General features: G+C 47.7%; 6 protein-coding genes, 1 long non-coding RNA gene, 1 other non-coding gene and 1 pseudogene across 27 annotated transcripts; 3 read left to right on the plus strand and 6 right to left on the minus strand.

Annotated features, from left to right (window-relative positions):
- Positions 1-19,156: 19,156 nt before the first annotated feature.
- On the minus strand, positions 19,157-82,629 carry CEP164 (centrosomal protein 164). 10 transcript variants are annotated; one of them, XM_038536020.1, is made up of 34 exons: positions 82,500-82,629; positions 76,754-76,873; positions 70,820-70,931; positions 64,289-64,493; positions 60,364-62,025; positions 57,150-57,305; positions 56,599-56,724; positions 55,875-55,952; positions 47,770-48,141; positions 46,355-46,435; positions 44,415-44,498; positions 40,116-40,201; positions 39,015-39,188; positions 37,982-38,128; positions 36,280-36,417; positions 32,948-33,148; positions 30,877-31,008; positions 30,574-30,790; positions 29,520-29,597; positions 29,150-29,281; positions 28,706-28,828; positions 27,549-27,692; positions 27,014-27,097; positions 26,797-26,865; positions 26,281-26,456; positions 25,818-25,944; positions 25,471-25,538; positions 24,822-25,029; positions 23,951-24,058; positions 23,256-23,370; positions 22,475-22,822; positions 21,705-21,771; positions 20,746-20,868; positions 19,157-20,556 (listed from the first exon to the last, which is right to left on the minus strand). In XM_038536020.1, exons 2-34 carry the CDS (start codon positions 76,833-76,835, stop codon positions 20,460-20,462), a joined length of 6,120 nt encoding a protein of 2,039 aa, XP_038391948.1. In that variant the 5' UTR covers positions 76,836-76,873; positions 82,500-82,629; the 3' UTR covers positions 19,157-20,459. The 10 variants fall into 10 exon arrangements, with proteins under 10 accessions (XP_038391948.1, XP_038391949.1, XP_038391945.1 ...); XM_038536021.1 differs by having other exon boundaries at positions 19,157-20,552; positions 56,599-56,733; XM_038536017.1 differs by having other exon boundaries at positions 56,599-56,733.
- A 4,799-nt stretch (positions 82,630-87,428) lies between these two features.
- LOC106558755 lies at positions 87,429-88,227 on the minus strand (annotated as a pseudogene).
- Positions 88,228-90,573: 2,346 nt separating this feature from the next.
- Positions 90,574-114,073, plus strand: BACE1 (beta-secretase 1). Its single transcript, NM_001284472.1, is given in 10 exon segments — positions 90,574-90,660; positions 90,706-90,834; positions 104,485-104,573; positions 106,016-106,100; positions 106,797-106,859; positions 107,559-107,693; positions 108,665-108,766; positions 109,121-109,270; positions 109,514-109,685; positions 110,304-114,073. Coding segments are annotated over 10 exon segments (1,254 nt in total). The 3' UTR covers positions 110,546-114,073.
- RNF214 (ring finger protein 214) lies at positions 113,111-160,381 on the minus strand. Of its 3 annotated transcripts, none has more exons than XM_038536041.1 (15): positions 160,276-160,381; positions 158,653-158,771; positions 156,307-156,352; positions 155,083-155,142; positions 150,752-150,892; positions 146,939-147,078; positions 119,229-119,325; positions 118,956-119,044; positions 117,879-117,969; positions 117,583-117,681; positions 116,972-117,348; positions 116,706-116,838; positions 116,389-116,493; positions 115,964-116,059; positions 113,111-115,061 (listed from the first exon to the last, which is right to left on the minus strand). In XM_038536041.1, the coding sequence occupies exons 2-15, from the start codon at positions 158,766-158,768 to the stop codon at positions 114,996-114,998; spliced, it is 1,656 nt and encodes a 551-aa protein (XP_038391969.1). In that variant the 5' UTR covers positions 158,769-158,771; positions 160,276-160,381; the 3' UTR covers positions 113,111-114,995. The 3 variants fall into 3 exon arrangements, with proteins under 3 accessions (XP_038391969.1, XP_038391967.1, XP_038391968.1); XM_038536039.1 differs by having other exon boundaries at positions 155,842-156,352; XM_038536040.1 differs by having other exon boundaries at positions 155,842-156,352; positions 160,230-160,312.
- Positions 159,362-184,635, plus strand: PCSK7 (proprotein convertase subtilisin/kexin type 7). Of its 9 annotated transcripts, none has more exons than XM_038536032.1 (18): positions 160,462-160,600; positions 162,498-162,617; positions 162,752-162,896; positions 163,101-163,580; positions 164,134-164,268; positions 164,853-165,018; positions 166,134-166,224; positions 167,327-167,381; positions 167,789-167,927; positions 168,692-168,792; positions 171,264-171,431; positions 172,167-172,274; positions 172,711-172,813; positions 180,922-181,078; positions 181,634-181,728; positions 182,529-182,622; positions 182,845-182,962; positions 183,216-183,581. In XM_038536032.1, exons 4-18 carry the CDS (start codon positions 163,113-163,115, stop codon positions 183,579-183,581), a joined length of 2,364 nt encoding a protein of 787 aa, XP_038391960.1. In that variant the 5' UTR covers positions 160,462-160,600; positions 162,498-162,617; positions 162,752-162,896; positions 163,101-163,112. The 9 variants fall into 9 exon arrangements, with proteins under 9 accessions (XP_038391958.1, XP_038391957.1, XP_038391960.1 ...); XM_038536031.1 differs by lacking the exon at positions 160,462-160,600 and adding an exon at positions 160,733-160,843; XM_038536036.1 differs by lacking the exon at positions 160,462-160,600 and adding an exon at positions 160,733-160,843 and having other exon boundaries at positions 162,752-162,853.
- A 267-nt stretch (positions 184,636-184,902) lies between these two features.
- On the minus strand, positions 184,903-190,110 carry TAGLN (transgelin). Its single transcript, XM_038536042.1, has 5 exons — positions 189,957-190,110; positions 186,452-186,641; positions 186,175-186,352; positions 185,785-185,887; positions 184,903-185,471 (listed from the first exon to the last, which is right to left on the minus strand). Exons 2-5 carry the CDS (start codon positions 186,629-186,631, stop codon positions 185,327-185,329), a joined length of 606 nt encoding a protein of 201 aa, XP_038391970.1. The 5' UTR covers positions 186,632-186,641; positions 189,957-190,110; the 3' UTR covers positions 184,903-185,326.
- A 1,970-nt stretch (positions 190,111-192,080) lies between these two features.
- On the minus strand, positions 192,081-207,099 carry SIDT2 (SID1 transmembrane family member 2). Its single transcript, XM_038536043.1, is given in 28 exon segments — positions 192,081-193,485; positions 193,574-193,687; positions 194,895-195,005; positions 195,629-195,734; positions 196,005-196,051; positions 196,231-196,307; positions 196,557-196,665; positions 196,889-197,025; positions 197,547-197,664; positions 197,833-197,956; positions 198,084-198,157; positions 198,719-198,785; positions 198,886-198,959; positions 199,301-199,419; positions 200,487-200,558; positions 200,696-200,714; positions 200,716-200,768; positions 201,122-201,133; positions 201,476-201,528; positions 201,861-201,954; positions 202,910-202,975; positions 203,168-203,267; positions 203,962-204,045; positions 204,152-204,253; positions 204,659-204,704; positions 204,794-204,958; positions 205,257-205,378; positions 206,882-207,099. Coding segments are annotated over 28 exon segments (2,511 nt in total). The 5' UTR covers positions 207,065-207,099; the 3' UTR covers positions 192,081-193,422.
- LOC119871805 lies at positions 206,837-208,831 on the plus strand. The gene is made up of 2 exons (XR_005359206.1): positions 206,837-206,951; positions 207,801-208,831. It is a non-coding gene; the product is annotated as an uncharacterized LOC119871805 (long non-coding RNA).
- A 6,372-nt stretch (positions 208,832-215,203) lies between these two features.
- Positions 215,204-215,348, minus strand: MIR8871 (microRNA mir-8871). Its single transcript, NR_128824.1, is given in 1 exon segment — positions 215,204-215,348. It is a non-coding gene; the product is annotated as a microRNA mir-8871 (primary transcript).
- Between the last annotated feature and the right edge of the window lie 24,565 nt (positions 215,349-239,913).

A 239,913-nucleotide genomic window follows, 5' to 3' on the forward strand; every position in this document is an offset into this window, starting at 1 on the left:
AGAAGAATGTGTATTCTGCTGTTGGATAGAATGTTATGTGTATGTCTGCTAGATCCATTTGGTATATAGTGTTCAATCTGCTGACTCTTTATTGATTCTCTGTCTGGATGATTTATCCATTGTTTAGAGTGGGGCATCAAGGTCCCCATTTATTATTGTGCCACTCCTTATTTCTCCTTATAGCTCTTAGTTTTTGCTTTATGTATTTAGATGCTCTGATGCTGAGCACATCTATTGTGTCTTCTTGATATATTGACTCCTTTGTCAATATATGATGATCTTGTCATCTTGACCATTTTTGTATCTATTTCATCCAATATACATATAGCTACCCTTGCCTATTGGGGGGTTACAATTTCTTGAAATATTTTTTCCATCCATTCACTCTCAGTTTGTGTACCTTTAAAGCCAAAATGAGTTTCTTGTAGGCAGCATATCATTGGACCTTGTTTTTTTTTGTCTATTTATCTAGTCATCCATTCTCTGACTTTTGACTGCAGAGTTTTATCTGTTTTCATTTAAAGTAATCATTGACAGTAAGGACTTACTAATGCCATTTTGTTCAACGTTTCTTATTTTTTTTTACCCTGCTTTTTAGTTGTTTTGAAGTTTTTTACGTCTTGTATTAATATGCTTTGACTTCTTTGTCATGATCTTTTGTGTAATTATAGCTCTTCTCTTGGGGATATCATAGGCTTACATAAAATATCTTAAAAGTATAATATCATATTTTTAAAAAAGATTTTATTCATTTATTCATGAGAGACACTGAGAGAGAGAGGCACAGACACAGGCAGAGGGAGAAGCAGGCTCCATGCAGGGAGTCCGACATGGGACTCGATCTCGGGTCCCCAGAATCAGGCCTTGGGCTGAAGGCAGCGCTAAACTGCTGAGCCACCCAGGCTTCCCTATAATATCCTATTTTAAACTAATGACAACTTCAATAGAATTTCTAAGCTTTACATTTTTCTCTCCTCCTCACATTTTAGGTCATTCATGTTACAAGTTATATATTCTTTATATCATGTAACTAATAACAGATTATCATTATAGTTATTTTTGCTAATTTGTTTCTTTTTATTTTTTATTGAAGAACACTTGATGCACAATATTACATTAGTTTAGGTGTACAACATCATGATTCAACAAGTCTATATATTATGCTATGCTCACCACAAGTGAAGCTACTGTCTATCACCATACAACACTACTACAATAACACTATTCCCTAGGATATACCTTTTATCCTTGTGACATATTCCATAAATGGAAGTCTTTATCTCCCATTCCCCTTCACCTATTTTCCCCACCACCACCCTCCCCTCTGGCAACCATCAGTGTGTTCTCTGTATTTATGGGTCTTTTTCTGCTTTTTGTTTGTTTATTCATTTGTTTTGTTGCTTAGATTCCACAAATGAAATCATATGGTATTTGTCTTTCTCTGACTTATTCCATTTAGCATAATACCCTCTAAGTCTACCGATGTTGCAAATGGCAAGATTTCATTCTTTTTTATGGCTAATATTTCATTATATATAATACCACACATTCATTACCCATACTTCTATTGATGGGCACTTGGGTTGCTCCTATATCTTGGCTATTGTAAATACTGCTGTAAATAAACAGAGGGGTGCACATATCTTTTTGAATTAGTGTTTTGTTTTCTTTGAAGAAATATCCAATAGTGGAAGTACTAGATTACATGGCATTTCCATTTTTAATTTTTTGAGGAAACTCCATACTGTTTTACACAGTGACTGCACCAATTTACCTTCCCATCAACAGTACACAGGTTTTCCTTTTTCCACATCCTTGCCAACACTTGTTATTTCTTATCTTTTTGATTTAAGCTATTCTGATGGGTGTAAGGTAATATCTTATAGCATTTTCCTGATGATTAGTGATGCTAAACATTTTTTTTCATGTGTCTGTTGGCCATTTGTATGTCATCTTTCAGAAAATGTCTATTCAGATCCTCTGCCCACTTTTTTTAAGATTTTATTTATTTATTCATGAGAGACACAGACACAGACACAGACACAGAGGCAAAGAGAGAAGCAGGCTGCCTGAGGGGAGATCGATGCGGGACCCAATCCTGGGACCGTGGGATCACGCCCTGACCTGAAGGCAGATGCCCAACCACTGAAGCATCCAGGCATCCCCTCTGCCCACTTTTTGATTGTAATATTCAGGGGGAGTTGGTGTTGAGTTGTATAAGTTTTTTATGTATTTTGGATATTAATCCCTATTGGATATATCATTTGCAAAATTTCTTAGCCCATTTAGTTGGTTATCTTTTCATTTTGTTGATGGTTTCCTATGCGATGCAAAAGATTTTTTATTTTGGTGTATCCCAATTGTTTCTTTTTGCTTTTCTTTCCCCTGCCTGAGGAGATATATCTACAGAAATGTTTCTTAGTCAAAAAAAATTACCGTCTGTTTTCTTCAAGGAGTTTTATGATTTCCTGTCTCATAGTTAGGTCTTTACTCCATTTGAGTTTATTTTTCTGTATGGTGTAAGAAAGTGGTCCAGTATCATTCTTTTGTAGCTGTCCAGCTCTCCACCATTTATTGAAAAGACTGTCTTTTTTCCATTGTATATTCTTGCATTCTTTGTTGTAGATTAATTGACCACATAATTGTGGGTTTATTTCCAAATTCTATTTGTTCCATTGATCTATGTGTCTATTTTTGTCAGCACCATAGTGTTTTGATTTCTACAGCTTTGTAATATAGTTCAAAATCTGGGAATGTGATACCTTCAGCTTCTTCTTCTTAAGATTGCTTTGGCTATTTGGGGTCTTTTGTGGCTCCATATACATCTTAGTATTATCTATTCTAGTATTGTTAAAAATGCTGTTGGTATTTTGATAGGGATGGCATTAAATCTATAGATGGCTTTGGGTAGTATGGACATTTTAACAGTATTCTTCCAATTCATAAGTGTATAATATCTTTGCATTTGTGTCATCTTTGATTTCTTCCATCAATGTATCATAGTTTTCAGAATATAGGTCTTCTACCCCCCACACACACACCTTGGTTACATTTATTCCTAAGTATTTTATTCTTTCTGGTGCAGTTATATAAGTGGAATTGTTTTTTCTTTTTCTTTTTTTATTTTTTATTGGTGTTCAATTTACTAACATACAGAATAACCCCCAGTGCCCGTCACCCATTCACTCCCACCCCCCGCCCTCCTCCCCTTCCAACACCCCTAGTTCGTTTCCCAGAGTTAGCAGTCTTTACGTTCTGTCTCCCTTTCTGATATTTCCCACACATTTCTTCCCCCTTCCCTTATATTCCCTTTCACTATTATTTATATTCCCCAAATGAATGAGAACATATAATATTTGTTCTTCTCCGACTGGCTTACTTCACTCAGCATAATACCCTCCAGTTCCATCCACGTTGAAGCAAATGGTGGGTATTTGTCATTTCTAATAGCTGAGTAATATTTCATTGTATACATAAACCACATCTTCTTTATCCATTCACCTTTCGTTGGACACCGAGGCTCCTTCCACAGTTTGGCTATCGTGGCCATTGCTGCTATAAACATCGGGGTGCAGGTGTCCCGGCGTTTCACTGCATCTGTATCTTTGGGGTAAATCCCCAGCAGTGCAATTGCTGGGTCGTAGGGCAGGTCTATTTTTAACTCTTTGAGGAACCTCCACACAGTTTTCCAGAGTGGCTGCACCAGTTCACATTCCCACCAACAGTGTAAGAGGGTTCCCTTTTCTCCGCATCCTCTCCAACATTTGTTGTTTCCTGCCTTGTTAATTTTCCCCATTCTCAGTGGTGTGAGGTGGTATCTCATTGTGGTTTTGATTTGTATTTCCCTGATGGCAAGTGATGCAGAGCATTTTCTCATGTGCATGTTGGCCATGTCTATGTCTTCCTCTGTGAGATTTCTGTTCCTGTCTTTTGCCCATTTCATGATTGGATTGTTTGTTTCTTTGGTGTTGAGTTTAATAAGTTCTTTATAGATCTTGGAAACTAGCCCTTTATCTGATACGTCATTTGCAAATATCTTCTCCCATTCTGTAGGTTGTCTTTGAGTTTTGTTGACTGTATCCTTTGCTGTGCAAAAGCTTCTTATCTTGATGAAGTCCCAATAGTTCATTTTTGCTTTTGTTTCTTTTGCCTTCGTGGATGTATCTTGCAAGAAGTTACTATGGCCGAGTTCAAAAAGGGTGTTGCCTGTGTTCTTCTCTAGGATTTTGATGGAATCTTGTCTCACATTTAGATCTTTCGTCCATTTTGAGTTTATCTTTGTGTATGGTGAAAGAGAGTGGTCTAGTTTCATTCTTCTGCATGTGGATGTCCAATTTTCCCAGCACCATTTATTGAAGAGACTGTCTTTCTTCCAATGGATAGTCTTTCCTCCTTTATCGAATATTAGTTGCCCATAAAGTTCAGGGTCCACTTCTGGATTCTCTATTCTGTTCCACTGATCTATGTGTCTGTTTTTGTGCCAGTACCACACTGTCTTGATGACCACAGCTTTGTAGTACAACCTGAAATCTGGCATTGTGATGCCCCCAGATATGGTTTTCTTTTTTAAAATTCCCCTGGCTATTCGGGGTCTTCTCTGATTCCACACAAATCTTAAAAAAATTTGTTCTAACTCTCTGAAGAAAGTCCATGGTATTTTGATAGGGATTGCATTAAACGTGTATATTGCCCTGGGTAACATTGACATTTTCACAGTATTAATTCTGCCAATCCATGAGCATGGAATATTTTTCCATCTCTTTGTGTCTTCCTCAATTTCTTTCAGAAGTGTTCTATAGTTTTGAGGGTATAGATCCTTTACATCTTTGGTTAGGTTTATTCCTAGGTATCTTATGCTTTTGGGTGCAATTGTAAATGGGATTGACTCCTTAATTTCTCTTTCTTCAGTCTCATTGTTAGTGTATAGAAATGCCACTGACTTCTGGGCATTGATTTTGTATCCTGCCACGCTACCGAATTGCTGTATGAGTTCTAGCAATCTTGGGGTGGAGACTTTTGGGTTTTCTATGTAGAGTATCATGTCATCGGCAAAGAGGGAGAGTTTGACTTCTTCTTTGCCAATTTGAATGCCTTTAATGTCTTTTTGTTGTCTGATTGCTGAGGCTAGGACTTCCAGTACTATGTTGAACAGCAGTGGTGAGAGTGGACATCCCTGTCTTGTTCCTGATCTTAGGGGAAAGGCTCCCAGTGCTTCCCCATTGAGAATGATATTTGCTGTGGGCTTTTCATAGATGGCTTTTAAGATGTCGAGGAATGTTCCCTCTATCCCTACACTCTGAAGAGTTTTGATCAGGAATGGATGCTGTATTTTGTCAAATGCTTTCTCTGCATCCAATGAGAGGATCATATGGTTCTTGGTTTTTCTCTTGCTGATATGATGAATCACATTGATTGTTTTACGGGTGTTGAACCAGCCTTGTGTCCCAGGGATAAATCCTACTTGGTCATGGTGAATAATTTTTTTAATGTACTGTTGGATCCTATTGGCCAGTATCTTGTTGAGAATTTTTGCATCCATGTTCATCAGGGATATTGGTCTGTAATTCTCCTTTTTGGTGGGGTCTTTGTCTGGTTTTGGAATTAAGGTGATGCTGGCCTCATAGAACGAATTTGGAAGTACTCCATCTCTTTCTATCTTTCCAAACAGCTTTAGGAGAATAGGTATGATTTCTTCTTTAAACGTTTGATAGAATTCCCCTGGGAAGCCATCTGGCCCTGGACTCTTGTGTCTTGGGAGGTTTTTGATGACTGCTTCAATTTCCTCCCTGGTTATTGGCCTGTTCAGGTTTTCTATTTCTTCCTGTTCCAGTTTTGGTAGTTTGTGGCTTTCCAGGAATGCGTCCATTTCTTCTAGATTGCCTAATTTATTGGCGTATAGCTGTTCATAATATGTTTTTTAAATCGTTTGTATTTCCTTGGTGTTGGTAGTGACCTCTCCTTTCTCATTCATGATTTTATTAATTTGGGTCTTCTCTCTCTTCTTTTTAATAAGGCTGGCTAATGGTTTATCTATCTTGTTAATTCTTTCAAAGAACCAACTCCTGGTTTTGTTGATCTGTTCCACAGTTCTTCTGGTCTCGATTTCATTGAGTTCTGCTCGAATCTTTATTAACTCCCTTCTTCTCTTGGGTGTAGTATCTATTTGCTGTTTTTTCTCTAGCTCCTTTATGTGTAAGGTTAGCTTTTGTATTTGAGTTCTTTCCAGTTTTTGAATGGATGCTTGTATTGCGATGTATTTCCCCCTTAGGACTGCTTTTGCTGCATCCCAAAGATTTTGAACGGTTGTATCTTCATTCTCATTAGTTTCCATGAATCTTTTTAATTCTTCCTTAATTTCCTGGTTGACCCTTTTATCTTTTAGCAGGATGGTCCTTAACCTCCATGTGTTTGAGGTCCTTCCAAACTTCTTGTTGTGATTTAGTTCTAATTTCAAGGCATTATGGTCTGAGAATATGCAGGGGACAATCCCAATCTTTTGGTATCGGTTCAGACCCGATTTGTGACCCAATATGTGGTCTATTCTGGAGAAAGTTCCATGTGTGCTTGAGAAGAATGTGTATTCAGTTGAGTTTGGATGTAAAGTTCTGTAGATATCTGTGAAATCCATCTGGTCCAGTGTATCATTTAAAGCTCTCGTTTCTTTGGAGATGTTGTGCTTAGAAGACCTATCGAGTATAGAAAGAGCTAGATTGAAGTCACCAAGTATAAGTGTATTATTATCTAAGTATTTCTTCACTTTGGTTAATAATTGATTTATATATTTGGCAGCTCCCACATTCGGGGCATATATATTGAGGATTGTTAAGTCCTCTTGTTGAATAGATCCTTTAAGTATGAGATAGTGTCCCTCTTCATCTCTCACTACAGTCTTTGGGGTAAATTTTAGTTTATCTGATATAAGGATGGCTACCCCTGCTTTCTTTTGAGGACCATTCAAATGGTAAATGGTTCTCCAACCTTTTATTTTCAGGCTGTAGGTGTCCTTCTGTCTAAAATGAGTCTCTTGTAGACAGCAAATAGATGGGTCCTGCTTTTTTATCCAGTCTGAAACCCTGCGCCTTTTGATGGGGTCATTAAGCCCGTTCACATTCAGAGTTACTATTGAGAGATATGAGTTTAGTGTCATCATGTTATCTATTCAGTCCTTGTTTTTGTGGACTGTTCCACTGAACTTCTTCTTAAAGGGGAATTTTAAGAGTCCCCCTTAAAATTTCTTGCAGAGCTGGTTTGGAGGTCACATATTCTTTTAGTTGCTGCCTGTCTTGGAAGCTCTTTATCTCTCCTTCCATTTTGAATGAGAGCCTTGCTGGATAAAGTATTCTTGGTTGCATGTTCTTTTCATTTAGGACCCTGAATATATCCTGCCAGCCCTTTCTGGCCTGCCAGGTCTCTGTGGAGAGGTCTGCTGTTACCCTAATACTCCTCCCCATAAAAGTCAGGGATTTCTTGTCTCTTGCTGCTTTAAGGATCATCTCTTTATCTTTGGAATTTGCAAGCTTCACTATTAAATGTTGAGGTGTTGAACGGTTTTTATTGATTTTAGGGGGGGATCTCTCTATTTCCTGGATCTGAATGCCTGTTTCCCTTCCCAGATTGAACAAATTCTAGCTGAAAACTTTCCTAAATACATATTCTGGCCCTCTGTCCCTTTCGGCGCCCTCGGGAACCCCAATTAAACGTAGGTTTTTCTTTCTCAGGCTGTCGTTTATTTCCCTTAATCTATCCTCATGGTCTTTTAATTTTTTGTCTCTTTTTTTCCTCAGTTTCCCTCTTTGCTATCAACTTGTCTTCTATGTCACTCACTCGTTCTTCCACCTCGTTAACCCTCGTCGTTAGGACTTCTAGTTTGGATTGCATCTCATTCAATTGATTTTTAATTTCTGCCTGATTAGCTCTAAATTCTGCAGTCATGAAGTCTCTTGAGTCCTTTATACTTTTTTCTAGAGCCACCAGTAGCTGTATAATAGTGCTTCTGAATTGGCTTTCTGACATTGAATTGTAATCCAGATTTTGTAACTCTGTGGGAGAGAGGACTGTTTCTGATTCTTTCTTTTGAGGTGAGGTGTTCCTTCTAGTCATTTTGCTCAGTGCAGAGTGGCCAAAAGCAAGTTGTATTGGGAAAAAGAGAAAAAGAGAGGAGAGAAAGAAGGAAAGAAAAGAGAAAGAGAAAAAAGGAAGAAAAAAAAAACGAAAAAAAAAAAACGAAAAAAAAAGAAGAAAAAGAGAAAGAAAAAGAAAGGAGAAAAAAAGGGGGTGGAGGAAGGAAACAAATCAAAAAGCAAAACAAAAAAAAAAAAAAAGAAAAGAACCACAGGGTAGTATCTTCTGATTCTGTGTTCTTTAAGTCCCTTGGCTTCTCCTGGAAGTTGTCAGTCTAGCTGGTGTTCTGGGGGAGGGGCCTGTTGTGCTGATTTTCAGGTGTTAGCAGTTGGGGGAGCTGCTGTGCCCCTGCCTGGTGCAGGGCTCAGTGGGGGTTGTTTATCCCGTGAGGCCACAGGAGGAATAGCCCCAGTGGCGGGGCCAGCTCTGGAAACCTGGATTCAGCCCCCGCAGGAACTCTGGAGCTCTCCGTCTGCAGGGCCTGGAGGCTCCGGGGCGGGGCCGCTGATCTGCTCAGCTCGGGGCAGGAGCGTCCTGGCTGTCCTGGGCCCTCCCGGCCTCTGCCTGTCCCGGGGGAGGCGGGATCCTGGGCTGTGTCCCGGCGCCCTGTGCTCCGGAGCCTGCGCTGTTGGATTCGCGCTCCCGGGCCGCGCAACCCCCTCCGCCGAGCTGCTCCTGGAACCGCGCAGCCCCCTCCGCACGGAGCCTCTTCCTCTGCCCGAGCCCCTCCGAGCTGCTCCCGGGGCCGCGCAGCCCCCTCCGCGGAGCCGCCACCCGAACCCCTCCGAGCTGCTCCGGGTCCCGCCGGGTCCCGCCGTGCGCGCTGCAGCCCTTAGGGAGCTCGGCGCACTCTCCTGGGCGCGCAGTTGCTCTGTTACTGTCCCCGGGAGCCCGAGGGCATCCCCGCCCTCCTGGGTCCTGCTCCAACTCCCTGCGAGCCCCTTTCCGCCCGGGAAGGTCGGTGCAGCTCCTGCTTCTCCGGGACGGGGCTCTCCTGTCCTGGGGACACTCGCCCCGGCCTCAGCCCGGCTCCTCGCGGGGCCCCTCCCCCTTGGACGCCTTTGTTTCTTTACTTCTTTTTCCCGGTCTTCCTACCTTGATAGAAGCTCGAACTGTTCTCACTGTAGCATTCCAGCTGGTCTCTCTTTAATTCTCAGGCCGAATTCATAGATTTTCAGGATGATTGGAAGGTTTTCTAGGTAATTTGGTGGAGACAGGTGATTTGGAGACCCTACTCTTCCGCCATCTTGCTCCTCCCCCCCCAAAGAACAATTTTCAAGACCATTAATGGATGGATCTTCAGTCAAGGAGTATCCATTGGACTCCTAATGTGTACTGGGCATTGGAGATTCGGAATTGTTTTTTCTTAATCTCTCTTTCTGCTGCTTCATTTCTAGTGTATAGAAATTCAACCCATTTGTGTGTATTACTGTGTATTATTACTTCTAATAGTATTTTGGTGGAGTTTTAGGGTTTTCTATGTATAGTACTATATCATGTGCAAATAGTGAAATTTTAACTTCTTCCTTAACAATTTAGATGCCTCTATTTCTTTTTTCTTGTCTGATTGCTGTGGCTAGGACTTCTAGTATTATATTGAATGAAAGTGCCTAGAGAGCACATCCTTGTCTTTTTCCTGATCTTAAAGGGAAAACTGTCCGTTTTTCCCCATTGAGTATGATATTAACTGTGGATTCTCATATATGGCCTTTATTATGTTGAGGTATGTTCCCTCTAAACCTACTTTGTTGAGAGTTTTGATCATGAAAGAATGTTGAACTTTGCTAAATGCTTTTTATGCATCTATTGAGATTATATGATTTTTATGCTTCATTTTGTTAATGTGGCATATCACATTGGTAGATTTGCAAACATTGAGCTGTCTTTGCATTCCCAATAAATCTTACTTGATGATGGTGAATGATCCCTTTAATGTATTGAGGATGTGGTTTTCTAACTTTTGTTGTGGGAATTTTGCATCTGCGTTTATCAGAAATATTGGCCTGTAGTTTTCCTTCTTTCTTCCTTTCTTTTCTTTCATTGCTTCAGTATTTTTGTCTGGTTTTGGTATCAAGGAAATGCTAGCATTGTAGGATGTACTTGGAAGCTTCCTTTCCTCTTCTATTTTTTGGAATAGTTTGAGAAGAATAGGTATTAACTCTTCTTTAAATATTTGATAGAATTCACCTGTGTATCCAATCTGTTCCTGAACTTTTGTTTGCTGGGAGTTTTTTATTATTATTATTATTACAAATTCAATCTCATTACTAGTAATTGATCCATTCTGTTTTTTTCTATTCCTTCCTGGTTCAGTTTTGGGAAGTTATAGGTTTCTAAGAATTTATTCATTTCTTCTATGTTGTCCAAATTGTTGACACATAATTTCCTATAGTTGTTTCTTATAATCCATTGGGTTTCTGTGGCGTTAGTTGTTACTTCTCCTCTTCCTTTTCTGATTTTATTTATCAGGGTCCTCTCTTGTTTTCTTGATGACTCTTTCTAAAGGTTCATCAATTTTGGTTATCTTGTCAAAGAACCAAATCTTGGTTTCTTTTATCTTTTTTTAAAACTATTGTATTTCTTTCTACTCTGATTTTTATTTTCTTCCTTCTACTAATATTAGGCCTTGATTGTTCTTCTTTTTCTAGATCCTTTAGATGTAAGGTTAGATTATTTGTGATTTTCCTTGTGGTTGTTATTTTTGTGGTAGGCATGTATTGCTATAAATTTCCTTCTTAAAACTAATTTCTCTGTGTCTCAAAGATTTTGGACCATTATATTTTCATTTGTCTCCATGTATTTTTTAAGTTTCCTCTTTCTTTGACACATTGGTTGCTTAGCAGTATCTTGTTTAGCCTCCATTTTTTTTCTGTTTTTCCAATTGTTTTCTTATTATTGATTTCTAATTTCATATCCTCGTGGTCAGAAAAGATGCATGACATGATTTGAACTTTTTGAAATGTATTGAGACTTGTTTCATGGCCTAACATGTGATCTATCCTGGAGAATGTTCCATATGGACTTGACTGTGTATTTTGTTGTTTTTAGATGGAATGTTCTGCATGTATCTGTTAAATCCATCTGGTCCATTGTGTCAAAGATACTGTTTCTTTATTGGTTCTCTGCATGGTTGATCTAGCAATTGATGTATGTGGGGTGTTAAAGTTTCCTATTATTGTATTAGTGTCAATTTCTCCCTTTTTGTCTATGAACATTTATTTTATGTATTTAGGTACTCCAATTTGGGGTATATACATGTTTACAATTTTAATATCTTGTTGGACTGACCCTTTCTCTTTATGCAGTGCCCTTCTGTGTCTCTCATTACAGTCTTTGTTTTAAAGACTATTTTGTCTGATATAAGAATGCTACCCAGCTTTATTTTTTTCCCTCATTTCCATTTGCATGGAATATCTTTTTCCATACTTTTGCTTTCAGTGTGTGTGTGTGTGTGTGTGTGTGTATACATATATATAAAATGACTTTTTAAATCCATTCTGCCACCCTATGTCTTTTTATTGGAACACTTGGACCATTTACATTTAAAGTAATTATTGAGGGATCCCTGGGTGGCGCAGCAGTTTGGTGCCTGCCTTTGACCCAGGGCGCAATCCTGGAGACCCGGGATCGAATCCCACGTTGGGCTCCCGTTGCATGGAGCCTGCTTCTCCCTCTGCCTGTGTCTCTGCCCCTCTCTCTCTCTCTCTCTCTGTGACTATCATAAATAAATAAAAGAAATAAAGTAATTATTGATATGTAGGTACTTATTGTCATCTTGTTAACTGCTTCTTGTTTTTGCAGTTTTTCTCTGTTCCTTTCTTCTTGCTCTCTCTCTCCTTGTGATTATTTTCTTTGGTGTTATGCTTGAATTCCTTTCTCTTTCTTTTTTACTATACTTTTTGGGTTGTGGTTACCATGACATGCATATATAACATCCTAAGTTTATAGCAGTCTGCATTAAGTTGATGGTCACTTAAGTTTGAACACATTCTTAAAAAAAAAACTTTATTCAATCCCTCCATATTTTATGCATTTATTGTCATATTTTATATCTTTTTATTCATGATTTTTTTCTAAGTATGGCCTTTTCTTTTCCACTTAAAGTCCCTTTAACATTTCTTGCAAGTCCAGTTTAGTGATGATGAACTCCTTTAACTTTTATCTGGTAAACTCTCTCTCCTTCAATTCTAAATGACAGCCTTGCTAAGTGTATTCTTGGTTTTAGGTTTTTTTCCTTTCAGCACTTTGAAATATCATGCTACTCCCTTCTGGTCTGCAAACTTTCTGCTATAAACCCCAGCTGATAGCCTTATGGGGTTTCCCTTACATGTAAGTTGTTGCTTCTCTTTTGCTTTTAAATTTTTTCTTCTTTAACCTTTTACATTTTAATTATTATATATCATGCACTGAATCTCCTTGGGTTTTTCTTGTCTGGAACTATGTTTTTCCATAGTTCCTTCAGAACAAGGGAGATGTCTCTTTCCTTCCCCAGGTTAGGGAATTTTTCATCTATTATTTCTTCAAATAAGTTTTCTGCCCCTTTCTTTTTCTGGGACCCTAATAGAGAAAGTGTTTGTTTACTTGTTGCTGTCCAAGACATCCCTTAACCTATCCTCATTTTTTTTCTTTGTGCTGTTCAGCTTGGGTGCTTTCCACTATCCTGTCTTCCAGATCACTGATCCATCCTTGTGCCCCCACTAATCTAATGTTGATTCTGCCTGGTGTACTTTTTATTTGTGATTGTATTTTTCAATTCTGATTGGTTCTTTATACTGCCTGTCTCATTGTCGTAGGTCTCACAGAGTTATTTCACTCTTCTCTCCAATCTGATATGCATCTTTATGATCATTACTTTAAACTCTTTATCAATCATATTGCTTACCTCTGTTTCATTTAGGGTTTTTTTTCCCCCCAAGGTTTTGTCTTAATCTTTCATGTGGAACATATTCCTGTCCCCTCATTTTGCTTTTCTGTTCTTCTTTCTGAATTAGGTGGAATAGCCACTTCTCCTAAACTTGAATGGTCTTGTTGTATGGTCATCCCTGTGTATACTGCACATAGTGACTTTGGTTGGCTGGAACTGTGGCTGGTACAGCTTGAGAATCCTGGGCACTTGTTCTGGGACTCCACTAATGGGATGTCCAAAGCTGAAGTGGGCATAGGCTGGGGGAGTCCCAAGGCTGTCTGTGCAAGAAAAGCTCTGACAGGACATCTGAAGTAGTTGGAGTAGGTATAGGCCAGGGAGGTCCTGGGCGCTATGCATAGAGGAGACCCTGGGAGGACAGCTGAAGCTAAAATAGGTGCAAGGCAGGATGTCCCAAAGTGCTCAGCACAGGACATAACATGACAGGGAAAATGGAGCCAAAATGGTATAGGCCTGGAGTGTTCTGGGGTGCTTTGTGTCTATATAACCTAGGTGCAATGACTAGAGCTATAGTGAACACTGACTAGAGGTGTCCTGGTGTGTGCTGCACTGGGGCCACCTTGGTGGGATGGCTGGAGCTGGTGCAGGCGAGAGCCCTGGTGCTTGCTGAGGTGGTAGGCCAGCTAGGGTGCCCAGATCTTGCTCCTGTTCATGCTATCAAGACTGAGAGGGAACGCAGACAGTGGTGTTCATAAGCCACCCCCTCCCTCCCAGAGAGAGCTTCAATAGCTTCTCAGCCATTTGGCAAGGTCCCAGGGGTGATTCCTTTATTCTAGTTGCTCTTTTAAACTGTGGCTTTTTTCTTGTGCCCCAGGGCAGACGAATCTGCTCTAGGTCATTCAACCTATCCCTCCTCATTGCAGTTCACAACATAGGGCATGGGGGCTCCCTTTGTAACTCTAACTCTCTCTCTCTCTCTCTCTCTCTCTCTCTCTCTCTCGCCATTCTCTATATGGTCTATCTTTTGTTGTGCAGAAGCTGTTCTATCACTCCATCATTCTTTGAAAGGAATTGCTTTATAAATAGGCATAGATTGGGTGTGTCCATGGAGGAAGTGAATTCAAGGTCTTCCAACATTGCTGTCCTAGACCAGAACTCTGTTGGCAACTTTTAAACCTTGGTTGTAAGTGAATTATTCACCATCTTTATCGTATTACAGAATCTAATTTTATATATACCATTATCACTGGATTTTACACTGGTTTATGTTTTTATGTTAATTAGTGTCCTTTTATGTCCACTCAGAGAACTCCATTATTTCTTGTAAGGCATGTCTATTGGTGATGAGTCTTTATCCCTATTTCATTTGTAAGAACAGCTTCACTGGGTATAATATTTTTGGTTGACAGTTTTTTCCTTTCAATATTTTAAATATGCACCCTGTTCTCTTCTGGCCTAAAAGTTTTCTGTTGAGCAGTCTGACAAAAAGTCCTATGGAGGGTCACTTGTGTATACTTTTCTCTTGCTGCTTTTAAAATTCTGTGTTTACAGGCACCTGGGTGGCCCAGTCAACTGAGCACCTGACTCTTGGTTTTGACTCAGGTAATGATCTCAGGTTGGGCTCTGCACTTGGCAGGGAATCTGCTTAGGATTCTCTCTCCCCCTCCGCCCCTCCCCTTACAGGAGGAAGCTGCATGGTACAGGAGCACATATGCATGTGCGCACACTCTCTCACTCTCTTAAATAAATAAATCTTTAAAAATGAATAAAATTCTGTGTTTAGCTTTTAATAATTTAATGTGTCTCAGTGTAGCCCTATTTCAGTTCCTATTTGGGGTCCTTTGGGTCTCTTAGAGCTGAATGTCTATTTCCCCAGGTTTAGGAACTTTTCAGCTATTATTGCTTTAAATATATTTTCTGTCCTTTTTTTTCTTCCTCTGGAATTCCCATAATGAATATCATTTCCTTTCATTGTATCCTCTAAACTCCACTGGCTTTCTTCAGTCTTTTTTCTTTCTGCTCCCCTGACTGGATAATTTCAAATGTCCTATCTTCCAGGTCGCTGATTCTTCTGCCTGGTTGGGTCTATTTTTGCAGCTTTGGCTGAATTCTTCAATATGGTTATTGTATTTTTTCAGCCTTAAGATTTGTTTGGGCTTTTTGATGGTTTCTGTTTCTTTGTTGAACTTCTTTTGTTCATGAATAGTTTTCCTAATTTTATTTAGTTGTGTGTTCATTTGTGGATCCTTAAAAGGATTCTTCTGAATTTTCTGACTGTTCCTAGATTACATTTCTTTAAAGTAACTTATTAAGCTTTGTTTCCTTTTGTTGTATCACATTTGTCTGATTTTTTTTTCATAATCCTTTACTCCTTATGTTGGTATCTGCATTTGACTAAGTGGTCTTCTCTTCCAGGCTTTGCAGGTTTGCTTTGGCAGAGACAGTATTTCACCAGTCAGCTAAGCTTGGGCTTCTGGACAAGTCTTCTGATAATGCCTTAGGCAGGTGAAGCTTGCTAGTAGGGTCTATTTTTGGACAAGGCAACTGTTTAAGCTCAGAGATCATGGGGGTTGGGGGATAGCACTGGCTGAAAACAGCTGGATAAGACTGCTGGCTTGCTTCCAAATGAAGCTGTAGGTTGAGTTCCATGGTTACCTAAATTCTCTGGTCAGGCTTCCTAGGGACCAAGTGCTATATTTAGCAGCAGGTGAAGCTATGCATTAGCTTCCCTGCCCTGGTGGGGCAGCAGGACAGAACCCAGGGTCATGGTTCACAGTTTGGGGACCCAAATCAGGCAAGAGTGTGCATTGAATATCTTGGTCGGATGAGGCCACCAATTTTGCTCTGCAGACAGGAAAGCCAAGGGCTATGCTCTGTTCAAATGCCATTGTAAATAGGGCTGTTGGGTGGACCATGCAGCTTCCTCTGTGCTCTGGTAAAGCTCCTTAGTCAGGTGGGCTAAAGCCATATTCAGCTATAAGTGGGACTATGAACTTAGTTTCCCTGCTGAGGTGCAGTGGGAAAAGCAGCTCCAAGGCTATTAAGGTTCTTTGTGGTCCTGACTCAAGCTGACCCATGCCCAACTTCCCTGACCAAACAGGGCCACTAGCTTTGCTCTAGGGGTGGTCAGTTCTGCACACTTCCCTCTCAGCTCAAGTGTTGCTGGGTTATGCGAAGATTCCAGGTGTTCTTAGCAGCCTTTCCTATCAGATGGGGCCAAGGACCATGTTCCATAGTGAGTGTAGCCATGATTCAGTTATCCTGCCTCGGTGGGACTTGGAGAAGCCTCCTTCAGGCAACTCTCAAATTTTCCCAAACGGGCTTTCTGGTCAGGAGGGGTTGGGAGCCACACCCCACAGCTGGTGTGGCTATCACCCAGCTCTTCTGCCCAGGCATGGGGGAGGCTTCTGCTACAGAGCCTGAGGAGGAAGACCTGAATCAAGCAGACCCACAGCTTGCCTGGTCAGACTGTACCACTAACCTGATTTTGCCGGTAAGTAAAGCCACTGGTTGGGATTACTACCTGGGCCCTACAAGTATGAACCTGGTTGGCCAAGATCCATGTGCTGTTTGCTGGAAGTCCTTCCCCATTGATGTCACAGATTCCCCTGCAATCCCCATGGGGTGAAACCATAGTAGGGGCTCCGACAAAGTGACCCACAGTGCTGGAGGAACTGGATGTCTCACCTAAACTCCTCTTTCTTGGAGGAACTGCAGGTTCAGGGGAACTCTCAGTGTGGGGGAGGGGCAGCAAAGTGGGCTTGTAGCCCCTTCTCTTCTCTGTCTAGTCTCTGCAAGGCATGCTTCAGCCTCACCCCAGGTTCTAGGATTCTCTCCGTCGTGTCTCATCCGTGGATAGCTGCTAGTATTCTTATGAAGGGGAGTGGTCAGGAATGGCCTCTGTTGCTACCTTGGTGGTGTCCCTGCCCTTACTATGTGTTGAACATTGTTTTGAGGACTTTATATGGATTAACTTCTTTAATCCTCCCAACCACTTTATGGGATAAGTCACCCCATTTCACAGATATGAAGATTGAGGCACAGAGAGGATAAAGTGGGAACTCTTGCTTGACTCACGTCCCCTTTGCTTTTAAATGTGAGTGGAACTCATCCCACTGTCCCTCTGTTCCCTAGCTCCCAAGGGCAGGCATCCCTCCCCTCCATCATGCAAACAGTGCTCTTCTGCCCTTCGCTGGGCCCTCTGTGGAACGTATCTGCTAGAGACGGCAGATTCAATCAGCAAGGCAGGAGATGTGAGAAGAAAGGAGGAAAAGACTTTCCCATTCTATCCAGGACACTGGTGATGTCAGGGGATCCATTTTTTAATCATCATCCCCTCACCTAACCTGCAAAAAGCTGGTGGTGGGATTGGAAACCCCACCAGTCACCCTCCCCCACCAGAGTCTAATTTAGACCACTGGAGACTTTCCAGCCTCCCTCTGGGTTAGAGCAACGTTCCACCCAAGGCAGCCGCCCTGCTTCATTCCTGGAATAGGGTTTAGGCTTTGAGATTTTAACTGGCAGGGCTGGGGGGGGAGGTGGGGGGGGCACAGGCCTGGAAAGGACTTGTTCAGGTCACAGAGCTTGCAGGTGTCAGAGCCAAAGGTAGACCCAGGTGTCCTACGGCCAAGATTATCTCCCCCTCCCCAAGCTGCCATTTTGTGTGGAAGTCTTCATGGCGGTGGGGGTGGGGGCTGCCATTGACAACTTTGTACCTTTCTGAAAATACTCAATGAACATCTCACAGAAGAGCTTTGGGAGACTGTCTGATCCTAGGTTAGACCAGTAAAAGGGAAGATAATCAGAAAACCGCCCTTTCTTTTCTTGTATTTGCATAAAATCTCCAGAAGGAACCTTCGAAGAGAAGACTGGCCCAAGGACGGATAGACTTTTGTTCACATGGCTCAGTACTCAAATGATACATGTAGCCTGTTCAAAGTAAGTATCTTTTTAAAAACACTCTTTCCTGAAACCCCTGGCTGGGTGTCAGAGCTCCTCAGTTCTGGTCCCGCTTCTTCCACACCCTGACTGTAACTTTGGTTAACTCTCATAATCTCTCTAGGCCATTTCTGCCACTGCAAACATGAGGGGACCAGTCATCTGCAAGGTTCCCTTCAGCTACAAAGGGCTATGAGTCTAGACTCCCCAGCTAGACTCTATCATCTCAAAGGGGAGAGACGGGACCGTTTAGTCTTTAGTTTTACAAATCTGCCTTGTAAAGCTTGAACCTGGGGCAGTGGCGGGGAAGGGGGGGTTGCTCACCCAGCTAGAAGGCCCTCCCTCTCTGGGACCCAGCTCTTCAGACCAAGTGGGCCAGGACTATTGTGTGATTAGGACAGAAGGTGCTGACATAGGGGAGCAGGCTCAGTATAACTCGGCTTTTGGAGATGTGTAGATCTAGGTTCAAATCTTGGGTGGCCCTGAGCTGTGGTCATTTAATCTCTCTGAGCCTGAAGCTCCCCATCTATAAAACATACCAACTTCACAGGTTAAGTGGGTTAAATTAGGTAATATTTGAAATGTACCTGCACACAGAAGGTTTGACCAATGTTAGCATCTCTCCTCCCTCCCTTCATCAGAGCAGGTAGGACACTGGGACACAGAGGAGGCTCCATTAAGCTGTATGTTTGAAGTGGTTTTCTCATGCAAATCTGTGAAACACAGCCACCTGGGTTGGTTCTCCTAACAATTCTGTTGCTATAAATCCAAAACTATGTTGGCTGCTCACACCACTGGAGCAGAAAACAAAACCCACCTAACTTTGCCAGCTTAGGGCTTAGGGGGCTTGGCTTTCATTTGTGTACATGCAGAAAACGATGCCGAGTAGTCTCTGGGAGATGGCACAGTGAGTCTCCAGCTGGTAGGTGGCAGAGTGGGGCGGGGAATGAAGAATATCAGTGCTTCCTGAGGTTTCCACGCAGCAGGGACAGGCAGCTCTGAGGGCACAGATGAGAGGCCAAGGGCTCTCATGTGGCAGAAACTAGGCTACTTCCTTCGGGACCTGCAGGTCTCTGAGCCCCTGGGTTTTCCTCCCCACACCTGTATTACAGGCTTGTTGTGAGTAGATTAGACCACCTAGGAAGGGGTCTGAGAATGTTAATTTTTCCTTCCTTTATTCTTAAGAGGAAGGAGGCCAGGGCCTTCAAAGAGGAGGAGACACATTCACACGGCTGCCTTGTGGCAAATGGACCTGCAGGGATTTAATTGCTGTAGAAAACACAGGATTGTCACCAGAGTTGGTTGTAACACATGAGCTAGCCCCGAAGCACACAGAATGAGCCAAATAACAAAATGGACTTTTTTCTCTATGGTAGACTGATGCCTAAGGGGTGGGGGTGGAGGGGGAGGGAGGTAAAAAGTTTCTTAGTCCCAGAAAAAGAACTGAATGAGAGGCTGGCAGAGACTTGGTTTGTATGCAGTGGAGAGGCGAGGGCAACCCATAGCTTTTGAGACAAATACGGGGACATTTTATCTAAACAATGGGACAGATGTCCGAGAACATGGCCTGCAGCCCCTCGAGGAGCCCTCTGATGGGAAGCGGGACCGCGGGGAGCCGTGCCAGAATGGCAGCGGCTCGACCTGGCACAAGATCCCCACTGCCAGTGCCAGGTGCTGCCTTCAGAACTGGCCTACCAGCTCTGAGGACGGATGCTAGAGGGGTGGAAACAAGAACCCCCCCCCCTCTCTCCGTGGCAGCCCAGAAAGACAAAACCAAGATGAGGACCCAAAGCCATCCCAGGGTTTTCCTAGGGCTTGTTGGCTTCTTGAAAGTTGTATGCTTGCAACCTGAGACTTGGGGGTCGGGAGGAGGCTCCAGGGAGGAGCCCGAGGGAAGGGAAGGGGGTGCCCCTGAGGAAAGCACAGAGTCAGCAGAGGGAGGAGAGGCAGCAGAGCTTCTGGGGGCCAACTACCAGCAACCTCTGTATGAGCTCTGGGCCCAATCCTGAGATAGAATGCTCAGTAAGGAGACTTGAAAAAAGAAAGAAAAGGGTCTGTCTGAGGCTGAGGTATTAAAGCCTGGTCCCCCAGGGTACAGACATGCTGGGGGGCTTTGTTCTACTGAATTAAGGACCATATGCATATCACTGCAGGGAGCACTAAGCATGGAGCCCCCTGCAGGTCCAGGGGATCGACTCCGCTCCAACGGGAGGCCCTTGGCCTCGGGAGGCAACTCCTAATACCATGTCCTCCCTCCTGAAGGCTCCCGGGTCTCCATCACCCCATGTCAATGCTGCCTCATCCAGGTGGGAGTTCCCAGAAGTCCACATTCTTCAGCGTGATACATGTGGGCTCAGAGGGGCAGCTTACAGTGTTCAGTGGCACCATCCTTTCCACCCAGCCCTGGCCTCCATGGTTCCTCTGACTGGGGCAGGCAGCAAATAGGGCACCCGGGGCAGGAGAACGCTCGCTCAGAAGGAACAGAGCGCAGGCAGCTCCTCAGGCACTTGGTCTGGGCGCGGGAGAGGTGGGGGCCCTAGTAGTGATACACCTTCAGTGTGTTGTGCTCATCCAGGCCCAGCTGCAGGAGTCTGGAGCCAGCCGCTGGCTTGGGCACTGAAGAGAACAGCTGTCTGGCCATTAAGTGAAGGAAATCTCTGCAGTGGAGTCCACTAAGCACATCCATGGAGGGGCCAAAGGCCACACGCGGTCCTCCTTGGACCCACCCGGGGTACAAACACAAGCCCCGAAGCCCAACTCAGCCATCCCAGCACTGACCGCAGGAAGGGCCCACGGTCTGGGGAGCAGCAGTCAAAGGATACAGCTTGGGGTCATTCCTGTAATGTTCTAGCCACTTGCGGTTGGCCTCAATCATGCTCTGAAAGTCAGGGCTGCCCACCCCGGGGCCGTGGGCCTGGGACCGCTGCAGGAGGCGCAGCTGCTCACTGGAAAGGAGGTGAAAGAACTGGAAGGGGCCGTGCGATGTGGGCCACAGGCCGGTACATCTCCCTCCTCCTCTATGCACACCAGCCAGGGGCTGTGAGGGGTTGCTTCAGCAACTCAAAGCTTCCTTTACTGGCAGGAATGCTCTTCTGGAAGGATGGGCATCTGTTCCCCAAGGACAAGGTGGTGGACCCCTCTGCCCCTCCCTTGGGTGGACACTCCTGGCATCAGCCCTCCCACATCTGCCTGGTCCCAGCCCAGCCGATTAGCGAAAGCTTTCCCCTCTGTTGACTCAAATACCTGCCTAGCATCAGCTCCCCAGTGGGTCAAAGGGTAAGTGGGGGTGCTTATGGCAGGGGGCCTGTGAGGGAGTGGGGGTAGGCAGGGGATAATATGGCAAGGAAGAAGATGAATGGGAAATTAATAACAGGTTTAAATAATTGCCCATCTGTCTCTCCCACAGGGTGCCCCTCTCACTCCAGATGTTGCTCAGCAGGACCTGGAGAAGAAGGGAACCTACAAAGCAGACAATGAGCTTAATGGCAAAGACAAAAGCCATGCTCAAGGGCAGGAGGGGTCCATCTCTCCCTGCAGGTGCTACCAGGCACCTTCCCCATACAGGTAGGCCAGGTGAGACCAGCTGCCACTGGGGTCGCGGTGGACTGGGTTTTGATCACAGAGGCACCTCAGACCCAGGCAACTTTGTGGCCAGGGAGCCTATCCCAGCTCTCTGGGCAACGTGACCAGAGTTCTCCCCTGGGAGGTGCCACCTGTCCAGGAGGTGCAGGAAAGTGACAGGGCTGTGTGGTTCCCACCCTGAGCCCACAGTGAGGCTTACCTGGCAGACACATAACCCAGCCTGTTCTCCAGTGGGGCAGGGTTGCTGCTGAGGAGTGGAACTCCAGCTGGAAAAGTGGGAGGCAATTGTCCAGAAACGGGCGGTGGAAGCCAGCCCAAACCCATCTGCGCCCCTCCCACCTCCCGGAGATACCAGCAACAGGGAATGTTTCAGTGGTTGGATGTGAGACACAAATGAGAGACAGGAATTTGTCCTATTTACTTCTAAAATTGAAGCTACTTTTCTTTTAGGATTCACAAAAAAGATATGTAAATTTTCCCCCCAAATAACTATGTTTTTATGGCTTTTTGCATTCTTCAGCAGGACTTAAGAGACCAGGTGAGGCCTTCTCGCCCAGAGGCAGGGCAAAGCTATATGGCCGAGGGGTTATAAGCAGAATCTTGAAGTCACGGAGACAGGGAGCTCAGAACCCAGTGTGTTACTTATTCTCTGGAAACCCTGGGGCATATCTCTTAACCTCTCTGAGTCAGTTTTCTCGTCTGTAGGGTGGGGATAAATGTCACTACCTCAGAGGCTTATTAGAAGGACTCATGCCTGGCCCCTCACACAAAGCACAAGATGGTAGTGATGACAGGGATGACCTTTCAGGTTCTGCTAAGCTCTGGATCACATCAGAAAGGCTCCAATCAGCCCAAGCTCCAGGTAAACTGTAGACCCACGGAGCCCATGGTTACAGGGAAACCAGCAAGTCGTCTTCCCATAATGGGATGGACCTTGCCCAAGCCAGGGGCAATAAGAGGGAGGCTTACTTGGAAAATACTTGCGCCACTTCTCCACCAGGAAGTCGTCCACTGTCTGAGTCACAGAGGAGGAGAGCCTGGGGCCCAACCTGGGGTCCCAGGCCCACTGGGTGGATGTAGGCCTACCCAGTGGTGAGGCTGAGACCCGGGCCAGGGAGGGGCAGGTGGGCGTGGGGGCACTCCTGGGGTCCCGGGCCAGGGTGTGCACCGGTGTAGCAGTGAAGAGCGGTGGTGGCAGCTGCGGGTTGAGACTGCCCAGCATGCTGAGGACACCATTCAGTTGGCTGCTGATCTGATGCAGGGAATTGCTCAAATAGTGGAACTCGTTGGGGAAGGTGGCACTGGTGGTCAGGTTGACTGAAAGGAAAGGACTAGGCTTCAGGGCCCCGGGCACCCTACTGGTTGCCCCTCCCTGGTCTGCAGGACCACAGCCCCTCAGCTGACGGAAGTCACAGGGATGGCAGGGCTTCTGAATTCCAGATAGCGCAGACCAGAAGCTGGCCCAGGGAAAAAGCCTCTCCAGAGAGCAGCAAGGAAGGAGGAGGAGACGTCCTCTGCAGACCAGAGCGGCAGAGGGAGAACATGTCCCAGAAGGCACTGGAAGGTCTGTGCACATTCATGTGGTCCCTGTGTGCTGGGTCACTCCTTCCGAGCATTACTGAGTACCTGCTCCAGATGCTGGCTCCCAGAGGCGTACCCATGCAGGGCTGAAGAAGGGGGGCTGCCCCTCCCCACACTCCTCCCTCTCGGTGGGTACTGTGGCCCACCCCCTGCAGCCACTGACACTCACTGTGAGGCAGGGAGCAGGCCTCAGAGCTGGTGCTACTCATGTCTTCCATGTCGCTGAGGTCAAAAGTCACCACCTTCTTGGTGGGGGCTCCTCTCAGAATGTCCTCTTCTGAAGCCTGAGGGGTACAAGCAGCAGTCAGTACTGGTGCCTGCCCAGTGCGTTCTCCCCGCAGTCCTTGCAATGGGTGGGCACTCTCTGGGACCCAAAGTTCAGGAAGAGGGACACCATACTGGCTGCCTTACGGCATGGGGGAAGGGAGGCAGGGCTAGGGGGCACCATAGGCCCAAAACACAGGCAGCAGGGCCCCAGAACCAGGGCCCCTTCCCCGCTGCAGGGTCTCTCCACCTGGGCTTTCCTCCAACCACACCCACACCTCCGGCATCAGGGGACAAGGCCCCAGGGAAGCCTAGGTCTGTCCATTCCAAACCCCCCAGGCACAGCTCTCCTCAGGGGCCAGGCAGGGGCTGGGCAGGGGCCAGCGCCTCTCAAGAACCCACAGCAAGAGGCTCCAGGTCTGCTCAACCACTTCGCACAGATATGCAAACCCACAGATGTAGTCAGAAACTTCAAGGCCAAAGCCACTGCCACATCACCAGCCCAGGAGCCCCAGAGGCCCAGCTCCCCACTCCATGGGACCAAAGAACCCAACTGCATCCCAGGAATAGAAGCGGGGGGCCGGAGCCACCACGTCGCACCTCTTCCTGAAGAGAGGACTCCAGCTGAATGAGCTTCTCCTCCTTCTTCCTCAGCAGGTCGTGGCCTTTCTGCATGGCTGACCTCATCTCGTCCAGATGCCTGGTCTCCTGCAGCCAGAGAGATGGGAGGGGGGGTGCTAAGCACAGATCCTGGAGCCCCAGCGCTGCATGTCATTAGCCAGGTGAGTCTGTGCAAATGACCTCTCAGTCTAGACTGTCATCTGCAGAAAAGAAATACTAGTCTTCTAGGGTCGTACGGATTGGAGGAGGTAGAGAGATGCTCCGCCCGGGCCTGTACCTAACACTCTCCACGGGTTGCTCTCAGTGCAGGGTTATCATGTCAGTGCTCCCGCTCCCTGCACTCTCAGCATTCAGCAAAGCAGGGAGGGCCTGAGGGTGGCAGGCCGATGCCTCTGGGAAGCCTCCCCTGTGCCAGCTCTGAGCGCCAACAGAATTCTAAGGGAGCAGGCTCCACCAAGACCCTCAGAAGGCAGCACTAGGTCTCTGCCTTTTCACTGGAAATCAGGTGATCAGAAAAGCATGTCAGCCTGGCGCCCAGTGTGCTCAGAGGATTCACTTATGAACCAAGTCTTCAGTGTGATGGAAAGGACATGCAAAACACTGGATGGGAAATTTTTAAATCCTCCCTTGTACTTCTCTCCTAGAAAGCCAGAGTAACACCCCTGCCTTGTACATCATCCGTGGTTATCATGAGGATCAAATGATCAAGCGCTGAAGAAAGCGCTCTGCACCTGTGCCTGACTCGTAAGGCACTTTCATCCTCACGGACACAGATAACCCGCGTCACCTGCCCAGCATCCCCCAGGTCCCCCCACCGTGAGGGAGGCAGGCTCTCCTCCAGGCTCCTGACCTCCTCCAGGTCCTTGCGCACATCTTCCAGGGCCTTGGCGCTTGGGGGATCCTGGGTGGCCTCCTGAGCACTGGCCAGCTCCTGGCGCCAGTGCTCCTGGGCGGCCTTCAGGGCCGTCTGCCGCCTCTGCATGGAGTGTGTCTGCTGCACCAGGAACTCCTTGGCACTACGGAGCGCTATGCCCTCAGCAGAGAGGTAGTGTCGGACACTGTGGGTGGCCAGGGCAGGAGGGGTGGGAAGGGAAAAGACACTCTGAGAACCTCCTGCTGTGGGTCCCCTGAGCGCTGCCCTGACCGAGGCCCATCCTGAGCACACACAACGATGCTGGGCTGAATATTGCTGGTGTTCACACTCTACTGCGCGGCACCCTGCACAGTCCTCCCACCCTGCCTCTAAAGGGCTTCCAGACAGAGGGCCACACACTCCCACCAGCCTGATCCTCAACCAGAGGGTAGCAGATCCCAGCATGCTGGATCAGTGGTCATAACGGGCACCTTCTTGGCTTGCCAAAGAAATTCTCTGTGTCCCTCAGGTCCTCGTCCCCAAACCAAGCCCCACTGGCGATCGCAGTCAACTCATTTCACTTCACCCTGAAGGGAACTCACCCCTCCATGGAACCCTGGATCCAAACTAAGGTATCAGAACTCACCTGTCCAAGGACAAGTTGGTCTCCTCCTTGCTCTGGGAGAGAATAGAGGATACCTCTTTGGTCTGGTTCTAAGGACATACAGTAGAAAAGACCCACTGAATATCAGATACACTGCAGGTTCAAAGGACCCCCCAAAGCTCCTACCAGGGGCCTAAACAGGTAATGGCTCTGGGGGCTGCTGGGCGCTATTCACTCACCAGTATTTTTTGACTGACGGAGATGGAAGACTGGGAATATTAAGGACAGGAAGCTAAGGTCAAGGTCATAGATAAAGCAGAGCTGGGACCCCTCCTAGAGCCCTGCCCCAGACCCACCAAACTGTCCCTTCCAAGGCACAGAAAACTCACTATCCCAAAGGATTTCCTCAGGTCCTCAATGTGAAGATCCAGCTCACACTGTGCAGAAGCGTTACTCTCCTTAGCTGCCAGCTCTTTCAGTATGTCCTGCTTCCTCTGGGCTTCAGCCTCCAGGTCGCTGTGATTGGAAATGGGAGTGGGGGATGGGGTGGGGGAGGCAGGGTCATATGATGCAGCAGGGCAGGCAGCAGTCATGACTGCTGGGTGGGGGGGCCTTCAAGTCCTGGTCTTAGGGAGACAGCAGGCCCACCTCCATCCCTTCACATCCATCAAAGCCGCTGGGGCAGGGCTGAGGCATGACCAGTAGAACCAGGGACCCCTAGGTGTTCACAGCCTCTTACCCCTTACTCCCTACAAAATGCAGCAAGGCCCCTCTGCCTAGTTCCACCTCTGCCCACCCGAGTGTGTCAGACAGCAGGCAGGAGGCAGCAGGAGAGTCCAAGTGCTCACATACCTGACTTGCTTCTGCAGCCTCTGACTCTGGGTCTGCAGCGCATCTACCTGGGACTCCAGCTCCAATTTGTGGGCCCGAAGTTCATCAAGAAGTTTCCGGAGCTGTTGGTTAGACTCCAACAGGTGGGTGTGCTCCTTCTTTGCCTCATCCAAGTGCTGATGGTTGGCCGTGGCCTCCTGGTGGGAGAGAAGCACCCGGAGACATGTGGGACAAAGGCGGGAAGTAGGACAGGGAAGCCTGAACAGCCGAGGAAAGAGGGTGGACCTCAACGACACTGCAGTCCCTGCGCCGAGGTCAGGAAGCATGCAGGCTCTGCCTACCCTCCACAGCCCCACCCCCTGGGGATCTCAGCTGGGCTCCAGCCAGAGGGCCCTGCTACCCGTGGGATACCGCCAATGTAGTTGGGAACCCTAGTGCTCGCAGCAGATCAGGTGAGCCAAAGGCGGGATGCTATGGGGAGAGGGGCAGGGAGGGTGACAGGAATGAGGAAAGATAGCACAGGGGAGGCCGGCACACCTGGCTCTTCAGCGCAACCTGCCTCTGCACATCAAGGAGCTGCTGCTGCTCCCTTCGGGCAGTCTCCTCCTGTGGGCAGGTGGGGGATAGAAGTGGGGCCCTTGGCCATCTCCAGGCGCCCCGGGTCTAAAGGGCAGGAGGACCTGTGCTCCCCTAGGGAGCTGCGACTCCAAGGTCAACGGCACCTGGAGATCCCACCCTCCACGTCCACTCTCACCTGGAGATCCAGCTGAGCCAATTTGGCCTTGACATCTTTGGTTCTGGTTTCAAGTTCCACCTCCAAATCTTGGAGTTTCCTTTCCTGCACAGAAATAGGCAGCGCGAGAGATATAAGTGTGGAAAGAGTGCAAGGCGTCAGCTAAGGGCATGGTGGGGCGGGGGTCCTGACCCACCCTACCCACCCTACCCTTCCATACCACACACCCCCATGCAAGGCTCAGGCCTTCTTCCACTTGCCCTTGCAGGCTCCCTGGAAAGTATCACACCTTGTGTCTTCCCCTCAGGGCAAAGAGAGGCAAAGGTGCTAACCCCAGGGCCCTGGGCAGGGCGGGGGGACTGCGCTCCTCTAATCTGGGGGATGCTCCCTGGCCCAGAAAACAAAGGAGCACATGTGTCCTGGCTGGGGGATGGCCAGCGAGCGACACCCCACACCTGCAGCTATCAAGGCTCCAATCTGCTGCTGCCACGGCTGCCGGCCCCCAACACCTGTCCATTCCTCCTCCCTGGGCCCCCCGATCGCCCGGAGCCCTGACCTGCTCCCGGTGCCGACGCCGCAAGTCCTCAAGCTGCCTGTCCTGTGTCTGCCTCACAGCCTCCAATTCTCGCTCGTGTGACTTTCGCAGGCGCTCCAGCTCCCTGGTCAGGTGGCCCAGGAGTTCTGTCCGCTGCTTCCTCTCCTGCCCAGAAGGGGAGGCCGCTGGTGGGAAACTGCAGAGGCCTTCAGGCCTGTGGCTCCGGGTCAGTAAGGCAGGGGACCCCAGCGGCTCCGTAGGGCCAGCCCTTCGAGAAGAGGAGCTTTCTAGGCCCTAGAAAACTTGCGCCCCTCTCTGCCACTGACACAGGCACTGGTCGGATGCCATGAGAAACCCCCTGTGGGATCGGCCCCTCCTGCTGTCTACTGGGTCCAGCTTCCTTCCTCCAGGGAAGAGCACTCATTAAAAAATTATCACTTGCTCTTCAGCGAGGTCAGATTCGGTTTGGGAAGGGAACTACATTTTATCATGGGTCAGCTATTTCTGCATGGGAAAGACCATATGGAGAGGTTGGGTTACGGGGTCCAGTTACAGAAACAGCAGCCTCGAAATCCCAGGCAGAGGCCCAGCTGTAAGCCAACCTCAGGCCCCACCGCCACCCCTGTTCACCTGCAGTGGGAGCCAGCCACACCGGCGTGGGTAGACCTTCACCTATGGGTGAAGGGGGAACATGGGCAGATCAGCTCTAAGTAGTGTGTGGCTCTTGCCAGGCTATTTCTTGGTGTCCTAGAATTCTGATTAACCCCAATGGCATGGTGTTGGGTGGTTAAAGCTAAAGGCCTTGGAAGGAGACCGTCAGGGCTTGAATCTCAGCTCCTCGACTTACTAGCCTGGTGCATTTGGGAAAGGGGCTCACACTGCTAGGTCTGTTTCCTTTTCAAGCTGGAGGTCACTCTAGCCCTCACCTTCTCGGGGTGCTGAGGGCACTAAACAAGTTCGTGAACATCAGGGCTGAGAAGAACGTGGGCACAGGGTACAAGCTCAGTATCTGTAAGCCGCCGCCGCTCGGGGAGGGAAGGAGCCTGCCTGCTATGGGGGAGACACTCCTCCGCTGCAGCAGTAAGCAGGTGATTGGGACAGCATCACTGCCAGGCGCCAGTCAGCTGCCAGGGACTGCGGGATGGGTGCGTTTGTGCACCGGGGAAGGGGCAAGTCACCTCAGCTTCGTACTGCTCTCTGGCTTCAGCCACCACCTGCTGGTGCTCCTCCTTCATCTTGTCCAGCTTCCTCTCGTGTTCCCTCTCCACCTCCTGGCGCTTCTCCCGCAGGAGGCCACTGAGCTGCAGGGTAGGCGGCAGGGATGTGACACACCGGCCTAAGGGGGGACCAGCCCCTGAAGGCAGAGTACACACCCGCCCTGGTGCCCCCCCACCCGCACACATCACATGAGCATGACAAGTGACAGACGCACACCACACCCCACTCATGCACAGGGGTGCCAGGATGGAGAAGCACCTGGCCCCAAGGGAATGGAGGCATAAAAATGCAACGAGAAGTTCTAGCCCCAGCTGAGCCATGCAAAGCAAAGCAGGGACCCCTGGGCTAGGATGGAGTGCCCAGGACAGGGATACAGGAAGCTGCAAGAGTCCACCAGCATTTACCTCTTGCTCATACTGGAGGACCTGGTGAACCTTCTGCTGAGCCCTCTGCTCTGCCCAACTGAGACTCTCCTGCAGCTGGGTCTCCTCTTTCTGCTGAGCTTCCTCTATCTTCTTCTGGAGGCTGGAGACAACCTGAGGAGGCCCCAGCACAGGGGATGTGACTCGGCGCTGCAGAGCCACCTTGGAGGCTCACCTCCCAGGGGCCCAGTGCCCACCCTCATGGGGCTGCAGGGGGAGGAAGGCTCCTGCCCCAGGGGCAGGCATGGGGTCAAGCTCTTTTGCCTGGTAGCAGTGAAGGGGCCTTGAGGCTCAGACTCAAACACCAGGATGGCGGGCCCTGCCTTACAGGCCAGGGCCGGCTGCCTCTCACCTCTCTGTGCTTGGCCTCCAGCGAGGAAGAGAGCCGGTCCAGCTCGGCTCTGTGCTCCCTCTCCAGGGCTGCCACCGCCTGAGGAACAACAAGGAGCCTGTGAGGGATGCAGGGCAGGGAAAGCTGGCCGGGCATGGGCCCCTAGGGAAGGAAGACCATGTAGACTCTCTCCCAACTAAAGGGCCAAGGGAAACCACAGGCACATCTTTGTCCCCCCAGAATAACTCAGTCCCTAAAGTCTGCAACTAGCAAATGAACAAGTTGAGGCCAGAGTGGAGGGGCATTTCATAAGTCTCAGGTCACCGCACCCATCCCCCTGCCCCTAGGCTAGGCCATGGGTACCAGGTCACACTCATGCCCATGACTAGGGCCCAAGGCTGTGAGGGCTGGAGGTCCAGTGCCATCTGTTTGAGCCCCTGGGTGCCCTCCCCAACCTTGTGGAATCTCTCCTTCTCTAAGCACTGAAGCTCACCATTACCCAGAGAAAAATCTCCATGTGGCCTGTTCCTTACTTCCGCCTCTTATCTAGAGACAGGACCGTCAGGAAACAGGATTGGAGGCACAGGGTTTAAAGGCAAAGGAGAAAACTTCCCTCTAAGGGTGCAATCTCTCTATAGCAGGAGAGAGATGAGAGGTCATTGTAGCTACCCCTCAGGGCCCAGGATGGGGACAGGGCACCTTTTTTTGCAGGACATCCGGTCTGGTCTAAGTTCTTTCAGTGGCAAAAGCTTCCCAAATCCACAGGCCATTTCCCCTCCAACCTCTTCCCTGCCACTGACAGCTCCCAGCCACTGCTGGCCCTGGTCAGTGCCCTGGACACCTGCCACACCCTCCACTGTGCCATGCAGACAGGCTAGCACCTGCCCTGGACAGCAAGGCCCACGCAGAGCAGTGGGCCCAGACGGTCGGCCCACCCACTGTCTACCATCTCCTGTGCCAGCCATGTAGACACCTCCTCTGTGCCTGGTCCCCCACCCCACACAGCCTGGCACCCAGCCCCTCCACACTTAGCCCAGGGGCATGTCAGACGGGAGGCCCCACACTGCTGGCTCACTTCTTTCCTCTCCCCCTGCAGCTGCTCCCTGAGCTGCCGCAAAGCTGCCTCCTTCTCCGCGTTCAAGGCAGCCTGCTCTCTCTTCTCCGAGGCCTCCATCTCTTCCTTGAGCTGCTCCAGCATCTGTCTGCTCCTCTGTTCCAAGCTGGCCCTCTCGGCCTTCTGGAGAGACTCCAATTCTTCTCTCAGCTTCTGCAAGGAAGCCTCCTGCTCGGCCCTGATGGACAGACGGACAGAATGGGACAGACCCGTGCACTCCAGTGGCATCGCCACGGGGCAGGCTGGCTCACAGTGCGTGCTCACCTGAGTCGGCCCTCATCTGCCTCCGCACTGGACTGCACCTGGGCCCGGAGCTGGGACAGCCTCTGGCTCTCCTCCTCCCTCATCTGACTCTCCTCTTCCTCGGTGGCTTTCTGCAGCTGCTCCTTCAGGGAACTGGGACGGAAAAGAAAGGGAACTTTGTCAGAGAAACCACTCTTGTCTCTGACTCTGGGCCTCCAAAAACCTGTAGCTCGCCTGCGGAGCTTCCTAAATCTGGGTCCTTCCGCCTCCCTACAATACCTTCCAGGGTAAAGAGCGGACCATGAACACTATCTGCTCTCTGCCGCAGCAAGAGGATGGCAGGCTGCTTGATCCCAGAACAACTTTTCTGCCAGAGGCTCCCCTCAGCCTATAGCTGCACCTCGGCATGGCATTCACTCAAGGACAGATCCAGTCTGACTCCAACCTGGCTCTGGTGCTGTGTCCTCTCATTCCCCACCTAACCAACCATTCCAGCCACATCAGAGGAGCCACCGCCTCTCAGTCCCACCACACACCTCCTTGTGCCTCGGCCCTCGTTTGTGCTGGAGCCTCTCCCTAGAATTCCGTTTTTGACTTGACAAAACGATATTCACCACTCAACACCCAGCTCCTTCCTCTCAGAGAAGTCTTCCCAAGACCTGCAGGGTTCACTGATCAACATGTTCCCTTTGCCCTTCCTTATCCCGTGCCACTCTGTACCATACATCACAATTCATCTTTCACGTGTCTCCCTTCCTTACAAGTCTGGGAGCTCCTCCAGAGAAAGAATCATGTCTTAAAGCCTGTTATATCCGAGGTGTTGAACACAGTAGCTGACATGAACTAAGTGCTCCATAAATATTTGGGAAATCTCAACATCACCCAGCCCCAAACTATGAGCAAGAGCTGACAATCCATGAAGGACATCTTATTTACAGGCAAACGACAGTAACCATTTCATCTGAGGCAGACACCCCCCTGCCCATGCAGCCCCTACATGACTGGGGGCCATGTGCTGTGCAGTCAGGGAATTCAAGCCTGAGAAAAACATGATCCAGAAGACAATGTCTTTGAAAAGCTGCCTAGTGAATTCCAAAGCCGAAAAAGAATTAGGGTCATTTTCTTGTTTCAAGTCACCTACACCACTGCTCTCCTCCATTATAATAGAAAATTTGAGTTAAATAAAAATCCTCCCTCCTGGATTCCCCAGAAATCCTTTCTCCTTGTCCAACGGCTCCATGTTCCACACGGCACCACAGGATGTCAGAGCTAGAAGGGTCCTGAGAGGTTAAGTCCTTCATTCTTACCACAGTCTCTTTTTCATCTCACAAATAATTCAATCTCTTCTTCTTTAAAGAAACTAAGGGTGGCCCTGCCTGCCTTCCCGTTCAAGAAGTACCTGCTATGAGTTCAACTGTGGCTTCCAGAAATTTCTACCAAGTGGAAGTTTCACAGTAGAGATGGCCATAGCCGTCATGTACACACAATCTCATCCACACAGACCAGCCTAGCCTTAAGTGTCTTACTTATCAAGGGCCACCCAGTCAGCTATGCAAAGAGCAGGAACCCAGATGGAAACCTCTGTGTCCCGGGAAACAGCACCTCACATTAGATTGTGTGGTTCCTACCAATCTCGCTGGGTCCCAAAAGGGCCCTGACTCCCAAGAAAACAACACAGTGGTTAGGAAAATGGGCTCCAGGAACCAAGTGCCTAAGCTAATCAGACTCTGCTGCTTATGAACTTCGACACCTCAGGACAGGTCACTTAGCCATTCTGAGCCTCAGTCCTCTTCATCTGTATTATAGACCCTATAAGATGGGGTTGGTAGCAACACCGCATAGGAGCCACTCTCAGGACTAAACCAATTAACAAATATAAAGCACAGGGACTTTAATCTCTCAAAAACTTCGCTACCTCCACTATTATGCCTCCCAACTCCCAAAAACACAAACCAGGGAGCCCATTTCCCCCGCACAGACCACCAAGGAGGAGTCTCAGTGAGGCCACAGGGCCCTGGGGTAAGGGTAGGGTGCCCCCTGCTCCCCATGTCACTGCAAGGCCCGACCGCTTGCCTAAGGGGAAGGGTAGGACCTGAGAGCCTTCTCTTTCTGCTGGTGAAGCTGGAGGATCTCCTCTTCCTCCTCCTGCCACAGCTTCTCCCGCAACTGCTGCATCTTCTCTTGCTTCGATTCCAGAAGCCGCCTCCAGTCTTGCTCCAGTTCTTGGGCCATGGCCTCTTCCATGGCCTTCAGCGAAGCCTGCTCTGGGGGAGCTGCAGGCTCTGTAGATTGTCTACCGAGGGTGGGGGACAGCGTTTCATTAGACTTAATATCTCATCTTTTATGTAGATACAGAAAAACACACACGAATCCTAAAGGAGGGCCCACGGTCAGGAATCACATATGCAAATCAGGCCACCCAAGGGCCAGTAGGAGGGTTACCCCTTCAAAGATACAGGGAGCATTGGTTCCTAGGGCAAGCCCCACTGTGGTTAAAGCCCCAAGAGCCGCAGGAGAAGGGTACCCCATATTAGGCTCGGTGGACCTGGGTAGGCTGTAGAGCAATGTAAAAACCTGAAGATGTGGCTCACGAGCTGGCAATAACAGGGAGATTAAAGCTCTGTCCTTAAAGGATTCCTCCCCAGGATGGTTCATGGCCCTGTTCCCGTCTCCCCACTAGGGCTCTGCCTGCTACTTGAGGCTCACACCAGCAGCTCAGGGCATCCCCAGAGGCTCTGCCTCCCGAACTGAACACAGGCCAAGGTTTAGGAGCCAGCAGGAGAAGCAGCATGTGTGTCTCCTACCCTGACACCCAAAATGGTCCATGGAGGTCCAGAACAGTAAGGTCAAGGGAGTAGTCACCTGCCTGGCTCCCTTGGCCAAAGACAGTACCAAGAGCGCAACAATGTACCGCTCCATCTCTCCCTGATGATGCCATGTTTGCATCTGCTTAGAGTTAACTCAATGTTAACAGATAAAAGAAATTCATTGCTAACTTAGATCCATAAGGTGGGTGGTGAGATAAGGAATAATGATACTGTTACAAATATGTCTATAGGGATCCCTGCGTGGCCCAGTGGTTTAGTGCCGCCTTCAGCCCAGGGCGTGATCCTGGAGTCCCAGGATCGAGTCCCACATCAGGTTCCCTGCATGGAGCCTGCTTCCTCCTCTGCCTGTGTCTCTGCCTCTCTCTCTTTCTGTCTCTCATGACTAAATAAAATCTTAAAAAAAAAATATGTCTATAAAGTCATGAAGGATGTTATGTTCCTTGTATTCTCATTCTTCTTTTTTTTTTTTTAATTAATTATTCATTCCTGAGAGATATAGGCAGAGGGAGAAGCAGGCTCCTCGCAGGGAGCCCAATGTGGGACTCTATCCCAGGACCCCAACCTGAGCTGAAAGCAGACGCTCAACTGCTGAGCTACCCAGGTATCCCTGTATTCTCATTCTTGAAGGAAAGGCCCAGAGAAAAACCAAGAACATTTGGAGGCGTGAGAACATAAGCGGGATGAAGTACTTGGCCTCCCGGGGCAACTCTCCTAAGGCCAGCGCATGTTTGCATTCCTAGGTCAGGTCCTTTGATCTTACATTAGAAATGAGAGATGGCCACACAACCACCACCCTTCCCCGACGATGCCTGGGTGCAGGAGGCCAGGCACACTGGCCCCGTCAGCCTCTGCAGCATGTGGATACAGTCCCCATCAAGGAGCACTGGGGCAAGAGTCAAAGAAGGGAGCCAGTGCTCCTGCTGGGGACGCAGGACCCCCTTTCCTTCACCGCAGCAGATGGAAGGCAGGAGGCAGGATCAGATTAGAAGAAAAGAAGGGCTTTGGAATTCCATTTTGGCCCCTTGAGACCAGCGAGAGAAGGAAGACACAAAAGGCTCCTGATGTCTCTGAAATACCATTAAGATTTCTCCCTTCCCTCTTTCCTAAAATCATTAACCCCAATCGGACACAGCCATGAGCTAGGCCTTCAGTTCTCTTCTGCTCTCAGCCCATTTTCTGCCCCCCTCCCAGGCCAGCTCTGCCTCAGGTCCCCTGGCACAGCCCCAACTGATGCAGATGTAAGAGATGAGGCCGCCACCTCCTCTGAGAGTCCCGCTCCCCGAAAGAGCCTCCCCTCGTAGCTCTCCGCCTCATCAACCCTCCAACTCATTTCCAGCCTTGGCTGAAAACATCTTTTTTTCCCTGAGATGGTACCTTTTAATGTCTCTCTCCCCTGTGGGCTGCGTAGCTATGTGGAGCCCGGGGGACAGATGCTGCAGAAAGACGGGGCCTTGGGCAGCATGGCAGCATGTGCCCAGGCGACACGCACCGGTGAGCGTGCCCATACACCTGGCACACAGGCAGGAGGGGCTGGTTTCTAGCAGGCCTCCTCTTCTCCGTGTCCCTGTTTTAGAGCTCCAGCATCCCAAATGCCCTGATTAGGTCCCAGGCCGTCAATGATGCCCCAGCTGATTGAGGAGACAACGGGGAGGATGAGGCCTCCAGAGGAAGAAGCAGGTCTGATTTCGAGGCCACTCCTCAGGTGTCAGCATCAGAGAGACCCAGTTTCCAACAGTCGGCGGCCAAGAGGACGCTCTATAGAGGCATCACCATTTCAGGCTGGCCATCAAGGAGTTTCAAGGAAGCGAAGGAGCAGGGAGGGCGGACAGTGCAGAGGGAGGCGGTGGCATTCAGGACATTCTCAACTGGCTGCACCACCACTAGGATTGCAATCAAAGAGATCCTGTCCACTCTCACATTTGGCCTGGTGGTTTTAATTTTTTTTTAAAGATTTATGTATTTATTCATGAGAGACACAGAGAAAAAGAGACAGAGACACAGGCAGAGGGAGAGGCAGGCTCCATGCAGGGAGCCCTATGCAGGACTCCATCCCAGATCCCAGGATCATACCCCAAGCTGAAGGCAGATGCTCAACCCCTGAGCCACCCAGGCATCCCTGATTATTTTTTTTTAGATTTTATGTATTTATTCATGAGAGACACAGAGAGAGAGAGAGAGAGAGACAGAGACAGAGACAGAGAGTCAGAGACACAGGCAGAGGGAGAAGCAGGCTCCATGCAGGGAGCCCGATGTGGGAATTGATCCTGGGACTCCAGGATCATGCCCTGGGCCAAAGGCAGGTGCTAAACCGCTGAGCCACCCAGGGATCCCCTGTTTTGACATCTTTAAAAGTTTGCTGGTGGAGGAGAGACTGCCAGTCCCAGGACTGGCCAGCCCTTACTGACCACAGAGAATGTGTCTTTTGTATGCAAACCAGCCAGTCTTCCAGGGAGGCCACACCAGAACCATGTCCTTCTAAAACTCACACAGAATCACATAGGGCCGGGTACCAGGCAACTGGAGGGCCACCCCCACAGCCCAAAGCCCACCGAAATTATTCCAACTATCCAATCCCACACTCACTCAAGGCACTTACCCTGCCTCATCCATTCCTTCCCACGGAAACCCCAATAAAGGCTCTGTGCCATGCTCTCCCTTCTTGACTCTTCTGTCTCCTGACACACCCTGGTCCTTCCCCAAGTGGCCTGCCATGGCTGGGCATGCCCTCTTCTCTCTGGAAATGTAGGTAATAAATTCTTCCTGAATGGCACTGGCCTGTGTTGTCACTCAGTCACCTCCATAAATTAAAATCCCACGGATACAAATAAGACACACAGAGCTACTCCTCCTGACACACAGAAACATAGCTGTGAAGATGAGTAACAGGAAGTTAGGGGGCCCAAAAAGACTCAGGAAAGGAACAGAAGATATTCCCCTAAGTGCGCTTGTAAAGTGAGAGCGTATGGTTGAAGAACGTGTCTCTGAGACCCAGCAGGGGCAGCCTCACTGGTTTGGGAGAAGAAACACAAAGTCAGGGGGCTCACCAGCCAAGAGAGATGGGGAGGAGCCTCACGGCCCCACTTCTATCCCTGAGGTGCCAGGACAAAGCCCTCTCACCTCTGCCCAGAGGCTCCAGTCTCTGAAACCAGAGGCCTCCCATCCTCATAGAAAGTACCCTGACCCAGTGTCCACAGTCACCAAGGAGACTTGGGAAGGCCATGTCATTCCTCAGCATCAGAGCTGCCTCAACATGGGGCTGCGCCGTCCCCACTTCACTCTGCAGGGCGACGATGAGCACCAGAGTCAGGAGCCCAAGCACCCTGCCAGCTCTGGGGGGCGCCGCCTGTAAGTAACCAGGGTGCGAACCTGTCTCTCCTGTCTCTACAGGTTCCCTCGAATCCCATGGACTTGTAATCCTTCTGTGGCACTAGGTTCACAGGCAGGAAAAACTGCTTCACCCTGGCTCCTGTCTCTCCACGCAGAGAAAAGGAACAGGGGTTCCAGGCTGAGCAGGAAGTCTAGGGCTCCAGTGACCAGAGTCTCGTGCTGGTTATGCAACCGACCAGCGATGTGACCTTGGGCAAACCCCTTCACTGTGAGCCTCAGTCTCATCGTCTGTAAAAGGGGGAGAGGGAAGGGAACAGTGGGAGGAGGAAAGCTCAGTGATCTCTAAGTGTTAATAGTGCTGCTATAACAACGCACATGAGCTCTGGACCCAGGCCCAAGATAGAGACACCAGAGACTATATAATTCCATTTATGTCACGTTGGAGAACTAGAAAATGAATCTATGAGACAGAAGAGTGGTGACCTGGGGCAGGTGACTGGGAGGAGAACAGCATGAGGAAACTTCCTGAAGGGACAGAAATGTTCTATATCTGACCTGAGCGTAAATGTGCACCAATTCGTACAGTTCAGATTTATGTACTCTCGTGTAAATACCTCAAAAAAAAAAAAATGTTTCTAAGAAAGCAAAAAATAGTGCTTCGTAGAAGGGGAAACATGATTACCAGGTTTCTGCTAGCCCAGGGAGGTACCCTGTCACCTCCACCCTTATACCTCAGGGCCTGACCAGGAGCTCCAGGGACCTAGCCAGCCCCACCCTCAATCTGTGACCACACCACTTGGGACCCACTTGGGGATCTCAAAGCGGCACACCGAATGAAGGGCACGCTTGGTCTCCCCCCACTCCAACCCCTGGGCAGGGGCCAGAGCATCCCCCGGCCCCCCAAGAGTGGTGGGCCCTAAAGCAATGCACACACCACGGAGGACAGGGACCCACATATAATTGGCCCTTACAGCTCTGGAGAGACTGGTGGGGCAGGGCTGGCTGCCACCTGCTCCTCAAGCTCCTGGGCCTCTTCCTGCCCAGGGCCCAGCTCCGTGGCCCCAGAGCGCTGTTCCTTGCCCCTCTCCTGGGCAGCAGGTGGGCTTGGAGTCTCCTCCCTTGAGAGCAGGAAGGAAGCAACTGTGTGAAGGCCAGGTAAGCAGGCAAGAGGCTCCAGGTGCACCCATCAGAGAATGGTGATGAGGGCAAGGGAATCAGCCCCAACCAAACATCCCTATCTCAGGCCTCACTCTCCCCGCCTGCCTCTTCCCTAGCTGTTCACACTGAAAACCCCCACACCCACACACCCCCACACACACATGTCCATGTGGACCAAACGAGGGTCATGGCACCCAAGGAGAAGCTCTGCACGCAACAGGTCATCAGCAGAAGCTGTTGACTGAACGTCGCTGCTGCTTGGCTGCCCCCAGTGACTCATTCCAACTGGATGTGCTCTCAAACCAGCTCTGACACCAGCACCTTCCTCTCACCAGGGAAGCACAAGAACTAGCAGATGCAAGCCTGGCTCTGGGCCAGGCTGGGGCACAGAGGTCCCCTCGGCTGGCCTAGGGAAGCCTAGGACTCTGCACTTCCCTCCCGCAGGGGCCCGGCACACCACGGGGCTCTACCTGGGTCTGCTACAGGACTGGAAGTGGGATGACTACTGGGGTGGGGGGAGCACTGGCAGGTGGGGACTGGGACAAATGCCCCTGACAGCACAGCCCAGGGGGGAAGACAGTCTCTGTGCCAGCCCCTGGGCAGGAAGACAGCTGGGTCACATGATATGCTTCCTTGTTTAATAGTTTCTAGGCTCCCCAAATCAGATGGTGCACCCCAAATTTAGCTGTAGATGAAGGACTAGAAAGAAGGTTTCCTCATCACCCGGCTCACGTAAGGCACTAAGTGGAAACCTGTGAACCCAGCCCAGCTCCTCCACCTCTCCAGGCACCCCCAACAGTCACTCTCAGTCCCTGCACACACAACTAGATGCCAGCTCCCCCTTACCTCTGAAGGGAACTGAGCAGGACCGGGCTGCCTGCAGAGTCCTCCCCAGGCTCCTCTGCCCGCTTCTGCTCCTGCTCAGGCTGTCCCTCAGAGGCTTGAGGAGGCCCTTCTTCGGTGGCCTGGCTGTGAAGGGGACTCTGGAGCCACCTCCCAGGCAAAAGTGGAGGAGACAACCTGGTCGGACCAGCCAGAGCAGCAGGGTAAGACCCGCCATTTAGAGAGCAGGGAGAGAACAGAGAGAACTAGTATGTGGACCCAGGTCCCTTCCTCTTCCCAGGCAGGGCTGTAGACCTGGCCCTATACCCACGGGGAGCCAAGGAGGGCAAAGCAGCCAGCAAAGCGGGAAGGGGAAATCCCCACTGAGCACTCCCTTTGCCTGGATCAGACTCAGCCCTCCTGGGCCCCTGTGCTGCACCTGTTTGGCCCAGGGGTGAAAGCTGGGCCCTCTCACGAGTGTGTCCACACCCAGTGCTCACCATCTCTGAGGTCAGGCAGGGATGGAAGAACTGAGCAGAAAACAGGGAGAAAAACAGAAGCCAGACTCGAATGGTCAAACTACAGAAAATGCATGAAGCTGTAGTTTTCAGCTGGTAGGAACAGATAGCTCTTCAGGGTCTGAAAAGCAGAACAACTGCCCCATTTCCTCTTCCCAGGGTGGTAGGAAGTACCTCTCATTGTAGTTTGGGCCTCAGAAGCTGGAAGGCCCTATCTCTCCCTCCCAGTCTCTCTGCTCTCCCTCCATGTGTACACACACACACACACACACACACACACACACAGCTGCAGCCATTTCTGATGTAGCAGAGCATCAGCTCCAAGCTGCAGTACTGAGCTTCTGGCAGATTCCTCCAGCCCTGGCCCACAGTGGTGTACAAAGTCCCACCAAACATACCCGCATTCCTGTCTTGGTGCAGAATCAGAGGGCGCACTCATGGACACGCGTGCATGCGCGAGCACACACAGACTCTGCAAGGCCATCCAGTCAGCTCACCATCTGCCTTCAGGCAGGAGCACGCTGAGCCTTGCACACCAAAGCCAGGAATTCTGCCCAAGTTCACACATCCCAAAGGTCCCTGAAGGGCGGCCTCCCATATACTGTACCTCTCTGAGGCTCTGGACTGCTTGTTCTGCAGCTCATCTTGGCTGGACTGGCTGCCATCCTTGTCTTCTCTCCCCAGCCTCTGGGCCTGTAGGCAAGCAGCAGTGCAAAGTGTATATTGGAGAGGTCTGCTTTTGGGTCCCTTAATCCTCCAACCAACTCTTGTGCCTAAGAGGAAGTACTGAGAGGTGGCTCTTGAGTAGGATGAGGACCACTTGGGACACAGAAGAGAAGGCCTATCGACTGTATAATGTATAATGGAGCTTCCGGGGGCTTTGGCTAAGCCCCCAGGCTCGCAGCTGCTCCTTGGGCTGGCCTGGCTGACCTAGGGAGGATGAGCCAGATGCCACAACCACTGCATGCAGAGCCAGAAGCCAGAGGCTAAGGGAGAATGCACACAAAGAAGAAAATCCTGCCTCCTGCCACTAGAAGCCTTCACTGGCAGTTGCAAAGAAAAAGCTGAGACATCTGTGAATGCCTCAAATCCACAGAGGCCCCAGACCTTCAGTACCAGTGATGCAAAGGGATGCTGAAATTAAGTGGGCAAAAGTTACTGAAGCAGCAGCCCAGCACACTGAAGACAAAGGTCCCTGGAGAGATGGGGACAGTGAAATGAGAGACAGCTATATTTCAGACAGAAAGGGTATCGTTTGGGCACCCGAAGGGAGGAAACAGTGCTCCACCACTCCACTCCAGCTCCCCCAAGCACCCGGGTCCCATCAGTAGTCAATGATGCCTCCTTCCCAGTGAGGGAATGATTACACCGTCTATCAGAAAAAAAAAAAAAAAATCTCATTGTGTATGTGTGTGGGGCGGGGGGAGATCAGGGATAGGAGGGTGGAAGGGCAGAGGGACAGAGAATCTCAAGCTAACTCCACACCCAGCGTGCATCCCGACATGGGGCTCCATCTCATGACTCTGAGAGTATGATCTGAGACAAAATCAAGTGTTGGACACTTAGCCAACTGAGCCACTCAGGTGTCCCCCCTAAAAATCTCATTTTAAAGCCTGGGTGTCTAGGCAAATCTAGCAAGCTGGTGAAAAAGAGGGCTAGCCTTGATAAGTTCAAGTATTTCCTGCAGGGGCGGGGTGGCAGGGGGATAGCAGTGTGGCTGGCCTGGACTCAAGCTCTCATTCTATCACTTCCTAGCTGGGAAGTCTGTCTCCTCCACTACAAAATAGGACAGTAAACCGCAGCTCACAGGGCTCATGGTGAGGATTAAATTAGATCATGTACGTGAAGCCCAACTCCTGGCCCAGAGAAGGCAGGCCACAAATGCCAGCTCCCCTGTTCTGCTCCTCCCCTCTCCCCAGCCTAAGGCACAAAAACCCAGCTCTGCCAGCGTCCGTCCCCATCCGAGGACCCACACTCCTTCTGTCATGTTCACAGGAGCCCCGTCTGTTCTGGGACACAAGGGTTAACAGCAGAGGCAGGGAAGGAGACAACGAACTCCATCTTCCCCCGGTGGGGGGCCGGCCCGGCTGGCATACTGCAGTGTCCCCAGCCCGGTGCCCACAGCCTCCCACGCCGCTCCACTGGCAGCCAGAGCCCGAGCAGCTGGGGCCGACTCTCCCATCTGGATGGGCGAGGAAGGGCAGGGCCGACTCACAGCCAGCTCCCCCAAATTACATTAAAAATAGAAATGCTGCCTGTGAATACCTCCCGGTGCCTGCAGCAGAAGGCTCCCTGCCAGTGCTGCCACTCCTCATCGCATCAGCCTGGGCAGAGCCTGTACATAACAGCCCCCACGCCCCCCTCATCCCTCCCAGTGTTCAACTCACTACTGTCTTCCCCTACAAATCACACCAAGCTCAGCAGATACCTCCCTCTCTCACTTTCAAGGAAAAAAAAAATCACACAAGCCAATCTATATAACAAACTAAAATGTAAAATGGATAACAAAGCGGGGTGATCATAATAAAAATTGAGGGTGGGGGTCGAGCCCTGAGTTGGAAAGGATGAGAGGCACAGTCTGTGTGTTTCCTTCTTGTTTCGTCTTCAATGTTCCTCCTAGAAACTGCACTGGCACACCTACTAGATAGAAGGGGACACCCTGGGACCGTGCCCGGACAGAGGTCCTTGGAGCAGAGTGGTAGTTGACCACCAGACTCTTCAGAATGGGGGTACAGGGAGCACACTCGAGGCCTCTGGCCCAAGGTTGCTTGAGACCCCACATTCCGATCTTTAACTCAGCTCCAGGGTTGTATTTTAACGACCTGGCCCTCAGCTAAATACATCATGGAACCTTCGTAAAGCAGAATGGGTAGGCAACTAGTCCAAAGAGCAAGGTATGGAGCTGAAATAACTCAGAAATAAGTCACGGGTCTATTCCCTAACTATTCTCTCATTTAAAGAGCATCTTGCCAAGTGGTGTTTGTGGCACGGTCCCAATTGTTGTGAGGAGAGGAAAGAGAAATAGAAAACAGACATAGATAACTGTGCACACTGAAAATTTCCTGGAATAGGCCATGAGGAATGTTCATGGCAACTGTTTCTCAACCCCCACCTGTGCGGGAAGTGGACATTGATCTTCCACATCATTTGAAATAACTTTATGGTCACTTTTGTCGTGTATCATAAAGCTCACACTTATAATTCATTACAATCATGACCTTGACTATGGTGATGGTTTGGAACATATATACGTATAGTAAAACTCATCAAATGGTACACTTTAAATATGTCTGGCTTAAAATATGTCCACTGCATCTTGGTCAAGCTGCATAAATATTTTTTTAAAGTGAACAGAAACTAGTTTAGTTCAGTTTCAAACCCTAAGGGGCCAGAGACTCTCGGAAATGGCCAGAGCCCACAGGAAAGACAACGGGGACCATACATACACTTCCGTCTGACCCACAAAGGGCCGATTCTGGTTCTTCCAGCTCCACCTCCCCGCTCAACCCGTCCATGCCCTGAAGACAGGAGAGGGCTGAGGACTCAGGCCCACGGGGCAGGGGAGGTGTCTGTACGGCCTGCCAGCCAGAGCGCCTGGCACTGCTCTGTGCCCCAGGATGTGGGCACGAGCTACAGCTTCGGGCTTCCTCTGCTAGGGCTGTCCACATTCGAGCCAGGCCCCGCTGCTCCTTTATACTAAGTGACACAATTCCTCCCACCTCTTCAAAAAACGCTGCAGGCCTCATTGGGTTTTAGGTAGGACCTAGCAATTGGTCCTCCTTTTCTTTTTTTTTTTTCTTAAGTAGGTTTCACACTCAACGTGGAGCCCAATGCAGGACTTGAACTCACAACCCTGAGCTCAAGACCTGAGCTGAGATCAAGTGTTGGGCACCCAACCAATTTGGCCACCCTGGTGCCCCAGAAATCTTTTTTAAAGCCCTCATTGATGCTGACATTGGCCAGATTTTGGGGGCAGAGCAATGGAAATCTACCCCACCCGCCAACTCAGTAACTTCCCCACTTACTTACTGGGAAGGGTGCCTACAACCTCCCTGCTCCGGACCCCTCCTGACCAATCCCGCTGGCTCTGTTTGCACCTTTCCATCCCTCCAGTGCTACCAACAGGGGTGATCAAGGTCCAGCCTGAATAGCTTGTTTGTTCCAGCCAACAAATTTCCATTTCACCCAAACCAAATATTCCCTTAAATGTGCAGGGACAATGTGCCAGAATCTTCTCTTAAATAAGCCCACAGAGGAGGAAAAACACCACCTTCTTGGCTTCAAGCTCCTTAAGGACAGGATCTGTGTGTGAGTCACCTTTGTACCCTTCTGGGTGCCAGACGTCCCACGTGCCCACACAGAGCTTATGCCTAATGGGGAGACAAACCCAAGAACCATAAAACAAAAGCAGCAGCAATGAGGGGAGCCAAGAAACAGAACAATCCATTCTACTTGAAGGAGGTGACATCAGAGGTGGGCCTCCAAGATCAAGAAAGAGTTCGGACAAAAGAGGAAGCAGAACAGCAGGTGGAGCAGTGAAGGAGGTGGCTGGGGTGCCCCAGGAATGGTGAGTGGTGGGCACAGCCAGGGCATGGCCTGTGGGCTGAGGGTGAGCCTGCAGAGGCTGGATGGGCCAAGTTGGGAAATGCCTTGAAATCCACAGTGCTTTGCACATAAGCAAGTGGTCAGCCCTCAGTTGCTAAATAAACCAATAAACTGATGTATGTTGCAGGGACAGGAAGGATGGCTTAATTCAGAGCAGCCAAGAGCAGAAATGATTGGAAGCCCATCACAGGCACAGTCAGGGGCCATACCTTATTGAATTAGAAGGGAGGGAGCTCCCAGAAATGTACCTAGGAATGGGCAGGGCTCAGCTGGGGGTTATCCACAACCCCAAGAGACTCACCTCCCAGCAGGCTCCATCCAGGACTGGGGAAAGCACATCAACATCCAGCAGGTGCTCCGATATCCGGCTGCGGAAACCAAAGTCCTAGAGACAGTGGAAGGGCAGGTCAACGCTGCCCCTGTCCCAGCATCCACCGGGGCCTCTCCTCCACCCCGCTCCACCTTCCAGACAGCTGCCTACTACAGGCCAGGCACTGTGCGAAACATTTCCATTTCTACTAGTTATTCTCGTCTTCAAAATAACACTGGGAGTAGTCTAGAAAGATATGTGCTACATATCATACAGCAAGTATAGTTAAAATGTTCACTGTAGACTCTAGGTGGTCAGGATGTATGGATTCACTTAAAAATCCTTTTAATTTTTCTGTATGTCTGAAATTTTTCATAATAAAACCATGGGGGAAACATAAGCCCGTGAGACTGATACTCTCGCAGCCTCTCACAGACTGGGAAGCAGGTCTGAGAGCACACGTAATTTGCCCAAGGTCATAGAGCTGATTAGCAATGGGGCTGGTGGTCAGATGTACCCTGGGCTGACTTCAAAGCCCAAGCTCTTTGCATGATACATGCTGTAAAGCATGTCACTCTGCAGCTGTTTCGCCCTCCTAGTACCCAATCTGGGTACCCAAAAAGTGCCCAGAAGACCTGTGGGCAGCCTGGAAGCGAGGGATGGTGGGCTGTTCACAGCTTGCTTTCTCCAGACAATGGGGATTCATTAGCAGCGCTTCCTCTGCAGGCTTCTCTTTGGGGGCAGCCAGCAAGTGCCCACACAAGTGCCAGTTCCCTGCTGCCCTCTGACTGCCACAGGACCATGATCCTGCCCCCTCTGAGCCTAAGAGCCCTGCTGGGCTAAGTGAAGGATTGCTACCTGACAGCGTGCTAATAGGGATAGCTCTGTCATCAACCCTGATAAATGGCAGGATGCCCGGGCCAAGGTCTGGTCCTGCTGTCCATGGCTTCCTCCACCCACTCCCGTAGAGAAGAAAAATGCTGATGGGCACACTGCTTCATGGGCGACTCCCTTAGGAGGGACGGAGCCCTTGCACCAGAGAGTCCTATGACATGGCTATTCTTCACGCTGGTTTTTGCCAACAATGACTTTCTGCCTTCCTGTCCTAGCTTGTGCATTTTCTTTTTTGGTGACATTTTCCTTTTAGTTTGAGTTCTACTCCACTTAATGCAGCTGCCATCTGCCTCCTAAGCCCATGGCTCAGTGAGGGGCCAGAGCACACAGCCTCCTAATTCCTCCGCACCCCCTCCTATCATTACTGTTCATCCCTGACCCTCCCGCTAATCCCTTCCCTTTGATCTGCCTCCTCCAGACAGATGGAGCATGGTTTCCAGAGGTGATGTTCTGCCAAAAAGCACCCTCAACTACTCCCCGTAGATACAGACCTGGCAAATGAAGCCAGGAGACAGCAGGCTGGGTGGAAGGCCTAGGACAAAGCAACCATCCATACATGTTGACATTCCAGGACACTGTCTTCTCTTTGTAAATGTAACCATGGCTTCCCTCCTAGCTACAGCCTGAGAACTGGTCCTTGCCATCATTTGGTGATCCCATAGACATACACGCATACACACACACACCACCCCAGTCTCTAACTTCCTAGATTCATGTAATGCTTCTGCTACAGTCCAGAGGCTCTAGATCACATATCTCCCAGACAGTCTATACTGCAGAAACGAAAAAGAGTAACAATCGCTTATAGTTATGGGATGTTTCTAATGTTTTACATTCTTCACCTCACCATCTTCTCACAATAAACCTATGAAGTACGTAGTGTTAGCTGATGGGCTGCAAACCCAAAGTTAGACAAGACCCAAAACCAAATTCTACCTTCCCCGCTTACAAGCTGTGTGACACCAGGCAAATGAACCACAGGGACTCACAAACCCACACTCTCCATCCCTCTCTGCTGCCCCCCACCTTGGACTCACCAGGCCCAGGAAGGGCTTGGGGTCAGAAGCAGCGGAGTCTGAAAGCTGCAGCTCCTTCATGTGCTCACTAATCTCCGACTCCTAGGGAAACAGACACACAGAGAAGTCAGCCAAGGGCAGAGGACAGAGAGTTGCTATCACCACCCAGGGAATTCCATTCGGGCCATGGTGCCAACACAGGGCTGAGCCTTAACCAAAATCCACATCTGGAAAACCTGAAAGAGGGCTGTGGACCCTCCCATTCCTTCCAGACACGTGCACCAGCCCCCACCCCACCTCGCCAAAGCTGAACAGCCCAGTTGAGGCCACACTGACTCAGGTCAACAGTATTTATACATGTAAGGAGAGCCAAGTGAAGTGAAGTGGAGGCAGCTAGGGAGTTGGCAGTAGGGAAGTTTCATGCTGTCCTTAAAAAGCAGAATGAGGGACGCCTGGGTGGCTCAGTGGTTGAGCATCTTTCTTTGACTCAGGTCGTGATCCTGAGGTCCTGGGATCAAGTTCCATAACAGGCTCCCAGTGGGAGCCTGCTTCTCCCTCTGCTTATGTCTCTGCCTCTTTCCCCGTGTCTCTCAGGAATAAATAAATAAGATCTTTTTAAAAATTAAAATTAGGGCAGCCCGGGTGGCTTAGCAGTTTAGTGCTGCCTTCAGCCCAGGGCCTGATTCTGGAGCCTGCTTCTCCCTCTGCCTGTGTCTCTGCCTCTTTCTCTCTGTGTCTCTCATGAATATATAAATAGAATATTTTTTAAAAATTAAAATTAAAAATAAATAAAAAACAGAATGAGAGTATCTTTTCCAGGAAGTGGCTTAAAACTCTTTAAATTAACTCTCTCACCATCTACCAGGAAGAGGAATAGGCCTAAGGGATGGAAAACTGAAAGTGCCAAAGGCCTTGGGAAGTACTTCTGTGCGTTTGGATCATTGGCCCAGTCTTGCCAAAGCTCGACTCCCATGCCATCTGTGAGAGGGGTCTGCTGGTAACCTAATTCACTAACTTACTACTGCTGGGGCTAAGAACTCCCGGTGGTCCCCACCCCCTCAACATCCTCTCCTCTCTACAGGGAAACGAAATACAGACCACAGACCCCAGCAATCTTGACTAGCTGATGTCAAGAAGTAGGAGCGAGAGGCTAAAAGAGAAAGCAGGTATAACAGAAGAACACGAATGTCACAGGAGGGTGCCAATGGAAAGGCAAATTTCTACTCTGAATTTCTAATGCTAGCAGGTTTGGAGTTTCATTCAGGCTTTGGCTGCCTGCTGGGTCTGGGCACATCTATCACCATGAAGGGTTCTGGGTGCTGCTGACAGCCCATAGCAGGGCCTACAAATGAAGGTGTGGGACAGAGATCTGCACAGGGTTTGAAAGAGCAGCAGAGTGAGGAAGCCCCAACTCCCCAGGGCACAGGGAGACTTACCTGGCTCGCCTGTGATTGGCTCTCTTTCCAAACAGAAGCCTCCTCCTTGGGCTCCTCTGCCTCTCTGTTCTTGGAACCTTCCTCTCCTGCATCCACTGGGTTCTCTGGTACCTCCTTTTTGTTGGCTTTGGCAGGCTGACCACCCCCAGGGTCCACCCCACTCCTGGACATCCCAGGATCACTCTTCTCATCCTTTTCTTTGTCCAGATGCCAAGCACTCGCCCCTCTTCCCTGCTGCCCTGTGCCATCAGTGCTGCTCAGACTGTTGTCTGCACCCTGGCTGAAGAGCTTGCCGGGAGTGGGGGGCCTGGCAGCATCTGAATCCAGAGAAGTGTCCTTCTTCTCCTCTGGTTGGCTTGTTCTTGGAGACTCCTAGACAGCAGCAGACCATGTCAGACAAGGAGATGTCAAGAATTAATAAAATAATTTCAGAGACTTGCAACAAGATGGAATGGTCATTCATTGACTCGTTTGGGCCAGTGCTCCAGTTCTGACACCAATGGTTATCAAATACCCTAAGAGCTATTTAAAACACAGATTCCTCGTTCCACTCCACATCTGCTGCATCTAAATGTCTATGGTGACTTAAATACATCAACTGCCCCATTCACTGACAGGTGTGGAAACCAGTGCACTGAACTCCATCACCACCACCATGTTCTCAAGTAATAAATGTCTCATTCCAGCCCTGGTAACCAATTCATAAGATTGCAGACTTGGAAACCAGTATTTATTTTTTTTAGAAAGTCAGTAGGTATTTACAATGACGATGACCATGGAAAATCACATAAGAGAGAAGTACTAAAGTCTAAAATTTCATTTTCATTTTTTTTCATTTTTAAAAGGCAGTGAGGAAAAAAACAGGAGAGTGCCCTTCATCAGTGGCGATGAGGGTGGCTCTCTCCCTAGGGCCACCCCTGTACACATGCCCCTGGAGCACTGTGAGCTGTGTGCTCTGAAAAGCAGAAGCCAAGACAAGACTTATTGGGGGAAATGGTTCTGAAGGATAAAGAGGTCAGGAGGCCTTCAGAACACAGGTCTGACCTGTGGTGGGGGAGTAGGGAAAGGGCAGCTGACACAGGCAGGGCTTCAGGCCATGGCACCGTTCTGAGAAAGTCTTGGCCTGCACCGCAGAGTCCCATGTCTGGCAGAAATGATCCTGCTCCAGGGCCTGTTGTTCTCGGTCAACAGCGTGGCCTTGGCATGAGCCAGGGTGGATCAAAGGTGCCACAGCTGAAGGCTACTGTCGCTAAGGTCCCCTGGGTAGGGTCTCTCAAAAGGAGCACCCTCTCCAGCTGCTACATCCTGCTTCTTATGCTGAAACCTTACTTTAAAGACTAGGAAAAACCTTTAAAGCCAGCCAAAGTAGAAAAAAGAAATCCCTTCCTTGAAATCCAGCTAGCGCTCTATCCCGGGCTAAGAGAAACCTTCCTCCCAGAAAACATCACTTGGGCTGCCAGCATGAATGGCTTCTGAGCAGAGATTTTTTGATACTTCCTGGGTTCCAGATCCTGGAGACTCATGCAAGGAACATGGTGACTAGAGTCCAAAGGCCACTGGAGAACATGGCATTCATAAGTACTGCTAAAACCAAGACATGACCATCCGCCTGCAGGTCTGGAAGCCTACTAACAAGCCAACCCAAACTTTCCAAGGATGGTGAAGAGAGGCAGGAGAGTAGAGCAATTCAGAGCTTAGCTTCAGAGATACACTACTTGGGTTCAGATCCTGGCCCCACTTACAGGGGCCAATTATTTAACTGAAATCGATTAAATTAATCTGAAACCAATTATTTAACTTCTGTGTGCCTTAGTTTCTTCCTCTAAAATATGGGGACACAGGAGGGTCTACCTCACTGGGTGTGGGGGTAGAGTAAATGAGTTAACACTCACTACGTGAGCTAAAGAAGTGAGATCAGTGCCTGGCGGACCATTTGCGTCCCATAATGTTGACTAACGTTTTATTGTGAAATGCACATGGTCGTTCACTGCGTGCCTTCTATGTGCCAAGCACTGCCCTGGGGACCCATATATGAACTAGACATAGATCCTGCCTTCAAGGAACTCAGTTGAATCTGAGACAAAAGAAATGTCCCAGGTAGCCTTGGTCATGAGCCTTTGCTGCCCAAAGCAGAGGGCACTGGACACAGTGGTGGTACATACTGTCCTCAGCCCCAGGCCTATCCCAGGAGAAAAGCAGAAGGTGAAAGAGAGAACGGGTGGCTTCCCTCATTCCTTGGCAGCACAAAGGCAGAGTACCCTCCAGTGCCAGCCATCCTCTCAACATCCGTAGCCTGGAGCAAGGGAGAAATCCACTGTGACCATTGGGCTAACAGAAAGGGGGAGATGAGCCCCTCCTCTTCGAGAGCAGCATGAGCAAGGTGAGACCAGGCCTGCTCTTCTCAATCCCTGCAACAGTGCCCAGCACGCAGCAGGAGTTCAGTACTCAGTCTGCGGGGCTCCACAGACCCTGGGGGGTGGGAGTCTCTCGGGGTGATGGAGGGGCATCTGGCCAGCCACACTCCCTCACGCGGCAAGCAGAGCCAATCCACCCTGGCCCTGTTCATCTCATGAAAAGAGCAACAGAGCTTGGGTTAGGAGACAGAGGAGGGTCAGACCACAGACAGCACCATGGCCTTCCACATAAAGTCCACATTTCCTCACACGGCCCAGAGCCTTTCCCGCCCAGCCCTGCCTGCCTCTCAAGGACTGTGGGCAGCCACACCCCATATGCATCCTCCAGGTTATGGATGAACATTGTGCCATTTCGCTACCTGGGCATGCACGATCCTTTTTTTCCCTTAAGGTTGATTATTTCACTTCATTTAGCAAACGATCACACTCTGAGCCCCACCAAACTGCTCCTCCAGCCTTACTCGAGGGTCTGCCTCAGGAAGAAGCTCAGAGGGCAACCAGGAAGGCCCAGGTTCCCCAGGCAGCCTCCTCCTCTACCAACACACACCGCACAGCACAGAACAAAATCACAGCTTGCATCCTCAGGCACCTTTCCCAAGGTGGTTGCGGGGGGACCCTCCAGTGTTCAAGAGCTGCCTGCCGAGGCCACTCCACACAGACTCCTCACCGCTCCTGAGAAGCCATGAGCATCACACGCACACATGCATGCATGCACGCACGCAAGTTGGCGATCTACCCTGACAAACCCCTACTGGCCCTCACAGTATCACATCTTCCAGGAAGCCCTCCTGGATCCCCGGGACAGCTGTCCTGAGATGAGCCTTCCCGACCCATCACAACAACTACTATAACATCACTGCTGATTTCCTGTTTCCCTCACTAGATCAGCTCCCTGCCCTCAGTGTCTAATTTCTGACACATAATAAGTGCCTAGCAAACACTTTTCGATTGATTTTTTTTAAATGAGTGTATCATGCAGATATAGGAGCTCCTGCTCTGTAAAATGGAGATGAACTATTTATTTCACAAGGGTTACACAGAGATTAGACTCCATTTGTCACAGGGCTTATTAAATGGAAAATGCTGGGATCCCTGGGTGGTGCAGCAGTTTGGCGCCTGCCTTTGGCTCAGGGCGCGATCCTGGAGACCCGGGATTGAATTCCACGTGGGGCTCCTGGTGCATGGAGCCTGCTTCTCCCTCTGCCTATGTCTCTGCCTCTCTCTCTCTTTCTCTTTGACTATCATAAAAAAATAATAATAATAAATAAATAAATGAAAAATGCTAAACAAATGTTAACTATTAATATTCAAGATGAGGGAAAAACAAGTAACCTGTCAAAAATCAGAGGACATCAGACATAGGAAGAGACTCCCATTCTTCTTCATGACAAAATGTAGTCAGGCTACAAGAATGTCAGGCCGAGTCTGTGCCATCCTCAAGCTTAAATTCTTCAAAGGAAGATTTTCCCATTATGGAGCTTGTCCTATTCTATCTACCTAAATATTAAGATATGAAAACACAGCTAATATGAAAATAAAGGAGCTTGCATTCTCCGAGCCCGTGTCAACCAAGTGCAACAACTTGATGGCCAGACGTACATCTTGCTGGTCAGGATAGCAGAGAGAGACTAGACATTTGTCCCAGATTACCCACATGGCATGAATGAGAGTATGGGAAAACCCCCTCCATGGCCCTCTCCCTGCACTTGGCCCTGCTCCTCCTCACAGTGTGAGCTGAGGCCTCCCCAGGACGTACACTCCAGGCCCTCGAGTATTGTCTCCTGCATCGGTGTTCTGGGAGGCACATGGGCCAGGGCGGGGGCTGCGCCCTCGGCACCACTTTACCCTCCGCTCCTCCGTGCTCAGACTCCTGTCTCCTCCTGTCGGGGCCCCAGACCCCTAAGTATCCGGAGGCAAGTATCTGTTCAAAAACAACCTTGTCATCTGCACAAGGAAAGCGATGCCGCAGAGTCCCTTTAAGAGCATGTCATGAATATTTAATACACACCCCAAAAGCTATGTGAGGTCTCCAGTGCTGCAGCTCCCTCCTCCCAGAGCACAAAGGCTGAGGCTTCTATACTCCACGTGGCTTGGGAGGGAGAGCATGGAGGACAGGGATGCTGAAGGCCCCAAGGCAACCGTGGGTCAGGTTATTCACCGTGTCTCATTCCCACCCAGCTGGTCTCAATTCTTTGCACTGCCCCGCACCCTATGTTGTTAGCATTTCCCAATCACACTGACATCATCCTGTGATGTCTAAGCCCAGCTCCCTCCATCTCCCTTCATCCAGTGATGGGTTCTTGCCAGCGCCACCAGGTCACACAGTGCCTGCTCACCCACCCTGCTGCCTCCCCTCCTCACTCACACCCACTCTCAGCGTCTGGTCCATGAACCTATCCCCTGTGATTCCGTAATACACTAGAATTGGGTTTACACTGAAGGCAGGAGAGGAGGGGGAAGGAGAGAGAGGAGAGGCATTTCTGCCATCCTACTGCCCTCTCATGGAATCATGAGCAAAGTGACTGTGGACAGCACAGAGAAAGGGTAGAACAAACCATGGCAGGAGACCTCCATCTAGGGCTACCTAGATGCCCAGAAGTGGGAAGAAATGGGCAGCTCAGAGGATCCAAGGTCTATAAACAGGGACAGGAGCCATTTTCAAAGGGTGTGGTCCAAGCAGCGGCAGCTGTGTCTATCCTAAAACTGCTGTTCATCCCCAACACTGACCTTCCCCACCAGGGAAAGCCCTAGTTCCTACCGGGGGTTAGAACACAGGAACCCAACACTCCATGTGACAAAAAGAATGAGATCTACTGGGATGCTAGAGACATGGGTGGGAGGTGTATTTAACACCTCCCACTCTAGACATTTCCCCCCATCACACTGGGTTGTCTATTTATACTAAAGAGGTTATAAAAAAAAATTGTTTAAAAGCTCCCACTCCCCCAAAGAAGCACATAATCCTCAGAATGGAAGCTTTTGGAAATCCAGGACAGGTCAAAGAAGTTCCCTTTTTTGTTGACATTTGTAATCCATTATGAAGTAAAAATTAACTCAGAGTCGGAGTGCATCATGATTGATCCACGGTGGGATCTTCAACCCCCAAGCTGACAGCAGGGGTAAGTATCCATCCTACCCAGGACCTGGAACAGCACAACACAACCCGCAGGGACGCCCCCTTGTCCCAGAAGGGCTCACTCTCCTTCATTCTCTCAACTGCTCAGCAAAACACACCTCATCCTTCCTAGGCTCCAGGCAGTGGCAAGTACAGAACATATACACATGAATAGGGCCGAATCTCTACTCTTAGTTTGTTCTCACTTTCTCCTTTCTCTGAGAGCCAGGTAAGTCCTCCTGATGCCCCATTCTTGCTCATGGTCATCCCTCTAGGCTCCAAACCCTAGCTGCTGATCACATTGGCAGGATAAGGGCTTAATGGCAGATGAGAAGAAACAGAGTTGTCATTTCAGGGACCCAAGCACACTGAAGGCTTTGCAGACGGTGCAAATAGACCAGGCCCTGCTCACAAGGAACAGTTTCAAAGTAGACACAGATCAGGTTGATGATAAAAATGGGGGATTCAGGAAAACAGTGTCACATTTCGCAGAAAGTGTTAAAGTCACGACCAAAGCATATCTGATCATGCACCGCCAAAAATGTGGACAGTTTCTGGGGTAATGGACGAAGTACAACAGTAAAACTTAGTCTGCCCACTGGCGAGAGCTGGACCACCTACAACTCAGGGGCTGTGTTGGCCGGGATCTGCGACCCCCGCCCGATGAGACATTTAACCCTAGCTCTTGGGGTGAGCAGAAGACCAAGAAGAGTCAAGAAACAACACGCGGATCATAAGAGATAATAAGAACACAGGAAGAGATAATAAGGAAACAAACTTAAATCTATGATACAGGAACTAGAGTTTTACTGGTCAGCTTCGAGATCATTCTAATAAAACATAAGTGACAGGTTTCAGTTCGAAGTGTTTCTTTTTTTTTTTTTTTTAAGATTTTATTTATTTATCCATGAGAGACAGACAGAGAGAGAGAGAGAGAGGGAGAGGCAGAGACACACAAGCAGGGGGAAAAGCAGGCTCCACGCAGGGAGCCCGATGTGGGACTCGATCCCGGGACTCCAGGATCATGCCCTGGGCCGAAGGCAGGCGCCAAACCGCTGAGCCACCCAGGCGTCCCAGTTTGAAGAGTTTCAAGTGTGTGAAAGAATTTTATATTCGAATAGACTTATGGAAAGTTTAATTCAGCTTGCAATCAGTATTTAAAAGTCTGTGGAAATCTGAGTGGCTGATGTCATGATTCACTAGTGGTATGAATACCATGGGAATATTGAGAGAAATCTTAATTGCTAGAAACTAATAAACTGGACGTTAGACAAAGGACACACTGTAAGGGAATGTTCCTTTTCAAGTAGAAAGCCACACTGAGGGTTTGTAGGTATTACAACACCACGATGAGTTCTGGATTTTGTTTGTTTTAAGAACATTCTGGTGGTGATGAAGGACAGACGGGGTGGGGGGGGGTAGACAGAGATTAGAAGTGACAGGACTACCGTGGGGAGAGTCTGGAAGCTATTCCCATCCACAGTCTGCACTTCCCAGGCCCTGCGCCTTTGCTCAAGCTGTTCACTTACCTAAAATATCCTTCACACCCCCATGCCTAAAACTTACCTACTCTTTAAGAGCCAGGTCAAATGTCATCTCTTTTGAGTTTTTCCTGATCTCCAGGCAAGTAATTTCCTCCCCCTCAGAGCTCCCCTAGGCCAGGCACCTGTGCCAGAGTCTTTGCACAAACTGCCCTGCTTTACAGTTTCCTAGGGAGTCATTTACTCCACACTGAGCACTCACCAAACACCAAGTACCTGGCGTCTCTCTCCAGCTGTAAACTCTGTGAGGCCAGCCTAAAGCCGTCTTACCAAAATCTGTATCTCTACACATGGCCCACCATTCGACAACTGGTAAGACTCTGGATGTCACACCTCAGTTAAAAACCTCTGATGGCTCCCAGTGCCTGGGTACCCCTAATGCAGACTCCTCAGCTGGCACCAAGGGCGTTTGGGATCCAGCCCAAGCTACCTCCACAGACCGTCCCCCACTCATCTCCCACATGTGCTCTGCGCTCCAGCCAAAGGGGATGCCGTCACCTTCCCCAAACTCACCCTGCACCCTCTGCCTCTGCCTGTGCGGGGCCCCGCATATGAGCTTCTCTCCCCCCACTCACCTCTGCCGGGCCAGTCCTGCCCACCGTCCTTCCTGGGTCCCCTCACATGGCAGTTTCTCAACAGAACCCTGCCTGGTCGATCTGCATAGCTTGGAGGCCCCATATTCTCTCTGCGGTGCTCCAGCTCACCTCCCTCACAGCCTCACTGCATTCTATTGTTTTCCAGGAAGGTAAGCCTTTCTTCTGTGAGGCCACAAACCCTCAGGGGGCAGTAATCACATCTCACTCCGGCTTGCATGACCTAGAGCTAAGCGCCTCACGTAGAAACGTCCAATTACTGGTGGCCGTCTGGCAGATGAGCAGATGAACAGATTCCTAGTCCCCTTTTGTGTTTCCCCAAACCCCAGAAATCCCATCTAGACAGCACTGGGGCAAGACAGTTCTCTTCCCAAATCTGCATCCCACAAGTAGAAAAGCTTAAAAAGGAAGGATAGAGCAGGATAGAGGCGTATGCTCTTACCTCATACTCAAAGTCAGCCCCCAGTGCCCCAATGTCCAGGTGTAGGTTCTTAAGAAGTTCGCTTGAACTGCGGACACTCTGAAAACAAACATGATTACAGGTACTCAGCCCAAGAGGGCCAAGAAGCTCCCTCCTGGTTATGCTTTCTGGGACAGACCTAGAAAGCACATAGATTAGGCAAGAAATGAAGCTGTGGGCTAGAAAACCATTCTACTCATTTTTAAAGCGGCACAGAGGTTGGCCAAAAGGAGGCAACAACCCAAGTGTCCATCTACAGACGAATAGCTAAATAAAATGTGGTATATTCATATAATGGATTATTCAGCCATACATGTACAACATGATGATCTCGGAAAACATGCTATGTAAAAGAAAGTACATGTAAAATGCCAAATATTGTATGATTCCACTTATATGAAATATCCAGAATAGGCATATTCAAAGACAGAACATAGAATAGAAGAGACTAGAGACTGGGGAGAGGGGTGACTGGGGGAGTTACTGTTTAATGGGTACAGAATTTCTATTTGGGATTACGACCAAGTTCTGGAGACCGATAGTGGTGATGACTGTACAACACTGTAAAGTTAATAAGGTCACCAAATTGCATGCTTAAAAGTAGTTAAAATGGTAGCTTGCACATTATATATATTTGGCCACAATAAAATAATTCTTTTTAAATAACACAAAGGGTTTCCAGGCCAGGAAGAGGATTCATCATTACCTGATTGTCACTCTCTGCCTCATCCTCCTCATTGGTCTCCTCCCCTAAAGCCAAGAGGCTGAGAGCATTCTTGTCCTCATTGATGGAGCCCAAGAGACCCTTTGAATAAGCAGAAGTCTTGAGACCCTGTGAAGGCTCCAAAGTAGAGAAGGAAAGTCAAGGGACGTGCTAGAAAGACCTACAGAATGCTTTCCCCACTCTCTTTGGATGTCTCCCAGTGCAAGTCTCCCACAACCAAGAAGCTGACCCCAGCAACCCCAGCTCACAGCGATCCCTCCCTTCCTGACTTTGACTGCCCCAGTTGCAAGGACTGGGAAATTAATACTGCAGCACCCCTCTCCCCCAGCATGGGTCTAACCTCCACAGCCCAGAGTCCACATTTGCACCACACAAGTGTGATTTGCTTTCCCAACTTCCCAATTAGCCTATGAACTCTGAGGACTCGGCCCATGGTCTCTCTTTCTTATCTATGGGCCTCAGTTCCTAGCATGGCACAGTCTCTGTAGATCCCATAGTAACTAAATACACAGACCGCAAGAGAAACCATTTACCAGTGTGACTTCTCTGAGCTGACCAGACTCCACTGAGCTCTCCAGGTTCACATTTTGAGATCCTCGAAGAGCAGAGGCTGGGACATCCACAAGGCCTCGTAAGGGAGCCAGGCCCCCAGGAGGGACGTGGCCTGCAGCTAATGAGGAGCCCAGGACCTGGGCAACACAAAACATCTTGTTACAAACCCAAGAAACCACATGGCTCTCAGAGTGCCAGAGACAGATATAAAAATAAAACATCTAAATCCTGCCCGCTCAAATTTAAACCACCTCCGTTCGGAGGCTGCTAATGAAACACAACATCCAGAAATTACCATTGTGCCAACTGTGTGAGAAATCACAGGCAGGCTTGCTGATTCTCCTAACTCCGCTGCTAGTGCACAGCCAATGGTTCCCTCACATCTGGCAGATGCTGCAGAGGGTTCTGCTCCCCTTTCAGAAGCCACATAGGAAGTAGGGGGGCAGAGGGAGGGCAGAGACAAAAGCCTCATCTACCAGAATGAGAAGTCTCAATAGATGAAGTTAAAACTGATGAACCAAGAAAAAGCAGTCTAAGCATATTATTTACAAATATGGAAGCACACCAGAAGAAAGCAGTTGCCTCTGGGGAGGGGTACACACACCAGAGACCTTCTGTATTTCATTATACGCCCTTTGGTACTATTTGACTTTGTTCAATATGGGCATGTACTACTTTAATCAAAATACATATCAACTCTGAAAAAAGTACATGGGGGTGCCTGGGTAGCTCGGTTAAGTGTTGGCTTATGTTATGATCTCAGGATCCTCAGATCAAGCCCCTTGTCCAGCTCTATGCTCAGTGGGGAGCCTGCTTCTCCTTCTCCCTCAGCCCCTCTCCCTGGCTCATGCTCTCTCTCTCTCCCTCTCTCAAATAAATACATAAGTAAGATCTTTAAAAAAAAAATACATGAACGACAAAAGAACTCTCTTTCCCTTCCTCTGCTGACAAGAAAGGTAGCTGAATGGAGCCTTGCCCAGAGGACTGACCAGCTTCCCTGTTCTGTTCTCACGCTGGCCAGATGAAGGCTGCGGGCTAGGGAGCACGGGAAAAGAAATCAGGATGGGAGTCAGAATTTGTGAAACTCTGGCTCATTCACAGACACCCTGGATTCTCAGTTTACTCCAAAACGGAGATGATGGGTGCCTTGCCACTTCAGAAGGCTTGTTGGGAAGTTCAAAAGAGACAATAAACGTGAGGAGTCCGGGGCTACAACAGGAGGGGTCCAGGGCTACAGTGACATGGAGCGGCCCTTAGAGAGATTTACGTTCCTATGGTCTGGGCCGAGCAGCAGGGGCAAGGAAAATATTCTGGGGACAATTTACAATAAACTCTTTAAAATTCATTCCTCAAACTTACAATGTATAAAATAACACGAAACCATTCCTCTCCAATCCCAAGGGGACTGGAGAGAGAATAGGGGACCTGGAGGAGGTGGGGCTGAGGACGTCCAGGCAGCCCACCGTCTGTCTCATCTACAGCCTGGGCTAAAGAGCCCAAACCACTAGGTGTTTTTTAAGATTTTATTTATTTATTCATGAGAGACACAGAGAGAGAGGCAGAGACATAGGCAAAGGGAGAAGCAGGCTCCCTGTGAGGAGCCTAATGCAGGACTCGGTCCCAAGACCCCAGGATCACGACCTGAGCCAAAAGCAGACACTCAGCCACTGAGCCACTCAGGCATCCCTATTGGGCAGATTCTGACCAGCGGGAGCAGGTAGGAGCAGGAAGGCAGAAAGGAGCAGGTAACCATCAGGGCTGAGCCTCTTCCGTGCCATCTCTCATTCTGCTCTTACAACCCCAGGCAACAGTCTCTACCGATGGAGATGGTGGAGATCAAGACCACAGCCCACAGTCACAGGGCCGCTAAGGGCAGGGGCACAGATATGGGACTGGACCCCAGGGCGATCTCAAAGCCAGTATTTTATGCCACCTCTTTGTACCTTACAGCTTCTTTAAGGTAAACTGGGGGTATAATGGGAGCAAATGGTCTGCTTCCTCCTGACTTCAGCCCTTCCCACCAGGCCCAGCCTATGGGCAACTGAAACTCCTCCCACACTGTATTTATGGAAAAGTATGGACTCCTGATGTGGCTAATTTGCAGACGTGCTAGGGGCTGGAGGGAGGGAGGGAGGCAGACATGCTGGGGGCCCTGCTCTCCCAGACCTTTACCAAATCAGCGGTTGGCAGGGAAATGACACATTCCCAGCTCCTAGCTGATCATCTTCTCTGGCTGGCCATTAATTCTGACTACAAGCTGTGCGTAGCCTTGTCCTTCCAAGGGGATAAACTTGCTGCCATTGGGCTAATTAAAACTTTCAGGATCATTGGCAGCTTATCCGATATTTATCATGCTATAGTAGTTATTAAAGCCAACAGAGAACCAGGACACGCCAGCAATTAGAAACCAGAGGAACAGCTGGGTAAAGACACAGCTGGGCGACAGCAAAAGAATAGCTAGGGAAATTCAGATTGACCCCTGTGGTCTCTGATCCAACTTGACTTCTTGTGAATGAATTGATGTGACTCTTTACAAGGGACAAAGAGGATCAGAATGACAAGGAAAGCACGATCTGCTGGCAAATCCCCATAGCAGAGGAAGTGAAGGTACAAACAAGCCTGACACAGTTTGGTCACGTGGCTTCTGGGAACCCCGGGAAGCAAGGAGCAGAAGTAGCTCACTGGATGGTAGAGAGATTCTGGGCTTCAGCCCCCCAGTGACTGTATTAGCTTTCCCCTTCTGTGTGATTCCAAGAAGGGGCTAAATTCAGAGCTCGTGAGGAGTGTGTCTACTTGGGAAGCCTCTGTCATTGGCTGATGGGAAAGGCTTCCCAAATCCTAGGAGAGTACCCAGATCCTGCAGGAGCACCAGGATAGTACCACCTTGCTCACCCTCAAAACTGACCATCTGCAAAGCCTGTGACCCACCACCCCCACCCCACTCTTGTGAACTAAGTCAGCTCCAGGGAAGGGAAGGCTAGATACCCTCACCTTGCAGGTGACAGTCACAAGAAACACAAAATACAGGTCAGCCCACAAGACAGCCAGCCTGGGTAGGTAAGGGATCAGCCGTTATCAGGGGAGAGCAAATAACAGGAAAGCAGGCCTGAGGGCCAAGTGAAGACCTCAGCTCACCCTGCTCCCTCCCTGCCAAGTCCAGTGAGGCCTGCAGGCCCTACTCGCTAGGAAGCCTACCTGGTTGAGAAGCTGCAGCATGCCTGGCTCTGGAGCAAGCCCTCTGCTGGAACTCAGCTCGACTAGCCTCTGCCTGAAGGGACTGCTGCTTGGCTGGAAACAGGCTTGCTGAGAGGCCTCCTGCCCAGCAGAGGCAAGAGCCATCTCCTGAGGATGCTCCAGCACGTCCAGCCCCCACGCCAGAAACCTGGAGTCCCTCTCCATGGCTCTGACAGCCTCGTGCTCACCCTCACTAGACATCCTGGAAGATTCGGCCGCCATGCAACAGACCCTGCCGGCGATATCTTTACATGGTGTTTCCTGCATGCTCTCGGACAGCCCCAGACCCTCCAGCCGCCTGGAGATCTTGGCCATCTGCAGGATGTGCCCATAGAACCTCTTGCCCTCAGAGGAGTCTTCACTCTCGGACTGCTTATCAGCAGAGTTCTGCATGGGGAACAACTGGAGGCCTAGGAAGGGGCTGGAGCGCTGATCTCTGCGCCTGGCACCTGACTCAGCCACGCCCTGCTCGGAGCCCTGAGAGCTCTGAAGGTCCCAAGGGAAGTTGTTCACCTCACCCAGGATCTGAGAGCCACGGTGGGAAGACAAACTGTTGCTCTCTAAGTCGGGCTCAGACCCACTAGGCTTCCTGTCTCCTTCAGAGGGCTCTAGAGACCCCCGGGGGCATCTCTGCTCACTGGCAGGGAAGTCTCCAGGGGCACTCCCTGAAGGGGCATTCTGGGCTGGCTCTAATGCCAGCACATCCAGCGGTCTTAGGAAGCACTCCTGAGGTGGATCCTTAGCTGAGGCCCTGGGAGCCTCAGGGTCACTGGGTCCTGTCTCCTTGCAGCTCCCAGGGGGGTCCTTGTTGACAAGCTTAGAGACCTGTCTCATCCACAGTCCTGGGGACTCTTTCCTCCTCCTCCCCCTGCCCACACTCCCACCTTCCCCAGAAACGCCCTGCCAGCTCTGATCTTCAGCTGGGCCGCTATCTAACAAGAGCAGCTGGCTCTTCCTGGGAGCTGGCATGTGGTCAGAGGAACACGAGGACCGGGAGGGGTTCTCCTCGTGGAATGAGGAGGGGAGGGGGCTCTGGCTCTTGTCTCCCTTGGGGCCAGTGGAGCCCCGTTTGGCCACACGGTGGCCGTGCTGCTCCCCTTCTAGCTGTAAGCCCCTGATGGTTTCAGAAAGCTTTGAGTGGACAGAGGCCTGGCCTTCCAACATCTCCTGCCCATTCTGGAGGGGCCTGGTGTTCTCAGGGCCCAGCGTGCTAGGCTTCTGCTGTCTGGTCCTCAGCTCCAGCTCTTCTATTTCAGGGTCTGAAAACCCCAGGTAGATTTTCTCTGTTGGCTTCTGGGGTTTCCCCAGACCCTGCAGATCACACATTTCTGTCCTGCACTGGGCCAGGGCATTGCCTAAGGTTTTCTCCACGTCAGCAAAGATATGGTGGTATTGAGAAGCTTGGCCTTTGGAGAGTGGCTGTAGCTTGCTGGGCAGGGTGCCCATGAAAGGCCAGGGGGTGTCACCCAGCTTGCAGGGGCTCTCTCCTTTCTTAAAGGAGCCCTCGTTTCTAGCCTGCATCTCTTGGTCTAGGTCCAGATCAGCAAGCCCAGGTGCTAGGAGAAGGGATGGGCGGCAGAGAAAGGAGGAAGAATGCAGAAGTCCCTGTTCAGGCTGTGTTTCCTAGACAGGTATATAAACATGCAGAGAAAACTAAGCCAAAGCACTTCTAATTTATACTTGCTACCTCAGCCCTTGGCAAGCCCTTAACAGAAACCCACCCTCCCTTTAAAGTAAAACACAAACCAAGAGGGGAAAACAAAAAAAGGCTAAAAAACTCCCTTGGGCTTCATTGTTTCTGGGCCCTAGTTTCCTTATCTTTAAAGAGGAGGCTGGACTTGATCAAGGGCTTACCCCCCTGCTTCATGGAACCCTCAGGTCAGTCCCCACATGGGACCCCAGAGGCCACTGTAGTGTACATGTAGTGGGAAAAAGGGTACCACAGAGACCTATACCCTGAGGCTGACTTTTCCTTGATATGCTAGACATCCACAGAGGAAGGAACTAATTGGCAGACAGGGCTTCACTACTAACAAAGATCTGAATCACCAACCAGGTCATCCCTAAGATATCATCAGGCTCTCAGTTCTGTGATTGGCTAATCTTATAAAATCCAAAGCCTTACCAAAGACCACCAGAAACTAAGAAGGGAGAGAGGGGAAACATGGCCAGTGAGCTAAGCTCTGGGAATTCCATCTAGGTCTTCTAGCAAAAACGCGAAATGGTATTGCTCAAGAGAGGTCCACACAGTCAGAGGATATTGGGTCTAGAAGAAACCCTAAAAGATAAACCTCAGCCTGCAAACATTCACGCTAAGTTCCAGCTGGTCTATGCATGCACACCTCCAGAGATTCCAAGCCACCTGAGCCCAGGTCACCCACCTGGCTCAGATCTGCCTTCTAGACAAAGCCGGTTCTGAGGCACTGTCCTGAGCCCTGACATCCAGACTGGCAGCCCAAGGCTATCCAATCATCCTCAGCTCCTGAAACTATAAAAGAATCCTTTTAACAGGGAGCTCTGTGCTCTTGATCACACAGTCCAGGACTCTGTCACCCAACCATCCACCCTAGAACCCTTGCTTCTTTCCCTCTCTCACCTTTAAGTCATGCCAGAGCCTGCCCAGACACTTGTTACTATTTAAAGTAGTCTAGTAGTGAAAAGCCCATTATCCACCTTTGGCCTTCCAAACATGTAATGTTAGAAAATTCAACGAAATGTTAGAAAATTCAACCGATTTGCAAATTACCCATCCTCTTTTTCTCTATCTGCAAGGATGGGTTTGTTATCTTGTTTCTTGGGATCATGAGTACTCAGTAATCAGTGGGAGAGGGGGAGGGAGGGAAGACTATCTATAGAGCTGGTAAATGTGGAAAAAGATAAATTCACCAGCAACCATCCGATGCCAGAACTGGCGCCTTGGGAAGGAAGGAAGGAAGGTGGAGGAAATCTTCACTGAGAAACAAGCACTAGACACTGGTGGGAAACGCTATAGAGAGAAAACACAACAACTGGACAAATGAGAGGTTTGAAAAGACGTTCTTGGCACACACACCCTCCCCCCACCCCGGCAACTGGCCTGCATTCCCACGGGGTCTCCTCCTCCCAGCATGCCCCAATGCCCCCCAACCCAGGTGAAGGATTCCCTGCCCTAGCAAAGCACTTGGGGAGAGCCTGGGCCTCACGTCGGTATGGCTCCAAGTCTTAGCTTCTCTACCTATACATTCAGGGCAATAATTCCATCTCTTAAGTTCAGACACACTGAAGGGACAAATAAAACAGTAAGGGGAAAGAGCGCTTTCAACCCTGAGTAAAAAAGCTACCCAAGATCAAGGTGATCACGCTGCCATCAAATTTCAATTACGCATCACCAGCCAAGGATACCAGCAAAAAAGACAATCCACGGGAGTGGATAAAGCCCAAAGCTTTCCTCTTTGGATTTGGAAGGCACTGGCATTCTGACAACTGAATTAGGGCTACATCTGACATCTACAAATTTGCACCACACTGGGAAGGCCTGGCTCTGAAAGGAAAGACGCTCTGCTCATCTGGGTTCTCTGTCAACTGTTCTCCGTCCCCCACTCTCCAGAGGGGCAGATGGACTGCCGCGCAGCACCATGCTCAGCAGAGCGCTTTCACTCACTAATCCTACTACACGATATATGCTTCCCAAGGAAGAAAAAAGGAATTGTTTAGGGGCAGTCAAAACTTCAAGAAGCTCAAAGGAAAATTTGCCAGAAGACAGGCATAACTAAGGTGACGTACTATGAAGAAATCACCGTGGTATTGGTGCTGTCCTTAACTTCTAGCTAGAAACACCTAGAGGCTCCTAACATCCCCCTCAGGTTTCAGCCCTGACCTCTCTGGGAGCTGGTATCCATGGACTCACCAGTGGGCTTTTGGAGGTCTCTTTGTCCTTCTTGTCTTTCTTTTCCTTTTTCTTTTTCTTGTCTTTCTTCTTGATGGCTGCAGGAGTTGACAGCTTCCCCCGCTCTTGAATCACCAAGTTCCGATAATGCTCATCACATGGATGGTCCCACATGGACTGCCCGTTGGCAAAGTTGAAATAGTAAATATCACCTGTGATGTCCTGGCTGCGGAGAGCAGAGGTCAGGCATTAGTCCCTGATCAGGTCCACAGCTACTTAGGGAAAAAAGAGCAGAGAAATGGCCGAGAGATGGACAAGAAGGAAGAACAGCGTGAGAGGGGCAGAAGGAGAGAGAAGGAAGATCAGGAGGACACAGGGAGGATTAACCCAGAACGGAAGGGTACCGTGTGGCTAAGATAGGAGTTAACTTAGAACAAAGGATTGGGATACCGAAGGACTTCTCAAGAAAAATTCCTGGGAATTCATGCTAGACTGGAGTACAAATAAATTTGGTTTCAGATGGATAAATACAGATGCTGTGGGATCTTGGAGATAGATTCTAGGATTGACCTTGCTTAATATTTTTATAAAGGGTGTAAGGAGGAAAGACGCATTGTGAAAGCTCTGGTTTTGCAGAAGATATTTGTATCCCCATGTTCACAGTGGCATTAATCAGAACAGCCAAAGGGTGCTAACAGGCCAAATGTACATTGACAAACAGATAAATAAACAAAATGTAGCAGAAACATACACTAGGATTCTATTCCACCTTGAAAAGCAATGAGGTACTCACACAGGCTACAACACAGATGAACCCTACAGACATTATACTAAGTAAAAATAAGCCAGACACAAAAGGATGAATACTATGAGTCCATTGATAACAATCTAGAATAGGTTAATTACAGAGGCAGAAAGTAGGTCAGAGGTTACCCCAAGCTCGGGGGAAGGGAGAGGAGGGGGCACAGACTTTCAGTTTAGGAAGCTGAACAAGTTCTGGAACTGGGTGGTGGGGATACTTGAACAACACTGTGAATGTGCTTCATGCTGCTGAACTATATTTCCCAAAATGGTTACAACAGCACATTTTATGTTATGTATGTTTTAGTGGAAAAAAAAAAAAAACCTTACAAAAAATGTTTAATTTCAGTGTGATAAAAGAAAGTGTATAGAAAATGAAAAGAGAGGAGACTGGGAGAAAATAGTAGAAACAGTAGTATAAGATTAATATACAGACAAAAATCAGAGTTCTCAACAAAAATAAAAAGATAAGTCCCCAGCAGACAAAACGGCAAAGGATATAAGCAAGCAAATGGCCAACAGATGGCCGGCTCAACTCAATGTAAAGATTTGAGAAATGCAAATTCAAACAATCAGGTATAATTTCCTGCCCTTGGATTGACAATTTTCTTGATTTTGATCCTTTCCAGGGAGTTGATAATATTTTAAATGATAATATTTTTAAATGAACAACCACATGTACTATTACTGGAGGGACTGTTAAACTGTAATGGAAAGCAATTTGTGATTAACAATATTTAAAATCTGCACCTCTTTTAACACATTGATTCAAATTCTAGAAATTTTTTCTCAAGACACACATACAAAATCTCAGGCAATGTGCTTAACCAAACTGAAGGAAACATTGGACCTCTCCTCACCTACTGCCAAATTCTCAGATGCCAGAAACAGAAAGAAAACGTTTAGTAAGTGTGAGAACTGACAGGTCAAGGTTGGTGTCTGACCTGGATGGAGCCCCTCCAAACCTGGGTTTTAATGCCAATTGACAGACACAAAAGATGGCCTTAGGCCTTCACGCATCTGGAAACTAGGAACAAGGGATGCCTAGATGGCGGTTGAGCATCTGTCTTTGGCCCAGGGCGTGATCCTGGAGTCCGGGGATCAAGTCCCACGTCGGGTTTCCTGTATGAAGCCTGCTTCTCCCTCTGACTGTGTCTCTGCCTCTCTCTCTCTCTCTCTCTCTCTTTCATGAATAAATAAAACCTTAAAAAAAAAAAGGAAAAGAAAGTAGGAATGAGACCCGTGTCTATCACTTGGGCCTTAAGGCTGCTCACCCCATGAATGGAAAAACCTAGTGGGACGAGGAAACATGTCACCCAGTCTAGGCAGGCAAAATCAAATTTCATGAAAAATTAAAACACCAAGACACACGTAGACATAGAGTCCAAATTATGGTAAGGAAGTCCCACCCCATAAAATTAATGTAAAAATTTAGTACTTAAACCCACTGAAAAATCCTTGGCACAAGTTACTGTAAAGTCACTCAACAACCTAGGAATAAAACATAGAAAATAACTCTACAGAAGATGGATTCACAAAACTCACAATAAATAATTAACAAACCCCATGGGGAAACAATTCACCGTGAAAGGAAATCAGTGCCAGTGAAGAGAAGCATTAGCACACAAGGAAACTTGGCATAGCAGAATAATCAAAAGAAGACTAAAATTAACTACATCTAAAATTACTGTAGGGATAAAAAGAGTAGAATCCATAATGACAGAACAGAACTCAAAAAAAAAAAACAGACATATTGAAAAGAACATAACAGAACTTGCTGGAATTGGTACAATCATTAAATTAGGGGAGGTAAGGGGAATGAAGAGAGAGGAGTCTTCAAAGTAAGAAAGCACCCCAAATCCTGAACTTAGGAAATAAAAATAAATACATACCTGATATGCTATAATGAAATTACAGAATACCAAAAATAAAAGTAAAATAAGAAAAACAGGGATGCCTGGGTGGCTCAGTGGTTGAGCCTTTGGCTCAGGATGTGATCCCAGATCCTGAGATCGAGTTCCACCTGGGGCTCCCCGCAGGGAGCCTGCTTCTCCCTCTGCCTATGTCTCTGCCTCTCTCTGTGTGTCTCTCATGAATAAATAAATAAAATCTTTTAAAAAATAAAATAAAATAAAATAATAAAAACAATCAGAGGGAGGAAAGATTTACTTCCCACAAAGGAACAACAAACGAAACCAAGAAAACATATCTTATTAAGGAAAACCCGAAGTCAGAAGATAACAACAGTATATAATATTGGCCAAAGGCTATTCAAAGTCAACAGACAATTCTGTACTAAACTAACCTGTTGTTCAGAGTGAGACCAGACAAACGTGCCTAGAGACAAAGACATAAACACATCTAGCATGCTTGATATAAAGAACATTTGTAGAACCCTATACCCCAAAATTAGACTACATCCTTATCAAGAACATCCAGAACATTCATATAAACAGAATCACTTACTGAGCCAGAAACGAGGTCTCAGCTTGTAACAAAAATGTGAAGAGAATGGGAAATCAGTAATCAAAAAATACCTATCTACCTCATCCCCTTCAAACTTTAACTTTAGAACAAAGATACTTAACAAAATTTTAGAAAATCATAACTGATAATATATAATTATGACCAAGAATGTAAGGCCGGTTTAACATTTGAAAATCAATCAATACAATTCACCATATTAAGACCAAAATAGAAAAAAAAAAAAAAATCACATGATCTATCAATAGATCCAAAAAAACATTTGGTAAAATCCAAAACCCTTTCTGATTTAGACTCTCAGCAAGCCAGGAATTGAAGGGGACTTCCTCACCCTGACCAAGGACATTTACAAAAACCTACAGCTAACATCATACTCAATCCCTTAAGATCAGGAACAAAACAAAACGTCCATTGTCACCATTTCTATTATTGGTGACAGTCAGTGCAGTAAGGAAAGAAATAAAAGTAAAAGGTATCCAGATTGGAAAAGAAGAGGTAAAAATGTCTCTTTTTGCAGAAGATGTAATCACATATGTAGGATATCCTATGAAATCTACAAAACTATTAGAACTAACATACGTGGGTAACCTGGGTGGCTCAGGTGATTGAGTATCTGACTCTTGATTTCAGCTCAGGTCATGATCTTGGGGTCCTGGGATTGAGCCCTGCCCCCCACCCCCAGCGCTTTGGGATCCTGATCAGCAGGCAGTCTGTTTCTCTCCTTTCCCTCTTCTAACTCCTCCAGCTCACCTGTACGCCCAACAGCACACTCTCTCTCAAAGTGAATAAATCTTTAAAAAGAACTGAAACATGAGTTTAGCAAGGTTGCCAGCTACAAGATCAATATACAAAAGCCAATTTTATTTCTATATAAAAGCAACAAGCAATAGGAAATTGAAATTTTAAAATATACCATTTACAGACACGTCAAAAATATCCACTACTTAGGAATAATTCTAACAAAATATGGGCAAAACATGTGCAGTAAAAACTCCAAAACATTTCTTTGATATAGTAAAGAACCACATAAGTAAATGGAGACAGACTCCACTCAGGGGTTGGAAGACTCCATATAGTTATAAAGGTCAATCCTCCCCAAACTGATTTATAGATTTGGTGTAATCCCAATCAAAATCTTAACAGGATTTTTCTTTTGTAGAAAATGACAAGCTGATTCTAAAATCTACATGGAAATGCAGAGGACCTACCATGCAACTTTGGAAGTGGAGAACAAAGTTGGAGGATTTACCCTAAATGATTTCAAGGCTTATAATAAAGGTACGGTAATCAAGACAGTATATACAGTATTGGTGTTAATTAAGGTAGACAAACAGATCAATGGAAGAGAGCAGAGAAACCAGAACAGACCCACACATAGGGTCAATTTGGAAAAAGATCTAAACACCCTTCAATTTTAAGAGTGGTTAAATAAATCTGGATTTTTTAAAATTTTGGCACATCTATACAGGAAAAGTGTGTAGCTGATAAAAGGCTAATGTAGACCACAAGCTGACAGAGAAGAGCAACAAGTATATAGTAAGTACTTATGCTTAACAAACAAAACCATGTCTGTGGGGTGTGGTCTGTTTTAAAGGCCAGGAATTCACCAATTAATAGTAATTACTCTTACTATTTACTCTTGTAAATAGTGATTAAAAGGTGATTAAAAGGGTAAAAGACGGGGCACCTGAGTGGCTCAGTGGTTGAGCATCTGCCTTTGGTTCAGGTTGTGATCCTGGGGTCCCAGGATCAGTCCCACATCAGACTCCCTGCAGGGAGCCTGCTTCTCCCTCTGCCTATGTCTCTGCCTCTCTGTGTCTCTCATGAATAAAGAAAAATAAAGACTTTAAAAAAAAAATGTATCCAAAAGCCAAACAGCACAGATAGGTACAAACTTAAAAACAAAGGCAAAGATGATAGAGGTTAATGGATGAGGCAAATGTCGGGGTGCCTGGGTGGCTCCATCAGTTAAAGCAGCCAACTGGGTTTTGGCTCAGGTCATGATCTCATGGATCCTAGGATCGAGCCCTGAGTCAGGCTCTATCCTGGATGTGGAATCTGCTTAAAGATTTCCTTCCTCTGCTCTTCCCCCTACTTGTTCTCTCTTTCTCTCTCTCTCAAATTAAATAAACTAACTTTTGAAAAACATAGATAAGGCAAACGTGGGTATCAGGCTGGATACTGGAAACAAAACAGAAACCACTATCCCATGAACCAATCCTACAAACACAACTGTTGAGTCCTCAGCACCCGAACGCCGTGTACAGTGCTGATGGATTTCTTATAAGAGAGATGTCATGAAACTGGAGGAGATCCAAGGAAACACAGCTGAAAAGATCAAGCGAACAGGGAGCCTGCCATGTGAGGAGAAGCTAAAAGGATTACGTTCAGCAGGGATGAGAAAGGCCACAGTTGCAGTCACTCTGAAGTGCGGCCAACGCACCAAATGGTATGGATAAGTGCAGAATAATGACACCTGGCACCCAAAACCATACAATGCCAGCCAAAGAGAGGACCCTGGAAGGCCCCTGGGCCCTAGCTGAGGACAGGCGTACAGAAACGGCCCACTCTGATAGGAAGTAAACTTACAGCACGCACTGCGCCTATAACAGAGCAGGTGTGCAGAACGGAGAACACGCATCACCATCTCCAGAGGGGGGACAGGGTGCAGTCCTCAGGTGGACGGGCTGGCAAGAGCTGTTGAGACCCCGGTAGGCTCCTCAGCATCCACCTGGTTCCCTGACACAACCTGAGCGAGTCCACTCCTCTCAATGAGAAGCGCTCAGGGCAAAGCTGAAATATGAATGAACCCACACCTGTGAACCTATTCATGAACAGACAATGCAAAGTCAGGGACGGGCTGCCAAGGGAGACGAAACCCTTGCCAATCTGTGTGGCCCCACTACAATCCTCCTTAGCACTGGCATTGACCATGGACATGCAAAGGGGGTCTCAATATTGTCACTCTCAATAGCAGTCTGCAAAGAGTAACAATGACACCTCCCCGGTGCTGGTGTTGCGGGACCTGACCAAGGCAACAGCTCCTGGCAGCCTGGATCTAAGTGCTGAACGTCTCACAGGGACCAGGAAGTTGGCCTCAGCTCAGGCCCAAAGCATCAGGCAGCCTGGCAGACGGATGGCGCACTCCTGGCCCCAGCTCTGTGTGGGACAGGCTTCAAAAGGTGGCAAGTGAAAGCTGACCTCGAGGGCCAGGCTTCTCCTGCACGTGACGGGCCACATCAGTAGGCCACGTGCGTGCTGACTCACCAGGGCTTCCACTCCATGGGCAGCGGGGCCACGATGCCCTCCCGCGCCAGCCACATCAGTTCTGGTTCCTTGATGGGATCAATACCAATCTCTCTGGCAAATTCAAGAATTTCTGCAAGAAGAGGCAGGAGCATGAGAAAGGAAGAAAGTTGAGGATGTGGATGGAAAAAAGAGAAATCACAATCAACCTTGTGAAATAGTAAGAAATATACACATTGGTCTCTCCCCCCACTTCCTATTACTATTTGGTCTTTAACCCCAGTTCCTCACCCAGAGCTCCTAAAACCCCTGGAATTTCCTGTGTAACAAAAGCATTTTTTCTTCCAACGAGGTGCCTCTGGTGCGCTCTGGTGGACTCTGGGGGTTGGTCACCAGAAAGACAGAGCCATGATTGGAACCTTCAGTGGTGTCTGGCTGGCTCAGCTGGTAGAGTATGCAACTCTTGATCTTGGGGTAGTGAGTTCAAGCCCCCATTGGGTGTAGAGATTACTTAAAAATAAAATCTTGGGACGCCTGGGTGGCTCCGTGGTTGAGTATCTGCGTTTGGATCAGGTAGTGATCCCAGGGCCCTGGGAACTATCTAGTCCTACATTGGGCTCCCCAGAGGGAGCCTGCTTCTCCCTCTACCTATGTCTCTGCCTCTCTGTGTGTCTCTCATGAATAAATAAATAAAATCTTTTTTTTTTTTTAGTAATAATAAAATAAAACCTTTAAAAAGGGTGGGGCAGGAGAGGGTGGAGGGGTGGCTCAGTCAGTTAAGCATATACCTTCGACTCAGGTCATATCTCTGGGTCCTGGGATTGAGCCCCACATCAGGTTCCCTGCTCAGCAGAGAGCTGACTTCTCCCTCTCCCTTTGCCCCTGCTCATGCTCGCTCACTCTTTTTTTTTCAAATAAATAAATAAAATCTTAAAAAAAAAAAAAAAAAACCAAGCAGCAGCAGCTTAGAACTTTCAGCCTCACCTCCATTCTCTGGAGAGGGAGCTGAAAAAGGAGTTCCATAAATGATTATGACTTGGTGAAGAAGCCTCCAGAAAAATCCCTAAACTCTGGCATCTCAGAGAGCTTCTGCGTTGGTGAACTCAACCATGTGCCAGGGGGATAGTGCATTCCGACGCCACAGAGACAGAAGCTCCTGCTCTTGGGACCCTGTCCGACCTCACCCTACGGATCTCTTCATCTGGCTACTCATCTGTGTTCTTTATAATATCCTTCATCATATAATAAACTGGTAAAAACAGTTTTTGGCCTGTTGAGTTGTTTGACCTGTTCTAGCAAATTATCGAACCCAAGGAGGGAGGCATGGGACTCTGGTGTATAGCTTCTTGGCCAGAAGTACCAGGGACAGGGGTGCCTGGGGGGCTCAGACGGTAAGCATCTGCCTTCGCCTCAAGTTATGATCTCCAGGTCCTGGAATCAAGCCCCATGTCAGGCTCCCTGCTCAGTGAGGAGTCTGCTTCTCCCTGTCTTCCCTTGCCCCTTCCCACTGCTAGTTCTCTCTCTCTCTCTCTCTCTCTCCCAAATAAATAAATAAAATCTTAAAAAAAAAAAAAAATGTACCAGGGACAGCCTGGGACTTGCAACAGATGTCTGAGGTAGGGCCAGTCTTGTGTGACTGAGCCTTAACCTCTGGATCTGATGCTCTCTCCAGGAGGACAGTATCAGAACTGAACCAAATTGTAGGACATGCAGCTGGAGTCAGGAAAAAAAACCCACACACCTGGTGCCAGTATTTTGACTGTAAGAGTAAAAGAAAAGCAGACTTTCTTCCTAGACAACTTCTTTTCTACTTTCACCTTTACTTTCTAAATTTTCTTAAGTGAACAGGTGTTAAGTCTCTAAATATAAATAATAAACATACATAATTCTGTATTCTTAAATTACAAATGGTACACCTCAATCAAGGTATGCTATTGCCATACTCCAAGAATGTAATCTAAAGCCAAGTATAACAAAGGCAAAAATATAAGACCAAGACATCAGCATGGCAAGGGCCTGGGAAAGAAGCCCAGCAGCCATAGCCAGAACCATCCTGAATGAGGGCAGCCTTACTGGGACACAAGCTCTCCCAAGATTTTCAAAATCTTAGAGCAAAAGTTCCTCGTCACTCAACCAGCTAGCATGGACTAAACAACTGGAGAAGACTAAGCCCCTTGAGGGCCTTACCAACGACATGAACAGAGTCTAAACCATGGGATACATGCTTTTTTGTGTGTGTGTGTGTGGTTTGGGGGATACATGTTTTAATGGAGTGGTGCACTGTGTGCCATGGGAGCAGTGACTTATTCTGCACAGGGCCAGGGAGTTATCTGAGCTGAGAAAGTGGGATGATACTGGAGCAGCCTTGTTCTGCACTCTGAATCCTCTCTTCCATGAAGGCAGTTGTTTCTTTTCCAATTATGCTAAATTTTATGGACTTGGTTATATTTTTTTTTGGAAAGCATTTAGAAAGTTCTTTCACCAGAGATCTGGAGAACAGGGGAGATAGAAGGTACTGAGCTCAGAGCTCTCTCACCTACAGGAAAAAAAGAGATGAGCTAACCACTGGAATATTTTACCAGAGCCCCCAGGAATGATAAATACCCCAGGGGCATCGATGCTTCCGCTGATAAGAGCCCAAGCCAAAAAGACATCACCAGTTTGGGTCACCAGTGCAAAATGTAAAGGTTGACACATGTGGGGGAGAAAAAGCCCTTTTTCAAAGGACCAGCTTGAACTGGGTTAGCCAGAGACTGACTTATTCACTGATCTCGCAAATATTTTTTGGGTTTTTTTTTCGCAAATATTTTTTTGAATGCTTCCTATGTGCTATGAATAAAAGAAATGGTCTCTGCCCTTATGGAGTCTATATTCTAGCAGAAGAAACCACCAATAAAGAAGTAAACAGGGCAGCCGGGGTGGCTCAGGGGTTTAGCGCCGCCTTTAGCCCAGGGCCTGATCCTGGAGACCTGGGATCGAGTCCCACGTCAGGCTCCCTACATGGAGCCTGCTTCTCCCTCTGCCTGGGTCTCTGCCTCTTTCTCTCTCTGCTCTCTGCTGTGTTGCTCATGAATAAATAAATAAAATCTTTAAAAAAAAAAAAAGAAGTAAACAGATAAATATACAAAGAATTAAAGCTTCTGATAAAGGGAAGGAAGTAAATGAGGTCTGAGATATAGAAAGTCAAGGTGGAGGTGGCTCTCCTTAGGAAGGGTCAAGGGAAACCTCTCAGAATGGAAAACAACTAAAACCTGTAGGAAACAAGGGAGCTAGCCATGCAGAGTACTCGGTCAGAAAGAGCAGGTACAAAGGGCCTGTGGCAAGCAACAGCTCAGCCCATCTAGGAACTGTCAGAAGGGCCATGTGACTGGCAGGGTGAGCAAGAGAGTGGCACCAAGGTGAGCCACCCCAGGTGGCAAGGTAGGGTCATGCAGAGTCTCGCATACCCCACTAAAGGTGTTATGCTAAGTATAATAGAATATTACTAAAAGCAGAGCCCTGATCTGATCTGCTTTACACTATAAGAAGAACAGTGTGGTACAAGGTGGAGCACATGCTGCGAAGGGTATGACACAAATAAGGAGGCTAATCAGGAAGCCACTGACAGCCCAGGAAGAGAAATGGTGTCTTGAGCCTAGACTGTCTAAACTTGGGACTGAGCAGAAGGAAGTTTTCATAAACACCCTCAGAACATCCTTAGGTCTCCATTCACAAGAGCAAACAAAAAAGAAAGAATATTTAGGAAACATGCTGAGCAAGAAATCTATAAAACCTACATGAAGAAAACTTTAAGTCACTCCTAAAAAACACAAACAAGACACAAATGGGAAGGAACAGCACCTTCTTAGGTAGGAAGGCGAAACTTTGGGAAGATGTCAATTCTCTCTAGGTTCATTCATAAATTGAACACAATGTTCTCCAAAATACCAACAGTTCTCCCATATAGAGCCCTTCCCAGAACCGGACAAGGTGATTCTAAAGTTCAAGGGGAGATAAGACGAACAAGATAAGCAAGGAAAGTGTGTGGGGAGGAGGAGCCACGAGGGCACTTCAGTCCTGCTGGAGCCTCAGTAAGGAAGAGTGTGGTGCCGGCGTGTGAACAGTCCAGGGTAACATGTAGGTGGCACCCTACATGTAGGGTAACATGTAGGTGGCAGCAGGGGGAGGCCGGGGTAGCCGTGATCATGATCGGCATGGGGACAAACCCAGAGGAACAAGTGAGAGAAGTGTGTGTCCTTGCAGTAGGGAACACTTTTCTGACCACAACACAAAACGCTGAGGCCACAGGAGAATGGACTGATGATACATTTAAGGCAAAAATGAAAACCTTCCACATGGCAAACAAATCAAAATCCCATGCAGTGTGCAGAGTCCAGGGTTTATGTGGGATCCACGGGCTCTTGGGAGTGCAAGACCTCCCCCCGCCATCTCTAGCAGGCCTGCAAGTCGCCTGAATGGTGTGCCCAGGGCTCCAGAGCCTGAGAAGTTCAGAGGCCTCTCCATCCCCCAGAGTAGCACAACGCTTCCAGGGCAGGCCCTTTTGTGAGGATGCCTGGCTGCATGGCTGCAGGTCTGGCTACACAGCTCAGCAGATCTGTGACTGGGGGGAAGTTAGTTCTCTGTGCCTCGGTCCCTCATCTGTAAAATGGGAATGGTAACAGCACTCAACACATGGAGCTACTGCGGGGGCTGAAAAGGAAATACACATGGGGCACCTGGCTGGTTCAGCTGGAAGAGCAAGCCACTCCTGATCCCAGGGTTCAAGCCCCATGTCAGGTATAGATATCACTCAGTAAGTTCAAAAAAAAAAAGAAGGAAATTGATGTAAACTGAGCACAGAGCCAGGCACATAGGAGCACTCAGTAAATACTATTACCATATTACTGTTTCAAAACAAAAACACTGCTTTAGTTTTTTTCTTAAGAAATTGAGTCACTCCTGGCCTCAGGACACACTGTTTATCATGGTATCCCCTCCTATGTTTTCATTTTTTTTTTTAAAAGATGGACTTCTTTTTAAAAATATTTATTTATTTACTTATTTTTTAAGATTTTATTTTTAGGGACGCCTGGGTGGCTCAGCGGTTTGGTGCCTGCCTTCAGCCCAGGTCATGATCCTGGAGATCCAGGATCGAGTCCCACATCAGGCAACCTGTGTGGAGCCTGCTTTTTCCTCTGCCTATCTCTCTGCCTCTCTATCTCTCTGTGTGTGTCTCTCATGAATAAATAAATGAAATCTTAAAAAAAAAAAAAAAAGATTTTATTTTTAAGTAATCTCTACGCCCAACATGGGGCTCCAATTCATGACCCCAAGATCAAGAGTCACATGCTCTACTGAGTCAACCAGGCGCCCCTATATTATCATTTAAAATTAACCATTGGGGATGCCTCGGTAGCTCAGTGGTTAAGCGACTGTCTCAGGTCATGATCCCAAGGTCCTGGGATCGAGCCCCACGTTGGGCTTCCTGTTCAGTGAGGAGTCTGCTTCTCCCTCTCCCTCTACTGTCCCCCCACCCCTGCCACCTCCCTGCTTGTGCTCTCTGGCTTTCTCTCTCTGTCAAAGAAAGAAATAAAACCTTTTCTAAAAAGTTAAATTAACCATTGATCCAACCCAAGTTCAGCAAACTTTTTTTTTTGTAAAGGGCCAAAGAGCAAATATTTTAGGCTTTGTGGGTGATACTGTTTGTCACAACTGCTCAGTACTTCCCTTGTGCCATGAAAGCAGCCACAGACAATATATCTACAAATAAGCATGGCTATTTTATGGTAAAACCTTATTTACAAGAAGGCAACAGCACAGGTTAGGCCCATGGACTATCGTATTCCAACCTCTGATCTAACCAAATATACGGAGCAGCCCTGCAAAGGCAGCATACTTTGTATTGGAAGGATAAAAGTCAATCACAGATCATTCCTGCCCTCAGAGAACTATTACATTGCACCCCAGGCCTCTTACCTTGCTCACTAGGGATATAGGTCTCGTCATAATCTTCCTCCAGAATCAGCTGGTCGCCGATGCGGACGGGTCTTCCGGCCATGATTGGTCTGGGCTCGAACACCTAGGTCCCAAAGACCCCTACCCAAAGAGAAAATCAGTGACCCAGCATAACAGGGGAAAACCTGCAGCTGGGTCACGGAGCACCTGGGTGAGACCAGACCCTGAGAGCCAGCTTAGCCAGGGATTTTCCAGACTCCAGGTATAGTGAAGAGTGGGACCAACAGCTCAGAACTCAGACCTTCTAGGCTCTGCACTTGGGAAAGTTCACTGAGACACACTTCCCAAAGGCTTGCTGAACACTCACTGGGCCACAAAAGTTCTGGAAACCCAGCCCCCTCAAGAGTTTGACTCCCCAACCCAGGAGCAATCAATCATAGTATAGGGGCCCCAGCTAGAAAACCCTAGTGAGACAACAAAGGAATTAGTGGTGCGTGTACACACACACACACACACACCCATACATCAACACATCCCAGTGCAGTCACACTGTCCCAACACACATCCGTATTTGCACTCAACTATGCCCTCAGGGAGCTGCCGATCTAGTGACTAGCACACACAACTTCAACAGGGGAAGGGGGAAAACCATCCTGCTGCGGCAGCACTGAGAGAAGGAACATTCCCACTGAAGGGCAGAAGGCAGGCTTCTCAGGGAGCTGACACCAAGGGCAGACAAGAGTCGTGTTAGTGGAGAGAGGTATTCTAGGCAAGGGGATGTCGGGTGCAGACGAGGTGTTCTGGAACACTGGGCGGCGGCATGTGTGGCAGGGGCTGGGCTGGAAAGCCAGGTCACCGAGAGCCGTGGCGACCAGGCGACTCTCCCCTGTGGCACAGGGGAGCCACTGAGGGCTTCGCTGAAAGAAGTGGCACAGAGTGGCCTTTTTTTAGGATGAGAACTCTGGCAGGAGTGGCATGGCAGGACCGGGGGAACGGACCCGTGTCAGGAGGACCACTGAGGAGGCTGCCCTCCCGGGGAAAGACGATGAAGGCCTAAAGTAGGGCAGAAGCAGAGAGAAGGCAGGGGCAGCTGCTGGGATGGCAGCTTTCACAGGACCAGGAAGGGGGGTGGGGGGGGGTCCCACCTGAAACAGAGGTTTGTAGCTCCAGGGATGGGACAGCATCAGATTCTTCAACTGACAAGAGCCACTCCTCCAATCCCTCCCCCTGTAACTACCTCTGGATCCCGGGTCACAACTCTCCCCCCTGGAGCTCCCGCCCTGAGGCTCCCGAATGATGCAGAGACAAGTCACAGAGAAAAGGGGCATCCGAGTAAAGGAGTGCGTCCCCCGACTGAGCAGGTGCTGCCAGCCTGGTGTGACCAATAGGAGTCTAGGAAAGCAGGGCCTGACCTCTTCAGAAGCTGCACTGTCCCACCTGGAGCAGCAGGCACAGCACAGCCCCCTTACAGCAGGAGAAGTGGGTAGAAAGACCCTGTCATCCCAGAGAAGGTCAGGGTGCGGCCTGTAATGAGTACTCAGGAAATGGCTGGATCTGGTGGTTCTGAATCTGTTCCAAGACCCCCCAGAGAGGGACCCCTGATAAACAGGATATATGAGGACCGTTCCTGCAGCCCTCTCAGTACCCTGACAGTCCCCAGATGGGCAAGGAAGGTATCTTGCCTTAGGACTCACCAGAGATGACTCCCTCTACCAACCCACTGGAGCCAAGGGAGTCAGGCTCTGCTCCCTCTCATTGCCAGCACGACACCTCCATACAGGAACGTTGTGCCTTAGGAAGACCGGCTAATGGAAGAAGCATTCTACTCTACAGTACATAGATCCAAGTGGGGGTCTGCTCCCTATCCTAAGAACCTGTAACACCTCGAGAAAGTACTATTCCCTCTGCACACACAGTCAGAGGTAAGTGGGGCCCCTGACTGAAAAAAGCAAAGCAGAAAGGTACCAGGACAGTTGATGCATCTTAAGGAGCCACAAGAATCTTGAATTCTCTGAGTTAGGGAGGAGAGGGAGAAGAAAAGAGAAAGAATCCCCGGCGACATCAGGCTAACCATTATTCAATCCAACAGGGGAGTGACTTATCACAAGGCATTGTATCAACCATCTCAGAGCATTTGAGAAATCCCGCATTTGAGAGATGTGACCTATCCCTAGACATATCCAACTCCAGAAAGCACGGGGCAGGTGAAATCTCTTTGCAACAGAATGCCTAATTAGCTATATTTAAAAGTCAAGAAGAAGCTGGAAAATCTAAATTCATGGATCATTCCAATATTAGATGTCTTCTGCCAGAAAAAAAAAAAAAAAAAACTAAGATGTGGTGGGCTATATTTTACCTCCTTTCTCTGCCTTGCTTGGTTTAAGAAAAGATGAGGGTAGTAAGGGAAGGACCAAAAGGACAGGAAGTGGTAGGACTGAGGAAGATGGTGAGAAGGGAAGTCATATGTGTTTAATGGCTACTAGAGATCATTTATTCATTTGAGAAATATTTATTGAGCACCTACTGAGTTTACTTTTTGCCGGCAGTAGAGATGCGATGAGTAAAAACAGCTGTGTGCTAACAGAGCACACATGCACACCGCGTGCATGAGAGTTCCCTGTGTTTTTATTTCTCCCACTCTGCTTGAACAATTATGAAGAAAGTGCAGAGAAAAGCAAAGACTTACTGGCGAAGGCACTGGGGAGAAGGCAGGAGATAGGAGAGGTAATTATACAGTGGTGATTAAGTGCAAGTCTGGGAACATTGTTGGCTTTGAATCCCAGTTCTGCCACCTACCAGCAGGGGAAGCTGCCTCAGTTTTCTCATCTGTAAAACGGAAATAACAAGGTCTATCCCCAAGGAGTGTGAGAATCAAATTATTCAACACATGGGGGCGCCTGGGTAGCTCAGTAATTGACTCAATTGACTCTTGATTTTGGCTCAGGTCATGATCTCAATGTCATGAGATCAAGCCCCACAGGCTCAGCAGGGAGTCAGCTTGAGATTCTCTCTTTCTCTCCCTCTCTCTCTCTGCTCCTAGCCTGCTCGCACTTGCTCTTGGGCGCATATGCTCTCTCTCTCTAAAAAAAAAATAAATAAATCTTTAAAAAATAAAAATAAAAACAAATTATTCAATACATGTAAAATACTTAAAACATAGTAAGATCTCGGGGATCCCTGGGTGGCGCAGCGGTTTAGCGCCTGCCTTTGGCCCAGGGCGCGATCCTGGAGACCCGGGATCGAATCCCACATCGGGCTCCCGGTGCATGGAGCCTGCTTCTCCCTCTGCCTGTGTCTCTGCCTCTCTCTCTCTCTGTGACTATCATAAATTTAAAAAAAAAGAAAAAAAATATAGTAAGATCTCAATAAATGTGAGCTGTTGTTATTACTATTTACATATTTGAAAGGCCCATTCTATGTTGTTCAGAGGACAGATCTAATACCAGGGAATTGGAAGGGAAGGCCATTCCAACAGAGTGACCACTTACTGAACACCTACCATGGGTTGGCTGTGCTGTTAGGGCTACAAGTCTGATTACATATGGCCCTGAACGCCAGATGAGCCTCGCTGAGAAGCCAAACATACAAAGACATGGTTGTAGAATGTAAGAAGCACATTAAGGGAAGTAACAGGAGCTACAATGGGAAACTAATAAGGTAAGGACCACTAATCTTGTTTTGGAAGATGAGGAAAAGCATCACAGGATAGAGGACCAATGAGATGGCTCTTTAAGAATAAGTAGGGGCTCACCAGGAAAAGGGAGTAGGGGAATAGAAGGCAGAAGAAACAGCATGCACAAAGGCAAAAAGGCAGAAGAACACCATGGGTACAGAGAATTCATTTTGACACCAAAAGCTTATATTCACTGAACACTTCCTATGTTCCAGGAACAGGATTAATGCTGCATATACATCATCTCACCTCATCCTCTTAAAGAAGTAGAAAACATTTTCCCAGGGGCGCCAAGGTGGCTTAGTCGGTTAAGCCAGGTCATGACCTCAAAGTCCTGGGGTTGAGTCTGGCACCAGGCTCCCTGCCCAGTGGGCAGTCTGCTTCTCCCTTTCCCTCTGTTCCTACCCCCTGCTTGTATGCTCATGCTCACTCTCTCTGTCTCTCTCTCTCAAATAAATTAATATTAAAACGTATTTTCCGGGCAGCCTGGGTGGCGCAGCGGTTTAGCGCTGCCTGCAGCCCAGGGCGTGATCCTGGAGACCCTGGATCGAGTCCCACGTCAGGCTCTCTACATGGTGCCTGCTTCTCCTTCTGCCTGTGTCTCTGCCTCTCTCTCTCTCTGTGTGTCTCTATGAATAAATAAAATCTTTAATAAAATACAGCATATTTTCCCTAATTTTCAAACAAGCGAGGCTCAGCCAGTTTAAATAAAAAAGAATAAGTTGCCCAAGGCTTTGCAGGTAGCAAAAGGGCATAGCATAACATGCACGCCACCCCCATGTCTCTCTGACCCCAAAGCCTGAGCTCTTAACCACTCTGGCACCAGAATGCAAGGGCCAACGGGAGGAGAGAGATCTATAGCGGAAGCAAGGAGCACACTATAAAGGGCTGGGGAGGATTTAGGTTGTATCCCGTATGCAACGAGGAACCAGCACAGGATTTCACAAAGCAGACTGGCATCATCAGATCCGCAGTTTAGCAAGATACTGTGACAGCCGTCATAAGAACTGATTTGAGGAGGCCAAGAACAGAAGCAGAGGGGCCACTTGGGAGGCTTTCCTAAAAGCACAGGCAAGAAGTTATGAACTAAGTCAGTGGCGGTGAGAATAGAAAGGAAGGACCAGATGCTCAGGGTATTAGGAGGCAGAAAATAACAGGACTTGAAGTCTGCAGCAAGTGAGGGACAGGGAGGTGGGAAATCAGGGCACTTAGGCCGGTATGCGGTTATCTGTTCACTTCTATGCCTTGGCCAACAGCCCCACCTAGCACACTCCCTAGAATATAGGAAATGCCCAGCAAACGTTTGCTGCGTGTGTCACACGAATGAATTCCATGCAGACCTGGCTGAGTGGACCCCTGGAGTCCTTCATTGACACAGGAATTGCAAGAGAAGGCACAGATGGGGGGTGGGGGGGCGGCCAGGATGGTGGGGGAGGCATGCAGCTGGAGATGATCGTTGGCGAGGTCGGAGCTCAGCAAAGAGGTCTGAGTGCAGCTCACCGTGGTTGCACAGACGGGTGCCTGAACTTGCAGGGGCGAAATCACCCAGCCCAGGCCTGCGGAGCGCGCGGAGGGGCCCGCCGGGACAGCCGAACGAGGAGTCCCGGAAGCCGAGTGAGGGCTGCGGTTCCGGCAGGACGATGTAGATTTTTTTTTTTTTCCAATCAGTGCAAGGAGGGGAAAAATAAACCTCGGAAACTTGCTGACTTCTCCAGCCTGGCCCACAGAGGGCAGAAGGTCGGGCCAGCCCTGAACCCGGGTACGGGGGAGCCTCCCCACGAGACAGGCATCAGAGCGAGGGTCGGAGGCCGGGCAGGACGGGTAAACGCGCGCCCCTGCAAGCTCACAAGCCTCACTCGGGCTCGGGCTCGGGCTCGGGCTCGGGCTCGGGCTCGGGCTCGCCCCCGCCGGCCCCCCGGCTCAGCCCGGGATTCGGGATGGATGCGCCCTAGTGCGGACGCGCCTTCGCGACTGCTCCCTCCAGTTCCCGCCCACACTCGTGCTCCTCCCGCTCGCGGGCACACGAGTGTGCGCCAACTCTCCCGCTCGCCTCCTTCCCTCGCTGCCCGACCCCTCCCTGGAGGACGGCCTCACCTGCCCCCCGCCCCGGGACGCACCGGGCCGCGGCTCCCGGCTCTGCGCAGCTCCCCCCAGCACCACCCCGGCTCCCCGCTTCCAGGGACGCCGGGGTGTTGCCCTGCAGCGGCCTACAACCACTTCCGGAAAGTCCACAACCTAGCAACGGAGAGTCCCGCCTCTGCACGGAGCCTATAGGTCGCTGAACGAGAGCTCTGGCTCTGGATTGGTTAGAGGTCCCGTCGAGTCACGGAGGAGTGATGCACGTTTCCCGTTGCACGATAGGAGATGTAGTCCAAGATAGTTGATGCGGAGCCACAAGGGGTCATAGGAGAGCTCTGAATTTGGTGAGGAGGGGAGGATTTCTTCCCGGGCAGGAAAGGGTCATTCACAGTATTTATTGTGAGGTGAATTAACTAATGCAATCTATTCGTCATGATATTTTAAATAGTTTGATTAATATCAGGTGAATGAGACACACTGATCATCCATAACTCCTTGAGGCTCTAATAAACAAAAAAAATGTGAATGGAAGGTAAGGGGGGAACACCTCCCCCACAGAAAACTGGCTTCCCCGTGTTCTGATTAAATCAGTGAGAACCTAAACAGGACTTCAGAGCTGTGGTTTCCTTTGTTTATCTTTTCACCCAGAACACAGGGCTCACTTTGCAGATCTCCAACATTGGGGATGATAACATCTCTCAGAACTATTTCAAAGAGTCTATTTAAGAAGAAAATAGTGATGGGGGCCTGGCAAGCTCAGTGGAGGGGAGCCTATGACTCTTGATCCTGGAGTCGTGAGTTGGGGCCCCACATTGGGTGTAGATTACTTAAATAAATTTTGAAGGAGAATAAGAAGAAAGTGACACAATGTGTAGTACCCTCCACATGCTTTGTCTGGCAGGAAGGTTGCTATTAATATAATTCCAACGAGCTTAATTTTGCTTATGTGGAGGACAAATCTTTTCTCTCAAATGCCCTCAGTGTCCTAGAGAAGTTAATGGAGGTGAAGAAGTTAAGAGGGCTATTACACCAATGGGGTGGGGACAGAAAAGTGAATTTACCAATTGGAGAGAATGAAGCACCTAGAGCAGCTCCTGACAGGTTCTGTTGTGGAGATGCATCTGGCTCTTTCCAACCCCTGAAACTAGTCCCAGTGCTGCTAGGCCCGCATCCCAGAATGCAGAACTTAGGTAGTTGTCCCTGTAGATCCCAAACCATATATCCAGAAGGTATCCCTCTTTTTTTTTTTTTAAGATTTTATTTATATATTCATGAGAGACACACACAGAGAGGCAAAGACATAGGCAGAGTGAGAAGCAGGCACCCTGCAGGGAGCCTGAAGTGGGACTTGATCCTTAGACCCCGGGATCACGACCTGAGCTGAAAGCAAATGCTCAACCACTGAGTTACACCCAGGTGCCCCAAGACTGTATTCCTCTTGTCTAACTTTTGCTCTTTCTGTGGCAGCTCTGCCTGCGGATGACAAATCATTGTTCCCTTTCCTTTCCACACTCCTTAAAATTCTCACAGAGGGGCTAGAAGGACAGACTGGGATGGGACTCTAAGGGCTCACCAACTCATCCACTACAGACCTTATACAAAACAGCCAAAAAAAAAAAAAAATTGGTAGATTTGGTCTCTGTTTCCAAGAATTTAAATTTTTTTTTAATTTTTATTTATGATAGTCACAGAGAGAGAGAGAGAGGCAGAGACATAGGCAGAGGGAGAAGCAGGCTCCATGCACCGGGAGCCTAATGTGGGATTCGATCCTGGGTCTCCAGGATCACGCCCTGGGCCAAAGGCAGGCGCCAAACCGCTGCGCCACCCAGGGATCCCCATTTCTAAGAATTTATAACCAATCCAGTTAACTTTAATAGCCATCAAAACCCTTAAGTTATGGGCAGCCCGGGTGGCTCAGTGGTTTAGCGCCGCCTTCAGCCCAGGGTGTGATCCTGGAGACCTGGTATTGAGTCCCATGTCGGGCTCCCTACATGGAACCTGCTTCTCGTTCTGCGCCCCCCCTTATGAATAGATAAATAAAATATTTTAAAAAATCTTAAGTTTTATTCCTTAGCATGGGTTCCTTTCTATCTCATGGGGAGACCTAATAAAATCCGGGTCACCAAGGATTAATAGGATTATCCCACACTGATAAACAATTTGCATTTTGTCAGGTTTCCCTGTAGATTTGTTCTTCGAAATGCAAACCAATTTATAAAATGCCCTTAGGCAAACTTAATTAAGAAAGCAGATCTTTGGGGGGAAATAACAAAAATGACACACCAATTGATAAGCCAATAATATACCAAATGAGTGAGGGAGATTGAGAATTTCATACATTGTAGGTTAGCATCTGCACTCAAAGATGTGGAAGGAAGAAAACTAAATTGGTCCCCATAATTTATGCCATACCCCCAAGTCAGAAATTTCGCCATTAGAAATTTTTCTTCTCTTTCCATGCTATTTGCTTGTAATATACAGAAAATCATTCACATAATAAGAAAAACACTTGCTAATCCTACCATTTTTAAGATGTGAAATGTTCTCTCTACTCTTTCAATCCAACATGTTTAAAATTACAAGCTGCCCTTCTTTGCTCTATTTTCCCCCATAGTGTATCTCACCATCAGAAACACTGTATATTTTATTTCTTTACTATCTGTCTGCCTATAGAAAATGTAAATTGCACGAGGACAGGAATTCTGGAGGATGCCTGGGTGGCTCAGCAGTTGAGGGTGTGCATTTGGCTCCGGTCGTGATCCCGGGGTCCTGGGATCGAGTCCAGTATCGGGCTCCCCATGGGGAGCCTGCTTCTCCCTCTGCCTATGTCTCTGCCTCTCTTCTATGTCTCTTATGAATTAAAAAAAAAAAAAAAAAAGACAGGAATTCTGTCCATTTTATTTACTGCTGTATCCATAGTGCCTAAAACAGGGCTTAGCAGGTTCTCAATACACATTTGCTGAATGAATAAATAAGCCAATTGAAGGAAGGAATTTCACACTTCAGAGGAAATCACTGTTGGCATTTTGGTTGCTATCTTTCAGACTTTTTAATGTTTATGCAGATGTAAAGTTATATGCATACATATATATGCACATACACATCCTTTTTAATTTTTGCAGAAATGAGATCATAATGTACTTATTGTTCTACAATGTGCTTTTTCTCACTTAACATCTTTCAAGATGAGTTCATAATGACTTACTCCATTCTTATAACAGTGAAGTAGGATTCCATTAAATGTCTCCTTCTCCTACTGGTAATCATTTTGTTTCCAAAGTTTTGGTATTACATACATGCTGAATACAGTTTTATTTGTTGGATAGAATCCTAGAAGTGACATTGCTCAAAGAGTTTGTATTTTTTACATTTTAATAGACATTGCCTAATTTCTCTCTAAAAGTGGAATAATTTTAGTCCAACCAACACTTTCACCAACACCAAATATTTCCAATGTGAGAGACAATAAATTAATTAATTAATTAATTAATAGTGATGGTATCTATTGTGACTGCATTCTTTCAATATCAATGAAGTTGAACTTTTCCCCACATTGTTTATTGACCATTTGAATTTCTTCTGTTAATTATCTATTCACAATCTTTGTTCATTTCTCTATCAGGTTTGTTTGGGGTTTTATTGACTTGTAGATGCTCTTTGTTTGTTTTTAAAGATTGTATTTATTTATTCATGAGAGACACTGAGAGAGAGAGAGAGAGAGAGGCAGAGACACAGGCAGAGGGAGAAACAGGCTCCACTCAGGAAGCCCGATGTGGGACTTGATCCCGGATCTCCAGGATCACACCCTGAGCCGAAGGCGGCTCCAAACCGCCGAGCCACCTGGGCCGCCCGCTCTTTGTATATATAGACATCAACCTTTTGTCTCTTTATTATGTGACAAATGTCTCCTAGTCTGTGACTTATCTTTTAACTTTATAAATGTCATTTTTCATTTTGTAAATGTTGTGGTAATAATAACGCTAATAGCTAAATTTTACTGAGCATTTATAATATGGCAGACACAATTTTAAGTGCTTTATATGGATTATCTCATTTAAATCTTACGTTACAAGGTATGTACTACTGTTATCCCCATTTTGTAGATGAGAAAATTGAGACTACAAAGGATAAGGAACTAGCCCGGAGTCTCCCAGGTTCTAAGTGGCAAAACCAGACTTAGAATACCACAAGTCTGATTCTACAGAAGTTTTAAAAATTCAAATAGTCAAGTCTGCCCTTTAAGAAAAACAAAACCAAAAACAAAACTCTGAGTTTTGTTAGAGAGACCTTCTTTAACGTAAGATTATTAAATAATCCTCTATTTTTTTCTGTAGTTTTATTTTTCATGTTAAGCCCTTTGATCTATCTGAAGTATGTTTTACATGAAGTAGAGATTTAGTTTTATTTCCTTCCAAATGGATAGCCAATTGTCCCCAAAACAGTTATTGAAGGTGTGGCAATTTCCTTTTAATATGAATGTCATCTTTATCATATACAGAATCTCCACGCTTATATTGAGCTATTGATTTTTTAAACTTGATTTTTATTTTTTTTAAAGATTTTATTTATTCATGAGAAAGAGAGAGAGAGAAAGAGAGAGAGAGACAGGCAGGCTCCATGCAGTGAGCCTGAGGTGGGATTTGATCCTGGGTCTCCAGGATCACACCCTGGGCCAAAGGCATGCACTTAACCGCTGAGCCACCCAGGAATCCCTGATTTTTATTTTTAAACTTGTGTCTAATCACCTTGTTGGTTAGGATTTTCTACTCGGATAACATGCAAATAAGCATTCCTTTGCTTTCTGATAAACTTTTTAATTGCTCTGTGCATTTATTAGCTAATATTAATGTCGCAAAGAGGGAACACAAGCTCACAAACACACTCTACACAGTTTCACAAGACACACTGCAGGGGGAAAAGTGACTTAGAAGGGTCAACAGTATCCTAGGGTCTTGGTGGATGCATTCCTGGAGGAAGTGGACCTCTAATTCCTGGTGGAGAGGGTCTCATTACTGAAGGGGCGTGCCTAATGGTGTCCTTCAAGCAGGGGGAACACAATTAGTGGCCTCATGGGTGGTCTCATAGCAGGGGGAGGAGCCACATCACCTGGAGGTGGTGTTGCTAGGCCCTCAGAAGTGGGTGGGGCCCCCATTTAGATGGGTATTGGGTTGGGAGTCCAGCACTGTTGGCAGGAGCTGCAACTGCACAGCTGCTATAGTACCTCTTCCCTGTGGAGTCATTTCTTGTTGGGATAGGTCCCCAACCCCTCTGACAGGACCTGCTAATCTAACAGGAGCCTAGGGAATTGGAACACCAGCTGGCACTCCTCTGCCAGCTGCCCTACCAACCCCAGGGGCTCCTGCAGTTCCAACAAGTGGTATCCGAGCAATGCCAGTATCCCACAGTCATGAAAACCAAGTTCTCCCCATGTAGCAACACCAGACCCAAAATCCACTTTTCTTCACGGTCTGGTTGCTTCACATTCTGTGGGCTTGATCTTCCTGAATTCATCACAATCACAGAGAATCGGGTTCATATGCTTGCCAAAGCCTTAAAGGTACCAATGAATGTACCAATGGCTCAGTCGAACTTGTGACTCTTGATCTTGGAGTTGTAAGTTCAAGTCCGATGTTGACTGTAGAGATTACTTAACAAACAAAATCATGCCAATGAAGATTTGCCCATCTTGCAGGATACATCTCATTCTGTGGTCAACGTACTGCGGCACCTCTTGGCCCTTTCCCAGTCATGGTTGTGTTCCACCAAATCCAGTGTCTGCAGGAAGGTTTCAGATCCTTAAGACCCAAGGGAAGGCTCCAGGTAAAGGTATGATGCAGGTTCTCTTTCAATCACTGCAGACTTGGGGCAGAGGCTCCAAACAGTAAATGGAGCCTGGTTTTTCACTGGGAAGTCAGCTCCCTGGATGTTCCAGTCCTGCTTTAACCACCTCTTGGTGTCTCAGCTAAGAATGCCTGTCTCTGTTCCAGCTGGAAATCCACCCCAGGTACTTGCTGCTGCTGACATCACCTTGGGTATAGCTGACTCCCCCCTCTGGTGCATGCTGTTGTTCTGTAGTCCCTCTCAGGTATAAGTGGTTCCTGGCCTGCTGTATCACTCTGCTGGCCACACCTCAGAACAGACCGTCCGGCATCGCTGGCGACCACTCACTGCACTCTGCCTGCTTTCTAATATTTATAGCACTTGTTTCATGTTCTCATCCTACTGAATTAGCTAGGCTGATCTAAACTACACGGGAGGGGCGCCTAGCTGGCTCAGTCGGGGGAGCATGTGACTCTTGATCTCAGGGTCATCAGTTCAAACCTCATGTTGGGTGTGGAGCCTGCTAATAAAAATAAATAAATAAAATATTTATAAACTGTGTGGGAGAAGAGTGGTGATAATGACCTCCCTTTTGCTAAGCCTGACTTTAATGGGAATAAGGTCAGCCTGTTTTCTGTGATTTTGTTATGCCATTTAAGAAGTTCCCCCTTAGGCATGCCTGGGTGGCCCAGTGGTTGAGCATCTGCCTTTGGCTCAGGGTGTGATCCTGGGGTCCTGGGATGGAGTTCCACATTAGGGCTTCCTGCAGGGAGCCTGCTTCTTCCTCTAGTCTCCCTCTGCCTATGTCTCTGCTGCTCTCTGTGTGTCTCTCATGAATAAATAATTTTGTTAAGAAAGAAGTTCCCCCTAGTTTTTATCAGAACTACTGAATTTTAACACCAGCTTTCCACATTTGTTAAATAACACGTTGCTATAATCATACGGCTTTTCTCCCTTAAGCGATTAGAGCTCTGAAGCTTTTTGTTTTAAGCTCTTACCAGTTAATAGACAGACACTTCTCAAAGCGGTGACACTTTGAAGCTGACAGTAGCCATTTACCCTAAGTCTGACTGGCAGCCCAGAAATGAGGATCTTGGGGATGCACAGCATCCGGGGTGGAGGTGAGGACAAGTAGAGAATCAAAGGCATGAAAAGATTCAGGTGAGGGAAGACCCCACCGGCTCTCACCTGCCCACAGATGGCAGGCAGGCTCCAGTGGAGACAAAGGGCTCGCCCCTTTGCACCTCCCTTCCGCAGTAGGCTGCCTACACTACCCTTCTACTCCCCGTACTCTCGCTCCCCCACTCTCTGCCCGGCGGAAATCCCGCCCATTCCTTACAGCTCAAATTAAATACCTCCTCCTCCCCTGAGTCGTTCCAGATCCCCCAGATGGCCCCCTAAGTCCCCACTCGGTGAGGCCACACGGCCCCGTAGGGCGCACGTGCATGCATTCTGCTCCCGTGCGTGGCCCCCGCGCCGGGAAGACTGCCCGGCATACAGTAGGCGCTCCGTAAGTGCAGCCTGACGGACCCGCGCCGCCCCGCGCGGCCGGCCCCCCCCCGGGCGGCCAGGGTCCTGCAGGGCGGACTCCGCCTCGGCAGAGGGCATCCCAGACCCCTCGCCAGCCCCGGAAGCTGGGCTGCCGGCCGTGGGAAGACTACACTTCCCAGCGATCCCAGGGAGGAGCGAAAACCCTTTGGCTTTGACAGCCGCCGCCACAAGCCTTTCCGCCTCCCCGGCCTGCCTGCGAGCCGCGAGCCGGAGCGGGAGCGGGAGCGGGGGCGGGGGCGGGGGCGGGAGCGGGAGCCGGAGCAGGCGGGGGCGGGAGCGGGAGCGGGAGCGGGAGCGGGGGCCGGGAGCCGGGCCTGGCCAGCACGCGCAGCCGGGGGCGCCCGGGCCCCTGCGCCTGGCCCCGCCGCCCGGCCCGCGGGGCGCCGAGAAGCCCGCGGCCGCCGACGCGCCATGCCCGCCGCTCCCCGCCGCCCGGGGGGCCCGCGCCGTGCGCTCCCGGACCGGCGCTGAGGCTGGGCGCCGCTGGCCAGATGTAGCGGCGTCGGGGCCGTCTCCTCCGCCGCCCGCCTCCGCGTCGCTCTGCGGCTTCTCCCGCCCGACCCCCACCGCCTGCGCCGGGGCGGCCGGCGAGGGGCCTGCGGGCTCCGGAGCCCCGATGCCTCGCAGCTCGCGCTCCTGAGCGTCCAGAGTCGGGGGCAGCGACAGGGCCGGCCGTGGTCCCGGAGGGAGCCCCGAGGGCCCCAAGGCCAGGCGCGCCATGGCCCGAGCACTGCCCTGGCTCCTGCTGTGGATGGGCTCCGGAGTGCTGCCCGCCCGCTGCACCCCGCCCGGCATCCGGCTGCCCCTGCGCAGCGGGCTGGGGGCGCCCCCCCTGGGGCTGCGGCTGCCGCGGGAGACCGTCGAGGAGCCCGACGAGCCGGGCCGGAGGGGCAGCTTTGTGGAGATGGTGGACAACCTGAGAGGCAAGTCCGGTCAGGGCTACTACGTGGAGATGACCGTGGGCAGCCCCCCGCAGACGGTAAGGTGGCCGGGCCAGCCCGACCCTCCTTCCTGCACAAGCAGGGGGGAGTGGGGAGGAGGGGGGTGCAGCATGCTGGCCCCCTGCTGAAATGGGCTGGTTGGCGCGGGCAGGAGGGACCGGCGCCCAGGTGTTTCCTCTGGGACCAGGTTGGCAGCCCCAAAGTTCCCGTTTCCCCCTTGCCTTGCACGCAGGGGCTTCCCCACCTCCCTCATCTGACTGCCCTCAGCCCACCCCCAACCTCACCCACACACCCCTTCCATAAGGATTTGGGGCAAGAAACCCTCCAGTGCGGGAGCCCTGCCTGGGGAAGGGTCCAAGCAATAGGGGCCCGGTGAACAGGTGTCAGCCCTGCCAAGCCTGAGTCTCCCAACCCCAGCACTGTGGATCTTGGTCACCCAACCCTCTCCCCTCCTCCGGTGTTCCGGGAACCTGGGCTTCTGACCATCGTTCCCAGCATTTTGAGAACCCAGGAATCCTGGCACGAGTTGGATCAGCCTCCTTCTCCCACTGTCTGGGCTGCCACAGGGACTGCAAAGCGGGGCTTCCCAGCTCCTCCTGACCTCCAGTCCAGCCCTGAAGCCCGGGGCAGACTCGGGCTCCCCCAGCGCCTCCCCTCGCCTCCCCCTCCTCCCCCCCCCCCCCCCCCAGCATTCTGCACTCCAGCCCCTCCTCCTCCCGGGGCCCCAGAGCACCAGCCAGAGGGGACTAAATTGAGCCTGGGGAAAGGACTAGCCTCAGCCCAGGAGCCAGAGCCCCCTTCTAAGAATGAATGAGACTCCTTCTAAGAGCCAGGAGGCGATAGGCGCTGAGGGAAGGGAGCCTGGCAGCGGTGGAGGAAACACTGCCAGCCCTCTTCATCCTGCCTGTCCTCCGCGGTACCTCCAAGGTGGCTGGTGGAGGTAGCACCCCTGTGCTCCTGTGAGGGGGGGGTGCTGTAGCTGCCCTCCGTGCACATCTGCCACTCTGTGGGTGGGCCTGGGCACGGGTGGTGGGGTGGTTCTGTATGTGCTTGTGTGTCACCTTGAATCGGAGCCTGCACTTTTCTGTGAGCCACCCCCCCCCCCACCCTGCCCTCAGATCTGTGGGATCTGTGTCCGGGAGGCCTGTCCTTGGGAGGGTCCGTGAAGGTGGGAGTGTGTTTACAAGTAGAGGGAAGAGCCACACTTCTCTGAACTTCTCAGACAGCTCTTAACACCGGATTTGGGAGAAACACCAATCTCCAGCCCCCAGTTACCTTACAGAAGCAGATCTTCCTAGGGCCCTGGCACCCAGACCTACCTCCCACCTCCCAGCTGATCCAAGGCTCTGGTCTGCCCTACTTACCCTTTCTCGTTCCTGTATACCATAACATCCTCCCAGAAAGTCTCAAATCAGTGTGAGGATAGGCCCCTTGCAGCGTGGGGGTGGGGGTGGGGTGGGGGGTTGGTGCTGGGTATTATCAGATAGCCGGGGGACATGGAGACCTCCAACCTTCTCCCCTGTGGTGTGTGTCTGCTACTGATAAGCTGAGCAAGCCCGACTTACACCCTGGGGCATGGACACACAAAGGGGCTGTGGAGCCAGCAGAGAGACCAGGAATTCCAACTCTGCAACTCACAGCTTTTCCTTTTCTTAGTTGTGTGTCCTGGGGGCAAATTAGGCAACCACTCTGAGCCTATTGCCTTGTCTTTAAACTGGGTGAAATCAGATCTCCTTTGCAAGGTTCTTGTGAGGTTTCAATGGGACTGTGTAGGGGAAATCACCCCGACACACAATTGACCTCTAGTAAATGTGAGGTCAGTCTCTGCCAGTTTCTCCGGCCCTGTCTGCCTCTTCAGTGCTATGCAATGAAGCATGAGAGCTTGATGCTCTGGGCCACCACGTTTGATACATATAGAACTAGGGGAACAGGTACTGCCCTTCTCTGGACACCTGAGATAGTATGCACATTCCCCGGCCCGGAAATTGGCAGAGAGTAGTTGCCCAACAAATGTCAGCCCCCTCCCCTTCCTTCCTAGAAAGGGAAAGTGGGCCTATAGTTCAACACTGGCCCAAGGAACCACTGCCAGGGAGCCCACAATTAGAATGACTCTGGGTCACCCTTTTGACTGTGAACCGGAACCAACGCCAGCCAGTCTATACTCTGTAGTGACTTTGATTCTCTCCCCAGCAGTCTCGAGAAGGAGGCCCCTTCTTGCCTGGTGGGGCTGTCGTGAGCACCAGGTGAGAACGAGGTTGGCAGAGTGCTCTCAACAAATAGGAGTAAAACTTGGGGAGCACTTTTTATATGCCAGGTGACTAGGTGCGGGGTTTGAGAGCTGTCCACAAAGAGACAGGAGATAGAGGTTTTTTGCCCATAAGGAGTGTAGAGCATGAAAGTGTGAGTGCCAGTACAAGGTAATCCAGAGCAGTGCTTGAAGGCAGGCCCCCAGACCCTTGCCACCAGAGCCTATTAAAACATAACTTCTCTGGTCCCATCCCAGACCTACTAAGTTAGAATTTCAGGGGTCATGGCTCAAGTTTGAGAAGCACTGATCTGCAGTAGTACAAAGAGTGAGTACTATAAGTGTTCTGGGAGGTAAAATCAGGGAAGGCTTCCTGGGGTAGGTGTGCTGTGAGCATGGTCTTGAAGGCTGGCTAGGAGAGGGGAGGCCGTTCCCAGCAGGGAAATGGCACCTGTCCCACTAAACCATCATTGCACTTAACTCGAATGTCCGCTGCTTCCTTAACCTGGGTCCCTGGGACCAGAAAAAGCCACAACAAATGAGAGAATGAGTCATGTGTGTTTGTTTAGGAGACAGTGAGAAACTCAGTCCAGTTAATGCTACAGGTTTGGGTAAATAGGATAGAGCCAAATTGCCAAAAGCCTTAAATATGAAGCTTTAAGTTTTAGACTTTGGTCGGCAGATATAGGGGGAAGCTTGAATTTATTTGTACAAGGGAATGTCATAGAGAAAGCAATCTTTTAGGAAGAAACGTGAATTTTAGGAAGAATGGAAGTGAGAGGTGCAGCGGCAGCAGTCTCTGTCACCACAGTCCAGGTGTGAGGCACTATGACGAGGACAGCGTATGGCTGTGCTAAGAGGAAAGGGAAGACCAGGAGTCAGGAACGTCACGAGGCAACCAGACAGGACTCGGTGACACTGGTGTGAAGACTGAGGAAGAAGCATCAGAGATGATTGCACGATCTTGATCTGGGGTGAACTGCAGGGTAATAAGACCATTTGCAGGACCAGGAAAGCTGGCAAGAGGCATTGGTTTATCGGTAATAGTATACAAATAAATACTTGTATTTATGGTTGCAGCTTATGGAAAGTTTTCAAATATATTCTACCTAATTTTCCTCTTTACAGTAATTCCTGCAATATACACAAATGGTCTTATCACTCGTGACTTCTAGCAAAAGAAGTGGGGAGTGAAAGTTTAAACAGTTGGCCAGGAGACAGGCCTGTAAGCTGAGATGCTTTGTCACCTGGATCTTTCTACTCTGCCGGCCACCTGCCCATGTGTCTTAGGGGAGAAGAGAGGGTTTATCATGAGCATTCCTTCTCATTCTCCCATGACACCTGCTCATGTGTCCCTTACTACACCTAAGTAGTATTAAAGGACATATTATAACTGTTTTTATATTCGTTTCCTTCCCAGAACATGAAGCTCTTGAGGACAATGTCTTTTAAAAAGATTTTTTTTGGCAGTGTCTTATTTCTCTTTAATATCTCTGATAGCACCAGATTCAGAACACGCACCTAAAAAATGTTGAGTGAGTAGATAAATAAAATGTAAGACATCTAAATAGAACTCTCAATGGGCAATTCTAAGTGCAGTATTGGAACTCTTGGAGGAAGAAGCACTTTCATCCTTTTCCACTTAAATGAAAGGATATCACCTCATTATAATGGGATGAGCATCAGTCTCCAAACCCAGGATACTAATTGTTAGGATTGAAATCTGGTTGTTAGTCAATGCAGTTCAGCAAATGCTTGTTGAGCACCTACTCTGTACAGAAGAGGAAAATCATGTCATCGTCCCAGGGCCTGGAGAGCTCACAGTTTGGTGTGAGACATAGACATAGAAACAGCTAAATATCATACGAGACCAAAAGCATTTGGTACAAAGAGAAGAACAGTAAGTCTTAGAAGTGCAAAAAAAGAAGCAGTTACTACTGACAGGGTGTTAGGATAGGCTTGCTGGAAAAGGTAGCATTTGAGTATGGCCTAGAAAGATGAGAAAGCTTTGCTATTTGGAGAGTGGGGGGAGAAACACTTCATGAAGAGAGACATGAGCTGGGCCGAGAAGCTGGGAGTTGTGGCAAGGATGCTGTGAGGTGGAATGGAGGAGGTTGGGTTGCATTCTGCAGGCAGGTGAGAGTCCCTGTGAGTGTTAAGAAGGGGAAGGGTCTAGTGTAGTTCTGGTTCCAGGGTGGAATGTAGCTGGATAGTCTGGAGCCCGAGGCTAGGACCTCAGTGAGGATACAAGGGCTTGAAAGACGCTGGTGGCAGTGAAGACAGAGAGGAGAGGTCCTCAGAGATCCAGCATTCACATGTCAATTCAACCAGGTGTTCTCTGCTCCTGGGGAGGGAGAGGGAAGAGAAGAGGTTCCCCTCCTCTACAACATCTCTGTTGTATTGGAACACTAAAGGAGCAGACTTTTAAAGCACAATATAGGTCATCAAAATTCTGTGCTTAGGATTCTGCTTTAATTGCAAGGGATAAATACTAGCATGTCCATTTGAGGGGTGAGGAAACCAAGCCTCAGAGAGAATTAAGTGCTTTGCCCAAAGAGACTCACCTAAGGAAAACAGAGCCAGGATTCAAATTCAGGTCTTGGATTTTAAGTCCAAATACTGGGTTCTTTCCAGTGTTCTCCAGTCTGGGAGATTCAGTTGCCTTTGAGGTGCCAGTGGACCATTCTTATTGATGGATGCAGCAACCAGCTGGGCATGGGGATCTGGAAACCAGGAGAGAAGTTAGGACTAGACAGGTAGTCACCTGCAGAGAGGTGGTTTGGAAGCCACTTTAGCAAATGGGCTTGTTCTTTGAGAGAATGGAGGAAAAACAGGGGGAGGGGGCAATGATTAAGGAAATAATATTGAACGTAGACTGAGGCTCAAGGGAGCAAGAGAAAATGATCAGAGAAATAGAAAACTATGAGGATTCAGGGTCTCAGAAACCAAGAAGGGCCAAGTGGTTTTCCACCCTACCATCCGCAAATGGTTTTCACACTGATTTGTGGGATTCTATAAAGGGACCTCAAGGATAAAGGAGGTTAGAAGAAAGGTAAGAGGCAAGACTTGGGACCTTTCACACCTCCCATCACCAAGCCCTCGCCCTTCTCCCTGCCCCCAAATCAGCTTTTATTGTCTTCATATAGTGGAATTCAAGATCCTTCCTTCCTTCCTTCCTTCCTTCCTTCCTTCCTTCCTTCCTTTCCTTCCTTTCCTTCCTTTCCTTCCTTTCCTTCCTTTCCTTCCTTTCCTTCCTTTCCTTCCTCTCTTTTGGTACTAAAAAGGTTGGAAACCATTGACCTCAAAGAGCCACCATCCAAATTAGACAAAGCAAGATTGGATAAGATCTCACTTCTAAGTTGCCCACCCAGTCCCTGAGACCACAGCTGGCTCCAGGTTGCACAGGGGGCTTTGCTAGAAGTGTCATGCTGTCATTTCACACACTTCTCCTCTGCTTCCACAGGTCAGGAAAGAAAGAGTTCAGCGTCAAGGGTGGCGGGGTCGGGGAAGACTGAGACCTCCCACTAAGGTAGAAGGTCAGGAACCCTTCTTGGTTGAAAATCCAGAAAAAGAACTGTCAGGGAAACTCCCATACCTGACAACAAACTTCCCTTCCCGGAACATCTCTCCTGAGGGCCTGGCCAGTGGAGTTTTGGGCAGGAGCCAGACTATTTCCCCGTCCTTGAGCTGCCCTGAGCTGCCCCTGGCAGGATGGGCCCTAAGGCCTGGGAAGCATTCACTGATGCTCTCCTGCCACATCCTCAGGTGCAATAGCCAGTGGTTGCCAAGAGGGAGGAGGTGCTCCGAGGGGAATGATGAATCAATAGTCTTAGGGGCTGAAGGGGAGCCAGGACTCCTTGGTCTTTTTTTTTTTTTTTTTTTTTTTTTTTTAAGATTTTATTTATTTATTTGAGAGAGAGTGAGTGAGTGAGTGAACATGAGCAGGGGAAGGAGCAGAGGGAGAGGGAGAAACAGGTTCCCTGCCAAGCAGGGAGTCCCATGCAGGGCTCAATCCCAGGACCTTGGGATCATGACCTGAGCTGAAGGTAGACACTCAACCAATTGAGCCCCCCAGGTACCCCACCCTGGTCTTTTTTCCCAAAGACTCTGACAAAGGTACAGAGCAAACTGGCCAAGCTCCCTGCCTCTGCCACCACAGCCTGTCCTCTTTCAGCAGGTCTCCTGGACTGCTACCAACCTGTGACTAGTCCCCCAGCTGCCCGCTGTACCCACCCTGTGTCCAGGCTGCACTGGCCTCTCGAGGCTTCTAGTGCCTATAGAGTCTGCCAAATAGCACAAGAAATGAGGTGATGGCATCTCCCAGTGGCTCAAACAAGCCTGCATGGAGCATGACCTGGGTGCCCTGGAGGAAACTGGGCCTCTGCCGGAGATCGGCTATCTTTTCAACTGAGGACAGGCCAAGAGAAGATGAAAGCCACTGCAACCTGTGGGTAGGACACAGTTAGACAGTAGGAAGGACTTCTTGTCTGCCAATGAAAACAGGTAGCTGATGGCTGCTGTGAGACCTCACAGACTGGGAGTTCTCAGGGGGTGGGGGAGTCCTGTGGATGCTGCAGAGCAGCCCCAAGAGCCACCACGAGGAGGGGACAGAGACCGAGGAAGTAAAATGTTTCCCTCCTAAAGAACAACTCTTGTTTGTTTTTTTCCTTGGGTATGTTGGAATCCTGCATAAGGCTGATAAAGAGTTCTGCTGCTTTAAAAAAAAGTTTGAAAAACCATTGTCTTAGATCCATTCTTTATGAACAGACATAGACATTTTTTGACCATTTGTATCTATCATCTCATTTGAATAGGAAGCCTTGATAAATTTTAGTTGAGCTGGGTTAGATGCTGAGGAACATGGAGCATCCTGTCTAAAGAGAGGAAGGTACAGCATGCCTGGGTGGCTCAGTGGTTGAGTGCCTTCGGTTCAGGTCATGATCCTGGGGTTCTGGGATCCAGTCCCACATAGGGCTCCCTGCAGGGAACCTGCTTCTCCCTCTGCCTATGTCCTTGCCTCTCTCTGTGTGTCTCTCATGAATAAATAAATAAAATCTTTTAAAAAAACAAAGGGAGAAAGGTGCATCAGATAAGGTTGGGGGTGACCCCGCTGCCTTACAATTCCTTAAAAAAAAACAAAAACAAAAACAAAAAACCCACAGTCCAAAGTAGGGTAAGTGGCACCAGAGAGCCTGCATGTTTCCAGGTATTGATTGTCAGCTTTAGCCTGGAGAGAGAAGTGGAAGGCAGAGATACGTCTAGGGAAGGGATTTCCAGTGGGTCAGCCAATTTGGTCAAGGTGCAGGACCCAATCCCTGGAACAGTAGGAGGCAGGAGCTGTGTACTCTGTTAGCTCCCAGCCACTCCCAGCTGCTGACCTTAGGCTCCTTTTGTCTTTCTTTGCTTCTTTCTCTTGGCCTTGGGCAAGCTCAGTTCTGCAAATATCTACTTAGGAAAGCAGATGAAGCTGCCTCAAGGTTCTGAGACCAAGGAAGAAGTCCCAAATTATTACCAAGAGTAGCATGGTTCTAAGAACCTAGGTGCATAATCCAGTCAATGGCATGGCTGTGGTGGGCATCAGTTATCATCGTCACCATACACAGCCCCAGACTGAAACCAACCATGTGAGACCTTTGGGGCTAAGAATGAGTAGTGAGATTCTGTGGGGTCGCAGGGAACTACAGGTAATAAGGCAATTACTATGAATGCGGCGGTGTTGGGGGGCGTGGGGAGATCATAATGGAGCCCCTGCTGAGGGCTAGGGAAGAATAAGATGATGATGGCACAAACGTGCTCCTTACCCTTGTGGATCTCATAGTGTCAGGGGCAGACAGTACATGAATGAACAAAGTGATCATTTGATAAGTGATATACAAAGAAGCACAGGTGTTACTGACTTGCAGGAGAAGGATCCTTATCTTGGCTGGGGGCATCAAGGCAAGACCTTTGGGAGAAAGGATATTTATCCTGTGACTTGAAAGATGAGTAGAGGTTAGACAAAACAGGGAGAGAATATTCCAGGCATAGACAACAGCATATGCAGAGGTACAGAGATCATCGTGCTTTTGAGAAGCATGAGAAGCATGGTGGGGTCGGAGGGAAAGGGATGAGAAATGTTCACTGGAGTTGACCTATGTTTGGTGAGACACCCCCAAGGACAAGGATTTCAGGATTTAATTCAGATAGCATATCTGTTATCTGATGCTGTGTAACAAACTACTCTGAAACTTAGTGGCTGGGAACAAGAGCCATTCTGTTTTTCAGGATTCTGTGCATTCGCTGTGGCCCTCCCCCAGGTCTTACCTGGGCTCACTCATAGGGCTGCATTCAGCTGGTGGGTCACCGGGGGGAGTGAGACAAAGCTGGGGCTGCTTGACCTCTTTCTCCATGAAGTCTTTCATCCTCAAGGAGGCAGATGGAGCTTCTTCACATACAGTCTCAGGGCAGCATTCCAAGAGGAATCCCCAGTGCACAGGCTCTCATCAAGCCTTTGCTTTCCTCCTTTGCTGGTGTCCCTTTGGCCAGAGCAGTCACATGACCGAGCCTAGAGTTGATCTCAGAGGGGATCACACAGGGGCCTGGATACAGGGGAGTGTGATTCCTTAGAGTAGCAATCTACCATATAATACTTCCTCTCCAAGTGAGAGATGGGAAGGTCAAGGAAATGAAAGGCTAGATGTGGTGTTGGTCAGAGCCAGTGGATTCTTGTCCAGCTGTGTGGCTTATTGTGGAAAATGGATCAAGTTGCCCACTCATTCCAGATGTCAGTTTCTTTCTCTGTAAAATGGAAGAGAGCCTTCCATATCTCAGCTTCAGCTAAAAGGCTTGCTAGATAAGAGTATAAGAGCTCTTCCGCCATTAATTGGGAGGCCCACACAGAAGGAAAGAGACTTCCTCTTTGACAGGAAGAATTAGTTAAAGCCCCTCTCCTAGGGCCCTGGGATAGGCTACCAAGAAAGGTTGGAATCTCAGTAACTAGAGATATTTAAGAGTTGATCTTTCAGAATCTCCCTAGGTTAGTGGACAGATGACTCCTGAAGGCTCTTTTCATTCAGAATAATCTGAGCTATACCTGTCTGCTAGTGAGAGCTGGAGCCAAGACATGTGAGACTTGGGGAACAAAGAGCATACCCAGAACTCACCGTTTCCACATCTATCTCATCACCCAAGATCTGTTGCTGAAAACTCCCAGAGAGCCTGCAGAGTGAAATGGACAGGTGTGCCTTTCCCTGTGGGGCTTGTTAGCACTTCCCACAAAGCCACCTTCCCTCAGAGGACCCCAGAAGCACATTTGTTTATTAAGTGATTGGCTGTGACCTAGCCCCGACCCCAGGTTGTGATCTCTTGGGTATCTAAATACAATAGCTAACAGAGACTCCTGAGACTCCAAGGGATGGAGAAGGAGGTGGCTCCAGGACCCCAATCTACCTGAAGACCAGAATGCCTGGTGAGGGGAAGGCAGGTCTGAGCTAGAGCCACACCTAAAAACACCCACGGCTGGGGAGCCACTGAGGGATCTCTCCTTCACCCAACCAACAGGATAGAGTAGCTCTTTCCCCTTTTCTTTCCTTTAACCGTTAATTTGAGTGATACTAATTGCCAGGCACTGTGATACCCATTAGGGATACAATGGAGATTTTTAAGAAATTAGATACAAAGGAGGTGAGATTCAATGTGAAGTTATAGAGTGACACGTTCTATGGAAGCATTTTAATAAGAGAAAATGCCTGGTCTTTCCCCCTTAGGAAGTAGTCCCTTCTGAGCTTGGACTGCAGGATGATGGGAGATAAGTAGACAGACTTGCCCGCGGAAAGGAAGATGTCTGGGCAGAGCAAATGGCCTAAGGCGCTGTCCTCTGGGGGTTGGACCACAGCTGGTCTGAGGACCTGTGAAGAGGCCTGTATAGCCGGCGGGTAGGGGGCTGTGGCGTACAGGACAAACTAGGCTGGGTGTGCTGGCAAGGCCGGACAGTGAAGGGCCCTGGAGAAAATGGTAAGGCTTTACATTTTTTATTTTATTTTTAAGATTTTATTTATTTATTCATGAGAGACACACAAAGAAAGGCAGAGACCTAGGTAGAGGGAGAAACAGACTCCCTTTGGGGAGCCTGATGCAGGACCCTGGGATCATGACCTGAGCCAAAGGCAGACGCTCAACCACTGAGCCACCAGGCATCCCTAAATTTTTATTTTAATAGCAAAGGAAAACAATTGACACAGGAGGACAACATGGTCAAATTTGAAAAGACCACCATGGCCACAGTGCAGAGAGAGGTTGGAGTGGTCAAGGGTGGACAGACATGCCAAGGCCAGTTGAGAAGCTATTGTGATATTGTGTTGAGCTATTGTGATATTGCCAGTTGAGAAGATATTGTGAACGTGGCCCAGGGGTGGCAAGGGAGATGGTATGAGATGAGTAAATTAAAGAGACTTCTGAGAAGGTTAATTGGACAGGGCTTGATGCGTCGGGTAGAGAGGTGAAGAAGAGGAAGGTGTTAGGAAGTCCCCCGGTTGCTGACTTACAGCACAGATGGATGGTGACGCCATCCACTGATGCAGGGCATGGGGGAAAAGGCACTTGGGCGGGGCCATGGAAGGTCAGCTTTGGACATCCTGGATTTGAGGTATCTGAGAGGAAGTTTGCTCTGTGCTTCTGGAGCTCCAAGGAGAGGAAAGGGCTTGGGGCTTTGGGCTAGGAGTGCTGGGTGACAGGGGTGATATTTGGAGCTGCGGCCGCAGGGGAGGTGATGAGGGAGAGCAGTGTCTGCGAGGAAGAGGCCTGCAGCCAGGCCAGAAAAGATCTGGCCAGAGATGTGGGAGGACAACCATGGGATGGGGGGAGGCAGGGAAAGGCGTCTCTAGGAGGAAGGAGTCCTCACAGTCAGAGGAGAGCTGATCTGAAAAATGTCTTGTTATTTGGTGACATGGAGTCTGGGGTAGCTGTAGTAAGGGCTGTTGTATTGTGGAGGGAGGGGCAGCAGAGAACTGGGTGGGAATGGGTGGAGGAATGAGTGGGAGGTGAAGAAGTGAAGAAACGAAGACAGCTTGGCTGAGAACTTTGGTTGTGAAGGAACTGGAGGTGGAGGTGAGATTAAAGAAGGTTTTTTTTTTTTTTTTTAATGGAGACACACGAGTATTTGTAAAATGCCAATAGGAAGAACCCAGATCAGGGTGGGGAGCAGTCCGAATGGTGGTGGATCTACCTGAGGGCCAGGGGTGGTTCCCAGGGTTGGGTACCCACCCAGGCTGGGGAGGGCCATCTGAGGGAAAGGATGGGCCAATGGGCAGCAAGGACTGGCTGCGGAGATGACAATGACGAGGTCCCATCTGACAGCCTTTGTTCGGAGCTGTAAGAGGCCAGGCTCCCTCCCTAAGGAGGTTTGGCTGTTTCACCACCAGACTCGCCTCTTCCAGGCTGCCCTTACCTGCCCTGTGTCGTGATGGGTGGTGGCCCAGCCGCTTACAGCCCCCGCCCTCTGACAGGCCTCCACGGGGAGCAGGAAGGGGAGAAAACCTGCCTGGAACTTGAGTAAGAAATGTTGGAAGGATGGACCAGGAATCCCTTCTCCCAGGAGCCAGGAGCACTTTGCGAAGAGCAAACAAGACAGTTGGCCATTTGCTCAGGAGGGAATCTCAGCTGTTTATTTGGTTTCCCATTTTTTTGTGGTGGGTAGAGGGGGTGGCAGGCAGACAGGCCTGAATTCCGGGTTGGGAGGGTACTCTGGGGTGGGGGTCATGAGGCCCTGGGCATGATCTGCTTAGAGGTGGAAGGGGGAGGCCTTCCCCAGCTGGCTGGGGAGAGGCTGGGCCACCTGCTAGGGAAGGAGTGTTTGCAGGAGGGGAAAACAGTGGGGAGGCCTGGACCAGCTGGGACCTCGGCAACAAAGCCCTGCACCAGAGCAAAAGGTGGTCATGTTTCCGTGAAGCCAGCGAGGCACACATCTCAGGGATCCCTCCGTCGCATAGCTCTGGGGACCCTCTTTGGGGTCCAGTGATAGTACGGACCCCTGTAAGAATGAGGCCAACCCCAGTGCTGGGAGCAGAGTCCCTGGCACGTGGGGGAGGGGGGTGGGGAGGAGGTGGGGAGAAGCCTTTTTAATCATTAACCTGGTTGAAACCTGAACTGCTGTGCCTCCAGCTCTATTGATTGTGAAAGCACAGAATCTGGAGCTAGTGGCTGCTCAGAGACCCTGGAGAGGGCCAGGGGAGAGGTAGGGGAAGGGCAGGGAGGGTGATGGGCACCAGGCTGAGAGGGGGTGCTGGGAAGGAGGGGGGGCAGGGTCAGAGGGCTGGGGCTCTCGTGAAGAGGTATTGTCTTGGGGGGGGACCCAGGAGGAGGCCAGGAGGAGGTGCAGTCCGCAGAGCCACATGGACCACTGAGAGCAGGAAGGAGCGGAGGATCTGGCAGGGAGGAGGAAACTGAAGCCCAGGGGAGCACAGTGACTTGCCCAAGGTGACAAGGTCAGAGCCTGCACCAAAACTGAAGTCAGCTGACTTCACTGCATGGAGGACAGAGGACACAGGGGAGCATCTGAGCTGATGGGCACGACAAGTCAGCAAGAGGGGGTTGAATGAGGGTACGGAGCTTCTGAGGACACGGGCATTTCCTCTTCTTGCCTGTGAGGATACTACTGGCATTCAAAAAGTGGCTCTGGACTGAGGGAGGGGGATCAGGCCATCAAAGGAGAAAGGAGGGTCAAGAAAGAAGAAATGCTAGAAGGAGCTGCACAGCAAGGAACATGGGGATGACACCTGTCCGTACTCATTTAGCCCAAACCCAGGCCCTGACAAGATGGGTTTTCACTGCGACATCAGAGTGGGCTCCTGGCTCCCAACTATTCTGACAGTAGAACTCATAGGCCCAGGTCACCTCTGAGACCGAAGGGGAGCCTTTCGTGGGGAGCAACATTCTGGCAGGCAGGGTCAGAAACGTGTGGGCGCCAACACGCCATCCTGGTCCCCGCAGCGTCCCTCGCCAGTGCCAGCTCCTAGAATAGCATTTCTGAGCTGGACGAGGATGCGAGCCCAGCTGCCCGCTGGGTGATATGCTTCCAAGGAGGACCAGAGAAGGAGGGAAAGGGCAAGCTCTGCAGACAGAATTGGACAGGTACCTGAAGTGAGTTAAGGGCAGTCTGATGGTAGAGAGAAAGAGGAATGAAAACAACACACACACACAGATAATGTGGCTCTGACGGCACAGAAAATGCTAGGATTCCAGAGAAGACAGGAGCAGACACAACACCATGCTGAGGATGTCCTAGGACGCTACATTCTGTCTGTGGTCATGGTCATAGCAGGTGCCAGGCTGTCCAGTCCTGCACCCTAGAAGCTTCACCCTGGACATTCCAAGGGGAGACTGTGTTGCCGGTGGCGTGAAGAACAATAAAGGTAGTGGGCCCAGAGCCTCGTGTCGATAACATCTTTTTCTTCCCTTTCTCTGACAGCTCAACATCCTGGTGGACACAGGCAGCAGTAACTTTGCAGTGGGGGCTGCCCCCCACCCTTTCCTGCATCGCTACTACCAGAGGCAGCTGTGAGTCCTGGGCAGAGCTAGAGGGAAGAACTCTTCCCAAGGATCCAGGGCCCAGAAGAGTCAAGGGAGGGCTTCGGGGAGAAAGACTAGCTTCTCGGATCCTTTCCAAGACAGAAAAGTAGAGAGGGGGGATTTGAGGAGGTAGATTATGGGAAAGGGTAGGCTGAGGGGCCACCAGGGAGTTCTTGAGTACTGAGACAGGGCAGCTTCCTTGGAGAGGGAAAGGAAGAGAGGAGCCCCAAAGCTCCCAGAGCAATCCTAATGAATTGCAAGGCATGGAGACAGCATCCCAATCCTCTCCCCCACACAGTGGCTCTCAGGTTTCTGGTGAGACCAGTGAAGTCTAGGTGGAGCAGACTGTGTGACCCTGCCTTTGCTGTGCTCTCACCCAGGGGCTGCTCCTGGTGGCATTTCACAGTTCAAGGGAGTAGAGGAAGAGCCTTCCATACGCCCCACTGCCTGGACCATACCAGGGACCAAAAGCTAAAATGTCTCCCCGTACCACCCAGAGTTTCAGCAGCGGGATTTAGCAAACTGGTAGAAGGCAGGGTTGAAGTGGGTTTTTAAAAGGTAAGAGGCAGAGAAAGATGATGTGGGAGCCTCCTTAGCATAAAAAACATCTAATGTGTGAGGTGTCTGTGTGTGGAAAGCTGTGAATAGAGGCTTCAATGGCATTCTTGGACTTCTAGGCAGATGCCAAAGCCACCTGCCACCATCTTCTGTCGTCCCTATCTGAAGAGAGCAGGCAGGGAGTGGGGTGTGGTGAGGACCCGTGAAAGGGATTTGTTCCAGCTCCCCCCCCCCCGCCCCCGTCCCCATCCCATCACTGCCCCCTCCCTGGCACACACACAAATAGGCCTGGTTAGTGGTGCAATGAGACACAGGCAAAGGTGTCATGTGCTGATGGGCATGTTCCATACAAGTGGTGTGTGATACTTACCTGCTGTGCTGAGATGCTGTGCCAGTTCTTTCTTTGGAAGAACTTGCTGTCGAGGTTCCACATTTACCCCGCCTGGCACTTTCTCTACCACTCAGATGGTACCACCGGGTCCCAAGGCAGCGAGAGTCAAAGGCTCCTTTTCTCTGGAAGCCTGACGGAGCCGGGGGGAGGAAGAGATGCCCACTAGCTGTCCCTCGGTGGCAGTGGGCACAATACACAAAGCCTAGGCTTGTTCCCCTCAGGCCCTGAGCTCAAGATCAAGGGATAGAAGCTGTGGAGACAGGAGAGGGAGCCCCAGCAACAGCTCCCCTCAGCTGTTTGCAAGGTTACTTTACATTCTATTCTGGGTGATTGATCTGGGATGTTCTGCTGAGCAGCCTAGAAGCATCTTATGTGGGATGCCCCTGAGATAAGGTGAGGCATTGGAAGTAGGTTAGATGCTAGGGTTCCCCTGCCAGTTCTTGCGGTCACGCCTCCACAGACCTCTGCCTCCTCTTCACAGGTCCAGTACATACCGGGACCTCCGAAAGGGCGTGTATGTGCCCTACACCCAGGGCAAGTGGGAGGGGGAGCTGGGCACCGACCTGGTGAGCATCCCCCATGGCCCCAACGTCACTGTGCGTGCCAACATCGCTGCCATCACCGAATCAGACAAGTTCTTCATCAATGGCTCCAACTGGGAGGGCATCCTGGGTCTGGCCTATGCTGAGATTGCAAGGGTAAGAGGGGCAAGGCCTGGCCCTGGACCGTGTGTCTGCACAATGCATACTGCGTGTTCCTGAGAGACAGGCTTGGAGAGAAAGGGAATGGACTAAGGGAGGGAAATAGAGCAGCTTAAAGGATTTGTTAACGGGGGTAGCATGGCAGTCTCTCATCCCTGCAGAGGGCAGGACTATAGTGAGGGACGCTGTGAAAGATACAGGATTAGGCTCTGGTTTCTACCTAGATCTTAGGAATAAGGGAGCCCACTCACCACCCCCAAACCCCAAACAGGTTAAGTATACGGGGGATCGAAGATTCTGCAGATCTTTCCTGTTTGCACTGCCAATGTCTCTTGCTAACCCTCTCTCTGCCAAATCTCAGTACTTTAAGTCTTTCCCAAAAACATCGCCCAAGGTTTTGCTTTTGCCTTCCAGTTAGGCAGGAAGCTGGCCTCTTTCCACTGGAGCCCTCTGTGAGGATTCACTCCTTGTCTCTTTCTGCTACAGCCCGATGACTCCCTGGAGCCATTCTTTGACTCCCTGGTAAAGCAGACCCACGTTCCCAACCTCTTCTCCCTACAGCTCTGTGGCGCTGGCTTCCCCCTCAACCAGTCAGAAGTGCTGGCCTCGGTTGGAGGGAGCATGGTGAGTAGGTCCTAGGAGTGGGGAGGTTCTAATACTGGACAGAGGGATGGGTACCATCTGCCTCCCCTCCAAGGCTACACTACAGTCTTGGGCTGCACTACTTAGAATCAAGAGAAACCTCTTTAGGCTCCCCACTTGCACTTTTCTTTTTTCCATCCTTTTCTTGCATTATTCCAGAAAGGATTCCAGGTACCTATGGTAAACTTGGAAAGGATGAGATTAGGGAACTTTAAAGGAAATGAAAATAAGACCTTTCAAGTTAAGATGATTCAGTTTGATGAGCAGAAGGCAGAGATGTAAGGAGTTTAAAAGTCTATTTATTAATTAATTAGGACAACTGGTGAATGGTTCTCCATCTCCAACACGCAGAGAAAATGAAACTTGTAATAGAAGCAAATAATCATTCACTTAACATTTATTGTGCCAGTTTAGTTTAAATAACTTTAGATTGAGGGCTGTGAGACTCTGAAACAAATAATTTAAAATCCTGTAAAGTCTTCCCCTGACATATTCTTAAGACATTTAAGAAACTACAAATCACTCTGGGACAGGATATGATTAGAAGCAGGAAGATGAGAAAGGTGGCCTGTAAAGGGCCTTGCCACCAACCCAGAAATCTCTGATCCCATTGCTTGCTCTCTGGGTGACTTGCTGTCCCACTGTGCTGGGATACTGGTACCTGCCTCCTTTTGTCCCTAGATCATCGGGGGTATCGACCACTCACTGTACACGGGCAGCCTCTGGTACACACCCATCCGGCGGGAGTGGTACTACGAGGTGATCATTGTAAGGGTGGAGATCAACGGGCAGGACCTGAAAATGGACTGCAAGGAGGTAATGACACCAAGGGGGACCAGGGAGAGGTAAGGGGGAGGCAACATAGCATGAGGCGAGACCCTGAGTTATGAGGTTGGGAGGACGAGGCCAGAGGAGCAGGACCTGCAGAAAGGGTTGGGAGCTGAACCTAGAACAATCAGGAGCTTAAAGGTAACATAGCGGGACCTGAAGTTTGGGGGCTAGGGACAGGCAGGGCATGTACACAAGGACCTTGTGGCTTATGGTCTAGTAAGGGAAAAAAAGCATGTCTGGACTCTAGTCACTGCCTTGCTTGATGGCCTTGGGCAAGTCATATGCGAGGCAGTGTGCTATGGTGTAACGGAAGAGTCCAGCTTGGGACTTGGAGAGACCATGATTTCTAGCTCTGCCATTTACTAGCTATGTACCCTCAGGCAAGTTACTAGGTTGTGTTTCAGTTTCCTCATCTGCAAAACAGAGGGAAAAACAGCTTTTCCAGAGATTGTGGTGAAGACAGCGAAAATAAATAGTTCTTCTAGTGCCTGGCACACAGCAGTACCCAATAAATGGCAGCTCAACCATCTGGGTCTTCCTCACCTGGATTCTTAATGTATGTTACATGAGAATAGATATAAAAGTACTATGAAAAGTTAAAAGCACTATACAAGGTATTTTATGTTCAAGATTTGGAGAATGACTGCCCAAGCGAAGATACTAAGAGTTAGCATTTACTGAATGCTTCCTACGTGCCGGGCACCATTCTAAGCACTTCACATGTATTCATTTAATCCTTATAACTTTTTGAGGTAGGTGCTAGTATTATCCTCATTTTAAAGATGAGGAAACTGAGGCACAGAGGCTGAACAACTTGCCCAAGGGTAAACTCCTAAGAGAAGTGCCAAGCCAGGATGCCACCCCAAGCAGTCAGATCCACCCTTCTGATTCCAGCCAGAGCCTGGCATCAAAAAAGGCTTTTGACTCTTCTCTGTCTTCTCCATTCTCCGTCCTAGTACAACTATGACAAGAGCATTGTGGACAGTGGCACCACCAACCTTCGTTTGCCCAAGAAAGTGTTTGAAGCTGCTGTCAAATCCATCAAGGCAGCCTCTTCGGTCAGTGGGACTCGGGGCAGGAGTGTAAGAATGATACAGTGTCAGAGGAAGTCTGTGAAGGTCACAGCCCTCAATGAGACCCAACTTATCTACCCTTAGATCCTTCTACTTAAATGTCTTCAGAGCGAGTCTCTTTGATGAGCCTTGGCTTGCTCATCACACAATTCCCCTGGTGCAGAGTTTTGGTCTCACTCTCCAGCTCTCTTTCCCTAATTCTTGGGTTTCCGTGTGCCCTTCCCCAGTTTGGATATTCCACGGAAAAGCAAAAAGGGCCCAGGAAGTGTTACCTGAGGCAGGAGAAGTGAGACGGTGGAGAGGCGGTTTCCTCACTGTTACCCTTTGTTGCTCACACAGACGGAGAAGTTCCCGGATGGGTTCTGGCTGGGGGAGCAGCTGGTGTGCTGGCAGGCAGGCACCACCCCTTGGAACATTTTCCCGGTCATCTCCCTCTACCTGATGGGCGAGGTCACCAATCAGTCCTTCCGCATTACCATCCTTCCTCAGGTATGTCTCGAGCCAGAGTCGGTGGGATCCCAGGAAGACAACACAGTGTGCATGGGGAGACAGGGCCCAGACGTGGCTTCCCACAGTGTGGAAGACAAGAAAGGAGTGTCCCATAGCAAAAGGCATCCCTGCAGGCCTCAGGGATGGCAAAGGAAGAGGGGCCTGAGCGCATAGATACCTAGAAGGCAGAAGTGAGGTGAGAGCTGGAGCAATGAGGACATTTCCTTCTCTGCTTGTCCTCAGCAATACCTGCGGCCAGTGGAAGACGTGGCCACATCCCAAGACGACTGCTACAAATTCGCCATTTCACAGTCATCCACGGGCACCGTAATGGGAGCTGTTATCATGGAGGGCTTCTACGTTGTCTTTGACCGGGCCCGAAAACGAATTGGCTTTGCCGTCAGTGCTTGTCATGGTAAGAGAGCCAGGGAGGAGGGTGTGGGTTCAGTCTATCCGTGTTCTCACTGCCCAGCAGTTAGGACACCTGGGCCCCTGGCAGGCTAGGAGGTAGTCAGAGTTGCCTTGAGGCAGAATCAACACATTGTGTAGAAGCTAGTGTCCATGCTCATGCTGTGCCCATGTTGCCAGGCATGCTGAGACCTGTGTGAGTGGGTAACCTCTGCTGGAGACCCAGAGCAGCAAGAGCTGCCTCGGCTGCTTGGGAAGCTCTAGATCCACAGGCAGCAGGCTGAGCCTGCAGTGACCCTGTCAGCTACTACATGAGGGTGGCGGGGTCTTCCAAGTAGTATTGGCAGAAGCACGTGAGTGTATTGGGTATCCACGGGGCTTTTTTGGTCAACTCAGAAGACTGACCTTTAGGTATCATTCCATAACCACATGGTTATACAGGAAAGGGTTGTTGCTGGGAGGAGAGACATGCTTCTACCTAGCAAGGCTTTTCTGGCCTGCTCCTAAATCTCTTCAAGGAAAGAGATGCTTGGCTAATTGCAAGGCCTATCAGGAAGTTCTTTTTGTTGCGTGACCCAAACTGGTGACGATGAGAGCTGCCCAATCTCGTTTGCCCTTTCTCCAGTGCACGATGAGTTCAGGACGGCAGCAGTGGAAGGCCCGTTTATCACCCTGGACATGGAAGACTGTGGCTACAACATTCCACAGACAGATGAGTCAACCCTCATGACCATAGCCTACGTCATGGCTGCCATTTGCGCCCTCTTCATGCTGCCGCTCTGCCTCATGGTGTGCCAGTGGCGCTGCCTCCGCTGCCTGCGCCATCAACATGATGACTTTGCCGATGACATCTCCCTGCTGAAGTGAGGAGGCCCATGGGCAGAAGACAGATTCCCCTGGACCACCTTTGGTGGTTCACTTTGGTTACAAGTAGGAGATACTGATGGCACTGATGGCCAGAGCACCTCAAGACCCTCGCCTACCCACCAAATGCCTCTGCCTTGACAAAAGAGAAGGGAAAGCTGGCAAGGTGGGTGACAGGAATGGCACCTGTAGGAACCAGGAGAGGGAAGAAAGAAGCATTCTGGTGGCAGGAATATTCTTGGTCACCTCAAGCCTGAGTTGGGAAATTCTGCTGCTTGACACTTCAGCCTTGAACCTTTGCCCACCATCCCTTTGGGTTGGAGAATCCAACCATTCTATTCTTCTTTTCTTAGTTCCAGAAATAGTGGCACCACAGCCAAGTCACCCCAGTGTGCGTCTCTCTGCGGTACCCTGGCAGAGAAAGGGCCAATGTTGTTTCCCTGCTGGCCAAAGTCAGTAGGAGCAGATGCACAGTTTGCTATTTGCTTTAGTGATAGGGGCTGTATAAACAAGCCTAACATTGGTACAAAGATTGCCTCTTGAATTAAACAAAAAATAATGAGACTGAATATTTGTACAAACGGGGGCGGTTGGAAAAGGAGAGGAGAGGGAGTGCAAAGACAGGGAACAGCTGGGATCAGAGCTAGAAAAGGCAGAACCATGACCACTTGCCAGTCCCAGTTTCAGACTGCATCTCCAAGATAGAAGCACATCTTGTAAGATGGGTGTTGCTTCCCGATGTTTTCTTTTCTGTGGTTGTAGCCTGACCAAAAGTGAGTTGGGAAGGAGGGCTTACCTAGCCAAAAGCTCTTTTTAACTCTCTTAAATGAAACGTGCTCACTAAGAAGTTCCATCTAACAAATGACTTTCTACCTTAATGATTCCACTTGTCTCTACCTGAACCCTTTACTCCACAAATGATAAGGTAACATTGACATTTCCCACCCCCACCCCAGCCCCAGGTGCCCTATGAAAAAGCAACTGGAATACAGCAAAGATCGCAGGGCCGGGCTTGGTCTTCCTGCTTCCATGTCCACCCCTGCCCCCCAAACCCTATTCCTCTGGAGCGCTGCAGCTGAGGTGCTAGGAGGGCTAGACAGGAGACCCCCCTCCCTTACTTGACCCTTAAAGGCAGAACCCTCAAGATTCACTCAACAGGTATCGGTTGATGCCTTGTGCCTCTGCCTGGATTTCTTCCTGTTCAGCTCTAAGTAGTAGTAAGATCTCCTTGCAATACAGAGCAGTGTCATCGCCTCCTCACCCTCTCTAACGTCCCCTCCATTAACCTGGCTGAGGCACCCCACAGTGGCACTAGTATTATACCCAGTGTCAGAAATGCAGGGCTTTCTGGCTCTAACATCAGTTGCCTTCAGTAACAAGGCTGCTGGAGCAAGGCTGGCAGCCTCAGGGCTTCCGTACTTCCTTCACCACCAGAGTCCCTCAGGGGAGGCCATCCTTCTCCCCTATCCTGCTCTCTCCTCCCCACTCCCAATAGTATTTGGTACCCAGGCTGGTTCTTGGGCTAGGTAGTAGGGACCAGGTTTGTTTCCTCCCTATCAGTTCTAACACAATCAACTCTGATACCAGTGTTAGTGGAAGACCTGATTCTCCTAGTAGACCCACCAGGTCCTATCACTATCTTATCACCACACTGCTTCCAGGTATGGGACCTGCCGAGTGTGGAAATACCTGATGAGGGAAGGGAAGGGAAGAGACGAGGAGGGCCTCTGGAGATCCTGGCCTTGGCCAGCTGCCCACAAGCCATAAACCAATAAAATAAGAATATTGAATCACAGTTCTTTATCTGGGTTCTCTTCATTCCCCTTGCACTTGGTGCTGCTCTGGCTGACTGGGAACACCCCCAACCACAAAGACTGTCAGAAGACTGGAGACTCCGTTTTCAGCTCAGAACTTACTGTGTAAATAAACTTCCAGAATTGCTACCATGTAATGAAAACGCCACAATCTGCTTTATAATTTCTATCCACGTTTGGGAAAACTGGCTTTTTCCCAGCTCTTTCCAGGGCATAAAACTCAACCCCTTCATTAGAAAGTCCCACTGTCCCTTTTTCTTTTTTTAACTTGTACTTATTTTTCTTTTTGCAGTTACTTCCTTTCTACCCCGAAACTATTAACTCTAAGTGTAAAAAAAAAATCTTGACAACAGCTTCTTGCTTGTAAAAATACGTATTATATATCTCTATTTTTAAAGTCAACTCCTGAAAAGTGACTGTCCCATCTCTACTCACTGCATCAGAGGCCTTTCCTGTCGGTCTGCATGGCTTCTACCCCTGCAGGCCAGAGGCAGAGGGAAGAGGGAGAACAAGGGTGGCCAAAACTTAAATGTTGCTTTCTGACTGATCCTGAACAAGACAGAGAAAAGAGCAACAGTGAGGCCCCAACTCCCACTCCCACCCACTGCTCCCCAAAACATCTGTCCTCTTGCTTTAGTTGGCTTTCAAGGGGGCTTTTACTAGGAACCCATTAAGCCCCCCTCCCACTTCTTCCTTTCTTCTATTCTCCTTTGGCTTCAAAGATGTGTGGAAAAGAAAGAAATCAGCCTTTATATCCATTCCTAATTTCTATATATTGAGGGGATACTGAAAAAAATTGCTGGTTGTCTAAAGGCTACTGCCAAGCTGATGAGAGAGAAAATCTTTTGGTTACAAGAGAAAAACTGATTCCCCTGAATGAAAAGAACAAAGGAGCTGATCTTCCATTTTGCCACATTTCCATTCATGATAGCTACCAAACTGGAGACATTAGTATTTCATTAACCAAAGAAAGTGGGTCACCTGACCTCTACAGAGGGGAGAACTCAGGCCATTTCAATCACCCTTCCAGATGCCAAGGAGCTCCTGGGAAGTCCAGCTCCTGAAAATGATGCTAGTCAACAAACCTGGGCAAGTAAGGAAGGCAAGAGAAGGGATGGACTACATCTAAGAGGGTGATAGGCAAGGAGGAAGGACAAAGAGGGAAAAGAACAAAAACAGAGCAGAGAACTTAATTGGATCTGAAAGGGAACAGTACTGCTAATGCTAGTAAGCATTTCCAGGTCCCAGAATGGGCAAAATTCAGCAGTTGGTAATAGAATGATGTCCTTCTCCTGAAACTAATTTTTTTAATTAACACTTCGTTTTTCCTTGTTTAATTCCAAAAGAGAAGGAAGCTGAAGCCATTTCCTATAGGAGTAAAGATAAAAAGATAGGAAAAGATTCAAAGCTCCCATAGATTCACAGCTTTCACAAGTATAAACCTAAAAACCAGAATGCTCAATAAGCAGAAGTGGGAAGACGTTCTCATTCTAGATAGCTATCTATAGAACAAATGACTTCTAAATTTGAAGTTCAACCTCCCCTCCTTTCACTTTGGCCTTCATTTTTCCCAGGACAGAAACAAGCCCCCCCCCCGCCCCATCATTTTCTTGCTTCAAAGTTAAAATCCGGCATCCCAAGATCACTCTGCAATTAATTTTGCACAGACATCTCCTCACCCCAGTGCCTGCCTGGAGCTCACCCAAGGTCACCAAACAACTTGGTTGTGAACCAACTGCCTTAACCTTCAGTAGGGAGGGAGACTAGCTGACCAGGAGACTAGAAGTGAAGGGGAAGAGGTAAGGCCTTCATGAGGTTGGTCTGTCAGAGCTTAATCGGAAGCCAAGTCAGTGGCAGCAAGGGATGGCCTGGCCCAGGAAAGATCTGTGGGCTGTGCTAGTTTCTAAAGAGAGGACTATCCAGAAAGTCAGATGGACAGAAGTTTGCAGGGGGCCTGGGGAAAATGGGACCCAGTCATATTGTTATTCTTGGACTGTGAATTTTGCTGATGTAAAACAGAATATTCTGTAAACCTAATGTCTATGTGCAAATAATGAGCGTTAACACAGTAAAATATTCAATGAAAATTCCAACTATTAGGGTTACATTTTTTTTTTCCTCAATCAGTCTCATTTCATCCATTTAGAGTCAAATGGCTAGAACAACACTGAGGCTTCCATAGGCTTTCAATAAGCAAGGCATCTGGCTGGACAGCAGGTGAGCACCAGGGTTCAAATCTGCACACAGGAGCCTTAAGAAAATGAACTAGAGGCTGAGCCAAATCAAAGCAGGATGGCCTTAGAGCAACAGCAGCTTCCTAGATGGTTTTTATATTGTACTTGAAAACAGCCCTAGGTAAGAATATCATAATTTCAAGGGCAAACGCAACATCATCTTACCTACAATCTGCATCCCCCAAAGGAATTGCAAGGTGAGGGGGAGAGACCATTTCTGCATAATATACATACTTTCATTTACGAACATTTGGATACAGACTTTCTATACACACATTACCTATATAATAAAAATGTACATAGCATGAGTATAGGTCACTGTATAAATATAGAGTTTTAGAAATCTTGAACCCGCGCTTCCTGTTCACATCAGCTTCTCCTCTTCTTCCTCCCCAGTCAGGTCCGTCATTTAAGAGTTGGACAAAAGGGACAAGTGTCATTTGTGTTGGTCTGGGCCCAGAATTTGATACACTGGAAAGGAAGAAAGACACATCTCAGGTTTATCTGGAAAGATGGAGGGAAGGAGGGGAGAGCGAGCCACTGAGTTCACTAGGTCTGAGGAATGAATGTATACTAAGTCAGAAGGGCTCTCACCATGGGGTCCAGATGGGCTATTTCATCAGCTCTTACCCCCAAATGAATCTTCAGAGCAGGAGAACCTGTTCTTTTTACAGGGAACATTAACAATCACCTAAAAATGGTGTGAAGCTGCTTTGTGTTGGATACCTATGGTGGCCTTCCCCTTCTCATGATCCGTTTAGGCTGAGATCCGCTCCCATCTCCAAATACCCAACTACTCTCAAATCTTATTCAGGATTTTCCTTTACTAAGACTTTAGACGTAAATTCAATTTCTACCTCTTGGAAAATGAAAATGAACAAAACAAAATAATAAAGAAGGAATCATCCCTGCTGCTGAGAGACTTAACCCTGTCTGGTAAAATAGCCGGGGACAGGACTAACCTGTCAGTTTTTGAAAATAATCTCTAATAGGCAGACATCCAAGCTATTCTGTTAATGGATTTACTAACCTCATATTCAGGTTCCCTATTCCATTCTTCTCATCTAAGCAAAGTCTCCTGACAATGCTATATTTGAAACAATGGTTAAATATGTCTGTCTTACTGGCAGTGTTCCAAGAAAGTGACCTACCAGTGCTCTAGGATGAACTGCTTATCCAGTCCCTTAAAGGGAAGGGGGTAAAAGGAAGCTGGGAGATCTTAGCTGCTGGGATTCCGAATTCTGCTGATTGTTTCAGCCACAGTTTTCTGAAAACCTCATGTTGAGATAGTCATGATGAGTGTCAACACAGCAACACATTTGAGAAAAACCCAGAGAAGAAAGAGTGGAAGGGAAGAAGTATGCAGCACCTACCTCCTTGTGCAGCACATGGGTACATGCCATGGGATGCAGCTCACTGGGCTGGACAAGCTTCTGGCACATCAGACACAGCTTACAGGTGGCCGGAGCCTGCAGGACAGAGGGATGGCCAAAGAGTAAGGAACCTCTGGGTCTCTTGGCCTCTTATGTCCATGATTCCATTTACTATTTCCGTGTAGCAAAAAAGATTTTACAGCAGAAGAAAGAAATGTTCAAATACATTTATTCTTGAAGTACTTGCATTTTCTCAGTTGGAGCTGCAAACAAGTCAGCTGAGGAAAGGGTGGTTTTTTCCCCGCATTCCACCTATAAACCTGTTTCTTCCCCCATTACCACCACACCTACCCCCACCCCTCCGACACACACACAGCCCACCCCCACTTCTCCACATCTCAGTTTTCAAAGGAAAAGAGACTTACATGGGAAGACCTTCCAGGATATGACACTTGAGCAGAAGGCAGGAACATTGGGGTACTGATTTGGGTCAGTGGAGCAGGGAACAGGGCTCGGATCCGACCAAGTGGCTGTGGGCAGAAACATTGTCAAGAGTAAGGAAAGAGAGTCTGTGTGACAGAGCAGGTTAAAAAAAAAGAATAATTTCTTTCCCAGGCCAACAAAGAAGAGAGCAGGCTAGATGTCCCTGGCCACAGTGCTGTTCGCCACCTGCAATTCTGCTATCTGCCCTTTCCCCAGCAGCTCAGCAGGTCTCAGTTCTCCCCCAGGTAGCCCTTCTCACCTGAGTACTGGCTGCCACCCGCTCGTGTTCAGCCAGTCGGGCAGCTACCAACTGGATCAGTTCCTCCATGGTCAGGCCTGCCATGGTGGTCCGTGCTGTCTTGATTTGCTGAAGAATGTTAGTCATCTGGGCCCTAAGAAACCACATGTTAAGGGAGAGAGATTCTATGCTGTACTTGAGGAAAATCTCCAAGAAATCTCCCCTATTTTGACCTACAAACATTTCTCTGACACATTTTTTTTTAATTAGTCCTGAAAGATACTTACTTATTGCATTGTGGGAAGCGAGTCAGTAGCTTCTCCAGGATCTTCTCCAGTTTGTCTACTGGTTGGGGCCGGGGAGTCTCAGTAGAAGCCTTAACACCACCCAAGCCTGGGGGAGGTGGGATGGAGGCAGCAGGGGGCATGTGTGGACCGTGGGGGCCAACGAGGGAACCCAAGCCGGGGCTGTTTCTCCCATGGGAGCCAGGAAGGGGCGGGGAAGGCTGGCTGGGCTGGGAAAGGGCAGGGTTTAGGATTGGGAAAGACAAGGAGCGGGGATCTGCGCTGGGCATAACCATGGGCACTGTGACCTGCCCAATGGAGAAGGGCATCCGAGGAGGCAGAGAGGGATTCGGCTGAAACACTTGAAGCATGAAGTCTGTCTGTAGGGCGGCAGAGGTGGAGGACAAAAGAGGAAGAAAATAAAAGTTTGGGAATCTGGGGCAGAAACCAGTGAGCAATTCTTATGCCAATTAATTCCAATAATAATAATTACCAATAATAAGGTTATAATAATACCAGTAATAAAACTAATCTCTTCATAAAAGGAACAAGTAGAAGATTCTGGCTGTGTGACCAGCACAGAAAGGTACACTCCCCCATGCCAGTCCTCTCACCTCTGATGGAGGGGGAGGCAAAGTGGGAGTAGGGATTTGAGGAAGGCTGCTCAGCTTGGCTCCGTTCCTCACCAACTGGATGTGATTGTTAAATTGGTCCTAGAAAAGAGAGAAAGGAACGAATTATCCTTTCTGCTGAGCTGAGTAAAACTTTCAAGAAAGAGAGCACCATTGAGGACCGAGAGAGCAAAGGCAGGGGTGGAGCTGGGTGAGGATGTGCAAGGTCCCTCCCGGTCAACAGAAAGTTTAAGCACAGGTTAAATGCCGACTCAAAGACCACCCAAGACAACACTTACCCGAACATTCTTTTTCATCATCCGAACTCCATTCAGCCTTGTCTCCCACTCCTGTTTGGAACGAACTGTCTCTAGTGTTGGGGGGGTTGACCTTTCAAGAAACCAACAGGAATTCACAGGATTACAAAAAGGTCAGCTTCTGAGTCTTCAAAATGTTAGATAGTGGCTGGCCAGCAAGCCCAGTGACAAGAGGCCGGACTGGGTGCAGGAGGACAGGGTTCATGTGCTTCACTCTAACTCCGGCTTTTTTTTTTTAAGGTTTGTTTTATTTATTTATTTATTTATTTATTTATTTATTTATTTATTTATTTATTTAATTTTTTTTTTTAATTTATTTATTCATGATAGTCACACGGAGAGAGAGAGAGAGGCAGAGACACAGGCAGAGGGAGAAGCAGGCTCCATGCACCGGGAGCCTGACGTGGGATTCGATCCCGGGTCTCCAGGATCGCACCCTGGGCCAAAGGCAGGCGCCAAACCGCTGCGCCACCCAGGGATCCCGGTTTTATTTATTTATTCATGAGAGACACAGAAAGAAGCAGAGACATAGGCAGAGGGAGAAGCAGGCTCCCCATGGGGAGCCAGTGTGGGACTCGATCCCGGAACCCCGGGATCACGAACTGAGCCAAAGGCAGATGCTCAACCACTGAGCCACCCAGGTGCCCCTAAATCCGGCATCTTTTAAGCCAATTATTAGAGAAAGAGGACTGACCACAGAGCAAAGGTTTTTGTCTACCTAGAAATGCCATAGGGGTCCTCTAGATTCCATGGCAAAAAGAAGAGAAATGCCTCTAGGAGAAACAAATCTCCAAACATATTTGTTATGCTTTGACACCCTAAGAGAGGCTTTTATCCAGTTGGAACCAATGCAATAAAAAATACAAAACTGTAAAACACGGGAAGAGAAGTCACTAAACAACGGCTACTGCACAGACAGAGGTGGCCCCGAAATTCCTGTGAAGATAGAATAAGTGCCAGACTAGCTGGCCTTGGGTTTCAAAAAACCAAACCAAACAAAACCACAGAAAAAAACAAAACTGCAGGACTACTGAAGCTCTAGAATAAGAAGGCACTTACTTGAGGTAAGTAAGGTGTAGTTCTGCCTCTTTTTCTGCTTCTTCTAGTTTCAATACCAGCAACTCTTTCCGACTCTCTAGTGATAAGATCTAAGGAAACCATACACACATTGTATTAATATTATATATATGAAGCTCCCCCTAGCTAGTTAAGACAAATGCGTAGTGGCTGTATGGTATAATACTCGTGTGGCTTAGCGGTTTAATACTATCCCGAAAGATGATACTCTCTGGAAGCCCCAAATCAAGGCTGTCCACACAGAGCTCTTCTCACCTCTGCCTTCCAGGCCCGTTCTGTCTCTTCCATAATGTTCCGATTTATTTCGCCATCCTGATTCTTGAGTCTATCCAGTTCCATTTCCCACACTTCTCTGTAAGGTCAGAAACCAAGAACAAGGATGAGGAGAAAAAGACAAGATCGCTAAAGGACAGCAAGGCTTTAAAGTAAAACATGAAACTGATCTGGCAGGTATGTTACAGGAAGTCTGATTCTAAGTAATATAGATCTAGACGAAGCACGTTTAAAGTGGTCTGTAACTGCATAAAAGCCTTATACTAGAAAGTAAAAATGTTCACATCTCCACTTGCTAAAATAAGGTTGCCCAGAGCAGGAAAAAGTGTACTTAGGACAAAAACCCCTTGAAGGCAGAATGTTCTATGTTCAGGAAGGGCTTGATAGCATTTCTTTTATTTCCCCATCTGTCTTTTAGTATGGGTATGAAGAATGCAGGAGCAAAAACAGAGATCCGCTTAATACTCAGGTCTAATGCAGCAGGCTCTGAGTCACTACCCAGTACACAGACACTGGCTTACTGATTTTCATGTTTTCTCAGCCATAGTAAACATTTTTCAGAAGAAAAAAATGCTCTCTTCACACCTCACAAAAAAGGCTTCACCTTTCCATCAGTGTCCTTCCTCCCTTCTCACCTCCCAGCCCCACCCCTACAATGTAACATACATTCAGGGTCAGGGTGACCAACCCCCTGGCGAGCCTGTTCCCAAGGGTTCTGCAGAATGGGGGAGAGTCAAGCACCCTACTCAGGGCTAGAGGAACAGAGCCAGTAGGAGGAGCTCCTTACATGGCATTGGACTGTACTTGAGTTTTATGGGTAGAAAGCAAAGGATTACCTAGATCAGTGGAAAGAATATGGGAATGTTGAAATGTTTTCATTGTGTTTTAAAAAGTTGAAAAGAAGAAAAGGTTGGGAAGAGTTACATCTTAAGAAAAATGTTCCCACTTTTCTTCAGCAAAATAAACTACTTTAGTCCTCTTCTGTTTTTCAGTAGCCTTACATATATGAAAGGGAGCAATCCACTTAGTAAGCATCTGAGGTGCCTTCTTACATCTGACCCAGTCCTTCATATATTCCTGCTCCTTCTTTCATAGATAAAGTAACACACACGTTCATTCACTGATTCATTACCATTAGTCTGCCCCTCTACTGACAAGGTCTATTCATATACTAGAAATGACCAGGAATGCCTGGGTGGCTCAATTGGTTAAGCGTCTGCCTTCAGCTCAGGTATGATCTCAGGGTCCTGGAATCGGGCACTGCATCACACTCCCAGCTCAGCAGGAGGCCTGCTTCGCCCTCACCTTCTGCCCCTGCTCCTGCTTGTGTGCTCTCTGTCAAATAAATAAAGTCTTAAAAAAAAAAAAAAACAGGTGGGGATTTTCTTCCTTAATCTTACGTGTTGTCCTTTCCAAACTAACCTCCTCCCCAAAGAATTCTCTAATAATTCTTTTGATCAAGTTTATAAGTAACTGTGTTTTCCTGCTACACCACATATTCCTCAAGTTAAAAGCCACATGAGGAATCAGATTTCTCTTACCATAAGAATATGTGATATGTGTCATGGAGTCAATCAGTGATCCATTTAGCATACTAGTTACTCCTTGGCAATGAGCTAATTGTAGAAAAACATGACAGCTGCCTTCTGTGATTGACGTTATTCTTGAAGATTATAGCTGGTCACTGAGTATCTCTAATTTTAATTAAAAACATTTGTCAGGGGCAGCCCGGATGGCTCAGCGGTTTAGTCCCTCCTTAGTCCAGGGCGTGATCCTGGAGACCCGGGATCGAGTCCCACATCGGGCTCCCTGCATGGAGCCTGCTTCTCCCTCTGCCTGTGTCTCTGCCTCTCTCTCTGTGTACTTCATGAATAAATAAATAAACTATTTTTAAAAATTGTCAACTATAGATATACGTTTCTGTAAGAAAAATCCTTCTACCATGCCCATGGGGCCATTCCACATATTCACACACAAAACTCTCCTTTGGGCATTGGCCACATCTATCTCAGGATCCAACATAAAGAACTACTAGCAACCACAACAAAAATAAAGAATTCTTAAACTATCAAAAATAAATGCTCAGCCTTATCATATGTTAACTAGTATGGAAGCTATGCATCAGACCTGCAACCCACTCTAGAAAACATAATCAGTCCCCTAGGGTGGATTATCAGAAAAAAATCCTTGGTAGAAGAGAAACCAGTGAGTCTATTTAAACATTTTAAAGGCCTGCTCTAATTTCTTTCAAGTCCCAGACTTCTGTTACTTGGATAACATGGCTAGTTTAGGGCACTAACAGCTCAAATTAAGTAAATCCTGGCAGACTGTAGAAGTCTGACTTGTAATTCCCAAGTTTTGCATACTTTTCAAAACAAATTTTGTTTTTTGAACATGTAAATCATATAAATTATAAAAAGTTTAGATAATACAAAACAGAAAGAGTCTCGTATAGAGGTTCCAACTCTTCAACTTTATGGCTGTATGACCCTAGACAAATTATTAATCATTCTAGGATTCTTCATCTGAAAAATGAGTAATATCTATATTATGTGACTGATGGGAGAATTTACTGAGAAAACACACAAAAATTTAATACAATACCTAGTACAAGGGAAGGATCCAACAAATGTTATCTTTAAGGTATTTTTTTAAATTTAATTTCTCACCATTGGAATACAAAGAATCATTACTATACTTCTTTCCAGTCTTTTAAAATAAATGTTTGTAGGGGTACCTGGATGGCTCAGTCTTAAGTTTAAGCATTCGCCTTCAGCTCAAGTCATGATCCCAGGGTCCTGGGATTGAGCCCCAAGGTGGGCTCCTTGCTCAGTGGGGCACCTGCTTCTCCTTTTCCCTCTGCCCCCAGCTCATGTTCTCTTTCTCTCTCACTCTTTGTCTCAAATAAATAAAATCCTAATAAATAAACAAGTATTTGTACATCGATGTATGTATATGTCACATATAAATCCATTATGTGAAAAAAAAATCCATTATGTGCTTTCAAACAGAAACTGCTCTTTCTCTTACTTTTCCAACTAAACATAGTTTTCCATAGCATTAAGTATTCTTCAAAAATTTGATTTTTAAATAACCACCCATTGTACATATATACCATTATCTATTTGGATATTAAGTTATTTTCAATTTGACAATTATAACTAATATTATAATATGCATCTGTAAATGTGTATTAACACAGGTTAATGATAAAAGTAATGTATCTAAATTTAAGAGGAAACTACTCACATGGCCTCTGGAGCCAAACTAAGTTCTGAGTTCAAATCCAGACCCTATTACTATCTATGTGACCTCTGGCAAATTACTTATCCTTTCTGTGCCACAATTTCCTAACATAAAAGGAGGATAACAACAGAGTCTACCTTTCAGAAAGCTGTTACGCATATTAAATGAGTTAATGTATATATATATATATATAATGTATATAAAACACACAGAACAGTCTCTGGCACATAAGAAGAACTTAATAAATGTTAGTCCTCTCAGTAGAACATCTTTCTTCAGCGAGAATGAAACATATGTATACAAATTTTCCACCACAAAGTTTGGTGGAATTCAGATGATTTTAATGGACAGAAGTTGACAGTAAGTACTTTGTGAAACACTCATCAGAGATAGAACTAAAAATTAAGATGTTGGGGCCTCGGCCCAAATACCATCCTTTCAGAACATATTATACTCTAAGCAAGGCAAAAGGAAACAAAGCAGAAACTGTTGAATAAGTTACTATACAGGGGTAGAGGTTATAAAATCCTTTATTCTGAAACTAATACTAATACAAACCTATATAGAATGCATGAGATTGAACATATGCAGAAAACTTTACCCCCAAGGTTGATCTGCAAATTTGTTTATGAAGCTGGAATTCTCCCTTGATTCAATTTAATTCAACGACATCTACTGAGCATGACATGCTAGGCATAAAGATGTCCAGTTCCTGCCCCAAGAAACTCACCATCTGTTAGTCTGCCAGGTAAACAAAGGGAACGAGGAAACTCTGGGCAGAACAGACAGCATGGGCAAAGGCCAAAGAGTAAGAGAGCACTCAGCTGAGGAAGGTCCAGAAAGTTGCAGACAGTGGACACACGAGTCTAACGCTTGGTGGTTTAATTTTGGCTGGAGATACAGACGAGTGTCGCAACCATTAAGACAATAGTGGAAGCCCTAAGCATGGAAGAAATAATCTAGAACAGCAGTCTGCAACACAGAGTCTACAGTCTCCAAAACTCTTTGAGGACCTGGGTTATGAAGCAAAAACTAATTTCATACTGACATTCAAATTACTTGCCTTTGTCACTCCCCTCCACTCACGATCTACCATGGATTTTCCTGAGGCTACACGACATGTGATAGTATTGTCACTGATGGCTAATGGAATATATGCTTCTGTATTCTCATGTTTTCTAGCATGTTCTAAAGCAGTAGCTTTAAGGCATAATTTAAGCTCTCAATTTGTTTCCTTCTCAGTACCACTGTTGTACTTTTCCTAGCTATCTTCTGTTATATTTGCTATTATTGTCTAATAAATAAGCACCGTAAAATTTCCAAATTCTCCAGCATCTTTGTGGAAACAAGTACTTTCTGTTATTTTGCTTTTGCAAGAATTTTTTATTTTAGAAAATTTTCTCTATTTTTAAGTTAAATCTAAAATGTATGGGATCCCTGGGTGGCGCAGCGGTTTGGCGCCTGCCTTTGGCCCAGGGCGCGATCCTGGAGACCCGGGATCGAACCCCACATCGGGCTCCTGGTGCATGGAGCCTGCTTCTCCCTCTGCCTGTGTATCTGCCTCTCTCTCTCTCTCTCTCTCTCTCTGTGTGACTATCATAAATAAATAAAAATTAAAAAAAATTTTTTAAAATAAAATAAAATAAAATAAAATGTATTACTTTAGAGGTGCCTGGGTGGCTCAGTCGGTTGAGCGTCTGTCTGCCTTCGGCTCAGGTCAGGATTCCAGGGTCCTAGGATAGAGCCCCATGTCAGGCTCCCTGCTGAGTAGGGAGTCTCCTTCTCCCTCTCTCCTTGCTAATGCTCTATCTCTCCGTCTCTCAAATAAATATTTTTTTAAAAATGTATTACTTTAGAATTTAACATGTTTTTCTGAAATAAAAGAAAATTTATTTGTATTTTACTCTTACATTGAAAAATGAATCATTGGCTCAAAAAAGGGAGATTAGAAGACTTACTTTCTCAACCCATAGCTGCAATGTATACATCTACAAGATCCTAAAAAAAGATGCAGTGGCCTACAGTTTTCTGACTCATGGAAAGAAAGAATCTACTCCAAAGAAACTAGGCAAAATTATATTAAGAAACCAAAGTATAACAAAAGCCATCTTTCCCTTAACTTTATAGATGTTCATAATTTACTTTACTGTATCTTAAGCCACAGAACATTTTCTAATTATATTGTGCCAGTTTAGTTATAGTGACATTTTGAGATCATTCAGAATTTAAAGAAAAAGGAACTATTTTAAATGCAGATGTGATGAAGTCTTTAAAATTGATAAAAATCATTAAAGCCTTTCAAACCAGAAATGAAAAAGCCACTGAAGCATCTTACCCGGGGAAATTACTGTACTGCATTAACTGCAGAAGCACAACCTTGTCCAGCTGACATTGCTACATGCCTGCTGGATGAAAAGTCAGTAAAATATATCATGGCAATGTCACTTTTTAATGATACAGTAACTCATCAAATTAAAGATTTTGCTACAAATTTGAAGATTTAGTTAAGATCTCATCTGCAGAATTATAATTTTACTTTACAAACAAACAAATCTGCATCTGCAGTTAGACTTGCTATTTTGTTTTTTTCATCTAGTACTGGCATCAACTAGGCATCAGAGATAATGTTGTCTGTCAATTCCCGGCAACAAACACAAATGATGCTGCCATGATCTAAGTTGAATGACCTTTTATTGTCATAGTTTAAGCTTTACTTAAGGTATCATGATGAAGCTATATAAAATAATAATTTGATACATTTAAAAAATATTCTGTTTGATAAAACACTACATGCCAAAGTATATGGTTGTCTCGTGGAAAAGCATTTGTAAGACCATTTGAGTTGAACTAGCCTCTTTTTTCATGCAACACCATTTTTACTTAAAAGAACAACTGAGAGAGAAGCTATAATTATTTGAACTTGAGTCTCATTTGGCAGACACGTCCTTGAAAATGAATGAAGTACTCTTGCTATTATAAAGAAAACAACTGACAGTATTTATCACCAACAACCAATTCTGAGTTTTCAGGCAAAAATTAGAATTCTGGAACATCTGTAACAGCCACTGGGAGCTTGAAGGATCTCCTCTACTCAAAGACTGTTCTGATGAGATCAAGTGATATAAACAAGTAAGATTCCTTAAATGCTATACAATAAAACAAGTCAACACTTAGAAGGTCTGAGTAACTCTAAAGGCATATTTTCCAAATTATTAAAGCATTGTGTTACCAAATCCACTGTGAAACCCACTTGGAACTGCAGAGTTGGCATAAAGATGATTCTAAGCTGAAGACATCTGAGGTTCAACAGATGCAGAAAAAGCCTTCTGGGAGCTTCCCTTATCTGCCCCAAAAGCAGCAACTTCTGGGAAATAAGGATGTCATAAATTCCTCTTCAGAGCAGATCTACTCCCAGGAGAGAGAATGTGAATAAAAACTACCCTAAATCCCTTCTCCAGGGAGTTTTCTGGTCCTGAAGGAGACAGAAAAACCACTCTTACCTGTATAGACAAATATTATCACAAACTTTTAATCTGTTTGTTTTCCTGAAAAGCCATTTATCTTTCCAAAAGGTCCCGTAAGTGCCCTTTCTCTGCACCCTCCTCTGAAGTCATTTGTTTTCCCATAAGTGCCTTTCTCCTTGTTCCCCTTCACCTGTTAAGATGGCAGATAATCCCCAAATTCCAGCTATCCTTCTGAGTCACTTAACCTCACCCAGTCACATTATAGGGGCCAGGACAGCTGTGGAATTGTCTTAGGAATGCAAGTTTCCAAAAACACCCATGTAGTTAAAGCTGGGAAGAAAGCAGATACAAATAGAATCAAATTTATTTTTTTATATTCATTAATAAATGCTGTTAAAAATAAAAAATAAATAATAAAATAAATGCTGTTGTGCCTGGAAATGATCGATCACATAACATGTCAGGGGGTTGTTTTGTTTTGCTCTTTGTCATCTATTGTGTTATTCCTATTTCCAAAACGTTATTAAATAAATATCATTTTTATTTTTTAAAAAGCCCCAAATTCCAACCACCCTTTTGAGTTACTCATCATTGAACTCTCCCCCATGTATACAAGTCATACATGTAAACTGTTTCCTTACTCCTGTTAATCTCTCTTTTGTCAGTTTGACTGCAGGCCTCAGACATTAAACCCAACAGGGTAGAGGGAAAAGTTTGTCCTCCCCAACACAACACAGTTAAAAGTTCCATTCAAAGTGTATTTAAGCCAACAGATTCAACTAACCTTTAAGAAACTATCACCAGTCCAATTTTGGGGTTATTATCAAAAAAGAATATCCACAATTATCTAAAAAAGTCCATTAAGGGGAGCCTGGGTAGCTCAGTTGGTTAAGTGTCTGACTTTGGTTCAGGTCATGATCTTGGGGTCCAGGGATCAAGCCCCACATTGGATTCCCAGCTAAGCAGGGAGTCTCCCTCTCCCTCAGTCCTTCTCCCCGCTCATGTGCAATCTCTCTCTCAAATAAATAAAATCTTTTAAAAATTGTTTAAAAAATATTTAAAAGCTATTAAAATACTCCTCACTTTTTCAACTACCTATCTGTTATGAACAGATTTTCTTCACATACTTCAATCAAAACAACATACTGCAATGGATTATATGTATAAGTAGTTAGGAGAATTAAGCTTCTTCACTAAAAAGAAACAAAAAGGTAAACAATGTCATTCTTCTAATTGAATTGATTTTTGCTCTGGGCTGGGCGAATATTTCTTGGGACACAAAAATGCATGAGCCACAAAAGAAAAAACTGGTAAACTGGAAAACTGGACTTCACCAAAACCTGAAGTTTTGCATTTCGAAAGACACTGTTACAAAACACAAAAGCAAGTCCCAGACTGGGAGAAAATACCTGCAAAACACATATCTGATCAAAGGACTTGTATCAAGAACACTCAAAAGAAAACAACATTCTTTTTGTAAACAAGATATTTCACCAGGAAAGAATAACAAATGAGAGATAAGGACACGAAAAGATGCACAATGTCAATACTCATTAAGGAAATGCAAACTAAAACAACAATGAGGTACTATTAAACGCTTCTTAAAATGCCTAAAACTATGAAGACTTATAAAACCAAGTATTGGTGATGATACGGAGTAACTAGGCGGTTTATACACTTGCTGGTAGGAATGCAAAATAGTAATGAACCTTGGAAAAGAGTTTGGCAGTTCCTTGTAAGGTTAAGTAATTCCTTATAATGGCCCAACAATTCCACTCCTAAGCATTTACCCAAGAGAAAAGAAAACATGTACATAGAAACACGTGAGCAGCTTATCATAGACCAAAAAAAAAAAAAGGAAAAACAACCCAATTGTCCATCAACTGGTTAATACATAAATGAGTTTGGTATAGTTTTATAATGTGATCTACTCAGCAATAAAAAGGAATAAACTACTGATACATTCAACAACATACATGAATCACAAAAGCTTTATCTTAGAGCAAGAAGCAGACACAAAAGGCCATATATATTGTATGATTCTTTTTATGTGAAGTTCTAGAAAATACAAAACTATAGTGTGAGAAAGTAGATCAGTGGTTGTCAGTGGCTCAGGATAGAGGAGGCAATGGATTCCAAAGAATCATGAAGGAACTTTTTGGGGTAGTGGAAATATTTTTATATCATGATTCTTGAGGGGGGTTCCATGACTGTCTACATCACTTAAAATGGGTGAATTTTATCATATATAAAATATACTTCCATAAATTGCAGTTAAAAAGAAAAGAATTTGCAGCCACTACCACCTATTCCCCTTCCTATAGTCACCGTTTCTGTATCTCAGACATCTCATTGTCATTACACCTCCTCTCTCTGTGAGAGTCAACAAATATTGTCAATCCTACCTCAGAATATAGGCCCGCCTTCAGTTCCTTTGCCAATTAAATCAGGCCTTCATTTTTTTTTTTTTTTTTGATGAAACTCTGTCTTCCTGACACCAGTTTATCTGTACATTAGCCCATCTAACCTAATGTAGCCGGAATTATCCTACAAATTAAATCTGAAGAGGTTCCACTTCTAGTAAGGATAGAGTTGCTCCTAACAGACCAACATCTTATAGGCCAAAAACTCTAAATTTTAAACAAAATGTTAAAAAGCACCTATCTGAAGGCATTAGAAAGCAAACAAGAACCAGGCATAAACTGGAGAAGTTTTGACAACTGGAAGAAGTGAGTATCACTGTTGTTTCCTGTTTTTTACAGTTATTTGTCTAAGGGCAAACCCTGGCCAGCTCTGTGCTGATGGCTAAAACCACAGATGGAAACCCTGCAGCCTTCCCAGCTCAAGAACTAAAGGGCAAATTGGGAACTACCATAATAACTAGAAAATGAGTAGGAAATCCTAAAAAGAAGAGTCACAGATGAGGAGCCCCACATTCTAAATATAAACCTCCCCAAATCTCTGGATGATCCCTGAACCACACATAAACAGAAAAGATTCTAAGCAATCCAGTTACAGCTAAACAAACTTAAAAGAGACCACAGCTGCTGGCCATAAAACAAGGCTATGATGTTTAAGCCCAATACAATAAAATTTTTTTTAAGATTTTATTTTATTTATTCATGAGAGACAGACAGAGAGAGGCAGAGACACAGGCAGAGGGAGAAGCAGGCTCTATGCTCGGAGCCCGATGTGGGACTCAATCCCGGGACTTGCCATGAGCTGAAGGCAGACACTTAGCCACTGAGTCACCCAGGTACCCCCGACAAATATATTTTTAAAAAATCAAGATAATAAGCTTTTGCACAGCAAAGGATACAGTCAACAAAACTAAAAGACAACCTACAGAATGGGAGAAGATATTTGCAAATGACCTATCAGATAAAGGGCTAGTTTCCAAGATCTATAAAGAACTTACTAAACTCAATACCAAAGAAACAAACAATCCAATCATGAAATGGGCAAAAGACATGAAGAGAAATCTCACAGAGGAAGACACAGACATGGCCAACATGCATATGAGAAAATGCTCTGCATCACTTGCCATCAGGGAAATACAAATCAAAACCACAATGAGATACCACCTCACACCAGTGAGAATGGGGAAAATTAACAAGGCAGGAAACCACAAATGTTGGAGAGGATGCGGAGAAAAGGGAACCCTCTTACACTGTTGGTGGGAATGTGAACTGGTACAGCCACTCTGGAAAACTGTATGGAGGTTCCTCAAAGAGTTAAAAATAGACCTGCCCTACGACCCAGCAATTGCACTGCTGGGGATTTACCCCAAAGATACAGATGCAATGAAACGCCGGGACACCTGCACCCCGATGTTTATAGCAGCAATGGCCACAATAGCCAAACTGTGGAAGGAGCCTCGGTGTCCATCGAAAGATGAGTGGATAAAGAAGATGTGGTTTATGTATACAATGGAATATTCCTCAGCCATTAGAAATGACAAATACCCACTATTTGCTTCAACGTGGATGGAACTGGAGGGTATTATGCTGAGTGAAGTAAGTCAATCGGAGAAGGACAAACATTATATGTTCTCATTCATTTGGGGAATATAAATAATAGTGAAAGGGAATATAAGGGAAGGGAGAAGAAATGTGTGGGAAATATCAGAAAGGGAGACAGAACATAAAGACTCCTAACTCTGGGAAACGAACTAGGGGTGGTAGAAGGGGAGGCGGGTGGGGGGTGGGAGTGAATGGGTGATGGGTGCTGGGGGTTATTCTGTATGTTGGTAAATTGAACACCAATAAAAAATAAATTAAAAAAAAATAATAATAATAAATAAAAATAAAAATAAAAAATCAAGATTTTTTTGAGAAATAGAACAAAATCCAGAGTCTCTACAAGGTACTATTTACGATAGTCAGCATTCAACCATAAATCACCAAAATACAAAGAAACAGGAAACATGACCCAATGTCGAGAGCAGCGTTTGGCAAACTATGCTTGTGGGTCAAATTTAGGCTGCCACGTATTTTTGTAAGTAAAGATTTTTGGGGAACACAGTTATGCTCATTTTACGTATAGTTCATGGCCGCTTTCATGCTATAACAAGAGTTGAGTAGTTGTGAAAGAGACTATATAGTTTGCAAAGCCTGAACATTTACTAATATGGCAATCAACTTCTTCCCTCTACCCTGAGCCACTGACAATCATTGATCTGCTTTCTCTCACTATAGGTCTGTCTATCCTAGAACTTCATGTAAATAGACAATGTGTAGCTTTTATGCTGGTTTCTTATTTAGGATAATTCTCCTGATTCCAATGCCTGGTCAATAAAAAAAAAGAAACTCAATGAACAAGAACTTCAAGGTCACCAAGATGCTGGAATTAGCAGGCAAAGATTTTAAAGTATCTAATTTACACAAAGGACATAAAAAATATGTTCTCAAGGAGTGCAAAAATAGGAATTTTCAGCAGGGAAACTATAAAAAAGAAACAAATTCAAGTGACAGATCTGAAAAATACAATACTAGAAATATGAAATTCATTGCATGACAAATATGAAATTTGTTGCAGGGGCTTAACAACAGAGCAGAAATGATACAAGAGGGAATAACTGAACTTGAAGACACATCAATAGAAGTTACCTAGTATGAGGAATAGTGTGAAAAAGATAGTAAAGAAATGAACAGAACCTCCATGAGCTACAGAACAATATCAATGGGTCTAACATATGCAAAAGCAGAGTCCCAGAAAGAAAGAAAGGAATAAGACAAAAAATTATGTACAAATTGTCAGAAAATTTCACAAAATTTGAGGAAAGAAATTTTATAGAGATTATAAAGCTCAGAGATTAAAAAGCTATGGAGATTAAAAAGCTCAGAGAATCCCAAATAGAAAAAATAAGAATATCACACCTGGGCAGATCAAAGTCACACTGCTGAAAAACTAAAGATAAAAAATCTTGGGGACACCTGGGTGGCTCAGCGGTTAAGCATCTGCCTTTGGCTCAGGGCATGATCCTGGAGTCCTGGGATCCAGTCCCACATTAGGCTCCCTGCATGGAGGCTGCTTCTCCCTCTGCCTATGTCTCTGCGTTTCTCTCTTGTGTCTCTAATGAATAAATAAATAAAATCTTAAAAAAAGAAAATCTTGCAAGAAGCTATAGGAAAAAATGACACAATACATAGGTGAAAATAACAATATGAATAGTCACTAACTTCTCACTAGGAAGAACAGGAGCCAGTTTATATTAGAACAACTGTACAGAGATATTCACACAATGGACTACAACTCTGCATTAAAAAGGAATGAATGCCTATATCTATTAAAAAATCAATAATTAATAACCTTCCAAAATAAAAAGCACCAGGCTCAGAGGATTCACTGGTAAATACTACCAAACATTAAAGAAAAAACTGGATCAGGGCACCTGGCTGGTTCAGTTGGTGGAGCATGTGACTCTTGATTTCAGGGTTATGAGTTTGAGCCTCACATTGGGATTGGAGATTACTTAAAAAAAAAAAAAAAAAAACAACCCAGGGGCACTTAGGTGGCTCAGCTGGTTAAGCGTCTTCACTCAGGTCATGATCCCAGGGTCCTGGGATCAAGCCCTGTGTTGGGCTCCCTACACTGTGGGGAGCCTGCTTTTTTCCTCTCCCTCTGCCTGCTACTCCCCTGGCTTGTGATCTCTGTCAAATAAATAAATAAATCTTAAAAAAAAAAAAAAACAACAACAACAACTAAAAAACTAAAAAACAGGAAAAAAATATATACTAATTCTCTACAATCTCCTTCAAAAGAAAGAAGCAGACTATTTCCTAGCTCATTCTATCAGGCCAACATGATCCTAATACCAAAACCAGACAAAGACATAAGAAGAAGAGAAAACCACACACCAATATCTCTCATGAACATAAGATGCAAAAATCCACAACAAAATATTAGCAAATCAAATCTAAAAAAATATAAAAAGAATTTAAATCATGACCAAGTGGAATTTATCTTAGGGATGCAAGCTAGTTCAATATTCAAATATCAATTAATATAATCCGACACATCAGAACACTAAAAAAGAAAAATCACAGATTCTATAAAAAAAAAAAAAGCATTTGACAAAATCCAACATTCATGATAAAAACTTTCAGTAAACTAGAAATAGCGGGGAATCTTCTCAACTTGATAAAGACTATCTGCAAAAAGCTGACAGCTAATATACTTAATGGTGAGAAACCTGAAGCTTTCCCATTAAGACCAGGTATAAAACAAAATGTCCATCTCACCACTCATCAATATCATACTGGAAGAATACAATAAGGTAAGAAAAGGATATTAAAAAAAAAAAGAAAGAAAAGGATATTAAAGGCATATAGGTTGGAAAACAAAAATATCTTTGCAGATGGCATGATTATCTATATTCCTTGAACAAATAAGAGATTAAAGTAAGGTTGAAGGATACAAGATTAATATAAAAAAGTCAATTGCATTTCTCTATACTATCAATGAGCAACTAGAATTTTACATTAAAGACAGAATATCATTTACATTAGCACCTCCTCAAAATGAAATACTTAGGAATTTTTTAAATGTCTAAGATTTATATGAGGTAAACTATAAAACTGATGAATAAAATAAAAAAAGAACTAAATAAATGGAGAGATATTCCATGTTCAGGGATAGGAAAACTCAGTATTATCAAGATGTCCATTCTTCTCAACTTGATCTAGAAATTCAATGCAATCCCAATCCAAATCTCAGCAAGTTATTTTATGGATGTCAACAAAGTGACTCTAAAGTTTATATGGAAGGCAAAAGAACTAGATTAACCATCACAACACTAAAAGAAAAGAACCAGATTGGAGGACTGATGATACCAGATTTTAAGACTTTCTATAGTGATACCTGGGTGGCTCAGCGGTTGAGCATCTGCCTTTGGCCCAGGGCGTGATCCCAGGATGCTGGAATCGAGTCCCACATCGGGCTCCTTGTGGGGAGCCTGCTTCTCCATCTGCCTCTGTCTCTGCCTCTCTCTCTGTCTCTCATGAATAAATAAATAAAATCTTAAAAAAAAAAAAGATTTTCTATAAAGCTATAGTAATCAAATACAACGTGATAATGGCAAAAGAACAGACAAATAGATCAATAAAGAGCCTATTGCAGACCCTCATGAATATAACCAACTAATCCTTGACAAAGGAGTGAAGGGATAAAATGAAGCAAAAAGTTTCTTCAACAGGGCAGCCCCGGTGGCGCAGCAGTTTAGCGCCGCCTGCAGCCCAGGGCATGATCCTGGAGACCCTGGATTGAGTCCCACGTCGGGCTCTCTGCATGGAACCTGCTTCTCCCTCTGCCTGTGTCTCTGCCTCTCTCTCTCTGTCTCTGTCTCTATGAATAATTCAATAAAATCTTAAAAATAAATAAATAAACGTTTCTTCAACAAATGGTGCTAAAAGAATTGGACAACCACATGCAAAAGAAAAATCAATCTAAAAACAGACCTTACACTTTTAACAAAAAGTAACTCAAAAAACCTAGTTAAACCTAGGTATGGTGATTCCTTCTTAGATACAAACCAAAGACACAATTCATGAAAGAGATCACTGACAAAGTAGACTTTGTTAGGTTAAGAACTTCTGGGGGCACCTGGGTGGTGCAGCGAGTTGAGCATTGAACTCTTGGTTTTGGTTTTACACATGCTCTATCTCTCTCAAATAAATAAATCTTTTTAAAAATTGAGAACTGCTGTTCTTCAAAAGATAATATCAAAAGAATTAGAAGACAAACCACAGACTGGGAATTTATGATAGATACATCTAATAAAAGACTGTTCAATACACAAAGAACCCTTAAAACTCAACAATAAGAAAATAAACAACCTGATTAAAACATGGGCCAATGTCCTTAACAGACACCTCACCAAAGAAAATATACAGATGGCAAATAAACATATGAAAAAATGCTCCATACCAGTTGTCATCAGAAAAATGCAAATTAAAAGAGCAATGAGATACCACTACACATCTATTAGAATGGCCAAAACTGACACCACCAAATGCTGACAAGAATGTGAGCAACAATAACCCTCATACCTGCTGGTGGGAATGCAAAATGGTGTGGCCACTTTAGAATGCAGTTTGTTGGTATCTTATAAAACTAATCCTACTCTTATCCAGCAACTACACTCCTTGGTATTTACTAAAGGAGTTGAGGGGCAGCCCGGGGGGCTCTGGCCCAGCCTAGAGACCTGGGATCGAGTCTCATGTCGGGCTCCCTGCATGGAGCCTGCTTCTCCCTCTGCCTGTGTCTCTGCCTCTCTCTCTCTGTCTCTCATGAATAGATAAATAAAATCTTAAAAAAAAAAGGGGGGGGGGATCCCTGGCTGGCCCAGCAGTTGAGCGCCTGCCTTTGGCCCAGGGCGTGATCCTGGAGTCCCGGGATGGAGTCCCACATCGGGCTCCCAGCATGGAGCCTGCTTCTCCCTCCTCCTCTGTCTCTGCTCTCTCTCTCTCTCTATGTCTATCATAAATAAGTAAATCTTAAAAAAAAAAAAAAAGGAGTTGAAAACTTAGGTCTATATAAAAACTACACATGGATGTTTACAGCAGCATGTTTATGTTTATTCATAACTGCCAAAACCTAAAAGCAATCAAGATGTCCACTGGTAGATGAATGGCTAAAAAAAAAAATCTGTGGTATATCCTGACAATGGAATATTGTTCAGGAGTAAAAATAAATGAGCTATCAAGCCATGAAAAGATATGGAGGAATCTCAAATGCATATTACTAAGTGAAAGAAGCCAATTTTAGATAACTACATACTGTGTGATTCCAATTATACAACATTCTGGAAAAAGCAAAACTATGGAGACAGTAACAAGATCAGTGGTGGTTGGTAGGGGAAGGCTCTGAGGGGGACGTAAATAGGTAGAACACAGGGGATTTCTAGGGTAGTGAAAAAAATCTCTGTATCATATTATAATGATGGATATATGTTATACATTTGTCCAAACCCACAGAATGTGTAACACCAAGAGTGAACCCTAAGGTAAACTGTGGACTATGGATAGGTTCACCCTTGGTAAAAAATGTCCCATTTTGGGGGACATTCTGGTGAGTTATGTTGATAATGGGAGGCTATGCATGTGGGGGGGATGGGGCATATGGGAAATCTCTGTACCTCCCTTTTAATTTTGTTGTAAACCTAAAACTGCTCTAAGAAAATAAATATCTTAAAAAAAAGAAAAAGAATAAACTATTGATATATTTCATATCCATGACAACATCCAGGATGATTCCTTAAAATATATTGAGTGAAAGAAGCTAGACATAAATTTCTAGAAACAGTAAATGTAATCTACAGTGACAAAGTGTTTACTCGGGAACTGGGGGGAAGGCCAGAGATTGAGAAGGAACATGGAAAAAAAAAAAAAAAAAAAGACTAGGAACATGGAACACTTTAGGGTAAAGGGTATGTGCTATACCTTCATTGTGTTAGTGTTTACATGCATATTTAGTTTGTAAAACTTTATCTATATGCAACTTAAAATAAGTGCCTTTTGTTGATATATATATTATATCTAAAAATTTTTGATTGTTTAAAAATCTAAGGGGGGATCCCTGGATGGCGCAGCGGTTTGGCGCCTGCCTTTGGCCCAGGGCGCGATCCTGGAGACCCGGGATCGAATCCCACGTCGGGCTCCCGGTGCATGGAGCCTGCTTCTCCCTCTGCCTGTGTCTCTGCCTCTCTCTCTCTCTCTCTGTGACTATCATAAATAAATAAAAATTTAAAAAATAAAAAATAAAAAAATAAAAATAAAAATAAAAATAAAAAAAAAATCTAAGGGATAATAATTCTAAGTTTTCTACAATTAAGGCTCTGGAAAAATATCTTACCCCCCCAAAATTACAAGTCTTTCTAATACAAAATAAGCAGCAGGCATGTAATTATTCTTTATAACAAATGTTGCCAGTACGTTAATGTAACAGATGTGTATTTGGGGAAGGAAAGGCCAAATTAAAATAAAATTCTAAAAAAGAAAAATTCAAGAATATTCAATTTACATAGTAAAAGAGTACACCTAATGTAACCATATCAATAATTACATTAAATATAAACTGATTAAAGTCTGTAATTAAAAGGCAGCTTGTCAGAACAGATCAAAAAGAAAGGTCCAATTATATGCTCTCTTTATGAAACATAAAAATGTAGATAGGTTGAAGATGAACAATGGAAAAATATACTCCATATAAAAAAATATGCATAAGAAGATTGCAGTATCTATATTAATATCACATAAAGTAAACCTTAACATAAAGAACATGACAAAGATAAAGAGAGACATTTCATAATGATAAAATGGCCAATTCATCAAGAATATATAATGATCATAAATGTACATGTATCTAACATACAGCTTCAAAATATAACAAAAATTGGGCAGCCCTGGTGGCTCAGCAGTTTAGCCCTGCCTTCAACCCAGGGCTTGATCCTGGAGACCCACGATCGAACCCCACACCAGGCTCCCTCTGCCTGTGTCTCTGCCTCTGTCTCTCTCCCTCTCTGTGTCTCTCATGAATAAATAAATAAAATCTTTAAAAACAAAACAAAAATTCATAGAATTAAAAGGAAAAAGAAAAAGGTCCATAATCAGAGATTTTTAACATCAGCCCAACAACCGATATAACCACACTTTTAAAAATAAAAAAAGAATAATATTCCTCAATAACTATAGATACAACTATCCCTAAAAAATAATAGCAAGTCAAATCTAGCAATAAATGAAAACAATAACATATCTTGTCCAAGAAGGTTTATCCCAAGAATGGACAACTGGCTTAACATTTGAAAATAAATCAATGTAATTCACCATATTAACAGAATAAAGGAGAAAAACTATTTGCTAATTTTAATAGGTGCAGAAAAACTATTTGACAAAACTAAAAACCTTAAGAAGTGTCAGAAACAGAAGAGAACTTCCCCAATTTGATAGAGGGCATGTACAAAGAAGCTATAGCTATCAATACACTTACTGGTAAAATACTAAACATTTCCCCCTAGGAGCAGAAACAAGGTATGTCTACTCTACCACTTCTATTCAACAGTGTACTGGAGGTCCTAACCAGTGCAATAATGTTTACAAGAGAAAAGGCTTAAGATTTGAAAGGAAGAAATAAAACTGTATATTCACAGAAGTTGTAATTGTTTATGTAGAAAATCTTAAGGAATCTACAAAACAACTAAGACACAAACATGTAAACTTAGCAAAGTAGGAGGTACAAGGTTAATACACAAAATAAATTGTATTTTTATATACTAGCAAGAAATGGTTGGAAATATTTATTTTTATTTTTATTTATTTATTCATGAGAGACACAGACAGAGAGTCAGAGACACAGACAGAGGGAGAAGCAGGCTCCACGCAGGGAGCCCGATGTGGGACTCGATCCCAGGACTCCAGGATCACGCCCTGGGCCAAAGGCAGGCGCCAAACCACTGAGCCACCCAGGGATCCCCTGGAAATTTTTTTGAAAATTTAATTCTACTTAAATAGTGTCAAAGAACATAAAATATTTAGGAATAAATTTCTTTAGAGGGCTCAATACTATTAAGATGTCAATTTCTCCAAATTGATCTACAGATTCAAAGGAACCATGCCTCACCAGTTTCAGTTTTGTTTTTGTAGACACTGGGAAGTTGTTTCTCAAATATATGTGGTAGTACAAAGGACCTAAAAGTAGTGCAAAATCCAAAGCAACCTTGGAAAAAAAAAAAGCAGACCTTATATTCTCTGACCATGACTTACTATAAAGCCATAATAATCACAACAGCATGATGTGGCATAGATAGACAAATATATCGAAGCAAGAGGATAGTATTCAGAAATAGATCTACTATTTATACAAATGACTCATACTGTCATTTGGTTTTTGGCAAAGATGTCAAACAATCCAATTGGGGAAAGGAAAGTCTCTTCAACACATAGTGCTGGAACTGCATAGGCACATGAACCTCAAAAAAAATGAACCTCAACTCCTAATTCTCTCCATGCACAAAAATTACCTTGAGACGGACCACAAAAATTACCCTGAGACGGACCATAACGATGAAAGTTAAAATGATATGTTTCCATAAGACAACGGAGGAGAACATCTTTGCTACTTCAGGGTAGGCAAAGGTTTCTTAGGACAAAGAATGTAATAACTATAAAAGAAAACTTAATAAATTAGCCTTAAAAATAAAACTTCTGTTTATCAAAAGATACAATTAAAAATGAATAGCTAATTCAGAGAGTGGAAGGACATTTTCACAAAATATATAACTGACAAAGGGCTTTATATTTGCAATATGCAATGAATTTTTAGAATCACCCCAAAAAAGGGGGAGGGGGCAAAAATCTAAGAGGATACTTCACAAAAACAGACACATGCATGGCCAATAAGCACAAAGAAAAAGTGATCAGCAGCATTAATAATGAGGGAAATGCCAAAATAAAACCACAATGAAATACAACCATTTAAATGACAAGGATATGAAACCACCAGAATTCTCATACCTTGTAGGCAGAGTGTTAAAAAGGTATATCCACTTGGGAAATATATCTCTCAGTTTCATATAAAACTAAACATATACCCACCCTACAACCTGGTGATTCTACTCCTAGAAATTTACGCAAGAGAAATAAAAGTATATGCTCACACAAAGACATACTTGACTGTTAACAGCAGCTTTATTCATAACAGTCAAAATCTGGAAACCATTATATGCCCCTCAAAGGACAATGGGTAAACTACAGTAGATTAACAAAAGGAATACTATTTGATAATAAAGAGACATGAGTGAATGTAGAAATATTAGGCTAAATGCAAGAAGTCCTAAAAAAAGAGTATATACTGTATGATTTCATTTATGTGACACTCTAGAACATGCAAAATCAATTTATGATGAGAAAAATCAGTACAGTGGTTGCCTTTGAAAGATGGGACAAGAAAAGACTGGGAAAGTGTACAGGGACACCATCTGGTTTAATGGTAGTACTCTCTGTATGTTAATGGGGTTTGAATTAGACAAGCACACACAATGGTCAAAACTCATGGAAGAGTACACGTAAGATTTATGTATTTAACTGCATATACATTTTATTACCAAAAAAGGAAACATGAATGATATATAACTCTAAATAATGATACGCATGTTTATGGATTTACAGGTGAAGTTACTGATGACTGCAACTTACTCTGACACGCATCAAAAAGAAAAAAAAGATGGACTGACTAACGGATAGTGGACTGACGAGCGGATAGGGGGGTGGAAAGATACTGCTAAAATAAATGTAGCAGAATGTTAATTGTTAAATCTAGGGCATGAGTGTTAATGTATAATACTTCCAGCTTCTCCTACTGTTCAAAATTTTTCATAATAAAATACTGGAGGAAAAGTAAATCCAGTAATTTAATTCCTCTGCCTACAAATGCCTGTTGGTTACACTCGGTAATTATCAATGGCCTTTACTCAGACCTGGTTCTCAGGTCCTTCCCTGCAGTTTCCGACACTGTTACACACTCTCCCCTTTGAAGCCCCATACTACTATTCTAAGCTGTTTCCTTTTCCTCTATCTTTCCTTTCTCTTTGTACTCCCAAACTGTTGATGTGCCTCAAGCGTTCAGAACTGAGCCCTGCTTCGAACTTTTTCCCACAGAAAACCCACTTCCAGTGTTGTAACTATCACTTCTACACAGTCAACTCCAAATCAAGACAGAGTATCTCTTCTCATCAAGTGTCCCAAATCCAATGGCCGACTGAGGATTTTTACTTACATGTCTCAAGTCATCAAATTGCTTACTTTTATCCTCAGAACTTTGAGAATTTCATTTCCCACTCATTGTCCAGGTAGCATATAGTTACCCAGGGTCAATACAGAAGTTAGTGTTGACACCTCCCCCAGTCTTAATCTCTAAAAATAATCGAGCATCAATTCCTCCAGAATCCATTATTTCCTTTTCATTCTACCATCACTCATCTTATAATGATCCTTAGAAACTCTTATTGGCAGAATTTCTAGGATTCCCCATATCTAAAAGATAACACATATTGAGCAGAAAAAGGTAAGTGACATGTATTACTTGCTGCGGTAGCAGATTTCCAGATACGGACCCCTCCCAATGAGCCAGGCCTGCTGGTGCTCACGTTCTTTGCAGCTTCCTCCACCACTAAATCTGAGCTGGCCCTGTGACTCATTTTAACCAAAAGAATGCCACAGAAATAGCACTGTGCCAGTTCCAAGTCTGTGCCTTAGGAAAGCCTAGAAACTTCCACTTTTGTACTCTTGGGAGCTCTGAGCCAAGTAAGAAATCTGGTCCATCTGCTGGAAAGACCACCTGGAGAGAGAAAAGCCCTGAGACAACATAGAAAGAGTGTGTGAGAAAAGGCCTAGACCCCTCAGTGTCCCAGCTGGGCCCAGCCTTCAAGGTGTCCCAGCCAAGGTGCCAGAAATATGAATGATGCCATCTTGGACGTTCCCATCCCAGCTGCCATCTGACCACAGCTACAGGAATAACTAAAGGAGACTAGCAGGACTGTCCATCAGAGATGTAACCGAAAGAAGTATGAGAAATAATACGCTGTTTTAAGATACTAAGTTTTATGATGGCTTTTTTTACACAGCAATAGATCATCAAAACATGTACCCTGAAGAAACCAATTATATGATGGGGGACTCGTTCAAGTAAATAAAGACCATCAGAGGTATGTGTTGATGGGTAAACTCAGCATGCTAGTGAGTACAGAGGAGGGTCATCTAAATTAAATGGTCACGATGTGTGAAGGGGAGAAGGGGAGGCTTTCTAGAGCAGATATCACAGTTTGGGTTTTAAGTGAGTTCATTAGTAGTTCATGGTTGTTCAGGGGAGCCATAAAAAGTATAGCTAGGGATATTAACAGGGACCAGGTAATTGAGGGCCTTATATACTAAGCTAAAGAGCTGAAACTTTACCCTAAAAGCTATAAAGAGCTATGACAAATTTTAAGCAGAGAAATGACATGGTCAGACTTGGATCTGAGAGCAGCAGTGTACTAGACAGGTGAGAAGAGAGGCAAAGTTTTGCAGTCTACCTCAGTGATCTAGGACCGATGAGACCCTGAACTGACATGGGCACCATGAACAGAGAGCAAGGGACAATTGATATTAAGAATGTACCGGACTTGGTAAAAGTAGATGCAGTGGAAAGGAGCTAAGAGATAAGAATTTCGGGTAACTCTTGGTTATTCAGTTAGGCAGGGGGGTACACAGTGTTGCCACTTATGGAGAAACCATAGAAGAGTAAACTGAATTCACATACAGGTACAAAGTTTAGACTCACATACAAGGACCAGAGGAAAAGGATGATGTGTCTGCTGATAGGCGGGAAACTGAAATAAGTTTCACTTGATGGCCCCCATTTTTATAGTGAAATCTGCTAGGACTAAGGAGAAAAATGGTGGAGAGAGGAAGTTTAGAAAGGGAGGTAAAAGTTTAGGACAGCTCTCAGAGGACGGGGTAGCCCTGAGGATCCAGGTGATGTTAGACATATAAATGACTATACATTTATTCTGACCCAAGACACACAGTTATAGGACTGCCTCCAGCAGCACTCAGCAGCCTCGCATAAGGACAGAGAAGTCAGGTGGCTGACTCACCCAGGACTTGAGAATAAGAGGAAAGGGAATTGAGGGTAACACTAAAGGAAAAATTTGAGCAGTGGACCATGCATCCAGGCAGGCTATGGAAAGACATGCTTCCAGGGAGCTGAATGACTGGTGGGAAATGGAGTGAAGTTACCAAACAAGAAAGAGGACCTGGAGTGGTCAAAGTGTAGAGTCGCTGGGAATAAGCAGGCTGCTGGAAGGACCGATGGCTATGGTCAGATACAGGATGTTGCACCAGCCTGGCTCACTGCTCTGCACCTAAGAAAAGCTCACCAGATGTACTGACTGTTAGGCAAGCTACTAAGCCCTACACACACACCAGTTAGATAAGCTAGCATTTGGTGAGAAATTTCCAAAACGAGTCTCCATGCACCCTGTTGATTTCAACTTAACACATACTCATATGACATCTAAAGTAACGCTTCCAGGAGCATCTGAGTGGCTGTCAGTTCAGCATCTGACTCTTGGTTTCGGCTTGGGTCATTACCTTGGAGTCCTCAGACTCAACCCTGTGAGGGGCTCCGCACCCATCGTGGAGTCTGCTTGTCTCTCTCCCTCTGCTCCTCCTCCTCCTTCTCTCTCTCTCTCATAAATATATAAAATATTTTTTAAAAAATGCTTCCTCCAACAATAAATCCCTCAATGAGCTACTTACCTATTACTCTATCATATGAATTCATCAGGCAAGCTCAGAATTTTTTTTTCAAGATTTTATTTATTTATTTGACAGAAGGAGAGAGATAACACAAGCAGGGGGAGCGGTAGAGGGAGAGAGAGAAGCAGGCTCCCCACTGAGCAGGGAGCCCAACATGGGGCTCAATCGCAGGACCCCAGGATCATGACCTTGAGCTGAAGGCAGACGCTTAACCAAATGAACAACCGAGGTGCCCCATGCTCAGAACATTTTTTAAAAAAGAAGAATCGAAGTGCTTGGATGGTTCAGTGGTTGAGCATCTCCCTTTAGCGTAGGGTATGATCCCAGGGTCCTGGGATCAAGTTCCGGATCAGGTTCCCTGTGAGGAGTCTGCTTCTCCCTCTGCCTATGTCTCTGCCTCTCTCTGTCTCTCATGAATAAAATCTTTTAAAAAAATTAAAAAATTAAAAAAGAATCATGCTTAATATTTCAGCTTTCCTATTTGCCCCAAGTTATGAATCTACTTCTATGAATCAATTGATGATGTCCTTTAAAGCACAAGCTCACCATCTTTTATTGAGGAAGAGTCCTACTTGCTGCCATTCTCAATGAATCACTATTAAAGGCAGGAATCTTAAAAAGAAGTTCTGCCCTGGAAGAGCACTCACGTGGAAGTCTCATCTTCCTCCTGCCAGCAATAATCCTGAAGGATATAAGTTGGATATTAGGAAGTGTCCCACAAAAACAAGATAACGTCCATGACAAAGCAACCAGGTATCCAGGAGAAAAACAATGAATATATGACTAAACTGAATATTAGTTCCTTTTTTGGTGGGGGGTTAACTCAGCATGTCTTCTTTAGAAATTACAATGTTAGAATACATAATGACTACCCTCAACATGTACAAAGCACTTAGCAGATTTCTAATAAGTAAATTCACTTTTTTAAAAAAGATTTATTTATTTTTGAAAAGAGAGAGAGAGAGCAGGGAGTGGGCAGGAGCAGAGGGAGAGAGAGAAATTCCAAGCAGCCTCCATGCTGTGCATGGAGCCCAACACAGGACTTGATCTCACAACCCTGAAATCATGACCTGAGCCAAAGCCCAGAGTGGGATGCTTAACCGAGTGCACCACCCAGGCACCCTGTAAATTCACCTTTATGCAATATCACTGTGAGGTTTTCTCCTTCCACCTGGCGCCACTGCAGTGTGGGCCACTGTCACTCTAACGCAGGCTCTGACAGATGAGTCTCCTAACTGGTCCTCTACACTACTCCCATCCAATTTCCACCTGCCAAAGTCATTTATCTAAAATGAAAATCTCATCCTCCAATACCCTTCCTCCTTTAAAATCTTTCAGTACCTCAACAGGGAAAAGCCCAAACTCCTGAACACACGATAGAACAGTCTTTTGCGAGTATTCCCACAGCCAGTGAAGTAATTCCCACTACTTCACTGGTGTCACTCTTCCCCACCTCCCTGCAGCGTCTTTCCCCTATTCTCTGCCCCACTAATTCCTCCCTCTATCAACCCCCACCCAAGTAAGTCTTTCTTTGAAAGTTTCAATCCAACAGACAAGTTAATAGAACAGTATAGTGAACATGTGCCCTTCATCTAGATTCATCAGTTGTTACCCCCTTTGTGCCACATTCCCTTTGCCTCTCTCTGAACCGTCTGAAAATGACAGACATCACAACACTTAGCCCCTAAAACCTCAGCAAGTAGCTCTTGAAGAATAAGAACCTTCTACATAATCATGCAACAGTATAAGCCACAATATCCCAAATATTTAACATGGATACAATATTAACTAATACTGTATATATTGTGTATGTAGTCCATATTCAAACTTTCCCATTTATTCCGAAATGCTCTTTACAGTACATTTGTTTAATCCAGGATCAAACCAAGGATCGTGCATTGCATTTGGTGTTCATATTCCCCTTTATCTTTCAGGATTCAATTCTGGAAATCACTTTATCTGGGAATCCCTCTCTGACTCCCCCTGCCCAGTGTGGGTTCCAAGCCTCCTCTACATGCACTCATACCACCACTCTTAAGATATAATTACGCTAGTTTGTAATTATTTATTTGTTGTTTCTCTTATTAAACACTAAACTCCTTGAGGACTTTCTATTTTCCAGGCCCATACTGTCTGGCTCACAGTAGATAGTCAGTGTTGGCTGACTCGTGGTAGATAGTCAGTGTTGGCTAATGGAATGAGAGCTATGGACAGAAAATATGACTGTTATGGACTGAATTGTGATCCCCTCCAATTTATTTGTGAAAGCCCTCACCAGCAAAGTGACTGTATTTGGAGATAAGACCTTTAAGGAAGTAAGATCATAAGGATAAGGCTCCAATCCAGTGGGACCAGTGTCCTTACATGAAGAGGAGAGACCTCGGGAGTACGCACACATAGAGGAAAGGCTATATGAAGACAGAGCATGAAGACAGCAGTGTCTGCAAGCCAAGAAGACAGGCTTCACCAGAAGCCAACCCTGCTAGCATCTTACTCTTGGGACTTCTAGCCTTTAGAACCGTGCGACAATAAATTTATGTTGTTTAAGTCACCTATTGTCTGTGGTGCTCTGTGATGGCAGACTGAGCAGATTACTCCAATGACCATAATATTTGTGCCCACAGTTACTATGGATGATACAATGCAAAACAAAACCTACATCACTGCTAGAACAAAGATACACACAGAAGACTTTTTCTCCCTACTTCTGGAAAAGTGAACCCCACATTCCACGAAAAGAATGACAGGATCATTCTGACACTCGTGACACATAAAATAAGCCCAAGTGAATGTTCCAGACCATGAGCAGCAAACTACTAGTATCAATTACTATGTGGGCTTATCCTATCAGAAAGCAGAGAAACTGATCAGAGATCCGTTAAACAGTACAGAGTACTTATCCAAAGGAAATCTTTCACAGAGCCTAAAATTATGATAGACTCATCTTCCCAGCCTCTGCCTTCTAAGACTGCTGCTAAGTTGCTTGTACCACGTCTCTGTTTCACTTCTCCCCACCCCCAACAGCCTGTGAAGACAATGGCAGAGGCCATGTGGTTGATGGGGAATGGCAGGGGTTTTGATCACTAACAATGCCAGGTATAGCACTATGTTCCTAGCACACTCTTCATAATTGCTGATGCATGGATCATCATGGACAACTGATCCACCTTTGAATCATTATCATTCGATTCTCAACAAAACAGACTGGTCCTTAGGCTCTTTCCCAAATGTTCTTTCTCATGTTGACCTTTCACAGTTACCATCTTTCAAACTTCGAAAATGATCTAACCAATGAGCTTACTATTTTTCATTTAGTGCTCTGACTCATCAGAAGGCCAAGATTTTCTTGATAAATAAAAGCACATTTTAGAATTTAAATAAAACCATCGGTGTTCATAGCTATTTTGATTTCTGTATTAAGAAACTTGGAAAGAGAAAAATGAGTGGGAAATATCAGAAAGGGAGACAGAACATGACAGACTCCTAACTCTGGGAAACGAACTAGGGGTTGTGGAAGGGGAGGTGGGCGGGGGATGGGGGTGACTAGGTGACGGGCACTGAGGGGGGCACTTGATGGGATGAGCACTGGGTGTTATTCTATATGTTGGCAAATTAAATTTATAAATAAAAAATAAATAAATAAAATAAAAAATGTTGGTGTTGATAGCTATAAAAAAAAAGAAAAGAAAAGAAAAAGAAACTTGGAAAACTGAAAATCTGACCAAATTCTATGTGCACCTTGCTCTTGCTGCAGGACCCAGATGAGAACAAAGACCCACTAAATAATTATTTCCAAAAGCTTACTTAAAATGTTACTGTTGGAAATCTGTTTTAGTACTGAGTAACATAATCAAGGTATTCCTACAGTCAGTCTGAAGTTCTAAAAAATCAGGTTCCAAGCAAGTGAAGCCAGGTGTTAGATGCATTTCAAAATCTTGATCATATTTAGGACCCAACAATCAGCTGCTATTATTTCAAGGTATTACTGAATCTGAAAATTTTTTTATTAGCTCTAACACAAGGTGCCGAAAAAGCTAAAAATCATTAGAGGATTTTATTTGTGCACTTGTTTCTCAAACAAAAATTGGACCAAAAGAAAAGAAACTAGGAACACAAACACAAATGGATGCATATGCACAAATATACCCATGCACACAGTGGTTTTATTCTTAACAGCAGCATTTACCTTCTGCCCTTCTCACAGAGCTTCTCGATTTCAGCTTTCAGATCCTGCTCCTTCTGCAAAAATTCCTTCTTTTCTTTCTCTATCTTCTTCTTTGTTTCTTCTCGCTTTATTGTTACATCCTGGATAGCTTTTAGTATCTCCTGAGTCCCCCATAATTACAGTCACACACAGATAAAGAAGGAAATGAATTAGTTCTTTTGGTCAGAAGGTTATTTTCAACTAACACAAATTAACACACTGGCTTTAGTAAACTCAAGTTGAATTGAAGGAATTGGGTTGAGGAGCTCTGAAAGCCAGTATTCAGATGTAAGCAAGGAAGTTACAATGAAGCAGATTTCAGTTCAGCAAAAGAAAGAATTTCTAACAATCACAACTGTTAAAAAATGGAATTTACTATCTTGAGAAGCAATAACCTTTCCATTATCCGTGTTCAGATACAGTCCAAATGAACACCTGTTGAGAATGCTGAGAAAGGCATTCTTATATAGGGTGGGAATTTATTACTTCTTTCAAAAACAGTCTTGTTTTATTAAAGTTCTACTTTATTATGTGTGAGGGGGTTTTTCTGAATCCTTTTTTCCTTTAACAAAAATATCTATACTTGTCGTTAGAAGAGGAGTAACAGAGAAGTGATAGTTAAGTCACTCCCAAATCAATGCCAACTCAATGCATAATTAACATGTTCACTGTTGTGTATTATTTTTTCACATCTTTATTCTCACACAAACACACCCATACTCATATTTGTATTTCTTTGCTTTTGTATTTGTTCCAAATGAGAGGATTTTATACATATTATCTACATCCTGCTTTTTTTCACTTGACGTGAATATACTGCCAATATAGATTTAACGTGGGGCACCTAGATGGCTCAGTAGGTTCAGCATATGATTCTTGGTTTCAGTTCTGGTCATGATCTCATGGGTCATGGGATCAAGCCCTGTCAGACTCCGTGCTCAGCACAGAGGCTGTTTTGGATTCTCTCTTTCCTCTCCTTCTGCCCCTCCCCTTCTCATATGTACTCTTTTTTTCATAAATAAATAAATCTTAAAATACATAGATTTAACTTAAAAATGGCAGCATATGACATAATATTTATATATCAAATTTATCTAACCATTCTATGTAAAGAGTCTATCAAAGTTGAGTCCAGTTTTTTGTAACTATACACAATACTGCAATACTCTATAAGTCTACACTTTCATATAAAAACTTTCATTTCTATAGAAAAGACATAATAATATGATTGCTAGATCACAGTACATTTTAAGTATTTTTTTAAATTTATTTTTATTATTTTTTTAAGATTTTATTTACTTATTCATGAGAGAGATAGAGAGAGAGGCAGAGGGAGAAGCAGTCTCCATGCAGGAAGCCTGATGTGGGACTTGATCCTGGGACTCCAGGATCACACGGAGCTGAAGGCAGGCGCTAAACTGCTGAGTCACCCAGGGATCCCCACATTTTAAGTCTTCCCCCCCCCCCCCCACATTTTAAGTCTTAACTGAAAATTCTTAATAATTGCTCCAAAAAGGTTTTAACAATTCATATACCTACAAAGTCTGAAAAGGGCTCATTTTCCCTCATCCTTGACAACTTATTTCATTTTTGCCAAGCTCTTGAGGGGAAAGAGAGGAATGGTAGCTAATCCTTTTAAGAAACATTTTCCTAACTCCCATTTTTTACTGTTTGTACAGTCTACCTCCTCCAACTAGAATAAGCATTCAGTGCAGAGACTATGTTTCCTTTACTGCTAAATCTGTAGAGCCTGGATCAGGAACTCAGAAAATATTTGCTGAATGAATGAATGAATGAATGACCAGTGAGGCTGAGGCTGAGCTTTTCATTTATTTATTATCCACTTACTTTTCCTCTTCTGTATACTACCATTTATAATTTTTTTTTTTTTTAAGATTTTCTGGGGCAGCCCCAGTGGCTCAGCGGTTTAGCGCCACCTTTGGTCCAGGGCATGATCCTGGAGACCAAGGATCAAGTCCCATGTCAGGCTCCCCGCATGGAGCCTGCTTCTCCCTCTGCCTGTGTCTCTGCCTCTTTCTCTGTGTGTCTCTCATGAATAAATAAATAAAATCTTTAAAAAAAAAAAAAAAAAAGATTTTCTTTATTGGGATACCCAGGTGGCTCAGTGGTTGAGCATCTGCCTTTGGCTCAAGGCGTGATCCTGGAGTCCCAGGATCAAGTCCTGCATCAGGCTCCCTGCGTGGAGCTTGCTTCTCCCTCTGCCTCTCCCTCCCTTGTCTCTTATGAATAAATAAATAAAATCTTTTTAAAAAAAAGATTTTCTTTATTTATTTGAGAGAAAGAGAGCACACGGTGGGGAAGGGGAACAGAGGGAGAGGGAGAAGCAGACTCCCCACTGAGTAGGGAGCCTGACAGGACCCTGGGATCATGACCTGAGCTAAAGGCAGACACTTAACTGACTGAGCCACCCAGGTGCCCCACTATTCATAACTGTTTGGCAAAATAATCCCTACCCCCCCAAAAATATGTCCACATTCCAATCTAACCTAATCCCTGGGCCCTTGTGACTATGTTACTTTCCATGGGAAAGGAGACCGTCCAGATATTACTAAGGTAAAGACCTGGATGTGGGGAGATAGTTCTGAGTCATCTGGATGGGCCCAATCTAATCACACAGGTCTTTAAAAGCGGAGAACCTTTCCTAGTTCTCCAAGAAAGATGTGATTAGGGAGGGATGGTCAGAGATGCAAATCTGCTGACTCTCAGGATGCGAAATAGGGCCACAATTCAAGGAACGCAAGCAGCTTCTAGAAGCTGGAAATGCAGGGAAAGGTATTCTCCCCTAGAGTCCCCAGAAAGTGATGCAACCGTGCAATACTTGGATTTTAGCCCAGTCATACCCATGTTGGACTTTGGACCTATAGGGCTGTGAGATAAAAAATCTGTATTGTGTTCAGCTGCCAAATTGACGGTAATCTGTTACAGCAGCATTAGGAAACTATATACTATCCTTTCCTGGGTTTTCACTAGAGTATTTGACTTTTACCATGAATTTGTAGGAGTTTCAGAACACAGATGTGGATATTAAACCCATCATCAGATGTGAAACAAGTAATTTCCAGTCTAACACTGATCTTCTGCTGTTTTTGGTATCATGTGCCATATTACAAATTTTAAATTATACATAATTAAATTGATTCATTTTTATGTGGCTTCTGGGTTTTTTGCCTGGCTTAAAATGACCTCTTGCAACTCGAGGTTTTCTAAATATTCTCCTAAATTTTCTCCTAATTTACATTTTTTCCCTTTTCATAGATTTTTAATCTACTAGAATTATATTTTTTTACTACAGGCCAGAATCTAATCACATGGTCTTCAAGGTAGACAGTCAGCTATGTCAACAAAATATATTAAATAACCTTGCTCTCTAAACTATAATAGAAGTGAGAGTTTGCAGGCACCCGGGTGGCTCAGTTGGTTGAGTGTCCATCTCTTGGTTTTGGCTCAGGTCATGATCTCAGAGTCGTGGGACTGAGCCTCTTGTTGGGCTCTGTGCTCAGTGAAAGTCTGCTTGAGATTCTCTCCCTCTGCCCCTCCGCTAACTCATGGTGCGTGTGCATGCACACTCTCTCTCAAATAAATAAAATATTAAAAAAAAAAAAAGTGAGAGTTTGAACAAGATGCCCTCAAAGGTTCTTTTTTATCCTTAAAATTCTAAGACAACCCTTAAAAAGATAAATATTGCTCTTTAGCTTATATTAATTCAGACACAAATTATAGTTTGATTAGAGAGTATAGCCCTACTTATTGACAGACTTAACATAAGCAGGGTACCTGGTGATTCTTCATTTCTTCTTCTCTCCTTTGCTGGAGCTGCTTTAATTGCACTTGGAGCTGATTCTCTACTTGCCTCTGCTTGTCCAAGACCTCCTGATAACGCTCCTTCAACAGGGTTCTTTCCGTCATCATTTTGTCCTAATTTGTAATAAAAGAAAAGTTTAATTTCCTTATTTAGTTGCAAAAAACATCATTCACCAGGTGCCTGTTCAAGACACTGTGCAGAGCTCTAGGCTGCAGGGTCCAACATTCTATTAGCCATGTGTGGCTATACAAACTTAAGGTAATTAAAATAAGGAAATTTAAAAATATAGCCCCTCAGTCACACATTCCCAAGTACTCTTTAGCCACAAATAACAAATGGCTACCATGCTGGACAGCACAGATATAAGACATTTCCATCATTACAGGAAATCCTATTGCACAGCACTGCTCTAAGGCCAGGGGCAGGGGGGTTGGCAATGTATAGCCTGTGGGCCAAATCCAACCATTGTCTGTTTTTATAAATAAATTTTTTCCTTAAGATTTATTTATTCATTTCGGGGGGAGAGAGAGAGAAATTGTGTGCACATGAGAAGGGGGAGGGGCAGGAGGAGAGAAAAAAAGCAGACTCTGAGCTGAGCAGGGATCCCACAACCTTGAGATCATGACCTGAGCCGAAATCAAGAGTCAGATGCTCAAACAACTAAGCCACCCAGGCATCCCTATAAATAAACTTTATAGGAACACAGCCGTTCCCAATGGCTTATAGGCAGCTTTTACGCATGCTACAATGACTGGAATGGTTGCAACAGAGCCCATATAGCTCCAAAGCATAAGCATTTACCATCTGACCTTTTACAGAAAAAGTTTGCCAATCTCTGCTCTAGGGAATAAGAGAAAGGAGACACTTTATCAGAGCAAGAAAAAAATGAATGGGTAAAAACAAAAAAACACAACACCTACTCAAAATTGCATCCAGAAAACAGGATTGCTTATTGGTCATTAGCACTAAAAATGGACAAATCCACTAGAGGTCTGGAGAATATGGTATTCAGACTGGGCAAATCAGCAAGCTCTCATGTAAAATAAGAGTAGAAGTAAGGCTTCTGAGGACTACAGCTCAGCTCTGCCTCCCCATATCCATAAATCAAAAAAGTGATGGTTACATTTCAAAGGGATGCTAAAACGGTCAATATAAAACATATTTGGGGGCGCCTAGGCGGCTCAGTCGGTGAAGTGTCTGCCTTTGGCTCAGGGCTCAGGTCATCTCAGGGTCCTGGGATCGAGCCCCAGATCAGGTTCCCCACTCACTGGGGAGCCTGCTTCTCTCTCTCCCACTGCTCCTGCTCCCTCTTGCTCACATGCTCTCTCTCAGTCTTTAAAATAAATAAATAAATAAACAAACAAACAAACAAACACATTTGTTATAAGGCAGAACTTGTAAAATTTAAATCAAAAGCATTCAACTGAACTATTGATTAAAAGAGAACTATTTTCAAAGAAAAAAACAAGTTTTAGAAGTAAATGAAGGAAAACTTATCACATTATGATAATAAAAACTAAGCTCTCAAGATGGGGCTTTAGTGGGGCGCCTAGGTGGTGCATTGGTTAAGCGTCTGACCCTTGCTTTCAGCTCAGGTCATGATCTCAGGGTCATGAGATCCAGCCCTGTGTCAGGCTCTGCTCTCAGCACAGAGTCTGCTTAGGATTCTCTCTCCTCTCCCTCTACCCCTCCAGCTCATGCTCTCTCTCTCTCTCTCAAATAAATAAATAAATCTTAAAAAAAAAAAAAAAAGATTAGACTTTAACTTTAACTTTGGAATAAACTAGGCCTTAGCCCAGCTGCTGAAATGTGAAGAAGGCCCCCAGATGACTCTAGTCTCACATCTTTACAGGGATTCCTAACCTGGAATCTATGGATGGGCCTCAGGGATCTCTGAACTCTCTGAAATTAGGGAACACGGTAAGGAGGATAAATTTTTCTGAGATGAGAATTAAAGTTTTCAAAAGATTCCAAGAGGACTTTAATCCAAGAAAAGTTTAAAAAGGTTAAGAACCAATATACGCAACTAGTAGATAAGAATCTTTTCCTTCTTCAGCACACCTCTTTCTCTTTATTTCCTTGTGGTACCTTCTCTGTTCACAATGCATCTTTAGAACACAGGCCGGGGGTGAGGGGAACCACAAGTCTCAGGGAAAGAAGTCTCAAGGTACATGCTATTAGTATATGCCAAGAGATAATCAAGAGGCTATCCTAAACTACTTGTTCCAAATCATCTCATCTTAACAAGCCAAAGTTACTTTGTTTCATCCGTGTATAATTGGTTCCAAGGACCAGAAGTTATGATTTCAAATGCAGACGGTGGGAAATTACCATAAATGCACAAAAAGGGAAACTAAACAGGAGCCAAGTTTCTTGTATTGCCACCAAGCTTAACACCTGCCTAGTTCCACTGCCTTGTTAAAAGCATGTGGGCCTACACTGTATGTTAACCGACTCGAATTTAAAGGAAATTTTGAAAAAATAAAATAATATAAAATGAAAGCATGTGAGCCATCCCACCACTCAAAAGAATACAGCCTTACAAAACATAACCCTGGGCCTCTTTTCACCCAAAGACTTGCTAGTTTCCACTCCTGCTTCAGACTGATGCTAAAGCTTATTAATAACTTAGTTGGCCCCCTTGGACTACTACAGTCATGGGAACCCCGCCATAGAACTGTGGGGCAAAATACTGTGTGTGAAGTGCTTAGAGTAAGTGTTCAAAAGGCGAAACCCACCCCCACCCCTTCCTGGGACTGCTCTTCTAGTCTGTTTTTTTTCCCAGCACATCTCTGTCAACTCTAGGATCTTTTTACCTGCCTGTTATGAATAACTCCCAAGCTGCTACCCTGTATTTTAAAAACTTTATTTACTTCATCTGGTTAATGTATTCCCATAACTTCCTTTCTTCCATCTGTCTCTCGATTTCTTCAACTTGACCAAAGATCCACTTGTTTATCTGGTTGCTATAAGCCTTTTTTCTCTTTTCTTCCACTAAGTTAATACACATTACCCTAAAAACCTCTTCCTGATGTTAGGGTGCCTCTTTCCCAGCATCATCCTTCCTCTTGAAAACTATACACTTTGATCCATACCCTTAACGGTGGAGGTTTTTGCCATGAAATGTCAGGGAGGAATAGATCAAACAGACCTTTTAACAAAGATAAATGTGCAGCTCTCTAGGTTTTAAAACTCAATTATTGGGAATCAAAGGGAAGCTACAACTCCACAATACACCAGAAAAAGACCTGATGGGAGTTTGGCTGAAAGCTCAACACTGTGAGCAGACTGCCACAGTAAGCCAAGGGCGCCTTGAGAAATAGCGTCTGACATGATAGAAAGAACAAGAACCCCACTGTGTTATGAATCAATTATTCTGTATTTGGATTATTGTATTTAGTTCTCGGGATCACATTTTCTTTTTTTCTTTTCTTTTTTTTTTTTTTTTTTTAAGATTTTGTTTATTTATTCATGAGAGACACAGAGAGAAGCAGAGACATAGGCAGAGGGAGAAACAGGCTCCCCGTGGGGAGCCCGATGCAGTCCTCAATCCCAGGACCCCGGGATCACACCCTGCACCAAAGGCAGATGCTCGACCACTGAGCCACTCAGGCATCCCTTCAGGATCACAATTTCAAAGCAATATTGATAAGACGGAACATGTTCCAGTGGAAAAGTAATCAGGGCGATGGAAGGGCCTAGAAAACATATTCTATGAAGAAAAAAAGAAATTTAAAAACATGTAGGAATGTTTTTTCTGGAAAGATTCAGACTTGAGGGGTAAGAGGAAGAGGCATAAGAAAACCTCAAGTATATGTAGGGCCAAAAAGTAAAGGAAGATTTGGATTTACTCTACACAGCTTAGGAGCTCACTAAAACAAGAAGTGTGAGAAGTGCTATCATCACTTCAGAACAAGATCTAAGAATAAGAGCTCCTTTTTAAATGCAATCAACTGCTTTATGAGTAGTAAGCTTCCCATCTCTGGAAGTAAGCAAGTAGAAAGAAATTAGCTGACCATCTGTTAGGGATTTTTTTTTTTTTTTTTTAAGATTTATTTATTCACGAGAGACACAGACAGAGGGAGAAGCAGGCCCCTCGCAGGGAGCCCAATGTGGGACTTGATCCCGGATCCCAGGATCACAACCTGAGCCCAAGGCAGGTGGCCAACTGCTGGGCTACCCAGGCGTCCCACTGTTAGGGATTTTAAAAGGAGATTCCTGTACTTTTTCCAACTGGGATGATATAATTCTAGATAGTCTGAGTTAACAGTCTCATATATTCACTAACAGTTTAAGTACTCACCAGGTTCTTTTCAATATCTTGATCTGTGTTTACCTCTGAATCAGCCGTCTTAAAGTCAGTCTATAAAGAAAGAAACAACTATATTCAGAACCATTCAGAGACATTTGAAAAGGCTGAATACTTACTCTTTAGTAATTTTACCTAGAAATCTGCCACAACTAACTAAGTAGCTACATTTCTGTGTTCCCCTTACTGGCTTCATAACGAGAGAACTGTAGGTCTGGCAAACAGACACTGACATGAATATTGTACTGAACATTTATCCCACAAAGTAACCTGAACAAGACCCAAGAACTGACAGAGAGATAGCCTCAAGTGTGAAATTAGAATTTTGCCCCCTACAATCTATTGTGCCCATCCTTCCTCCTACAAAAGAGCACACCAATCACTAGGAGGCAGGATACACTGTACTTCTTAAGATGTAGGAGAGAATTAACAAGGATTCCTCCTGCAAGGACAAAGATGGGAAATATGAATATGACCTACACTCATCAATTAGTGAAAGAGATTATAGGTAGGTCATAAAGTTCCTAGTTGCCATGATTAGATCCTGGCTTTATTATTTATTGAACACCAGAAGGACGACATCCCATAGCATTACTGTATGAAAACTGTACGACAGTTGCCAGTAAAAAAAAAAAAAACAAGGCAGAGTAGTTCTCTACCACCTGTGAAGAAAGGTCTCCTACCCTCAATAAATAAATATATATAAATAAATATCCCAAATTCCATTTTAGTAGTAGAAACTTGATACTTGACCTGTACAGCAATGTTTTGAGAAAGCTTCAGGGAAGAGCTATCCTGATCATCATCCTGATCCACTCTGACTCCTTCAACCCCATTTGCTGGAGGCACCACAGGTCGGAAATCCAAGCCTGTGTCCCCGCTACCTTCCTTTAGGATGGAGGCGTGTGGGGATTTCTCTTCAGAACAATTCCCGGAGGCAAGCTGCTTTGTATGGCACCCTGCCTTAAGAGACCGAGTGACGGGATGGAGGCTCTCCCGGAGGCATGTGTCCCCCTCCTCTCCTGCTGTGTTGGCCACGTCCTTCAAATCAGACTGAGACCCACCGCCAGAAAGACAAAGGGCTGTGGCTATCAAGTTTTCTCCTAAAACCGCCCGGTGCGCTGCTGAAGTGTCACCTGCTGATGAACCAGGATTCTGCTCTGGGTGTTCCAAATGGACATTTCTGTTATTCTCCTTGGTTATCGTTTGGCTACTTACACTCGACAGAGGCGAGTTCTTGTGCTTCTGTGCAGGGTCTTTGGGGCTATCAAAAACATAAGATAAAAAGTTTCTCTCTTCGCCCAATCTTAAGGATTAAATACATAATACCTTTGACATAATGACTACAAGAACCAAACCAGACTACATAAGCCCCCCAAATTATCAGAATGACATGGAACTTAGTCTTTATCCAGAGATTTTGATCCCACATGCAGGGAGTATAGCTTGGTGGTTAGAGCCTGGGTGCCGGAGAGAGACATTTCCTGTCGAGTGACCGTAAAGAAACACATGTAAATGACGCTGAAGAGCCCCACATTTCCGAGGTCCAGTTTGAATAACTTTGGGGAATGTTGATGAAATAGCCTACTGCTAGTTAGAATATTTCATTCAGTTACATGTACTAACTTAATTACACGTAACGTTCTAATAAATAAAAGGTTTATTTAGAAATCCTGTTTTTATTACACTCTCACATTTCACTAAGGTATATTTCATCCAAATTCCTCACAGATCTTTGAACAAGAACCACCTTTTAGGTTCTTCAACAGTTATCCAGAGCATGGCATCCTCACTTAAAGCTGTCTGCAGTACAGACAATTTCAAATCCAAAACTGAAGCTGTCAGTAGAACTTTTATCCCAGACAAATATATACACATGTATAAACACTGGGATAGTTGTTTTGTTGTTTGTCACGGCCACTTAACGTATTGCTTTTTGAAGAGATGTTTAAAACCTATTTACAGTGACATCTAACATCTGCAACAATAAGCCTTCCACCCAGGAATACAGACTACATCTGTGCTAAATTTCTTTGGCCCTTCTTTTCTTTTTCTTTAATATTTATTTTTTTTATTGGAGTTCATGCCCCTTCTTTTCTTAAAAAAAAAAAAAAAAAACTGATTCTATCAAATGATGCGCTTAAGTACCCCAAGCCAGTACTGACTGAGGCTTTAGGTCATTAGGTCATGGTGCCTTCCTCTCTTCAACAGCATATGTTGTTCAAAATAAAACAACTGAGAGCATACTGTGATATGAGCCTTTAAAAAACACTTCTAGCTGAATCCTTACTGAGAGTTACCTGGGGGAGCAGGGAAGACACTTAAATTACTGATTTGGGCATATATGGTACAGTCCCGGGGTGTAAATCCTGACTCTTGCTATTTACCAGTTGTCTGACTCCAGGCAAGTTACTTAATCTCATTTAACAGAAATATGACTGACCTGATAGGATTGTTGTGAGGATGACATGAAATCTTGCATCTCAAGTATTTAGTACACAGCCTGGCACAGTAAATATTCAAAAAGCCCCAGCTGCCATTATTGTTACTAGGAGCATGTGGCTGACTCTAGTTACAAAATGAAGATCCAAGTTTACGGTTAGGCTCCCTTCATGTTTTTTTCCATTACCCCTTTGCCAACAAAGCTCTCTTCATGTAAACCAGTATTTATCACGTACTACAGAGTCAGACAAGCCTGGGTTCAAACCCTGACTCCCATGTAGCTTGGCAACCCTGGGCAAGTTACTAACCTCTCTGGGTCTCAATTTCCTCACCTGTAAATGGGAATAATAATATTAGCACCTCCCTCCTGGGATTGTTATGAGGATTAAATGTGTTAATACATATAAAACTGTTAGTACAGTATCAACCTATTATATTAGGTCCTAGGTACTCTACAGAAGAGCTGAGGTGGGATACATAATTTAGTACAACCACTGTACATTAACTATGTGTTAAGCATTGTAAGATGCAAGGTTGGGCAATCCTAATTCAGCCCTGGAGAGTTCAGAAAGGAGGCAAAATATCTACGTGGAGCAGCAAGCTATACTAACGAAGCTGTTTATCTGCAGGTAACATAGATAAACATGTATCTGTGTATATGCATGAACATACATGTGCTTTATGTACAGATGTGTACATACCTATATCTCTATGTAATACAGGAGACATACATACACAGGCATGATACGTAATATCATTATGATATACATAATCATAATACATAGTAACATGTAGATATATACACAGGTATCAAATCACAAATATACAATTAAATGAACATATAGGTCCATGTAAAAAAAGGCTGAGGAAATATTTGCATTTTTCAGAAGAGTTTAACCCCCTGCACTCTACGTACTCTACAAAACACTTGGCACGCCTGCTGAGTGCCAGATGTCGTGTTAGGTACCATGAATGCACATATGGACCAGACAGCCCCTATCTTTAAAAGGCTCACTCTTGTGCAGCGCCTCTGAAGCCAAGGAGAGAAAAGCCCAGCTACGCTTGCAGAACATAAGCCCCTCACCCAAGTGAAATCTGCCCAGTAGAGTATATGCACGTTACCTTAGACCGTCTGGGAGACCTTCCTCTGATTTGGAAGCACATAAGCTAGAAGACGATTCTGGAGGGTTGGGGGCATTGGACACCACACCAGCTACCTCGGACGCCGCCGCCATCATGCTCTGCATGTTCAGAAACAAATTACAGGCTGCAAGTTTCCAAATTTCAAAACAAGTGTTATCTTTCCCCCTCAGAACGTCCACACAACAGAGTTGTTCCAGGAAAGAAACATAAAGAAAAAGCTGAGTCCCAGCAGAAAATAATCAAGAGTTTTTCTGGAGCAGGGTTTTAAAAGAGCCACTGGGCCCCGCGGGCCCTGGTGGACATCAACCCTCAGAAATGTGAGGATTCATATAAATTTGTAGGAGTCTGTGCAAAGCCTTTTCACTTTGGGCAGAAATGCAGTCATTTCAAACTGACTCCTAGTCTGTGGGAATCTTGCAAATGGTCCACGTGCCTATTTACCTGATGCTCACTGACCGACAGTGCACCTGGGGGCCTAGTAATCACCGACAATCATTACAAGCATCGTGCATTAATTTAAGTGAAGTGTTTTGGAGGTGTTCGTGGAGGTGTTCGTGGAGGTGGGGGGGGGGGGGCGGCAATACTGTGCAGGGCAGTCCCGGCGTCTCCCGCCGTCAGTGCGCTCCCCGCAGACGGGAAATGTCTGAGAACCACGGACGGAGAAAAATACAGGCTCTTCAAAGTTACTGCAGGGGAGCAAAAGAGTACCGGGGCCTGGGGACTCCACCGGGAGGAAGAGAAGCGGAGCAGCAGGACGGCCCAAGGCAGGGAGTCGGGACGGATGCCTGTCCTGGAGCAAAAGGTCATCCTTTGTGCGGCAAGTCCCACCCGCGGCCCTCGCGGCGAAGACAAAGGGGGGAGAGAGAGTGTGGAGGGGGCGGGGGTGCACCTAGGGTCGGCTTAGGTGGTTTTTATTTTCGGAGCATCGCAGGTATCGCACCGCCCCCTCCGCCGGGAACCTCCACGCGCGCCCCGGGCTCCGTCGCAGGCCGCCGGGGGCCCGCGTGCCTCGGTTTCCCCCGTTATACGGAGCTGCTGGGAGACAATGGGCCCAAGGCGCCACGAGTGCTCCCCGGGTGCCAACATCGTGTCCCAGCGGAGCCCGGCGCCGGGGGTCGTCGGAGCCGGGTCCCCGGAGCGGGTGCGCCGCCCGGGCGCGGGGCAGCGGGGCAGCGGGGCAGGTGCGTCGGGCTGCAGCTGCGGCGCGGGGGAGGACCGGCGTGTCACGGGGTCCCGGCGGCGGCGGGGCGCAGGGGCGGCGGGGCGCAGGGGCGCAGGGGCGGCGGGAGCCGCGGAGCCCGGGCGGAGCGCGGCACGGCCGCCCAGGGGACAATGGGGGCCGCCGAGCCCTCCGCCGCCCCGGGCCCCCCGGCTCCCGCGCCCCCGGGCCCCCGCGCCCCCGCGCCCCCGCGCCCGCACCTCCTCCCCCACCGCGCAGCCCGCGCGCCCGCGCCTAGGCCGGGCCCCCCGCCCGTGCGCACCGGCCCCCTCCACGCCCCCCGGCCCCCGGCCCCCCGCGTCGCCGCCCCCTCCCCGCGCGCCCGCCCCGCACGCACCTCCCGCGCCGCGCCCCCGGGAGGCAGGGGGGAGGGAGGGACGCACCTGAGCGGGCGGAGCGGGGGGAGGGGGCGGCCGAGCCTCGGGGGGAGGGGTCGAGCGCCGGCCCGCGCGCGGCACCTCCCACTTCCGGCGGCGCGAGCCGGGCGGGCGAGGCTGGGCCGGGAGAGGAGCGGCCGCGGCGGCAGCGCGCCGCCCCCGACGGCGCCCCCTGGCGGCCGGCGCCGGCACCGTGCAGCAGCCGCGCACGCCGCGGTAGCCCCCGACCCGCCTGCGGACCCTCGGGGCGCGGCGGGGGGGCGGGGGGAGCCCAGGGAGGGCCGGGGCCGTGGCGATCAGAGAGGGAAGAGGACCGACGTGCTTCTAAAAGGTCGCAACCGAGACGCCCCTTTGCCGGGGACGCCATGCAGGGCAGGACGGTGCCCGGGCGCCGCCGAGGACGCCGCCGCCCGCACGGCCCGCTCGCGGCCGGGAGCCCGAGCCCGCGGCCCCGCCGCCGATTGGCTGAGCCGCGGGGCGGAAGTGATGCTGCTGTCACTGGCCGCCGGGCTCCCGGGGAGCCGCGAGTTTCCGCGGGGAGGCGGCGGCGGCGGCGGCGGCGGCGGCCGGGCGGGTGAGCGGGGCGCTCGGTGGGGGCGGGGCGGGGGGCGGCCCGGGGCGGGGGAGCGGCTCGGGGGGCGGGGGGCGGGGGCCCGGGCGCTTCCAGGGCGTCCTCCGAGGAGGCCCGCGCGGGCCAGGCGGGCCGGGGCCGGGCCGGGCCGGGCATCAATGAAGCCCAGGAGCCCGGGCCACAGGCTGCCAGGACAGCGGACGGCCCGCGACGGCCTTTCCTGCGCTCGGGGTGACCACGCTTCCTCCTCCTCTCCCGGGCACCTGAGAGCTGGAGGGGTTCGCAGAGCGGCCGGCTGAGGTCGCGAGCTGCCTGTGGGGGCGGGGGGGCGGGGGGGCGGCGATCCCGGACCCCCGGGGCGGGCGCGGAGGCGGCACTGCCCTGCGGGAGGCCGGGACGGAGGGCTCGCGGGGTCTGCCTCCCGCCCTCCCGCCCTCCCGCCCTCCCGGAGCGTGGGGGGATGCGGCGGCGGGCCCCCAGGTCCTCGTTTTTCTTAGCGAGGTCCGGAAAGGCATCTGGATGTGTTGGGACAGTAGAGGCAGCCGAGGAGCGGGGAGGAATTTGGGAGGGAACGTGCCCGGGCCTCGGAGACGTGGAATGCAGCTGCCGAGCGGGAAGCCGCTGCCCTGCCTTCTCCTGTCCCGGGGCGCCCGGGCGCTCGCTCGGCCGGTGAAGCGCCTCCTGCCTCCCGCCCCCCGCCCCGGCTCAGGCCACCGTCCCAGCACACAGCCTGCTTCTCCCCTCCCTCTGCTGCTCCCTCTGCTTGTTCTCTCTCTCCGTGTCAAATAAATAAATAAAATATTATATATATATATATAGGAAAAAGCTTCCCCTTTCTAAAGAGACTTCCACAAAATACCTGTTTTCCTGTAACGTTTTAAGTCGGGATCCCTTTGTGTATGTGCGGGTACCCAGCCCTGCCTGGGGGTGACACAAGCTCCGAGCAGATGATTCTAAAGGAGCCCAGTAGCTCCATGTTCTGCTGCCCACCCACCTGCCCCTGTCCCCACAGTTACCCACCAGTTCTAAATTTAGCCCTTCTGAAATCAAATCCCAGCCGCGGGTGTCGGGGTGTCGGTGTCGGTTGAGTGATTGGAGCCTGAGCTCCCGCTCGCAAGTCACCCAGCCACGCTAGTGCCTAAGGATTCCGGTCACTGCTACTTTCCAAATTTCCCATCATCTCTTCCTTCCCGGTTGCCCACTTGCTTTTTTTTAGGCCTGTTCGGTTTCGCTTGCATTCTCAGGTTTTCCCCGTTTCCCCTGCTTACTACCTACGCTTACTTAACTTAACCTGGCGTCCTTTGGAGATACAGAACTCAGGAAGTTAGCTACCACCTTGACTTCTAGGAAAGAGTGCTATCGGCTTCTCCGGCTTCTCCATCGGTGTATCTTGGCAACAGTTCAAGCCCTCTCCTAGGCCTCTGGGGGGGGGGGGGTAGAGGATGGCATGATGGTTAGGATAAGAAGTAGTGTTTCTGGGTCTAGTACCAAGATTTGGCCTTACCTTTCCAGTTCTGTGCCAGTCTACAACCAATCTGAGATCCCTGGAAATGACACTCGATCATTGCCAGTTCCCTTAGTCACAGATCATGGCTGGACTCTGCTTGTTCCACTGGACGAGGGAGGACACCATTTCTTCTTCTCTTGGGGCCCACAGGTCTGCAGTCTGTGCTCAGAGTCAACACTACTCAGTGAGAGTGATGCCTTTTCTCCATTTGCACAAAATGAATGTGAGGTGGTTAGCCAGACCAGGAGCTCAACCTCACACAGAGTCCAGGTAGGACTGTGGGCGCCATTGTGGGGAGTCGGCCCTGAGGACAACTGGACTGAGAGGTCACCTGGGGAAAGACTTATGTCCCCTCTAAATAAGGGAGGAACGTCTCTTCTAAAGGGTGATCATGTTTCCACCAGTAACCTACGGGAGCGATACAACTTTTGAGCCCTTTTCAGGGCAACAGCGGCAAAGAGCAGCATGTTGCCTGTGAGCGGTTGGATGGTCTGCTTGATTATCTGGTGAGGTGGCGATTGCCATCCTGCTGTGGAGGTGTCCACTGGGGTTAGTACTGGCCCACACCCCACTGCGGGGGGTGAGGGGAGTTAGTTCCCGTTGCTCAAGAATAAACGTGAATAAAAAGAGAGTATCAGATGTTTAAAATTTTAAAAGGAGTGGATTGGGGGCTTCTGGGTGTGACACACTGGTGGCCAGGTCTCCCCGCAGATACCCATACAGGTTGCTGATGTGCTGTCTGTTTGTCTGCAGCCTACTGCGCTGATGCCGAAGGGGAGGCAGAAAGTGCCACACTCGGATGCCCCCCTGGGCCTACCCACCCACCTCTGGTTGGAGTTAGCCGGGCTCTTCTTGCTGGTTCCCTGGGTCATGGGTCTGGCAGAGACAGACAGGCCTGGAGCCCAGGGTCCAGGGGGGCTAAGCTGGGCTGTGCATCTGGACAGCCTAGAAGGCGAGGGGCAGGAAGAGACTCTGGAACAGCAGGCAGATGCGTTGGCCCAGGCAGCGGGGCTGCTGAATGCCGGGCGCATCGGGGAGCTCCAGGGCTACTACCTCTTCACCCAGCCAGCTGGGCACCAGCAGGAGCAGCAGGTGGAGGCCCTCCGGCAGCAGGCGGAGACTGTGTTAGCCAGGCACGAAGCTGTGCGCTGGCACTCAGAGCAGAGGCTGCTCAAGCGGGCCAAGCGCAGCGTCCACTTCAATGACCCCAAGTACCCACAGCAGTGGCACCTGGTGAGTGTGGCCCTGCCGCCGTCAGCCGTCAGGCGGATAGGGTCTGGGTGTTCTCTTCTTTAGCGGGCTTCTGACTGTATTCTTCTCCCATTGCTCTCTTCCTTTGCCTGAGGAGACATTTCTGCGGGCTTCAGTGCCACATTTGGCCCTCAGGCTCCCCCTTCCCTGTGCTCACTTCTAGGGAGCCAGGGGACTGCAGAGGTTAGGGTGTGGGTGCGGGGCCAGGCTGCCTGGGCTCAAATCCAGCTTTGCCACTTACGTGGAGATTGTAACAATACATACCTTGTGGCATTCTGGTTAGGATAAGTGAACTAATAACTTTTATTGCCGGTGAATAATGTCTGGCTGGCCTTCCTGGAGAACGGGGTTGTGGCAAAGCCCTCACTTGTCCCTCTGTCCCCAACTACAACCACCATCTGGCTTTTTGATCGCGGCTAAGAGGGCAGAGGGTCTGCTGCTCTAACTTGTCTGTGTGTGAGTTGTGTGAACTATGTTGTGCGTCCCTGGGTTCCCAGGGCTCCGGGAAGAGCTCCTGACCCTGTGTCTCCCGCAGAACAACCGGCGGAGCCCTGGCCGGGACATCAATGTGACAGGTGTATGGGAACGCAATGTAACCGGGCGAGGGGTGACCGTGGTGGTGGTGGATGATGGAGTGGAGCACACTATCCAAGACATTGCACCCAACTATGTGAGTGGCCCTAGAACACCCCCTCTGACTCGCATGTTTTACCTCCTTCGGGACACTGCCTCAGCCTGGCCCCTTTCTTAGGGGTCCCTCGGCCACACAAAAGGGCCTGGGAGCTGGGATGGCATTTCCTCCAGCCAGCATTCCAGTCTGGCAGCTATGAAGCAGGGAGGGGACTCCAGGTGGCACTTCCTGGTTCTGGTTGCTGCTCCCTGCCCTAGGGAGTAAGGAGTGGCCCCTGTGGGCAACTTCCCCCTCCACACAAACCCTGAACACGTTCCTCTTCCCAAGATTTAGGTAGCTCTAAGTCTCTTTTATCCTGGACCTCTCAAGCCATGGAGTAGTCTCCTGGACCTGTTGTTGTAATAGTCAAGAAAGAAGTTTGCCGAGACCTTCTTTTGTGCCCCATGTGTCCTGTTCTCAAATCTGCATCCTGAGGGAGAGATGGGCCTGTTGCATTGGCTAGGACCCCCAACGTCCCAATTTCTCCCAATTTCTCCCGGGTCTCCTCTCCCCCTGAGCTCCAGGGCCTAATCCCTTAAAACTTGTGAATGACCTCATGTCACCCCCCACATACTATGTTTCAGAGCCCCGAGGGCAGCTATGATCTCAACTCCAATGACCCTGACCCTATGCCACACCCAGACGTGGAGAATGGCAACCACCACGGCACGAGGTGTGCCGGGGAGATCGCCGCTGTGCCCAACAACAGCTTCTGTGCAGTGGGAGTGGCATACGGGAGCCGCATCGCAGGTACCTTCTGGTCTAGCCTAGGTGGGCTTCTCCTGTAGTGACAGTTTTCACTCACTGCCTGTCCTTCCCCCAAGTCCAGAGGTGTCTTGTAGGACACATCAGTTCACTGATTTTCATCGGTGCAGTGGTATTTCAAACACGTCATTAGCTGCAAACCTTATTATATAAAACAGATGAGAGTGGGACTGGTCCTGTTGTGGGATGGAGGCCTCCTCAAGCCCCAAGTGCTCAGTCACCTCCCCCCTTTTTCTGATCAAATTATGTCCCATCTAATAACCCAGCTCACTGTAACAATGATTCCTTTTCCTTGCCTGGGTTATACTTGTATTTTCCTAATTCCCCAAGTACCCTTTTACCTGCTTTTCTTCCTTGACCCCGTATGTGGAGGCTCCCCTCACACCTCCCAGCTCTCCAGCACCCAGCCCCTCTGATGCTTGCTATCTGTGCTCCCTCCTTTCAAGAGAGCTGAGCAGCCCTGGCCCCCACGGGAGCTTGTTCTAAGGTTCCTTCTCCCAGACGTTGTCCATCAAGGCAGGACGTGAAGGGCGTGAACGGGGAAGCCCTCCCCGACTCCTCATGAGTGCTTGGAACCCACAGACTGAACACAGGCTGCATTCCTCTTACACTCCAGCAGAGGTCAGCAGCCCTCTCCGTAAGAGCTCCTGAAGTGAGCCAGACACTTCAGGCCCCAAGTCCCTTCAGAAAGCTCCATTTGTCCCTGCGTGGTCACCAGGATGTGACCCAGCCCATTTGAGAGGGTGAAATTAGGCATCCATGGAGGAGTAACAGTAACGCGTACCACTCATTGAACACCTTCTGAGTGTCAGGCACCATAGCGGTGCTTCTTTACGTGATTAAGGATGCAAGTCAGGGAACCTTGGCTACCTCCATTCTAGCCCAGGCCTCTTCCCACCAGACCACATGATCCTGAAAATCTAAGATTTAGCATTATGTTAAAAAACATTCTGGCTTTTTTAGAACATCTTTCCAAAGATACAAGAACGCTCGGAGGAAAAGTCTCCACGTGTGGCTCCTCACCACTCAGCTCCTCATCGGGTCAGGGGTGGGGGTGGGACCAGAGTGGTTGAGGAGCTGATGTGGCTTTCACTGCCTAGGTATCCGGGTGCTGGATGGGCCCCTCACGGACAGCATGGAGGCCGTGGCTTTCAACAAACACTATCAGATCAATGACATCTACAGCTGCAGGTAAAGAGAGCCAGGAACACGGTGAGGGAACCCGAGGCTCCAGCACTTGGCACAAAGCCTCCAACAGCGGAATGGCAAGATGGGCTGCCTCGGGCAGGTCCCTGCTGGGGGTCCTCTCCCTGGGTTCACCCTGGGAGTTCATCGCTCTGATTTCTCCAGATCCCCTGGCTGCTGGGTTCTCAGTCTTAAGCCCCACGTCACCCCAGTGACCAGGTTGCCGCATGAGGAATGTGCCAGTCGGCCCCATGTGTGTTTGTTTCAGGAGCTCCTCAGGGCTCCTCTCTGACCACAGCTGAGCCAAATGGCCCTGCACCCATTCCCGTGACCCTACACATGTCAGTGCACCTGCAGCTTCAGGCTCTGGTGATGGTTGGGGAGGGGATGGGGACAGGGTTCCTAAAAAAGGGAGAAACTGAGTTTAGGCTGCCCTCATGACACCGATGGCATCTGTTTTTCCCCCAACCAGCACCTCCCTCAAAAGCACATCACCCACAGGATACATTTCCCTTAGAAAAGGTATAGAGTGGGCAGCCCAGGTGGCTCAGCAGTTTAGCACCACCTTCGGCCCAGGGCATGATCCTGGAGTCCTGGGATCGAGTCCCACGTCGGGCTCCGTGCATGGAACCTGCTTCTCCCTCTGCCTGGATGTCTCTGCCTCTCTCTCTCTCTCATGAATAAATAAATAAATAAAATCTTAAAAAAAAAAAAAGGTTTAAAGAGCTCCTCAGACCCAGGAATTGCTACAGATGGAGTGCTTCCTTTGTGGGTGCTCTGCCATCAAGCCTGGTCTGAGTTCTCTTGATCAGGAGATGGTGGCCCCCTGTCCCTCTCAACCAATATGTATCATCCCCTGCTCCCTAGGACCTGAGGAAGGATGTTTAGGGACCGGTGAAAGTAGTCTGAAGCTGGGAAAGTTTCTAAGGAAAAAAAGAGCCTTATCACATACTTCTGTTCTCCACTTTGGAGCAAGGGCTGGATCATTGAACTGGAACCCCTGGGGAGACAGGAAGACTCCAGGCTGGGGTGGGGAGTATTGAGACTGGGAGGCCTGTGGGCAGCTGCAGTATGGCTCTGGCTCTTCCCTCTGGGTATTTCTCAACAGCTGGGGCCCAGATGATGATGGGAAGACGGTGGATGGTCCCCATCAGCTTGGAAAGGTAACTGAACTGCATGAAGGTTGAGAGGCCTTCTCCATTCGGGTCCTAGAACTGCTCTAAGCCACTCCCTTTCCTACCCTACCCGCCCCCTCCCCCCCATCTGTGGTGCCAGACTCCTGTCATCCAGCCTTACCACCTCCTTTTGGGCAAGTCCTCATAACCTAGGGGTGGGGAGTGCAGGGGACACTAGTTCTTGGAGAAGTGGAAGGATACCTTGAGCTGTTCCCTTTGGTTTTGTGCTTGTGCCCCCTCCCCCCATCACTGGGCCCAGGCGATTCCCCCTTGCTCCAGTGCCTTTGGGCTTTTTTTCCCTTTTCTTTCTAGAAGAGGAGGAGCTGTTGGTATGGAAAGTAGAGATTCCTTTTCTGGGCGTTCCTTGGCTGACCCAGGACATTTTTGCTCTTCAGGCCGCCTTGCAACATGGGGTGCTTGCTGGCCGCCGGGGCTTTGGGAGCATCTTCGTGGTGGCCAGTGGCAACGGAGGCCAGCACAATGACAACTGCAACTATGACGGCTATGCCAACTCCATCTACACTGTCACCATAGGTAGCAGCCTGGCGGCTGTGTGCATGAGCATGCGCGTGTGTCACTCTGTAGTGAGGAGTGTATGTGGGACTAAGTAGTGGAGGGGTTGTGTGTTTTGGGGTGCCCTGGCTTCGGGATGTCTATCCAACTGTATGAGCACGATCTTCTCTCCAGGGTCCTGTAGTTAGGAGGGAGTCGCCCTGCTTCAGAGGATCTCTGGACTCCCTTAGATGTCACTGTACCCTGGGAACACTTTCAGCCCATCATCTGCTTAGGCCTCTGCTGCAGCCTCTCTTAACATGGGCCACTGGCCACCTGCCTGAAGGCTTCTCTGACACCCCCGAGCGTGAATTAGATGCCCCGTACCCGTGCCCCCTACCATAGCATCCGCTGCCCAGCCGTGTTTATTCACTTACCCGACTTCCTCCCTGATTTTCGGCTCTTTGAGATAAACACTGAGGCCTTTGCCATGAGGCCCCAATGCCTCTCCCAGTGTGAGACTCACAGTTGATAATAAGTTAAAAAACATCGAGGAAGATGAATGTGTGGGTGGACAAGTAGATGTAGAAGTGGAACACCCCCAGATTTACCGGGGAGCCTACTGAGAGAATGGTGTTAGGGCCCAGAACACCGTCTGCCATTTGAAGTTGCCTATTCAGGTGAGCAGTGTGTGCGCTCTGAGGCACTGGAGCCACAGGGATCAGTTTTTAAACTCAGGGCAGCTCCTGGATGATAACTGTGATTTCATCAGGCCTCAGCTCTCATCTCCTCTACTCTGTCCCCAGGTGCTGTGGATGAAGAGGGACGGATGCCTTTCTATGCTGAGGAATGTGCCTCCATGCTGGCGGTCACGTTCAGTGGTGGGGACAAGATGCTCCGGAGCATCGTGAGTGCCTCCTGGGCCCCGCACTCCCTGCCCCTGCCCCCACAAGACTTGTCCCAGGCAGCACAGCCGTATTTCTCTGTTCCTTGCTTCCCTGGGCCACCCTTCAAGTCCTCTTCCCTAGCAGGTCTGGGTCTCAAAAGGGTATGCCACTGTTGGAAAATCAGAGCTGAGGACTCGAAACAAATCTGTAAATGGTTTTTACCTTTAAAATTTTAACTTACAAATATACATCTTGTCATAGGAAGTACTAAGCGTCACTCTGATTAAAGAACTCTTTTGAAATGCCTTCCTCTGGTAGAATTGGGGCTTTGGCAAATTCCTGTAGGCTTAGGAAAAAATCTGCATTCCATTGCTCTTTGGCCTTTCTGTAAATACTGTGAGTTCTGGGCACGTTCCTCGTTGGGAGTAAAGCTAGTGGTTCTCTTTATGGGATGGGCGGGAAAAGGAGTCCGGGAAATGTCTCTTGTCAGCCCAAGAAACAGTTCTTTCCTTGGAGCTAGAGTTGGAGCCATATCAATAGAAGATCAGAGCAGGCAAGTGGAGCTTCTCAAGCTGTGGAACCTTTTAAAGAATTCAGGGTCCAATGCCTACACTGACGGCTGGCTCAGCTCCATCCCAGCAGGTTCAGGCCAGGTCTCTGGACTGTGACCCCACAGCTCCCTGCCTGGCCCTGCTGACCAGAATAGTCAGTAAGCTCCATGGAAGAGCTGGGCTGGAGCCTCGGGAGTATCCTGCTTCTCCTGTGGCCTAGGTACTGGAGGTTTCTCCAGAGCCATTGGGAATCAGGCCACTCTGTCATCTGCTGGGTTGGATTCATTTTCCAAAACTGAAATTTTGTTTTGCCAATAAGTGATTTCTGGCCAACACATCGTTCCAAGGCCCTGTGCCATTGGCCCTCAGCCTCCCACCCCTGCCGGGGGAGAAGGAACAAGGGAGTGGGGTAAAGTAAACATGCCAGAGAGGCTGTGCCCAGCAGTCGTGGGTCAGGTTTAGAGGGCACCCCACCCCAGGCCAGGCTGGGTAAGGAGGAAGAACAGGAGCAAACTGTGCTCCTCACGCCTTGGCAGAAACTGGGGGATCCACCCCACTCACCGCACAGTCGCTCCTCTTACGCTGCAGCACCTGGATCTCCTCCTAATCCACTCCACTTCTCACCCCCACCCCACCTTCCATCTGAACTGTGACTTGTCCAGATATGAAGAGAGACTTAGTTCGGCCAAACTCCTGACTTTTAGACATCCCTGCCTGGGAAACCCCCATTGCCAGTTTCTGTTGGGTGACCAGCTCAGTGGAGTGGTCTCCCCAGTGCAGGGCGTGAAGCCTGTGCTGCCCACCGTCTGGGTGCCTGGGGCGCCTCCCTGGGCTTTCCCGGGGGGCTCCTGCCAACGTTGGCATGTTCACGGCCCACGTGAGACTGTCCCCATGACGCCGTTTCCTTAACAGGAAAAAACCCAGTCTGCTCCCTGGCACGGACCAGCCTCCCCAGTCTCACTGAGACTACAACTTGGCGGGTTTTTTCCCCTTTCCTTGTGAGAGCGCAGGGCACCTGGGTGAGAATTGCATCTCTCGGCAGCTGCTATGACAGCTAGGAGGGAAGCAGTGAGGACAATGGAGAAAGGACAGTTCTTGGCAGAAGTTAGTGCCCTGATATCTGCCCCAGAGAGAAGCCTGGGAGAAAAAAGTGCTTAGCCTTAACACTGGCACAATGTCCTAGATCCAAAGGGCCATCATGGAGCAGATGTAGGCAAACCCTTTGTAGCTCCAGGGCCAATTAGAGCACGAAAATAACTTGATGCCATCTCTTCCTGCAGGGAACCCCCCCACACACACACACCCTCCCCCCACTGTTGCCTCCTACCTGAGAACCACAGGTAGAGAAGGAAGACTCATGGGAACCACCCTGAGGCATGGGGCCCAGAGCCCAGAGGCAGTTGGGGCCAGGGTGGGCAGGCAGTGTAGACACAGCCCATGTTGAGCCCACGGGGCAGGCAGGGGCCCTGTTCCCTCTCCCTGGAAACACACTCCCTCTGTTCACACTGATGTCACTCCAGCCCCTGTCGCTGAGCTGCCAAGTTGGATTTCCTTGAATGGTGCCGTCACTGCTGTCTCAGCTCCAGCTGGGGCCCGGGAGCTCACCCGGCCACTTCCTCTGTCTAGCACAGTTGTGGGGGGTGCAGGGTCGGAATGGGGAATTTGGGAAACTGTTATTAGAGTAGCAGGAATCAGGAAGCTGCCTTCTACCCGCCTGTGAGGCCTTCCCCACAGCTCCATCTTTCTTCCTGCAGCCAGACCCTCCTGGGTACCTCTTTAGTCTTTATTCTTTTCTCAGTTCTATAGAGCTTGTCCTTTGTCCTGACCTGTTAGTTGGCCTCCCCGCTGAGGCTTGTTCTGAGGGGCCGTCCCCTCCCCCTCTCTGCGCAGCACCTGTGAGCTCCGTGCCTAACCCAGCCTCTCCCCCACCCACTCCCAAGGTGACCACTGACTGGGACCTACAGAAGGGCACAGGCTGCACTGAAGGCCACACGGGGACCTCAGCTGCAGCCCCCCTGGCGGCGGGCATGATCGCCCTAATGCTACAGGTGCGGCCCTGCCTCACGTGGCGTGACGTCCAGCACATCATTGTCTTCACAGCCACCCAGGTGAGACCCTGGCAGCCAGACACATGGCCTGGCCCCACTTTACCCAGAGTTTCTGCTCCCAAGCACTTGCAAGGAGTGAGAGGCTTCAGACTCACCCAGAAGTGAGGTGCCAAATGCTTTACAGAGCTACTTATGTATAGAACAGGTATGGGGACCCCATTATGGGCCTAAACTCATCCGTCCCTGTCCTACCTATTCCATTTCACCTGCAGAAGAGCCCTCTGGGCTCCTTTACTCCGGGGCTTGGCTCCCTCTCTTGGAGCAAGCCATGGGGGTGGTGATGTCATGGGGCTTTGCCCTTTTGTCCCAGCTCTCCTTGGGGAACCCGTTCCTAGTGGCCTTAGTGGGAGAGTCTGGATGGGGTCAGCCAGCAGGGTCAGCAAGGAAGCCAGAGTTAGGTTGTTGACATTATAGTTGGCCCTTGAACAGCATGAGTCTGAATGCATGGATCCACTGTAAATGTATTTTCATCATAACATTTTCTTTTCTCTAGCTTACTTTCCTGTAAGAATACAATATATAATGGATATAATATACAAAATATGTGTTTATCAACTGTCAGTAAAGCTTCCTGTCAACAGCAGGCTATTGATAGTTAAGTTTTGGGGAGTTAAAAGTCAGAGATGGATTTTCAGCTGTGGGGGAGGAGGGCTGGCGCCCATAAGCCTTGAATTGTTCAAGCATCAGCTATACTTTGGAAGCCCCCAAGACTAACCAGGACCTCTGTTCTCTCAGTATGAGGATCGCCGTGCAGATTGGGTCACCAATGAGGCAGGCTTCAGCCACAGCCACCAGCATGGGTTTGGCCTGCTCAATGCTTGGAGACTCGTTAATGCAGCCAAGGTGAACAGGTGTTGGCAGGGCAGGGACCCCTGCATGGGGTGGCTGAGGGAGGGGGCCATAAGTGCCTAAAACCTTGCCTGGCACGTCGTAGGTACTTAATAAATGTTCTTCATTTCATTTACCATCATGCCAGCCGATACCCATTTTTCAAACAAAGAAGCAGGTGCAACATTATCGTTGAAGTTTCCGAACTGTTGGTAGAGAGTATAGCTTGGGGCTCTCAGGGGGCTCTGGTTCTCCTCTTCCACCCTGGACACGGCCACTTCCTCTGGTTCCTTGTTTTGGCGCCACGGGGAGTACTCCTGAGGGTCATCAAGAGCCTCAGGAGTGAAAGGAAGTGATGAGGAGAGAGAAGAAGGGCTGGGCCCTGAGGATCGAGTTGATGAGCGTGTGTGGTCCGTCCTATTCATTCACCACCATCCCTTTCCTTTAATAGATCTGGACCTCTGTCCCTTACTTAGCTTCCTATGTCAGCCCTGTGTTAAAAGAGAACAAGGCTATCCCGCTGTCCCCCCACTCACTGGAGGTCCTGTGGAATGGTAAGTAGTCAGCAGAAAGGGGGTTAATCTGGGGCATGAGGTTTGGGGCGGGGTGATGGGGAAGTTAAACTCATCGTCCCTGCCTTTAGGAGCTGAGCTCCAGCCAGACCTGTGGAGTTTTCTTTGACCATTTTAGGACATGTTGCTGCTTCTGACTTGGCTGGCCTCTGGCTGCTTGAATAAGACCTTTCTCCTGAGTTACTAGTAGTGGGTAGGAGCTGCTGAGCAACCAGTCAGGACGGTGTGGGGGAGGAGTGGCGCTGGGACCGAGCAGACGAGGCAGGACTTGAAAGATGCTTCTTTGACTTCCATGCCAGGAATTGCCAGGCAATTCTCTTCTGCCTAGTGGCCTCTGGATGAAGTAAATGAACTTCTTCCTTTGATTCTCTGGCTTGTCTAATACAGAAGTCAGATGGGCTGTTTGGGGTGGGACAGGAGGACCTGGGTGTCTCCCTGGGGTATAGTTGCCTGCCCCCTGCCCCCACCTCCCGTCACACCCAGAGTCAGCGGTACTGTCTGAAGTTCTGCAAGTCAGAGGTGTGGTTTGTGTTGAGCATTGAGATTGAACCCCTGCCCAGAGAAGAGGGAAGCTGGGTGACAATGCTTGGCATCTGTCAGCAGATTCCCCCGAGTTCCCGTGTGAGAGTTTCCCTACTTCTAGCTCCGAGGAGGATTTTTTTTTTTTTTTCCCTTGAGGAATTTTGACAGGCAGAGTTGTTTTGCTATTTTTTGTGAAGATTGAAGCATGCCATGTTTGGGGCCCAAATTAGAACTCCGTCCTCAGCCACTCTGGTTTGATCCTAGAAAGTGATCAAACCAGAGCAAGAACAAGAGGAGGAATGGCCAAAGAAGGGAGCCCAGAAGGGCAGGGGCAGCTTCCCTTGGGTGGAGGTTCCCCTGAGAAGGGTTCCACTTTCTGTCTCCCTAACCGTGCCCAGCACTTGCCCAGCTTCCCTCTACGTGGAAGGAAATCCATGGACCTGGTTCATCGCACTTTCCGTAAAAGGAATGCTATCTTGGAAAGGGCACCGGCCAAGGCAGAGAAGTGCAGGAACATTCCTAGGAATGCAGTTCAGTCGGATCCCCCTGGGATCTGTACTGACAGGTCCTGGAGATAGTGTGCCCTCTAGTTTGGACCACTCATCCGCGACTCTCCGACTGTCCTTTAAGTAACAGTGTGACCTGTAGTCACAATTATCAAATGGGAGTTGACTTCAAAGAGGGTTGGGGGCCTTCCCAGCCTCGTCACCATCTTCTTCCCACTGACCGGGGGACATTGCCCCAGTAAGCAAGACCAGCCTCCCTGGCAACCGCTTGTTTGTCACTAGGAAGGACAAATGGTCCTGGGCCAACAAGAGTGGAAAATGGGGGTAGTGGGAAGAGAGGAGGAAGCAAAGGGAGATGTAAACTCTGAGTTTTGCTAGTGTGGAGCGTAGTGGGCAGGGCAGCTGCGAATTTCTGAGGTCAGCAAGGGTGTCTTCCCTCTTGTGACTCCATTTACCCCCTGGAGAAGACAGAAAGCGCAAGCTCATGGGTGTGCCTGGAGGTTGAAGAGAGTCTAGTTAACAGAGATTAGGGTAGCTCAGCCCTAGACTGTCCAGAAACATGCCCCCGTGGCCAAACTTTGGTCTTTCCCCCCAAGACCTGGGGGAACCCATGTCTGAGGGCTCAGAGTGAACTTTTTGTAATGTGGAGGGGGCTGACCGCACCACAAGAGGAGTAGAGGCGAGCTACTACTGAGACTCTAGAGCAGGCATCCAACAGAGCTTTCCACAGTGATGAAAATGTTCTCCGGCTGTGCTACTCAATTCTGTGGTTCCCTACTAGGAAACAAGTCCCTGCCTGCCTCTGACCCGGAACCCTTGAAAGTCAATTAGCTGAAGCCTTGCTCACTTGTATCACCCACGGAAGACTCAGTTCATTGCAATGAGCTTTCTATCCCCACGTCACCATGTGCTGTTGGATATTCCACCAGCAGAAGTCATGTCATACATGCAACATTTTAGATTTCATTGTCACCCCCTTAGAGCCAGCTGGCTTTCCAGTGCCTCCTATTTTCTGCCAGAGCCGTTGCCATCACACTTGAAGCTTTGGAGTCGTCAGCCACCACCCCCCACCCCCCACCGGATCCCTTGATTCTCCCCAGGTCTTCCTCTGTCCTTCCCCCTGAACTGGAGTCTTTCACATATTTCTCTGGAATGTCTCTTGATTGATTCACTCATTCATTCTGCTAACGTGAGACGCGCCTCATTCCAGGCACTGTATTAAGTTCTGGGGATTCAGAGATAAGACAGGATCCCTGCCCTCAGGAGCTCACAGTGGGGGAAAGGTGGCCCCGGCTGCGGTAGAGATGACACTGGTGTCACGGAGAGATGACTCCTGCTTGGGGAAGACGGGAGGGCTCTTGGAGGAGCCAGGGACTGACGAGAATTCCAGCATGTAGCTGGCCAAGAGAAGAGGTGAGGAGAAGGACATCCAGACAGCGGAGGCCACACCTGCAGTCAGTGGAGCTTTGGGGAACCGCGAGCCCACATGGTAGAGCTGGGGCAGGGGCATGAGGAGCAGGACCAGATAGAACCGGGTGTGTCACGGGGAGGAGTTTGGACCAGACCAAGAAGGCTGTGTGTGGGGAACCTTCGAGATAAGTTGTCACCAATTGCTGGTAGGGAAAGGTGAAGGAGAACAATCCCTTGTCTTTTAGAGCTACATACTCTGTCTCTACTGGTAAGATTACAGGGTGCCTGGAGAGGCCATCGAAAGACTCTGGGAAGGGGAAGAAGTGGGGACCATTGATGAAACAAGATTGGCCATGTGTTGATAAGTATTGGAGTTAGGTATTGAGAACATCTGTTCTATTTTTTATATGTGCCTAGAATTTTCTCTAGTAAGAATATATGTGTGTGTGTGTGTGTATATATATACACACACACACATATATGAATGTATATATAAATATATTTATATGTGCATTTATATTTTTAAAGCCTTTTTTTTTAAAGATTTTATTTATTTATTTGACAGAGGGAGAGAGAGAGCTAATAAGCACAGCAGGGGGAGCTGCAGAGGGAGAGGGAGAAGCTGAGCAAGGAGACTGATGTGGGGCTTGATCCCAGGACCCCAGGATTATGACCCGAGCCACAGTCAGACACTTAACCAATGGAGCTTCCCAGGAGCCCCCATTTATATTTTTTAATAAATAAAAAGATTTACAAGTTTTTGAGCTTGAGCAGCTGGGTAGATAGTGATGCCATCAAATGAGATGAGGAGCCCAGGCTGAAGGACAGATCTGGACAAGGACTGGGGAGTATAAGGAACTGAAGCCAGGAATTTGGCTCTGCTGTATTGGAGGCTTCTGGGCAACATCTAAAGATTATATCCAGAAAGTGGTTGACAAAATAAGTTCAAAGGTCCATACTGGTGGCAATGGTTTGGGAGTCACCAGTAAAAGCAGAGGAAAGGGTCTGGAGAAGAAAGTTGCCCAGGGTTGGCAGGCAGACAAAGGATAAAAGAGGACCCAGAACACAGACTGCATTAAAGGCGTAGTCCAAGGAAAGACACTTCTGAAGAAAAAGGGGAGGGATGAAATGGGCCAGAGGGTAGGAAGAGAGTGTCACAGGAATTTTGGAATTCGGGCCATCTCAGTGAGAGAGGGCAAGGAGACAAGACGGAGGAGCGGCCTTCTGTTTGCCGCACAGGTCCCGGGTTACCTGGAGAACTGCCTGTGTACTCATAGGGGCCAACATTCAATCACACCTGGTTGAATAATTCATGGGGATAGAAGATTTCGGTTAAAGATGGCAGCTTGAACATGTTCTTTTACTTCTGCTTTCTCCCAAAACCTCACCAAAATAAGAATAAAGGAATAAAAATGGCATAAGCACAAGGACAAAGAGAATGGGAGAGAGACTAGAACCAATGAGAGATTTCATCAAATTTTTGGAAGATGGCAAATGAATGGAGAAGTGAGCGGGGCTGAGAAAATTGCATACCAAATACCTGCAAAGGCGATACTAAGAAACAAGCCCCTTCATGCCACAGAATCCCAAAAGGCTCAGGATTTGGAGGTCCCATATGTTCCAAGAGACAGAGATGAGGTATGAGGCGAAAAATAGGGAATCGCTGAAAAGATAGACTCCTGGGCACCTTCTCCCTTCATTGGCAGCCAGGTGATGCCCCTTCCTTGTCCTGGCAGGAGTGGGAAACTTTGCTCTCCAGAGCCAAGGAGGGTACAGGGGGAGGGAGACCCTCCCCTCCAAGCCAGCTGCCCAGATCCCAAGGCCCTGGCAGCCAGGAGATCCAGAGGCTCTTCTCTAGAACAGTAGGAGGATCCCTCATGGAAAGACTTGGAGATAGAGATACAGAGGGCTCCTCCACAAACCTGTCAGGTGCCAAGCCAGCCAACCTTAGGGAAGCCCCCCAGTATAAGGTTCCACCCATGCTTAGACCCTCCAACTGGCTTTTATTTTTTTATTTTATTTTTTTAAATAAACTTTTTTTAAAATTTTATTTATTTATGATAGTCACAGAGAGAGAGAGAGAGAGAGAGGCAGAGACACAGGCAGAGGGAGAAGCAGGCTCCATGCACCGGGAGCCCGACATGGGATTCGATCCCAGGTCTCCAGGATCGTGCCCTGGGCCAAAGGCAGGCGCCAAACCGCTGCGCCACCCAGGGATCCCTCCAACTAGCTTTTAAAGCTGATAGAGATCACTGCCCACTTGAAAAAACAAAGAATAGAAAACTTCCAAACCCTGAGGATGGTTGTAGTCGCTAAAATTCAGCGGAACTAATTATCACGTGGGAAGGTCGAATAAGGATACTTTCAGACCTGCAAGTCTCGTTCATGCTCTCTATGTCTGAAACTGCCAGTAGAGGCAGTGATTCCACAAGGAAGGATAAACCAGGGGAAGGAAAAGATGGGGGATAGGGCAGTCCGGGTGGCTCAGCAGTTTAGCGCTGCCTTCAGCCCAGGGTGTGACCCTGGAGACCCGGGATCGAGTCCCACATCGGGCTCCCTGCATGGAGCCTGCTTCTCCCTCTGCCTGTGTCTCTGTCTCTGCCTCTCTCTCTGTGTCTCTCATGAATAAATAAAGTCTTTAAAAAAAAAAAAAAAAGAAAAGATGGGGGATAGAGAAAGGGCATGCAGACCGAGAGGAGGCAGAAGGACAGGGAGGCCCCAACGCAGTGGCAGCGCAGCAGATAGGAACAGGAGCCTGGGAACCCAGGTTGGAGGCTCCGGGGGAAAGTAGCACCGAGGGAGCCTCTGATCTGCTTGTTCATTTGAAGAAATAGTACTCAGAGAGGTTATGTGGTTCTTTCGTGCAGTTTGGGAAAAATTAGAGCTGGGGAAACGAATTTAAGTAAACCAAAGAACAGGGCAATGATTAACTCCAGAGGGTAACCGGCAAATTGTTCAGAAAATGAAATCACTATATACTCCTTGGCTAAATTCCATATAATATTTATAAGGCCACGTAAGAAAACAGAATATTAATCTAACTGAAACTTGTGATGTAGTTATTTTGAGAAGATGGACAGGAGGGCAGGGTAGAGAGAAGGTCTGGGCATAAACCATGAAATAGTCACACATGCCTATTTGGAAACACAAAGGTAGGTCCCAGAAGAAAACAACCAAAAGCAATAAACAGTGTCTGCTTCTGTGGAGTGGCTCACGAAGATGGTGAGGAATGGGTTAGGAAATTGCTCTTTGACTTGTGAAGCCATGTACACTGTCTTGATGGAAAAAATGTTAAGAATGAATGGGAGGGTAAGAAGTGCAGATAGTGAATGTAGACATCTTTTCCAAGAAGTTTCCCAGTAAAGGGAAAGACATACGACCCGATACTTACATGGTCTTAGTACTCGGTACTGTTCTAAGTGCTCGACGTGTATGAACTAATACAGTCCTCCAACCAGCCCCACGAGGTAGGTAGTGTTACTCTCCAAGATTTCCAGTTAAGGAAACAAATCTGATTCTCACATTTAGGACAGGGCTGCGCTAGGGAGGATGCACCCAGGGTGGATGGCTCCAGAGCCCACATTCTTAACACTGGTGGGCAGAAAGAAGTGAAGAGTTAAGGGAGGGTTTATTTGTTTTTGTTTTTTTGTTTGTAGTAGTAGAGACATAAACAAGCCGATCCAGCCAAGGAGATGGATCATGGGGCTGGTCTGATGTTGGACCCTTGCCAGCCAGTTGCTGTGAAAGGGAAAGAAAGAAAGCAAAGGAGCTTCAGACCATAAACAAGAGGGTGTTGGAGAGCTGAGCGGTGGGGAATCTTAGCCCTTAGGAGAGAGGAGCTGGGTGGAATGCCAGGAAGTGAAGGTCAAGAAGGGAGGGAGGTCACAGAGATGGCAGGTCCTTGTTTTCAGAAAAGGTGGGCCACTGGCTTTGAAGACTCGCAGGGTGGAATGGAAGAACACGCACACTTGGCCACGTCTATGCCCGGAGAGAGGTCAAGATGGGTGTTTACCACAACACGCGATCTAGAAGTGTGGGAGCTTCTCTGCGTTTTTGCTCAACTCCTCTTCTGATGTGTCTTCAATTCATTTGCATCGCTTATCTGAAGAAACCCACAATGAGAGTCTCTAAGCCACTCAGAAGTGAAGCAGTCCCAGCTAACGACAAGGCCCAGGGTGTGGTCGTGGAAGGGGGCGCCGACGTGGGGACATGGGCAGACCAAAGAGGCCAACAATATGAGGTCACGACGTGGGACAGCGGTCCTCGGAGCGGGAGCACCGCGTGGCAGGGGATGACCAGGCGGTGCACCTCTATGAGCGCAGCAGCGGGGAGCGGAGGGGGGCTGAGTAGGAGGCCCACGGGCAGACAGTAGTGGTGCCACCGACCCGACCGAGCCTTGCCTTCCTCTTGCTCCCATGGCAGCCGTCCACCCTCTCACCGGAAAGTGGAGAGCTGGTCTCCGCCTTGCCTGTTGGATAAGTGGGAGAAGTGCTTTAGAAAGAATTTTTGTCTCCTTGCCCCCTAATTTTTTTTTTTTTTTAATATTCCCCACTTGAGTCTTCCACCTTAGTAGTTGGTGTTTTTCTTAAACTTTGTTTTGAAATAACTGTAGATTCACAGGGGGTTGCAAAGCAATGTTTGGGGGGAGTTTCACACACCCTACTCCCCATGTTGGTGTCTGAAACAATTCTAGTACAGTATCCAGTCCAGTAAAACGACACTGCCATGACCCATGGGGCATAGTCAGATCTCCCCGGGCAGACAGGCACTCCGATTTGTATGTGTGTATGTCGGGGTGGGGACGGGGCTCCAGCGTGTATCCAGCACTACAACCAGGATCCAGAGGCCTCCACCCCCACGCCCGCCTCTCCGAGCTCCACTGTGTCAACCCTTTGCGGCTCTGCCCACGCCCTGGGCCCCATCCCCAGTGCCTGGCAACCACCCATCTGGCAACTGTCTGCACATTTATGTTATTCATGAATATTACACAACGGAAATCACGCACTGCGTATCCTTGTAAGGTTGACTGTTTTTCATTCAGCATCATTTCCTCGTGGTTTATTCACTTGAGTAGTTTTTTTTAGAAACTTGTACTGCCTTCCGTATGGAACTTATTCATTTCCACCCCTACCTTCGGGCCATCTCCCCTCCTGGGCTGTACCACTGCCTGCCAACACTGTACCCGTCCCTTGCCGCCTCCGGCAGATCTCCCTGCCATGTGCCTAGAGCCATCTGGGTCCTCTCTGTTCTAGCATCAGTTATGTACTCCTCACACCGTCTCGTTCTCCACTTGCAGGTAGAAGGCAGAGATCATGTCCAACTTACCTTTCTATCCCCAGCATCTAGTACAGTGCCTGAAATGTAGGAGGTACTCAGTAAATTATTTTTTGGATGAATGAATGGTTGAAGTTGCTCTGTTTGGTTCTTATATTGTGTCTTGAATATGTTACCTTCCCAACGAGACTCTAAACTAGATTGTCAACCCCTTGACAGCAGCCATGACAATCCATTTATTTGCGTGCACAGTTAGGGCTGCGTTAGGTATTTGTATGTGGCTTCAATGAGCATGTGCCTTTGTGTGTGTTGGGATGAAGTGAGGGCGTAAGTGTTTATGGGGCTGGTCTCCCAGCTGCCCAGCCTGACTTCCCACAGTCAGCAGGACGGACCTGGAGATGTCGGGGCTGAAGACGCTGGAGCACGTGGCGGTGACAGTCTCTATCACTCACCCACGACGCGGCAGCTTGGAGCTGAAACTGTTTTGCCCCAGTGGCATGATGTCCCTCATCGGCGCCCCCCGCAGCATGGACTCGTACGTACACCCGTCCATACCTTTGAGCTTTTTTTGCATCAAGGGTCTTTGCAAGGAAAAGATACAGATGTGGATGCTGGCCCTGCCCTGAGCTCTACGGCACCGGCTGACCATGGCAGCTGCAAGCCATTTATTGCCTGTCTTGTATAAGTCACTTACAATGTGCCAAGCACTGTATTTGACCAAAATTTTCTCTAATTCTTACAAGAACTATGCAGAGGAGCCTTTAACCTCCTTTTACAAATGAGGAAATAAGTCGCAGAGCTAGTAAGTGCCTGAGGAAGTAACAGCCTAGATCTGTCAGGCTCCCCAGCCTGTGCTCTCCCCACATTGCTTTTCCCACTGTGACATGTTGACACCAGTCCCTCATCTGGGATCCCCGGGGAAGGGACAGCTCTTGGGGACCCCTCATGGCACGCTCCCTGGTGGCTGTAGCTCAGGCCACAACTGCTACGTTTTGACGGCTACTGCAGTGAGGAAATCATGTTTGTGGGCAAAGGGTCAGTTCCCTGCCCTACGCCTTCCAAGTTTTCTACTCTTTCCTGCCCCCCACAGAGATCCCAACGGCTTCAATGATTGGACCTTCTCCACTGTGCGGTGCTGGGGGGAAAGAGCGAAGGGGACTTACAGACTCATGGTCAGGGATGTAGGTAAGCCTGCCTGCCTTCTGTCTGGTCCCTCTGGAGCGCAGAGCCCCCACAGAGACCATCCCGTGGAGAATGCTTAGGGTTGCCATTGGACCAACAGGGTAGATGCCAAGAAGTACATCCCATCTAAAATATGGGTGCTGAAATCTGAAATTGTTCATTGATACTACCTCTCATATTCCTTGGAGAAGTGACTGATCCATTTTTCCTCAGGATAGCAACAAAAATTCCCTGTTGAAACCACATTTCAAGTTCTTTCACATATAACCATCCTTCGACCAGCCCTGGTAGGCAGGTAAGGGCAGGACTAATTTTCACCATTTTTTGGTTGTTTTTTTTTTTTTTTTTTTTTTTTTTTTTTTTTTTAAACTGAGGTCCACCCAAAGGTCTGAAGTGACTGGTGCAAGGTCATACAATATTCCAGAGGAGACTGGAAACCAAACCCAACTCTCCTGGCTTCCAGCCAAGTTAGGTATTCACTAGACTGGTGGTTTTCAAACCTTTCTTTAATTTAGTAGGAAAAAAATTTTTTTTCAAGCAAAATCCCAACTGAAACCCTAAAAGACGAAAGAAACAAAGGCAGAACTTCTTTGCTTCGGAGTTAGACCTTTCAGCCTCCCAGTCTCCATCCCTAAGGGCGCCCCGTGAGGCACACCTGCAAAAGCCCTGGTCAGTGGACACAGGCCTCTACTGCAGCAGATCGTGTGCTCCAGTCCCCCTAGGGGGTGGGGCGGGCAGGGCCTCTGCTGCTTGCAAGGCCAGTGGAGGGGCAGGGCTCACGGACGCCCCACTTGCTGCCCTAGGAGATGAGACACTCCAGCCTGGCATCCTCCAGCAGTGGCAGCTGACCCTGTATGGCTCTGTGTGGAGTCCAGTAGACATCAAGGACAGGCAAAGGTAGGTGCCAGATGCAGGTGCCAGGGGGAAGGCTGCTCATGGGGCTGGAGGAGGCCGCTGAAGGAGCTCCACCTCCCTGGGAACCCACAGTACAGCTCCCCACCCCATTTTTGTGATGAGGCTTCCTCCCTCTCTCCAGCCCTGAGGTGGGAGGAGGAGTGAGGGCCCAAGGGAGGGGGGACAAGTTCAGGAGGGCATCCTCATGTCTTTTCTTCTCCACAGACTGTTAGAAAGTGCCATGAGTGGAAAATACCTGCATGATGGCTTCACTCTGCCCTGCCCTCCTGGGCTGAAAATCCCCGAGGAAGATGGTTATACCATCACCCCTAACACCCTCAAGGTACGAGGGCCTGGCCTCCAGCTCCAGCCGGGTGGGCCAGCAGGAGTGTCCCGGCAGATCGAGTCCTTGCTGGGGTACTCCAGGGGACTTGAGAAGTGAGGGGCTGGGAGGACCTGGGTGGGGCGAGTGCTTCAGGGTGGGAGAGGTAGTCCCTGGAAGGTGACAGGCTTTTTCTGAGTTCATCGTTCTGGGCCGAGGAAAGCCACAGGCTTTGGGAAAGCATCACTAACTTAGGTGCTTGACTTTTCCCCAGACTCTGGTGCTGGTAGGCAGTTTTACCATCTTCTGGACCGTTTACTACATGCTGGAAATATACCTGAGCCAGAGGAACGTGGCCACTCACCGAGTTTGTAGGAGTGGACCCTGCCACTGGCCCCAACGAAGCCAAAAAGCCAGGGAAGAGGGAACAGAACTAGAATCAGTGCCACTTTGCAACAGCAAGGATCCAGATGGAGTGGAGACGGAACGTGAGGGCCCTCCCACCACCTCTGATCCCCTTGCCCCAGACCTGCTGGCTCCAGGGGACTGGGGCCCATCCCAGGACAGGAGTACCCTGAACTGCCCTCATCATCACCTAGCGCCAGACCTGTTGCAGGGGAAAGAGGAGCAGATTTGCTGACCCACGGCCTAACAGACTCAACGTGGGACGGGCTCTTCCTTCCTGAAGCCAAGGAAGCTGGGAAGGCTGCTCTGAAGTCCCGAGAGCTCTGGGGAGAAGGCAGCCGTGATGCTAGCATCAGGAATCCACAGGCCTAAAGAGTGCGCTCTGACTTCACTCTGGGAGGGCGAGGGCCTTCTGAAAGTGCAGTGACAGGAAGAGTCCCAGAGAACAGTGTGGCCACAGCCACTGGATCTTCCTCCAGCTGGGCGGGGGCTCTTGGTGAGAAGGTCTTGGACACGTGCTCGGCCCCTCCCATGGGGCAGGCCTACCACCTCGTTTCTCCTGGGCAAGCCAGCGATGTGGGTCACGGGGACCCTCACCCACGGGCGGCCGGGGTGGAGCCTGCGATGGCCAGAAGAGCCTCTCCGGAGAAACGTCACTGGGTCACATGGGAAGAGGTCTCGGGCTGAAGGCTGGGAAGAGCCCGTGGCTATATGCCTGCCTTTTAATGACCCAGGACCTAGGAACAGCCGTCTCTTCCTCTCCCGCCTCCCCCTCCCTGCCCACGCCTGGAACCTAAGACGTACTGGTATGGCAGTTAGCCCTCCACCCAGCACACTCGCCCTGAAAGCAGCTGCCTCCATTAGCCCCCATCAGAAGCCAAGCCCAAACACACCCCGACTCCTTCCCCGGCGCCCCTCACCCTCCATCCTGAAGGATCGGTACGATGCTCCTGGCAAAGCTGCGGATGGGCATGGGTCCCCGGCGCCTGCGCGGCTTCACGAGGTGGTCTGTGGCAGGACTGTGACAGGGGCAGCCACTGCCACTCCAGCCCTGCGACCGCCCTGTCTTCCCCTGCACAGTGCTCAGGGAAATGGCCTTCCCCGCTGGAGGCCAGCCGTCTGCCTGACCGGCTGTGACTCCTCCCGGCATTGGCCTCCTCCCCTCTTCTGAGCTAGTTGATTGATCAAAAGTTTTTTTAACGCTTAAGATTTGGGTTTCTCTTTTCACAGCCACATTTGTTTGAATGTTTTTCTGCACAGCTTTTCCAAAATAAAAACCTTCCACGCAACGCTGCCCTTCCCCATCCTTTCCTCAGCCTCCTAGAGCTAATGCCAGTTGCCAAGTCGCTCCTCCCGGCCTTCGGTCCCCGAAGTTCACTCTCCTCCTCCTCTGCCTGGTCCTCTGAAGGACGCTGACCCCTCCTAGGATCCTAGGATTCGAGGAGTCCTTCAGAGCTGGCGGCCAGGAATACCCGTAAATGTTCCTGGTCTCTTGCCTGCTCATATTTCCTGGAACCAGAAGTGACTAGGGCAAATCAAACTCTGCCAGCCAGGCCTGAGAAAAGATTGCTGTATATATTTGTTTCTTTTTTGAATTTCAACCCCCAAAATATTCCAGCAAAAAAAATGGGGGGAGGTTGGGCTGGGTTTCCTTCAAGGGCATCTGCTGCCAAGGAGGATAGTGGACTTGCCCCTGCCCAGGCCCCCCCAGCCCATGGCCCCGCTGCCTGGCCCAGATGGGGAAAGACCGGGAGACGGTAAGGGGGCTGGGAGGAGGAGCGGTGCTTTGGGGCAAGAAGTTGGGCTGAGGCTGAGGGGTGGGGGGAGAGCTGCCCAAGTGCGGTCACCTTTGCTCAGTGACGGAGCCTCGAAGCTTGGCCGGGGCTGAAGGAACACACAGGTGTGGGTGAGGCAGGCGAGGCAGGATGGCTGCGGCCGACGAGCTGGGGAGGGGCAGGGCGGGGGCCTGGCCCCCTCCCTCTAACTGATGATCTGCCGGGGTCGTCCATAGCCCGTCATGCCAGCCTGGGAGGCCCCCCTGTTGCTGCCCATCTGTAGGCCAATGACGTGCTTTCCCTCCTGCAGCTGGCTCTCCGTGAATTCCCTCTTATGCTCCTGGGCTTTCCTGGAAGTGGGAAGCCAGGACAGAGACTCAGGCTGCACCTCTTCCACCGGAGTTCCGTTCCTCTGTGCTTCCGAGCCCGATCCCGTGGCCCCCGCCCCGCCCCACTGCTCCTGCTCCCTTCACCGAGCTTGCCCCTTGCGCCACGGAGCCTGGCAAGTAGCAGGGACCCACGCTCCCCGAGCCTAGCCTTCGCTTCGTACCCCCCGACTGTCCGCTTCCCCACCTCCCCGGCCTCGGCGGTGCGCCCCCGGCCGCCCCCCGCCCCCCGCACGGACATGGGCTTAGAGCACAAGGAACCCTTGCGGCCACATACTTCATAAACCAGTTGGGGTCTCCACGGTAGTGCCCATCATTCTTGGTCACCGCCAAGCTGCCCAGGGCCATCAGGGTCCTCTGCACGGCCGCCAAGTCTTTGCCTGCGAGAAGAAAGAAAGGGATGGGGATGGACTTCAGGATGGCGCATACAGGGCTCCACGGCAGGGCCCACCCCACCTCTCAGAAAGCGGGCCGCCCAGGGGGGCTGGTCCCGGGACGCACTGCCCCCCCCCCCCCCCCCCCCGCCCCGTGCGGATGGCTGGTGTCCTCTGGGCACATCCCGCCCCGGCCGTGCAGAGCTGGAGCTGCCGGGCTTCCGTCCGTCCTCGCCCCCCTGCCTCAGCCTCTGCCCTCCCCTGCCCCCTCCACCCCTTTCCTCTCTCTGTACCTTCATAGAGGTCGACGGTCTGGAACATGTCCGTCTTGGTGACCCCGTAGTCCTCCGCTGCCTTCAGGAACTGAGCCACCTGCTCCATCTGCTTGAAGACCATGGACGGAGGGTTCTCGGGGACCTTCACCGGCTTGGAGCCGTCCGGATACAGGCTGTTGACCAGCTTGCTCAGAATCTGCGGGCACACAGGCAGCTGGGCGCTCACTCGGGGGCCCACCCCGCCACTCCAGCAGGGCGCCAAGGCCCCAGCCCCCCTTCCCAGGGAGCCACTCACCACGCCGTTCTTCAGCCAGACCTGGAAGCCCAGGCGCCCACGGTCCGGGCGACCCACGTCGGAGCCGCACTGCATGACGATCCACTCCACCAGCCGCTCCTCCAGCTCCTCGTCATACTTCTTCTCAATTTTGGATTGTACTTCGCGGCTCATGCCATAGGAAGGACCCTTGTTGGCCATGTTGTAGGAGCTAAAGTGGCACAGGCCAGAGAAGGGAGGCGGTCAGAGGCTCAGAGAGCAACTGTGCTTTCACTTGTGCCAGGCAGGCCTTCCGGCTTCCAGGTGGACGCGGTGGAGCGGGGGCGGGGGGAGCACCCATCCATCCTAGACATTTATTGACCTCCCCTTGTTTCCTCGGTTTGTTTTCATGACACTGCCCGTCTGGGCCAGGCTCCTCCCCTAAGTCCAGGGAGCCTCTCTGAACTTAGGGACCAGAGACACAGGAGATCTGTGGAATCTTTGGAAGTCTAGAGCGAAGGCCGATAAACCGATTTTTGTGAACAAGCAGACAGTATTTCAGGCTTTGCAGGACATATGGTCTCTGCCATTGTAGCACGAAAGCAGCCTTAGACAAAACATAAACAAGTGAGCATGGCTTTGATCCAACAAAACTTTATTTACACAAACAAACAGCAGGCTGCATTTAGCGTAGTGGCCATAGTTTGACAACCGCTGGTCTAGAGTATTCTTTCTTTGCCAAAATTGGCCACAGAGGCACTGGAAATGCCTTCCAGAGGAGGCCACTACTGCCCCCACAAAATAAGGCAGCAGGTTTCTTTGTCCAGCCGGGGAGTGAGGTGATCTGTTGGTTCTGCCTTAAGTTACAGAGTTACCTTACCTCTCCCGCCACTTTATCCTCTAGCCCTGAAGCTGGAACTCCCAAAACCAGCTCTTTGCCAGGTCAGTTCAGCCTCTGGCCTGTAGCTACTGAAGAGGCTCGAACTCTTCCACCCCTGGTAAGGTCTAGGAAGCCAGCAAAACCCAAGAGCCTTTGGCCGAGAAGCTGCACTTCCTCAGTGGGCCAGGAGAGAGAGAGGGAGAGGACTGATGGACCCATCCATCGACTTTCCCTTGTGCCCTCAGGCTCCCGCCACTGCAGTAGCTGAGTCCTAGGAGCCAGAGTCCTCCAGGGATATCCCAGAGCCAAGAATCTGCCAGCCAGAGCATGGGGAGCCCCTCCCTGTGCAGAGCAGCAGCAGCTGCCGTCCTGGAGGCCTGAGGCTGGCCCTGCTCGGGAGAGCCCCATAATGTGGGGGGAAGGCTGCAGGAGCAGGGCCTGTAAGGTAGGCCTCTGGGCAGACGTGGCTGCTCAAGGGGAGTGTGACCTGGCTCCAGGTATCAGCCTGCGGTGGTGCCCAGAGCTCACTGGAAGAGCCCTCCGAGAAAGATACCAAATGAGGCCAGAGCCACTGCCTGGCCCTGGAGAGGTCAAAGGTCGGGAGGGAGACCCCCGGCTGAGGATGGTAGTCAGCACACTCCTCTGACTCCCTCTCACCAGAATCAGACCCTCTCCCACTCACCACTGCGGAAAGCAGAGTGAGCTGCCCTACTCTTTCTCGCCCCACAACCGACAACTGTCCTGCATTCAAGTTCCCCATCTGTGCCCAGATGAGGACCAGGACGTTCCCTATGTCAGAGGGCTGTGCCCTCAGGGAGCCCTGTCTGTGACTCCCTCCCAGAGTCGCCTCCTGGTGGTGACGGGGAGAGCCTGCGCCTGCACCACCGACAAAAACTGTTTTTCCCACCCCAGCCTCCACTCCTCTTCCAAGTCATCCCCTGAGGGAACAACAAAGGTTGAGACAAAGAGCACGAGATGGACTCATCTAAATTCCAGCTATTGGGCAACTCACTTCTCTCAGACTCGCAAGCCCCAGAGGGCTGGGCCACCCAGTTGACACCAGAGAACCCAAAAGCAGTCTCTTCTCTGTTTCTCTATGAACAGCCAGTCCCTCCCTTCCCCACCCTGCTGTGTGTCTCACACCTGCTTCCCTGCTTCCCAGCCACTGGAGGGCAAAAGACTAGCCCAGGAGCCCCACAGGTCAGCAGGGACCAGGTGACTTGGATGCAGCCTTCATCCCGACCCAGCTCAGCCTTGACCCCACCAGCCCAGGCGGGCGACATGCACCCCTGTGGTCCAGGCATCCACCACCTTCCACACTGCGCCCCACCCCGTACTCCCCACCCCACCTTCCCTGCCTCCCCCCAGACTGTGGAAGCAGAGGGCCCCTCCCCCGACCCCACCAGTTTTCAGTCTAGGAGATTCAGAGCAGACAGTTAAGCTGTCAAGGCTCATGGTGACAAGTACATGAAGTTGCAGCTCCTAGATCTAGAGACAGTATTTGGGTTTTGCTTAGAACAGGGAGGGGGATGAAATGCACCCACCCACCCCACCCCACCTTCTCCCTCCTGGTGAAGAGTTTGAAAGTGGAGGATTCTGAGAAATCCCTCTTAGTCCTCTGACTGAGACCTCCCCAGTCCCACTTTGCTGCTGCTGGGAAGAGGACAGGAAGAGGGGAAGGCCTTTCTAGATAAAGCCTCTCGGGACAGGAGAGGCAGGACAGCCTCCACTTTGACCCTCCTGCCTTGTGGCTCCTGTCAGCTTCCCCTCCCCTAAGACAGAGAGTAAAGTCCAGCTGTGAAGGGGCAGCGAGCACCTGCTCCCAGCAGGAATGCAAAAAAGCTAGCAGAACCAGGGCGTCTCTAGGACCCCTGGGCCCCCTCTCTCCTGGAAATAAAACACAGCGAATAAGAGCAAGCATGGCAGGAGGGAGGGCTCATCTAAATTCGGACAGAGAAGAGGGACCCTATGTACTGCTATCCTCTGGATAGTAACCACTGAGGGGAACCAGCTAGATCCTTCAGGAAGGGCCCAAGCAAGGCTCCTGCAGTGCCCACCGCTCACCCCTCTGCCAGCAGCGGGGTCACCTCCCATTTTCTGAGGATGGCAGGAGCCATGCATCCAGCAAAGCAGCTCTTGCAGGTCTCTGTGCCCTGCCACGCCTGGCTCAGTGGCTCCCCAGGGCCTCTCCTATGCTGCTTAGGCCCTGGGTATGCTCCCGCGGGACACTGCTCTCGGGTGCTGGTGTACTTGCACACCTCCTGGCCTCCCTGGACATCTTCCTAGATGGACACCAAACAGAGCCTTGTGTCTAAGCTCTGACACACTCCATGATGTGTCAACACCTCAAGCCCATCACCCCATAGGCGTGATGAGGGCTGAGCCCGGGGACCCCCCTCACACTCCAGTCGCCAGGTTCTCACCATCAATCCCTCTGCATCAGCGAGTCACCCTAAACATTTCAAGCAGCCTGGGGCTGCCCAGTCCCAGCGACATGGGACTCTAGCAGCCTCATCCCCCCGTCAAGGAGGAGCACCTCCCCATCTGGAGATCAGGAATGCCAGGGAGCTGGAGACCAGGACCCCCCAGAGCCCCGCCCGAGCACACCCCCTACTACTGTCAGGCCCTAGCCCACCTTCCCTCCGGCCCGGGGATCCATGCACTTACAGGGGTTCCTAGGCTCGCAGGAGGCAAAGAGCTCTCGTGTCTGAACTTGGACAGACAGGACGGGGCGCTGGCTGGGTGGGGGGTTTAAAGGGCCGCTGCCGCGGTGATGTCAGCCTCCCCCGCTGGCTCACCCCTCAGCCCCCTCCCTGCCAGAAGAACCCAGCCTGCTCCCACCCCCGGCCCCCCCAGTGACTCCACACAGGCTCCATATTTGGGGAAAGACACCAAGTCGGGGCAGTCTGCCGGGGCTGCCGAGACATTCTCTGCGTGCTTTGGAGATGGAGCGGGCGGGGCGGGGCGCGCCGCCGCGGGGAAGCGCCGGGAAAAGCCTTTTATGGACAGGACCACGAAGGCCTTCCCGCTGTCTGGACTTGGGGCTGCTCCTTCCTCACTGCTTCCTGCCCCCGAGTCCGAGGGGAGGGGAAATTCAAGGGGGTCTGGCCCGAGAGAGGGGGAAGGAGCTGGGGATCCCTCCAGCCGCCTCGTCCTCCGGAGGTTTCTGCTCCAGCTGGAGACAGGAGCTCCCTCCACGAGGACCCAGACGCGCCAGGCACATGCCTTGCAAACGCTCTCACTGGGGGCTACGGCGGGCGGCGTGGGAGCGTAAGGACTAACCTCACTTTTCAGATGAAGAAACAGGCTCAAGGTGCAACTAACGCAGGCCACGCGGGGGTCATGAGTGGGAGCAGCTGGGGGTCCCTGCCGCCCCCGCAGGGCAGGGAGAGGCTGGCAGCCCCACTCCTTCAGGGGTAGCACCCCGCTCAGGTGCAGTCTGGAGTGCCATGCGTTAGCCGGGGTGGCTCTGGGCGGCAGCGCCGAGGCCCTGGCCCCTGTCCAGAGGGTTTCTAAGGCGGGTGCTGGGCAGCACTGGGTGGGAGGCTCAGAGGCTGCTGCGCTCCCTCCCTCCCGTGGGAACAGCCCCCCCTACCCCCCCCCCCCCCCCCGAGAGCGGACTGGGCGCTCTCACTCCAGGGAGGAGACCCACTCATAGGTGGCTCGCACCTGGCCTCGGGTCTGGGGAAGGGTGGAAGGTGAGACTCCCCGCGGGGCCTCGTGGCTGCCCCCTGCGGCACCAACCCACCGCTTTCCCTGGGCGCCGGGCAGGGAGGAGCTAACACTCTCCACCGCCCACGGGACACCTTCCGGAGAGGGGCAGCTAGGCCTGGGGGTTGGGGGTGAGGGGGACGCCCACCACCTGCTAAGGCCAGAGCCCGAGACGCAGAGCTGCAGTGGCCCCCAGTGGTGTTTGCTGGGAAGAGCGGGGAGCGGGCCGGCCTCCGCTAGAGGGCAGCACACCGCCCCTTAGTTCTCAGTTCACCAGGGCCTGCCCCCCACCCCCCAATCTTGGGCTCTTAGGCCAGTTGGAACCAAGTCAACTTTCTCGGGTCGTTTCAAAATTCCCTCTTCTGGGAGCCTGCCTGCCACCTGCGCGCACTTACCCACCGTACATCACCATCATGTTCCCCGAGAACCAGCCCAGCCTGGGCCTGCCTTCTCCTGGCCACTCAAGTGAGGTCGGCGGGCACAGGCTGCACATGCAGCCAAGCTGGGAGACGCTCAGGTCAGACGCGAAGCCGGCCTGACGTGTGGGTGAGGGGCTCGGTGGGCAGAGGCTGCTGCCATTTGCCAGGCAAGGGCGGGGGGCAGGGATCTCAGCGGGGGGATGGCACTGCTGAGGCTCATTCACTGCATACTCTCTGCCCACCACCGTGCCTGGCACGCAGCAGGCCCTGGGGAGGGCCTCCAGGACTGACGCAGCTGCTCGGAGGAGAGCCGTAACATGGGCTACTCGAGGGCACATAGGGAAAAGCAAGGGGGACTCTACTTTGTCGAAAAGAGAAAGGGAGGGACGCCTGGGCGGCTCAGCTGTTGAGCATGTGCCTTCAGCTCAGGGCATGATCCTGGGGTCCTGGAATCGAATCCCACATCGGCCTCCCTGCATGGAGCCTGCTTCTCCCTCTGCCTGTGTCTCTGTGTCTCTCATGAATAAATAAAATCTAAATCTAAAAAATAAAAAAAAAAAGAGAGAAAGGCAGACCACAGGAAGCGAGAAACAGAGGGCCTGTCCCACCCCTCCTTCTCCACACCTCCACCCCGACGAGGGGGAGAAAACGGGGGACCAAGTACTGCGTCTGGTTGTTTCTTTAATCGAATGCAGACTCATTCATAGAAAACAGAAATGCAACCATAGCATGGAGACAGACATTAAACGGAGTTCTGAAAAAAGATCCAGATCCCCTCCTCCCCGCGGCCCCAGGGAGAGCTATAAAAACAAGTTGGGCAGAACAAAACACACACCCGTCCCCGAGCCGGAGCCCGACCTGAACTCCCCCATCTTGGCATCTGGACCGGACCAGGTAGGGTGATGGGGACCCAAGGGCCAGAGCGGGCCAAAGTCTCCTACGTATATACGTGTGTGTGTGATTAACACAGAACTTGGCCGAAGACGGACAGAAACACAGAAGCCAGCCCTGCGTCCTAGAGTGAGGCTGGTCCGGGGACAGCGGGGGCAGAGCGTGTCCCTTCCTGAGCCTCCTTCTAAGATAGGCACTGGGGCTCCCACGGCTGTGAGGAGGCAGGAGGAGCCGGGCGCCTTGGGGCCCCCTCCTTCACCCCTGGACATTCTTGGACAGCGTCGATGGCACTGAGAGGCCCCCAGCTGGGGCTTGGCAGGGCCGAGGGCCGGAAAGAAAAGGAAAGGGGCAAATCGATCTTTCCTTCCAATCGTGGTGCCCACATCAGTCCGGGGGCTGACGGGATAGGAAGTTGACCTCTGAATTCAGCCCCTCAGATCAAGGCGACCCTCACATGCAGGCTGACCCTTTGACTACAGAGCCGGTACCAAGCACAGGTCAGAGGGAGGAGGCACCACTGCCTGAAGCCCCTCTTAGGCCTTAGCACCAAAAGCCTGGCCCCAGCCGGCCAGCCTCCACAATCCTACACCCGCATTTCATCCTGACTGGAATGGGCAGTGATGGCAGTCGCGTACAGCCCCAAAGAGCAGTGGGGCCCTGGTACAGGACGGAGAATCAGGCCCAACCAGGCCTGGACTGGAGCTCGGGAAGAAGAAAGGGCTTGGGGTGCAGGCTCCGGGGAGGGGAAGGACGGACAGAGTGCAAGGCAGTGAGATGGGCAGGGCAACACTTCGCTCCTTCGTCCTGCAGAGGGACAACTGGAGAGCCAACAGCAGGGCCCGTGAGAGGCCCTCAACACTGAGAAGCAGCAGCAATTGGCCAACATCTGGGGTGTGGGGGGAGCAGGCCTCCTCCCCAGCAGAGAGCAGCTTCAAGGCTCAAGGCCCCCGCCATGACTGTCCCAGGCCAGGCTTGGCCTAGACCTCGCTGTCCTGCTGCTACCCACCGTGGGCCGCAGGCTGGGGACTCACACCCCCAGAGCTACGGAGGCTCCAGGCAGGGTGGCAGGAGGCCTTGGGGCCCCATGAGTAAAGCAAGGGGCCTAGCTCCTGCTAGAACACGTAGATCTTGTCCCGCTGCACGGTGTCCAGGTCGTCGTCCAGCGTCAGCAACACCTGGGGAGGGACGTGGAGTCAGGCCCAGGCCGGCGGCCGACCTCGGCCTCCACCCCACCCCCTGCTTGGGCAGGACAGTCTCACGGACCAGGAATGACCCAAACATGGCAATGGAGGACAGGAAGTGCCAGATATCGTGGTCGTCAAAGAAGTCCAGGAGGATGCAGTCGCGGTTGTGTTCCCGTGACTCGGCGGGGGTTTTCTGGGGAGGAACAGAGAGCTGCCTGTGGATGCCGCCCACCCAGGCCCGGGGCCAGACCCGCCCGCGGCTCCCTCGGCCGCCGTGCTCCCGGCACCAGGCACGAGAGCACCCTCCTTCTGACTCATCCTCACCGTCCTCTCCCACATCTAAAAACTGGCTTTTGTTACAGATTTCCCCCAGAGGATGCTGGCTTCTGCCCTTTCCTTTCACTTTTACCCTCATGCCTTGGATTCTTCTGCCGTTCACACCAGCAGAGGGTTGAGATCACCTTGAGATGCCCCCTAACTTAGGTCCCTGTCTTGGACTCTGCCCCCTGCTCCAATCTGCTCCTCCAGGCTCACTCGTTCTCCAAAGCCTTACTAGCAGGTAACCCCCACCCACCCACCCCCCACAACAGGAACCATAATGTGGGCCACGTCCTAGGAAACTCGGGGTCCTCCGTGCTCACCATGATCCCTACCCAACAAACACTCACTGGACACCACTATGTCTGGGGACCGTCTCTGCCACATGCTGAGGCCACTGATATGACAAGAACTATCCTGACTTCAGGGGTTCACAGTCTTCACTCGGCTCCCAGATTCATATATTTGTTGACCCCAAATCTGCCTCGATTAGTTCTGCCTTTGAGTCATTACTCCAGTCGCAGCATTGCTAGGCCACAGGGCCCTTTCTCATCACCCAGGGCCTTTGAGACCATGAGCAAGGTCCACCTCCTCCAGGAAGCTTTCCTGGACCTCCTGTGTCCTCTGCCCTCGTGTCCATGTCCCCTTCCTGTCTTGCCTATGCCCTTCACCTTGTGGATCATATCGCAAAGAGTAGTCCAGGAACTGATGGTCTCTCTCCTGAACTAGATTAAAGTACTTCAAAGGCAGAGGACCATGCCAGGCTTGGTTCTGATCATAGAATTGAAACCTGATTCATGGCAGGTGCCTACAAGGCTGAGGGGAGAGCCTGGCACTTCTGGCTTCAAACCCCAGCTGTGCCACTGGCTGGCCATGTGACCTTGGGCAGGTCCCTTGGCCTCTGTGAACTTCAGCTGCCTCATATGTAAAATGGGGACTTCAGGAATATTAAGGGAGAAAGCAGCTGCGAAAGAGCATGGCCGGTACTCACAAATGATGTTCGTAAAGAGAAGTGGCCATTTATTGGCTCACAACAAACTTGTGGGTGACTCCCTCACCCTCTCGGCAGGAGGACTACTCACCTGCCAGGTGCTGAGTCCCTGGAAGAAGAAGAAGAGTGCGAAGCCCCACACCACGGAGGTGCAGACAATGCAGAGCAGGGGAATGAGCTTGATCCGTTCCCCGCTGCGGAGCTGGTGGGATTGAAGAGGAGTCTGAGGGCCGGGCCCTGGCCCAGCCCGTCTCCCAGCCTGCCCTTCATGCCACTTCTCAGCATATGGGACGGATCCTTCAGGAAGCCTTCCTGGATTCACACCATCACCTGCCGTAGCTACACAGCCCACTCGTCCCACACCAGCAGCCTGGGGTCCTCACCCCTGATGTCTGACCTGGCTAGGCCTCCATGTGCCCACAGCCCCGTGCTATCAACCTGCACTGGCCAGGGGGCTCTCCTTGTGCTCGGCTCCTCTCACCCTGGACGGCAGGAGGGTCCCTGGGAAGTGCCCGGCCCTCAGAGGCCCCAGGCTGTGCAGACCTGGCGAGCCCCCCTCAACCCCTCTACACCGCATGGGGCTCTTCCCAGCTGCAGCCTGCAGCGCTACCAGTGTCATGGGCTGTTCTCTGCATATGGAAGGGGCTCAGTGAATGAGTCTCTGGATACAGCTGGAGTACAGGCAAGAGACTTTAGCCTCTCCCCTCCTCGAACTGCATCAGCATGAGACGAACAAAAAATTCCCACTGCCTCTCAATGCTACCCTGAAGCAGGTTGTGCCAATCTCCTCCCGCTGGCAGAGAAGGCTCAGCCATCCCCACTCACCTTCATAATGATGTAGAAGGCAAAGTAGAGAAGCAGGTTGCAGATGCCAATGGCCAACAAGTAGGAGGCGAAATCATTGGGGCGCATGATGAGCCCATAGGCAGCTCTGGCAAAGGAAAGAAGAGCTGGTGAAGCAGGGGAAGCCAAGGGCAAGGAAAGGGCTCTCCTTCACCCCATGTTATGCTACTATGAAGTGAGGCTGGGTTCAGAGGCCCACAGAAATTCCAGAACCCCTGGTGCCAGCATCTCTCTCCTCAGCCCCCATTTCTCACGCCTGAAGCTTAGAATGTGTCCGTGGCCCCCCAGGCAGCCAATGGCTGGCCAAGTCCCCCGCTGTCTGCCCAGCCAGGCTACCGCAGACAATGGCCAGACTCACAGCGACCAGTTGATAATGTTGCCCATAACCAGCAGCACCATGCGGTCCTGGAGGGAAGCAGAGACACGGGGACTGAGAGAGGGGAAGAGAGACAGGGAGAAAAGTGGAAGAAGGCCCAGATCAGCCAGTCCCCACCCTCCCCTGGGCTCTCAGCTATGTCCCCGCACCCCCCCACCAGCCGAGGGAAGAGAGCAGATGGCAGAGGGCTGGGGAGCTGGGCCAGTACCACGTAGAGGGGCCCGCTGCACTGCCGGATGCAGTCTGTGTAGAGCACGTGGAGGATGCGGCGGCAGATCCCGGAGTCTGCAAGAAGGAGAAGTGCTGACGGCCCTGGGACCCCTTCCACCGTCCCCTGGCCCACGCCCGCAGAGGACCCCAGGCCTTCAGAGGGCACAGCTATGCCAACCCTCATCTCATTCCTCACTCGGTGATTCTTCCAGGGCCCCCAGCGAGAGAGCAGAACCCAGAGTCTGCTGTGAGTCCAGGTCCCCTGACTCCCTGGGGCCCAGCTGCACCCCCCACCTCCCCACCCTGCCCTGGGCATGTCCTCACCCAGCTTCCAGCGGCCCATGTAATAGAGCTGTGTGCTGAGGAGCAGGGTGGCAATGATGTGAATGATGGAGAAGACTATCCAGAATGCTGTGTTTCCTTTGCCGAAGACCTGTCAGGGGCCACAGTGGACAGGGCTGAGGAGGCGCTGAGAGGAGCTCCCACAGCCCGCCCTTTCTCTGGAGGATCAGGGCTCTCCCAGGAGCCCAAAGACGGCACATCAGGGAAGGAGCAGGGATCTCTCCTCCAGGGGGGCAGAGGGACTGCATGTGCACACACACGTGTGCACCTTTAATACTTTAATATGGGGCAGGCCCAAGGGGCCAGGGGCTCACCACACCCAGCACGGAGAAGAAGATGACGATGGCCAAGCAGGCGTAGGCGCTGTAGGCGCTGGCGTTAATGTCTGGGTGCCGCTTCTGGTAGAGCTTCAGCATGCACAGCCCGGCAATCATGTACATGAACGACGTGTCTGGGTTGGGGGCATGAACGTGAACTACAAATGCATCCACTGAACTTCAGCATGGAACTCCCTGCCCAGACAATCCAAGGGAGCCCCCAAGGCCTTCTCGTGGCCACGAGCGAGCCGCTGGTGGGCTGACACCAGAACTCCAGCCCCTGACCTGGAGTTCAAATGTCATCACACTGACATGTGACTGTGACACCACACTGCCACCCCACTGGCTGGCACCCAATCTGACCTCCCCTGACAACAAGGACAATGTAGGCTGAGCACCTTAAGGTCAGGGACCACATCTCAGTGATATTCGTTTTCTCAGTTTACACATGGCTTTCCATGGAAAACACTAAACGGATGAATGCAATATCATCCAGCTGCATCCTTTCTAGAAACTAGGATGTGTATGCACACAGGAACCCCAACCCTGGCGTCTCCCACAGGGCTGAGTCCTGGGGGATCCCTGCAGGTGACATGGGGATGGGGATGGTAGAGGACCTCAGACAGGTGCAGCCAGGGAAGGAGGCCCCACTCACCAAACTGGAAGTTGGTATAGTTGGGGCAGACATGATAGCAGGCACTAAGCAACCCCTCCATCATCAGGGCTGTGCCCATGGCATAGAACAGGCCAAAGTGTTTTGGGATCCCACATTCCTATTGGGGAGAAGGGAAGGGAAAGAGGAGGTGAGGTGGGAGGGAGGAAGGGACCCAAAGGACGGACAGGAGGAAAGAGGTATGGAGCGGCTCGTGGGCTGGGCAGGGCTGGGCACTCCGGCTAGAAGAGCCTGGCGCCGAGGCATCAGTGGGCAGGTGCTCTCTCACCAGGGCGTAGAGGTCATTGCGCAGCAGGGCCCGGTTGTGGTTAATCTCTCGCTGCAGAATGATGAGCAGGAACAGCAGCCCCAGCAGGATGTACCCCAGATTGCTCAGGATGTTGTTGAAGGCGCTGGAAGGGGTGACACAGGGCGCATTGCCTTGGCCCTGCACTCTGGACTCTTCTGCCCCACCCCCACCCCGGGGCATTACTGGCAGAGCCCCTGCCCCAGCCCTAGCTCACCCCAAACCATCCTCACCTGAGGTTGCCCAGTGGGTGAGCACAGAGGAAGTTGTAGTAGCAGATGTCCTGATTCCCTGTGACGTTCACCACCTGCAGCAGGGCACAGGAGCACAGAGGGGCTGCTGATGCACCTGGCTCAGCCCAGAGCCCAGGTGAGAGGGAGCCAGGCTCCAGCCCTGCCACATCACCCAGTCCCAGCCGGCAGGACAGGAAAGTGCCACACAACGGGCACGTGTGTGCATCCGTATGCCAGGCCAGGCTTCTTTGCCACAGTCACTGGCCCCCTCACTAGGTGGAGTCAGAAATCATGAGGCATGACCGCGACAGAGGTTCTTGCCTCACAGCACAGAGAAAGGGGAAGGGAAACCAACACTTACAAAGTGCCACGGCTCTTGTTGCATGAACCCTGCAACGAGCCGGGGACGGTGTCGTCATTGCTACTGTGCTGCCCCATTTTTCAGGGAGCCTCAGTGACTTGCTGCAGGTCACCCAGCTGGTGAGGCTGAGTTAGGATCTGGACCCAGGAACCTGTGACCTAAGACCTGTGCTCACTCCTGAGCCCCAGGCCAGGAAGCTCTGCACTTGGGGCCGCGGCCCAGATGGGCAAGGGCGCTCCGCAGGGGCCCCGGGGGAGCCAGCCCTGCCCCTCACCGTCTGGTAGGTGATCACCAGCTGCACCACCGGAAGCGCATAGAAGACAGCGATGGTGGCGATGTTCCTGAGGAGAGGAAGGACAGCGGTGAGGAGGTGGCACCCGAAACCTGCCACCGCCACCCCACCCCACCAGGGAGGAAGCCCGGCCCCCTCCGCCCACTCACCAGAAGTAGATCTGGTACTTTTTCCGAAGGACGCGTTTGTCCTTGCGGGCCAGGTCGGCCACGTAGAGGTATTGCTGGGGAGAAGCTGCAGTGAGCCCTGCTTTCCCGCTGCCCCCTGGGAGATGCCCCTCCTGCCCAGGTTAGAGGAGGACAGCGAAGGCCCCCCACCCCTCCCGCAGGCCACAGTCCCGGACCGCAGGGCAGGTGGCTCCAGGTCAGCCCCTTGCTGCGGACCATCAGACTGGAAGGGCCGGGAATAGAGTCAGCTTCCTCTAGAATCTATCCTGCCCCAAATCAGCTCTTTCCCTTTGTTCTCCTACAATGTCACCCCACAGGGAGGTGCGTGGGGGCCCAAACACAGAATCTGCTTCCCATGGGAAACCCATGACTAGGGCCAGCCCCCATGGCATCAGACCTTGGTGCGAATGACATTCTTGTCCGAATCAATGTCAGTCAACGTGTCATAGTCGTCCTCCTCCACAGAGCTCATGGAGTCCAGGCGTGGCCGAGTGCCCACAGGGTCTAGGGAACGATCTGGGGTGGCGGGGAGGAAGAGTTAACCAAGAGGCACAGAACTTAAGATCTGTCCCCACCCCCTGGGGCAATTGTCACAATTACTGGGCAGTGGGAAGAGGCAAATTGTGGGCTCAGAGCAGGAGCAGAGGCGGGCTCAGGCCCAGGGAAGAGGTATCGGGTGCTCCTAAGTCCTCGAGGGGAACAAGGGTGGGTTCTGGGAAGAGGCCACCAAACAGGGACTGCTCCAGCCCTGCCCCCTCACTGAGTAGGACTCCCAGGCCAGGACGCTGAGCAGACCTGGGCCCCCAACACAAGCAACAAGGACTGAATTCGGCAGAAGTCATGCTGATTAGATGCCCGGCCGTGTGGGTTCTGAGAGGACACTGGCTTGGCCCCCACTGGGTAAAGACCCAGTGGGCTCTGGGGGGGCAGGCAAGGAGGACAGGCTGCCTCTAGGAAGAGCACCTGCTCCTGTTCTTCTCTTGTGCCTTCAGAAGCTTCCTCCTATGACTTTGCCTGACCGAAGCCCCCAGAGGCCAGGATGTGACACCTGTGCCCATGAGCCCTACCCCGGCAGGCCAGGGAACACGGGTGCTGGCAAACATGACAGCCAACCAGAACATCTGGCCTGGGGGGAGTTGGGGTGCCAGCCCACCAGCATCAAAGCCAGTGCCTGCTTATCTCAAAAGACACAAGAGCGGGCAATTATTGGCATTAGATGGGGAAGCCATGCACAAAGCATCTCTCTGGCCCTGGAGCCTACCGGCTCCAGTCAACTGCCCTGGCAGGAGCTGATTGGCGGAGCAGCGCCCCCCCCCTCCCCACATCTACCCATGGCAATGCACAGCTGCCGCATCTGGCCAAAGGGGAGGCGCCGCTTGAACTGGTCGTGCCCTTCAAAGGAAAGGGAAAGTTACCAGGAAGTGGGGCCAAGGAGGAAGGAAGGAAAAAGGAGAGGGGTAGGGAGGCAGCAGCCCCATTCCTGGCTCCAGCGTCTGGCAGAAGAGGCGAGTGCCCTTCACCACACTTCGCCCAGCCTGCTCCAGCCCTGCACCACCTGGCTCTGCCCAGCCTGGCATACTCACCCTGGTAGCCGTAGGAGAGGTCCCCAGTGCCCGTGCTATCCACCAGGCCGTCCGTAGATCCCGAGCTGTTCTCTGTGGGGAACGGCGAGTGGTGAGGCAGGTACGAGGGGACGGGGATGCTGGGGGCGGGGGGGGCCGCTGCCACTCGGCCACCCGTCGAGGTGACCGGGTTGTGAGTGGGCGGCACGACCACCGGTGCTGACACGTACCAAAGGAGCCATAGTTATAGGCCCTCGTAAGGGGAGCTGCCAGGGAAGGAGTCGGCGAGCACCCGGGGGTGACCTGCAATGAGAAATCAAGGTCCCATCAACTCTGGAAACAGGGTGTGGCCAAGCCAAGGAGAGGAAAGACACAGAAGGGCCACGGCAGCAGCAAAGAATAAGCACCTATCCTGACAAACACGCTGCGCTCCCACCACCAGCCGTGCCCCAACCTCCCACGCGGGTCCCAAAGGAAACCCTCACTGTCCTTTGTCCTCTCTACAGAAAGAGAAAGGTCAAGGAAGCGATGCATCTCAATTACCAGCGAGGACAACGAGCACCACCCGCCCAAGTCCCACCCCTGACATCCCAGTGTGTCCCCTCCGTCCCCCATTCTGGATTCCAGCTCCTCTGCCCACAGCACCTGGAGCTTACCAAGGAGAGAGGCTGAGAGAGAAGGTCCCAAGCAGGAGGGAGGACAGACAGAGAAGGAAGGTTGGAAGAAAAGGAGAGAGAATGAAAGGTTAGTAACGCCCCAGACTGTGAGCTCCTCACCCGAGGCAGACAGTGTAGCTAGCCCCAGAGAATGAATCAAGCGGCAGCCGTTAAGATGGGCATATCAGGGTGGTCCGGGCACAATCCCGGCCCCATTTCCATCTGCAGAGTGTTCTTCCCAATCTGAACATCCAGAAGCCCCCAGCTGGCCTCTCCCCCTCCAGCCCCCAAGGGAACCATCTACCAAAGCACAAAGCACACTCTGCCCTCCCTGCCCACGCCCTTCGGAGGTACCGCTTTCTGGGCAGGCTCGGTCCATGGCCACCAGAAGCGTCTTCTTCCTCTGCCTGCAGGAACAGAATCCAGAGGCAAACCAGAGGGGCAGGAAGAGGGTCCTGCCTGGACGGCTGGCCTGCCTTCCACCCTCTCCATCCCCTAACCCTGCCCTCCATCTGTGACCTAAGGCTCCTCCCAGGCTGGGGAGTAGTGTGGGGTTTCCCTGCTTGGGGAGAAGGTTGAGGGGAGGGGCTGGTTTCCAGAGGAGAGGCCCAGGGACCACCGACCTCCTATGCCCCATGATGGTGCAGAGCACTAGCCTGGGCTGGCTCAGATCCCGCCAGGCAGGCTCCCCTGCTCGCCCCACCCCAGAACAGGGGGAAGCCCAGCAGCCCCCCTTTACCTCCAGTTCTCCCAACAGGCCAGGAGGATAGTCAGCAGATAGAAGGAGAGAAATATGCCCAGGCAAAAGAGCATACCGCCAACATAGGCCTCAGCTGTGGGGAGGGAAGCAGGAGGATGAGCACATCAAATCCTGCCAAGGCTGCGCGTCACGGCACACAGGGGCCCAGCCTGAGCTCTCCCCTCTTCTTCCCTCAGATGCAGTAACCTCGTGGGGTGAACAACAGGCCGTTCCCCCAGATATGCCAAACTCTGACGTGATTCCTGTCTTTGCTCATGTTACTCCCTCTGCTAGAATTTTCTCCTCTGCTTCTTCCTTGAAAACTCCATCCTGCTTTCAAACACACTGTCCTTGCAAGCACAGTTCAGGGGCTGTGTCCTCTAGGAAAGCTTCTCTGTCTTATGCTCCCAGTGACCTGTCCTTTGCCCACTGGAGCTCTCAGCACCCTGCACAGAGAGGCTCCTGTCCTTCAGGAGCTCTCTGAGGACTACAGCCAGAGCGTAGCACCTGGCATGAAGAAGGTGCTCGATAAATATTTGTTGAATAAAGAAACCATACAGGAGAGGCAAGCTTCTTTTTCTTCCTATCACAATCCCTTATTTTTTCCAGCTTATGTATTCCAGTTTACAAAGGGCTCCATCTAATCACTCAGCAAATATTTATCGAGTGTGACTAAGGGGCCTAACACTTTCCTGCTAATTTTGTGCTAAACCGCACAACTTGGTGAGACTACCAGGACAGACCCTACTGCTAGGGACAGGGAAGCTGAGGCTTTTAGCATAGAGACAGGGCAATAGTGAGATGACACTGCTCATAAGAGGCGAAAAGAGAACCAGAACTCAGTACTTCAGAGTGTTGGTCACTGACTCTGCACCACATCACACTGGGACCCACCTCCTGGCCCTCCCATCGTGAACACTGCCAAGAGCACTCCCCCTTCCTCCCCCATCAGTGTGCCCTGTAGGCCTCCATCACCCTTCCCATTCAGAGAACACTCCCTCCCCTCCCCCAGGTCTGAGAGGAAGAGCCACTCAGCCACCCACACTCACACGTGACCGCCCGAGATACCACCACTGACAGGGTTTTCTGGCGATGCCCTTGATCAACCGGTTCATCTGGAAACAAAATGTCAAACAAGTGGCTGCCTAGAGCTTCGCTGAAGTTTGTGGGACCGGGCCTGGGAGAGTCTGGGGCCCAAGCCCTCCATCTCAGATCCACCCATCAGCCACACACAGGTTCTTCTACCTCCCAGGGAGTGGCCAGGCCCTCCCCACCACCCCTAGCCAGGCCCAGGGCACACGGTGTACCTTCTACAAAGGGGTAGAAAGGCAAGGAGCCCCCACAGGCCTGGTCTTCAGTCTTCACCACCACCACCACGTAAAAGCTGTTGCTGGGGAAGTCTTTGCGCTGCAGGATGATGACGGTGATGATGATAATGATAAAACCGTCATCATCAATCACCATCAAAATCAATCATCAAAATACACACATAATTTTACTTAGCCCTCACAAAGATTCCTATGAGATAAGTACTATCATTATCCCTACTGGGCCTTAGGGTTATACCGCCAGTAAGTGGTACAGCCAGCGTTACCTGGCTCCAGAGCTCAAACCATGACTCCGCGCTACAGCCAGGTGAGCGAATGTGTGTAAGACCCACCATCAAGGAACCCATGGGTGCCCGATTACAGTCTGGGCATCAGCCGGGAGAAAGGGGGAGGGGCCTCGCTGCCTCCTGAGGTGCAAGACTGGATCTTGTGGGGGGATCACAGGGCGCTACACTCCCTGCCCCCAGCATAGGTTTTAGCCTTTGCCACGGGCCACACAGCATCAACCGGGGCCCTTTCCCCTCTCTCAGCTATCATTACGGTGAATGAAGTAGAACTGACAGCCAGAAAGGGTACTCTGCTCTCTCCTACCCCTCCTGGTGATCGGGATGATGGTTGAACTGTCGCATATATCAGAGGGTCCCAACCCTCAGGGACTGGCAGGCCAAGACTTGGTGTTATCAGTAGGGTAGGAATAGGCAGGGATAAAGGGGCAAGGATTTGGAAAGCTCATCCCCTGGCCCATCTCCCACGGGGCCATGCACATTTCCTACCTGCACAGTGATGGCGGCCTTCTTGGTCATAGTCTGATACATGCCGATGAAGGCTACGTTGTTGTCCAGGTCATAGACAGGGCACTACAGAGGTGGGAGGGAGAGGCCGATGGGCAGGACCCGGGCCCTGGGCCTCCTCTTGAGCAGCCCTGCTACCCTCAGTAGAGGACAAAAAGGGCAGGCAACCTACCAGGACATCCTGGATGGAGATGACTGAGCAGGGAAAGGCTTTGTTGGAGGTCACCTTGACAATCACCGAGTCCACTCCCTCCGGGAACTCATACTTGAAGTACTGAGGGCACAGGAGGGCAGGGAGAGTCCCATCTCATGAGGATGCTCTCTCTGTCCCTCTACAAGGGAACAGTGTGAATCCTCTCAGCTTTGGGCAGTGGACACTCTCTGGGAAGAAAGACCCTGACCCCAAGCAACCCTATTATATCATCCCCTGCAACCTCACCTGGGCACCCAGGAGAGTGTCCAAGAGGCAAGGAGAAAAGGTGGCCACCAGACCCCATGCCTCTGCACTTGCCGTGCTGCTGGTCCCTTACCACCTCAGGGCCAGAGCTCCTATTTCCCAACAGTCCTCTCCATGGCGAGGGTACAGCCAACTGGAGACTCCCAGCAGAGTCTGCCGACCACTCTTGCTCCCGTGTCCCCACTTGTCTTCCCAGGGGGCAGCTGACACGAGAGATCTTACCTGGGGCTGGGCTGCTGTGGTGTTGAAGCTAAACTGCTCCCCAGTCCTGGAGGGAGAAGAGCCCACCCCCATGGTCATTCCCGGAGCTTGGCAAGAAGGCCAGTCCCATGGTCCCCTTGCATCTCCCTTGCCGACCTGAGCACAAAGTCGTCCATGCGGCTGACCCGGAGCTGGTATGTGGTGTTGACTGGTGACAGGGTGGACACATCCACGTAGAAGTACTGGACCTCGGACTCATTCTTGGTGGGGGGCTGGCACAGCGTTCGCTCCACCTTTTGGTAGAGGTACTTGCGCTGATACCTACAGCCCAAAGCAGAAAGGGGACGTTAGCACTGTGCCTGCCGGTAAGCCAGGCCAAGGGAGCAAGGCCCCAGTTCTTCTTCTCTGGTTTCCATTCTCCCCACTCCTACCCTGGCTGGGCTGACAAGCTCCAGGCTTGTCTGGCCTGGCTACTGAGCAGCCCCCTGGTTCAGGGAATGGGGGAGAGAAACGGAGGGGCTCCTGGGTGGTCTGAGACCCCAAATGAGGCCCTGGGGGAGGCTCTGGGCATGGCCTGGCCTCGACCTACCCCCCTCCCTGATCCCCATGTCCTACTCACAGCCCTCGCAGGATTAGGGGCACCTGGAAGGACACCACAGCTTCCTTCTGGCGGACCACAAACAGCAAAGGAGCCCCCTTCTGCTTGTTCAGGACATTCACGGACACACGCACACCTTCTGTCTGGAGAATAACATGGAAACAGCCCTCAGTCAAGCCTGTAGGGACTCTACTTCCACTACCTGGGACACATGGCTCCAGAGACAGTGAGCGCTGCCCTTCATCGTGCCAACTCTGACCCCATCTGAGTCAGGCTGGGAAGCTAGCTGTGCCCCTTCTTCCACCAGAGCAGGCCCAGTCTGCAGGAGGGATTTGCCCTGAGTTCCAGGAGGGGTCCCTGGACGAGGCCCCATCCTGGCTGGCAGGTACGTATGTGCAGGACAACGGGACCCCCGCCAACTTGAAGGCCTCACTTCCCAACAGGAAACATAAGGGAGGCCTCGGGCATCCCCAGGATACCCCACACCTATCCACGTCCACAGGATATACACGCACAGGGCCACAGGAGACCAAGAAGGGTTCCTCAGTTTTCTTCCTTGTGAGCCAGGAAGCTCCCATTCAACAATTCCCATCCCCCAATCTGGGGACCAGAGCCAGGAGGGTTGTGGGGAAACAGAGATCGTTGAAAAGTACGAAAGCCAAGATCTGACCAAGGGCTAGCGCTGCTGAAAAGTCACTTCACACCACTGAGCCCCAGTGTGCCCTCTGTATGATGCACACCTTCTCACTCTTCACGCATGGAGCAGAGTATACAGAACGGTGGGAGCTTCAAGAAAATCAATCCGTCAAACCTGGTGATGCTTGTTATTGTGCTGCTGAGACCCCCACCCTAGGGCAGCATTTCCCAGAGGGGCAGAGACCATAAGTCTCAGGTTGACCCCAGGGATGGGGAGAAGGAAGAAAGGACTCTAAGCAGGAGGAAAGCACACTTCAGAGACGTAGGGCTCTGAAGGCAGACCCTGGCCTGTCACGGGAGGCAAATCTCTGCCCGTTCTGAAAAATAATCAGGCTCCCAGGCTCAGCTCTCCCACGCCTTAGTAAATCCAATCCTGGAGAGCTCAGGGCAGCGGGGATAGTGCCGGGCGGCCTGAGTTCTCCAAATCTCAGCTCTGCCCGCGGTCGAGACTGTGGATCTAGCTACAACCATGTTTAACACATGCTGGGGGAAGAAATGAAAGAGAAAGTCAGGGCGAGGCAGATTCCCCAGAGAGAAACTTCCTCTCTCCTCCCGTCCAACTAGAAGTTGGGTCTCGTCTCCACCACGCCGGATGGTGTGCAAGGCCGGGGGCAGGGGGCAGGGGGGCCTTCTAGGGCACATCTCCCCGGGGAGCCTCAGCCTGCACTCGGCTGGGCAGAGCCTCCGGGCGGCCGGCTCCTGTCCTGGGGGTTTCCTGCTCCGCCGGCACCCACCCCGGGGGCTGCCAGACTCAGGGTGCTGGGGAGGGGCAGGCGGGGAGGAGGGGTCAGCAAGAACTCGGGGACGCGACAACTTCAGCGGCGGCCGGGCGGGAGCTGCGGGGAGCGCAGCGCGGCTCTGGGAGGGGGACCCCGCCCCCGGCCCCCGCCCGCCCCGCCCGCGCCCCCGCCCCCGGCCCCGCGCCCCCGGAGCTCCCCGGGGCTCCTCACCCGGTTGCGAGTCACGGTGTGGTTGAAGGTGTAGATGTTGACCAGCTCGCCGTTGACCTCGTCCGCGTAGGTGCGCTCGAACTCGGCGTCTTTCTGCGAGACGTTCTTGGGCCCCAGGGCCCCCGGGCGGCCGCCGGCCGAGGCCACCAGGAGCGCCACGAAGGGCAGGGCCGGCGCGAACATGGCCCCGGCGAGGCGGCGGCGGCGGGGGCGGCGGGCGGCGGGACGGCTCCGGGGCGGGCGGCGGCCGCGGCCGCAGCTTCCAGCATCTCACCAGGACCAGAACTTTAACCCCGGCCCGAGATTAGGACACGTCCCCTCCCCGCAGCCGCGGCGGCGCTGGCGGGGGCCCGGCGGGGAGGGGCGCGGGGGGCGGGGGCCGGGGCCGGGGCCGGGGCCGGGGGCGGGGGCGGGCGGGCCGGGGGCGGCCGGTTGCCGGGAGGCTGGGGACGCCGGCGGCGGGGAGGGCGGGGCGGCGGCGGCGGCGGGGGCGGCCGCGGAGGGAGGGGCGGCGGGCGGCGGGCGGCGGGCGGCGAGGGGCGAGGGGCGGGGAGGGCGGCGGCGGCCGGTGGCCGCGGGGCCAAAGCGGCGCGCTTCGCGGGGCGCGGGCCCTTTAAGGGCGGGCGGCCGCGGCGGCCCCGGGGCTCGCGGCTCGCGCGGGTGTGCGGGGCCGCGCGGCGGTAAACAGCAGGACGGCCGGTCCGCCCGCTGACGTCAGGGGAAACTGACACAGATTTAAAGGGCCGAGTCCCGGATTGCGCCTTAAAGGGGCCGCGGCCCTCCAGCGGGAGCCGCCTCTGACTGCCCTCCCGCCGCCGCCTCCTCTTTCTTAATCCTGCCGGTCTCTGGAAGCTCACCTTGGTTGGACCAGGCGGATGTTTCCGGGAGGGACCTCCAAGTGTTGGGTTCTTGTTGACAGGGCCTTCTTTGCTCGAACCTGAGAATTCACCTCCACCCCCACTGCCTTTACCATCCTCCATCCCTGGGCCATTAAGAAAGGAAGAACTGAATTAGGAGACAGGCCGGACGCCTTCCCGGCGGCGGCGGCGGAGGGACGGCCGAGGCAGAACAACAGAACCTCTGGACAGTCTCACCCGCCAGGGAGGCCCGGATGCCTGCAGGGCTCCCTCCCCTTTGCAGAGGCAGCTAAAACGCTCACGGCAAGTGAGTGACTTCCAGTGTAAATTGCGGAAAACTTTTCTACAAAATATTTTGGCCTGTGTTTCAAGAAGTTGAAAGAGCTTTTGATTCTCTTTGACAGACTAATTCCACTTTCGGTACTCTATCCCAAGGAAATAAATGCAGATTAAAAATGCGTAAGCAGTCATGCTTATGACTGCCATATGTGTAATAGAAAGCATAAAGGAAACAGCCTAAGCGTCCATAAGGAGGGAGTGGCAAAGGTGCTATTACCATGAAGCCATCGGAAATGATGCTCAGGACTTTAAGGAACATGTAAGCAGGGAATTCACAATATTACACTATATCAACGAAAACATAGGCATGCAAAGAAAAGCGTTGAGAAATCTTTGAATTACGGATGATTTTTAATATGGCATGTACCATTTTCTTCTAATTTCAAAAGTATAGATAGGTACCACTAAGAAAAGAAAAAAAAAAAAAACACTGGATTGTGGGTGGCTTCAGAATGTTTTCATACCTTTTAAAAATTTATGAATTTTCTATGACGTACATGGACTTCTTTTATAAGACAAATTCGAGATGTTTAAAGAAAAAAATATATAACATGGCCACTTCTGAAATTGTCAGACACCAGATGAAGCCACTTGGGCCAGAGGCTTGTGAGAATTCTTTAGCTCACAAGATTCCAACAGCTCCAGCTCCTGTCCCTGCCTTATTCTCTGGGCTTCTTTCCACTGAGGACTAATTTTACCTCACTGGCCAATTATATTTATTCATTCCTGCAATAAATATTTAATGGGCACCTACTATGTGCAGGTACTGTTCTATTTATACTTGGCAAATGGTGTGTGCAAGAATTAGATCTGGCCCCCTGCCCAAGCTTTTGTACTTGAGAATGATGATCAGAAGCAGGCTGCAGGGTCTGGAAAACCCTAGAAAGTCAGACCAAAGGGAACCTTAGCAGACTCCTGGACTAAGCCCTCATTTTACAGACAGGTAGAGTGAAATCCACAAAGGGTCAGTCCAGAGGAGATTACCAGATTCCAGCATGGTCTAGACAAACCAAATTGGAGGACCCTCAGAGCAACAGGAAGAATTTTCATTATAAGCCCATGCAGTCAGCAGCCCAGTTTGGACAGCTAATGTAGGATTTCCACATTCCAAGTGAACTTCACTTTCTCTCTCATGGTCACCTCCTCCTCAACTTGCCAGTAAATCTGGAGCTCTAAGAAGTACTCCCACTCTGAGCTTGCAGCTCCCCATTCAGCCTGATGTAATTTAACTGGTTTCAGGAACTTTCCTGGGTGCTGTGAGAACCACTGGTTTAGAGTCTCAGCTATAGGCTGGGACTGTACTGAATGAGCCCAGGTTGGGGGCATTCCAACTCTAACTCTTAGGCTTTGGGGCAAAATGTGCCCCCAGGCCTGTTTTAATGTGCATATCCAGACAGACTCACAGTTGTTGAACTGGTCTCTGGAAGTGCAGCCTAGGAATCTGGGTTTTATAAGTACTCCAGAAACTTGATATGCACAATTCATTTTGAGAACCACTGCTCTGGGGCAAGACAACTGGGACTGGGACTACTGGTATTTGTTTGCTCCCTTTCTCCTAGCAATATCTTAGGAGAAATCTATCTAAATAAACCCAGAAGAGATCCTTCCCTTTTGCAAAGTCTCATAGGTTTAACCTTTGAATCCTCAGCACCCTGCGTGTTCAAACAGGGTAGGAGGGCAATAGCCCCAGACTTTCTTGCGGTTCTCAGGTCGGCAGAAAACTTTCCTCAGCCCTTCTGCCCCACCCCCTAGGGAGGGCACAGCACAACCCAGTTATGAATAGGTCCTTTCTGAGGTCTGGCAGTGCTGCCGCCACCAAGCTGCCGCTGGGAGGAGAGAAGGCCTTTTAGTTGGCTACAGCAGTTAGCAAAAAAAGAAGGGCAGTGCTGGGTCTCAAAGCCAGACTTGTGAGAGCAAAGGAGGAGGTGTAGCCTCCTTGGCCTTTGGGTGCTGGTCCAGCTACTGCATTATCTGCCGAGTTATAGATTAAAAAGCCCACCCCCCAGCCCTGGTGATGAGAGCAGGGTGGGTCACAAGGCTCAGATGACTTCGTTCTATTTCCCTATAGGCCATCCTTTTGATCCTGATGCAGAAAGGACCTAAGAAATGGGACCATTAACCAGGCAGCTGACGAGGTTCCTGGCTTTGGATAGGGTGTAGAGAGTGGTCGTGTCTGTTGGTGGGTGGCAGGATCAAAAACGACTTTAGAATTAAGTAACTTTAACCCAAAGAGAAAAAGTTACAAAACCAAGCCCTTGAAAGGAAACAGACTTGAAGTTCCGTTTTCATAATGACCATAAAAGGGCCTAAGTGCATCTGTGTGGAGCTCAAACCAGAGCTGTCAGGACACACGCAGCCCCTCAGCAAGAGCACTGTACAGCACCGTTTTCTTTCCATCGTGCAAGTTCTGTCCTTTCTCAGGGCTGCCCCTGGGGCCTGGCCCTCTCTCCAAAGACTATGAAAATAGGATGCATATCAGGTCAGGAATCAAAGTATTTACTCCATTATTCTGGGGCTAAGGCAAAATTACCTTTCTGGGCCTTCAAGAGTCATGTATTAATGTCCAGATCTGAATGCAGGTCAGTGGAGCAGGGCTTGGCTGCATTCATCACCCTGAACTACTGTCTAAAGGGTAGGAGGGGAGTCGAGGCAGAGCGGTTTTGACTGAGTAGACAAACTTTCTGCCATAGACAGATTAGCCGGGCTTTCACCACTGAGACTGCGAAACATGAGCAATACATTCAAGCCTTGTATCCTTGTTCCCTGTGGCCATGTGCTGGAATCAACATCAGAGCTTGGCAGGAAATGAAGCCGGTCATCAGGCTGCTGTAAATAAGGAGATAAAAAATCAATCAACTCAAATCTAACCCCAAAGATCACTGATAAAAATGAGCCATCCTTCTATCTCAGGAAAGCTTGGGTCTCCATCTACAAAATCACAAGATACAACTCAAGAATCTTTTCCTCCTCTCTGGCTGTTATCTAAAGATAACGTGGGCAGCTACTCAGTTCTTATTCCATGTTGGTCTCAATAATAGAAAGGGTCCCGTCTCTTTACACTCTGGCTCACATACAGGCCACCTCCCATGGCTTCTTGTGTTACCTCACTGGTCCTCGGAGCCTTTCACGAAGGTGATTCTCTCATTCACCATACCTTTGTTCCTCTCAAGCAGTCTAGCTTTGTTTTCTAGCTTCATTCTTCGTATAAAAAACTATCTTATTAATTCCATATGGCTTCACTCAATTCCAGAAAATTTGTCAAAAACTTTTGTAAGGGGACGCCTGGGTGGCTTAGCAGTTGGGCATCTGCCTTTGGCTCAGGGCATGATCCCACAGGCCCGAGATCAAGTCCCACATGGGGCTCCCTGCATGGAGCCTGCTTCTCCCTCTGCCTGTGTCTCTGCATCTCTCTCTCTCATTAATAAATAAAATTTTTAAAAAGCACAAAAAACTTTTGTAAGGACACCTGGGTGGCTCAGCGGTTTAGCGCCTCCCTTTGGCCCAGGGCATAGTCCCGGAGTCCCAGGTCCCAGCAGCGAGTCCCACGTCGGGCTCCCTGCATGGAGCCTGCTTCTCCCTCTGCCTGTATCTCTGCCTCTCTCTCTTGTCTCTCATGAACAAATAAAATCTTAAAAACAAAACAAAACAAAAATAACCCTTTTGTTAATAGGTGTGTATGGCATCTTTCTGTTTTTAAGTGAACTTTGTCCTTATTACTGGCAAGAATAACAGGCATTGTTCCTCACAAGCAGCAGCATGGTACCACTGAAAGAACAAGAAATTAAGTTGAAGGATTTGTATTCTGTTAAGCGTCTGCCTTCAGCTCAGTTCATGATCCTGGGGGCCTGGGATGGAACCCTGCATTGAGCTCCCTGCTCAGCAGAGCCTGATTCTCCCACTCCCTCTGCTGCTCCCCCTACTTGTCTATGATCACTTCCTCTCACTGTCAAATAAATAAAATCTTAGGAAATAAAGAAAAGATGATTTGTATTCCAATTTCGGTACTGACAGTTATACTGGCTAGGTGACCGTGAATAAATCACTCAATCTGTTCATTCATACTTTCATTTATTCAATGCCTAGTTTGTGCTAGTCACTAAGCTAGGTGCTGGGAACACAAATACTTAAAACACATTCTCTGTTCTTAAGGAATTCATAATCTAACAGTGTAGACAAATAGGTAAGCATATAATACAGAGTAAGTGCAATGATAAAAGACTTACACAGGGTATTATGGGAACTCAGAGACAGAGATTTAGTACAAACCAGAGCTGGAAATCAGGGAAATCAGAAAACACCCCACGAAGTGTCCCTGAGGGGGATCCTAGAAGATGAGTAGGAGCTAGCCTAGCAAAGGAACAAGAACATATTCCAGACAAGGGGTCTCAACTTGAACAAAGTCATATAGACTCAAAGTTCAGTGCTGTTGGCACAGAGGTTCAAAGATGTGGGAAGAAATGAACTGAAGAGGATCGAATCATGGAGCACATTGGATGTTCTAGCTAATGGCTTGGACAATCAGTAGTTAACCCATGAGCATGCTGCAGTACACTGACATGTTAAGGTCAAAGCTGGATCAGGATGTACAGTGTTTTTTGAGATCATAAAATAGCATAAAACCAGAGTAGAAGACAATGTGTTTATCAAAACATCTTAGACCGTTGCCTCATGGCTACGTAAAAATATGGACAGAGTTAAGATTTCACCCCTGCTACAACTGGAGAAAAGTATAATGGACTCTTCTGCTGGTTTCTATCCAGTTTTCCCAAGTGGATGCTGGTGAGGAGTCTTCCCTCCACTTGTCCTAAGCCAATGCAGAAGCTCACATGGGGTAGGAGTTCAGATACACTTAACAAAGGGCCAGGGCTGCTGTCACTGCTCCTCTGTGATTAAGGGGAACCAGTGAGTGGCTGACAAATGCAAAGCCTCTGAGGGAGGATAGGGTAGAGAGGAATTTGGTGTGATCAGATATGGGAGAAAGGCAACTAGAAAAACAAAAATACCTTAGTTTCTCCATATTTTGTTCTCTTATAGGAGTAAACCAGTTTAACCCAGTAGCGTCACTGTGGTAAAGAGTGATAAAGTAGATGATACAAAAAACATAGAAGCTTTCAGCTGCTGAGGAAGGTTATACTGGCGTATCAGTTTGATGTAATTAATGTTGGCGTGGTTGGTTGCTAGTCATCAAGTTAGGCTCTGATGGGCCAGTTGAGTAATTGACCCTTGTTCCAGTCTCATGCTATAAAGAGGTCATACTTAGGTCAGGCTGTTTTAGCTCAGGGAGGCAAAGGTGCTACGTGAGAGCTCAAGGTTCCTTCCTGAGCTCCGTCGTCACACAATGTTATACTGGGAGTGATGCCATTAATCCAGTTCAGATTAAGTGGTCTGCAGCATGCAACCAGACTAAACTATCTGCAAAAACATTCCGGACTCATGGGTAAAGAGGCAGATATGTGCTTTCTTAATGTCTCACATGAATGAACCCTCAATGTTTTTATCTACGACAGTGGCCCCCAACCCCACTCAGCATATGGACACGCTGGTAACCTCCTATTTTAGTTATCTTTCTGCCATTTGACTGTACTTACACACTTTCCCATTCCCTTTAGATCTTAAACTTCATTTACCTAAGTGTCTTCCTGTCAGTCTGAACCTGTTGACGTGTTAATAGCCAAGCAGTCTTTGAACCTCTTCATGTGTACCACCAAAAATCCTTGCTCCATGAACACGTCTCATTCTACTGCTGGTTTTTAAGGTAGAAAAGCAAGATGGCCAGGTAATGCACTTTAAATAGATTCTAATAGTTGTGTGGCCATATGGAGGATAGAATTAAAAAGATCCATCTGCAGAAAAGACTGAAGGAAGCTGTTGGCTTGGTCCAGGTGAGAAGATGGACACTTTGCTCCTTCAGCCAAAAAAGGAGGGATATATCTATCATGAACTCATTGAATCAGAATGTACAACTACAAAGACACCCCAGATTGCACGAGTAGTGGGCAAGACAAGGACTCTGAAATTAGGTAAAGCTGGGTTCAAATTCCAGTTCAGGCACCAAAATTATAGGACTCTTTAGGCAGATACCATCCATTAATCCCTCAGCCTCTCAGCCAACAGTAGAATGGGGACAGATGCACCTACAGAGAATTAGGAGGCCTTTCTTCCTAGATGGCACAGGAACTCAGCAGAGTCCAATTAATTTGAAGCACTTGAGTGCATGCTGGGGCAATAGTAAGAGATATTCTACAGTGCAAAAAAGGAAACTGAGGATTATTAGTGTGAGAAACAGAAACAGTGGAAATTACAAATTTAATGTGAATAAATTCTAGACTGAAATTAGGAAAAAAGACCAAGAGGTCTTTTTCTTTTTAACTTTTACTCATAACCAATCTGAGACACTTCCTTGGACAATTTCCCCAAGAGTCTACTTAGGATTCCTTATCTCTGCTCACCCCACCCTTCCCTCCTTCAGCCCTGAGGAGATGTGTTGACAGTGAGCTCAGGACATTCAGTTCCCCAGAAAAGCAGCAGGATGTTCTAAGTATCCAATGTGCTTGTGGTTAAGGTAGGGGGAAAAAGCATCCCTTTTTTCCCTCTCCATTGGAATCCAGTCTGATAAAGGAGACAGAAAGACATAAGCAAGTTTGAGTGAAATGTTTACATTTATATTGAAATATGCACTAAAACAGAATGAGTTCTACTAGTCAATGAAACTTTGCCAAAGCAGAATCACAAACTTCTGTTGGGGAGGTCCAGTCAGCTAGCAGCAGTGATCCCCAAGCAGGAACACCAAGGAGAAGCCTGGGAGATCCTACTCCAAAAAGCCTCCTTTCAAGAGACCCCGACTCACTTCTCCCACATGCACCCACACAGATTTAGGAGCGTGGACATGCTCCTCATTTTCATATATTTTTAGTTTCTTCTTCACTGCAATAAATATAAAATTGGCAATGCTCATACACCACAGCACAGACAATATTTCAGGCTTTAGCATACAACTGTAAACAGTGACTAGGTTAAAAAATTTTTTTAAAGTAAGGTGTCTTTTTTTTTAACAACGAGAGACAGAATTCTTAAGAGCAGGGCATGAGCTATTCAAGATTTGTTCTGTTGGGTTAAGGTTTTCACAGAAGATTCAGGTTTAGACAGATGCCCCCCAAAAAGACCCTAAGTGGGCATCAGACCACTGCCCATGGCAGCCTAGAATATGTAGGCAGCAGACCAACATGCATTAGGTCACTTTTGGCAGTACATCCTCAACCTGCCACACTCGCAATGTGACCATAGAAATCCATAGTGCCATCACTGGCTGTCAGCTAGGGTATTGGGAACAGGTGGGCAAAGGAATTAAAACTCGTGTGTGGGGGGGGGGGCGGGGGCGGGCAGTCAGAACACCTCTGCTAGCTGTCTGGAAAGTTGGCCCCTTAATCACAAAGACAACTAGGACATTTCACTTGGACAGTGCATTACATTTACATATACATGAGAAGTATAAAGAGAGAAATCCAAAGAGTAAGCATTAAGTTCTGTCACTGTAGGAAACAGGGATGTCAATCAAGGAAAAACAGATGAATGCTTTTTTGCCTAAAGCAGTGCAAAGAAAGCTTGCAAGAAATGAAAGTGGACTCAGTATCTGCACAATAGTAATGGGGCAGACTTTTATTTAAAAGGCTAGTGGTTCAAATACTATTGCTTGAATAGCTCTGGTAGGTATAAAATGTAGTAACGCCCGAGGTTTACACACATAAGCAAAGGAGCTGAAGGCCAGCTCACAAAGGGTATTTGATCCTCAGTCAGGAGGGAAGCTGAAAGCGCATGCTGCAGGAGTAACCTAACCTAACGGGTTTGTCTGGACGATACTCCCCACCCTCTGACAAACGGAAAAGGACCTGGATAAGAATCGGTCTTTCACACTCAAACTTCTGGCTTCATCAAGTCTCCACCCTCCTTAGAACTATGCCTCAGCTAAGAAGAAACCTGTCCTGATAAACGCAAGAATCTGGGCTACTAAAAAGAGAGGGAACCTTAATGTGGGAAGCAAGTCTAGTAAACATCACATGTACTTTCTGTTGTTAGTGAAGACATGATACATTCAGAAATGTATTTAAAAAAAAAAAAAAAAAAGACTAAAAATAAGACCAAAAAAATTCCTAGAAAGAGGCTTCACAAAAAAAACATCAGCCCAAGTTCTAACCCTCTCAATCAGAAGTGGCTCTCAGCACACATTGGCAATCCCTTCCAACTCCCTCCAACAAAAGTACCGACACTTGCTTTGCAAGCAGAATATCGAACACCTGCCTTGGTCACTGAACTTGAATGTTAAACAGAATCAGTGCAGAGCACATCTTAATAAGTTACTCCAATACCCACCTGGTCCAGTTTAAAATGTTTGTATGTAGATCCAGTTTGTATACATTCCATGGCTATACTAAACAATAAACCATGTATTGTCCTGTTATTTTTAAAATGGCAGTTCTTGTAGCTTGAGCAAACCATTAAGATTATAAAGACCTCTCTTGAAATTCTCAGATGAAAATACACTAGAGAGAAGCCCTGAAAGTCGAACAAACCTAGTTCTTTTTCGCTAAAATGGTGGGATCAAGGTAGAATGTCATTCTGAAGAGCGGCTCCATTTGTTCCCCCATGAGAAAAGGCCAATTTTTTCTGGACTGATATAATTTAAAAACTAAGCCAATAAAAAAAATAAAATATACACCTTAAGATACTATAAAACTTGAAATAATGTCAAGGCTTATGGAATGGGAAACAGAGTTCTGGTTGTCTTTTTTTTTTTTTTTTTCCCCAAAAAAGGAAAGTATAACACATTTTAAGGAAAAAACAAATCAAACCAAACCAGAACTCTGACTATGGATAGCACTACACAGACTATGCACAGACCACCACACAAGAATGAGTTGCACATCAGTACTATCATCATGAGAGTCACTGGCTGGGGGCTTACACTTCCAGCAACAGAGCTCCTAGGTCAAAAATGTGTTAAAAGCTTGTAATGTCAACAAGGACCCCTCCAAAACAAAGAGGGATGAAGGGAAATAGGGAGGAAGGGCTGCATGCATGGGTCTATTATAGACATGATATTCAGCAGCATAAAAATAATACCCTCCGTAGAGTCCCCCAAATGGGGCAAAACCTATCTTCCACTGCTAAACATGGGAAAGATGAAGAGAACAGAACAAATTCACTTGTAACCATAGCATCTCCCATATCTGAATGACAAGCACGTTCAATCTGATGCTGTATGTTAAGGAAATGTTGCGAATACATAGGAGTAAAGCAAACTAAAAACAAAAGGCTAAATTATGAATCTTAAAAACTGGGAAAAACATCTGTTTTAAAGCCAAGTAGGTGTGATCGTGATCGTTACTATATATGACATAATCCATAGCAAGAAAGGCCAAGAAAAAAAATCTTCATTTTGTTCAGTCCTTAGGCTCGATGTTGTCCCAGGAAAAACTATGATAATTCAATGAGTGTGTCATACATACAACTAAAATGTCCCCTTCTGGTTTCAAACAAATTTTAACAACAATCTTCCTTGGCTATTTTGTCTCCTGTGTCAAACCAACCTTCTATGTACAGGACCAGTTTAAATCCCTCCTCCCCTTCAAACACTAGATATGAACATCCAGGAACATTCTACAATGCAAAGTGCCTTAGGAAAGAGAAGGATTCTGTAGTGCCAGTGATATAACTGATCTGAGGAAGCTGGGGTGCGGTTAACACTGATGGGAGCCAGTCAGGCGATGGTGGTCTGTTTCTCCTCGGGGGTCTCCTCCAACAACTGCATGATCAGTTCATGCAGGGGTTTGCAGATCTTCGCGTAGCCCCCTCCCGTGAGGTGCAGAAAATCAAACATGTCGTGGCAGGAGATGGCACCGTCCGAGTGCACGAAGCCCCCGTCCGTGTCCAGGAGCTGGACATTGGCGAGCTTCGGCAGGGAAGCCTTGAGGAGCTGGTTCACCTTGGCATTCTTTTGCCTCAATGGGTTGGGCTTTTCACCTCGAGGTAACAAACCCTGGGGCAAAGCAGAGAACAGAAGATGATAAGAGTCACTGGTTTTTCTCTACTGACTTACCTGTGATTTCGGATTCCTGGAAGAACTCCATTTGGCACTCTTTAAACTTTGATTTCTCAAACACTGGACTAGGCTGGTTTAATCAAAGTTCTCTGACCACTCCTTCACAGTTTCTTCAAGAGTTCCTCTTCCTCTCCCAGTCCCTTAATTGTTGGTATGCTTCAGGGGCTTGTCCTTGGCCCACTACTCGGCCTCCTCCAAACACTCTAGCCCAGAACCAAACTTCCCAAACTTCCTGAGGAACTCTCGGACTGACACGTCCAAAACCAATTCATCATCTTCTCCCTACACTATGGTCCTTCTACATTCTCTGTACCAACTGGTCATTCTGACATCCCTGAGTGTTTCATCCCATATATCTTATCTATGTAACATTAGATTACTCAGCTTTTGCATCCTTAATACTTTTCAAAACCTTTTCCCCCCTCCATTCTGATTATACGTACTTGGAAACTTACTTACCACTACTCACTCAGTTGACGTAAAGTTCCTGAGTGGTCTTCCTACCTTCACTGTGGTCTTCCCTCCAATTCATTCTCCATACAGTCATCAGAATAATCTAGCTCAAATACACATTTATTTCTGAAGGCTATGTGGAACCTATACTACTGCACATGAGAAATACAGTGGGAAGAAATATGATCTTGAACAATCAAAGACACATAATACCTGCCATAAAACAGAGGTTTCCTAAATTCACTTTTAACTTATATTAATTATCTAACTTTCAGATAAATCACGTGTCTGTCCTCCTATAGTCAATAAAACTCCACCCTTATATGGCAAGAGCAAGGCTTATCATCTCCAACTAGAAATGTCCTTTTCCAGATGTTGATCCTATTATAAAATTGTCAGACAACCTTTCAGTTGGTTTATAACTAATGATAGCACATAGCAAGTTATTGCTATTTAGGCAAAAATTTTTCCACCTGTTTCTCCTACAGGCTATAGTAAGAGGTCTTATTTCACAAAAAATAGATTTTTTACGGGTATTCTACTAAAGAAAAAAAATCTTTATGCCAAAATACTTGTTCATGTCTGCTTTAATATTTTTCAGCAAAATGTTGGAGCCTTGATTACCACTTTATTGTGTAATTGTATAGTTCCAATGAGAATTAGAGATAATTATGATTCAGCTCCCCTACATCATCACCTCTTATCCTTGTTAAGCACCTCAAACATTTCAGATGAAGTCAATCCTAAACCCTAGTTTACATAACAAAGTATAAGCCTCTACATCCTACAGTTAACAAAAAAGAACTGCCCTCAATGTTTACATATTTAAGTCTCAAGGAGAAAGGATAACCAGTGAACAACAAATATACTTTGTTCTGCCATTCAAAGAATACCATGACAATCAAGTCCTAAAAAATGATTAAGCCTTAAGAACAGGGCACCATCCCTGAGATTTTCAAGCAAGGATGAGAAAAGCACCTTATGTATTTGTATTTTCCTTAATATGAGTGTATCAAACGTATGCCATGTGATTTTTTCCCCTAAAATAATTACTAAAATAACTATCAATGTTAAAAGAAACAAAAAAGAAAAATATCATGCTCCTAATCTCTTCATCATGTGACTACTATAGCAGACCCTTGAATAACACAGGTTTGAGGTACACAGGTCCGAAAAACAAATGTTTTTCGATAAATACAGTACTGTAAATATAGTTTCTCTTCCTTATGGTTTTCTTAGTCACATTTTCTTTTCCCTAACTTTAAGAATGCAGTATGTCATATATACAACACGCCAAATATGTGTTAATTAACTGCTTATCAGTAAGGCTTCTGATCAACAGACTCTTAGTAGTTAAATTTTAGGAGTGAAAAATTATATGTACCTTTTCGAGTGTATGGGGGTCAGTGCCCCGATCGTCATTTTGTTCAAAGATCATCTGTATTTTAAGTAATTCTAAATATAATACACAAAGAGTTTAGTATTTGGATTTTTCACTTAAATACATCATAAATCTTGTTTCCACAGTTTTCGTAACTATCATTGGATCAGGGCTATTATATTCAATGACTTGTGCAATCATTCTCTCACATGTCATTTAAGGCACTGCTGAATTTTGAGTGTTGTAAAGAACACCGGGGTGTATCAGATTGATTGAGATTGATTGATTGATTGATTGATTTTGTATCAGATTTAAAAGTCTGGTTGAAACAACTATTTACAGGGATGTATTCAGCAACGTTCATGCAACAAATATATCCCAAGCAGCTATACACCAGCCACTGTACCTCAGAGGTGGACTCTTAACAATGCAACCCTTTCTAGAGTAAAGCAGGGATACAAGCAAGTAAATTAAATTAAATACCATGTAATAAAAAAATAAGGCTAGAGTGTTTGGAGTGGGCAGAAGAGTAGGCCAAGGACAAGACCCTGAAGCACACCAACGTACCAGCACTGATAAGAAAAATTCAAACTCCTATCAAGGCATACAAATCCTTTATGTAACTTGGCCATGGTCTCTTTCTCCTAAACATCCTGGCCTCAAACTTTATTCAATGTCAGCCCTAAAATTCTTGAAGCACCTTCCTTCACTTGTCCAACACAAATACACACACACACACACACACACACACACAAATACAAGCCTGTCATCATTTTTTTTTTCTCCCTATGTAATGCCTTCTTTTCTTTCCTATTTCCATTTGCCTGGAGACCAATGAATTCTTTAAAACTGTACTCAAATGTCAGCTTTTAGGTCCAAAACCCACCCATTCTCATGGGGTGCCTGGGTGGCTCAGTGGGTTAAGCATCTGACTCTTGGTTTCAGCTCAGGTCATGATCTCAGGTTGTCAGAACAAGCCCTGTGTCAAGCTCCATGATCAGAACCGAGTCTGCTTGGGATTTTTTCACTCTCTTCCCCTCTTTGCTCTTCCCCCTTGTCAAGCGCACTTGCTTTCTCTAGATAAATAAAATCTTAAAACAAAACAAATAACCTGTTCTTCTCTTAGCATACAATGTAATTACTCTCATTAGCATACATCTAATGAGATGTAATTACATCTCATTAGCTAATTCTCTCTTTATATTGCCGTGTCCATCTACCACTAGATAGGGACGATGTCTTACTCATTTGTTTGCTCAGGACCCAGACAGTGTCTCATACATAGTGATCCCCATGTTTGTTGAATAAATGACTATCTTTTTAACATCATCTTATTAATGAACTGAATACATATCAGATTTCATTCAAAATTTAGTTTTGCTGAGAATATCTACAGGTAAACTTTCATACTGAAAGACAGCTTGTCTATCTCTGAGACTATGAAGATGTAATGTTTTAGCTCCTCAAAGGGCAGCACTCTCTATTAAAGGTAAGACTATAAAGTACCCAATTTCTTGCTAACAGAATCTTTGATGTTTTAGAGAAGTCAGAGATTCTAATGAATATACCATCTTTAACTGAATGTATCTAAATTAATCCAAACCTACATCTAATAAAAAGAGACTCAGGATTAGGACAAGTTTCATATGTAATTTTAAAAATCATCAGAAGACAGTTAAAAAAAAATTAAGGCTACCTAAGACAACAAAGAGGATTTCCACTTCTAAACAAAGATGAGCAGATAAAAGATGACTCCCACAGCTGGTCTGGGGAATGATGAAACTGGTTAAGACAATGGGATATATCAGACAAGAGCCTCTTAGGAGTATCACAAACTGCTTCCACCTAAAGATTCTCTATATTCATGAGCGATCATATTTCGGAAAACATTCCTCACTTGACCTAATGACATCAAAGACTTTACACACCCAAAGACTACATACCAATACAATGATTTTGGCCTGTGGCTGCCTTGTGTTAATAAGTTGTACGATGGCCTCGATTCCACCTGCTACTTCTTCCGCCGTATTTTCATGGTTGTTTGTTCCTACCCAGACAACGATGACCTATGATTAAAGGAAGAAGAAAAAAGCAGAGAGAGATAAATAACCAGGAATAAAGGAATGTTTAGATAAAAATCAATATTAGATAAAAATATTTATCAATGTTTATATAAAAATTTTATTTCAAAAATGAAAAGAAGGAAAGGTGAAGTTGTCAAATGGTAGTGGGTAACTTCAACTGAGCAGCCATCTTCAAACACTGATTTTGGCCTCATATATTTCAGGATAAATTCCAAGCAGATTAAGTCTGAAGCAGTAGAACTACATTAGCATGATAGAAGGTTTTCATTATTGTGGAGTTGGAAGCTAATCTCCTAAAATCCTATACAAAAAAGAAAAATTCAACTGTATAAAAATTAAAACTCTGCATGTTGAAGAAAACACTAAAATAAAGTAAAATCTAGGAAAGTCAGGGAAAAACATCTGCAACTCCTACCACAAAAACTCCTTGACTAGAAGTATCTTCCAGAAAAAAATAACAAAAGTACCCAAGGGAGTGTAACTGGTATGAATACGTGCACAGTTATACTCAAGAAAGAGTGGCTGGGGAGGAGGCTGGATGCAGTTTCAACAAGTTCATCCAGACAGGTAGATACATAGATAGATAAATAAGCAGACAAACAGATTAATTAATTTCGAGGTGGCTGTCATCTAGAGACATACATCCTACTGTATAATCCAATAAAGTAACTTACCACCCTGTTACAAAAGACAGGAACATGGACAAGTTTTTCTATTACATTAGTCAAAAAATAGGGGTGCCTGGCTGGCTCAGTTAGTAGAGCATGGGACTCTTGATCTTGGGATTATAAATTCAAACCCCATGATGGGTGTAGAGATTACTTAAAAATAAAATCTTAGGGAAAAAAAAGATGGGCTCCTGAGTGGCTCAGTTGGTTCAGTGTCTGACTCTTGATTTCAGCTCAGGTCATGATCTTTGAGTCAAGAGATCAAGCTCCCATGTTGGACTCTGTGCTCAGCATAGAGTCTGTCCCTCTCCCTCTGCTTCTCCATCCCCCACTCACACAGATGTGTGAGCTCTTTCTCTACTAAATAAAATCTTAATAATAAGTAAATAGTAAATAAATAAAAAGGGGTTTCAGTGCAGGTTGGGTTCTCAGGGTCAGGAGATCAAGGCCCATGGGCTCTGCACTCAGAGCAGAGTCTGCTTGAGATTCTCTCCCTCTCCTTCTGCCCCTCTCACTCATGCTCTCTCTAAAATAAATAAATAAACCGGGACGCCTGGGAGGCTTAGCAGTTAAATAAGTCTGCCTTCCCCTCATGGCATGATCCTGGAGTGCTGGGATCGAGTCCCACATCAGGCTCCCTGCCTGGAGCCTGCTTCTCCCTCTGCCTATGTCTCTGCCTCTTTCTGTGTCTCTCATGAATAAATAAATAAAATCTTAAAAAAAAAAATAAATCTTTTAAATTAAAAAAAAAATTTGTAAAGGCCAAAAATAAAATATTTTCAACAAAGCAACTGTTAACAGCTTTGTTTAGGGCTGAAAAAAATTATAGGCAGTGTGCCAACTCAGGACATTTATAATGTGTTAAGGTAGTGAGTACATGTTTCTGGTAAACATTTATTCACATCTGCTTCAAATTTTCTTCAGAAAAACTTGGAGGCCTTGATTACTAATTAATCTATATGGTTAAACAGATCCAGGATCATTTCCTGAAGTCAGTGATGGCACTGTCGCTCTCACCCACATCTGAGCAGTCTTCCCAGTACTGTATTTGGGTCTACAGAATAGCATGCCTCATTAGCATCGAATCCCTTCCTACAGCTGAAGAAGATCATTATTAACAATTACAAATACAACCTAAGCAAGTAATACACTGATTTCTTAATACCTATTTGGAATGTTTTTAAGCAAGGACAACAGTATCCTTTATCTTAAAGGAGCACAAAGCAAAAACAGTGAAACAATGCTTTAAAGAAGCAATCTTTTTACTAGCAATTTCAGACAATTTAACTACCTGGAAAAGACTCGACATTAAAGATATTCTTTAAAACATAAGTTTCGTTTCACCTTAGGTTTAATATTCTCCAGTTCTCCATTCTTTAGTCTCCATAAAACATGTCTTGTTGTATCTCCTCCAATTCCAAAATTCAGTGCATGAAGTGGGGAAAAAAGTTCTCGCCATATCTAAAAAGAGAAAAACTGGCTTTATTTAAACTGAGAAGGAAAGAAAATTCCTCCATTGTAATGTGTTGTGAGGCACCTGAAAGAATAATTTTCATTTTCTGTATTCAAATGTAATTCTGCAAACGGTGAACTACTCGTTATTTGCAGGGCTCTGAGGATGGCATCGCATCACTCAGTATTTTTATTATTATTTTTAAATATGTTTTTCATTTTATTTTGTAAGGAGGTCCCAGGCCAATGTGGAGCCCAACTTGGGGCTTGAACTCACAACTCTGAGACTGAGACTTGGGCTGAGATCAAGAGTTGACTGCATAACTAACTAAGCCACCCAGGCACCTCTGCATCACTCAGTTCTTTTTGCAGTCTTCGACCACAGCTCAAGAATGGAGTCACAATGCCACCTCATGCTAATTAGGAGGTCCCAACATTTATATTCAAGGTGCCAAGTCAATAAATTTTCCTTTCACTCTACTCATGCGTCAAAATAAATAGAGTTAAGTAGAAACACAAGATGAAATTTAGAGTGCTGGAGCCAGAAAGGAATTAAGCTTTCTTTTCCTTTAAACTGCCCTTGGAAGAGTGCAAACTTTAAAAAAAGAGGTGGAATAGTTCCCCACAAAAATACACAAAATAGGGGTGGCCTGGGTGGTGCAGTCAGTTCAGTGTCTGACTCTTGGTTTCAGCTCAGGTCTTGATCTCAGGGTCAAGGAATCAAACCCTGCATTGGGCTCCAAACTCAGCATGGAGTCTGCTTATGATTCTCTGCCTCTCCCTCCCCCTTCCCACCACTGCATATTCTCTCTCTTGCTCAAATAAATAAATAAATCTTTAAAAAAATACACAAAATAAGAACATGTAAAACAGAGTAAGACTTGAGAATCACGACCAGGACAAATTTAAGTAAATAAATATAACAGGGAAGCTTCTTGGAAGCCAAGGCGAAAAAGGGAGCTGAGTTAGAAACAAAGCTAAATGCTTTCTGCCTCATCATGCTTGGTGGCACAAAGAATCCCATTATGTGGGTCTGACCTCCCTCACACTCTGAACTAGAGCTTCGCTAAAGGGTCATGAGTAAGCCTATAGGTTCAGCTCAGAATGACAGTTTGCTAGTGATGAATGGATTTACCTTAGTAGCCAAGACCCACCCTCACCCCTTCCACCTTTACCTCGTACTGCTGCATTAACTGCACCATGGAATCCCCCACAAACAGTACATCAGGCTCTTTGTCTTTACAGTCCAGGACAAATCTGTTGTGCTGGTTCGAAAAAGGAAGAAAAATTAGAAACTGGCATTTCCTTTTCTGTGAGGTATCTTGGCCTAGACAGAACAGAGTCCAACCAGTTATTCTTTTGTTAAATATTCTATTTATTCTGTCTGTAATGAACTGCTGGGACTTTCTTCCCATCTTTACGATGCTAATCATTCTAATATGCTCGAGAAAACTGAAATCCTACTGAAACCAGAAGAGAAAAATATGTTTAACATGTTTTTAAAAGTTTGTGTTTTCCTCAAACCTGTATATCTTCTGCCTGTACTCGAGAATAACATTCTCCCGTATTTGCTTTATCTGTTTGCAGAACCATTTGAAAGTAAGTGTGGTTCTTCCCTCTTAAATATTTCAGCATGAGTAAGGACAGTCTCCTATAAAACCAGAAAACTATTATCACACCTAAGACAAAGAACAATAATCCTATACTTAGTCCATATTCAGTCTTTCTACTTGTTCCAAGGGTTGGATAATGTATTATATCCTTTTTTTGAAGTAGGAACCAATCAAGAGTCATGTATCTTATTTGGATGTTTTTAATATGGCTTTTGAAAATGCCTTTTTACCTCCAACTGTGAGACAATGGCATAGTGGTAGTCAAGCCTTTCTCAATCTAATCCAAGTATATAAACAGTGGTGACCATGATCTAGTCCCAGAGTGCTTCTTTGCTGCAAATGCACAAAACACTTTTAAAATGGGATTTTACTCATCGATGCTAATGGACACAGTTGAAGTTTCTATATTCATCCCCAAAACAAATTTACACGATGCTCTAGGCAAGTCTTTAACCCAGTTCTATGGAAAGGTCTGAGTGCTGTTCCTTTTTCTCAAGCACTACATTCAATGATGCTTTCTTTAGGGATTAACATACAATTATATTTAAGTGTTCCTACTGTTAGTATCTGTGCAGATAACACTGTAGTAAATTGGAGATACTCATCTGCTATGGGTGAAAATACAAAAAAACTTCTGGAAATAATTTGACAATTTATTAAAAGAGCTCCTCTCATTGGGTGATAGGATTTTAGATTTTTTTTTTTTTTTTTTTTTTTTTACGATCTTGTTTATTTATTTTAGAAAAAGAGAGAGCCCACGCAGAAAAGGAACAGAAGAAGAGGGAGAGAATCTCCAATAGGCTCCCTACTGAGCGTGGAGCCCAATGCGGGGCTATATCTCAGGATCCTGAGATATGACCTGGGCTGAAACCAATAGTTAGATGCTTCAGCAACTGAGCCATCCAGGCACCCCGTGTTTCCATTTTTTTGTATTCACATCCTGTGTGAATAAATTTTTTAAATTACTACTCTTTCAATAAGCATTTTTAAATTTTTTTTTTAACTTTTTTTTATTTATTTATGATAGTCACAGAGAGAGAGAGAGAGGCAGAGACACAGGCAGAGGGAGAAGCAGGCTCCATGCACTGGGAGCCCGACGTGGGATTTGATCCCGGGTCTCCAGGATCGTGCCCCGGGCCAAAGGCAGGCGCCAAACCGCTGCGCCACCCAGGGATCCCTCAATAAGCATTTTTAAACTGAAGGAATAAAATAGGCAAGAATAATACTGTAGCTGGTGAGTAGGTACACTTCCACAACACATCACCTCTCCACTGCGGTTCTATGGTACCAATTACCTCTAAATATCAATAAATAGTTCAAGGCTGTCATGCAATTTAAGCTCTGCTGTTCTAAAGGTTCTGGTACTATCTTTCTTTTTTAAGTATAAAAGCAGCTAAAATGGGGCGCCTGGGTGGCTCAGTGGTTGAGAATCTACCTTCAGTTCAGGTAGTGACCCTGAGGTCCTGGGGTCAAGTCCCCCATCAAGTTCCCTGCAGGAAGCCTGCTTCTCCCTCTGCTTTTGTCTCTGCCTCTCTGTTTCACTCATGAATTAAGTAAATAAATCCTAAAAATAAATAAAATAAATAAAAGCACCTACAATAAGTTTGGGGAAATAGAGCAAAACAAAACACTTAAAATTCTACCATCTTAACCCAGTAACTACCATTTGGAGGTATTTTCCTCTTGCTATTTTTCCACAGGCCTCCCCCACTTTTTAAAAAAAAATAGTAAAATCATTATGTCTACCTCCTTCTGGCACAATAGCTTTGGGGACAGAACAGCCTATGTTCATATTCTAACCTGTCTACTTTCTAGTACAGAAAGCACATAACCTGAGTCTTGTTTTTTGCATCTGCTGGCAGCTCTGTTGCAGAGCCATGTAGATGAATTCTAGGAAAGGGATCCAGCTTTTGGCAGACACCCAGTAGGTACTCAATACACAGCAGCCATTGTAACTGCAGTTAACATTACACTAGAAGTGTTTTTCTGTGTAGCTACATGATTTTCCATAACCATAATTTTTAGTGGCCGCATAATATCCTACTGAATGCATCCAATGACACATCATTTTTAAAGTCTTACTACTGGTAAACTTGCCAGTAATGTCCTATTTACTGTGATGAAGAAATTCACACATATTTTACTTTTTACATGTTGGGGATTCTTAGGTCAAAGATGAACACTTTGTGGATCCTTTTTTTTTTTTTTTTTTTAAGATTTTATTTATTTATTCATGACAGACACAGAGAGAGTGAGAGGCAGAGACCCGGATCCTTGATATATTTCCAAAGTGTTAACAAAAAGGCTGTATTTGGGGGCAGCCCAGGTGGCTCAGCGGTTTAGTGCCACCTTCAGCCCAGGGCCTGATCCTGGAGACCGGGGATCGAGTCCCACGTCGGGCTCCCTGCTTGGAGCCTGCTTCTCTCTCCTCTCTGCCTCTCTCTGTGTCTCTCATGAATAAATAAAATCTTAAAAAAAAAAAAAAAGTTAAAAAAAAAAAAAGGCTGTATTTGTACTGCCTCTAGCAATTTATCAGAACTGGTTTTACCACACTCACATCTGCACTGGATGTTACTATTTCTTTCTCCCTTTCCCTTCTTTCTCTTCTCATTATTTTAATCTGTACTTTTTAGAAACACAATGTAACATACTTCTAGGGCAATGGAGTGGCTCAGGTTGTGGTTTCAGGGTTGTGAGATTGAGCCCTGCATCAGGCTCTATACTCGGTGTGGAGCCTGCTTGGGATTCTCTCTCTCTCTCTCTCTCTCTCCCCCCCCACCCCCACCCCCGCCTCTGTTAATGCTCATGCCTCTCTCAAAAAATAAAATTAAGGTAAAAGAAAAAGTGACACCCTTTCTGTCATGTTTATCAAGATACTTATCTAGTGGTACCCTGAGGGTATTTTCACTGATATTGTAAAAAAAAATATATCAATGCTTCATCTGTATTACTTACTGCAAATATTTTCCTCAGTCTGCTGCTGAGACTTTTCCTATATGGTTGTTTGTTTTGAGAGAGAGAGAGAGAGAGAGAGAGAGAGAGATAACCTGTGCACAAGTGGGGGGGGGGGGAATCCTGAGCAGGCTCCATACCCAGTGCAGAGCCTTGATGCAGAGCTCAATCTCATAATCCCGAGATCACTACCTAACCCAAAATCAAGAGTCTGATGCTTAACTGACTGAACCACCACAGGTGTCCCTGGTTAGTATGCTTTGATACAATTTATATTAAATTTGTATACAGTTAAGTCTTTCAGTATCACCCTTTAGAAAAACTTATTATGAAAGATATCAAACATATAAAAGTAGAGAAAATACCATAGTGTACCTTCGCATATCCATCACCAGCTATAGTGATCATTTTATGGTCACTATTATTTCTGTCATCCTAAACTACTGCCTACCCCTATCTTCAGAGTATTCAAGCAAATTAAGGATACAGCACTCTAGGGCTGGCCAGGTGGCTCAGCGGTTTAGCACCACTTTCAGCCCAGGGCCTGATCCTGGAGACCTGGGATCAAGTCCCACGTCAGGCTCCCTGCATGGAGCCTGCTTCTCCCTCTGCCTGTGTCTGTGTCTCTCTCATTAATAAATAAAATCTTTATTTATTTATTTATTTTAAAAGATTTTATTTATTTATTAGAGAGAGAGAGGCAGTCCTCAATCCCAGGAGTCCAGGATCAGGCCCTGGGCTGCAGGCAGTGCTAAACCGCTGAGCCACTGGGGCTGCCCCAATAAATAAAATCTTAAAAAAAAAAAAAAAAAAAAGGATACAGCACTCTATATCATAATGCTTATTCTACTTATATTTTAGTAATTTATATTGTTTATATGTATTTCACTATATAACTCTTAAAAATATATATATTTTTAAGATTTTATTTTATTTTATTTATTCAGGAGAGACACAGAGAGAGAGAGAGGCAGAGACACAGGCAGAGGGAGAAGCAGGCTCCATACAAGGAGCCTGATGTGGGACTCGATCCAGGGTCTCCAGGATTACACCCCGGGAATGAAGGTGGCACTAAACCGCTGAGCCACTGGGGCTGCCCTCTTAAAAATATTTTTAAAAAATATAACAATACCAATTCTACTCCCTAAAATTAGCAGTAACTTCTTTAATAACAAATAACCAGTGTTTGAATTCAATGTTAGAAAAAATTTTGTTTTTTAAAAATCAGGACCTAACTTCTCTCTTTAATCTTTTTTTTTTTTAAAGATTTATTTATTCATTCAGAGAGAGCTAAGAGAGAGGCAGAGACACAGGCGGAGGGAGAAGCAGGTTCCATGCAGGAAGCCCGATGTGGGACTCCATCCCGGGTTCTAGGATCACACCCCAGGCTGCAGGCGGCGCTAAACCGCTGGCCACCGGGGCTGCCCTCTCTTTAATCTTTTAATCTACAGGTTTCCCCCTCCCTCTGCCACTATCTCCCAAATTTACCTTTTAAGAAATATGATTGTTTGACCTACAGAATCTCCCATAGTCTGTATTTTGTTGATTGTATTCCTATGGTAGTCCTAGAAGACATGTTCATCTGCTCCAGGTATATCCTCATATATGGTGTGGTATTTTTGCAATACTTCATAGGAAGTATTGAGTATCACTTCAATACTTGTTTTAATCATGACTGCTTTTAACATTTTGTTTTGAAATAATTTTAGATCTACAGAAGAGTTGTAAAGATAGCACAGCATTCTCACATACCTTTCACTCAGCTCCCTCCAATGCTAACATCTTACATAAGCATGATACATTGGTTGAAACTAAGAAATAAACATTCATAAATACTATCCACTAAAATAGTTTACTCAGGGACACCTGGCTGGATCAGTCAATAGAGCATGTGACCTCCATCTCAAGGTTCTAAGTTCGAGCCCTGCCTTGGGTATAGAAATTACTTAGAAGTAAAATTTTTAAAAATCTTAAAAAAAAATAGTTTACTCACACCTCACCAATTTTTCCACTATGTCCTTTTTCTGTTCCCAGGTCCAATTCACATGGCATTTAGTCTACACGACTCCTTGGTCTCTTTCAACACAGGACAGTTTCTTGGTTTTTCCTTGTATTTCACATCATTGACATATTTAGTAGTAGTCAGGTGTTTTGTAGAATGTTCCTCAATTTGGGTCTGTCTGATATTTTCTCATGAATAGATTGAGGTGATGAATTATTCTGGAAGACTACCACAAGGTGATATGCCCTATTTTATCATATCAGAGGGGAGTACACAATATCAACATGACTTATTATTTGGTGATGTTAACATTGATCATTTGGTTAAGATGCCTGCCTTAGTTTGCCAAACTTGTCTGCCAAGTTTCTCTACTACATGGTTATTATTTTTCCTTTCCATACTGTATTTGTTAGAAATAAGACATTAAATCCAGCTCACACTGATGGGGGAATTTTTTTTTTTAATGGGGGAATTAATAAGCTCTACCTTCTCCAGGGAGATGATATAAAAAAATATATGTGGTCTTATGTTAAAACCACCAAAGTAATTTCCAAGGAGGTATTTTTGAGGCTAGGCAAATACACTGTCTCTCCTTAACTAAGTTATGCCTACTAATTTTAGTACTCACTGATGGATCTTCCCTACAGTAATTATCACTGCTGTGTTTTGTTTTTTTTTTTTTTTTAAAGATTTGATTTATTCATTCATGAGACACACATAGAGAGAGGCAGAGACACAGGCAGAGGGAGAAGCAGGCTCCATGCAGGGAGCCTGACATGGGACTCAATCCCAGATCTCCAGGATCAGGCCCTGGGCGGAAGGTGGCGCTAAACCGCTGAGCTACCCGGGCTGCCCTCACTGCTGTGTTCTAATGAGGGTTTTCTTTTCTTTCCTTCCTTCTACATTTATATATTTTTAAAAGATTTAAGTAATCTCTACACCCAGTGTGGGACTTGAACTCACAACTCCAAGATCAAGAGCTGCATGCTCTACCGACTGAGCCAGCCAGGTGCCCCTACATTTATTAATTAAAATAGTCTCTTTCCCTGTTTATCCAATCATTTATTTCTAGCAAAATGGATTCATGAATACTTTATCCTTTGATTTATAAGCCAGTAATATCACGATTTATTATGTTACTGAAACTATCCAACTTTGCACTTGGGTGTTCTTTCCGGCTGGCCTCCAGTGGTCAAAGTGAGTATCAATGAGACAAACCACTATTACATGTCTTCTATGAGATGCAGAGGACACGTTAACTTCAGTAATATTCTTGCCATACATCTTTTTTTTCCTTTTCTTTTCTGAGTAGTTGCTTTCTTGCACTATAAGATGCTCTAGGTTTATCTTTTATTTCCTTTGTTCCAGCTATAGAAGCAATCATTTCTCCAAGTAGCCCTGGGTTCCTTTCACTGGAGAAAAGAAACCAAGATCTGGGCATATATTTTAATATTTAGTAAAGTTATCCTTCTATACAAGTTTAAACATTCAAAAAAAAATATTCCTATCTAGTTTTCTTCCATTTGACTTTTTTTTTTTTTCCAGCCAATGCTAATTATTTAAAGCCTGCTAATTTATGTCAGGAACACAAAGACATCTAGTCTTAGTTACTACTTCTAATGGGCTAAATGTTGCTAAATAGTATTTTCATATATAGCAAAGAAATACTATTTAAAGAGAGGACAGGGGTGCCTGGGGGCTCAGTCAGTTAAGTGTCCCGACTCTTGGAATTTGGTTCAGGTCACAATCAAGCTCTGTGCTGAGTTCTGCACTTGGCATGGGATTCTTTCTCTCCTCTCTCTGCCCCTCCCACCCCACTTGAGTGCTCTCTTTCTAAATAAATAAAAACCTTAAAAAACAATAATAGAGGAAAAACTATAGTTGCACTTTTAACATGTTATGATAGACTGCAGAAAAATAATTCAAAAACATACTACTTACAAAAAACTTACAAACATGCAAAAATACTATATATACAGCTTAGAAATTTTATATATATAGTATGTAAGCACGTGAAAAAAACCCCACCAGATTTAGGATATTGGTTTGGGGGTAGAGAGGTGGGAAAGAGGAAGTAAAATGACCAATCAGGAGTATACACAGCATATCAATTCTATTAGCAAGGTTTTATTTTTTTAGGGTGAGTGGTAAATACACAGATGGTCAGTGGACTTCATAATACTTTTTAAGATACCAACAAAGAAGATTAAATAAGAATAATCAAGCAGCTGATCCATATAAAAGAGGTTGAAAAAGTACTAACTACTACTCAAAATAAGCTAGTTAACAGACTGATTTTTAAGTCTAGAAAGACAAAAACAGAAGAATACAATACAACTATCAAGAGTATAAACAGAATCACTAAATACTAAAATGCAAAACTCTGGGTACTTAAAATCATATAGAACTTGTTATTCCAAAGAGGAAATGTGGTTGGAAACCAACAGATGAAGGTTAAATATAGTTATGGTTAAGTGATAAGTTTATCAAAAGGAAGCTTAGAATACAAAGAAGATACAGTGCTACAAAACAATGTAAAACATTAAGACACAGGAGCTGGCCTGGGACAATTTGAGCTTCAAATTACAATGGATTATAACCCACTGAATAGAATAAGAATCCATGAGTCCATACCATAATAAATAAGAAAATAATTGGTTTAGGCCAACACATCTTAACCAAGTGACCAAAGTTAACATCACCAATAAGACAAATCAATGTCATGTACCTTCTATGTGATGCACAGAGAATATCACTGATATCCCTGCCAAAAATGCAGAATCTTAATCTTGATTATGAGGAAAAAGATAAACCCAAGTTGAGGAACATTCCACAGAATAAATGGCCTATATTCCAAACTGTCAATGTCATGAAAACAAAGGCTAAGAAATATTTCAGAGTAAAGGAGAACAGAGAGATGGGACCACTGAATGCCATGTGTGATCCTAGACTGGGAGGAAAATTGACATAAAAACATTGGGACAAAAGAAGGAAATGTGAACATGGCATAATATCAATGTTAAATATCCCGATTTTAATAACTGTTCTGTAGTTGTGTAAGAAAACGTCCTTATTCTTAGAAAATCCACTGACATATTTAGGAGTGAAGGAGCATGATGACTGCAACTTCCTCTCAAATGGTTCAGGAAACACTGAATGTTGGTATGTAGATACAAATACAAGTAGATAAAGACAGAACATCTAGGCAGATGTGGCAAAATGTTAACTAGCAGGTCTGGATGAAGGATATGAGAGGGGGTTTCTTTCTAAAATTTTGCAGTATTTGTGTAATTTTGAAACTACTTAAAAAAAAAAAAAGAATGCTGTGGAGACACTGTTATCTTTTAAGAAGAATGGGAGGCAACCACTATGCTTTCAAAATATTCCTCTGGTCCAATATCAAACTGGTGATTAGGCAGGACATTAGCATAACAGGAGATTTTTTACTTAATGATTCTTGTTGACCACTAAAAAACGTTCTTTTGTGGCTTTCGTCAAAGACTCTGGAAAACTGAAGAGACTCATCTCTAGTGAATAATACATACGCACTTCCTTTTACCTGAGACATCCATCTGTCATCTCCTTGAATATCTTCTGCTGCATGTGGTATAGCTGCTGGGTTTGAGTCTCCTTGGCTCATTCTATACCTGAAGGGAAAAATGTCCATGTCATGTTTCATTCATTAAAAGGAATGTTTGCTACATTTTAATATTACATGCCAGGTTTTAAATAATAAAATTTAAGTTTCACTGTGGTTTTGCTTAGAAATGAAATAATAGGAATTTATTTTCAGCAGACATGAGTTCTAGGACATGACTGCTTAAGTCCCATAAACATCTAGCACTGTTACACTTCTAGACAGGCTTGAATGTCATTTGGGAACAGTGCATTACATTGAAAAAGAGTATATACTTTACATCTACATTAATTTTTCATGATTACATGTTAATGTAAGTACCAAATGACACAACAAATTAGACACTTAAGAGTTCAATGAAACCTGCATTAGAGCCTTTTAGGCAGCTCCAGTTAGACACTTGAGAATTGCTACAGCCATGATTAGTAGCCACTGGTTACTAAACATCATACAAATAACTACAACAGATTGTGACAAAACTAGTCATAGGCTTTGACACTTGTTTTTGACAAATATTTACTAGATATTTTATTTTCGACGGGTCTCCACTAAGAAAATGTTATTAATGAAGAACCCAAATATGGCATCTGATAGTAGAGAAGAAGGAATAAATGAAATTCAGAAAACCTAGAAATGCTGATCCAGAAAGACAAGGACACCACACTCTTTTCAAACAACTGGAGGATACATACTAGAGAGGTCAGGCTCAAGAAATCATTTGGCATACACAAAGGATGATGAAAAATAGAATAATCTGGGTGCCTGGGTGGCTCAGCTGGTTGGGCGCCTGCCTTCTTCTAGCTCAGGTCATGATCCCAGGATCCTCGGATAGAGAGAGCCCTGCTCAGCAGACAGCATCCTTCTCCCTCTCCCTATGCTGTTTCCCCTGCTTGTGCTCTGTCAAATAAATAAAATCTTAAAAAAAAAAAAAAAAAAAAAAAAAAAAAAAAAAGAATAGAAAAGAAAAATCTGGGGTTTTGTAGCTTAAAGAAAAGGGGGCCATTCTCTTTTTCTTTCCCTTGCCATTATCAGATACAGCTTTCTCTGAAAAAGGATTGAGTCCTATTCATTCGATAAGTATTTACTGAGTAAACAAAACACGTAGGATTGCCAAAGCAGTAATTTTTGAGAATCAGAAAGTAAAAAAGCTCTAAGCATGAAAACATACCTTCATTCATGAAAAATACATTACAAAAACAAACCAATGTTTTAATACTACGCAAACCAATTAGTTCCACTCTAAATGAAACTAGGTCTAAAAAAATTAGACTCAGAATTAAGCCCATATCTAACTGGAAAAGTAAAACACTATCCATATCCTGTGTATAGATCATCCGCAACTTACAACAGGATTGCATCTGGATAAACCCATTGTAAATTGAAAATATCCGGGATCCCTGGGTGGCGCAGCAGTTTGGCGCCTGCCTTTGGCCCAGGGCACGATCCTGGAGACCTGGGATCAAATCCCACCGTCGGGCTCCCAGTGCATGGAGCCTGCTTCTCCCTCTGCCTATGTCTCTGCCTCTCTCTCTCTCTCTCTCTCTCTGTGTGTGACTATCATAAATAAATAAAAATTAAAAAAAAAAAGAAAATATCCTTCCTCAGGGCACCTGGGTGGCTCAGTCAGTTAAGTGTCAGACTCTAGATTTGGCTCAGATCATGATCTCAGGATCGTGAGATTGAGCCCCCTGTGGGCTCCACACTTGGGAGGGGGGAGTGTCTGCTTGACATTCTCTTCCCCTCCCCTCTGTCCTTCACCCCACTCACATGCTCTCGAAAATAAATAAATCAAAAAAAAAAAAGAGAGAGAGAGAGAGAGAGAGGCTGAGACACAGGCAGAGGGAGAAGCAGGCTCCATGCAGGGAGCCTGATGTGGGACTCAACCCCAGGACTCTAGGATCACACCCTGGGCTGAAGGCAGCGCTAAACCAACTGAGCCACCCGGGCTGCCCTAAATATATTTTTTTTAAGATTTTATTTATTCACAAGAGACATACAGAAAGAGAGGCAGAGACATAGGCAGAGGGAGGAGAAGCAGACTCCTTGCAGAGGGAGCCTGATGTGGGACTCGATCCTGGGACTCCAGGATCACGACCTGAGCTTAAGGCCTGATGCTCAACCACTAACCCATCCAGGCATTCCAAGTTAAAATATTTTAAGTAGAACCATTATTAAGTCAGAGACCATCTGTATATACTTCTTTAGATTACTAAAATTTGCAAATATCAGAAAATAATAGCTATCTGTGAAGGACTATATATGCCATTTTTTTATTCCATGTTTTAATACATACCACTTGCAATCCTTGCAAAATGAAAAAAAATGAGGATCAGATAATTTAGGTAATTTGTGCAGTATGTGAATAAAATTAGGTTTCCTTGACACCAGTGACATCACACCTGGCCCATTAATCACAAACTAGTTCATGCGGACTTCCTGAAAAGGTCTTGTATCTAACCATTTTACCCAAAAATATAAACTACATGGAGCTAAAAACATCAATGTAAAATACAAGAATTGGGAGGAACTGCAAGATGAGTTTGTATAGCTCCATTCAGGTTATGGTATCTGGTTGAGGTTTCATTGTCTAAGAAAAGTACGAGAAAATTAAAAGATGCATAAAGGAAAAAATGATTAAAGGAGATTAAAAACAAATCGTGATATAGAAACATTTAATTTGAGTGGTTTTTTTTTTTTTTTTAAGATTTATTTATTTGAAAGAGAGAATGCACATATGTGCAGGGAAGAGGGAGAGAGAAAGTTTAGTAGAATCCAAGCTGAGCTCAGAGCCCACTTGGGGCTTGATCTCATGCCCCTAAAATCATGATCTGAGCCAAAACCCAGAGATGGACGCTTAACTGACTGGGCCACCCAGGGGCCCTGCTTTTAAACTAATAAGACATTCTATACTTTCTATACAAAAGTTTCTTTGAGTCTAAGTTCAATTCTAGATTGAAGTCTGGCTATTCAGGTTAAATCTGACATGGTGCTTAATAGTAATTTTAATTTTAATAGTAGCCTTCTTTCCTGCTGATCAAACAGCTTCTACTGGCCTTAAGACAGACAAGGGCAACTTGGTTAAGTTTTCCCACCTACAGATTTCAATATTTATATATGTAATGTACAGCAACAAACAGTTTCACTTTCCACTAATTCAAAATACTATTTCCAAAGTTTTTTAAATAGATATTTTCCTCCCCTCACCCCTTTTGTTGGTGGTGGTGGGGGAGATGCAGAGGGAAAGGAGAGAATCTTTTTTTAAAAAAAGGACTTATCTTAAAAAAAAAAAAAAAGGACTTATCTAAATAAATAAATAAATAAGGCTTATCTATTTGAGAAAGAGGGGGAGTTGGAGAAAGGGGAAGGGGGGAAAGAATCTCAAGCAGACTCCCTGTTGGGCAAGGAGCTTGACTCAGGCCTTGATCCCAGGACCTAGAGATCCATGACCTGCACCAAAATCAAGAGTCAGACAGTCAACCAACTGAGCCACCCAGGTACCTCGAGAGAATCTGAAGCAGGCTCCACACTCAGTTGGAGCCCAACACAGGGCTTGATCTCACCACCCTGAGATCATGACCTGAGCGGAAACAAAGAGCTGGATGCTCAACCAATCGAGCCATCCAAGCATCCTTTAAACAGAATTTTTAAAACTCAACTATTTCATTTGTTCTCATTTGTTTTCCCACCTGGAGAGACACTTAACATGTTAGGTATTTTTGCAGTAAAAGTTAACTGACACAAAATTAACTGAGAGACCACCACTGAAACAGAGAAAAATAATCTGGCCTACTCTCACTAGATTATATAATTGAAACTATTGTTCCTGGGGATTGTTTAAAGAATAAGAGTGACAAACTGCAAATTATAAAGTGCCTTCATAATAACATGTATTCAAATTGAACCCTCACCAGTTAAATGACAAAATGCAGGCACTTCAATTCATTTCAGTTCTTGGGATATCATGTTCAGGTCTTGAAAAGCTTAAAGAATTCTGACAAACTGGACGGTGTCTAGAAGACAGGAGCCAAGATGGTAAGAAACTGAAAACCTGTCATATTAGAAACAGTTGAATGACATAAGTATGTTTATAATCTGTAGAAAAATCGGTTAAGGAAGAGAAAGACACAGGCCATAAATAACTGTCAAACTATCTGAAGATGACTAGGAGGAGGTATTACTCTTATTTTGCATGTCCCCAAATAGGAAGGCAGGGCCAGTGGACAGAATGTACAGTTAAGACAAATTTCTAACAATTATGACTACAGAATAACATGGCCTGTCTCTCAAAGTAGATTCCTCCAATGGAGATTCAAAGAGTGGCAAGCTGAACCCCTAACAAGAAAGGATAAAGTGAACTAAAGCATAGGAGTAAAGACAGATCCAGATTTGTGGGGCCAAAACATCTTAAATGTTTTGGAATCTTTTCAAATGTGTATATATGTGTGTATGTTTATTTATAAATTAAATGTACGAATTGTTAATCTGTATATTAAATATTAGTAAAGTTTATCTTTTCCTTTTACATAAAAAAATAAATGTATAAAGAAGTTCTAAATTGTTTCCTGTATTCCAATGGATCGCGTTCTGCAATCCCTAGGGAGTGCACATACTCTACTTTCAAGACCAATGGTCTATTTAAGCTATAAAATCTTTCTAAATCTAGGATTCAATTTACTAACATGGATTTCCAGAGTTCCTCCAACAAGTAAACAACTGTTGTAAAATAATAATCGCAATTAAGATTTATTAAGAACTCACTATTTATAAGACACTGTTGTAGGAGCTCTGAGATTTAAGAAACCTGCTTCATGATAGGAAGAGCTGGAATTGGAACTCAGGGTGATATACCTCCAAAGCCTACTATTTTTTTTTTTTAAAATTTTTTAAAATTTTTATTTATTTATGATAGTCACAGAGAGAGAGAGAGAGAGAGAGAGGCAGAGACACAGGCAGAGGGAGAAGCAGGCTCCATGCACCGGGAGCCCGATGTGGGATTCGATCCCGGGTCTCCAGGATCGCGCCCTGGGCCAAAGGCAGGCACCAAACCGCTGCGCCACCCAGGGATCCCCAAAGCCTACTATTTTTGAGTAAAGAACGTTAGGCTCCGTATAGAAAAGACATGATAAATTCTCATTTACTAATTCGATTCACTTATGAACCCTATTATTACTAACAAATTTATTATTTTTATTATTTTTTTTTTAAGATTTTATTTATTCATGAGACACACACAGAAAGAGGCAGAGACTCAGGCAGAGAGACAGAAGCAGGTTCCATGCAGGGAGCCCGATGCGGGACTCGATCCTGGGATCCCAGGACCACACCTTGAGCCGAAGGCAGGCGCCAAACCGCTAAGCCACCCAGGGATCCCCACTACTAACAAATTTAATGGCATCCTGATGCTCTGAGCAAAATACTGTCATCTTGGTACTTTCCTCTTGGGCAAAATGAAATAGGGATTGAGAAATCGAGGGGAAAGATGTTGCTTATCTGAGGAG

This window comes from Canis lupus, chromosome 5, assembly GCF_011100685.1.
Source record: "Canis lupus familiaris isolate Mischka breed German Shepherd chromosome 5, alternate assembly UU_Cfam_GSD_1.0, whole genome shotgun sequence".
Classification (NCBI taxonomy): Eukaryota; Metazoa; Chordata; class Mammalia; order Carnivora; family Canidae; genus Canis; species Canis lupus.

Coding starts and splice junctions, on each gene's coding strand:
- TAGLN (XM_038536042.1), bottom strand. CDS start 186,631: ATGGCCAACAAGGGTCCTTCCTATGGCATGAGCCGCGAAGTACAATCC. Junction 185,888..186,174: donor GACCGTCGACCTCTATGAAG/GTACAGAGAGAG, acceptor TTCTTCTCGCAG/GCAAAGACTTGGCGGCCGTG. Junction 185,472..185,784: donor GACCCCAACTGGTTTATGAA/GTATGTGGCCGC, acceptor TCCCACTTCCAG/GAAAGCCCAGGAGCATAAGA.
- RNF214 (XM_038536039.1), bottom strand. CDS start 158,768: ATGATGGCGGCGGCGTCCGAGGTAGCTGGTGTGGTGTCCAATGCCCCC. Junction 147,079..150,751: donor AAGAAATGAAGAATCACCAG/GTACCCTGCTTA, acceptor TGGGGGACTCAG/GAGATACTAAAAGCTATCCA. Junction 119,045..119,228: donor AACGGGCCTGGAAGGCAGAG/GTGAGAAGAGCT, acceptor TGGTTTCCTTAG/ATCTTATCACTAGAGAGTCG.
- CEP164 (XM_038536017.1), bottom strand. CDS start 76,835: ATGGCCGGAAGACCCGTCCGCATCGGCGACCAGCTGATTCTGGAGGAA. Junction 55,953..56,598: donor AGGCAGAGAGTGACAATCAG/GTAATGATGAAT, acceptor GTTTGTTTTCAG/AGTGTCCGCAGTTCAAGCGA. Junction 33,149..36,279: donor GAAGGAATGGATGAGGCAGG/GTAAGTGCCTTG, acceptor CACCCTCGGTAG/ACAATCTACAGAGCCTGCAG.
- PCSK7 (XM_038536029.1), top strand. CDS start 159,455: ATGCCTGTCCTGGAGCAAAAG. Junction 167,382..167,788: donor GTCCCCATCAGCTTGGAAAG/GTAACTGAACTG, acceptor TTTGCTCTTCAG/GCCGCCTTGCAACATGGGGT. Junction 171,432..172,166: donor TTGTCTTCACAGCCACCCAG/GTGAGACCCTGG, acceptor CTGTTCTCTCAG/TATGAGGATCGCCGTGCAGA.